This window comes from Barbus barbus (genome assembly GCF_936440315.1).
Source record: "Barbus barbus genome assembly, chromosome: 16".
Classification (NCBI taxonomy): Eukaryota; Metazoa; Chordata; class Actinopteri; order Cypriniformes; family Cyprinidae; genus Barbus; species Barbus barbus.
Window position 1 is genome coordinate 561631 of NC_136744.1, and position 288358 is coordinate 849988.

General features: G+C 39.6%; 6 protein-coding genes across 6 annotated transcripts; 2 read left to right on the forward strand and 4 right to left on the reverse strand.

Moving 5' to 3' along the window:
* The first annotated feature begins 23411 nt into the window (after positions 1-23411).
* On the forward strand, positions 23412-45822 carry LOC306882486 (nuclear valosin-containing protein-like). Its single transcript, XM_079437139.1, has 23 exons — positions 23412-23588; positions 24435-24505; positions 24574-24626; positions 24712-24799; positions 25595-25655; positions 25742-25888; positions 26715-26841; positions 27444-27514; positions 30358-30492; positions 33632-33733; positions 34712-34829; positions 34937-35081; positions 36248-36431; positions 38723-38944; positions 40419-40523; positions 42118-42180; positions 42986-43105; positions 43202-43301; positions 43835-43941; positions 44038-44114; positions 45101-45189; positions 45264-45343; positions 45714-45822. The coding sequence occupies exons 1-23, from the start codon at positions 23532-23534 to the stop codon at positions 45756-45758; spliced, it is 2367 nt and encodes a 788-aa protein (XP_079293265.1). The 5' UTR covers positions 23412-23531; the 3' UTR covers positions 45759-45822.
* A 690-nt stretch (positions 45823-46512) lies between these two features.
* Positions 46513-58817, reverse strand: LOC306882892 (sphingolipid delta(4)-desaturase DES1-like). Its single transcript, XM_079437887.1, has 3 exons — positions 58488-58817; positions 52949-53691; positions 46513-47802 (listed from the first exon to the last, which is right to left on the reverse strand). Exons 1-3 carry the CDS (start codon positions 58708-58710, stop codon positions 47656-47658), a joined length of 1113 nt encoding a protein of 370 aa, XP_079294013.1. The 5' UTR covers positions 58711-58817; the 3' UTR covers positions 46513-47655.
* A 24785-nt stretch (positions 58818-83602) lies between these two features.
* LOC306882422 (F-box only protein 28-like) lies at positions 83603-95183 on the reverse strand. The gene is made up of 5 exons (XM_079437024.1): positions 94961-95183; positions 94531-94640; positions 89919-90057; positions 86103-86298; positions 83603-84792 (listed from the first exon to the last, which is right to left on the reverse strand). The coding sequence occupies exons 1-5, from the start codon at positions 95132-95134 to the stop codon at positions 84380-84382; spliced, it is 1032 nt and encodes a 343-aa protein (XP_079293150.1). The 5' UTR covers positions 95135-95183; the 3' UTR covers positions 83603-84379.
* A 10580-nt stretch (positions 95184-105763) lies between these two features.
* Positions 105764-210715, forward strand: LOC306882852 (HEAT repeat-containing protein 5B-like). The gene is made up of 36 exons (XM_079437815.1): positions 105764-105835; positions 120932-121058; positions 124060-124271; positions 128360-128468; positions 131538-131687; positions 132566-132737; positions 134475-134629; positions 136716-136965; positions 138530-138685; positions 140531-140781; positions 143115-143226; positions 149883-150035; positions 150126-150225; positions 151809-151918; positions 153265-153428; positions 156485-156660; positions 157910-158015; positions 158571-158761; positions 160854-161013; positions 163999-164188; positions 164717-164886; positions 168033-168180; positions 171969-172148; positions 178365-178625; positions 182142-182323; positions 183650-183718; positions 188199-188378; positions 189502-189730; positions 192397-192624; positions 192711-192838; positions 194104-194248; positions 194725-194988; positions 197035-197253; positions 197324-197475; positions 208374-208587; positions 209545-210715. The coding sequence occupies exons 2-36, from the start codon at positions 120933-120935 to the stop codon at positions 209850-209852; spliced, it is 6120 nt and encodes a 2039-aa protein (XP_079293941.1). The 5' UTR covers positions 105764-105835; position 120932; the 3' UTR covers positions 209853-210715.
* Positions 210716-231478: 20763 nt separating this feature from the next.
* Positions 231479-243398, reverse strand: LOC306882898 (leucine-rich glioma-inactivated protein 1-like). Its single transcript, XM_079437893.1, has 8 exons — positions 242929-243398; positions 242763-242834; positions 238950-239021; positions 238744-238815; positions 238029-238100; positions 237762-237931; positions 237513-237677; positions 231479-234385 (listed from the first exon to the last, which is right to left on the reverse strand). The coding sequence occupies exons 1-8, from the start codon at positions 243102-243104 to the stop codon at positions 233568-233570; spliced, it is 1617 nt and encodes a 538-aa protein (XP_079294019.1). The 5' UTR covers positions 243105-243398; the 3' UTR covers positions 231479-233567.
* A 15664-nt stretch (positions 243399-259062) lies between these two features.
* On the reverse strand, positions 259063-260064 carry LOC306882145 (trace amine-associated receptor 13c-like; the record flags this gene model as incomplete). The annotated part of the gene is made up of 1 exon (XM_079436627.1): positions 259063-260064. The coding sequence occupies one exon, from the start codon at positions 260062-260064 to the stop codon at positions 259063-259065; it is 1002 nt and encodes a 333-aa protein (XP_079292753.1).
* Positions 260065-288358: the final 28294 nt, after the last annotated feature.

Below are 288358 nucleotides of genomic sequence, written 5' to 3' on the forward strand. Positions count from 1 at the left end.
TGGATTAGAAGGATTTATCGTCATCTTTTAGTGTCTCACCGTCATTCCACTTATGCATCTTACCTTGACACTCAAACCTCTTGGCAGGGGTGGTGAGCAGTAGTTTTCCCTCCATGCCGTGCGGTCCAGCGCAGCGTGCGATGCCAGGCTCCTTGTAGCCAGTTTTCACCCAGTCAGAGAGCCAGCGCAGGCGGCAGTCGCAGTACAAAGGGTTCGCACCAATCGCCCTGAGATCAAACAAATGCAGACTTTTAGAAAACCAGAATGAGTTGCATTTGAAGGCATGTATCTGAACAAAACCTGTCTGTGTATAATGTACAGTACACAGCATAAATGAGGACATCACCTCTGAACATAAAGATATACTTCTACTTCATACTTATTATTATAACAACTCGCCGGGAGATGATGTCTCCCTGATCGTCGGCGGAGGCCGGGACACCTGGATGAGCCCGGGGACATATCCCCAGTGAAGACCTCCACTTAAATACAATACAACTAAAAATAAAACAAATAACTAAAAATATAATAAAATACCTAACTACATATTACTATTATTGTTAGAACCTGCAACAATATAAAATAGAAATAAATACATTTATACATTTAAAATGTTAATGAAAACAATAAGTAAACACTAATATCCTGTCCAGAGGAGAACTGGTCCCCGACTGAGTCTGGTTTCTCTCAAGGTTTTCTCCATTCTGTCTCAGAGAGAGTTCTGGTTTCTTGCCGCTGTCATCTCTGGCTTGCTCAGTTGGGGACACTTCATTTCTAGCGATTATCATCAATTTGATTTAGCAGATACTATTTAAACTAAACTGATCTAGACAATAACATCTCTGAACTCAATAATGAAATGCCTTTAACTGAAAATTGAGTGTTTAATCTTATAATTATACATTACTGACACTCTATCCTCTAATCTGATACGGTTAAGTGCTTTGACACAATCTGTATTGATAAAAGCGCTGTATAAATAAATTTTGACTTGATTCAATACGTATCCGAATACAATATCCGAAAAAAAGAAAATATCTTGCAAAACAAATGGAGGATTTTTTTCCATTTTTAAATATTAATATTAAATACAAGCTAAATCATCTCCCAGCATTCCCCATTTTAACATGACATTTGTTTCTCTGCACACATTAAACCTGTTTATATCATGTTTGCCTGTAGTGATCCTCTACTGTTTTTACAGTAATATATATCTTCTGCACTCATTTAATATTTGTAATAACACTTTTAATTAATTGATACAGATCGATGCCTGTAATAAAGCAACCTGAATGGAAGTTTTGCTGTTATAACAGTATAGAACTGTTTTAACTCAATAATTTTATAGCGATTGCCGCTTCAGATGATAATATGTCAAATGAAAAACATTGTAATGTATAGATTTAACCAATTTAAGATGTTGTGCTTTCTTAATAATGCAAACAAAGTCGTCGCTCTCCACTATTACAGTTTAGGAGGTTTGAAGGGTGGAGGGCTAAAATAAGACGCTCATTCCCAAAAGAACTTTTTAAAGGGGTCATGACATGAGAAATCAAATTTGCCTTGCTTATAGAGGTCTTTGCACCATTAAAACCTCCTGCAAGTTTCATAGCTTAAGACGTCCTCCTCATTATAAACAAAGCATTTATTTAATCAAGCTCAAAAAGCAGTTTGTTTTGGATCCGAGGGGCAAGATGACATCAGCCAGGTGCAGCGTTTGCATAAACACGCCTCCAGAGCAAGACATCGACCAATAGTCTTCTTCTCAGCTTAGGCCCCGCCCACTGGCGTTCAGCCGCTAATGGCTGACTCTTGATCACACTGAATGCGTCGAAATCAAATATAAATCACAATCACTGTGCTATCTGGTCAGGACAGATGCAGGGAAAGATGCTTTGACACATTTGATTTAATCCGCTCGTTCACGTCTTTGTACAGATATGAGAAGGATCCCAGCGTAAGGAGCAAGTGGATAGTTTATTATTAATGGCATCACGGATCGTTTCTGAGGATTGATCTGAGCGTTTTGTAAACGAGGCACGAGAGTTCACTAAGAAACATCTGTTTAAAGATGAAGCGGTGCTAGATCTGACTGCAGCTGCATCACAAACCAGAAGTAAATTATTTCATAATACTTTGTCTGGAAATGACTGTTTTATTTTCATTATGTTGTCAAAACACTCACAATAGTAGAACACAAACAAAGATTTTTAATTCAAACCGTTGCAGTCTGTCAGTCATATAATGGCAGTCAATGGGACTCACGGCTTTGAGTGAAAAAAACAAGCATACACAGACAAAACCAAATTAAACCGAAGAAGCAAAGTCACCTACATGCCCTTGGGGTAAGCAGATAAACATCACATTTTCACTTTCAGATGTAAAATTCACTTTACAAGATGTTTAAACATAAATGTGTGTTGGAAGTGTGCGTACACATCTATCCTATAATGATACAAATCCACCCAGTGTTTTTTTTAAATCCCTATTTTAAAATCCCCTTTCTCAAATCAGTCTGTTCTGAGAGTCCTGTCAGAATGACATAGTTCTGTACAGACCACTCCCACGATAGTTGATTGACAAGACCGTTTTACCTTAGACCCGCCCTGAGTGAGCTGAGAGCTGTCCGCCTCTGAGTGGGCTCCGGTGCAGAGGAAGACAAGATGTCTCCGATTAAGCGATTGAGGCGTTCTGTTGTTGGATGTAATAATGAATATAGCAGTCGTGACTTAAGGGGGTCGCACACCGAACGAGAAGCGCAGCGCCGCGTCGCGTCGCGCCATGTCTTTAAAATTCGAACACATTGTTTTCTATGTGTGTACGCACACCGGCGGCGTCATTCGGCGTCTGTCCGCGGCGCCCAGCAACGACTCAGGACACTGTTCAAATTCCTGCCGCGCCACAGCGCGCCATCTGCATTGTTTTATATTAAATAACATCATATTTGTCTCAAATCGTTGTTAATACATTAGCCTCTATACCAAGATACCACTGCTGCTAAATACTGTACAGCTTACATTAGTTTTACAGCTTGAATAAAATGAAAACATATTAATTAAATGTATAATAAACGTAATCCTTTTAATCTTTTATATTTCTCTTGAGACATTTTTATATACGCAAAATATTACATTCACTGTCGTCGGCTGCCACCTACTGGATTTATCAGGACACAACCGTTACAACACACTTCAGGTCATTTAAATAGCGGAGTAGCGGACCGCAATGGACGACGAAAAACTAATCAACGAAGTAGGGAAATACCCAGAATTATATGCCACAAGCCACAGATTCTTCAAAGACAACATAAGGAAGTCATCAGCGTGGAGGAAGATTGCCGATGTCATCGGGTTTTCAGGTAAGAATGTTTAATTTACGATCTGAGGTAAAATGTTCAGTGACAGTCTAGCAACAACTGCATGTAATTGTACAGTACAATCATAAAATAACGTACAGTACAGACATTGTCTTAACTTCATAATGTCCTTAAAAATAACAATAATGTTGACCACAAACTGACAATTGTTATTTTAAGTAAACAATCGTGTTGAATTATGACAACCTAACGTTACCTCAACCGGAATATGATTATAATTGAAGTTAACAAAGAAATAAGCATACCTTACACACAAAAATGTATCATCTTTGTTTTTATGGAGAAAAAAAATCATATTAGTAGCTACAGCATAAGAAATGTTGAAATTGCCTAGTCAACAGATACAACAAAAGAATAACAGATTTTCATAACACAGATACTTTTCATTGATTAACGTTTGAAAACTCAGCTATTATCAATTAAAATAATATGTTTAAAATAATAATAATAATAATAATAACAAATGACGTTAAAACTCACCCATCTTGCAGCTCAGAACATGTTGCGAATTATAGAATGTACGCGTCTGGTGGAAGAGCGTCTCGCTGCAGCCTGCGGTGGACATCCAACCCCGCCCACATCCAAGCGTGACGTCACAAGCCACGCCTGTGTCCAAATACGTCACATACCTATTATTTTGCACCAGGAAAAAGCATCGACAAGAAGATAAGCCTAATTGTTTGCAAACCGAAGCAAAAGAAGTTTGCTGTGTTGGTAAGTAAAAAAAAAACATCTTTTGTCTTTAGGAAGACTTAAAACGTTGACAACTTGAATGTTTGTGTGCATATGTAAACAACAGTTCAGCATGCTTATGTGTTTTGAACTGTACACAGGCACGTTATTACTTAGATATCACCAATATATATATATATATATATATATATATATATATATATATATATATATATATATATATATATATATATATATATATGTATGCGTGTTTGTTTGTTTGTGTGTGCGCGTGTTTGTGTGTGCGTGTGTGTTATCCAGCAAGAAGTGAAATGATGTGGTTCCTCAACCAAGATACTGTGGAAGGGCACTGTGATCAGTGTCATTAGAATATCATGTGTGTGGGGAGAGATGAATACATATGTGAGAGGGATAGAGTGTGTATATGAGCAGGTAAGACTGTTATTTAGCTATTATAAAAAAAGGGTTATTAAAAAAATTGCACATTCAGTTTTTATCACAAAAAATTTTATTTCATTTTATGTCACAAAAAAACAGTGCACTATATATTTATTAGTGCACTGATTCTTACAACATATAATGAATGTTGAGTTAATGTGCAATTTTTTTATAACACTCATCTCACCCACTCACAGATATGTACTTACCCCCCCCCCCCCCCCCCACACACACACACAAAAACACTCACATACAGATGATATTTTTAATGATATACACAGATCACAGTAACTTGGTTGAGCAACCACATAATTTCACTATGAATTTCAGGATAACTCTGTGTTTGTGACATATTATCTTTGTATTATTCTATATGAATGGAAAGATCACATAATGATTGTCAATCTTTGTCATGTTTTACAGCATTCTACACATTTTTGTTCCTAGCCTGATGCAGAGCAGTTCTGCCGGGATGAGGGGTTCCTGCTGCAGTTTCACCAGTAAAGAAAGGTCTGGAGGAATGGTGGGAGCATTTCTCTAGATACTGTAGTGATTCATTTTTGTGGTTTAAAATCATAAATATTCTTGTATGCAAAATGATGAGGTAAATACAATTTAGTATGACAAATATTTAGTGGACCAACACACATGTATTCTGTATTTTTAACAGGAGTGCCAAGAGGACATAAAGTGGAAGTTTTTAAGAGTCATTGGCCCAGTGTTGTGCTGGATACAGAGTCACCGTGAGTTATTCTGTGGGGAGGTGAAAGGGCCTGCTTTACTCCAGATGGATGGTAAAAATCAACAAAATGCCATCAAAGACTACCTGGGGTCGAATCGGATGAAGCAAGAGATGTCTTTTTATTCATCTCTCAGGACCTGCAGTGGGACATTCACATTCACACTCTCCAAGAACTGTACTTATCCAGAGTGAGCAAAAGGGCTGGTAAAATCACTCTGGACCCCTCACATCCAGCACACTCCCTCTTTGAACTGTTACGGTCTGGTCGACGCTACAGAGCTCTGAGCACCAGAACGACCAGACACAGGAACAGTTTCTTCCCTCAGGCCATATCTACCTCACAAACAGTTAAATGTTCTCCCCACTGTGCAATAAAACATGTGCAATACCAAATTATCCATACTTATATTTATTATACATATGTTTTTGATTTAATATATCATACATCTATCCACATTCCCTTGCATAATTTGTATATAGCACACCTGTACAATACAGTATTCTGATTGTTTGAGTATCTGGAGGAGCTGGACACATTCATATCAAACTGTGTTGCTGAACAAGGCTTGAAAGTCCATGCCATGTTTCTGTGAATAATCTAACAAGGCAAGGAATCTCTCTGTGTAGTTTATGTGTGTATGTGTACTGCATTTCAAGAACTGTTTATCTGATCATTCAGCTGTTCATTTATGATAGTTGAAACATATCTCTTATAGAACATATTTTTTGTAAAATTTGATTTAGTTATTTTTGTAAAATAATAAATATAAAAATACCTAATGAATAAAGGGATGTCTGTTTATTCATATTTAAATATGTGGAGGACCTGGACACACTTCATATGAAGTTTTGTTGATGAACAAGGCCTGAATGTCAATGTCATGTTACTTGTTATAATCTATCAAAGCAAGCAATCTCTGTTCAGCAAATGTATGTGTCTCCTACTGCATACTGTATGGAGAACTGTCAATCCTTTCATTCAAATGTTAACACTTGATAAGTGGAACAACACAACTTTATAAAATTAAATGACAATTATAAATTATAACAATGTGTTGTGACTTTTACAATAACGTCTTTATAAAATTAAATGACAATTATAAATTATAACAATGTGTTGTGACTTTTACAATAACGTCTTTATAAAATTAAATGACAATTATAAATTATAACAATGTGTTGTGACTTTTACAATAACGTCTTTATAAAATTAAATGACGATTATAAATTATAACAATGTGTTGTGACTTTTACAATAACGTCTTTATAAAATTAAATGACAATTATAAATTATAACAATGTGTTGTGACTTTTACAATAACGTCTTTATAAAATTAAATGACAATTATAAATTATAACTGTGTTGTGACTTTTACAATAACGTCTTTATAAAATTAAATGACAATTATAAATTATAACAATGTGTTGTGACTAGGGCTGGGACTTTAACGCGTTAATTTAGATTAATTAATTACACAAAAATAACGCGTTAAATTTTTTTAACGCATTTTAATCGCACTTATTTTTGCACCGCGGAACGTTTCTCACTGGATGAGTTTCGGCGGACCGATTATACTGGAGCACCAACGAACGGACTTGCGTTCTCGTGGAGACCGGTCTTGCCAAGCTTCCTTGGAAGAACTAACTCGGAAGGACGCGAGAACACAGAACGCACACTTATGAGAACTGAGATGTACTGCGTTCCTGCTTAACTGACCGCATAGTCTCAGCGGCCATTGAACAATATTACAAAATGTCATAACTTATTAAAACATTTCATACTATTATTTATATATATATATATATATATATATATATATATTACTTTCATATAATTGTATTGTTTTATTTTACAGCGTTATATGTTTTATTGTTAAGATTCATTTTAATATGCCAATAAAAATACAGACTTTCTCCGGGTCTTATAACTTTATTAAAATTAACCAAAATAAAACGATAAATGTTTACTTTCAACTTCAAGAGCCGTCAAGTATTTGAGAGAGCGAGTTTAAAGCTTACAGGCTTCCGTACACCGGCCGCCCACAGCGTTTTCTGGGATTTCTAACGGCTCGATTCTCTCAAGTCTGCAAAGTCTGCACTCGATGCATCCTCAATTTCAAGAACATATCCGGGCACTTTCATGCATCCTCTGTACTTGCGTTCTTGAGAATTGGAACTGAACTTCGACGGTTAATGATGACGTAGAACGAGAACACAAGGACGCAAGATCACCGAAGAACGCATATTGAGAAACAGACAAAAACAAACCACAGTGAACATGGACAAAGAAGCTGATGAGACCGCTTTGGTTGGCCCTGTGGATGGGAAATTTAAAAATCCATATAAAAAAACTTACTTCTCACTGTTCTCAGGTCAAATATTTATATGCGATTAAAATGCGATTAATTTCGATTAATTAATTACAAAGCCTCTAATTAATTAGATTAATTTTTTTAATCGAGTCCCGGCCCTAGTTGTGACTTTTACAATAACGTCTTTATAAAATTAAATGACAATTATAAATTATAACTGTGTTGTGACTTTTACAATAACAAAATCGAATTATCCCTTTTAAATTTGATAAATCTAAAAGGTGTCTTAGGTAGTTTAAAATCGATAGTAATAAATGAGAATTTATCTCATTACAATAAGGTTGAATAAGGTAAGGTGTAGAGGTTTTTTATTACAATTAGCCTAATTTAATCAACCTTAATCATTTAATCAAATTTAAGTGTTTTACAGGCTCTTGTGATGAGAAATCAGCTCTGTACATTAGACATATTAAATATATTACATTTAAGTTGTGCCATTTTAGCCTAGACATCCTTTAAATAAATAAGAAAACGTGTATTAGTAAAACGAAAGGCAACATTATTTATTTAGATCCCAGAAACGGCTGTAAATTGCTTGGACAAAACGTTACTTCCGGGTTTCTCGGGGAATAACAAGAGGTGACGTTTTTATAGGGCGTGGTTTCTGACGTAACGGTTTGACGTGGGCGTGACTGTATTGGTATGGGCGTGGCTTGTGACGTCACACTTGGATGTGGGCGGGGTTGGATGTCCACCGCAGGATGCAGCGAGCCCTACTTGGTCTGGTGTGCGATACCTCGAGTTGTCCTAGACGCGGCGCTGCGCGGCGCTGCGCTTCTCGTTCGGTGTGCGACCCCCTTTACTCCTGACATCTGAGCCGCTGAAGACACAGAGGATTACGTTTGTTTTTGAAGGGAATGCGCCCCTGATCTACATAAATGCTCTATGTTCACGTGAATCATTCATGATCCAGCTTCATCTACAGAAGAAGTGAGTATAAGGGTTTTAATGAATCTTTGCAAATCACCTTTCTTAATAATGTGCTAGTTTAGCCAGTTTCATGATGAATGCGGCTAAAGTAAACAGTCCCTCAGAGAGCGGCTCGGAAGAGAGGGGCGGAGTCAGCAGAGCTCATTAACATTTAAAGAAAAATGCTACAAAACGGCTTGCTCTGACAAGAGTGCTGCGTCCCAATTCACATACTATCCGTCCGAAACAGTATTCGAAAATATAATTAGTATGTCCCAAATCATAGCATGTTTAAAAAAGTATGCCAAAGAGTACTGGATGGTCTGCTACTTCCGGTTACAATTGGAAGCGCAGATCCATGCACACTCTAATGGCTAATATTACCCACAACACATTGCGCTGTGGACGTGGATGGGGATTCGAATAGAACTACAAACACGCATAAAAAGTGTTCAAAAACTACACACATGGCGGATATGCGCGCCCAACGGAGAGGTAGAGAAAGGGATCTGAGGGATAAATAATCAATGTCTAACCTGATGAAAAAATTATTTATTTATTTAATGTTATCCATGTTATATTTCATCTGCAGCAACACTGTGAACTTTTATAATGATACGTTTGGTCATTAACTTTGAAATGCATCATTATGCAACACATGAGCAGAGTTCTCGGCATGAAAGACCCGTGATGTGCTTCTTTATTTCTCTCCAGTAGGGTAGGAAAACCACGGAGCCCAGTACGTCACCTGTAGGAGAAGAAAACTATCCGTCCCCTCAGTTTATAAACCATACGCACAAATTCATTTTAGAAGAACAGCAAGCTCCTATGGTAGCCTTAACGAATCGTATTGTAGCCTATTATTGTTTTATTGCATATTATTATGTGGAATACAATTATGTGGCCTACAGCAAATTGTCTTAAGTGTCTTCAGTCTCTTTAAAGTTTTACAGAAAATCACAATAACTGATCTTGCATTGTTGCTTCAAGACTTGTTGACATGTAACAATCATTTTTATTGTTTTGACAATGTTTTGACATGCTCTTTCAAATACAAAAAAGGTTCAATTATAAAAGAAACTTAGATTTTTGTGAAAAAGGTCATTTTAGGTAGAAATGGCTGGTTAAGATAAAATGGGCCACAACTTTAGCTAAAATGGGCTGCATACACACACACACACACACACACACACACACACAAAAGACACCAGTGCACAGAAACACACACCTATACAACATGATCAGTTCATTTTTAATTGCATTGTTTAATGAAATATTCATTCAACTTTCTATTTAATGAAAAACATGTATGGTGTTGCTATGGCACACTAAAGACAATAGTGTCAATCTACTGTTAAATATAAAATGATTTAAGCTGAAATGACCTGTGTTATTCTGGCCCATTTTACCTGAATGTTGTGCCGTGGCTCAAGAAGGTACCTGCTGATACTCTAACTCTCATCATTTTAAAACTTTTATACTTTTTCACATTTAGAAAATATAAATATATTTAAGAGACCCATGCTAATTCATAAGAATATCATTAGATCTATGCACAGCTTATTTGATGGTATTATAAGTCATTTACCAAAACATGGCCCACTTAGACTTCACCCTAGTTACTATTATTATTATTATTATTATGTATAGGCTAAATAAATGAGTGCACTTAAAACAGTAAAATGTTTATCATAAAATAGTTCATGAATGCTTTCTTTTTAAATATTTTAATATTTTAAACCTTTTCCAGTTTTGGAAATGTGTTTGTGTACTATTCATTCTTAACACTAAGAATTATTTTGGTGATTTTATTATACTAAACTTTGTTAGATGCATGTTTCACTATTAATGTTATTATTAAATAACAGCCTATTATAACATTGCATTCAGTTAGAGAGCAAAGGAATGACAACATAACGGTGCATTCTTTGTTTTGTATTGATTTTTACCTTCTCCTCTTAAACTCTATCGTTTTTTATTTTATTTGAGAAAATTCAGGAACTTCTCTGTTCTTCTTTTTAGTGTTTCTTTTAGGCTATAGGATAACGCACAGGCGGCGGTGTTTTATCGTATTAGTGAGTAAAATAAACGCTATAAAGAAGATGTTGCTAGAGCTAAAGCTCTACTGGTTACCCGTTACTCTTTCTATCACTGTTTTCTTGAAAGCCTGCAACACAATGCACTTTACAAACTTCTGCTGCTTAAAGCACTATTCCTACAGAGCAACAACACTGAGGACGGTAAACATGTATTTAAGTGTCTTTAACACACTTATGGCATACACTGTATGGAAATAATAAAAACAGAGAGATTTTTTCTTGCACATCTGCATTCTTCTGCATTACACAATGATAACAATGAATAATTACATCTTTTCAATAATTTACAATTACAGTTTTTCAACAAACCAGCCATTTTTTTTGGCTGCTACTAAAATAAGAGCATATTTAATCTAGAAAAACAGAAAACACTGGTATTCCCTGGTTTCCCAGCCAAGTCCAAATCATTTTTTGAGCATTAAAGTGTACTAGCACATAGCTATCTCAGAACATAAATGTTTTTCTCAGCAACAATGCTATTCTACAGACTTGACAGGTTTTCCAGAGACTTTTTGCTCTAATGTCTGAGACCTGTCTGGCTGGGGATACAGTATATACTATACAGTATAGTCTGTTTATCACGTCTTACCTTCCTCAGACTCATCATCTCTCCTTCCTGCTTCACACAAAACAATTCTGATGTCCATCTACAGGAGCCAATAATGATCGATGTGATTTAGACTTACTTTAGCTTGGTCACATCAGTGGTTTTAAAATGAGGAGGCATTTATATGCTATATATATATATATATATATATATATATATATATATATATATATATATATATAGATTAATGTGCCTGTTACACTTAATCAGGCTAACATTAGTTAACATGAACTAAGAATGAACAACACTTCTACAGCATTTATTAATCTTAGTTAGATGCTATTTACACTAAATGCAAATAACTATAGATTATATTTACACTGTTAAAATAGCAGGATTTTCTGCAATTTATACTAATTTCAATAGTGGCAATTATCTGCACCTTGTTATTGTAGAACATTATAAAACAGTACGCAATAATAACATTGAGTGTAAATTATAATTTTAATTCAAATGATTAAATGGGACAATATGTGATATAAGCCCTCCCTACAGCTATCTGATGTGATATGAGAAGAAACAGCACGGATTATGTGCATGGGAAGAGGAGCAGAGAGTTTGAGTGATGGTGGCAAACGCAGAGAAATCAATAATGACAAAATATAGAAGCAGTCGTAATGGAAATGGACCAGAGACACTACATAGTATTGATGAAACAGATAAGGAGGATGATCAGATGGAGGTAGGAAGGACAGAAGAAGAGGGTTGTAGAGATAAGAGGGAGGATGTGGGTAAAGAAAAGAAAGAGAGGTAAAACGTTCGGGGGAGAGTGGAAATGAACAGGAGATAAGGAATGGAAATCTGGATGAGTTTAAAGAGGAAGGTGGAATGCAAAAGTCCAACTGCATTGACTAAAGATTTGAGGAAACTAGTTGGAGTGATTAAGCTTGCTAGAGTGTTAAAAAACGGAGAGTTGATGATAATTTGTAATAATGACGATCAAAAGAGGAGAGTGATGGGGATCAAAGTAATATGTATAAAATAAGTTATGAGTAGTGGAATTGGAGGACAGAAGCAGTGGGTCAGCGGAGTGATAACTGGAGTGCCATTAGATGTGTCTATGGATGAGATTAAAAGCAACATTAACAGAGGGCAAATAGGAGATTGTTTATGACTAGAGAAGGAAGTAGAATGGACAGTCTTTCAATTGAACTCAGATTTGATGGAGATGTTTTGCCAGATAAGGTTAAACTTGGATTTATTAGTTACGTAGTTAGGCCTTTCGTGCCTCCTCCTTTAAGATGCTATAATTGTCAAAAGTGTGGGCATGTAGCTGCGGTGTGTAAGTCTAGGAAGAGATGCACAAGATGCGGGGGGAACATGACTATGGGAAATGTGAAGGAGCAGGGATAAGGTGTTGCAACTGTGGAGGAGGTCATAACGTAGCCTTTGGAGGATGTGAGGTGAGGAAAAGAGCTATAGAAGTGCAGAATGAGAACGCTAAGAAGAACATAACACATGCAGAAGCTGTTAAAGTGGTAGATTCGAGGAATAAAGAGAAAGTGGAAGTAGTGCAAAAGGAGGATAGGACGAGGATAATTCAGAGTTGGAAGGCAGGATCAAAGAGGACGCTATGGTTGTGAGCAGTGTTGGGGAAAGTTACTTTTGAAAGTAATGCATTACAGTATTGCGTTACTCCCTAAAAAAGTAACTAATTACGTTACTTAGCTACGTTTTATGGAAAGTAATCCGTTGCGTTACTTTTGCGTTACTTTTTAAATATGAGCAGGGCTTGATTGTTTTTAATACAAAAAATTACATTAATACAAATGTAAAAGCCCTGTATCTTGTGAAGGAAAAGTAAATTCACGTCTGTAAAGTAAAACTCAGGATAAGAAGGTTTAACACTCTTCAGCAATAAATAAACAATGAAGCACAATTGTTAGTTTATCTAAAGTCATTTTTGCTTATTAGTATGGTTGACCTGGTCATCAAAGGTCAGCAACAAAGACATTGGTTAATAAAATGGGATTAGATACATTTGTGTTGTTTAACATATTTAATTATTGCAGGTTTGCGTCATATTCTGAGTTTGCATTTGACTGTTTTAATTCATTTTGATGAATACTAAATCTGTTTTTTGCAAGTGGGATGAATTCATGCACATTCACATTTAGATCTACAGTAACAGCATGCTCACAGCGACCTGTCAGTCAATAAATGGGGAAAAAGTAACGGAGTGTCTATTTACACTAATCTTGTTGGCAAAGGCTATTTACACTAACTCCGCCCACTAACGTGTGATTGGGTTAGTCAAGATTAAAAAAAGAAGTTAGTTCAACATCAGTTTCAGTGGCGTAGATGGTAAGGCGCATGCTTTTTGACGCGAGCGACCCGAGTTCGAGCCCACCTTTTGCCAAACATTTTTTTCTCCCTTTTCAAATCTCATATCGCATCAGAAAGGCATTTATTTTCAATAAAAATTAAGGAAATAATCAAAAAGTTGAAAATAAAGTATTGGGTAGGGTTAGAGTAGGTGTAGGGAGGGCTTTATTGTCCCAATAAGGTGGCATCCATTTAATAAATTTGAATTAAAATTATAATTTACACTCAGTACGTTATTATTGCGTACTGTTTTATAATGTACTACAATACTGAGGTGCAGATAATTGCCACTATTTGCAATAAGTAGTATAAATAGCAGAAAATCTTGCTATTTTAACAGTGTAAATAGAATCTATCGCTATTTACACTTAGTGCAAATAGCCGCTGACAAAAAGTAACTGGCATTACTTTTTTGAAAAAGTAACTCAGATATTTTCTTGTAAATTAAAAAGTAATGCGTTACTTTACTAGTTACTTGAAAAAAGGTAATCTGATTACGTAACTCGCGTTACTTGTAATGCATTACCTCCAACACTGGTTGTGAGCAAAGTAAACTTTTTGTTATTCATAGCTGAGGTAATTAATTGTACAGCTCAAACAGAAAAGAAAACAGTCAAGATTCAAATGATAGTAAAGGCAGCTGAGAGATTCTTAGGAGTAAAGGATGTATCATGGTAAAGATTAGGGATGGACTGGTCAGGAAGCTTGGATAGGATAGACGGGATGATTTTAATCTTACAGTAGAATGCAAGAAGTCTTGTGGCGAACGGATTGGAATTTAAAAGTGTTATTAATGGGTTGGAAAGTAAACCTGATTTGATATGTTTACAAGAGTCATGGCTTAAACCCAGATTTGATTTTGTTATAAAAGGCTATGTAAGCGAGAGGAGAGACCGTGAAGAGGGTAATGGTGGAGGGTGTATTACTTTGATTAAGGAGGGTATACAATATAGAACGTTAGGCAAAGGAGTAACTAAAGAGTATGTGGTAGTGGAGGTGTGGGTGAATAGGACAATTATGTAATAATAAATTATTATAACCCTTGTAAGAAATGAATGCTGAATGAGTTAGAACAAATAGAGGGTCAAAATGAAGATAGGGTGATTTGGTGTGGAGATTTTAATGCGAAGAGTATGTTATGGGGAGGTTTAGTGACTGATTATAATGGTTTGGTGATAGAAGATTTGATATATAGGAGAAATTTGGTATGTTTGAATGATGGGTGTAGTACAAGGGTAAATGTGGCAACAGGTAAAGAGTCCGTACTTGATTTAACAATGGTGTCTGACATAGTAATGAGACAAGATACTATTGGGAGTGATCATTATCCATCCATGACATCAGTGAGAGTAAACGTAAGAAGAAATGATGAAAGTAAAGGAGGTGTTTGTAATTGGAAGTATGATCAAGAGAATCGGGAAGAATGTATGAGTTTACGTGAAGAGGGATTAAAGAATATTATAATTGAATCTGATAGATCGGTAGAGACGATAAGTAAAGAAATAGTACAAGCCATACAGATTGCAGCAAAAACATATATACCAATGGGGAAAAGAACAAGATAGTTCCATGGTGGAATGAAGAGTGTAAAAAAGCTATAAGAAAGAAAAAGAAAACATTTAAGAGAGTTAGAAAAACACAGTTTTCAAGATTTAATAGAATACAAGCAGATGTAAGAAGGACAGTAAGGAAAACCAGAATAGAGTATTGGAGGTCATACTGTAATGAAATAGGTAAGAATACACCAGTAGAAGAGCTGTGGGGCATGATTGAGATTCATAAAAATAAGGAATATCCTGTTTTAAGTATGGGAAGAGAAAGTGCTGTGGAGGATGGAAAGAAAGCAGAAATGTTTTTAAGGACGTTTATTAATGTAAATAGCTCCTAAAATTTAACTGAACAGAGTAAGGAAATAAGGAAGAATGTGTTAAAAGAGTATCCAGATTTATTGGGGAAAAGGTGGCCGGTAATAATTAGCTAGAGGTGCCATTCTCTATGAGTGAATTAGAGAATGCAGTAAGAAGAATGAAACAATCTGTGTCAGGAATGGATGGAGTAAGTTATAGTATGATGAAACATTTGAGTGAAAAATCTATGAAGGTGATTTTAGCATTCTATAATAGAATATGGATGGAAGGTACACTTCCTCAAAGCTGGAAGGAAGCAGTAATTTGTCATGATCGGCTGAAGGGAAGAGGAAACAAGATGCAAGTGAAATGACAGGGTTTATTGATGAAATGAAGTGAGACACCGACAGGACTGTGGTACTGGAGTGACACAGGAACTGGATGGGCTACACGGTGGAGTGGAGGTGAAGACAGACCCAACGACGACAGGGGAACTCCAGACACGAGACGAGGACACGACGACACCAACACGAACTCCGATCCACGAACACCAGACGGGACACCAGATGACGAGATGACGACGAGAAGACTGGAACACTGTACGTGGGTAGACATCAAGAACAATCTGGCAGAGGAGAGGAATGAGAGAGAGGTATTTATGGTAGAGGAAATGGGCTACAGCTGGCTCAGTGATGAGACACAGCTGAAGGGAGTGAGTGGATGACGGCTCGGCCACGCCCCTGCACGTACAACACGCACGCACATGACAAACCACGGGACGAGGTGAGACCGTGGGTAAGTGAACCGTGACAGTACCCCTCCCCTAAGAACGCCTCCTGGCGTTCCCAGGTGCTCCTACCTGTCGATTATAGTCATCGATCAGAGAGTGATCCAGTATGTCTCTCGCAGGTACCCAACTTCTCTCCTCCGGACCGTAACCCTCCCAGTCCACCAAGTACTGGAATCCGCGTCCCCTCCGCCTAGAGTCCAGTATGCGGTTTACCGAATATGTGGGTTCCCCGTCTACGAGTCGCGGCGGGGGGGGAACCGGAGCAGGCGGGTTAATAGGGGAATGAAAAACGGGTTTAACTTTGGACACATGAAAGACGGGATGAATCCTCCTGTACACTGGAGGAAGGTTGAGGCGGACTGCCACCGGACTAATGATCTTGGTGACAGTGAACGGGCCAATGAATTTGGGCGCGAGCTTATTAGAGACGGAGCGGAGAGGAATGTTCTTAGTAGAAAGCCACACTTTTTGACCAACGACGTAAACGGGAGGCTTCGACCGGTGGCGATCGGCCTTGGCCTTGGTGCGCGCCCCCACTTGGAGTAGAGTCTCACGGGCTCTGGTCCAAGTGCGGTGACACCTCTGGACAAAGGCGTGAGCAGAGGGGACCGCGACTACGGATTCCAGACTAGGAAAAATAGGTGGCTGGTACCCTAAACTACATTCAAACGGAGACAGGCCCGTGGATGACACTGGTAATGCATTGTGGGCGTACTCCACCATAGAAAGCTGCTGGCTCCAAGAGGAAGGATTCTTGGAGACCAGACATCGCAACACTCTCTCCAAATCTTGGTTGGCTCTCTCGGTCTGGCCATTGCTCTGGGGATGAAACCCAGAGGACAGACTGACAGTCGCTCCCAGTAATCTACAGAACTCTTGCCAAAACTTAGACACAAACTGGGGACCCCTGTCGGAGACCACGTCTACCGGGAGGCCATGTAAGCGAAAGACGTGGTCTACGACAGTTACCGCTGTCTCCTTGGCTGAAGGTAATTTGGGCAAGGGAATGAAATGTGCTGCCTTCGAGAATCGGTCCACCACGGTCAAAACAACCGTGTTGCCCTGAGAGGGCGGTGACAAAATCTAGCGCGATGTGGGACCAGGGTCTCGAAGGCACAGGCAGCGGTTGGAGTAACCCATCTGGGGGCCGATTGGAAGTCTTACCAGTGGCACAAACCGAGCAAGCCAAAACAAAACTGTGAATGTCGCGAGCCATGCGCGGCCACCAGAATCGTTGCTTGACCAAAAACCCGGTGCGATTGACTCCTGGATGGCAAGCCACGTTGGAACAATGGCCCCACTGGATAACGTCAGACCTTAATTCCTCCGGCACAAATAATCGATTCGGTGGGCAACCAGGCGGAGGCATTACCCCTTCTAGAGCCGTCTTGACCCTCGATTCGACCTCCCATGTCAGAGCGGAGACGAAAAGCGTCTCGGGTAAAATGCACTCGGGAGTTGACGGGCGTTCGGAATTGTCAAAAATACGAGATAAAGAATCGGGTTTGATGTTCTTGGAACCCGGGCGGTACGAGAGAGAAAAATCAAAACGACCGAAAAAAAGTGCCCACCGCGCCTGCCTGGAATTCAATCTTTTAGCAGTTCTGATATATTCTAGGTTCTTATGATCGGTCCAGACGATGAAAGGTACCCCTGACCCTTCCAACCAGTGACGCCATTCCTCCAACGCTAGCTTGACGGCCAACAACTCTCTGTTACCAATGTCATAATTGCGTTCGGCTGGCGATAAACGATGGGATAAAAACACGCAGGGATGCATCCTGCCGTCCGTGGAAGAGCGCTGGGAAAGAACTGCACCTACCCCCACCTCTGACGCATCGACCTCCACCACAAACTGACGTGAGGAATCAGGGGCTATGAGGATGGGAGCCGAAACAAAGCGGCTCTTGAGTTTAGTAAACGCAAGCTCGGCTGCGTTAGACCACCTGAACGTGGTTCTGGGGGAGGTCAAGGCAGTCAGAGGCGCGGCTAGTTGGCTGAAATTGCGAATAAAGCGCCGGTAGAAGTTGGCGAAACCCAGAAACCTCTGTAGGGCCTTACGGGAATCTGGGCTTGGCCAATCCACCACAGCCTTGACTTTGTCAGGATCCATGCGCACCGCCCCGGACGACACGATATATCCCAAAAATGGAACAGACTGTGCATGAAACGCGCATTTCTCCGCCTTGACAAAAAGCCCATTCTCTAGCAACCTCTGAAGCACTTGTCGGACGTGCTGCACATGCTCCTGGAGAGATGAAGAAAAAATCAATATGTCATCCAGGTAAACATATATGAATTGATCGACCATATCTCGCAGCACATCATTGACGAGTGCCTGGAAGACCGCTGGGGAGTTGGACAGCCCGAAGGGCATGACCAAATATTCAAAGTGCCCCCTAGGGGTGTTAAAAGCAGTCTTCCATTCATCCCCCTCCCTGATGCGGACCAAATGATAAGCGTTACGTAAATCCAATTTCGTGAAGATAGCCGCTCCCTGCAACCTCTCGAAGGCTGAAGACATCAACGGCAAAGGATAAGTATTCTTTACCGTGATGTTGTTCAACCCTCGGTAGTCGATGCAAGGACGCAGGGATCCGTCCTTCTTCCCCACAAAAAAGAACCCCGCCCCCGCTGGAGAAGAGGAAGGGCGGATGAACCCAGAAGCTAGAGAATCAGAAATATATTTCTCCATAGCCTCCCTTTCTGGAACAGAAAGCGAATATAATTTGCCCTTAGGCGGAGACGTACCTGGCAGTAAATCTATAGCACAGTCGTAGGGACGATGCGGAGGAAGAGAAGCTGCTCGAGACTTACTGAATACCTCCCTCAGGTCCTGGTACTCCGCGGGCACGTTTGACAGATCCACTGCCTCCTCCTGAAACATAGAAACAGAGACAGACGGACAAGCAGACACAAGACAGGACTTATGACACTGATTGCTCCAAGCGGTGATAGTTCTGTGATGCCAGTCAATTTTAGGGTTATGGGAAATGAGCCAGGGGTGGCCGAGCACGACGGGTGCTAGGGGTGAGTCCATGATAAGGAAGGGGATGGTTTCAGAATGATTGCCTGACGTGATGAGTGTGATGGGTTCAGTGATAAGGCCAATGGTGGGAAGCTCTTGGCCGTTGAGGGCGTAAACAGAAATCTTGTGAGTGAGGGGTTTGGTGGGAATGTTGAGTCTCTTGGCTAATGATGAGTCCAAAAAATTACCCTCGGCTCCCGAGTCCAGCAGGGCTTGACTGTAGTGAGAGTTAGTAGCCCATCTCAGTCTCACCGGAAGGAGGGTAGAAGATGTTGATGAGGTCTTTTTGGCGGAGATCCCGCACGACAGTAGCCTCATGCTTACCGTCGGGCTTGGTCTTTTACCGGACATCTATCTCGAAGATGTCCCGCCCCTCCGCAGTATAGGCAAAGACCAAGGGATCTCCGTCTGTCCTTCTCCTCCCGGGAGAGCCGAGCCCGCCCCACCTGCATGGGTTCGAGATCGTAGTCGGGACTGGCCGCGTCCCCGTCGTTGGTGCGGCGACTCTCAAACCCACCAGGGACTCGACTGGCCAGGACGCGAGCCTCCGCTCTAGAGAGCCGTGCGTCCACCCGGATGGCTAGTTCGATGAGTTTGTCGAGTGTGGTGGGGAGGTCCAAGACGTAGATCTCCCTGTGGACGCGGTCAGCCAACCCATGCAGGAACATGTCCCACTGCGCCTCCTCGTTCCAGCGACACTCCGCCGCCAGGGTGCGGAACTCGATAGAATAGTCAGCGACTGACCTCGCACCCTGACGGAGATCAGCGAGCATTCTGGCCGCCTCCCTTCCGGCGGCGGCGCGGTCGAATACCCGCCTCATTTCCTCTGAAAGCGCTTGGAACGAGGTACAGCATGGGTCTTGATTTTCCCACACCGCCGTTCCCCAAAGTGCCGCTCTCCCAGTGAGCAGGGTGAGAGCAAACGCCACCTTACTTTGCTCCCCGCTGAAGGTCCGGGGCTGGAGGGCGAAGTGCATCGAACACCTTGTTAGGAACGCCCTGCAGTAGTTGGGTTCCCCGCCGTACGCTTCCGGGATAGGTAGGCGTGGCTCCAACTGGGAGAGGGGTTCCGATGGCGTGGGAGGAGTAGGCGGCGTGGGTGGCGCAGTGGTAGCTCGTAACTGTTGAAACTGTTGGGTGAGCTCGGATACCTGTGTCACAAGAGCCTGAATAGCACGACCCGTGTTACTCAGGCTCGCTTCCTGATTGTTCATCCTGTCGATGCTCTGGGCGATGAAGTCTTCCAGGGCTGAGGATGAACCACTCGCTGCTTCCATAGCATGGCCAGATTGTTCTGTCATGATCGGCTGAAGGGAAGAGGAAACAAGATGCAAGTGAAATGACAGGGTTTATTGATGAAATGAAGTGAGACACCGACAGGACTGTGGTACTGGAGTGACACAGGAACTGGATGGGCTACACGGTGGAGTGGAGGTGAAGACAGACCCAACGACGACAGGGGAACTCCAGACACGAGACGAGGACACGACGACACCAACACGAACTCCGATCCACGAACACCAGACGGGACACCAGATGACGAGATGACGACGAGAAGACTGTAACACTGTACGTGGGCAGACATCAAGAACAATCTGGCAGAGGAGAGGAATGAGAGAGAGGTATTTATGGTAGAGGAAATGGGCTACAGCTGGCTCAGTGATGAGACACAGCTGAAGGGAGTGAGTGGATGACGGCTCGGCCACGCCCCTGCACGTACAACACGCACGCACATGACAAACCACGGGACGAGGTGAGACCGTGGGTAAGTGAACCGTGACATAATTATACCTATTAAAAAGCCTGGGAAAGATCCAAGTAGTCCTACAAATGATCGTCCAATAGCTTTAACTTCTCATTTATGTAAGGTTATGGAGAGAATGATAACAGACAGAATGACATATCATCTGGAAAAAAGGAACTGGTTTTCTCCTTATCAAAGTGGGTTTAGATGGGGAAGGGGGACTATGGATTCAATAGCATCTTCAGAAGATGAAATAAGAAAGGCATTTGTAAACAAGGAGAGCGTCATGGCTGTTTTTTGATATAGAGAAGGCGTACGATATCTTGTGGAAAGAGGGATTGTTAATATAATTAGATAAGTTGAGTATAAAAGGAAGAATGTATAATTGGATTAAATATTTTTTAATTGGAAGAAGTATTAGGGTGAAGGTTGGTGACTACATATATTCCAGTGGAGTAATAGATAATGGTACACCTCAGGGCAGTGTAATAAGTCCACTGCGATTTATCATCATGATCAATGATGTCTTTTCAAGGGTAAATTCAAGTCTGGGGAAGTCTCTGTTTGCTGATGATGGGGCTATTTGGTTTAAAGGAAAGAATATAGATTATAATTTAAATAAAATGCAATGTGCATTAAATGAAGTAGAAAAGTGGTCAAGGGAAAATGGTTTTAAGTTTTCAGTGGAAAAGACTAAAATAATAGTTTCCACAAACATGAAGCGGAATGTTGAAATGAAGTTAAAACTATATAAACAAGATCTAGAAGGTGTATAACAGTAAGGTTTTTAGGAGCATGGTTTGGCAGTAGATTAACCTGGAGAGAGCATGTAGACAAGATGGTGGGAAGATGTATGGTTAGGAATGGGGAGCAGATAGAATGGCTTTAAAAACGATATAAACATCCATGATAAGATCTATAATGGATTATGGTTGTTTAGTATATGGATCGGCAAGTAAAACTAATTTAAATAAAAGATAGAATTCAGTCCCAAGCCCTAAGAATATGTTGTGGGGCATGTCTAACATCTCCAGTTACAGCTCTTCAAGATGGGAGAAATGCCATTACAGATAAGACGACAACAGTTAATAGTATCCTACCGGGCAAACTGAAGTGGTCAGAATGAAAATCACCCTACCAAACAAGTGTTAGACCTAGCTGGGAACATGAGAAGAGAGAATGTAATAGTTATGGATGGAGAGTGGGGATATTAGTGAGAGATATGAGACTGGAAGAGGTAGGATATGCTCCAGTAATTCCTTTATCTCCAACACCAATGTGGGTTATGCCCCAACCAAAAGAACACCTTAGATTATTAGAAGACAAAAGGAAGGATCATACGAGACAGAGGTGTATGATGTAAGGGAATATATGGGTCATGGTATGGAGAATATATACACAGATGCTTCAGAAGATCCAAAAACAGGTCATGTGGGCTCTGCTTTCATAACACCAAAGTGAATAAGAGCAGTAGCATATCAGATTGTGTATCAGTGTTTACTGGAGAGATGTTTGCAATGATTATGGCAATAAGGTGGATTAGTGAAGTTAAAGTACCCAAGATAGCAATATGTTCAGATTCAAGTTCAGCTCTAATACGTTTGAATGAACAGAAGTCAAAAACAAGACAAGATATGATAATAGAGATTATTCAAGAATTACAGTCACTGAAGAAACTCAGTATAGAGGTTCAGTTTGTGTGGGTACCGGCTCACATTGGGTTCAGAGGTAATGAAGGGGCAGATGGTTTCGCTAAAAAGGCCATAGAGCAAGAAACAGCTGATATGCAGATTCCTTTTAGTAGATCAGAAATTAAATCAATTATCAAAAAGAATATATGGCAGTTCTGGGACAAAGGTAGGCATTCGTATCATATTCAGTCATCAGTGGGTAAGGGATGAGCAGAGCGGAGGAAAACATGATCTCCAGGTTATGATCAGGCATATACGAGGTGGAACTATAAATAAACATCCAACAGCGCTGTGTGAGGTATGTGAGGTTAATGAAACAGTGTTAGGAAGTATACAGCTGAAAGAGGAACTAGAGAATAAGGCTGAACAGTTTACAATTAAGAATTTATTCAATCCAGAAAGAAATATAAATCATTATTGTTGCAATATCTAGGAAGAACGGGTCTGAACAAGCGAGTGTAAGTGTTAATATATTTGTTATAAAGAGTTATTTTACTTTGTGTTTTCTCCTTCTGGAGAGGATGAGGAGGAGGAGAGAGAGGAGAAAGGGAAGGATGAAGGTGTTTGAAGATGAGCTGGAGGTTAATCAGGAGTTTGTAGGTAGAGTATCAATGGTCCATTTGAGAGATAGGTGGCGGTAATGCACTCATAAGCCTGCGATCCGCTGTAAAGCTAGAAGAAGCTGAAGAAGAAGGATCATGTGTGCTGGAGGTGGTTCCTCTCCAGGCCTGCGGGCGGCGCTGCAGCGATCAGCGGGAGCTCAGCTCTTCCACATGGACAGCAGCAGCAGCAGCAGCCTGATGCTACACACCGAGCTGCTTTCTCTCAAATCTACATTAATATAAACTCTATTTCTGTGTGGACTGAGTGATGAAGAACCGCGGGGCGTCTATCGTAGATCACAGACTCAAACACAGAGTCCAGCAGGTCAAATTAAACCTTTCTTCTCATTAATAGGAAGATCAGTAAAACACATGCAATCAATTCAAATATAGAAGAATACTAGTATGTAATCTGATCGATAATCATGTTAATGTATTGTTTTAGTTAGCAACATCAGAAAACTGGCTTGTTTAAGTTTACCCAGCAGGTTTAACCATCTTCCCACAGACTGCTGTTTTGTATTTTATATATTTACATATTTCTCTTTCATTGCTGTTTTTATGATGATTGGAAGCTTGCAGAAATGTGACCCTGGAGCACAAAACCAGTCATCAGTGTTCATTTAGTGAAATTGAGATCAATACACTATCTGAAGCTGAATAAATAATCTTTCCATTGATGTATGGTTTGTTATGATCGGACAATATTTGTCTGAGATACAACTATCTGAAAATCTGGAATCTGAGGGGGCAAAAAAATCTAAATATTGAGAAAATCTCCTTTAAAGTTGTTCAAATGAAGTTCTTAGCAATGCATAAAAATGAAGTTTTGATATATTTACGGTAGGACATTTACTAAATATCTTCATGGAACATGATCTTAATATCCTAATGGTTTTTGTCATAAAAGAGAAATGTATAATTTTGATCCATACAATGTATTGTTGGCTATTGCTACAGATATACCTGTGTTACTGATGACTGCTTTAGTGCTGCAGGGACACATATATGATTTGTATGGCAGCAGTCACTGCTTTTGACAGAGATCAACACAGACCTGACTTGCTGTAAACATCTTGCTGAAATAGCATTATGTATTTAGTTTTCTTGCATGCGTTGCTCTGTTTTGTGGAGTTCTGGATCATAACTGCTTGTTCTGTGCCTGTTCCAGTATCTGAAATCCCACAGTGAGCCGTATGTGGATGTTTCAGCGATGGCCTGTGAGCTTCAGCAGCGCTTCAGGTGAGTTTGCTCGCTCTGTGACCGAGTGACGTGACGAGCAGAGTCTGATGTGTTTGTGCTCTGAGCAGGATCGAGTACGGCCGCAGGAACAGGACTGCTTTCAGGATTCAAGTGGAAAAAGGTCTGGCTCGTGTTAAACGGCATTACAGCAGAATATCAGTGTTTTCAGCTTTCTGAGCCGTTTTAAAACATCTTGATGTCTGCAGTGCATGCGGTGATATGCAGCGAGTCTGATATCTCTGCCCTGGAAGACAAGCATTTGGCCAAAAGAGCGAGACGCAAGCGAGAGGACAGGTGACACGTCACGCTCACATCTACTGACAAATACATCTGCTTTCAATTAACTGCTGTCTGTGTCAATATCTGTTCAAATATAATGGATTTCTGTGATCAAAGCTGTATTTCAGCATCATTACTGCAGTCTTCAGTGTCACATGATCTTCAGAAATCATAATAATATACTGATTTACTGCTCAACAAACATCTCTGATCATTATCAATGTTGAACACAGCAGAACAGTGTTTTTTCAGGTTTCTTTGATGAACAGAAAGTTCAGACGAACAGCATTTATCAGAAATAAAAAGCAAAAGCTTGGAGTTAGTCATTTTATTTTATTACATTTTTGGGGGAGAGGTGTAAGAGAAATTATATAAATGAATACTTTTATTCAGCAAGGATGCATTAAACTGATCAAAACAAGTGATGATAAAGACATTTATAATGTTACAAAGGATTTTTTTATTTCAGATAAATGCTGTTCGTCTGATCTTTCTGTTCATCAAAAAAACCTGAAAAAACACTGTTCAGCTGTTTTCAACATAATAAATGATTTTAAACAGTAAATCAGTATATTATAATGATTTCTGAAGATCATGTGACACTGAAGACTGCAGTAATGATGATGAAAATAGTAAAAGAATTCACAATTTCACTGTTTTTGCTGTGCTTTGGATCAAATAAATGCAGGCTTGATGAGCAGAAGAGACTTCTTTAAAAACATTAGAAATGTTACTGTTCAAGCACGTTTGACTGGTGGTGTATATTATTCAGATGTGTTTCAAACTGTGCTTTGTGCTGATGGTGTTCAGGGAGGAGGGTCTCGGGGCCGAGTACAGCACAGACAGCGAGGATGATATTCCTGAACATGAGGCGAGTGGGTTTACCTTCACAGATTGACCACGAAATCAAGAAACATCAGAGCTGACTTTAGGCAGAATGTTTCATTTCTTCAACAGCACACAAACCACATGAACAGCTCGCTGACGTCCCTCTATCAGAGAGGAGCGACCCCTCAGAAGAGCTGGGTCATCGATACGACTGGAACCAGAGAGCAGGAGAACATCTTCATCGATCTGTGTGAGGAAGAGTCCTCCAGCACCGCGGTAAACAACTGCAGTCTGAGTGCCTGAGAAAGTTTAACATACAGTAATTCTTCATGTTTGATGCACGTCCGAATTTCTCTCCATCTGCTTTGGAGGATTGAAGAAACTTGCTCACCCAGCAATGGATGCTCTGCAGTGAATGGGTGCCGTCAGAATGAGAGTCCAAACACTGATAAAAACATCACAATAATCCACACCACTCCAGTCCATCAGTTAACATCTGGAGAAGACAAAAGCTGAAACACATCCAGCATTAAGATGTTTTTAACTCAAATACCATAGAGTCTATAATCTCTTCCTCCAGAGAAACAGTGTTCTGGTCTGAATCAGGAGAGAAATCTGCACAGATCAAGCAGCGCTTACAAGACAAAACAGCTCTAAACTAATGTGTCTGGATTCTGATGAGAGAGACAACAGGAGATGCACTTCACTGGAGGAAGCGTTATTATGGATTATGGACTCATATTTTGACCAGAAGAAATGGTTTGAAGTTAAAAACGTCTTGATGATGGATTGTTTAACCTTTGTCTTCTCCAGATGTTAACTGATGGACTGGAGTGCTGTGGATTATTGTGATGCTTTTATCAGCTGTTTCATAAAACAAAATATGCTTATTCCCACAGAAGACAGTTGAACTTCTGGAGATGTTTTTGTAGAAGCAGTTTCTAAAGAGAATCAGTTTTCATTATTATGTATTAAAATATATAATTGTCCTTTATTAATACCATCAATCATGGTTCCAGTGATATGCCCACATGTAAAAACAAAAAAAAGCTGCAGATGTTGCATGGGGTGCATTTACTTGTGTATCTCATGGTGTTTTCAGAAGCAGAGAGATTCATCAGCGCTGAAGAAGCACAAGAAGTCAACGAGCAGAAAGCTGAAGAGAGCGAAGCAGCAGCAGGAGGAGGAGGAGGATGCAGAAATCACTGCAGCAATACTGGCTAAGAAGAGTCAGTCATCATCACATATGAGACAGAAGCATGTGTGGGTCTGCCAAAGCTTTAAGATAATACAGCGGGAAAACTATTTTATCATTATTGAACTGTATAATATATAATATCTTATTGTGAAATACATCAAATATATTATAACACTTTATAATAAAGTTAATACTTAATGCATGAACTAACAGTGAGCAATACAGTATGTGTATATACACACAGTCTCTGCTCATATTAGTTAATAATAATACAAATATTCATTGTTAGTTCCTGTTGGTTCAGGTCCATTAAGTCATTAATAGAAACAGCTTTTGATTTTAACAATATATGAGTAAATAATAAGTGTTATTTCGTTGTTAGTTCATGTTTACTAATGTTACTTTATTGTAAAGTTATCTATCATGATGGTAGTATTTTTCAAATGCAAAATAGGGTTAGTTTTTAGGAAAATTTGATTTGTTTACTTTTTTTATTTTTTTAAGACGCATTATGACCCAGACATGCTTTGGTGATATTCACCTCCTTCATTTTTTTTTTAATTAAGACTAAAGATTCAAGTTTCTGAACATTTCGATGTTGTGTAATAAAGTAAATTCTGTTTTCATCTGGAGGTAAGGGCCATGAGCTGCAGCACTCGTCTGTGAAGTTTGAGGATTTCGGCGGCAGTGAGGAGACTCTAGAGGTGCCGCTTCACATCTGTTCACACATGCAGTGTTGGAGAACGTTACTTTTAAAAGTAGCGCATTACAGTATTGTGTTACTCCATAAAAATATAACTAATTGTGTTGCTTAGTTACTTTTTATGGAAAGTAATATGCTACGTTGCTTTTTGTCATCTGAGCAGGGCTTGCTTGTTTGCTTTTAATATAAACGGCTATATTTTTGGCAAAAGTAAAAGCTCTTTCGCACCAAAAGTGAAATCAATAAGCCTCAGGCTGAAGGAAATGTAAATATGTCTGTGCACTCAACTTTTCTGTTGTGCATTCTAGATTGCATAAAGAATAGTATGCAGGAGAAGAAAGTTCAACACTCTTCAGCAATTAAAAAATAAAATAAACAAATATGTTTATATAAAGTAAAATTAGTATGGGTGCATTGGATCATCAAAGGTCAGCAGCAAAGACGCTGGTTAATAAAATGGGATTTTTTTTATGTTATTTAACATTTAATTATTGCAGGTTTGCATCATATTCTGAGTTTGCATTGCACTGTTTTATTAACATTGAGGAAAACTGAATGTGTTTTAGTGCAGGTGAGATGAGTAAATACATGTAGATATTTAGTCTAGAACTACAGTAAGATCATGTTGATATTTAGTCTAGATCTACAGTAAGATCATGTTGATATTTAGTCTAGAACTACAGTAAGATCATGTTGATATTTAGTCTAGAACTACAGTAAGATCATGTAGATATTTAGTCTAGAACTACAGTAAGATCATGTTGATATTTAGTCTAGAACTACAGTAAGATCATGTTGATATTTAGTCTAGAACTACAGTAAGATCATGTTGATATTTAGTCTAGATCTACAGTAAGATCATGTTGATATTTAGTCTAGAACTACAGTAAGATCATGTTGATATTTAGTCTAGAACTACAGGAAGATCATGTTGATATTTAGTCTAGAACTACAGGAAGATCATGTAGATATTTAGTCTAAAACTACAGTAAGATCATGTTGATATTTAGTCTAGAACTACAGTAAGATCATGTTGATATTTAGTCTAGAACTACAGTAAGATCATGTTGATATTTAGTCTAGAACTACAGTAAGATCATGTTGATATTTAGTCTAGAACTACAGTAAGATCATGTTGATATTTAGTCTAGAACTACAGTAAGATCATGTTGATATTTAGTCTAGATCTACAGTAAGATCATGTTGATATTTAGTCTAGAACTACAGTAAGATCATGTTGATATTTAGTCTAGAACTACAGGAAGATCATGTTGATATTTAGTCTAAAACTACAGTAAGATCATGTTGATATTTAGTCTAGAACTACAGTAAGATCATGTTGATATTTAGTCTAGAACTACAGTAAGATCATGTTGATATTTAGTCTAGAACTACAGTAAGATCATGTTGATAGAACTACAGTAAGATCATGTTGATATTTAGTCTAGAACTACAGTAAGATCATGTTGATATTTAGTCTAGAACTACAGTAAGATCATGTTGATATTTAGTCTAGAACTACAGTAAGATCATGTTGATATTTAGTCTAGAACTACAGTAAGATCATGTTGATAGAACTACAGTAAGATCATGTTGATATTTAGTCTAGAACTACAGTAAGATCATGTTGATATTTAGTCTAGAACTACAGTAAGATCATGTTGATATTTAGTCTAGAACTACAGTAAGATCATGTTGATAGAACTACAGTAAGATCATGTTGATATTTAGTCTAGAACTACAGTAAGATCATGTTGATATTTAGTCTAGAACTACAGTAAGATCATGTTGATAGAACTACAGTAAGATCATGTTGATATTTAGTCTAGAACTACAGTAAGATCATGTAGATATTTAGTCTAGAACTACAGTAAGATCATGTTGATATTTAGTCTAGAACTACAGTAAGATCATGTTGATATTTAGCCTAGAACTACAGTAAGATCATGTTGATATTTAGTCTAGAACTACAGTAAGATCATGTTGATATTTAGTCTAGAACTACAGTAAGATCATGTTGATATTTAGTCTAGAACTACAGTAAGATCATGTTGATATTTAGTCTAGAACTACAGTAAGATCATGTTGATATTTAGTCTAGAACTACAGTAAGATCATGTTGATATTTAGTCTAGAACTACAGTAAGATCATGTTGATATTTAGTCTAGATCTACAGTAAGATCATGTTGATATTTAGTCTAGAACTACAGTAAGATCATGTTGATATTTAGTCTAGAACTACAGGAAGATCATGTTGATATTTAGTCTAGAACTACAGTAAGATCATGTAGATATTTAGTCTAGAACTACAGTAAGATCATGTTGATATTTAGTCTAGAACTACAGTAAGATCATGTTGATATTTAGTCTAGAACTACAGTAAGATCATGTTCATATTTAGTCTAGAACTACAGTAAGATCATGTTGATATTTAGTCTAGAACTACAGTAAGATCATGTTGATATTTAGTCTAGAACTACAGTAAGATCATGTTGATATTTAGTCTAGATCTACAGTAAGATCATGTAGATATTTAGTCTAGAACTACAGTAAGATCATGTTCACACACAACTCTCTGCACTTACTCCTGATTTCTCTCAACACCAGAGCTGTCACTCAATACATCAGAAACACAGGAACTGGAGTTAATTATTTGAAAACATAACTCCGATATTTCCTTCTAAATGAAAAAGTAATGCGTTACTTTACTAGTTACTTTAAAAAAGTAATCTGATTATGTAACGTGCGTTACTTGTAATGCGTTCCCCAACACTGCACACATCCATCTGTCTGTCCTGCTCACAGACGAGTGTCTACCGGCCTCCCTCTGCTTGTCTCTTCAGGAGATCTGTAAGCTGCTGATCCACATGAGGCATCCGGAGGTGTACCAGCGGCTGGGGGTGGTTCCTCCGCGGGGGTTCCTGCTGCATGGTCCGCCGGGGTGTGGGAAGACACTGCTGGCTCAGGCTGTGGCTGGAGTGAGTGACCCCCACTCGTGTGTGTGTGTGTGTGTGTGTGTGTGTGTGTGTGTGTGTGTGTGTGTGTGTGTGTGTGTGTGTGTGTGTGTGTGTGTGTTTTCAGTAGGGCTGCATGAAAAATCTCAATCGATATTAGGCAGAAGCTGTGATAGTCTTGCGCATCAGGGGTCGACCGATATGTGTTTTTCAGGGCCGATACCAATTATTACAGACCAAGTAGACCGATAACCGATATATTGAACCGATATATATGTCTGGTGTAAAAATGAAAATGAATGCCAAAATTAAGAATAACAAGGGCTCTGACAAAAACGGCCTTCCCTAGTGTTGGTTGCACTTCTTACTCTTGTCTTCCCCCATGCATCCATCTACAATAAGGGTAATATATAAAGAGAGAGTTAAAAGTGGGGCCACTGCATGCTTCATGATTAAGCCTATGAATACTAAATACTACAGCTAAACAGCTTGGGGAAATGTAAGTATTTGGCTTCAATAATTGACATGTTAGAAATGTATGTGTAATAGCATAACCTCTCATAATTCTTCATTAATTATTTTCGGTTGACTAAATCATAACCTACAAGAGGTGACTATTCAATTCATCATCTAATGCACATCAGTTGATTAATTTAAAAAGTGCAATGTATATAATAAGTGTAAATAATTTAATTGTCTTCATAGCTCCATTGTAGAAGTTGCGAAGAAGACCGCAACTATTTTAATGAAACTATAACACTAATAGCCTGTTATAGGCTCACTTGGTTCAATAGCCTATTGAAATGTCCCAATTTCCGTCATCCTAATCTTGGCCTATGTGACAGTATCTTAGTCTTGGCCTATGTGACAGTATCTTAGTCTTGGCCTATGTGACAGTAATTTCCATTAGTTTTCATTTACAGAGCAGTGCAAATGAAGGCATAAAACATTAATTTAATTTATCTTTTAATCAAATGAGAGTTGAACTCTATTTTTTGGCAAACAAATGGGTTTACTATTAAAATTAAAACATGTAAGAAATAGCGTATTGTGTGATTGTTCTTTTAAACAAAAGTTGTAATAATTGTAGTAGCATTAGTAAATAAACCGAACTTTTATTTTGACGGGTTGCCGTCAGGACCTCTTAAGTTTCTGTAGCCTATTTATGATATGACGATCGTTTTACTCAAACGAAACAGTCAAATGGTCATGAAGTAACTCTCAGAGCAGTTCTGGGGATGATGTTCATGTATTTATGTCCTCATTTAGTGACATGGCAGATGCGGAAAACACCGCGAGCGTCGCGCACTCCAGTGTGTGTGTGTGTGTGTGTGTGTGTGTGTGTGTGTGTGTGTGTGTGTGTCAAAACCGCGCGTCTGTGCCTTTCACATATACAGAGACACGCCGAACATGCAGAATTCATATTTAAATAGTCTTTTAGCAGCTTAATGTTTACAGATAGTCCATATCATGAGTCGATTTAAGTGTACTGACCTACTTTTGATTAATTCATCCAAACTTTGAAACACTAATTCCGTGACTCCGCGTTATACAGTAAATGCTATTTATATGACTGGATTCTGCGATTCCCCCTGCGTTTCCCCCATCTCGGAAACCATAAATAGATAATATTGAGGTTTTTACAACTTCAGTGTAGTGGATTGTAATTTATTGCAACTTGTGCAAGGTCTGCTGCTGCCTTTGAGAGAGAACTGATGCGTGATGAAGCAGCACCAGTTAGCAAGTGCTTTCGGTGTGAGAGCGCCTTTAGTCTTCCACGTTGATTGGTCGGACTCCTGCCTCTCAACAAATCAGATGCGCGGTGGGCGGAGACTGCTCTAGGCCACAGAGTGGTGAGTTCCGACAGGCTGCATCAGAGCCAAATAGCGCGTTTCAAAATTAAATAATTTTATCGGCACATCGGTTTTGAAAATGACCGATGCCGATTATCATAAAAATGCTTAATATCGGTGCCAATAATCGGCCAGGTCGATAATCGGTCGACCCCTATTGTGCATCCTGTCAGTGAAGCAGGGTTCTGTGATCTGTAGTAAATCTCCATCTGAAGGCCAGAGAAACTGCAAATACCCCCCACAGAAGAACCCCAGGAGATCCCTATAGCGCTAGCTTAATAATCAGAAGATTTAACTGCTTTCATTGATTCAACATGACTAATAAACACAGGACTCGACAATATCTGAGTTCCTCTTCTTATAATTTTCGTTATAATAAAGTATATAATAATGCAGTGCTTAGAATACTATGACACATGTTGAATGCCTTATTCTGTGTAAGAAGCAGGGCTTCACATTAACTTTTTTGCTCATTTGGCTAGTGGTTTTCCAGATTTACTAGCCACTCAGCATTTTCACTGGCCACAATTTTGTTGTTGGGAAATTTCATTTTATATGACTTAATACTGCATACAAAAATGTATTTAAATTGATTTTGACCTATTTAAAGGGCATTTTTCCCTATCTGTATTCAATGCATGCATCATCTTTCATATCAAATTCTTAATTTCACTGCATATAATAGGATAATATAGGGCTGTTACCAATCATATGAAGTCAGAATCTACAAAATCAATCTTTCCACTGCAGAAGAAACAGAAGTGACTGGAGCGGCATTCAGATGCATTTACACAGACGGTTCAGTGTAGCTGAAATACAGCACGAATGCATTTACACTGCATGCAAAATTATAACAGCAGAAATAATGTTGTGAGCTCGGTGTTATTAAAATATATTTTTAATATACAAATATGAAATGTTATAAAAATGCATAGATAAGCCAAAATGTGGGCGCTTCCCTAATTAGATGTTTTAATCAGAGTCCGGCCGGGCAAGTCACATTTTCTTCTTTCACTCGCCCCTTCAACAAATCCACTTGTTACAAGCATTAATGTCGAGCTCTGTTACTGTATATAAAATTTGCGATTTCATAATATCAGTGTATAATATCGATGATATTGTTTGCTATTTTTTTGCGTAGTTTTTGCAGAGCGTAGGCCCTGTTTAGTAGCTCCTTCTGAAGCACATGATGGAGATTTACTACTGATCACAGAACCGGCTTTACTGACATGACGATCGCATCCGATTAATCGTGCAGCCCTAGTTGTCACTGCCGAGTGTATCTGATGTGTGTGTGTGTGTGTGTGTAGGAGGTGGGTCTGCCCATGCTGAAGGTCTCGGCTCCGGAGCTGGTGTCAGGAGTCTCTGGGGAATCAGAGCAGAAGCTGCGGGAACTGTTTGAGCAAGCTATAGTAAGACTCACACTGTAATGTGACTGTCAGATCACACTGGATGATCTAGTGTCCCATACATTTACACCTTCTGTTCCAGTGAAAAATGGAAAATGTTAGGGTTTGACTTATCGATTTGTGTATATATATCAGACATAGTACGTCATGAATAAATCTCTCTGGGCTAAAGCTGTGAACTACACAGGGAATCATGTCAGTTGATACATTATTATAATATTACAGGTAAAAATTGACAACCGATTCCAAATGTTTAAATTAAATTGTTTATATTTAGATATAGTCATTACAAGCTAAAACTGAGTTGTATACAAACATTTAAATTGTGCATATTTTTATATTTAATGATAGGATTTTGTTCTTCTACTTGTTAAAAAATAATCATTTAACTGGTAGTAGTTGAATTTAGGACTAATTTATTCAATCACATTAAATAAAGACATCACTAACAGGTTCAGTTCAAATGTAGTGAATATATAATGTAGTGCTTATATTTATCAGAAAGCTCCTCTCTGGAGTTACTATTAAGTTTATGGATATTTAATGAATACGTGACATTATTGTTTACAAGCAGTTTTATTGATGTCTTTACACTGATTGATTACAAGACATGATTAATTTCAGGAAGTTGTTCTGTTTCTTCTGATGTTCGTTCATGTTTATTTGCTGCTGTAACTAGTAGTAAAGAGGAAGAGATGACGTTCATATGCCGCTATGCACTGCACTACGAAATATAATTTTTAATGATAAAATTGACAGAATTTGAAAGCTGAGACTTTGTTTCATATCAGAAGAAAGCACAAAACTCCAATTGTTGGATAGCAGGTGTGCTACAAATAATGATTTGTTTGTGCATCAACTGAAGACAGCATAGACTAAAAGATTCAGTAAAGTCCGTGTCGTCAGCACAGCAGTGTGTCCAGTCCTTAGCATTTCTCTGATGCTGGTCTTCATTGTGTACGGTGTCTGTTGTTCCTGTAGACCAGTGCTCCCTGCATCATGTTCATCGACGAGATCGATGCCATCACGCCAAAAAGAGAGATCGCATCCAAAGACATGGAGAGGAGGATCGTGGCTCAGTTACTCACCTGCATGGACGGTACGCCTCTTTCTCCAGGAACACACCGCTTATTGTGCTACCGCTCAGCGGGTCTCTTCTTCCTGGGTGTGGTTATACGTGTCATATTTGTTTGTTGTTGTCTTCAGACCTCAATTCGTTAACAGAACCGGCTCAGGTGTTGGTTATTGGAGCCACTAACCGCCCGGACTCGCTGGACCCGGCCCTGCGTCGAGCCGGCAGGTTTGACCGCGAGATCTGTCTGGGGATTCCTGATGAAGGCGCGCGACTCAAGTACGTTACTCACCAACAAACACACCACCGCATATTAGGGCTGCAACAAATGATTATTTTGATAATCGATTAATCTAATGGCTATTACAACGATTAATCGCTGATTATTTCGCAGACTAACTAATAAGTAAGGTAAGGCAATCACTTCAGCTTTTGAACATTTCAAACAATTATATTGTTGTGCAATAATTGTTATATAATAATTGTTTTTACAATACAAATAAATATTTGACACAAAATGAGATGACAGACAGAGAGACACTCTCATTTACCGTTTAGTTAGAAAAAGCAACTCATCGTTCTGCCTGAACTCCTTTTGTAAGTCATATGGATATGGAACAAAAATAAAGGTAAGTGATGAGAGAGTTTACTTTTGGATGCATTATTTTATTCAAAACATTAGCTCTCTTAAAACACCTTATAGTGTTATAATAATCCAAACTGTTCTAAAATAGATTAAGCTTTAATTTATGCAAACCACACTATCACTTTAATGCAATAAGGATTTTTTTTTCATTCACTAATAAAAAGATTGTATCATTAGTTTGCTCCAGAATGGATAGCTGCTGTATAACAGAAACCAAGTTGTAATTCTGAAAGCGTAACTTGCACTGATTTTTTAATGTTTAATACCGTAAAGCTGCTTGTTTTAAATCACTCTCGTATAAAGCACTATATAAATAAACGTGAAGTGACTGGGGTGCCGAATGCAGAGCTCATGCAAACTTATCCACAGCGCTATGATCAGATGCTTTCTCACCGCTGTCATGTTTGTTGTGTTTATGAGAGGAAAGCGTGCATCACATACCCAGCAGCTTCAGGTTCGGCTGCGTTTGCTCTTTTCTCATAATGCATCCAGGAGAGCTGAATAACAGTCGTGTGCTACAAACCGTGTTATTGCAGGCTCTTACATTAGGTCACATCAGTTCAAATGACTTCCTCGACAACTAAAATATTTGTCAACTATTTCTTATTGTCGGTAATGTTGACTAATTGTTTCAGCCCTACATCATAAAGAGCAGCATCAACTGAGGCCTAATAATATTGGTGCTAAAATGTCAACAGTATGACTTAATTAGATGTTAAATTAAGCTGTTTTAACGCATTGAAATGAAGTCATGTTTAACGTTGAAAATATAATTCACATTCAGTTTATCCCATGCCAGGATTCTGAAGACGCTCTGTCGTAAGATCACGCTGCCGGAGGAGTTTGACTACAGACAGCTGGCGCGTCTCACGCCGGGTTTTGTGGGCGCTGATTTAATGGCGCTGTGCCGAGAGGCGGCCATGAGCACCATCAACAGGATCCTGCTGCAGTCGAACAGCGCAGACGCAGACCCAACGCCTCCGGTAACGCATCCATACACACTAGGGCTGCCAAAAAGTTTTTAATTTCGAATATTCATCGAATTTAAAATAAAAATCCACATTCAAATGCATCAGGCAGCCTTATCAGTACACAAGAGATGCGATGATGATGTGGGTGTTGATGCGTTTTAATGCGTTTCTTAGCTTATCCAGTTGAACCCACTGGATGCGGAGATGATGTTATTTACATCAAAACTGAACCCAAGCCGTTCATTTTCTAGAGGGACATCTATCAGCGTTGCACTCGCGTCTGTTTAGAAAGCATGTCAAATTAATGTAAATTCAACTTTTAAAAACCACATCTCGAGACTTTATGGCGTCTTTCTGCATCCCACAGCATCTCGTGTTTTAAATGGAAAAAAGTACTTTGAGATTGGTTTTCGGTCCTTTGTATTAAACTATACAAGATGCTGTTGTGTTTCTAATTGTTTAAGCAACTTAATTATATATGTTTCTAAACATTATTTTAAACATTATACACTTTTTTTCAAAGAGAGTCGTGTTATTTTATTGCTTTGAATAAACGGTCATTAGTCATATTTTGCTCGATGCGCCCTCTTGTGGACTCAGGAGAGAGGACAAGAGCTTTTCCCCCCTGACTGAAATGATGCCTGTTAAATTTGAATATAATTTGAATATTGGTGATATTTAAATACAAAATTCTAATTGAGTTTTTCATCCATTTGACAGCCCTTACACACACCACAGCACAGCACAGCACATCTGATGATGCTTATAACAGGATGTGAGACAGGAGAAGACTATTAGATGTTTGTAGCCCTCATTCAGTGTGTCCCCATCTGTTCCCAGCCTAGATCCTGACACACTTTAGCAGGGATACTCTCTAATGACTTGTATTGACTACAGTTTTCATAATCTGGTCATGCTGGATTGAAGCACTTAAAGGTACAGTTCACCCAAAAATGAAAATTGTGTCATCATTTACTCATCCTCAAGTAGGAAGGAAGATATTCTGAAGAAAGTTTGTAACCAGGCTGTTTTGGGGCACCATTGACTTCCATACTAGGAAAAAAATACTATGGAAGTCAATGTTGCTCTGTTTCCCACTTTCTTCAGAATATCTTCCTCTGTGTTCAGCAGAACAAACACATTCATACAGGGTTGGAACTACTTGAGGATGAGTAAATGATGACAGCATTTACATTTTTGGGTGAACTGTACCTTTAAATTCTGAGGCTGGTACACACACACAGACACACACACACACACACACACACACAGACACAGACACACACACACACACACACACACACACACACACACTGCAGCCCTTAAACTCCACAAATACTGGACACAAGCTGTGACTTTGTTTCATGAACCTGGGAAATCAGAAATTAGCAAGTAATTTGCATGAAATAGTCTACACTTTATGGGTCTGATCTCATACTATTGATCAGTGTTCGTTTTTGTTTCGCTTTTTGGCAACACATTTAGTGTGAAAGAGCCTTTATACAGACATGCATTGAATACACTCATGAATGCTTCTAGTTCATCAACGTTCCCTCTACTATTCTTGCTTTCCATGCAAATAGTTGATGTGCTTAAAAGAATAGTTCAACCAAAAATGACTCATAAACACACAATCCTTTCTGTATTACAATCCGCCATCAAAATGATAAGTTGAATGATTGTAGCTGCTGTGAGAAAAGGCTATAAACGATCCTCCAGCTGCAGGATCCTCATGTGATAGCCTACTAGCCGGGAACACTTCTTCATGTTTACAGACGTGACGTAATGACGCAGTGCCATGCTCGAATTTCCCATGAAAACATACCCGTACCACCCAAATTAGAAAACATTATAATAAGCTAACCGTTGTCAAATCAGGGTAAAGTAAGGTGATAGTTTTGAACACTGGCTGGTTATGTATTTGCTCAAATATTGATTTCAGATCATTTTTAACCCAAAAAAGTTACGGACAGCAGCTTTAAAAATGCCTTAATGATGGATTTGTTTCTTAAAGACATGCAGCTTTTGGCTTCACAAGATGTTAATTGATAGACTGGAAATGTATGTTTCTGGGTGAGCTATTCCATTAATAGTCAAGAAACAAATTCACTGTCATTTATTTGTAATATTTCAAGATGCAAGGAAGGATTATAGTGAGCTGAAGGCAGAACTACCAGCACATTTAGTGTTAGATTGTCTTTTGTTGTTGTCAGTGCTAAATGTAGGCTGTATGACAGATGTTTATCAGTCTGAAGTATGAATACACGGCAGTGAAAGGAATGATGTGGGTGTGTTGCTGTCAGAAATCAGATCTGGAGCAGCTGCTGTCGCTGCTGAAGACGAGCGAGTCTCTGAGCGAGGAGCAGCTCTCTGGACTCTGTGTGCTCATGTCAGACTTCAGGACGTCGTTATCCAGAGTCCAGCCGTCTGCCAAGCGCGAGGGGTTCGCCACCGTCCCAGACGTCAGCTGGGAGGACGTGGGTGCGCTGCAGGACATCCGCGAGGAGCTCCACATGGCCATCATGGTGAAGCACCTTTACATCAGTCATCGAATCACTTACCTTATTACAAAACAAGACTATATTATGATTAAGGTGTTTACCTTGTTTACATGTACATCTAGTCATTTAGCAGACACTTTTATCCAAAGCGACTAACAAATGAGGAGAATGGAAGCAATCAAAATCAGCCACAGAGCAATGATGTGCAACTGATATGCTTAACACAGAACAGTGAAAGTGGTTTGTGCCTCTTTGGGATGAACTATAAATCCACGTTCACCTGCAGAGCACAAGCTTCTAGAGGCACATAAGTCTGAAGTAATGTATTTAGGTGAAGGGCTCAGAGCCAGAGGTGGGTCTGTAGGCAAACATTAATGCCTTGAATTTTATAGTTAATAAGAAAATAATAGTTTTACATATTATAGTACATAGATTGATTAATGGCACATCATTACGTCCCCACAGAACCACATTCAGCATTCCCTCCAGTTTCACACATAAACATACAGTTCGTCTTCATTATGATGCAATATAATATAATGTTCCAAAAGCTTCAAGTGCAGTTAATTATCTCTCATGCTATTCTTGCAAATAGACGACGGTAATAGTGTGATTAAGGTGTCTATACTGCACTTCGATAATGCAACTAAAATAGGAATACGCCACATGTTCGATCTGTTTACTTCCAGCATGACTTCAGCCGGATTAAAGTCATCAAAAATCTGTTTACATGGTAGATTCTTAATCAGAGTATTGTCTGAATCGTGTTCAAATTGAGTATTTGTGTCCATTTAAATGTACTCAATGTTATTAATCTTCTAGTGTATCAATAATACGTCAGATTCTCATGACTAGGGGTAGGAATCAAAAATCAATTCCAGAATCAGGTTCTTAAGGTCAAGAATCAGACATTTGTTGTACAATTCAGATTTTGATTCCACTTATCAATCCCTGTGTGCTCATCTTTTATTTTCAGCTGGCAAAAAGGGGCCAAATACATTAAACATGTATTTGTGTTTGAATAATTAATTCAAGAGATTCATCCAGTAACGAAACGAGTCAATCTTGAGTCATTCCTTTCAGAAATTCCAGCAGATTTAGTTTAGTTGTCTAATAAATTTACTTCAGAATTGAGAGAGAAATACAACCTCCATTAAAAAACAAAAGTCTTAATTTATCGTGCCGCTCTATTTTGCTCAGAAACAGCTCTTAATGGAGTCCAGTTCTGATGTAGCCAGCTGATTATTGTTCATGGTATTCAGCAGCAATTGCAAAAAGAGACACAGAATAAATATGTTTGATTTCTAAATGTTTTTTTGCCACATTGGAATTGAAACTGGGCCTCAGTAAGAATCGGAATCGATGAGTGCAATAGGAGTTGATCAAATTCAAACGATACCCAACCCTACTCATTACTTAGTTTAAAGGTAATGTGTTGTTGTTCAATAGTCTGGTGAAGAGGAAGGTCAGAGTGATGAATGTGTTTGTGTATTCCCAGGCTCCCATCCATAACCCGGAGCACTTCAGAGCGCTGGGTCTGAACGCCCCCTCTGGAGTGCTGCTCGCCGGACCCCCCGGCTGCGGGAAGACCCTGCTGGCCAAAGTGAGTGTCACCTTTCTCCTAACCACATGATCAAGCAGGGGTGTTCAGCTCAGGGTCCTGAGACGCAGCAGAAGCCTCCGGGCAAGTGTGCTGGAGCTGAGAAAACAGGGACACACCTGGGATAGAGCATCAAGCCATTAAAACTCAATGGTTTTTGTCCGAGCCAACTGTGACAAGCAGTAGAGCTCTGCAGTGATGACTTTTTTGTTGGCTGACCTATAACTTTGCATCAGCCTGTTCCTTCAACTAAAACCCAACAGTGTTTTTCCATTGAATTCTGGATTCTTTACGAAACAGGGTTCCTACATGAGAGTATGGAAAGATATTTGCATTTCCTGACTTTTGCCCCTATTTAGTTTTATAATACAAAAATTGAATGAAAATAAGTTTATCATACAAGAAGTGTGTTTTCATGGCAGCTGTTTAGTGATTGTCAGACACGACTGAAAGAATTCAAGGTGCACTTTTTATTTATGCAAATGTTTTGGGTTTCTTCTCTCAATATTCTTAACACCGTATGACAGCCTTGAGGACCTTTGCAAAAATAGAAAATATACAGACGTTAATGTGTGCACGAGAAACCATTAAACTTAGCATATAGGACGATGCACACTGAGACACCTGTTGTGCCGCCACAGAGTATGCATTAAAGAGACCTAAGGCCTTGAAATATGACACACTGCCCTAACCAAAGACATCATTTGAACACTTTGTTTAATTATTTCAATAGCAGTCTTTTTATATAGACCCTTGAAGTTGGCAAACGGGACAATGCACACAGCTGTATTCTGCCATCAGCTCATTTCATGTCATGGTTTCTCTGCATGGTTTCTATGTCATGGATGTGCTAAACTGGACAGTAGGACTTGATATTAGAGGGCCTACCGTTAGGAAAGTAGACCTCTAATTTATGTTCATCTATGCTCTTGCTTTATTCACTGTAAGATGTCAGCGATGCACAAAGTAATGTTATGTAAAAGTAGATGCTGTAATGCACAAGCATGCACAAAATTCCCATGTGCATGTGAATAGTTTCTCGAGGGCACAAAAAAAGTTTCTTGTGCATATTTTTTAATTATAGTTTTAATTAATGGGAAGAAAAACAGAACAAATTCAAATATTTACAGATGACTGTACTACAGTAGATAGCAAATATAAAGCTGAAAACAGTGCTGTATGAACCATTTATTCAGGTCTGAAAATCTACTGAAAGGTTTGTAAAAGTCTGTAAAAGTGTGGAGTTTTGAAATGGAAAATGTGTTGGAAACCTGAGAGAACAAGCTCTGAGAGCAACAAAACTTTGATATTTTCATGTTTTGTTCATCATGATAATCTTCACAAATGAACACATCTTTTAAGTTTTGAAGCGTAAATACAGTCAGCAGACATGAAAGCAGATCTGTTGAAGAATGACCAAAGACTTGCTGGTCCCCATCGACTATAGCATGAAATAATATTGTTGAAGTCCGTGAAGACCAGAAACGGTTTGATTACCAACAGTCTTCAGCATCTTCTGTTGTGTTCAGCAGAGGAAAAGAACTTCACTGAGAGCGAGTACAGGATGAGTGAATCTCTTCTCTCTCTCTCGTTACAGGCCGTCGCTAATGAATCAGGCTTAAACTTCATCTCTGTCAAGGGTCCAGAGCTACTCAATATGGTGAGTTTCTCCACTGTCATTGTGTTCTGTCTCATCCGTGTCCGTTTCATCACGAGAGCATGACGGCACGTCCAGGTCATATTGCAACCCATAATCAAAGTCAATTATACTTTGCATAAAGCCCAAAAAAAAAGGTAAGACAAATTTTAAATTGCAAAATAAACAAGGAAGTTAAAAACTTAGTTAAGATATGAGTGTTATTTTGTTGCATAACTGTTTTTTTAATTGTGTGACATTTTGCATTATATGTGACCCTGGAGCACAAAACCAGTCATAAGGGTCACTTTGAAATTGAGATTCATCATCATCTGAATAAATAATCTCTCCATTGATGTATGGTTTGTTATGATTGGACAATATTTGTCTGAGATACAACTATTAGAAAATCTGGAATCTGAGGGAGCAAAAAAATCTAAATATTGAGAAAATCTCCTTTAAAGTTGTTCAAATGAAGTTCTTAGCAATGCATATTACTAATCAGAAATTAAGTTTTGATATATTTATGTTAGGAAATTTACTAAATATCTTCATGTAACATGATCTTAATATCCTAATGATTTTTGTCATAAAAGAGAAATGTATAATTTTGATCCATACAATGTATTGTTGTCTATTGCTACAAATATACCTGTGTTACTGATGACTGCTTTTGTGCTGCAGGGACACATTTATGGTATTGAAAATATGGAGAATGACTGGAATAGAAAAATCTTAGTACTAAAATGATCCTGATTTGCATGGGGAACTGTAATGTGTGTTGTGTGAGTGTGACGCAGGCGTGTTGTGTGTGTGTGTGTGTGTGCAGTATGTGGGCGAGAGTGAGCGGGCCGTCCGGCAGGTGTTTCAGAGAGGACGTAACTCCGCACCCTGTGTCATCTTCTTTGACGAGATCGATGCGCTGTGTCCTCGCCGCTCAGAACACGAGGTGATCCTCACTTCACTGCTGTCTGTTCCTCAACTCGTCTGTGACTGGCTCATAACACTGCTCTGTGTGTGTGTGTGTGTGTGTGTGTGCTGTCAGTCAGGGGCCAGCGTTCGCGTCGTGAACCAGCTGCTCACTGAGATGGACGGCATGGAGAACCGCCAGCAGGTGTTCATCATGGCTGCCACCAACAGACCAGGTGACCACAGTCATATTTAGGGTTGGGGATCGTTGGAATTTGATCAATTCCACTCATCGATTCCAATTCTTATCGATTCCCAGTTTTGATTCCAATGTGGTCAAAAAAACCATTCTGGATAAATTGAGACTTAGTTGTTTTTAAATGGAGGTTGTATTTCTCTCACGATTCTGAAGAAAGAATACTAGACAACTAAACTAAATCTGCTGGAATTTCTGAAAGGAATGATTCAAGATCGACTCGTTTCATTACTGGATGAATCAGTGATTCTGAATCAATCTCTTGAATTAATGATTCAAAGACAAATACATTTTTAACAGCCTCTTTTCTCCCGCTCAAAAAAGATGAGCACACAGGAATTGATAGGTGGCATCAAAATCTGAATTTTACAACAAATGATCCGATTCCTGAGCTTATGTATCTGATTCTGGAATTGGAATTGATTTTTGATTCTAGTCACAGTAACATGCTTGTGAGGATATTGTGTTTTTGGGGTTTCTGTAATGTGTGTATGATTTCATGTCTGTCTGTAGATATTATTGATCCTGCTGTGCTCCGACCGGGACGACTGGACAAAACTCTGTATGTGGGTTTACCTCCGCCCGCAGACAGACACGCCATATTAGTCACTATTACTAAGGTAAACATCGCATAACCAAACATAACATGAACGTATAAAACACGCACGATGTTCATGATGTGATATGGGTCACCTGTGGATTCTGTGATATTTCAGGGCGGCACCAAACCACTTCTAGATTCAGATGTCAGTCTTGAGGAAATCGCCCATGATGCTCGTTGTGAGAGTTTTACGTAAGTTTCTATATTGTTATCAGATTCAGATGCATTCAAATGCATGAGGAGTGTAACCGTACACAAATGCATGCAGGAAATTTTCAGTATGTGTCTCTTGGTTCGGTACACGTGTAAAACAGGAATAAAATCATGAAATAAACATGAATGAACATCTCATGCCTCACTCAATCAGTGTTTCAACCGCGGAAAGATGTCAAAACAAAACGTGATTTCTTTACCTCACGCAAGTCATCAGTGTCCACAGCTCATTATTTACTAGAGAGAAGAGCCGTTCCCTAAATATTACACTATATACTCATTATATTTGACTTTACCTGTTACTGATGTCTTAAATATTTAATGTATGTTTAAATAAATCTGGCAGCCAATGTGTAAATGATTATATTTCAACAATAAATAGACATTTTAAAATTTAAAAACTGCATTGTGCAATTTACATGTTTGCATACACTTTTTAAGTTGAGTGTTGATTAGTATATAAAAATAAATAGTAATTGAATTTAAGTGTATCCGTATAGTAATGAAACAGGGCTCCTATAGTTTAGAGCAGAAGCTGAGCTAGATTTTTATCCCCAAGAAAATGTTATTTTAATTGAATTTATTTAAAGGGTAATTTGTTCAGTAAACTACTGTTTTATATATATATATATATATATATATGTATATGTGTTCCCGTTACTCCCCTAATATGGATCTGGATCATTTCTATACACCGCATTAGTTTAGATGCTTGTATCAGTTTCTGTGTTCATGTGTTGTGCGATGCAACAGTGATGAAGCACGTCGTCTCAAGCGCTTCTTCTGTGAGGCATCAGAGATACTGAAACCAAACCTGCAGATGCACTCTTTCCCAGGCTGACATACTCGGTCTGCTGTACACAACAAAGCTATGCATGGTATATTGTACCAAACTCCAGATGATGCTCTGGCTGGGTGTATTTGTACTGGATTCATTGGCTGAAGGCTGAGTGTGTGTGTTTCAGAGGAGCGGATCTGTCAGCGCTGGTGCGAGAGGCATGTGTTAACGCTCTGAGAGTTCACCTGAGCTCAGGACCAGCACACACACACACAGGTAACACACACACCTGCGCTCTGTGATCTGGTCTGACACCGCAGCAGATCCACACGTCATCTCTCTCGTTACAGAGCCAGTGAAGGGCATCCGAGTGAGCCGAGTTCACTTTGAAGACGCCTTCAAGAAGGTGCGACCGTCTGTCTCCAAGAAGGTGAGGGAAACTCAAACTAAATGTGAAGCTGAAGAAGCTGAAATCAGATTCCCCTGCAAGGATGAATCTGTCGTCATATTCCCACTCATACCTTGAGATTTAGTCCGTGATGACTGTGACTGTGCTTTGTTTTTGTTGCAGTTACTGTGAATGGCAGCATTGTCATCACTGGCTTTATTTCTTTGAATTGTCTTTTATGACGTGGCTCTGCATTCATTATGAAAGAGCGGTGAACAGAACGCATGAGATGTCCTTGAGCTCTTCTGCATTGGGCAAGAGTTCAGTGACCTCTCATAGTCACTGTCGCTGGTCAAAGTTTGTGTGAAGAGTGATTTTGTTGTTTTTAATCATGGGTTTTTTTTCTTTGCAGGACCAGTTAATGTATGAAAAACTGAAAGAGAGCCTCACAAGATGACAACCATTGAGCAACTTTTGGATATCATTTTGTACTAAAAATAAAGTTTAAAACAGAAACTGGCTGTGCGTTTTCTCCTGATCATTGTTTTGTGCATTTATCCTGCAGAGAGATTTCAGCTCATGGAAGAACATTATTTTACATGATCAAAGATTATCAAATTATATATGCAATAAAGTGAATATCACAGCGTTTTAACATGAACATGATTGCTGCTTAAAATCAGCTAAAATGAGCTTAACGGCTTATACAAACTGTTCGTTTTAATCAAGTTTTTTTTGTATAAGTAGCTTCTGTAATGTTGGCTGAACTTTAGTTTTATATATTTTTGCCTGTTGCATTTTTGGACAAGAATCTTATAGTGACAGAAACCCATATAGACTTCATATGTGTCCTGGACTGATCGATCATTAACTGAAGCATCAGCAGTCCTTCAGAGAGAGAGAGAGAGAGAGAGAGAGAGAGTGGAGAAAGAGAGAGTGTGTGTGTGTGTGAGAGAGAGAGAGAGAGTGTGTGTGTGTGTGAGAGAGAAAGAGAGAGTGTGTGTGTGTGTGAGAGAGAGAGTGTGTGTGTGTGTGAGAGAGAAAGAGAGAGTGTGTGTGAGAGAGAGAGAGAGTGTGTGTGTGTGAGAGAGAAAGAGAGAGTGTGTGTGTGTGAGAGAGAGAGAGAGAGAGAGAGTGTGTGTGTGTGAGAGAGAAAGAGAGAGTGTGTGTGTGTGTGAGAGAGAGAGAGAGAGAGAGAGTGGAGAAAGAGAAAATCACTACCAGTCAAAGGTTTTGACACTTTACTAAACTTTTGTCATGGTTAAAAAACTAAAACCTGCTTGAAATAGTTTGTGTACAAATATAAATCAGGTTTTTTCTTCCCAAATGAACAAGTTGCCAACTTTCTAAACTTGTGACCAGTAGAGTACTGCAACTCTAATATTCAGGGTTAAAACATACAAAATGTACATCAAATATTCATATATTTTAGACACCAAGAACAATCATTAGACACCAGCTCAAATTTATTAAGGCTTTTCAGTTGAGGCGATATAAAATGTATAAATGTTAGTCAACTCAATACTTCACTGTTAGCCAAGGTTCGTTAATTGACTTGGTTAATTGCTGAAATAATGAAGTATAAGAGAGGCTTAAACAGTCCTCTACACCAAACCGCCGGACTCTGGTGTGTGTTAACGAGAGATGAACAGCATTAATCGCTTTCAGTACAAGATCCACAGAACCATCTCTGACGCTGCAGATCTACGCTTACTGTACAAATGACATAAGAACTAGTGCTGTCAAACCATTAATCATGATTAATCACATCCCAAATAAGTTTGTTTACATAATGTGTGTACTGTGTATATATAAGAAAAATCTGTTACGTTTATATGTTAAATACATTTATATATCATTTATTTAAATTTATACATGTAAATATTTTCAAAATATATACTGCATGAGTGTGTATATACACATAATAAATATACACAGTACACACATTTATTATGTAAACAAAACCTTATTTGGGATGTGATTGGTGGTTGGACAGCGCTAAGAACATACTGCGTTGTTACAGTGTGTTCCTAGCTCTGTCAGCGTTATTCAGACAGATAACGGAGCGAGCATGAACTGCTGACCTGGTCAATCAAATCTGCTAATGTGTAACCAGTTAGAAACATCAGCGTTCCATTAAACTAGAAGAAAAGCATCTGAATCTTCAGACCATGTGCAGCAGAGGAGCTCAAACGTTTTGGTTCATAATGAAAATTTGTCAGCACACTTGCTAAAAGCCAAAAAGTAATGTCCTTTGTGTCACAGACGGCTAAAAATGGCTAACAGCTGCTTGGCTCTCCAGCAGGTGAAGGGTCAGACAGTCTGTGGTGTGGTTTGGTGGCGAGGCGAGGCGGTCACTCCTGCTTGACGTCTCCTGTCAGCCGTCTCTTCACGCGCGAGTACGGACTCAGATCATCATCCATGATAAAGTCGTAGAGGACCTTCACCCATGATGTGTAGCAGGGCAGGTCTCTGTAGTACTCCGCTGCGATCTCCTTCACCTGAAGAAGGAACGGACACAGCGTCGTAATGCACTGGAGAGCCCAAATATCTCAAAGTATCAAAAGCAAGAAATCATATGGTTTTATTGAACAAAACTGTTAAAATACAATGTATTCTAAACAATAGAGCTAATATAGATTACGCATCACAACAAAGACCTGCAGCGGCGCCGACGGCCTGATGATTATTTTTACACATTACTGTTTAATATTGACAAGCACCATTTAATTCAAACGCACACTTAATCTTTAATATTTGGGCATTTCTTTAGGACAGAGATGCTATAGCTGCTGTAATTAAATGAATATGTGGACATCTATCCGTGTACCTCAGAGTGAGGGTTTGAGCTTTTATTTTGAAATCTCGATGTATTCTCCTGTGTTTGTGTAGATTTATAAATGATTTACCTTACAAATCTGATGAAATGGCACGCGTTGTGTTCCCAGATGAACGTTATAATAAACACAAACTCAGCATGCAGAGATGAGTTTGAGACGCTCCACATGTAAATAATAACAGTTTCTGTGGAGCTAACGTAGACTAACCATGTTCCGTACACTTTTCACTATTCGCCGCGCGACAGCGACCACCGAGACAGACAAGCATGTTTGTGTGATCCTTCTCTGGGGGAAAACCCATTATACAGTCCACACTTTGATTGATGTCTTTAGGACCAATAGTTTTTGAGAAAAGTGTGGAAAAGTACCTCCTCCGCCAGTGTACGGGAAATAGTAAGGCTTAACGGTGTTCCGTACAGGACTATAACGGTGTTCCGTACAGGACTATAACGATGTTCCGTACAGGACTATAACGGTGTTCCGTACAGGACTATAACGATGTTCCGTACAGGACTATAACGATGTTCCGTACAGGACTATAACGGTGTTCCGTACAGGACTATAACGGTGTTCCGTACAGGACTATAACGATGTTCCGTACAGGACTATAACGATGTTCCGTACAGGACTATAACGATGTTCCGTACAGGACTATAACGGTGTTCCGTACAGGACTATAACGGTGTTCCGTACAGGACTATAACGATGTTCCGTACAGGCCTATAACGATGTTCCGTACAGGACTATAACGGTGTTCCGTACAGGACTATAACGGTGTTCCGTACAGGACTATAACGATGTTCCGTACAGGCCTATAACGATGTTCCGTACAGGCCTATAACGATGTTCCGTACAGGACTATAACGGTGTTCCGTACAGGACTATAACGGTGTTCCGTACAGGACTATAACGGTGTTCCGTACAGGACTATAACGATGTTCCGTACAGGACTATAACGGTGTTCCGTACAGGACTATAACGGTGTTCCGTACAGGACTATAACGATGTTCCGTACAGGCCTATAACGATGTTCCGTACAGGCCTATAACGATGTTCCGTAGAGGCCTATAACGGTGTTCCGTACAGGACTATAACGATGTTCCGTACAGGACTATAACGGTGTTCCGTACAGGACTATAACGGTGTTCCGTACAGGACTATAACGATGTTCCGTACAGGACTATAACGATGTTCCGTACAGGACTATAACGGTGTTCCGTACAGGACTATAACGGTGTTCCGTACAGGACTATAACGGTGTTCCGTACAGGACTATAACGGTGTTCCGTACAGGACTATAACGGTGTTCCGTACAGGACTATAACGGTGTTCCGTACAGGACTATAACGATGTTCCGTACAGGACTATAACGGTGTTCCGTACAGGACTATAACGGTGTTCCGTACAGGACTATAACGATGTTCCGTACAGGCCTATAACGATGTTCCGTAGAGGCCTATAACGGTGTTCCGTACAGGCCTATAACGATGTTCCGTACAGGCCTATAACGATGTTCCGTAGAGGCCTATAACGGTGTTCCGTACAGGCCTATAACGGTGTTCCGTACAGGCCTATAACGGTGTTCCGTACAGGACTATAACGGTGTTCCGTACAGGCCTATAACGGTGTTCCGTACAGGACTATAACGGTGTTCCGTACAGGACTATAACGATGTTCCGTACAGGACTATAACGGTGTTCCGTACAGGACTATAACGGTGTTCCGTACAGGACTATAACGGTGTTCCGTACAGGACTATAACGGTGTTCCGTACAGGACTATAACGGTGTTCCGTACAGGACTATAACGGTGTTCCGTACAGGACTATAACGGTGTTCCGTACAGGACTATAACGATGTTCCGTACAGGACTATAACGGTGTTCCGTACAGGACTATAACGGTGTTCCGTACAGGACTATAACGATGTTCCGTACAGGACTATAACGGTGTTCCGTACAGGACTATAACGATGTTCCGTACAGGACTATAACGGTGTTCCGTACAGGACTATAACGATGTTCCGTACAGGACTATAACGGTGTTCCGTACAGGACTATAACGGTGTTCCGTACAGGACTATAACGGTGTTCCGTACAGGACTATAACGGTGTTCCGTACAGGACTATAACGATGTTCCGTACAGGCCTATAACGATGTTCCGTAGAGGCCTATAACGGTGTTCCGTACAGGCCTATAACGGTGTTCCGTAGAGGCCTATAACGGTGTTCCGTACAGGACTATAACGATGTTCCGTACAGGCCTATAACGATGTTCCGTAGAGGCCTATAACGGTGTTCCGTACAGGACTATAACGATGTTCCGTACAGGACTATAACGATGTTCCGTACAGGACTATAACGGTGTTCCGTACAGGACTATAACGGTGTTCCGTACAGGACTATAACGGTGTTCCGTACAGGACTATAACGGTGTTCCGTACAGGACTATAACGATGTTCCGTACAGGACTATAACGGTGTTCCGTACAGGACTATAACGGTGTTCCGTACAGGACTATAACGGTGTTCCGTACAGGACTATAACGGTGTTCCGTACAGGACTATAACGATGTTCCGTACAGGACTATAACGGTGTTCCGTACAGGACTATAACGGTGTTCCGTACAGGACTATAACGGTGTTCCGTACAGGACTATAACGGTGTTCCGTACAGGACTATAACGATGTTCCGTACAGGCCTATAACGATGTTCCGTAGAGGCCTATAACGGTGTTCCGTACAGGCCTATAACGATGTTCCGTAGAGGCCTATAACGGTGTTCCGTACAGGACTATAACGGTGTTCCGTACAGGCCTATAACGATGTTCCGTAGAGGCCTATAACGGTGTTCCGTACAGGACTATAACGATGTTCCGTACAGGCCTATAACGATGTTCCGTAGAGGCCTATAACGGTGTTCCGTACAGGACTATAACGATGTTCCGTACAGGACTATAACGGTGTTCCGTACAGGACTATAACGGTGTTCCGTACAGGACTATAACGATGTTCCGTACAGGACTATAACGATGTTCCGTACAGGACTATAACGATGTTCCGTACACGTACAGGACTATAATGATGTTCCGTACAGGACTATAACGATGTTCCGTACAGGACTATAACGATGTTCCGTACAGGACTATAACGATGTTCCGTACAGGACTATAACGATGTTCCGTACAGGACTATAACGATGTTCCGTACAGGACTATAATGATGTTCCGTACAGGACTATAACGATGTTCCGTACAGGACTATAACGATGTTCCGTACAGGACTATAACGATGTTCCGTACAGGACTATAACGATGTTCCGTACAGGACTATAACGATGTTCCGTACAGGACTATAACGATGTTCCGTACAGGACTATAACGATGTTCCGTACAGGACTATAACGATGTTCCGTACAGCGCGCATAACTTGATTTCATCGGAGAAAATTGACATTTAACTGATCAACTGTGAGCTGTTTATTTATTTTAAATGATGAAAACAAAAAGATGAGTACCTTTTTATTTGTGTAAAATGCAAGTTAATTGCTGCTTTAATAAAGGACCATGCGAGTTAGGCATGATTGTGTCATGATATTAATTATGGCATGTGAGTTAAGCATCAACCATGTGAAACATTAGTGAATAACATTTCCATATCTCTGAAGACAAGAAGGGCAAACAATTTGCACTGATTTTAAAATAAAAAAAGATTAACCAATGTGAAAACTTCTAAACATAATGATCAAGATGTGCGTGTTTACTACTATTTACATTTGACACTAAACTGATTAAAAATACTATTACTAAACATTGTGTGCACTATTTAGGCCTACATTGTGTGTGTGTGTGTGTGTGTGTGTGTGTAACGTGTGTTTTTATGTGCACAGACAACGTAACGTCACTTTTTTAATGAAAAAGTTGGCTTTGAAATAACAATCAATTGAGTTATATTTCATGTTTAATTTGTTAAAAACTTAAAATGTTAAAATTCAAATCATGTAATGTTAACTTAATTGACCCTTTATGAATATAAACATCATCACTGCACGCAGAATGAAGGGCAAACAGGTGAGACCTGTCTCAGGTGAGAGTGGCGCCAAGTGGTCATCTCCGCAATCGACGTTTAAAAATTAAAATTTCAAAACATTTATTCAATAAAAGGGAACATATTTAACCATTTGTGATAACAGGATATTCATTTGGTAAAGACTAGTACTGTGAGAAACAAATGAAATAGAAATGTACATTTTCGCTGCTCTAGTGGTCTCCCTCCTAAGCTGCAGTCTTGAAGTGTAACTTGTCCATTTTCAAGCGCAGTGGGCGCACCTAGCAAACTTACTCAAATCCCACCGAAACAAACCGCGGGTGGCTCTCTGTCTTGGTTGGAGGTGAAAGAGGGAAAAATGACGATTACACAGATATATAGTTTATGTACGACCTGGAAGTATTTCTTCAGCGATCGGCGCTAAAACAGGATCTGTACGGAACACGGTTAGTCTACGTTACAGTGAACTGATCGCTGTGAGACGCACGTATCTAACCTACACGCATGGAAATAATTCAACTGCATCACATATAATTATTTAATTAAATCATAACGTTTGTGCATTCACAATTCTGCTTAATTATGATTTTTGTCTCGGGTCGGGTTTATCTTTTAAAAAAAATTATTTATGCACATCGGGTTCGGGTAAGAAGTGATTCGGGTCGGGCACGGATTTTAGGACCCGAGAAGACCTCTACTTGGAACTATTTGTATCGTTACAAGCGCTATACAGATTATAGAGATGGAGTGAATAACTGGTCTTACCATGGGCAGGCGGCGTCCTGGGATGCTAGGGAAGTCATGGTGCTCGTTGTGGTACCCGACGTTGAAAGTCAGCAGGTTGAGGGATCCGTAATAAGAGTAGGTCTCGTGGCCTTTGAGGAACATGTAATGTTCTGCGATGAAGTGTCCTGAGATGGGATGCAGACCCATTCCTAACATGGAGCCCATCATCATGTAGACCAGGGGTTTGGCACCCCATGCCCAGTAGAGCACGGCGTTAAAGGCCAGCTGTATGGCCACGTTGAGGAGCTCCAGCTGGCTGATGGGTTTGGGGTTGATGCAGAGGGGACGGATGGCGTAGAACAGCGGCTGGAACATGATCCAGAACAGCTTACGCAAACGGGTGCAAAAGAACCAGCCCTCGAATTCCGTGGGGATGTCAACATCCACGCCGTCTCCACCCAGGTAGCGATGGTGGTCCAGGTGGTAGCGCTTAAAGGATGCCGAGTAGGGCAGCCCGATGGGCAGATTGGCGAAGATGGCGAACCAGCGGTTCCATCTGGCGCGGTTGTTGCCGAAAGCCGTGTTGTGCGAGATCTCGTGAATCGCCAGCGTCATTGAATGGTTTATGCAACTCCCAAACACGTACGTCCAGAACAAAACCCATTTCCACGGCAGGTCCTTCACCAAATAGAAGGCCAAAAACTGGACGACGACCATCGTGCAGACGATCCATTTGAGTCTGGGGTCCGGTCCCATCAGAGACTTGATCTCTGGGTATTTAGCTGCCAAAAAAACACACAAGACAAGCATTGTAAAACTGGAACAGTCTGATGTGGAGGATGAGTGCATTCAAATGATGTGCATTTCCATGACAAATCAAAGCAACTCGACACCAACGGGATCTGGTGCGCTGGCTCGTATGTCTCTGGCATGTAACGTCACCTCTCTTTGTCATCTAGATCTTAATATGCTTTATATTGTGAAACCTGGGGGCGTATTACAGAAAGTTTATCTTAGGTCTTAAAAGATGTGATGTGTTAAATTAGGATTTTTCGCATTTTCGTATTACAGAAGCAAATCTTAACTTGATTTGGGATTCTTATCCTATCTTACAAAATAGTATAAGCTCTAATAAGGAAATCTTAAATGGCATAATCAAGCTGGACAATCCACTCTCAGGTCTCTTACCAAGCAACCAACACTGCCGTGACTCTTTTGTTGGTCTCTATAATGCTGGTTGCAGTTCCTGTGCTAACTGTAATATGTTGTGTGGCAGTCTGTAATTACTTATAAGTGTTTAGTCATCAAAATATAACATCTTCAGGGTCCTCCAAGAGTCTTTCTACCATTAAACATCTTAGTTCTTCATTTTCAACTATTAATAAATGTAATACCATTGTCGGACAGCACAGTTGTAAGCTTTTTTTCCGTTAGCTTTCAAATAATGTTGAAGTTAGGGGTGGGCGATATGGGAAAAATATCATATCACGATTTTTTTTAGAAATACCACGATTCACGATTTTATCACGATTCTTTGTCATGTTAGTTTTACTATTTTGGTTTTACAAGTTGTCTGAGCATTACAGCCAAACTAGAAAGACAAAGACGCATGGCAGATATTTAGGCCAAAGTGGGCGAAGATAAAAAATCTTTGTCATTATTTTATCTTTCTTATTAAAAAATAAGAACAAAGATGCACATTACAAATACACATAATATACAAATAAAACAAACAGTGCTTTATTTCCAGGTACAATAGGTGTATTTAGCAGAGCATTCAATGAAATTGAATGAACAAATATAAAAATAAAACACATAGACTGATTCCTAAAGCAACTGTATTAATGTTTTTCAGTCAAGAATAGTGAGTGATTTTTCTCTTTGTGTTTTGTTGTTTTGTTAACGTTAAATGAATAGTTCCCCCACAAATAAATATTCTATCATCTGTCTGTCAATTCTGTCATAATGTTGTATTTTTATACCATCATTTACTCAAAAGTTGTTTTAAACCTGAATGAGTTTCTTTCTTCTGCTGAACATAAATGCTATTTTGAAGAAGGTGGAAAACCAAACAGTTGCTGGTGCTCAGTGACTTCCACAGGATTTTTCTTCCCTGCTATCAAAGTCAATGTGGACCAGCAACTGTTTGGTTACCCTCATTCTTCAAAATATCTTCTTTTGTGTTCAGCACAAGAAATGAATAGAGGTTTGGGACAACATGTGAGTGAGTAAATAATGACAGAAATTAAATTTTAGGGTGAACTATCCCTTTAATGACAGTCGACAGCATGTTTAGTGTCCTGTCCCTTTAAGATCTAATATACAGGCACGCATCCGTTTCTCTCTTAACTATTTACTTTCATTTTAGAGATAACCAACTGAGTCTGTATGTAAACCTTGTGTGTTTTGACAGTATTAGCGCAAAATATAAGTTAGTTGAGTAATCAGGCGCTGTTAGACAGGCGTTTTAGTGCGCGTGCTTCAGGTGTATGCGTTCAGAAAAAGCGCACGTCAGACCAGCGCGCGAATTAAACATTTAACCAGCAAGTCAAGTCAAGTCACCTTTACTTATATAGCGCTTTTTACAATGCAAATTGTGTCAAAGCACTGCACAATATCAAAAAAAAGGAAAATAAAGTGTCAATAAGTTTGAATAGTGTCTTTGCAATAAGGTCGGCGATATCGCTGTATCTTCAAGGCTTGTATGCAAATAATGTAGTTTTGCGATCGCGAATAAGTGCAGTGTCCTGTCAGAGTAACTCTACTGCTGTATGTCGTGTTGTACAGAATATAGAGACGGAGGCCAGAACTGTATTTGACATAATGTGTGCTGTAGCACGATACTACCATATTTCTTCAAAAGCAGATCGTGGAGACAGTTTTATCGTCCACGATCAAAAATCGTCATATCGCACACCCCTAGTTGAAGTTAGGACAGCTGTGGGGTTGTCCTAAAGTAAACACAGTTTTTAGGTTTTTTGTCAAGTTAGGAGGTTTCTGTAATACCCCTTTCATATCTGTAGTTAAGATAAGATAACACACTTAGGAAATTCTGTTCTGTAATAGCTTTTGTCCTAAATGTGGTCCTAACTGAAATTACCATGTTTACCAAACAGATAAGATAAGATTTTAAAGTTAGGATCTTTCTGTAATACGCCCCCTGAAGTCAATGTCATTTGCCTAAAGCTTCCAAGAAACAATACAAAACACAGTAGGATTTAAATGTGGGCACTTTTCATACAAGGTATTTTATAATGCAAGAACTGACCGCTTTGAGGCAAGAGTGCTACTTTAAAGCCTAATCCAGGGTTTACATATTACATAATGCAATACAGCAAGGTACTGACAGTCCGGTCTGGATCACAGCAGGCTGCACTGTTACTGTACATGCAATAGCACAGAAGACAGACTACATGTCAGCACAGGTATGCTGGATACTGGATCGTCTCCAAATCAGACAAACATGAGCTCACATGAAGACAGAGTTTGCTGAACAAATATCAGTCAAGATGATGCGTTTGAATAAGACTGTCACCAACGATTCAGTGCAGTGGGATTTATTGAAAACAATAGAAATACAAAATGCAACTCAATTCTTTATTCATAACAGCTGCAGTAGAATCCATGCAATCTAAAGCATAATTATAACTAAACAGCTACAGAATCATTTACCAGATGACTGGTGTGTGTCAGTGAGGGCATCGTGAATAAATCATGAATTAGTAACAGAGCGGTTTAGTGTTGAAGTATATCCATAAACCAGCTCTAATGTTTATCCAAACTCCACATATAGATCAGTGGGAATAATGGCTCATCATCAGCTTTCCACAGGCATTCATAAGCAGCTTTATCAGTGGAGAGAGCCACTATTGGTGTGTGAGTGTGTGTGTGTGTGTGTGAGTGAGTGAGTGAGTGAGTGAGTGAGTGAGTGAGTGAGTGAGTGAGTGAGTGAGTGAGTGAGTGAGTGAGTGAGTGTGAGTGTGAGAGTGAGTGTGAGTGTGTGAGAGAGTGAGTGAGTGAGTGAGTGTGTGTGAGAGTGAGTGAGTGAGCGAGTGAGCGTGTGAGAGAGTGAGCGTGCGAGAGAGTGAGAGTGAGTGTGTGAGAGTGAGTGAGTGAGTGTGCGTGTGAGAGAGTGAGCGTGCGTGTGAGAGAGTGAGTGAGTGAGTGAGTGTGTGTGAGAGTGAGTGAGTGTGTGTGAGAGTGAGTGAGCGAGTGTGCGTGTGAGAGAGTGAGCGTGCGTGCGTGTGAGAGAGTGAGCGTGCGTGTGAGAGAGTGAGCGTGCGTGTGAGAGAGTGAGCGTGCGTGAGAGAGAGTGTGTGTGTGTGAGAGAGTGAGCGTGTGTGTGTGTGTGTGAGTGAGTGAGAGAGAGAGTGTGTGTGTGTGTGTGTGTGAGTGAGGGTGAGAGAGAGTGAGCGTGTGTGTGAGTGTGAGAGTGTGTGTGTGTGTGTGTGTGTGTGTGAGAGTGAGTGAGTGAGTGAGTGAGTGAGTGAGTGCGTGTGAGAGTGAGTGTGTGTGTGAGAGAGTGAGAGAGAGAGAGTGAGTGTGTGAGAGAGTGAGTGAGTGAGTGTGTGTGTGTGTGAGAGAGAGAGAGAGAGTGAGTGTGTGTGTGAGAGAGTGAGAGAGAGAGAGTGAGTGTGTGAGAGAGTGAGTGAGTGAGTGTGTGTGTGTGTGTGAGAGAGTGAGTGAGTGAGTGAGTGTGAGTGAGTGACTATTTAACCATATGTTGGGGACAAATGTGTACCCAAAAGTGAGCTAAACCTGACAAAATCTCTAAGAACTCTTGTTTGTAAAAATTGAATTGTAAAAATGCATAACGTTTTCTGTGGCTCTTGTCAGGGTTAGGATTAGTTGATATATTGTTTTATATACAGATAGTTATAGATTATAAGTGTAACGTCCCGAGTTAGACAGCTAAGTGTGTGTGTGGGAGAGAGACATTCAGAATGAATGAACAGAATCAGAGAGAGAGAGAGAGAGAGAGAGAGAGAGCACTAGCTAGCCTTCCTCATGTGACTGTCACTCCACCACACTCGCCATTTTAACACTTTATACATCATTCATAGCTCAACAAACTAAATAGAGGTTATTAAATCGCTAAAAGCAGACACAGAGTCGCACTATATCTGCTGTATTCGGATGAAAGGAATTAGCTGCTAATAATTGTTGTTTAAGCGGTTAGCTGGCACAGCTTCACATTCATGAGATAAATTCTCCAAGAATCGCATAATAAAGGTCATTAATTGAGGAGTAGCAGCTGTGGTGAAGTGTTATCTGTAGTTTAGGAAGTTATTTATGTAAGAGCTCTTCTTCAGGGAGTGGCCATCATATAACGGTCATCTCAGCTAACGACGAACGGCTTTCTTTCGTTATTAATCGACTTCACACGCTACTGAAACATTACAATCAAATACAATAATAAGCACTTGACTCATTGAAGTTTCCGCGGGAGATCACTTACATACCAGCTAACTTTAACTGAGTCGAGTCGGAGCAGATGAACGCGCCGCCGGTATGAGGCAGCAGCGATGTTTAGTCGTTACTGAACGTGTTCTCCGTCAGGGATATAACGAGCACTCACCCAGGATCTCTTTCCTCCGGTCGGCGTGAGGCTGGTCGGTGTAAACCCACTCAAAATCCTCGCGAGCTACGCGGTTCCCCATGTCCTCTCTGGTTCGGAGGCTGCTTCGCGGGAAGTGTGTTTCCTCAGGAGGTGAATGCAGAAACAGTACGAGTAGTTTCCTAACAGCAGCTGCTCCACATCCTCCCCTCCGTACTGAAGACCTTTCGATTACTGAACGCATCGCGGTGGGCGGGGTCTCCTGCTGTCGTCACTCCTGCTCTTGTCCAATGAGGAAGCGCCAGCTTCGAATAAATTCCCTGTAGCGACTCCGTTATGATGCTGTTTTCTAGTGTTTCACCCCAGAGCTTCACAGTTGATATCTTTCACAGGAAATAGCTGACAAAATCAGTTGCATTGATGTATGTACACAAGTTGTTATTTTTCTATGCACATTTTCACTATCTATTGAGCTAAATATTTAACACGACATGGATTTTTTTAGTGCTGTCAAACGATTAATCGCGATTAATCGCATCCCAAATAAAAGTTGTTGTTTACATAATGTATACTGTGTTTATTTATTATGTATAGCCTACATAAATACACACACATGCAGTATATATTTTGAAAATATTTATACATTTACATATTTATATTGTTATATTTTATATCATATGTAAATATATTTAATATATAAACAACATATGTTTCTTAAATATATACATTCATGTTTTGTATTTATATATACATAATAAATATACACGATACACACTCATATTATATGTAAACACAAACTTTTATTTTAGATTATAGATAATATATTATTACTGGTTCCAGTGGTCTTTCCCGATGGGGTCCTCACTGGGGATCTGTCTCTGGCGCTCATCCAGGTGTCCTGGTCTCCGCTGACGTTCAGGGCTGTAGAGGTCGTCTCTGGGTGCTGATCCAACATCTGATCTGGATACAGACTGGATCTGGTGACTGCAGTGATAGTATCAGACAAGATATTTGTGGTTTGATTCAAGAATTTATTGGTCCTTTGCAAAGTTCAATAGATGCATTACGAGAAACGGTGGATGGCGTAAAACAATCACTTTACCAAAAAGCAATACGATTCCAGCTGCTTTACCCAGCTCGCTTGAGAGTGCCATTTGAAGAACAAACTTTCAAATTCAATGCACCTACGCTACGCTCCATCTGACTAGTAAGACAACTCTCAAATAACTGCTATGATGACTTTTGTTCTACCCACTTAAATGATAGAAGTACTTGTGTTGTCCAATCTATACAGACTGTGTCTGTTCCCCGAATAGCGAGATCAAAATATAAATTTAATGCAGGATCTAGAAAAAATCTGATCGTGATTAAACCAGAAAAACACAAAATAAATGAACAAAAACAATTTTTAAAGCTTGGGCTCCTAAATATTAGCTCACTCGCACCCAAAGCAGTTATTGTAAATGAAATGATCACAGATAATAATTTTGATGTACTCTGCCTGACTGAAACCTGGCTGAAACCAAATTAATATTTTGGTCTAAATGAGTCTACTCCACCAAGCTACTGTTATAAACATGAGCCCCGTCAGACTGGTCGTGGCGGCGGTGTGGCAACAATATATAGTAATACTCTCAATGTTACTCAGAAAACAGGATACAAGGGGTTTAACTCATTCGAAATACTTCTGCTTAATGTTACACTGTTAGATATGCAAAAGAAATCTCTCCTGTCTCTTGCTCTGGCTACTGTGTATAGACCGCCAGGGCCATATACAGATTTCCTAAAAGAATTTGCAGATTTCCTCTCAGATCTGTTGGTTAATATTGATAAAGTGCTAATTGTCAGAGATTTTAACATTCACGTTGATAATACAAATGATGCGTTAGGACTTGCGTTTACTGACCTAATAAACTCTTTTGGAGTCAAGCAAAACGTCACCGGGCCCACTCATCATTTTAATCATACGCTAGATTTAATTATATCGCATGGAATTGATCTTACTGATATAGATATCGTACCTCAAAGTGATGATGTTACTGATCATTTCCTTGTATCGTGCATGCTGCGTATTACTGATATTAGTTACAGTGGGTACGGAAAGTATTCAGACCCCCTTAAATTTTCCAATCTTTGTTATATTGCAGCCATTTGCTAAAATCATTTAAGTTCATTTTTTTTCCCCTCATTAATGTACACACAGCACCCCATATTGAAAATATTATTACTTATCTACCTTGTCTTCTACCACGCTACATTCCAACCCGCTCCCTAAGGTCACAAAACTCTGGACTTTTGGTAGTTCCTAGGATAGCAAAGTCCACTAAAGGAGGTAGAGCTTTTTCACATTTGGCTCCCAAACTCTGGAATAGCCTTCCTGATAACGTTCGGGGTTCAGACACACTCTCTCTGTTTAAATCTAGATTAAAGACACATCTCTTTAGCCAAGCATTCACATAATGCATCTTATAATCTTGTACTTCAGTTACATCTGATCACTTTATTATACTTTAGCTTGGGTTGAACAAATCATTTTTACTTGGTTGGAAAAGCAGCTACGCTAATTATGTCTCTATTTGTTTCTCTGTTTCATTTGGCATCCCGTGGTAATTAGGAATTACACAAGCTTCAGTCTGGATCCAGAACACCTGAGAACAGATTATGCCAACCCCTCAGAGGACCTCAGATGATGCCAACCCTGAAACAAGAACTATCAAATGTTGCTATAAGTTTGTAAAAATTGAATCTTCGTCTGTTTGATTACGTCATTAACTGATTTTTACCGTACATTTCTGCCATATGTACAGCAACTTCACACAGTCACGACTGATAAGCTACTACTAAATCTGGGCTCAGGCCGACCCGCTGGAGGATGGCTCGTTTAAGACCAGGAGGTTCTGGATGGGCAACTGTTGGGCTGCCACCTGCGCCTCCCCTGAGAGCAGAGGTATGAGACGCACTGGCCAGTGGTCTCGTGGCCACCCACATGCCTCAGCCGACTTCTCGAAGAGATTGAGGAAAGCTTTCGGGTCATCCTGGGGCCCCATTTTATTCAGGGGCAGATGCGTGGGGACAGCTGGGTTCCTTGATGACGACCCCCCTGCCCGTACCTCCTGGTCCATCCAGCTCCGGAACAGCTCGCGGTCCTCCTGCTGGGCCTGCACAAGGGTGTTGAAACGCTGTTCTTGGTCGTCCCGCATCTCCAGCAGTGCCTGATGATGTTCTTGGTGGAGGCCCGCGAGCGACTGGATCACTTCCGCAAATGGCGAATTTGGTGGTGACTGCATGACAGCGGCGGCCGGCTTCTTCCTTTTCTTCGGAAGGAAGAAGTCAGAGTCAGCGTGGCTGAGGCTCGGGTAATTTATTCAGTCTTTTAAACAAACACTGGTGCTCTCCGGCACTACCAATAAACAATAAGTTCAGCACTTGGGTGGTTCACAGCCACAGACATTCTCCCCGAGTCCTCAGTCAGTGTCTCTCGTGGATTTTACACTCTCTCCCCGCCAATCACTGGAAACAAGAAACAGGTGAATGTCATCTTGCACTTGACCCACTTACTCACCGCTCGTCTCCAAACTCTCTCTCCCGCTGCAGACTCCGCTAACCACGCCCCCCTCACCACACCTGTATACATGGGGACACGCAACAAGTGCCTGCTTGGCGCGTCGTCATCTCCGCTGCCCCGGGATCCTGGCCCCTAGAGGTGGGGCTTTTCAAGGGACTGTCAGTACCCGTGTTGCTGGGCCGAGACTGCCCGGGCTTCGAAGCCCTTCTATCCGCCGCCACACAGCCTGCCAGCCCAAGAGGGGGTCGCCGTGGACAGCGCCGGCTGACGAGGTCCACCCGCCGCCCCCTTCTCTTGGCCTCCGACAGTGGGAGAGATGGTGAGTCCCCTTCCCATAGCGCTAACCTCTTCTATACAGGCTACGGGAGGGGGCTCCTTTGGCTGTGCCCAGCGGGAGGATGAATGGTTGAAACACTGTTGGACCCAGGTCTGTGTGTTGGAGGGCAAGGACACACGGCCAAAACTGCATCCTCTCCCCCACTTCGTCGTAGAGAATGGCCTGCTCAATTGTGTCGCCCAGCAGAGGGGGGAGGAAAAAAACTGTTGGTGGTACCGCATTCGAAGACGGAGACTATCCTGCAGCTGGCACATTCACATCCGATGGCAGGACACCTCGGCGCGGTTAACACCACCCAGCGCATTCGAGACCGGTTCCATTGGCCCGGCCTGGAGGCCGAGGTGAAGCGCTTCTGCCAAGCCTGCCCCGTCTGCCAGAAAACGTCGCCCCAGACACCTCCCCCCACGCCACTCATTCCGCTGCCCATTATTGAGGTGCCCTTCGAGCGCATCGGGATGGATCTGGTAGGGCCGTTGCCGAAGTCGGCCCGGGGACACGAACACATCCACGTCGTGGTCGACTACGCCACCCGGTACCCCGAAGCAGTCCCTCTCAGGAAAGCCACAGCGAAGAACATCGCATACAGCATTCTAACACTAGGCATAACAATAGTAATATGAATCATTGATCCCAACAGCCACTGTCATGTTTTGCTTATATTCAATATAATTCCTACATTCACTGTCCTCCCCTCAATACTCCAATCCTGGAGGACAAGTTTTCTCCAACTCTAACCAAAAACAGCTGAACAAGCTAATCAAGGTGACTTGCAAATTATGGACAGGTGGGTTAAACTGCGATTGGTCTTAAAGTCTGCAGGCCCTCCAGGACAGGAGCTGAAGAGACCTGCTCTAAAGTTAATTGCATCTGGAATACTGCGGATTTTCGCTCTCTTGTTTCATACAAATGCAACTGGTTCTATCATCTATCAAGTGTGAAAGTTACCTCAAGGAATGAATATAATCAGGGATGCACATACGTTTTTCAGTCTGGTTCTCATGAGAGCACCTGGACATTTGGTTTGGTGCTCACACTGCACATAGTGTGACCCATTAAATAAGGGGAAAGGGAAGTGTGGTGACCCATACTCAGAATTTGTGCTCTGCATTTAACCCATCCAAGTGTACACACAGTAGTGAACACACACCCGGAGCAGTGGGCAGCCAATGCTGCGGCACCCGGGGAGCAGTTGGGGGTTCGGTGCCTTGCTCAAGGGCACCTCAGTCGTGGTATTGAGGGTGGAGAGAGTGTTGGTTATTCACTCCCCCCACCTACAATCCCTGCTGGACCGGAGACTCGAACCCACGACCTTCGGGTTACAAGTTCATATATAATTTATTTTTGTTTAAATTAAAATAATAAAGTGTACTATTATATTTTTAATTAAAAAGTGAGTATTAAATAAAAAATGTATTTTATAGTACACTTAAAAAGGGTCATCGGATGCAAAATTCCCTTTTGAAGATGTTTGAACATAAATGTGTGTGGGAAGTGTCTGTACACATCTATCCTATAATGATAAAAATCCACCCAGTGTTTTTTTTAAATCCCTATTTTAAAATCCCCTTTCTCAAATCAGTCTGTTCTGAGATTCCTGTCAGAATGACATAGTTCTGTACAGACCACTCCCACGATAGTTGATTGACAAGGCCGTTTTACCTTAGACCCGCCCTGAGTGAGCTGAGAGCTGTCCGCCTCCGGTGCAGGGGAAGACAAGATGTCTCCGATTAAGCGATTGAAATGTTTAGTTGTTGGATGTAATAATGAATATAGCAGTCGTCATTTACTCCTGACATCTGAGCCGCTGAAGACGCAGAGGATTAACGTTACTTTCATTTTGAAGGGAATGCGCCGATCCCCGATCTGCCTAAATGCCTCTATGTTCACCCGAATCATTCGTGATCCAGCTTCATCTACAGAAGAAGTGCATATAAGGGTTTTTTATGAATCTTTGCAAATCATCTTTCCTAATAATGTGCTAGTTAGCCAGTTTCGCGGCTAAAGTAAACAGTACTGCTCGTCACTCCATGGAAGAGAGGGGCGGGGTCAGCAGAGCTCATTAGCATTTAAAGCAACATGGACTAAAAAACGGCTTGCTGAAAACAGAGCTGATTTTGACATGGGGAAAAAAGGTGTTTTTTACACTACCATTGAGAAATTTTAACCAAAGTATAAAAAGTAGACTTTTCATTGACCCTAAAGAATCATATCAACTCGTGCAAAATGGGCATCCGATAAACCCTTTAAAAAATACAATGCTAATATTTTCATTTTCATTTTTTTGGTTTTATTTGTAGTAAAACCATGGATAATTTTAGTAAGGGATTTCACAGTATCGCTCTGAAACATATCCTATCTGAACATCCTATCTGAAACAATAGCCTAGATTTATGCTTTCAGTTTGAATGTAAATCTTATACTGTATTACAGTTAAAACAATCTGAAACGGTGATTGTACATTAACAGTGTCAACCATGTCAGTATGCAAATGAATGGTCTGAACCCAGCACATTTTTTATTCTGGTCATGCGTGCGCAACACTTATGTGCATCCCTGTATGTAATGTAATTTTACTGTAGTGTTCATTTTGTTACTAAGCTGACTGTAATGTATAGGATCCTGATCACCTTGTCTGGGTTTGTTTTGCGATAATGTCTGGCTGACTGTGTATTATCCCTTCACTGCTTTGTGCATTTTGTATGTTTTCTTCATTTAGGAACACCTGATCATCAGCTCATTCGAGACTCCATGAACAGTACTGAGTGTGTCAGATAAGAGACTTCTTAGATGCTCAATGGTGCTGCATCCCTCCAGTTATTTTCTCCAGACTGGCAAAGGAAAGCAGTTTCATTGCTCCCTCAAAATGGAGATGCAACCCCATTTTTTCACCACGGAGTAAATCTTCATCACTTTACTTCTCACTGCAATACAATGGCCAAATACCATCCAGGAGCAGGATGTGGCGATCATCAGATGCTGTTCTGCCTTTGTCACACATTTCAAGGTCTTCAGTGTCTGAACTGTCCCATTCAGGTGAAACCTACACTCCCTTTCTCCCTTCCACCTCTTCTCTTTTGTGTCATCCCCACCCACTTTTCATCAATGGATGTGAATGGTGCCACGGACACTTTCTGCTACACTTGTCAAGGGACTACACTGGAGCCTATTGTTTTCAATTAGGTATCATCTTTCATTTGACAGAACAACTGACTGGACAACATCCAATCAGGATTCAAAAGCAGCCACTCGACTGCATTGCATTGTCATCAGTCAGAGATGTCCTGCAGATTGTGAGAGCTGATTACAAATGGTCAGTTCTCATTCTGGTATATCTATCTGCGGCTTTTGACAACATTACCCATCATATCCTTCTTATCACTGGGCGACACAGCAACTTCACTGCACTGGTATTAATCGTACCTCATCAGAGATATCCACAGCACATCAACTAGTCACGGTGTGCCTCAAGGATTTGTAATTAGACCCCTCCTCTTCTCCATTTACTCTAAATAGTTGTTTCTTGCTGGTGGAGTGATCTTTCTAACCCTACTGGGACAGCTGAATCCCTGACAATATTTAATGAACAGCTGAAAATGAGTACTTAACTGCATCCTGCTCACTCTTAAAAAAAAAAAAACCTCTTCTTATATATTTTTTTAATAATATTTCTTATATTATCTCCCTAAATGCTTCTCTGTAATATTCTAGATAAACGTTTTATTGTTACTTCATGTGTTATTGCTTCCTCTAGATGAATCTCATGTTGTACTTCTCATTTCTTAATCACATATCTGCTAAAGAAATAAATGTAAAGTCTTAACATCTCCAGCCTTTCCCATAAATCCACATCCTGTTCAAGCGACTCTACAGCTGAACCCATGCAAACTGATTCCTCTTGTCTCACTTTAACACTCAGTATCAGCTTCAAAACCAAATGTACCTGTAGTGAGGATGTGTGGTTCATTCCACCTCCAAATGCCCTGTTCGATGTCCCTATCTCATTGTGAGATCCATTGAATACTCACCCAAAGTCCGTACAAGCTTTGCTAAAGGCAATATAACTAATCAAACATCAAGAACGTGCGTTCTATAGGAAATCACACGTCGAGGACGCGCGTTTTGATACACAAAACCGCGCGTTTTCGACACGCGTTCTCCATAATCCCAAAGCACGCGCTAAGAACACGCGTTTTCATGGCAAACGCGCGTCCAGTACGCGCGGTTTGCTGTCAAGACGCAGGCTTTTGACGTGTCAGTGTGCAATCAGACGCCCGAGCAGGCGTTTATGAGCACTTTGGCTTTCCATACACCATTCCTCAGTCTATATCAGTCTCTTTAATACAGATGATGCCAATGTAGTCGCTATGTTATCAATAATAACGTTACCTGCTTGACGGAAAGGGGCCAGGTTTTCACAACAAAACCTGCCCAATTGCTACTCAAACTAGCCCTAACTAACTGCGTTTCGAGGGGGTTCCCCCGTAAATATCGTGTTCCGGGGGCTAAAATACACGTTATTGGGGTCGCTTCAACCCGCGGACATGAAAAACAACCTGCGGCAAGAGTGATAAAGTAGCACAATTCCTCGGGAGAGGAATCCTTACAAGTACAATTTTAGCTGTACTATTTGTGTCTCCTTCAAAAATTGCTCTTGAGAAATTTTATGTTTATGAGGAAATCTTCTTTGGTTCATTTCTTTTATTCGATCCATCAGAAAAAGATTGGCCTTTATTTGGCAATGTGGAGGGTTCGAGCCCCTGCCCCTTTAATCACTGACGCTAAAGTGCCCTTTCATTTCTAGGTGCCTTATCTAGGTGCCCTAGAAATAAAATGAAAAACACAAGCTAATGCACAAATTTTGTGTTAAATTCTGCAATCACAAAATCCTGGAGGGAGGGTAAATGCACTTTATAAATAAATATGACTGATTGACTGACTCTTCGGCATCACTCAGACCCTCTCGCTCCTCTGCGACCACATGTCCCAGGACATTCATTGCTTTGCATTACTTATCAAAAGCAGCCCTCAAAACAGCAAGAGCCAATCTGTCCTGTGGCATCAAAAAAGCAAAACGGTCATATGCCCAAAAAATCAACAATCACTTCACAGACAGCAGAGACACACGGAGCCTGTGGCAAGCCATTCAGACCATCACTGACTACAAGCCCCCGCCACAGGCCTGTGATGAGGACACATCCCTCTCCGATGCACTCAACCACTTTTATTGACGGTTTGAAATGCAGAATGACACACCTGCACAAAAACTGGCCACAACGACCGGGCGCTCTGTCTGTCTCCAGCCGACGTAAGGAAGACCCTATCTCGGATTAACCCACGCAAGGCTGCGGGGCCTGACAACATACCTGGCCGTGTTCTGAGAGACTGTGCTGCACAGCTGACAGATGTCCTAACAGATATCTTCAACACCTCGCTGAGCCAGACAGTCGTCCCCACGTGTTTCAAATCCACAACAATCATACCGGTACCAAAGAAATCACCTGTGTCCTGTCTCAATGACTACCGTCCCATAGCACTGACTCCAATCATGATGAAGTGCTTTGAGAGGCTAGTCATGCATAACATCAAAACCAGCCTCCCCAACACACTCGACCCGCTCCAGTTTGCATACCGTGCAAACCGCTCTACGGACGATGCAATTTCCTCCACCCTCCACCTGGCTCTTACCCACCAAGAAAATAAAGACTCCTATGTTAGAATGCTGTTCATTGACTTCAGCTCGGCATTCAACACAATAATCCCACAACAGCTCATAAATAAGCTAAACCTGCTGGGCCTTAACAATTCCCTTTGTAACTGGATCCTGGACTTTCTAACTGGAAGACCTCAGTCAGTCCGTGTCGGCCACAACACCTCGAGCACTACAACACTGAGCACAGGTGCCCCACAAGGCTATGTGCTCAGCCCGCTGCTCTTCACGCTGCTGACCCACGACTGCACTGCCAAGTTCAGCTCCAACCACATCATCAAGTTTGCTGATGACACAACAGTGGTAGGTCTCATCAGCAACAACGATGAAACGCACTACAGAGAGGAAGTGGCACAGCTGGCTGAATGGTGTGGCACAAACAATCTGTTCCTCAATGTGGAGAAGACAAAAGAGGTTGTGATGGACTTCAGGAGAAACTCTGTTGACCACCCCCCACTGACCATCGACAGCTCGACTGTGGAGAGAGTCAGCAGCACTAAATTCCTGGGGGTGCACATCACAGAGGATCTCACCTGGACCACCAACACCATGTCACCCTCCAAAAAGCCACAACAGCGCCTACACTTTCTCCGCCGGCTGAAAAGAGCAAGTCTCCCTCCACCCATCCTCACCACATTCTACAGAGGCACCATTGAGAGTGTGCTGACCAGCTGCATCACTGTCTGGTACGGGAACTGCAGTGCTGCTGACCGCAAGACCCTCCAGCAGACAGTGAACACAGCTGCAAAGATCATCGGTGCCCCTCTCCCCTCCATCCTGGACACTTTCCTTACACGATGCTCCAGCAAAACCAACAGCATCGTGAAGGACTCCACCCATCCCTCCCACAGTCTCTTCCAGCTCCTACCATCAGGAAGACGGTACCGGAGCATCAGAGCCCGCTCCGCCAGACTGCTCAACAGCTTTTTCCCCCAGGCTGTGAGAGCCCTGAACTCAAACCACCCCGCCCCCCTCTGAAACCCCATGCAAACCCCTACCTCCTGAACATGGACCACCCCCCACCCCAAACCTTACCACACCAAAGAAAAACTGTATGGATTTAAGTTTAATTTTTTTTATTTATTTTATTCTTATTTTTCTTTACACTATGGACACTCTCCTCTATGTGCACTATGGACACTTTACACTATGGACACTTACACTTTACACTATGTGCACTATGGACACTTACACACACTGCTGCGTGTGCACAATCTCACAAAAGACTCAGCAATATATGTATGTTTACATGCTCATGCACTACAAATCATCCTGCACTGTTCCCCAACCAGCCGCTGACTCAAATGTCTCTCTTTGCACATGTACAGTATTTGTGAAGCATTCGTATAGTTTGTATTTTTTATCTTCTATTTTTTAGTTTGTATAGGGTAAATACTTATATATAGTATACTTATAGTTAAATCTGTCAGTAGGTTAGTAGTGTATAGGTTTATAGTGTTTTTACTTCATTGTTGTATGTCTGTATTTATGTAGCACCGTGGTCCTGCGAGACACGACATTTCGTTCCACTGTATGTCCCCACATGTATGGGGGGGCAAGTTGAACTTGAACTTGAGCTTTGTTCAAGTGTGCCCCGACTGGGCCGTGACTAAATCCTAGCAAATCATGTAGATGTGAAGGGAATTGAGCCCCTTGGTCACACCTACTACCAGTGGATTTTGTGTATTAGTGGCAGTTGACCAGTTTTCCAAAGCATGTCATATGATACCACTCAGAGACCTATCATGGAAGCACTATTCTAACATGTCTTCTAGAAATTCGGCCTCACAGAAGACATAGGGCCAGATTTACTAAACAAGGCAAATTAGCACGAGAGTGCAATTCCAAAAAAGCACTGATGGGAGTAAAAGGTTCTACAAGTGATCTACTGACAATCTGAAAACTAAAGAACACAGACGCAACATCTCATTTCCATAATGACCGATGCAATCTACCAAGAGCAGCGCAAATGAATACAAGGGGGAAAATTCTCTCCCTTCTACCACACACTTTCTGTTCTCTGTGGTGCTCCTCCTTGCAGCAACAATTGAGTCATGTCAAACACAAAATGGGTTAAGACTTGCTTTTCTGGGGTGTTAAGTAAGGGAGCAAACTGACTGGCGCAAACCTTATTAAATCATGTTGCATGATTCATTTAAATGATCTCCTCTGAAAGGGAAACTCATACAAATATCTATGCAACAAAATCAGCCACAAAAACGACTGTGCCTTTCATCGCTAATTTTTCACTGTGCATCTTAAATAAATAAATCCTCACCGTAGCTTTTTACAGCAAAAGAGGATTTGCACTAGCGCAAGCTGTTAGTAAACCTGGCCCATAGTTTTTTTTATTTATTGTGGAAATGGTGAACAATGCCTTTCACCTAGCATTACGTTTACATCTATCAATAATATATGTCTGCCTCATAGGCTACTTTGAATTGAATCCATGTCAGATCGCGACTTATTTTAAATATCAGCTGGTTTTGAGCTGAGAATATTATTTTAAAGGTCTTAAATGTTGATGTTAACTGTAGCTAGGAAAGAAAAATGGGGAATGAACACTGTTGCTAAGTCAGATAAAGTCCTTTGTCCAAGCAGCAGTTGACTCACGTTGGACCAAGGTAATCAGTGGGCCAACACCCTTGGCCTTTTGCCCCCGAGTAGGCATTATCAAGCATGCACCAGCACATTTGCCTTTGGCCCGACAGTGGAAACAACTCGCTTATGATAACACGTTATCCTGGCCCTAAGGCAACAAAGCAGCCCAGTGCATTACACAGATGGGACGAGGATTTGATGTTGGTGTGCTGTGCCTTTCACCCCCTTTTTCTTTTGTGCCTTTTTCACACATATCTGCGATAGCCATAAGGTAGAGTAATAGCAGTGCTTTTGTTGTGTGTTGTACTGTAGTTGTGTGTTTATTGTGCTGTCATTTGAACTGACTAGTTTAACCGGTTGACTCGACTTGTTAAAGCCACAAGATGTGCCTGTAATCAGTTGAATGGCTTCTAGGGATGGGCGATATGGCCAAAACATTGATCACGATAATTTCAGGTATTTATTGCGATAACGATACAAATGACGATAATATATGTATATATATTACACTGATATACTCTTGCAAAATGTAGAAATGAGGCTGACATGAACATGTCTGGTAGTGCAAGTTGTATAACACACATACTAGTGTGATTCAGTAGCTTTCAAAAAGAGAACAGGGCTCACACCTTAGGATTTTTGGTCAAGAAGACCAACATATTCACTGTAGCTGGTTTCAGAAGAGACCTTTGGCATGTCACTACAGTTCCAGCAGCGCTGAACACCTTCTCTGAGGGTGTACTAGTGGCGGGGATGCACAAGTACTTTTCCTCCAAACGACTGATGTTAGGGAAATTCACCTCATGTACCTTCCACCACGTAAGGGGTTGCTTTCACCTGCAAGTGGCCCATGCAGGTAGTTGTTTAATTCAGCCTCAGTTTTCTCTGTTTCAGAAAGGGTGGTCATCTCAGCAGCTGGTTTCTTGAAAGAACTTCCAAGACTCTTCTTCTGCCTTTTAGATGCACTCTGAGCTTCTTTTGTTGATTCAGATGACGTTACAGGGGTAGCAGAGCCAGCATCACTTGGCATGACAGAAAGGGATTCCACCTCTCTGACTACTCTGGCTTTGATGACCAGGATCTCTTCTTGACTCGTATACTGAGTGCGGAAACGTGGATCAAGAATTGTTGCCATGTTCATCAGATCCTGAACCTCTTGGTCACCATATTTGGTGTTCATGTCGTCCAGTATTGAACTTTTAATTATCTTGGTGAGATCTGTGTCTTCATCTTTCCCCTCCAGCAGCTCACTGTTGAATAGGTGAAGAGTAGGCTTCAAGCATGACACTGTGACATAGTTTTCAGAAGAGAGGGCATCTGTAAAATCAAGAAGAGGCCCAAGTGCTTTACTGACAGTCTAGGACATCAATATCCTACCAAGTAGGCACCAGATGCCTGGTTGACCTGTCAGCAGCCAGGACTTGCGTAATGGCCTTCTCTTGCTCAAGTATGCACTGAATCATCTTCTGCCTTGATCCCCATCGTGTTGCCGATTCAGTCACAAGTTTGTGTGGCAGAAGGCCAAGTTCTACTTGAGCATCTTTGAGTGTTCGCTGCTTTTTCCAGCTGTGCGAAAAAACACTGCCAATCTTCTTACAGACTCCCACAGCTCTGTCAATCCTGGTATCCCTCATGCTTCTCTCCAAAAAAAACAACAAAACTATTTGTTTATTTTTTATGTATTTATTTATGTTTCTTTTGCACAAGAATAAAATAAATATAATACAAACAAGCAAAAACAAAAAAAAGTTAAAAGAAAAGTTAAAGTTCAGTTAAAATTAAAATAGATGAAACTAAAAAAAATCATTTAAATAAATTAACATTTAATATTAAATGCACATAATATAAACATTAGCTAATGTAATGAATTACTGTTCAAAATACTGCATAGTCACATTACTAATGCAGAAACAAATACATACATACAGTTAATATTAAGCTCATGTTTGCTCAGTGTGCATGCATTAAATATACTGACACTAAGAGAGAAAGAGTGAACTTACCAATAGCAATGTGTAAGGCTAATGTAGGGCTCAGTCGCTCTGCTACTCCACATGTCTGCAGTTGAAGCATAAAAATCCGGCGTAGACAGTAAAATATGAGATTTTACATATTGTTGTATGAGATTTATTTTGGTTGTAGATTGACTATATTACTAAATACTAATACTACTAATGCTAAACGTGTATTAATTCTGTTGTCACTATCTTTTATAGAGAAAGCACAGACCACCTCTGAAGGAGTACTTGGCAGCAACTTCTTCTAAAAAGAAGGGGACATTGTTTGCTGATGGAGGTTCTTCAATAAAGCAGCGAAAACTTGAGGACACCAAAGCATCTCAGAAGACCATAGACCTTGCAGTGGTTAACTTTATTGTCCAGGGTTTGCACCCTTTTGGAGTAGTAGAACAGACTGGGTTTGTTGATTTAATACATTGTACTCAACCTGATTACACAGTCATGTCCCGTACAACATTGAGAGAGAGAATTGATAAGTGCACAAAGCAAATGAAAGAAAAATTGAAGAATGCAATGCAGACTGTTAAGTATATCGCCACGACTACAGACTGTTGGACAGCTCATAGGCAAAGTTTCATTGGGGTTACTGCCCACTGGATAGAGCCAGATACCCTAGAAAGAAAGTCTGTGGCTCTGGCTTGTAAAAGGCTGAAAGGGACACATTCTTATGTGTTAGCCAGTGCACTTAATGATATTCACAGTGAGTATAACATCCGTGAAAAAATTGTTAGGACCACAACAGATAATGCCTCAAACTTTATTAAGGCCTTCCGAGTTTATGCATGTGAAGATGAAGGAAGTTCAACTGCAGATGAGAGTAAAGGTGTGAATGACAGTGAAGAGGAGGATGCAGAAGAGGAGACAGAGGGTGTTGAAGTGGAAGCTTTGATGGAGGAAGAAGATGAGTGTTCTGAATATCAGCTTCCAAAGCATCACCGTTGTGCCTGTCATGTTCTGAGTTTGATCTCAACCGTAGATGCTAGAAAAGCTGAATCAAATGTTATGTACAAGAAGATATCTCGTGCAGCATTTGCCAAGTGCTCAGCTCTTTGGAATAAGAGTGCCCGGTCATCTACAGCTGCAGAGGTTATTGAGAGGGAGTGCAAGCTGCAATTGATCCGTCCAGTTGAGACCAGGTGGAACTCTCTCTTCCTTGCAGTTGAGCGGATACTGAGGATAATTAGGGAAAGTGGAGAAGGAGCAGTCAGAGCAGTGACCATTGCACTTAAAGTCCCAATGTAAGTTTGTCATGGAGCAGATACGTAGTTGTGATGTGGTAGGCTATTGATTGTGTGAATTAATGTTGTTTACTGATGATTTACTCCATTTAATTGAACTGCAATAGTGTAGCCTATGCTTATCTTGCTGACATTATGCATGTTTTCACATGGTGTTTTACAGGTTCAGCCCTGCAGAACTTGCTTTCTTGTCTGACTATGCATCAACCATGAACCCAGTCTCTAAGGCACTCAACATATTGCAGGGAGAGGTGGATGTCCACATGGGATGGCTGGTACCCACTATAACGCTCCTAACTGTGAAGCTGGGCCGCCTCCAAACTTCATCCAAGTTCTGCCAGCCACTGATCTCTGCTCTTCAGGAAGGAATACAGCAGCGGTTTGGAAAAATGATGAATGACCCAGAACTCATATCTGCTGCAATTTTACTTCCTAAGTTTCGCACATCATGGACAAGCAATGAAAACTTGCTAAAGTTGGGTAAGTCATTTAAATAATGTCTTTGTCAAGCATTCATTTGTTAATAGAATAATGGGTAGTGGTTCATTTTAACCAATATATGTTATTTTCAAAGCTAACTGGTATTTTAAAAGGCTAGACAGAAATACTCTTCATTCATGTTTGGATTTTTTTTTTTTTTGTGCAGGCATGGACTACATCAAGAGACACATGGAGGAAGAGCCAGCCTTATCATCACCTGGTAGCCATTCTGGATCTGAGGAGGAAGACTTGTTTGGCCTTATGAAGGGAAATGTCCACGAAACCACAAAACAGTTGGATGCCTATCTGGCCAACACTTCTACCTCAATGGACATACTCAAGTCAGTGCCCACAGTTTTTAATTTGTCCCTGAAGCTCAACACACCATTGCCCGCATCGGCAGCATACGAACGAATGTTTAGCACAGCAGGGCACATTTGTTCTGCAAAAAGAGGCAGGCTAGGATCAAAAAGCTTTGAGAACAAAAACTATTGGTAATGCTATGCGGAACAGGGTCATTTTGCCCTTTTGACCTTTGATTGCCTGGCCAAAATTTTTATTTGAAGGTCCTTTGTTTTCCTGGGGAAGTCGTGGCCTAATGGTTAGAGAGGCGGACTCGTAATCCAAAGGTTGTGGGTTCGAGTCTCCGGCCGGCAGGGTCGACTGAGGTGCCCTTGAGCAAGGCACCGAACCCCCAACTGCTCCCCGGACGCCGCAGCATAAATGCCCACTGCTCCGGGTGTGTGTTCACGGTTTGTGTGTGTTCACTGCTGTGTGTGTGTGTGTTCACTGCTGTGTGTGTGTGTGTGTTCACTGCTGTGTGTGTGTGTGTGTGTGTGTGTGTGTGTGTTCACTGCTCTGTGTGTGTGTGTGTGTGTGTGTGTTCACTGCTGTGTGTGTGTGTGTGTGTTCACTGCTGTGTGTGTGTGTGTGTTCACTGCTGTGTGTGTGTGTGTGTGTGTGTGTGTGTGTGTGTGTTCACTGCTCTGTGTGTGTGTGTGTGTGTGTGTGTGTGTGTGTGTGTGTGTTCACTGCTGTGTGTGTGTGTGTGTTCACTGCTGTGTGTGTGTGTGTTCACTGCTGTGTGTGTGTGTGTGTTCACTGCTGTGTGTGTGTGTGTGTTCACTGCTGTGTGTGTGTGTGTGTGTGTTCACTGCTGTGTGTGTGTGTGTGTGTTCACTGCTGTGTGTGTGTGTGTGTTCACTGCTGTGTGTGTGTGTGTGTGTGTGTGTGTGTGTTCACTGCTGTGTGTGTGTGTGTGTGTGTGTTCACTGCTCTGTGTGTGTGTGTGTGTGTGTGTGTGTGTGTGTGTGTGTTCACTGCTGTGTGTGTGTGTGTGTTCACTGCTGTGTGTGTGTGTGTTCACTGCTGTGTGTGTGTGTGTGTGTGTTCACTGCTGTGTGTGTGTGTGTTCACTGCTGTGTGTGTGTGTGTGTGTGTGTGTGTTCACTGCTGTGTGTGTGTGTGTTCACTGCTGTGTGTGTGTGTGTGTGTTCACTGCTGTGTGTGTGTGTGTGTGTGTGTGTGTGTGTGTTCACTGCTGTGTGTGTGTGTGTGTGTGTGTGTGTGTGTGTGTGTGTTCACTGCTGTGTGTGTGTGTGTGTGTGTGTGTGTGTGTGTCTGTGTGTGTGTGTGTGTGTTCACTGCTGTGTGTGTGTGTGTGTGTGTGTGTGTGTGTTCACTGCTGTGTGTGTGCACGTTGGATGGGTTAAATGCAGAGCACGAATTCCGAGTATGGGTCACCACACTTGGCAGTATGTCACTTCACTTCACTTCACTTCACTTCACTTTTTAAGTTTCTTATCGTAACATCTGCCTTTATATTGACTTCATTGTTTTTCACATAGATTCAGTTTTTTGTCCTGTTAATGTTAGGCTGATCAGAGTTCTAAATAGAAATATTACTTGCATGTTTTAAGAGAAGCACTCACCCTTGTCAAATTTAGTTTGGTGCTTATTTTTTTCTCATTCTAATGTGTTATACATTATTAGCCTAATGCTTTTGGATTTTCTGTAATCAATGGAGTATAAGCCTCAAATGCAGGTTTAGCTACGTTTTCCCCATGCAGGCCAAGGTAAAGGACTAAAGCAACTGTTGTTGAGCAGAATAAACTGGTCATACAAATTTGATTAAAGAGTTCAGAATAACACTCACCTGTGTACTTTTGAGTTTTTTTTTTTCACTGCTCTTAATAGTATAGTAAAAATAAAATAAATTGTATGTCATAATTGGCTTAGCTTAATTATTATTTAATGAGTAATAATAAGTAAATAACCAGATTTGTACAGTGTGTCAGTATTGCAGAGAGCTTGCTCAACTACCCTTTCCAGTACACAATAGAAATTGTTTGTGATTATTACAATTGAACAGCCCAGACATTGAGACAACCGATTGTGTACTTTTACTTAAAAAAATACTTTAAAGTACATTTAAAAGTATGTACTTAGGACTTTTACTTAAGTATATATTTTGCAGGGTAGTTGTACTTTTACTTAAGTACTAAACTTAAGTACTTCCTCCACCACTGCGCGCACACACACACACACACACACACACACACACACACACACACACACACACACACACACACACACACACACACACACAGGATGCCTTCTTATGCTTTTATAGGTTCATCCAAGGAGTTTACAGATTTGACTAAGTAAGTTTACAGTTTATTTAATGCTATACTATGGGAAACAGTGATCATCTGATCAACAAGTTATCATGTCTCTTCCCTTTCTCCCTCAAACAAACAGGCACATACACAGGATGTCATAACTATATAGGCCTATAGTTTTAGGATTCATCAGTGTGGATTATAGCTTTATTATATTAATAAATTACACTTATTAGAAGTTTTTAATGTGTCAATTCTCACTCTTTCCTACCTATTATTATATGGCTTTAGTGCTTTTATGGAATAGGAGCTGGTATACATATTCAAGAGCGTGCAAAGATGGGTAGTATTTTGATCGTATGTAGTGGGCCGGTCTGAGCCAGAATGCCATGGCCGTCCCAGTCCAGCCCTGCCTATGGCCTCATGGGATAGTAAAGTGTCATCTAAATGTGCTCTTCAGAATCTCATAGTAAGACATCTGAGTACGTTTGTCCCGCTGTTTTATGAATACTTTGAATTCAGATATACTAGCCTTTCACATTCTGTATTATCATACAAATAATGTTAAAGAAACTCGTGTAAAATAATACATAGAGTCTATCAATTTCTACAAAAACTCTATAAAGTGATACTGAATTAGCTCTTTCTGTGAAAATTTCACTCAAATGTTTTATTTTGGTTCTGATAAGATACCCAGAAAGATGTCAAGAGTTAATTTGCTGAAAATCTTTTTAACAAATTATTTTTTTATTTTATTTCAGGTTATTATATTAAAGGGATAGTTCAAGATAGTGGGGGGGGGGGGGGGGGGGGGTACTATGGAAGTCAATGGTGCTCCAGAACTGCTCTGTTTCCCACATTCTTCACAATATCTTCCTTACGATTACTATTCAAATAGTTTCTTATCATAAATTTGATTTATTTTTTTATGTATATTCACAAAGGCACCTTTAAGCGCTCGTGCCTGAGGAGATTATAATGTGCATAGATAAAATGTCAATCTAAACAAAATAAAGCAAATAAAACGGTTTCAATTCTCTTGCTTTAACATTTTCATATTAAATGAATGCTAAATAATGCTTACTCGCCAGTGTATAATTTCCATATTATAATAATAATAATAGTAATGTCTAATGTAAATTATATAATTCATGTAAAAGTATATCTTTCTATAGCTGATGCTTTTCTTTCTTTCATTTTTTACCGTTGTTGTTCTTTTATGATGCATATGAAAAGTTTTTTTGTTGTATTGTGGGAAATGTTGTTCATGCTATTTGTTGGTAATAAAGCTTTAAAACTGATTTTAAACAAACTCTTTACTCTGGTTTCACACATGACCGATCTCGTCCATTATTTAGCACTGACACCTAAGCTTCAAGTTTAGTTTATTTATATAGAACCACTGAAACAGCCACAGCCCAGGTGTTCTGCTTCAAACGGACCCTGACCAGGAAGAAAGGACGTTTCTGTGTAATTCTCCAATTCTCCAGAAATTGGCTTGACATTTCACTTGGCTAATGTATAAATGCATACTGTATTTGTGCTGATGCTGTGCAGGTGCTTTCTATGAACGAACCGGAACGGAAAGTGTTGTGTGACTGACCCTTCACGACCGCTAATAACTGAATATTATAACTCTCGGGTAATCTATGATAATATGTGTGCCTGGAGTGAAGAGTAAACACACCTGAACCAGCTAATCAAGGGCTTCAGGATAACTAGAAACTTCCAGGCATGTGTTTTAGGGCAAGTTGGAGCTAAACTATATACTTTTGAGTGTGTGGTAGAAAAGTGTTTTCATACTACCGAGTCATAATTGCATCTTTAACAGACTGCATGGCACATAGTTACACGCATCCTGTCACCGTAATCTGGCCTGTCAATCTTGTTATAGTTAACCCATTTAATCCCACAATAGTGACCGTAAAGAAGGTTTTCATTTATAAAGCTCTAAAACCGTACTGACTGATGTTTTAATGCATTTCCTGCTAATATGGAAAAATTAAAACTGTATGCAGTTTCACGTTTAGTGCAAATTGTCACATGACCAGAGCAGTTTATTTCCTGTTTGCACCTTGAGAAGATGATGACTGCATCAAAGCTCCAAAACAAAAGGCTAACAAAGAAACGACAAAGTTTTTGGCCCACATTAACAAGCGGGGTGTAGTCAAGACAATAGACACGAGAGCACATGGCACATAGAACCAAACAAGACCAGCCATGTGCGCTAACAAAACAAAAACACAAGCACATGGCCACAAAACAGATCACTACAGGACAGGAACACGCAGCTAAAGAGGAGACTCACACAAAACATGACAAACCAAAGCAAACAGCCAGTGAAAAGCACAAGCTGCATACAGCACAGCACAAGACAAAACATAAGCACACAGCTGCTCTCACAAGAAAACGGTCACAAAACCACAAATAAACTAGACTGCAGTGACAGAATCCTGACACTAACACTGGCAGCACTAATATAATCATTTTATTACATATGTTACAATAAAGTAACAATTTTGAAATATGTGACCCTGGACCACAAAACCAGTCTTAAGTAGCCATTTTTTCGAAATTGAGATGTATACATCATCATCATCTGAATAAATCATCTTTTCATTGATGTATGGTTTGTTAGGATAGCACAATATTTGTCTGAGATACAACTATCTGAAAATCTGGAATCTGAGGGAGCAAAAAAATCTAAATATTGAGAAAATCTCCTTTAAAGTTGTTCAAATGAAGTTCTTAGCAATGCATATTACTAATTAAAAATTAAGTTTTGATATATTTACGGTAGGAAATGTACAAAATATCTTGATGGAACATGATCTTAATATCCTAATGATTTTTGTCATAAAAGAGAAATGTATAATTCTGACCCATACAATGTATTGTTGGCTATTGCTACAGATATACCTGTGTTACTCATGACTGCTTTTGTGCTGCAGGGTCTCATATGTTGATGGTTGTATTTTTTGCATTATATCTCAGTACTTCTATCAGTGTTGTATAAGGGTTTTTATGCACAATAGTAACCCCAGAGTTTCAAATAGCTGTGCTAAGATATATAACTATTTTTATGACTGCAGAAATATATTCATTCAGTACACACATTATCCTACCGGTCACAATTGTGACTGACCATAAAACACAATTTTTCACACACTTTTCCAAAACATTTAAAATAAATAAAATAATTATTTCAAAGGGTTACTAATTTCACATCATCTGGTTATTTTCATGTCTGACAAAAATATTGGGACTAAATGGGTTAATGTATGTCTTGTCTTCTGTACACACTCTACACTTCAGTTCATTTATTAATATATTGAGAGAAAATAAGCATCAAGCTGTTCATCCAGTCATGGGTCTGTCATGTGGACAACTCTCCTCCTGTTTTTGCATAATAATGCATTTAGGAAAATGGCCAAGCATATCTTTATAAAAGCTCACAATGTTGTTGTAGATGAAATCAATTTTTCATAATCAGGTTAGATTTAGATTATTATTAACTTAAACCTACTTATTCATCATTATTGTACGCTCATGTTTGCAGTTCTGAACCGAATCCTCCTGTTTCAGTCTGCATGGATCTGCACTTATTTCCTCCGGATACTCATTTCAACATACACTTGGATCAATGTCTCATTTCAGCAGCCTTGAACACAAAGCGCTTGGGAATGCTGAACTCCTAGCTGGAGAATCAGGGGCATGCAGGTGACAGACTTACATGTTTTCAAATAGCCCTTCAGATTTTTGTTTTGTATTCAGATTGAGAGCCAAGCAGATCTCTCGAAACTCTCTCTTCCACTCGTCCCCTTCTCAAATTTGCACCAAGTTGTAGGTGATGCGGAGGTCGTTGCCCCTCCAGCAACTCAATGGCTGAACATCAAAGGCCTACCTGTTCTGAATCATTCAACCCTTGATAGTTGATGGAGCTAGGGATAACTTTGATACGATTCCTAACTAAAATATCACATACCCCAAATTTTATACGCAAAACTGGAATATCACAAAATATTTGTGAATAAAGCACTGTTTCCATCCAATGAGTCATAGAGAACAAAACTGCATCCTACCCAATTGTGTGCATAAGTTTTTTTTTATACTCACTTTTAGAATTCATGTACATCTTTGTGTTTTCATATATATGATATATGAATATATACTGTATGATATATGGTATTCCAAAATGTGCATACAAATATGTGGATGGAAACAGCTAGTGGAGTCAGCGTTCTGACCTGCTGGAAGATCTTGAAGGACGAGGTCTTCTGTCATACCACTTACTGTAGATGATCCTGCAGCATCACAGATTCACACCAACCCAGAGAAACACCACACTGACCGTTTCTGTGGTCGCACTCTTTGACAATTACTAACCTCCACCTTTGCAGCAATGGATGCAAACCAAATTTCACGAGTTCACACTTGCATGCACTTAGCATGAGTAAGGTAATATGTATTTGGCGAGTACAGTAATGCTTGATCAGCTCGGGAATGGCCTGAACCCAGGGTACCCCCCATAGTGTGGTGAGAACTCTAGTGATACCTTCTTGAGTGGAGAAGGGGTGGTGGAGGGATGCTGGTTAACTGTCAAATGAACAGAGGTATGTCAGCTGTATTTATATCCATGCATTGATTAACTTGAGTGCAAACCTCCTGTGTTAATTAGGCTAAGTATCTGACGCGCTCCTCCCGAACCTTGTTACTAAAACATCATGTGGGAAAGTGTGTAATTTAGGGCCTTTTTACACCTGGTCATTTCATGCATTTTCTCTGATCGGATTGGATTTGTTAAATATTTTCCATTTACACTTGGCCAAATAAACGTGTCTTCGCCAAACAGTTAGAAATCCGGTCTCCAACTCCCGCGCTATAGACCAGACCACCTCCTGTGACCAGTGTAAACAGACTCTGAAGGACATCGCTCTCGTAGATACCTTCTTTCATGCTGGAGTTACAAAAGAAAGCAGTCTAAAACCTGTGCAGGTGTAGCACAACCCAGCCTGCTGTATAATGTCAGGTGGGGTTTACCTGTACTTTTACAACTTGTAGGTCAATGAAATATCACAGTAATAATACATGATTTACTAGCAGGACAGGGATGGAGCTGATCTTTGCAGGACAGCTGCTCTCTGGAGTTGCTCATCCCTGGATGTTTAGGTGATTAAAAGCTAAAGAAATCATGGATGGTCATATTTTGTTTTAAACTAAAAAAGCAATGCATTTGATTGAAACGTTATACTTTGGAAAATGTGGTAAATAGTCTCCTTAAAGCTGATGGTTTTCTTTTTCCACTGTTCCAAAGACCACTTTAACATTACAGATTAAATGGGGCAGGGCCTTAAATCAGCATGGTATTAACCAAAACCGCAAAAAGTATTGACAATAGGGATGCACAATATTATCGGACTGATATCGGAATCGGCCGATTATGGCTTTAAATGTAAATATCGGCATTGGCCCGATATGAAAAATGATGCTGCTATGTCTTGCAGATATACTTTAACTTGCATGTGTTCAGGGTGTGCTAGAGATTAGATCACATCAGCAGTGTGGCTCTTGAAGGACGATTAGATTGATGGTTTTGGATCGCTGCATTTAAACTGAGAATGCAGTACAGACACGTTCGGTGTGTGATCGAGTAAACAGTAATAGTCTCCCCCGGCTCCTAACGCCCGCTCAGTAAGGAGGTTTATCTGTTAAAAGTATTAATTAAAAGTAAAATAGCCTACACAAATAACATTTAGACTGTGTTTCTGATTAAATAAAGCAGTAATTGATGTTAAATAATGAGTATGCTTTGATTTAAAGCTATAGCTTACATGAAAAACAAACAAACATGACACTTGTAAATTAAATAACTATATATACAAATTTATTCATATGTAATATGTTTTATTTTTTAAACAAATCATAAGCTCTCTTTTGCTTTAAACCATCTACAAATGTTACATCTTATAAATAAAATAAAATGTTTGGGTTTACACTGCATCTTTCTGATATATAGTTAATTTATAGTTATTTTCAAAGCTTCAATATGATGTCAAAAACCTGCATTATGGTTTATTTAATTCTAACAAATAAGTTCTTGTTAAAAACCAATCAAAATTTAAAATATTTTGCTCATGATTTCTGCACAGGAGAGACTTGTATCGCTATCGGCCAAAACGATTTGAAAAATATCAGCATATCGGCAAAATCCAATATCGTGCATCCCTAATTGACAGCACATCAACGATTGGACAGGTGGCAACTCTTGAATGAAACAATGATGTGCAAAACCACCTTGAAGAAAAAAAAACTTTAAACCATCACAAGTAATTCTACCCCTCTTTTGTTACTTGCTCAAAGTCTATTCACCATTAAGAGTTCATGCAGCACAGAATTATCATCCGGACTCTCTCTGGTTATGAAGGAAAGGTGATATTGCGCTTTAGAAGCAAATAGAATCTTTCCTGCATAACTGTGCAGCCAGAATGACAATAACATCAGTCTCAAATGACCAAAGATGTGCCTCACAGGCAAAAACCAACTTGAACGTCAATGATTTACTTTCCTAGTTACAAGGCTTTCCACAATTTTTATTGCACTGACACAGATCTATTTGCAGTAAATTATACACCTACAAACAGTGGCAGGTACGACATGGCATTGACACCTACAAGACACTATCCTCAGTGATGGACGATCTTCAGACAAACAATATAATCATCATGTATGCTACAGCTGCAGACGTCTGCAAGACCACTGGCTTGCTCATACTGTCGAGGCACATCTCAGATGAAATATTTCACTCTTAGAACATAGAACAAAGCTGATATTTACCATTTATATAACATAACTTATTAGTCAGGAGACAAACACCTCGTGTTCTCCATTTCAAGAAGGGGGTCTAAGTCTTAACTTGAAAACTTGGTACACAGTTGAACCTACTTATGGTGGAAACTACTGCGGAGCGCCAAAGAAGCTGTGGCGTCTTCAGAATCGCCCGTGTTCATGTTTTCCTCATTCTTGCGGTTGATTGACTAAAGCTTCTTTGCATTGTTTCCTCGAGCTCATTGGCATGAAGGTCGGGTAAACATGAAAGACAAACGTAGCTCAGGGCAGATGCCAAACCTTTAGAAACAGAAGTCAAGCGACGGGATCAAGCATATTAGTGTATATTAATACGTGTCTGATATGAGGGATGTGCCAACAAATGATAAAACAATAAGATTCCCCTCTCGTTATGATTTCCCTCCGTGTGATACTCGCATCATCGTTTGACATGAAGTGGAAAAAATGATATAGCTTTAAGGAAGCAAAAGAAAACTTAAAAGGTACAGACAAAGGTCCCTCTATTTCTTGCTACGCAGGCGTTTGGAGTGACGCGGGAGGTCCGAGCACTTGCGGGGCCGTTTGAGACACAGGCCTCTCTCGCCCTCGGCGGCTGCGGTGGAGGAGCTGGAGGAGGTGGATGTGGAGGTCACCGCGCTGTCCATCAGTTCCCTGAGCTTGTGCTCCAGCTCGGCCAGCCGTGCGTTCTGCTCCCCGATCACCTGCGACTGCTCCAGCAGCTTCTGCTCCTGATCCTGCAGCTGCTTCTGCTGCTCCAGCTGCTTGACCCGCACCTCCTGCATCTCACGCCGCAGCGCCGTCATCGACGCGCCGTTCACCTTCACCTGCTGCTGCACCTTCGTCATCTCCGAGCGAGACGGAGTGTTCTTGGCCAGCAGGGACATGGTGGTCAGAGAGGTAGAGGGACCGGCCACTGTGAGACAGAGGGACGAGACAGAGCCGTGAGATTCACTGCGGTTCATTTCCTCAAGAAAATACTTTAATTCAGAGGAAAGGTAATGGAATGGAGAGTCAACGTCATGCTCTGTTAATCATTTGATCATTCCTCTTAAAAGGGGTCATGAACTGAGAAATCACAATTCCCTTGATCAATTGACATAAGAGGTCATTGTACTATAAAACATCTTGTAAGTTTCAGAACTCAAAACTTTCTTGTTAGTCTAAATACAGCTTATATTGAAGGCAGTCTGCCAAAACGTCAGCTCGTGAAATGCTCTAAATTACTCTGATGTAATAGTGTGGATAAGCACCCCCTCCACAGAAGATAATCAACGCCTGCTACTACATCGCAGCCCATTTAGCCCCGCCCGCCGATTCTATGTCGCTGCCCTTAAGCCCCGCCCACCGATTCTATGTCGCTGCCCTTTAGCCTCGCCCACCGATTCTATGTCGCTGCCCTTTAGCCCCGCCCTCCGATTCTATGTCGCTGCCCTTTAGCCCCGCCCACCGATTCTATGTCGCTGCCCTTTAGCCCCGCCCGCCGATTCTACATCGCTGCCCTTTAGCCCCGCCCGCCAATTCTACAGTGTTACCCGTTTAGCCCCGCCCATCTATTCACGCATGTAGTGTTTAGAAAACGATAAAGATACTCTGAAGACAAGAAGATGCTGTTCAGTGCCAAGATGTGGAAAAACTTGGTCCTTTGTTCACTTCATTTTACCGTGGGTTTGTTTACAAACAAGACAATTCGATGTGGGATTTTTAGAAAGACTGAAACTAAAAGATGATGCTGTGCGACTATATTGATCCGACAGTAAGGTCGCAACACAAGTGTGAGAAACTGTTTTCATTACATGATCACTATTGCTTTGTCTGTTATTACAGATCGTTTGATATTAACGTGCAGTATTTATGCATTTTTGACCTAAACCACAGCAGCGTTTATCTTTGAGGAATGTAGGCTGTCAAACATACACAACTATTAGCCAATCACAGCAGTGGGTGTTTACTTCCGAGTGGACAATCCTCCACACCTATTCAAACAGAGCGTTCTGATGAGGGGGGTTAAAAACAGGACAGAAGATAGCTTATTACTTGCATAGTTTTTTTGTTGAAAAAATATCAATAGCATTATAAGTGGACCTCAGATAACAGTACAAAAAAAAGGCAGTTCATGACCTCTTTAACTGCACAAACAAAATGCTGGCAATTAGTATCAGAAGAAACAAGAAATGTATCAACAGAAAATAAAAATGAAGCACACAGATTAAATGACAGTCGTACCCGGAGCAGATCCGATCAGTCGTCCGGAGAGATCCGCGCCGGGAAGCCTTTTCTTCAGGATGGGGACGATCTTCTCGTCGAAGTACTCCATGGCCATGGAGGAAATGTCTCGCAGCTCCTGCAGCACCTCGTGAGCTCTCTGCGGCGCGCGTGTGGAGTTCACATACCGCAAAACACGATAAATCTCATCGATCACCTGCAGGAGGCACACAACAACACCATCAAACCACCGGTCATTGACATTTAAAAAGTGATTTATCTGGGCTGTATGACTCCTTTTTGTTTGCAAATTAAATGACAAAACAGAATATATACAGATAACAGCAGCAACAGCACAAACCCACTAATTCTGTTTCTTAAAACAGGCTGATTAAAAGCCTTTCTGGAAAAATAACCATTGGAAATTTTCCAGAAACACAAGTGTGTTGTGCTGTGAATGACCCTCCAATGTCACGACTAGAGCGGACTTGACTTTCATTTACTCAGTTTAACTAGTTCTTACTCATTAAACATTAATGCCAATTTGCATGTATAATTTGGTTGTGACCCTTGCACTTAACTCTCTCTCACGCACAATCATTCTTTCCGAAGCCAAGCGAATGCAGTGCTGGACTGTGGTGTGAATATAGCCGTGATCTTACACAGCATCCAGGGTGTGATGAACACAGCCAGTCTAGAGCTGCAACTGCTACACATTTTGCCAAAAGACAGTTAATGTCTTTACGCATTTCAAATTTAAAGGGATAGTTTACCCAAAAATTAAAATGTGATGTTTATCTGCTTACCCCCAGGGCATCCAAGATAGTAGAACACAAACAAAGATTTGTAACTCAAACCGTTGCAGTCTGTCAGTCATATAATGGCAGTCAATGGTACTCACGGCTTTGAGAGAGAAAACCTACACCGACAAAACCAAATTAAACCCTGCGGCTCGTGGCGATACATTGAGGTCTAAAGACACGACACGATCGGTCAGTGCAAGAAACTGAACAGTATTTATATAGTTTTTACCTCAGATCCTCCGCACGGTCCAACTGTCCTGAGCGCGTTCACAACAGCCGGTGCATGATGCGTCTTCCTGCTTTACGGCGGATCGCAGACAAATGGACCACTGACACTCTATCTGCAATCTCAATTAGGAGTGTCAATGGTCCATTAGAGCGATAGGTGGCCGTAATGCACCTATAAGTCTGCGATCTGCTGTAAAGCAAGATGATGATGCGTCACGCGCCAGCTGTTGTGAACGAGCTCAGGACAGTTGGACCGTGCGGAGGATCTGAGGTAAAAACTATATAAATACTGTTCAGTTTCTTGCACTGACCGATCGTGTCGTGTCTTTAGACCTCAATGTATCGCCACGAGCCGCAGGGTTTAATTTGGTTTTGTCGGTGTAGGTTTTCTCTCTCAAAGCCGTGAGTACCATTGACTGCCATTATATGACTGACAGACTGCAACGGTTTGAGTTACAAATCTTTGTTTGTGTTCTACTGAAGAAACAAAGTCACCTACATCTTGGATGCCCTGGGGGTAAGCAGATAAACATCACATTTTCATTTCTGGGTGAACTATCGCTTTAATATCTTCATGCGTTTCCGTAGGACAGAATGACTTGGGTTAAGAAAATACTGTGATTTTTCAGATCAAATTAATCACGATGACTTAATCGTGAGAATGTTTTGCATCTTTTAATATATGTTAAAATTGGACAGAAAATTGATAATTTTGTCAGAGAGATTATTTTGTGATTGCAAATGGAAGTACGGTAAGATATTGAGGAAAAACAAAAGATAAAACACTAAAAACATCACACTCTGCTACCAACAGCAAGAGCTGCTTTTTAAGGGTTCTGGTTTCAAATCTAGACCTGATGGCAACACATCCCATCATTGTTCTTCTGTCACACAAATACTCGTGATTTGCATTCACTGCTGCAGGCCTTGCAATGCTTTATATGCATAATCCATTCTGAGCTTTTGCACTTCCTCAAATATTGTTTTAACTACGACACACCCTACAAGACTACAATCATCTTTAGCACTTTTAGATCACTAAAGACATTACAGCTGATATAAACAGATGATCCTTCACCGCTCTTCAGATTGTTCACTGTAGTGTGAAGGAAGCTTGTAAAGTGTGACCCAATGCCTCACAAAAAACCTGACTGTCTGCTTGATGTCACCTAAGGACAGGTTTGAAAACCAAGCCGGTGTCCCTCCGACCATCTCAAGATGCTTTAGCACATCACTGGGAATCATCATTTTCATTAGTTATTGGTGTTGACAAGACTTTTAGACATATTTGCGTCTACATTCCCATTCCAAGATCTGAACCACTCAATTAAATGTACAGATCTTAAAACTTCAAACGCAAGCGCTCGTGAAAATGGCGTGACAATTCTCTTATGATGATTTATAAAACATCAAATATAATACTTGTTTTTTAAGCACTAAGCAAACCTGACCCTGATCATTGTTTCATGCTAACGATACTCCCTTCATTAAAAGCTGATCACAGATGTGTGGATCATTTCAGCTGATGGTAGGATTTTGCAGGAGATTTTCCTGATTATTGCAGTTTTGCTGTTTTTTGTTCTTTTAAATCAGTTAAGCTGTTTGTAACATTTTTATGATCAGTTTTAATGCATAATTAAATATGCTTTATACAAAAAAATATTATCCTCTGGGTAAAAATTATCAAATAAATAAACAGCGACCTCAAAAAATATTCAGACACTTAGAATAAAGTATAATCAAAACATTAAAGATTTGAACACTGAACAATTAAAATATTCTCATTTATAACAATAAAATGATTGGTCCTTTTAATAAAAATTAAAAGCACACTGACAACTAGCCAGTCAAACAGATCAGCGATCACACATTTATAACCACATATCAGTGTTTCTACCTCAAAAGCATCAATATTCTCACGCTGTGGCATTATTTCCCAAACAAACTCAACCGCTGAGGAAAAACCATACATCTTGCAATAATTATAATTTACCAGCACTTCTGATGAAGGCTAAAGGGAGAAGTAATGATTTCTGGATGATAAAAAATGTCAAAGATATTATCATTTCATCCATTTATGGATTGCACAGATACAACTGAAGTCAAAAGTTTACATACACCTTTCAGAATCTGCCAAATGTTAATTATTTTACCAAAATAAGATAGATAATACAAAATGCATGTTGTTGTTTATTTAGTACTGACCTGAATAAGATATTTCACATAAAAATGTTTACATATAGTCCACAAGAGAAATTAATAGTTGGATTTATAAAAATGAGCCAGTTCAAAAGTTTACACCCCCTTGATTCTTAATACTGTTATTCCCTGAACGATTCACAGCTGTGTTTTTTGTTTTGTTTAGTGATAGTTGTTCATGAGTCCCTTGTTTGTCCTGAACAGTTAAACTGCCTGCTGTTCTTCAGAAAAATCCTTCAGATCTCACAAATTCTTTGGTTTTCCAGCATTTGTGTGTATTTGAACCCTTTCCAACAATGACTGTATGATTCTGAGATTCATCTTTTCACACTGAGGACGACTGAGGGACTCACATGCAACTATTACAGAAGGTTCAAACACTCACTGATGCTCCAGAAGGAAAAACCATGCATTAAGAGTCGGGGCGTGAAGACTTTTGAACAGAACGGAGATGTGTACAATTTTATTATCTTGGCTAAACATCATATTTTTAGTTTTCTAATCTGCAGCCAGTATGCAACATTCAGTTTCTTTAAGTGATCGAACGACACTCTAATGTATCCAGTGGACGAGAGGGAACCCTCTTTTAAAAGACATGCACATGTACCTTTCCAGGAATGAAGCAGCAGAGGTTTGAGTCCACGTATTTCATGAAGGTCATGTTGAGCAGCGACAGGCGCGTCTCCACCGCCGCCAGTATGTCTGCGTGACGCGCTAATGAGTGGTTCCTCCGCTCCGACTCCCGCCTGAGGACGACCGCAACAAAGGCGTTACAGCACACTCTTAAATCATGTGCGGAAAAGAAATGCAAAGCATTTAGCTTTTGATATATAAATATTCCATATATCTGGCCTTTTACATTCGGGACCAGTCAGAAAAAATAAAAGTTTGGGTAAGAAGTGATTGGATGATACAGATCCAGAAAAGAAAACTTGTTGAATCATTAGGATTAAATGCAGAGGAGAGGTTCGCTATGTGATGGTGCTCTTTGTCACCAATAAAAAGGATGCATGTGTAAAACTGCTGCTTTTACATGAAGAATGATGTAATGAACAATTGTTTGAGACCCTCTCTGTGAAATCCAGGCTCAATCTAATTATGAAGAGATAAGCATCAAAGTTTGATTTCAATATTTGACATGGCCTTAGTCAATATTAAAAATATAAAGATTTCGTTTTCACAGAATGTTCTTTATCTCATGAAGATTTTTTGTAGAAAACAATAAATCACAAAAAAATAGACTTTAGCTGGGTTTTCACAATTTATGTAATTGATTTAGAATTCCATTCTGCTCAAATCCCAAATCTGTCTTTCCATCAGGTAATATTGGCATGATTCCATCAGATGCTCGATACAGATGGGTGTGAGGAGAGTCACACGTAACTCATTTAGAAGAGTGTGTCGGTGGAGCACAACCAGACAAAGTTAAAGTCTTGTCTCAGTTTTATCCACCCGAGCAGCCACAAGGAGGATGAAAACCACGGGAGCAAAGTTGGTGTTTATTTAGAGCAGATGTGCAAATAAATATGTGCTTAAAACAAAGATTGTCATAAAAAGAGTGTAAAACTAGAACTGCTAAGTACTAAACAGTTGTAACTCCCCACCGATTCCCTGAGGCTGGAGTTCTACGTGCTACACAGCACCACAATTTCATTCACAAGCATTCCATCCATCCATCCATCCACCTCCCTTACTACAGGTGACGGCCCTCTCAAACACATCTGGCCGATCTGACCTACAACCAAAACCTCCATTAATCGAACACTTCACCTTCATTAGCATTGTTTAATGATCATTTGTTATTTATTTCTTGCTCTCATAGTTCATTAAAGGGTTGTAGTGTAAAAACTACTCCACCCTTAAATGAACAATTAGGGTAAACGCACCTATTAAGCTCACCAAAATCTACATTGAGACATTTTTAGTGCACAAGATATTGGTTTCAGTGCAAAAAGTAATGCTAAAATAAAATATTAATCTCTCACAAAAATGTTATTTGAAATGACAAACGCATTTCAATCAAGAGCTACATTATTAAACTCAGAAAGTCTGGCTGTGCTTAATGGGTACATTTCTGTGTTCTTTAAGCACAGTCCTGTTCCCATTAAACTCACATCAGGTTTTATTCAATCTTGTTGATTTTAGGACATTTTTAAAGAATAATTGTAAAAATATATATTTTTTGAAGGTGCAAAGTCAATCACAGAAAGAACAGAAGACTAAAATCAAGCAACAAGGCCTTCAAGTGGATCAGTTATATATTTATAATGAAGTATCATCTAAACACAATCAACATCTTGACTAGTCCACATTCAGCTAAATAAGAAACTAGCCTCATTGTGAAGTTAAACGGATGTAATCTTATCTGGAGTCTCTTAAGGCTGGAATACACATGATTTTCCTCAGATGTACAGTCTGGAGAAGATGATGCTAGTTACCAAAGATCAGAGCCAGTCTGCAGATTTGAGTCACAGAATCCATAGAAAACCAATTCACTTAAAGTGACAACCATCAGTTAATATTTAAAGTCTGTTTATGAAGTATTTATATAGATGTTCAATGTAGAAGAGCTTAAAGAGAGGCTCGGGTAACCCCACTGATCAAAAAACCTACATTAAACACTTCTCTTTTAGATAACTACAGACCTGTCTCTCTCCTTCCATTCGTAGGGAAAACACTCGAACGAGCTGTCTTCAACCAGCTCTCACAGTTTCTTTCACAGAACAACAAGCTGGATGCTAAACAGTCAGGTTTCAGGAGTGGCCATTCAACAGAGACTGCGCTACTCTCAGTCACTGAAGCCCTGCGAACTGCAAAGGCTGATTCCAAATCATCAGTCCTCATTCTGCTGGATCTCTCTGCTGCTTTTGATACTGTCAATCATCAGATTCTCCTGTCTACCCTCTCATTACTGGGCATCACTGGGATTCCACTTCTCTGGTTTGAATCCTATCTCACCGGTAGATCTTTCAGGGTGGCCTGGGGAGGGGAGGTATCCAAACCACATCAACTGATCACTGGAGTTCCTCAGGGATCGGTTCTTGGACCCCTCCTCTTCTCCACGTACACTACATCGCTGGGTCCCATCATACATGCACATGGCTTCTCCTATCACTGCTACGCCGATGACACACAGCTCTATCTCTCTTTTCAACCAGATGACCCAACGGTAGCTGCACGGATCTCAGGCTGCCTGGCGGACATCTCGGCATGGATCAAAGAACATCACCTACAGCTCAACCTGGCAAAGACGGAACTTCTGGTCTTCCCTGCCACTCCGACTCTACAGCATGACTTCACGATTCAGTTCGGCTCATCAATGATTACCCCATCAACTTCGGTCAGAAATCTTGGTGTAATCTTTGATGACCAGCTGATCTTCAAAGAGCACATTGCAAAGACTGCTCGTTCCTGCAGGTTTGCACTACACAACATCAGAAAGATCAGGCCCTTTCTGACAGAGCATGCTGCGCAACTTCTTACTTTACTTTACTTACTTACTTTTGTCATTTAGCAGACGCTTTTGTCCAAAGCGACTTACAAATAAGAAAAAGTAACTAAAACTAAAAAGTTACAACTCTATAAATACTATCTACCCACATATTTAAGAAAATAAAGAAATTAAATCAAATTAACACATGCATATAACAACAACATTTCAATAATAAACATATCAATGAAAAAATTAAATAAAAAGCTACTACTATCCCTTGCCGGTGTCTCTGCCCGGTGGAGTCGCACGGTAGAGTCGATGGTCTTTACACTCTTTGGTCTTCACACTAAGAGGGCTTCACACGACGACTGCCGCGACCGCTGCCGCGGTATAATAACCTTTATTATACCAAACCAACAAATGATCATTTCAATTCAGCTGGACCCACTTTCCTGTTTATCAACTACAAATGGCCAAGCAAGTGCACACACTGACAAGATACACGATACAGTACGAGACCAAACGCGATTTCAGCAACTCTCATCCTAGTAAACAAAATAAGCTTAAATAAACTTCTTGTCCAGGCCCTTGTCGTTTCTAGACTGGACTACTGCAATGCTCTTCTGGCTGGTCTGCCATCAAACGCAATCAAACCTCTACAAATGATTCAGAATGCAGCGGCACGACTGATCTTCAACGAGCCCAAAAGAGCGCATGTTACACCTCTCTTCATCTCCTTGCACTGGCTACCAGTGGCAGCTCGCATCCAGTTCAAGACACTGATGCTTGCATACAGAACTACCACAGGCTCAGCACCCTCCTACTTCCACTCACTATTACGAACCTACATCCCCTCCAGAAGTCTGAGATCTGCTAGTGAGCGACGCCTTGTGGTACCATCACAGAGAGGCTCAAAATCCCTCTCCAGAACATTCTCGTTCACCATTCCTGGCTGGTGGAATAATCTTCCCACCCCTATCCGGAACGCCGGATCCCTGGCAATCTTCAAGCAACAACTGAAAACTCATCTCTTTCGGCAGTACTTGACTTCATCCTAAACTCAAAAAAAAAACCACCTTTCCCTCTATCTTTCTCTCCGCTTACTAGCTTGTACTTATTTGGACAATGACTGAGACTTGGTGTTACGAGCACTTCCTCTGTCTGATTGCCTCTTCAAGGTGAATCACTTCTTGTATTCCCCAATTGTAAGTCGCTTTGGATAAAAGCGTCTGCCAAATGACTAAATGTAAATGTATTAAATTCATACATATTTTATTATGAACAACTATTATTAACAATATCTATGAAATGATACTTTTTCTTATTGATGTCACACTGAAGCTGTGATTTTCACAGTAGTGCACCCTTTAAGCTCATCTTAAAATAATATGAAATCTTTCAATATTACAGCACTGTAAAACCACAGACCAGCAATAAACTGTAGATTTATAATATTATGGATGTAAAAGTACAAGCCAGTAATGCCTGTGCAGTAATATGTCCACACTGACTGAATCAATCATGTCTTTCTGAACCGTGTCTTATACACAGAGACAGTCATGTTAGAATAGAAAAGGGTTCTGTCCAAACTGTTGCTGTAAAATTAGAAGCACACCATTCCCCAGAATATCATTATATGCTTAAACATTAAGATTTGTACTCATAGAAATTACTAAATTAGAAGGGGTGCCAATACTTTTGCAATATAGTGTATATCAACACAATGAGGAAAAGAGTTTAAATGCAAAAGACTGTGATATTAAGCAGTTAAATAGGTGTGTGTTACCTGGGCAGCTGGGCTTTGACCTGTTTCTGGCACAGGCTGTGGTAGCGCTCCACCTTCAGGAAGCCTTGATTGAGCATGCGCTGGCAGATCACATCCATGCGCTTACACACCTGAGAATCACAACATGCCTTTAGCAGCTTTCATGTACATCTGCTCCTCACACGTGTGTTTATCTGAGGATGTGTGTAAGACTAGTGCAGATCACAAACAGCTCAGCGCGGCTTCAGCTATAAACACTGGACAAAATAATAGGTAAAGGCAGAACACATAATGGCGTTATTTCTCACAATTCTGAGTTTATGTCCCACAATTTGGGATTGTTTCCCCCTAGAATTACAACAAGCATGTTTCTGCCTCCACCCGTGCTGAGAAACACACAGCTGATAAACACTGGGCGCCGCGGCCTAGCTCTCGCTCGGGCTCTCCTCACCAGGCGCAGCAGGCTGATCTCGTCGTACGACAGGAAGTTCAGGATGTTCTCGATCGCCACGATCGGGAGTCCCAGCAGCGCGTTGTTCTGGAGCGGCTGCTCCGGCGCCGGAGACGCAGAGTCCAGGTCCAGCGACGCGACGCCTCCATCAGCCAGCACTACTACAGCCGCCATCTTCTCCGAGCTCGAAACCACCGGACGTGACGACACACCGTGCAGCCGAGCGGGCGGAAGTGACGCGGAGCGCGACGTGTTCATTACGCAACAATAAGGATCGTCACAATAACACAACAATCAGAAAAGCCGCCGTTCCCACTGCTTTTGCATGCTTACAATCGTGAATATCATATTCAAGACACATTCGTGAAAGACAAAAATGACATTTCTATAAGTAAACTCAAAATGATGTGATAAAGTCCAGAAGATGGTTCCAGAATAAATGTAAAGATGATTGTTTAGTAAACAGAAAGATCAGTAGATATTAATATTGTCTGTTTATGAGCAGTTCTTATATAAACTCCCATACCACCAAAGAACTGACAGCTGTTTCTGGCGCAGTGTCTCCTACAATATATTCTGTTTAAACAGCAGAAAACATCAGCCCGTTAGCTAAAATATGTATTTCCTATCGTTATAATAATGATAACAGATCAATAACAGAAGGATGTAGCAAATGCAGTATAGTATATGTCAACTTCTTCACAGGATATACCTGATCAACTTTATCTAACTGCATTTATGCAGATATAGATGTAAGATGTGAGCAGGAGCCAGGGACAGCTGTTCATGTGGTTCAGCACTGCCTATTGGTTTATTTGTTTGTGGAAAACTCACTTTTCCTTGATTTTATTGCTGATAATGTTGATGGAAATGTTACTTTACAGTGGAAATGAGTTTGTTTTAGACACTGTTGAAAGCTCTAGCGATAATCAGACCCATAGTTTTTATATTAAATCAGAGTTTGGCCATAGATTCAGTGTCTCTCGTCAGCTCTGTTCTCCAGTAAAGAGACGAGGATCCAAGCAGAGCTACAGAACAAAGCTAGTCCTTTCTCAGTCCCAGCGGACGCGCTTGATCCACGACAGATCACAATCAGCCGTCAAATACTGAGGAAAACACATCCTAGATTATGATGAAAGCACAGCAAACAGACAGGGTTTGCACTTTTGTTTTAATAGTTGTACGGCCCACTAATTAAGGATGAAATCATACAACTGTAGGAATGTGAAGAGTCAAAGACCATATCATGAGCTAAATTTACATCTGCTTTTGATTTGTGATCATGTTAATAAATGAAAGCTGTATCATCTGAATCCACAGATTACCTGGATATATAACATAAAACAGTTTGGCTCCCGTAGCACACGTACATCACCAGAGTGGATTTACATAAATCAGATACATCTTAAAGACTACTAAATGTCTATTTAATATGTGAGGAACAGATAGTAAAAGAATGGCAGATGAGCACATCATGATCAGAGATCAGAGCGAGAGATGGACGGCATGGTGTCAGCACTGCTTTACATTAATGTCATGCATCTACACTAAACTTAACGATTTCATTTGTACATTAATATTGTCAATAAATTGAGGAACACTTCTATTGGATAAAACGTGAGTTAACACATCAGCAGCTACCTCAACATGTAAATGCAGTATAAATGCCAGAGGCGCCTGCATCTGGTCTGGATGCTCCAGGACGGCGGAGACACATCCAGTGAAGAGCGACTGATGAAGCATGCTGCCAAAGCCTCTCAGTGAGGATACTAGTGAATAAAGCAGCTTTTAAATCTTGCGTTGTAGTTTATTTTAATAGCTGTAGTTTCAAACAGAGCACTTCTCTGATTCTTGATTGCTGTACATGTGCTGCAGATCTTCTGTGGTGGAGCAGGACCTGCGAGGAAAGGTGACGGCAGCGTTTGTGAGAAGAAAGGGGGAAAACCTGGGACAAAAATATAAAGAGAGATCATTTTGTTACTTCTAATACAGAGATCAAATGACATTGCTCCATTAAAGTTTGGTATTATGTTTGTGCATCTTTGTATGATCTGAAATGTCCGCAGACTGCTGTTTGCAGTGAGGATGGAGAAGTCCACAGCAGCATCCTGGAAATGATCCAGAGCCACGAATGAGACGCTCCATCACCGCACCTGCCCTTACTGCCTCATCTGGACCGGATGCTGCATCCTCAGTGAGCCCAGAGACAGCCAGAAAAGACCAGAAGACACTGAGGATGGGATTTTGGTCAAGTTTGTCCTACTGGTTTCTGTTCATACAACATCAGTACCAGTTTTCAGTTTTACTCTGTTTAAATGTGAGAGTCCTGCTCATGGAGAGCAGGCACATTAATGCTTGGAGCAGACACAGCAGGGCGTCACTCATCATGGTCTTCCTCATCCTCTCTGTGCGCTCAGACAACATAGACTCCATGTCCCTTTCCCATCATGATCAGATTCACGTTCAGAGGGACGTGATGGACGGCAGAGACAGGTGGTCAGCTGCTTCATCAGAATAAAGCTCAGCTGTGTTGAGATGGCAGTATATGGGTCCACTGCCTGTAAATACATGATTGTTAGAACAATACGTTTGAATAAAGCTTTGATTTATGTTTCGTTGACTTTTATTTGTATTTTTATTGTGATTGTTACTTTTTTTTACTCATTTATTCATATTTCCTGTTGTTGTCAGTAAATAAAATATAATTATGTCCTTAACTTTGCATTAATTCATTGCTTGAATGAAATTGAGATGTATTCACTTTGGCTGCATGTATTCATGCATAGCTATGGCATATGACAAAGTTATTGGTCAGCATTTATCATTATTATTGTAGTGTTGGGGTGTGCTAGTAATGCATTCTGGGGTAATCATCTTTTTTAAGCAGTAATACTTCCATTGTTCCAGTATCAAATCAACAGTGTTCTCTAAAGGAGAGGTCTTCGAGCAGCTGCACTACATCTGCTTTACACAGACACTATAAGGCTGAGGAAAACAGTACTAGCTCGGGCTGTTGAGTTACTGATGCTATCAGCTGGTCGTGCACCTCTCCCTTTTATCTATTCAATTAATTGCATACAAGATCAGGGAAAGATGGTTGTATCTTTAACAATAAAAAATCATAATGACAAAAAAAAGGAACACATAAATATAATTGGTACATCATAGTATGAGACTACATACACAGAAAAAACACACAATGACATAATACTCATAATAGGTTCATATAATCATAATGCATCAAAAATGGCAGTTGTTGTTATTATTATTTATAAGCCTGAGGGATGAAACGAGACTTAAATTTAACAAGAAACATCAAAATATTTACCGATTTAAACCTGAATTAAGCCTGTGGCTCGTATCTTTTGAGTTGTTGTGCTTGTTATAAGGTCTCAGGTCATATGATAATGTCAACATGGCAGATGATGTCCGGATCACATTCATACTCGGTGAGATTTAGCTGTAGAGTACCTACTCTTTAAGCGCTTGATAAGTAAGCACTTATTGAAATGAAGTATCTAGTCATTGAGTTTCAGGTTTCGAACGCAGCCCTCCATCCCAAACACAGCCAAGGAAACTCTGGATTGGTTTCAGAGAAAGAAAATAAAGATGCGAGAGCGGCCAGACAATCCAATAGAAAATCTGGAAAGAGCTAAAGATCAGAGTTCATAGAAGATGCTCACAGATCCTTCAAGATTTGAAGAATGGGCCAAAATCACAGCTGAGCAATGCATACGACGAGTTTCTCCTCCAGGAGGCGTCTTGAAGCTCTCATTACCAACAAAGGCTTTTATACAGAGTGTTAAATCAATTTCAGTAAGTGTGTTCAATACTTTATCCCTTTATTACACACAACTTCATTTCTAAACATATTTGTCTTGCTTGGGTTGTTACCAACATCCGGAGAAAACGGCAAAAACAAAACAGGTCAAAAGACATTATAAAGCCAGCAGAACAACAGAGAGAAGAAAGAAAATATAAGAAAAAATAATAATTACAACCACAGACCTTGATATCACTTAAAGATTAAAAAAAAAAAAAAAACTTTTTTCATTCAGCCAAGTTTGGTGACCCATACTCGGGGTTCGTGCTCTGCATTTAACCCATCCAACGTGCACACACACACCGTGAACACACACACACACAGCAGTGAACACACACACACCGTGAACACACACACACAGCAGTGAACACACACACAGCAGTGAACACACACACAGCAGTGAACACACACACACAGCAGTGAACACACACACAGCAGTGAACACACACACAGCAGTGAACACACACACACAGCAGTGAACACACACACAGCAGTGAACACACACACACAGCAGTGAACACACACACACCGTGAACACACACACACAGCAGTGAACACACACACAGCAGTGAACACACACACAGCAGTGAACACACACACACAGCAGTGAACACACACACAGCAGTGAACACACACACACAGCAGTGAACACACACACACCGTGAACACACACACACACCGTGAACACACACACACAGCAGTGAACACACACACAGCAGTGAACACACACACAGCAGTGAACACACACACACAGCAGTGAACACACACACAGCAGTGAACACACACACAGCAGTGAACACACACACACAGCAGTGAACACACACACAGCAGTGAACACACACACACAGCAGTGAACACACACACACCGTGAACACACACACACAGCAGTGAACACACACACAGCAGTGAACACACACACACACAGCAGTGAACACACACACACAGCAGTGAACACACACACACAGCAGTGAACACACACACACCGTGAACACACACACACAGCAGTGAACACACACACACAGCAGTGAACACACACACACCGTGAACACACACACACAGCAGTGAACACAAACACACACAGCAGTGAACACACACACACCGTGAACACACACACACAGCAGTGAACACACACACACAGCAGTGAACACACACACACCGTGAACACACACACACACACACAGCAGTGAACACACACACACCGTGAATACACACACACAGCAGTGAACACACACACACAGCAGTGAACACACACAACACAGCAGTGAACACACACACACACAGCAGTGAACACACACACACACACACACACACACACAGCAGTGAACACACACACACACACACACACACAGCAGTGAACACACACACACACACACAGCAGTGAACACACACACACACACACACACACAGCAGTGAACACACACACACACAGCAGTGAACACACACAACACAGCAGTGAACACACACACACAGCAGTGAACACACACACACACACACACACAGCAGTGAACACACACACAGCAGTGAACACACACACACACACACAGCAGTGAACACACACACACAGCAGTGAACACACACACACACACACACACACACAGCAGTGAACACACACACACACACACACAGCAGTGAACACACACACACACACACAGCAGTGAACACACACACACACAGCAGTGAACACACACACACACACAGCAGTGAACACACACACACACACACACACAGCAGTGAACACACACACACACACACACACACACACACACACCGTGAACACACACACACAGCAGTGAACACACACACACAGCAGTGAACACACACACACACAGCAGTGAACACACACACACACACACACACACACACACACACCGTGAACACACACACACAGCAGTGAACACACACACACAGCAGTGAACACACACACACCGTGAACACACACACACAGCAGTGAACACAAACACACACAGCAGTGAACACACACACACCGTGAACACACACACACAGCAGTGAACACACACACACAGCAGTGAACACACACACACCGTGAACACACACACACACACACAGCAGTGAACACACACACACCGTGAATACACACACACAGCAGTGAACACACACACACAGCAGTGAACACACACAACACAGCAGTGAACACACACACACACAGCAGTGAACACACACACACACACACACACACACACAGCAGTGAACACACACACACACACACACACAGCAGTGAACACACACACACACACACACACACACACACAGCAGTGAACACACACACACACAGCAGTGAACACACACAAAACAGCAGTGAACACACACACACAGCAGTGAACACACACACACACACACACACAGCAGTGAACACACACACAGCAGTGAACACACACACACACACACAGCAGTGAACACACACACACAGCAGTGAACACACACACACACACACACACACACAGCAGTGAACACACACACACACACACACAGCAGTGAACACACACACACACACACAGCAGTGAACACACACACACACAGCAGTGAACACACACACACACACAGCAGTGAACACACACACACACACACACACAGCAGTGACACACACACACACACACACACACACACACACACACCGTGAACACACACACACAGCAGTGAACACACACACACAGCAGTGAACACACACACACACAGCAGTGAACACACACACACACACACACACACACACACACACCGTGAACACACACACACAGCAGTGAACACACACACACAGCAGTGAACACACACACACACACACACACACACACACACACCGTGAACACACACCCGGAGCAGTGGGCATTTATGCTGCAGCGCCCGGGGAGCAGTTGGGGGTTCGGTGTCTTGCTCAAGGGCACCTCAGTCGTGGTATTGAGGGTGGAGAGAGCGCTGGACATTCACTCCCCCCACCTACAATCCCTGCCGGCCAGAGACTCGAACCCACAACCTTTGGATTACGAGTCCAACTCTCTAACCATTAGGCCACGACTTCCATGATTGTGAAGATAAAACACAATTTGGTGACAACTTCCTTTAGAAATAGAGAATGGGTAGATTTGTTATTGTTGGACTGTGAAAAACTCATTTGACCACATATTGCATCAGTTAGATTAAAACACTTATTATAGATGTACAGTACTGATTCAGCACAAGCCAAAAAATGGATTCATAGCGTACTCGCTTATTATATACATTTGGTCAGTTTTGAACACAAAAAGGTTACGACTGCAGCTTTAAAATAGAGAAATCTAGAAAGCCAAGCCCACCCTTTATAAGGGAATTCATGACAACAGATTTATACAAAAATTCTGTATTTGAGAGCAAAACTAATTATTTTGTAATTAAAAAAAAAAGTTTGCAAAAAAAAAGTCTTCTTAAGGTTCAAAATTAAAGTAATTGAAGAAAAAATTATTTGCAGTGCGTGTAAATCTTTAAAAAATATATATTTTTCTTTGTGCACTTCAAAAACTTTTCATCACTAATCCACAAATGTTGCTCTCTTTCCTGCCTTCTTTTTTTGCGGGTCTAAAACTTTTGTTTGCGAGTTGAAAAGTTTTGCTCGAGTGAAGCTGTGTGTCAGTGGGCGGTCTCTACGCACCGGGATGAAACGCCCTTTTCTATTTTTGTTTGAATAATAAAGACACAAAAATAATTCCATAGCTGTACATATCGGATTATTTGAGTAGCTCCAGAGTGCAGTCTGGACGAAGGGGCGGGGCGACACATTAAGGAGGGGCGACACGTGTCGCTCCGCCCACCCTCAATTTCATTGGCTTATGATACAGCGGAGCTTATTGATGTAGAAGTTTGCTCATGAGCATTCTTTTATATACGTTTTTATGAATGATCGACGCTGTTTGGCTGTACTACAGAAATATTAAGTGCTAACAACAGCGATTTTAGTTAGAATCAATTAGCAAATGTGTTTTATTTTTATTTTTTTTACTTATGACGAATTAGTTAGAGTAAGTTCCTATCAAACGCTTGGTGGGGCATCTCCGAGTATTCGGGCAGAATAGAGCTGTTTAATATGAGCGGCTCTTAATTCGTGGCCATGATATAGTCCTAATGGCACGTTAAATTACCTCATATATTATTGCACTTTTCACAGTACACGAAGCAGACATACTTAAACATTGAGCAGTTTTAGCTGGGCGATGCTGATAAAAATGATCCACTGTTTGAGATTTAGCTGTTTTGTATAATTAATATTTACATGTAGCCTATATTCTTTATTTTAGGATCGATGGATAAGCACAAACTTCATTCATTGTAGTTCAGGAAGACACAGGACAAACCCGCAAATGGTTTTAATTTAAAGAACAACACTGCGGTGACAAATAAGACAATAATACCAAATAGCCCATCAGCGTGAACTGGGGTATGATGTGTGGATAATGGGAATAAAAACCTAGCTGAAACACACACTCATTCATTTATTTATTTGCATATATGCCTAAATGTTTTTGTTTACTAAAAGAGCTGTTATTAAATCTGACCTACAGCAAATATTATTATTAATGTGCTTTAGTGCGTATTTAAACATTTTTAATTATACTTTTATATATAGACTATATGCACAAATTGAATTACTGGTTGTGTGGAACCAATCACTGTACTATATTAGGCCTACAGATGTTAGATTTTTAGTAGCTATATAGTCTTTAATAAATAAATAAAAATATTAATCACAGAGAAGGTCTTTTATTAAAAGTGCTCACGCACCGTTTGCACAGATTCACAGCGCCGAGTTATTTAATATTTGATATTTACGCAGGTCTATATGGCTACAATGATCGAGTGTTAATAACTGAATCTAAATTCATCCCGTACACAGATTAACACACACACACACACAATGAGGGTGTGGATACAGAAATTATTGGATTTTTAATATTTGATGTCACAGACACTTATTTACTATAAGATAGGAAATTTTGAAAAACTGTAAGAGAATCGATATATGCTCAAATATTTTATTGAGATATAAACAAGGAAACATTGAGGTTCTCATGAAAATATTTATTTGCACTTTATAAGCTACAAGTTTGTGACGCATTGAGCAACATAGGCTAATTCATCTCTATAAATAACAAACAAAAAAAACGGTTGTGCTTTAAAACATACTTTAAAACATATTCACGTTATATAAGAAATTATATTTGTGTTTGCCCATGTCTAAAATACAGTAAATGATCACCATGTGCGTATAAAATCCCAATTTAGTGCTGATCCGTGGCCTTCCGATCCTCAAGGAAATATGAATGAAGCGCTATAACCTGAAGAACCCGGAGGTGCTCAAGTTTATTTTTAAATAATGAATTCATCTGACTAAAATTACTATGGTTACTAAACAGATAATAATTAAAGCCTATGATTCTAGAGTTAGCACATATTTCTGTAGTATGTCCAAATCAATTTTACAAAATTGTACACAAAGGAATGCGCATGCTCGGGTCTACACCAATAAGGCTTGCCGGGTTATAAACCAATGAAATTGGGGGTGGGCGGAGCAACACGTGTCGCCCCGCCCCATCGTCCAGACTGCACTCTGGAGTATTTGGGATTATTTCGGGAACTTTTTGCCCTACATACACAAGTCATTTAGACATTTAGTCAGTTTTTTTACACCTACAGATTGGTTTTACGCAGTCAATCCGTTTTGCAGTTCTTTAAACTGTTGTTCTCGCTTGCACATCACTGTTCACAGGCTTGCAGTGCTTTTGACCGTATTTTGGCGAAAAAAACGTGTCAAAAGTGTAAGCGCGGAAAAATGGAAGTCATAAGAATGCAGATCATATTTATTTTGCGCTAGCATGAAGCTGCAGTTTCACAATACATGAATTACACTTACAAGTAACAGTAAAATGCTGCAAATCATTTTTTCTTGGGAGATAATAATATATTGACATAAATTATGATGACACAGTTCAGATTTTCACAGACGCATCAAAAGAGCAGACTGGGAAAACAGGGGTTGCAGTCCACATTTTAAAGTATAATGTTAATATTAAAAAAAGGACAACAGACCATTTGGCCATTTTTACAGCAGAAATGTTAGCAATAATTCTGGCTTTACAATGGGTGGAAGAAGTAAAACCCAATAAGCTGATCATCTGTTCAGACTCAATGTCCTCACAAGCATGCATTCAGAGTGGAAAGTCTTCATGTAGACAGGATCTACTAGATGAAATGAATCAACTCATGTTTAAAAGTAACCAACAGAGCATAAGCGTAGTGTTTCTATGGGTTCCTGCACACAAGGGAGTGGAGGGGAACGAGAAGGCAGACATGCTGGCGAAGGAAGCTGTTACATCAGAACTGGTTGAACTGGAGATCAAATTAAGCAGGTCAGAAATTAAAAGTATTATTAAGGACAACATTAACAGAATGTGGCAGGAGAGATGGGATAAGGAGGTAAAAGGCAGACATTTGTATAAAATACACAAAGAGGTGACAGCTAGTAAAATCAGTGGATTGGAAAGGCAGGAGGAAACATGGTTTAGCAGACTGAGGATGGGACATACACATTTAAATAGTGGATTACATTATAGGGAAACATCAGACTGGATTATGCACAAATTGTGGAGTAATAGAAAATGTAAAACACATACTTTTAGATTGTACACAATACACCAGAGAAAGGGGAAAAATGAAGAGAGCGGTAAAGAAAGATTTAACAATGGAAAATGTATTGAGTATAACCAGCACACAGTCTACAGTTAGGGCGGTTATAACCATAAGGTTATAAGCTGAAGCTTGGGCCTTGATCCTATAGGATGTTAATGATTTTTTTTTTTTTTTTTTTTAGAATGATGACGTCCCAATGTGGTCACACCTCAGCCCAGTAGATGGCGGTAATGCACAATGATTGCAAGCTGCCAATAAAATTTACAGAAGAAGAAGAAGAAGAAGTAGACGTATTTCCGCGCATGCGCAATACAAACCGTGTTTCCGGTACGGATCGAGTAGTGACAACCCTTCCACCGATCTCACTACTACACGGAGAACAGGTAAGATGAACTAAATCTCGTTTGTTTAGACAGACCGCCGCGCGCCATTATTCTTGATAAAGGTGTGTTTCTTCTGCAGTAACGTTAGTTTAGTAGGGCTGAGTTTTGTGAGAAGCTGCCAGACATAGAGGCGCGGAAGTGTTTTGACCTGATCTACAGATCGGTCTCGTGTTCGGTCGGCGACGACAAGGACACGGTGGACTGCAATCTAACTGTATCGTGAGGGTAGCAACGGATTCTGATTCAGATGATGACGGGTGGCCTTCAGATATGGAGGCAAGGAAAAAAGCATGGTCTGAAGCGAGTAGTGGAGGAGAGAGTACCACAGACCAGAGCTAAAACTACTGAAGCAGGAGGTTTGATGACAAACAGGAAGAGTGGAAGGTCATTATTACGCGTAGGAATGATAAAGGTCACTTTCATCCTGTTCAGGCAATTGTAAATGTAATTTCAGCAGTAAATAAGACACAGCAGGAGATGATGCTGAAAATGGTTCGTCTTGCTGGTGGAAAGATTAAAGTGCATGTACCAGGAATGACAGCAAAGCTAAGAGCAGTGATTTCAAATGAGCCTCTGGAAATGTCCACGGAGGATGTGAAGAACCAGATACAAGCAGGGAATATAACAAGACAAAACACTCCAAATCAATAAAGGAGGTGTACTACTTGTTTTTGAAAAGATGATGGCTACTGAAGTCCAAATGGGTTGGATCACATACAAAGTGAGGGAATACATTCCACACCCGTGAAGGTGCTTCAGATGTCAGAGAATGGGACACACAGCACAACAGTGTAAATGGAAACAAAGATGTGCGAAGTGTGGAGGACAACATGATTATGGCCAATGCAATACAGATGCTAAGATGTAATTGTGGAATAGTGCTGCTTATGCTGGTTGTGTGGTTCAGAAACAAGCTAAAGAAGTGCAAAGATACAAGGTTATGAATAAGGTGACATATGCAGAGGCATTAAAGGGTATTGGTATATATGAAAACAAACAAAATAGACCAAAAGAATATCAGGACAATTTGAATGACAATGTAAGGTATGTAGTACCCCAGAGTTCAGACATAAGGAGATATCAGCCAGGAAGGCCAGCACCTCCACAGAAGCCATGCAACCATAAGCGTAAAGTTGAGGAGAACACCTTGATGGTGGAAAAGATAAGTTTTATAGCTTTTATGTGCAGAGTTATTAATATTGCGACACGACAAGAAAGAAAAGGTGATAGAATCAAGACCGTGGTGGAAGCTGCAGAGGAGTTTCTAAGTATTAAAGATGTTAAAGCTGAAGATATACATAGTATGTTGAGTGCTAATAATGATGGAGGATCTCAGAGTGTTAATTAATCTTGTAATGGTACTCCACCTCTTGCAATGGCATGCTAGAAGCTTAATTGCAAATGGACAAGAATTTAAAAAGTTTGTAGCAGAATCTGAAGTCAAACATGATATTATTTGATTCAAGAAACTTGGCTTCGACCTCACCTTGATTTTATTATACCTGGATATGAGTCTGTCAGGTTTGATAGAGATGGAGGTCAAGGTGGAGGCTGTGCAACATTTGTAAGGGATGGGATATCATTGAAAAGAATAGCAACTTCAATAGAAATAGAATGAGTGATTATTGAATTATATAAATCAGATGGGAACCTGGTAGTAATCAGCTTTTATAATCCATGTAAATCATTAAGTCTAGACATTTTAGAGGATATAATTAGGAGACAAGGGAAAAGAAAAGACTTCAATGCACATAATAATCTTTGGGGAAGTAAGCACACTGATAAAAATGGGGAAGTAGTGGAAGAATTGATGGATGTTAGGCAGCTAGTTTGTCTAAATAATGAAAATGGTACAAGAATTGACATACGTTCTAACACATTGTCTTGTATTGATCTTACTTTAGTATCTAATAATCTGGCAAATTATTGTGAGTGGAATGTTAATGACAGTACAAGTATTGGGAGCGACCACTTTCTGATAATATGTTCTACAAATGCTGAAATAGATATCCAAGAAAGGCCTAGGCATAAGAAGTGGGATTTTACAAAAGCTGACTGGGAAAAATGTAAAGAAATATGTTGAGAATCAGCAGATTTAACTCTAATGGAGGGTGATATTGAGGAATGCGCATCTGAAGTTTCACAATTAATATTAAATGCAGCTTTAAATAGTATACCACTCAAGATAGTTGGAGGGAAAAGGAAAATGGTCCCATGGTGGAATGATAAATGTACAGAAATTATAAAAGAACGAAATAATAAGAAAGAAATAACTTGAATCAGGAAAATTTAATTAATTATCAGAGGAAAAAGGCTCAAGCTCGACGAGAAATTAAGAATAGTAAACGAGATGCATGGAGGAGTTACTGTTCAACTATTGGGAGAGAAGTTCAAATAGGAGAGATATGGTCAATGATGAAGAAAATGAGTGGGAATAAAGTGTATATTAAAATACCAGTATTAGAGGATGATGGAATAATGGCAATAACAGATAAGGAAAAGGCACATATATTAGGAAAGAGGTTTGCCAGTGTGCATAGTGGTGACCATTTAGATGACACTCACAGACAAAATAAAGAAAAGATTTTAAATGAAAATAGGACTGTGTTTTTAAAAAAAGACAATGTGGAAAGTACTATGGATGAAGAAATGAATATGAATGAATTAGTGATGGTATTAAATGGTATCAGAAATACTGCTACGGGAGAAGATCAATTGAGCTATGTAATGTTTCAAAATTTACCAGGAAAAATATTAGAGGCAGTATTGTATTTATTTAATAAGATTTGGAAAGAAGGTAAATGCCCAAAAATTGGAAGAGTGCATGAATACTGCCTTTTAAAAAAATCTGGAAAGGATCCTAACAGTGCTGGCAACTATAGACCCATCGCCCTAACATCCCACCTATGAGTGGATGGAGAAGATCTTAGTCAGAAGACTTCATTATTTCCTTGAATACAGAGGTTTATTTGCACCGTACCAAAGTGGTTTCAGAAAAGGACGTTCTGCTATGGATGCTGTTGTGAAAGTAAGTAATGAGATAGAGAAAATAATTAATGAATATTGTATTCTTTGATATTGAAAAGGCTTACGATTCTATGTGGAGGGAAGGGCTATTAATTAAGATTGGAATAAGAGGTAGGTTATATAATTGGGTTTTAGATCTTTTTTATCAGAAAGAAGATTTAGAGTTAAAGTGGGATCAGAAGTGTCTGAGGAATTTGAAATTATTAATGGAATTCCACAAGGAAGCGTTATAAGTCCAGTCTTATTTGATGTTATGATTAATGATATTTTTATGAATTTGGACAGACGAGTTGGGTCAGCTTTGTATGCAGATGATGGGGCTGTTTGGGTAAGAGGACGAGATCCCATAGGTGTGACACGTAAAATCAAGGAAGCAATAGGAGAAGTAGAATGGTCATATAATTGGGGCTTTAAGCTTTCTACAAGTAAATCTTGTCATATGTTATTTACCAGGAAGAAAGGGATAGACAAACAGAACTTGAAGTTATATGGCCACAATATGGAAACAGTAGATTGTTTTAAATATTTGGGTATGTGGTTAGATCAAAGGGTACATGGAAAGCACATATGGAAAAGGTGGAATCAAAATGTAAGAAAGTTATAAACTTAATGAGAGCATTAGTTGGGAAAGATCAGGGAGCAAATAAACAATCACTGATGTATATTTAGGGCTCTAATGAGGTCAACAATAGACTATGGATGCTTTGTGTATGGAGCAGCGGCGAAAACACATTTAATGAAAATGGATAGAGTTATTAATAAAGCTTTGAGGATTTGTTCTGGTGCGATGAGATCAACACCAACTAAGGCAATCCAGGTAGAGTTAGGAGAAGTGCCCTTAGATCTTAGAAGGGAGAAACTCATGCTTACATACTGGTGTCGTTTACGTGGATGTGGCAATGAAAACCCTACCAATAGTGTTATTAAAGGATGATGGGAGTATAATTAAAATAAGTAAAACCAGATCCAGTGGTATGTTGTGTTGACTCTGTAGCAGCCCTATATAGTATTCAAAATATGAAATCTAATAGAGAAGATTTAATGCTAGAAATCCATCACAATTTATTTAGATTGCGAAGGCTTCAGATAGATGTGAGATTCACCTGCTCATGTAAATATAAAAGGGAATGAGAAAGCAGACAAAATAGCAAAGAAATCAACTAGGGTGAGCGAAATAATGAATATTCCCTTTGGTAAAGGAGAAGCTAAGGCAATAATTAAAAAATAAATGATGAAGAAATGGCAGGACAGGTGGGACATGGATAATAGTGGGAGAAAATATTGTAGCATACAGAAATGTATTAATGCACAGGGTGTGAATGAAAGGAATAGAAGGGAGGAGACCGTTTTAACCAGGCTGAGGTTTGACCACACAGGGTTAAATAAAACATTGTTTTTGTTAGGTAAAAGTAAATCAGATGAATGTATGGAATGTAAAATCACAGAAAATGTAGAACATACAGGTCCTTTTCAAAAAATGAGCATATTGTGATAAAGTTCATTATTTTCTGTAATGTACTGATAAACATTAGACTTTCATATATTTTAGATTCATTACAACACAACTGAAGTAGTTCAAGCCTTTTATTGTTTTAATATTGATGATTTTGGCATACAGCTCATGAAAACCCAAAATTCCTATCTCAAAAAATTAGCATATCATGAAAAGGTTCTCTAAACGAGCTATTAACCTAATCATCTGAATCAACTAATTAACTCTAAACACCTGCAAAAGATTCCTGAGGCTTTTAAAAACTCCCAGCCTGGTTCATTACTCAAAACCGCAATCATGGGTAAGACTGCCGACCTGACTGCTGTCCAGAAGGCCATCATTGACACCCTCAAGCAAGAGGGTAAGACACAGAAAGAAATTTCTGAACGAATAGGCTGTTCCCAGAGTGCTGTATCAAGGCACCTCAGTGGGAAGTCTGTGGGAAGGAAAAAGTGTGGCAGAAAACGCAGCACAACGAGAAGAGGTGACCGGACCCTGAGGAAGATTGTGGAGAAGGACCGATTCCAGACCTTGGGGGACCTGCGGAAGCAGTGGACTGAGTCTGGAGTAGAAACATCCAGAGCCACCGTGTACAGGCGTGTGCAGGAAATGGGCTACAGGTGCCGCATTCCCCAGGTCAAGCCACTTTTGAACCAGAAACAGCGGCAGAAGCGCCTGACCTGGGCTACAGAGAAGCAGCACTGGACTGTTGCTCAGTGGTCCAAAGTACTTTTTTCGGATGAAAGCACATTTTGCATGTCATTCGGAAATCAAGGTGCCAGAGTCTGGAGGAAGACTGGGGAGAGGGAAATGCCAAAATGCCTGAAGTCCAGTGTCAAGTACCCACAGTCAGTGATGCTGGTGTTGGTCCACTGTGTTTTATCAAGGGCAGGGTCAATGCAGCTAGCTATCAGGAGATTTTGGAGCACTTCATGCTTCCATCTGCTGAAAAGCTTTATGGAGATGAAGATTTCATTTTTCAGCACGACCTGGCACCTGCTCACAGTGCCAAAACCACTGGTAAATGGTTTACTGACCATGGTATTACTGTGCTCAATTGGCCTGCCAACTCTCCTGACCTGAACCCCATAGAGAATCTGTGGGATATTGTGAAGAGAAAGTTGAGAGACGCAAGACCCAACACTCTGGATGAGCTTAAGGCCGCTATCGAAGCATCCTGGGCCTCCATAACACCTCAGCAGTGCCACAGGCTGATTGCCTCCATGCCACGCCGCATTGAAGCAGTCATTTCTGCAAAAGGATTCCCGACCAAGTATTGAGTGCATAACTGAACATAATTATTTGAAGGTTGACTTTTTTTGTATTAAAAACACTTTTCTTTTATTGGTCGGATGAAATATGCTAATTTTTTGAGATAGGAATTTTGGGTTTTCATGAGCTGTATGCCAAAATCATCAATATTAAAACAATAAAAGGCTTGAACTACTTCAGTTGTGTTGTAATGAATCTAAAATATATGAAAGTCTAATGTTTATCAGTACATTACAGAAAATAATGAACTTTATCACAATATGCTAATTTTTTGAAAAGGACCTGTATACTGCTGCATTGTAGGAAGTATAGAGAAGAGAGGATTAGATTAAAGCAGAAGATAAATCAGGCAGGAAGAAAATGCAACCTTGAAGGTGTTTAGGGAACAACAGGAGAAGATAAAAGATGCACAGGATGCTGTTGTGGAATATCTGAAGGATATAATAGAATTTCGATAGTAGTGGGGTAAAATTGAAATTATTATTTTATATATATATATATATATATATATATATATATATATATATATATAAATATATATATATATATATATATATATATATAAATATATATATATATATATATATATATATATATATATATATATATATATATATATATATTATTTGAATTTTTTTGAGTCATTGAGATGTAGGATAATCCATGTTACATACTCCGGTACAGTAGGTGGCGGTATGTACCTGATAAATCATGATTGCAATCCGCCATAAAACCAATAAGAAGAAGTAGTTTAGTAGTAAAGCAGTCTGTCAGCTGTAGTGATGGGAAGTTCGGATCATTTTACCGACTCGGACCTTTGAGTCTCGTTCAGCAAAATGAACGAATCTTTTTTCGAGTCATTTCGTTCATTTTAGCTAAATATAATTCAAATGTTACGTGTTACTTTCCAAACACATCTACTACTTACGCAAACGTTTATCACACTACAAACAATACAAAACTATGCTATAAGAAACAGAAAATATTCATTCTTTTTTTTATTTTTTTTATTTTTTTATTAAAGCTCAAAAATCACGAATATAAAACAGAATACAACCATCAACATAAAAATGATAACAATAATATTAATTAATTGTTTACCTGGGTCTTTAGTCTATGATTTGCGCATCACCTCTTATCTCCCGAGTCTCGGGTTTGAGTCGTTCGTAGACTATATTCAATTCTCTTTCCGGCTCAGGCTGCATTGGTTAAGCGTATGGGGCTGTCACGTGATGAACGAACGACTCAAACCCGAGACTCGATATAGAAGAACTAATCAATTCTCTTTCCGGCTCAGGCTGCATTGGTTAAGCGTATGGGGCTGTCACGTGATGAACGAACGACTCAAACCCGAGACTCGATATAGATGAACTAATCAATTCTCTTTCCGGCTCAGGCTGCATTGGTTAAGCGTATGGGGCTGTCACGTGATGAACGAAAGACTCAAACCCGAGACTCGATATAGATGAACTAATCAATTCTCTTTCCGGCTCAGGCTGCATTGGTTAAGCGTATGGGGCTGTCACGTGATGAACGAACGACTCAAACCCGAGACTCGATATAGATGAACTAATCAATTCTCTTTCCGGCTCAGGCTGCATTGGTTAAGCGTATGGGGCTGTCACGTGATGAACGAACGACTCAAACCCGAGACTCGATATAGAAGAACTAATCAATTCTCTTTCCGGCTCAGGCTGCATTGGTTAAGCGTATGGGGCTGTCACGTGATGAACGAACGACTCAAACCCGAGACTCGATATAGAAGAACTAATCAATTCTCTTTCCGGCTCAGGCTGCATTGGTTAAGTGTATGGGGCTGTCACGTGATGAACGAACGACTCAAACCCGAGACTCGATATAGAAGAACTAATCAATTCTCTTTCCGGCTCAGGCTGCATTGGTTAAGCGTATGGGGCTGTCACGTGATGAACGAACGACTCAAACCCGAGACTCGATATAGAAGAACTAATCAATTCTCTTTCCGGCTCAGGCTGCATTGGTTAAGTGTATGGGGCTGTCACGTGATGAACGAACGACTCAAACCCGAGACTCGATATAGAAGAACTAATCAATTCTCTTTCCGGCTCAGGCTGCATTGGTTAAGCGTATGGGGCTGTCACGTGATGAACGAACGACTCAAACCCGAGACTCGATATAGAAGAACTAATCAATTCTCTTTCCGGCTCAGGCTGCATTGGTTAAGCGTATGGGGCTGTCACGTGATGAACGAACGACTCAAACCCGAGACTCGATATAGAAGAACTAATCAATTCTCTTTCCGGCTCAGGCTGCATTGGTTAAGTGTATGGGGCTGTCACGTGATGAACGAACGACTCAAACCCGAGACTCGATATAGAAGAACTAATCATTTCTCTTTCCGGCTCAGGCTGCATTGGTTAAGTGTATGGGGCTGTCACGTGATGAACGAACGACTCAAACCCGAGACTCGATAGAAGAACTAATCAATTCTCTTTCCGGCTCAGGCTGCATTGGTTAAGCGTATGGGGCTGTCACGTGATGAACAAACGACTCAAACCTGAGACTCGAGAGATGAACTAATCAATTCTCTTTCCGGCTCAGGCTGCATTGGTTAAGCGTATGGGGCTGTCACGTGATGAACGAACGACTCAAACCCGAGACTCGATATAGAAGAACTAATCAATTCTCTTTCCGGCTCAGGCTGCATTGGTTAAGCGTATGGGGCTGTCACGTGATGAACGAACGACTCAAACCCGAGACTCGATAGAAGAACTAATCAATTCTCTTTCCGGCTCAGGCTGCATTGGTTAAGCGTATGGGGCTGTCACGTGATGAACGAACGACTCAAACCCGAGACTCGATATAGAAGAACTAATCAATTCTCTTTCCGGCTCAGGCTGCATTGGTTAAGCGTATGGGGCTGTCACGTGATGAACGAACGACTCAAACCCGAGACTCGATATAGAAGAACTAATCAATTCTCTTTCCGGCTCAGGCTGCATTGGTTAAGCGTATGGGGCTGTCACGTGATGAACGAACGACTCAAACCCGAGACTCGATAGAAGAACTAATCAATTCTCTTTCCGGCTCAGGCTGCATTGGTTAAGCGTATGGGGCTGTCACGTGATGAACAAACGACTCAAACCTGAGACTCGAGAGATGAACTAATCAATTCTCTTTCTGGCTCAGGCTGCATTGGTTAAGCGTATGGGGCTGTCACGTGAAGAACGAACGACTCAAACCCGAGACTCGGGAGGTGAACTAATCAATTCTCTTTCCGGCTCAGGCTGCATTGGTTAAGCGTATGGGGCTGTCACGTGATGAACGAACGACTCAAACCCGAGACTCGGGAGGTGAACTAATCAATTCTCTTTCCGGCTCAGGCTGCATTGGTTAAGCGTATGGGGCTGTCACGTGATGAACGAACGACTCAAACCCGAGACTCGGGAGGTGAACTAATCAATTCTCTTTCTGGCTCAGGCTGCATTGGTTAAGTGTATGGGGCTGTCACGTGATGAACGAACGACTCAAACCCGAGACTCGATATAGAAGAACTAATCAATTCTCTTTCCGGCTCAGGCTGCATTGGTTAAGTGTATGGGGCTGTCACGTGATGAACGAACGACTCAAACCCGAGACTCGATATAGAAGAACTAATCAATTCTCTTTCCGGCTCAGGCTGCATTGGTTAAGCGTATGGGGCTGTCACGTGATGAACGAACGACTCAAACCCGAGACTCGATATAGACAAACTAATCAATTCTCTTTCCGGCTCAGGCTGCATTGGTTAAGTGTATGGGGCTGTCACGTGATGAACGAACGACTCAAACCCGAGACTCGATATAGAAGAACTAATCAATTCTCTTTCCGGCTCAGGCTGCATTGGTTAAGTGTATGGGGCTGTCACGTGATGAACGAACGACTCAAACCCGAGACTCGATATAGAAGAACTAATCAATTCTCTTTCCGGCTCAGGCTGCATTGGTTAAGTGTATGGGGCTGTCACGTGATGAACGAACGACTCAAACCCGAGACTCGATATAGAAGAACTAATCAATTCTCTTTCTGGCTCAGGCTGCATTGGTTAAGCGTATGGGGCTGTCACGTGATGAACGAACGACTCAAACCTGAGACTCGATATAGAAGAACTAATCAATTCTCTTTCCGGCTCAGGCTGCATTGGTTAAGTGTATGGGGCTGTCACGTGATGAACGAACGACTCAAACCCGAGACTCGATATAGAAGAACTAATCAATTCTCTTTCTGGCTCAGGCTGCATTGGTTAAGCGTATGGGGCTGTCACGTGATGAACGAACGACTCAAACCTGAGACTCGATATAGAAGAACTAATCAATTCTCTTTCCGGCTCAGGCTGCATTGGTTAAGCGTATGGGGCTGTCACGTGATGAACGAACGACTCAAACCCGAGACTCGGGAGGTGAACTAATCAATTCTCTTTCCGGCTCAGGCTGCATTGGTTAAGCGTATGGGGCTGTCACGTGATGAACGAACGACTCAAACCCGAGACTCGATATAGAAGAACTAATCAATTCTCTTTCCGGCTCAGGCTGCATTGGTTAAGTGTATGGGGCTGTCACGTGATGAACGAACGACTCAAACCCGAGACTCGATATAGAAGAACTAATCAATTCTCTTTCCGGCTCAGGCTGCATTGGTTAAGTGTATGGGGCTGTCACGTGATGAACGAACGACTCAAACCCGAGACTCGATATAGAAGAACTAATCAATTCTCTTTCCGGCTCAGGCTGCATTGGTTAAGCGTATGGGGCTGTCACGTGATGAACGAACGACTCAAACCCGAGACTCGATATAGAAGAACTAATCAATTCTCTTTCCGGCTCAGGCTGCATTGGTTAAGTGTATGGGGCTGTCACGTGATGAACGAACGACTCAAACCCGAGACTCGATATAGAAGAACTAATCAATTCTCTTTCTGGCTCAGGCTGCATTGGTTAAGCGTATGGGGCTGTCACGTGATGAACGAACGACTCAAACCCGAGACTCGATATAGAAGAACTAATCAATTCTCTTTCCGGCTCAGGCTGCATTGGTTAAGTGTATGGGGCTGTCACGTGATGAACGAACGACTCAAACCCGAGACTCGATATAGAAGAACTAATCAATTCTCTTTCCGGCTCAGACTGCATTGGTTAAGTGTATGGGGCTGTCACGTGATGAACGAACGACTCAAACCCGAGACTCGATATAGAAGAACTAATCAATTCTCTTTCTGGCTCAGGCTGCATTGGTTAAGCGTATGGGGCTGTCACGTGATGAACGAACGACTCAAACCCGAGACTCGGGAGGTGAACTAATCAATTCTCTTTCCGGCTCAGGCTGCATTGGTTAAGTGTATGGGGCTGTCACGTGATGAACGAACGACTCAAACCCGAGACTCGATATAGACAAACTAATCAATTCTCTTTCCGGCTCAGACTGCATTGGTTAAGTGTATGGGGCTGTCACGTGATGAACGAACGACTCAAACCCGAGACTCGATATAGACAAACTAATCAATTCTCTTTCCGGCTCAGGCTGCATTGGTTAAGTGTATGGGGCTGTCACGTGATGAACGAACGACTCAAACCCGAGACTCGATATAGAAGAACTAATCAATTCTCTTTCCGGCTCAGGCTGCATTGGTTAAGTGTATGGGGCTGTCACGTGATGAACGAACGACTCAAACCCGAGACTCGATATAGAAGAACTAATCAATTCTCTTTCCGGCTCAGGCTGCATTGGTTAAGTGTATGGGGCTGTCACGTGATGAACGAACGACTCAAACCCGAGACTCGATATAGAAGAACTAATCAATTCTCTTTCTGGCTCAGGCTGCATTGGTTAAGCGTATGGGGCTGTCACGTGATGAACGAACGACTCAAACCTGAGACTCGATATAGAAGAACTAATCAATTCTCTTTCCGGCTCAGGCTGCATTGGTTAAGTGTATGGGGCTGTCACGTGATGAACGAACGACTCAAACCCGAGACTCGATATAGAAGAACTAATCAATTCTCTTTCTGGCTCAGGCTGCATTGGTTAAGCGTATGGGGCTGTCACGTGATGAACGAACGACTCAAACCTGAGACTCGATATAGAAGAACTAATCAATTCTCTTTCCGGCTCAGGCTGCATTGGTTAAGCGTATGGGGCTGTCACGTGATGAACGAACGACTCAAACCCGAGACTCGGGAGGTGAACTAATCAATTCTCTTTCCGGCTCAGGCTGCATTGGTTAAGCGTATGGGGCTGTCACGTGATGAACGAACGACTCAAACCCGAGACTCGATATAGAAGAACTAATCAATTCTCTTTCCGGCTCAGGCTGCATTGGTTAAGTGTATGGGGCTGTCACGTGATGAACGAACGACTCAAACCCGAGACTCGATATAGAAGAACTAATCAATTCTCTTTCCGGCTCAGGCTGCATTGGTTAAGTGTATGGGGCTGTCACGTGATGAACGAACGACTCAAACCCGAGACTCGATATAGAAGAACTAATCAATTCTCTTTCCGGCTCAGGCTGCATTGGTTAAGCGTATGGGGCTGTCACGTGATGAACGAACGACTCAAACCCGAGACTCGATATAGAAGAACTAATCAATTCTCTTTCCGGCTCAGGCTGCATTGGTTAAGTGTATGGGGCTGTCACGTGATGAACGAACGACTCAAACCCGAGACTCGATATAGAAGAACTAATCAATTCTCTTTCTGGCTCAGGCTGCATTGGTTAAGCGTATGGGGCTGTCACGTGATGAACGAACGACTCAAACCCGAGACTCGATATAGAAGAACTAATCAATTCTCTTTCCGGCTCAGGCTGCATTGGTTAAGTGTATGGGGCTGTCACGTGATGAACGAACGACTCAAACCCGAGACTCGATATAGAAGAACTAATCAATTCTCTTTCCGGCTCAGACTGCATTGGTTAAGTGTATGGGGCTGTCACGTGATGAACGAACGACTCAAACCCGAGACTCGATATAGAAGAACTAATCAATTCTCTTTCTGGCTCAGGCTGCATTGGTTAAGCGTATGGGGCTGTCACGTGATGAACGAACGACTCAAACCCGAGACTCGGGAGGTGAACTAATCACTGCTCTTTCCGGCTCAGGCTGCATTGGTTAAGCGTATGGGGCTGTCACGTGATGAACGAACGACTCAAACCCGAGACTCGATATAGAAGAACTAATCAATTCTCTTTCCGGCTCAGGCTGCATTGGTTAAGTGTATGGGGCTGTCACGTGATGAACGAACGACTCAAACCCGAGACTCGATATAGAAGAACTAATCAATTCTCTTTCCGGCTCAGGCTGCATTGGTTAAGTGTATGGGGCTGTCACGTGATGAACGAACGACTCAAACCCGAGACTCGATATAGAAGAACTAATCAATTCTCTTTCCGGCTCAGGCTGCATTGGTTAAGCGTATGGGGCTGTCACGTGATGAACGAACGACTCAAACCCGAGACTCGATATAGAAGAACTAATCAATTCTCTTTCCGGCTCAGGCTGCATTGGTTAAGTGTATGGGGCTGTCACGTGATGAACGAACGACTCAAACCCGAGACTCGATATAGAAGAACTAATCAATTCTCTTTCCGGCTCAGGCTGCATTGGTTAAGTGTATGGGGCTGTCACGTGATGAACGAACGACTCAAACCCGAGACTCGATATAGAAGAACTAATCAATTCTCTTTCCGGCTCAGGCTGCATTGGTTAAGTGTATGGGGCTGTCACGTGATGAACGAACGACTCAAACCCGAGACTCGATATAGAAGAACTAATCAATTCTCTTTCCGGCTCAGGCTGCATTGGTTAAGCGTATGGGGCTGTCACGTGATGAACGAACGACTCAAACCCGAGACTCGATATAGAAGAACTAATCAATTCTCTTTCCGGCTCAGGCTGCATTGGTTAAGCGTATGGGGCTGTCACGTGATGAACGAACGACTCAAACCCGAGACTCGATATAGAAGAACTAATCAATTCTCTTTCCGGCTCAGACTGCATTGGTTAAGCGTATGGGGCTGTCACGTGATGAACGAACGACTCAAACCCGAGACTCGATATAGAAGAACTAATCAATTCTCTTTCTGGCTCAGGCTGCATTGGTTAAGCGTATGGGGCTGTCACGTGATGAACGAACGACTCAAACCTGAGACTCGATATAGACGAACTAATCAATTCTCTTTCCGGCTCAGGCTGCATTGGTTAAGCGTATGGGGCTGTCACGTGATGAACGAACGACTCAAACCCGAGACTCGATATAGAAGAACTAATCAATTCTCTTTCCGGCTCAGGCTGCATTGGTTAAGCGTATGGGGCTGTCACGTGATGAACGAACGACTCAAACCCGAGACTCGATATAGAAGAACTAATCAATTCTCTTTCCGGCTCAGGCTGCATTGGTTAAGCGTATGGGGCTGTCACGTGATGAACGAACGACTCAAACCCGAGACTCGATATAGAAGAACTAATCAATTCTCTTTCCGGCTCAGGCTGCATTGGTTAAGCGTATGGGGCTGTCACGTGATGAACGAACGACTCAAACCCGAGACTCAGGAGATGAACTAATCAATTCTCTTTCCGGCTCAGGCTGCATTGGTTAAGTGTATGGGGCTGTCACGTGATGAACGAACGACTCAAACCCGAGACTCGATATAGAAGAACTAATCAATTCTCTTTCTGGCTCAGGCTGCATTGGTTAAGTGTATGGGGCTGTCACGTGATGAACGAACGACTCAAACCCGAGACTCGATATAGATGAACTAATCAATTCTCTTTCCGGCTCAGGCTGCATTGGTTAAGCGTATGGGGCTGTCACGTGATGAACGAAAGACTCAAACCTGAGACTCGATATAGACGAACTAATCAATTCTCTTTCCGGCTCAGGCTGCATTGGTTAAGTGTATGGGGCTGTCACGTGATGAACGAACGACTCAAACCCGAGACTCGATATAGACGAACTAATCAATTCTCTTTCTGGCTCAGGCTGCATTGGTTAAGCGTATGGGGCTGTCACGTGATGAACGAACGACTCAAACCCGAGACTCGGGAGGTGAACTAATTCCAGTACAGGACCCATAGAATGTTGTGCAATGCGCACGTGCGACTGAACGAATCACTCCCCGAGACGACTCGTTCTTCCCGAGTCACATTAAAGATTTGTTCAAAATGAACGAATCGTTCAAGAACGACCCGTCACTAGTCAGCTGCTCGGTTTAGGCCCCGGATGCTGATAATGTCGTTGATTGAACAGTAGACGCTGGTGTTAATTCCAGAGGTGTTGTGTGTGTTTGTGAGGATGGAGCTGGCACACAGTCTGCTGCTGAATGAAGAGGCTCTGTCTCACATCACTGAAGCCAAGAGAGCCGTCTTCATCTTCGAGTGGCTCCGCTTCCTGGATAAAGTGCTCATAACTGCCAACAAGGTAAACACCACCGGAAACACAAATACATGTTTCATAACCATCAGGCTCCTGTGTTACATCACACAGATCTTTAGAGTCTTATGTGTGTGTGAGAGAGAGAGTGAGTGTGTGTGTCAGTGTGTGTGTGTGTCAGTGTGTGTGTGTCAGTGTGTCTGTGTGTGTGAGTGTGTGTGTCTGTGTCAGTGTGTCTGTGTGTGTGAGAGAGTGTCTGTGTTTGTGTCTGTGTGTCAGTGTGTCTGTGTGTCAGTGTGTGTCTGTGTGTCAGTGTGTGTCTGTGTGTCAGTGTGTGTCTGTGTGTCAGTGTGTGTCTGTGTGTGTCTGTGTGTGTCAGTGTGTGTCTGTGTGTCAGTGTGTGTCTGTGTGTGTGAGAGAGTGTGTGTGTGTGTGTGTGTGTGTGTCTGTCAGTGTGTCTGTGTGTGTGAGAGAGTGTGTGTGTGTGTGTGTGTGTGTGTCTGTCAGTGTGTCTGTGTGTGTGAGAGAGTGTGTGTCTGTGTGTGTGGGTGTGTGTGTGTCTGTGTGTGTGAGAGTGTTTCTGTGTGAGAGTGTGTCTGTGTGTCTGAGTGTGTGTTAGTGTGTGTGAGAGTGTTTGTGTGTCTGTTTGTGTTTGTCTGTCAGTGAGTGCTGTCAAACGATTAATCACATCCAAAATAAGTTTTATTAACATAATATGTGTGTGTACTGTGTATATTTATTGTTTATATAAATACACACACATGCATGTATATATTTAAGAAAAAAGTTATATTTGTATATTAAATATATTTATATATGATATCAGTTACAGGGCTCCAAACAAAAAAATCGAGTAAGGAGCCATTGGCTCCTATAAAAGAAAAACTTAGGCGCCAAATTATTTTTTTAGGTGCCACAGAATAAAAGTGGTTTATTTTATTATTATCATTTTATTTTTCCCCCCTATTTTAACATTTCAATCATTTTGTCATGTGTTTATGTCTTATCTTTTCTAGGCTTTATCAGCATTTTAATCCATCTTGTAGATGATCAGGTCGACCGGGGGACTAAGGTTCACTTAAAGTGTGAATTAAATGTCTTTTACAACTTGAAATATACAGTCACAAAGAATTGTTCGTTACACAGAATCTGTACCAATATCATGGACCATAAGCATCACTTGGCAACTGAGTGCAGTGCATCCTATAAATGTTGTCACGTCTTTCACACATTCAGTCTGTTTTTCTTCATTAGTAAAATGCTATTTTATAGGAGGAGTTGAATCATGTACAACAGAATAAGTAAAAATATTAATATGCAACAGTGCATGAATATAGCAAAACGCTCCTCTTTATAGTTATTTTTCTAGCTGACTGATGAGTTTATGGACACTGAGTGGTTATTCTGAGGTAAATGTATTACAATGCAATGTTTACAAGCTTTATACATTTCCTCAGTTTGAAACAATGAGCTTTTACATAAAACATTTCAGTAAGTTGTACTATAGGCTTTCTTATTGCCTACCTTTTGATCATGTTCATTTCATACTATACTAGTAAATGGAAATATATAATGGGTTCACTTGCTGCTTTAACTGAGGTGCTAAAGAGATCGCGCCTGAGCATTAAGTGCGCTACTCTCCGCTCGCGCGATCCGGACGCATACAGGGACCGTGTGGACGCGGGGTACTGGTGTTTATATTACCCAAAGTGTGCGCTTGTGGTCCGCATTAAAGAGCACCCAAACCGCATCATTTGAGTTTCGTAGCATTTTAAAGCTGATACTTTGTTTATTAAAAAGTAAGACAGCACAAAGCTTTTTGCGATTACTGGATGGCAAGTGCGCTTCAAATAACAGGAAGTCCATGCATTAACAGAACACAGCATAGACTAAGATCTCGATAAGAAGATCGACCGGACAAGTGTAAATGCATCTGGTTGTTGAAACCACATATGGTAATTTTACTCCTCCCATAATATTAAAATAATAGACGTGTGAGAGCGTTTTATAGGCTATATGGCATGTTATAGTCAGATATGACAGCGCAATGCAACAAGCATCACCGCGGATGAGTAGCGGAGTATTTCTTCAGCAAGAGACGCGCAAACTGAATGAACCTGAAAGTAAGCCGCAGACGCTCAACACACAATCTTCTTCATTAAAAGTAGTGAGACTAGCCTATCTTTCCAGTGCTGATGCCGCGCGCTCTCTTGATATTGAAATTAGCTGATAATTAATAAAATTATCCATTGCTTTCATTGACGTGAACTCCGTTATATTTGCATATGAAGCGGGAATTGAAGAACGGATTTATATCCGTTTTGCGAAGACACATTTATGTGGCCAAGTGTAAATGGGGAAACGTTTTAACAAATCATATAGATATCCGATCAGAGAAAATGCATGAAGTGAGCAGGTGTAAACAGGCCCTTTCAGGTCTCTCTCACTGCGTTCAGCAGACTGTGTGCGGCAGAGATGAGGACTGTTTGAAACTCTTTTCAGTAAAACTTTGATGCGCATCGTCTTATGTAAGTTTAATACGTGAACATAACAAAAGATGTGAGCGCAAAACAATCGGGAAAAAAGTCCTTTCATGCAAATTATATATAGTCGCCAGTGGCGACCTCAGCAAAAACTTCACTCGCAAATTAATATTTTTGGTCGCAAATGTGACCATTTTAGTCGCAGTTTGGAGCCCTGAGTTATATAAATATATACATGTAAATATTTTCAAAGTATATACTGTATGAGTGCACACTTATACTGTGTACGTATATTATGTAAACAACTTTTATTTTGGATGCGATTAATCGTTTGACAGCACTAGTGTTAGTGTTTTACAGTGACATTGGTACACCAGGAAACGGTGCATTCACTCAACTGATTTGTTCAAAAAGGTGTTAATTCTGCTTCTGGAAGTATTTTCCTTGGCAGCAGTAGTGGGTGTTATTATCTAGTGTGAAGCAGTGCAGCAGTTCTCCAGAGCGTGTGTTAGCTGTGTGTGTGAGGAGAGGTGACTGGAGGCTGTTGGTCTGATGCTCGTCCGCAGGTGGATGTGAAGGAGAAGCAGAAGAAGCTGGTGGAGCAGCTGACGGGTTTGATCAGCAGCTCTCCCGGGCCGCCCACCAGAAAACTGCTGGCCAAGAACCTGGCCGTGCTCTACAGCATCGGAGACACCTTCTCCGTCTTCCAGACGCTCGACAAGTGCAACAACATCATCAAGAGCAAAGATGACACCGCTGCGTATCTGCCCACCAAACTGTGAGTGAACACTACAGCACGAGCAGTGTGGAGATAACTGATGAAGTTCAGTTCACCATTATTTGTGTAGTGCTCTTCACAATACAGCTGAAGAAGCAGCATGATGCCAATATTGTCAATGTTAATTTAAACGGCTGCATGTGCTCCGGTTGTATTGTAAACAATGGCGTCGTCTATATTGCTTATCAATTTGAGCCTGATTGAGAAGCAGAGGATATTAGTGAAGAGGATCACGCAGAACCTGTGCAAGCACGGCTCTTAATGGTATGTTTGTTTGTTGCTGTCTCATACTTTTAGATACGCTGTTATTTGTAAACGCTACTGCTTCTGTTAGCTTTTAATATACGGATTCACTGAGCTGAAGATCTGAATGAGAGAGAGAGAGATGCAGAGCGACGCGAGGAACATGATTAAGAACCGCTGCTTTAGAACATTGATTTTGAAAGTTGTGTCTCCATTAGAATCATTAGAAGACAGAATCACGATTCATATATGAATAGATCTTTACGTGCACCCTTAGTTTTCTCTTCCTCTTCTCTAAAGCAGCGCAGCATAGTTTATCAGGGTTTGTGATGTCACCAACCCGGGAAGTAACTCGTTGTAGTCCCTACGAGCCGTTTTTGCATTAAACTGGCAGAATTTTAAAAGACATTGCATTGCATTGAACTTTCAGCTTCATAAGTTTGCAGATATTGTTTGTTCAAACAGCAACAGTACACACTAACTAACATTTAAAAAAGTGAAATCACAATCAACCACTCCTTTAACAAAATCGAATAAGATGAGGCATGGCACACACCACGTGCTGTATTACCGACTAATAAATTACACTGTTTTGAAAACAGAGGAATCCAATAAAAATAAAGAAAGCCTCCATAGCGTAACACGAGGTAAACAGCAAAGATAACAAGCTTTTTAAAATGAAAACAAAAAGAAAAGCCTCTCTGTCAGTGTCTTCATGTAATCGGTGAAATGTGAGTCCTGCTATATGTGCCGCAGCTCTGCAACGCTCCTGTACAGACCATGCACTCGCACTAATGCGACCGCGTCAGATTTGAACTCGCATTCTCAAAAAACTGTCTCAAATATGACCATGTTGGACGCAGTCTCGAGCCCTGTACATATTGCGCCTTTTAAGGACTTGTTTTATAAGATGGACCCAGAAAAATTTACAGTTTCTTTCAAAAGTAAATTTAATACACAAAACTTTGTTTTATAATTGCTTATTTAATTTTTGTATTGTGCACTAATGTATTGTTTATCTAATGTATAATCTTTGCTTGCCATGAAATAGCCTGTGAAGCTGATGTGGCTATAAACTTAAATCAGTCAAGTCACAATACAGCTAGTTTCAAAGCGGCTCCTTAAAAAGTCTCACATTTAGTATCAAATTTAAGGCCATAAAAATTACGCACCATTTGGTTGCATTTTCTAATATTTTATTTGTGTTTTAGTTGATGGAGTTTTTAAAGAGAAATGGTCTAAAATCTAATTCAAACAGGAAAATTAGAGCTCTCTGCTGACTGATCAAATAATATTCATAAGTAATGCTATAGTGTAAGCACTAGATGGCTGTATAGCTCTCTGTATGAATGTAGGTTTATATGCAGGGCTGCACAGAGGAGTTTCTTCTGTTTTCTGTCATAGTTGCTTTTGCTTCTTGATGGTTTTGAGTTTAACCCCCCCATTGCTATGCAAGCTTCTTTTGTGCATTGTGGTGATCTTATTCTCTGTTTCAGGCGCACCAGTTTATAAGTGTGTGTGTATATGTGCATCTGTTATGTGTATTTAAGGCCAGTTCACACTGCGCCGACAAACTGCAACAGACGCATTCATCTGGTCTAGTCTGAGTGCGTTTCCCTGTAGGTGTACGTTGCTGTTGATAGGCTCTTGTTTCTGCTGATTGAACGCATTGAATTGGCATTCGTCATTTTTGGAGTGTCTGAGAATTGATGTACTGCAATCGATCTGTTTCAAGACCATTTGTGACACTTGACCACAAAACATAAGGGTCAATTTTTGAAATATTTAGGGTAAACGTGCCCATTAAGCTCACTTCCATGTTTGAGATCAGATTATAAAAAGAAAAAATTATGTATTATCCTACTTGATATCTTATGAATTGATATGTTTGTGACTATAGACCTCCTGTAATGTGAAGTCAGTCAGATCATCACACGCTGAGATATGAGTCTCCATGTGTTCTCTCTGTCTGGCGGATGATTTAAAAGATGTCTAAAAACTTTCACCAAAAGAGGAACCCCTTAAATCTGTGTTTTTAGATGTTTAAGCCCTTATTTTGGGTAAGTTTAACTACTTATTGTAAAATGAAGAGATTAATGTTCAGACTTTTGCATATTATAACCTAGAGCTTGGATGAGGGAAATAATTACATGAGATCCAGAAGATAGTTTTAGCAACAGAAGCTCCAGAACACAGTTAGCTGACTAGCTGGATAAGATTGTGTGCTACGCTAACATATTACTGGATTGTACTTTTACATCCATAATAATATAAATCTACAGTTTATTGCTGGTCTGTGGTTTTACAGTGCTGTAATATTGAAAGATTTCATATTATTTTAAGATGAGCTTAAAGGGTGCACTACTGTGACAATCACAGCTTCAGTGTGACATCAATAAGAAAAAGTATCATTTCATAGATATTGTTAATAATAGTTGTTCATAATAAAATATGTATGAATGTAATATATGACCTAGACTATTTATTTAGCACAAATCCTGTTAATTTAATAAATATTACATGAAATGTATTAAAAATGGTTGCTGCTCCAATTAATCTGTGTGCTCTCTTTAAGCTCTTCTACATTGAACATCTATATAAATACTTCATAAACAGACTTTAAATATTAACTGATGGTTGTCACTTTAAGTGAATTGGTTTTCTATGGATTCTGTGACTCAAATCTGCAGACTGGCTCTGATCTTTGGTAACTAGCATCATCTTCTCCAGACTGTACATCTGAGGAAAATCATGTGTATTCCAGCCTTAAGAGACTCCAGATAAGATTACATCCGTTTAACTTCACAATGAGGCTAGTTTCTTATTTAGCTGAATGTGGACTAGTCAAGATGTTGATTGTGTTTAGATGATACTTCATTATGAATATATAACTGATCCACTTGAAGGCCTTGTTGCTTGATTTTAGTCTTCTGTTCTTTCTGTGATTGACTTTGTGCTTCAAAAAATATATATTTTTACAATTATTCTTTAAAAATGTCCTAAAATCAACAAGATTGAATAAAACCTGATGTGAGTTTAATGGGAACAGGACTGTGCTTAAAGAACACAGAAATGTACCCATTAAGCACAGCCAGACTTTCTGAGTTTAATAATGTAGCTCTTGATTGAAATGCGTTTGTCATTTCAAATAACATTTTTGTGAGAGATTAATATTTTATTTTAGCATTACTTTTTGCACTGAAACCAATATCTTGTGCACTAAAAATGTCTCGATGTAGATTTTGGTGAGCTTAACAGGTATGTTTACCCTACATTATCTGAGATTTTACATCATGTCAATTATACTTGAAAGCTGAATAAATAATCTTTCCATTGATGTTTGGTTTGTTAGGATCAGACAATATTTGGCTGAGATACAACTATTAGAAAATCTGAGGGTGCAAAAAAAAATCTAAATATTGAGAAAATTGCCTTTAAAGTTGTCCTTAGTTATGCCTATTACTAATCAAAAATAGTTTTGAAATTTACTAAATATCTTCATGTAACATGATCTTAATATCCTAATGATTTTTGTCATAAAAGAGAAATGTATAATTTTGACTCATACAATGTATTGTTGTCTATTGCTACAGATATACCTGTGTTACTCATGACTGCTTCTGTGCTGCAGGGACACGTTTAGCCTGTTTGAGTCATGTCCTTTGTTTGTGTGAGTGTGTTCACATAGCAAGAGTAGCACAGAACTCACACAATTTTGTACCTTTCCAAATAAACCACACATGATATTTTTCTGTCAAAAGTGCCTGAAGAGTACCAGAGGGTTGAGGTGTTCTGGAGCGTCAGATATGTGTGTGTGAGGTGTCCTGTGTTCTGTGTGTTCGCAGTGCAGCGGTGGCGTGTGTCGGGGCGTTTTATCAGCGGATGGGCCGAATGCTGGGCAGCTCTTTTCCTGAAACCATCAGTAACCTCCTGAAGGCTCTGAAGAGTGCAGAGGTACAGATCACCTGCTCATGCACTCAAAAAAACTAAGATTTTACAACACTGTTCAGTTTATTAAACACAAATTATATTTTCACTTAACACCGTTATGTTAGGTTTCCCATTTAATCAATTGCATTGTGTTAAACTGACTTGAAACAGTTGCTTTTTGGCTCAACTCAATATTTTAATTTAGAAAAAAAAACATGTTTCAATTAAGTAGAGCAAAAATTAAATGATTTTACTTGTGTAACTAGGAAGTGGGTTTGCCCTTCCCATCATGCTTTGCACAGGGCTGGATAAGGAGAGTAAATGTTGAAATAAAATGTTATTTTATGCATTTTTTTATTAGCATGATAATATTGGGAGACTTGTTTAGTTAATGTTTAGTGCTCTTATATGTTTGTATTTAAAACAGTTTCTGGTAAGTTAGTGTTTTTGGGGGTTACGATTGTGGTTGAGGACCTGCTAACATGAATTCAAGTCGTTTTAATAATAATAAACAACTACTTTGGGCATGCCACGGATGTAACAAAACCATCGTAAGGCTAATTCCTAACAAGTTGGCTGATGCCTAAAGTTATGTAAATTCAATGTAACATTGCTTTTGAGTGTAGAAGGATTTCTGCTAATGATGCACAATATTATCGGCCCAATATCGGCATCGGCTGATAATGGCTTTAAATGTAAATATCGGCATCGGTCCGATATGAAAAATGATGCCGATAAGAGTAATACATGAACTCGCATGTGCTCAGGGTGTGCTAGTAGATCACGTCAGCACTGTGGCTCATTCTTGAAGCAAACTTTAGCCTGAATGATGATTAGATTCACTGTTTTGGATCGCTGCATTTAATGTGTGAAAGCACTGCAGAATGATGCGTTCGGTGTGATAGAGTCAACCGTAATAGCACTGCAGCGGCAGCAGCCTCCCCGTAAGGAGATTTTATCTGTAGGGGGCGCTGTTGGCCTACTTCTAATTAAATTAAAAGTAAAATAGCCTACACAAGTAACATTTAGACTGTGTTTCTGATTAAATAAAGCAGTAATTAATGTCATAAAATCATGAGTTTGTTTTGAGTTAATGGTCAGAAGCTATAGCTTATATTAACAACAGAAAACCCCACAAATATGTCACTTAAATAAATAATTTTATATATACTGATTCATTAATGTGTAATGTTATATTTTTTAAACAAATCATGAGCTCTAAAAGATTTTCAGAATTTTTACAACTCTTGCTCTAGACCGTTTACAAATGATCTTAAAATAAATCTTAAAATGAATCTTAAGATCAATCTTAAAATAAAATGTTAAGGTCACCACTGCATCTTTCTGGAAAAAAACTAATGCAGCAATTTATATAGTTTATTCATGGTTATATTCAAACCTTCAGTGTACTGTCATTATAAAAGAAGTTCATTGTTGTTATGTAATTCTAACAAATAAGTTCTTGTTAAAAACAAACCAAAATTAAAAATAATTTGCTCAGCTCCGGGCCCATGTGCAAAACATTTGTACGGGTCCCCGCCAAACGATATGGGCTCCAACTCGGTTAACTTATTGTTGATTTTTCTGACGTAAATAACATTACGTGACTATTCACAAGCTGTTTTATTTAAATTGTAATTTTAATGTAATGTGTAAATGCTTGGAAATAAAATGTAACATTGTCAAGCCAATTCATTTTTCTTGTCAATTTATTTAAACCACAAAAAAAGAGTAATAAAGTGTAAAGTAGGCTTAAGTACAATCAAAAGCTTTAATTATAAGTCACCTTGCACTTGAATAATGTGAAAGGTGTAGTTATTGCAGGTGACCTCATAATTCAGTTTTATTACTTTGCACACTTTAGGATTACTCCAGAGCACTCGTAGATCTCCGGAGATTTTCAAGTAGGCCTACTACTTGAGTTACGATGGTTTTGGGATTCGGTACGCAAGTCTAAGATGTCTAAGATGATTTGTGCAATCGTTTCTAAGATCAACTTAAGCTTACGCATCGTTTTGGGAAACGGAGCCCTGTTTGTTTTCTTTATTTTACAAAGGCACAACGTTTTGTTGATATTTTGAGTGCACACAAATAAAACTGTGCATGTATACTCTTACTTTATGAGGAAAAATTACAGCATATTTTAATTTTCCACTCTTAAGAAAAAAAAATGCAAGTGATGGCACTAGCGCCTTCCTGTCCTTCAAAGTGCGCTTCAGCTTCCACTCTTTGCACAAATGATTGGATATTTATCACACATTTATCTTAAATTTTTAATTTTATATTGTGGAATGCATTAACTTTTTTTTTATCTCAAATCATGTTTATTTGAGAAGGCTAAACTGATCAAACATGCTCAGCTCACTGTCTGGCGCTGGCCGCTTGGTATTTATAATTTTTTTTTTAACAAACATTAAATCCAATCATGTTTCTAAATGAACTTAATAAAGAAACAAAACGAAATATAACCACTTTGCCATTAAAATCCAAAACTGAACTATTTTAATGGCTTCAACAGCAGCTGTGTAAAGGGGAGAGAGAAAAAAGACACGGGCTTGGGTCGGACTCAGGCGGGGAATTCTGATAAGCTGTCAGAGAAGGGCCCGTGCAGGACTCTATATTCGTTCCCTTGTTTCAATAAAAGACCCCCGGCTCGGCGGGCCCCCAATCTGCCCGGGCCCATATGCACCTGCGTACCCAGACGCTACGCCCCTGAATTAGCTTATAATTTCCACACAGGAGAGACTCGATGTGGTTTTCAAACAAAAAGAAATATAACTGTATCGGCAACGGCTATCGGCCAAAATGAGTTGAAAAATATCAGCATATCGGATATCGGGCAAAATCTAATATCGTGCATCCCTAATTTCTGCCTAATCATTTAGTTTTCAGTTAAATGTTTAGTTTGAGTTTAACAAGCATGCAAATATTACTTCATAAATGAATCGGTTTCATTTAAACTATATTTAATCAAATTGAGTTGGGGTTACACATTTATTGGATGGAAATCCTGCCCTCAATTAACTTGAGTTCATCCAGTGAATAATTTAGTTGGGTGTGCTGGTTTGTCAAGCTGGAGTGTGTTTGTCTCAGTCTCAGGGTCGAGGTGAGATCCTGCTCAGTCTGCAGAAAGTGCTCAGCGGTCTCGGCGGCGCGGCGGCCTCCTGCCACAGAGACATCTTCAAGAATGCCCGCTCACTGCTGACGGACAGATCCATGGCGGTGCGCTGTGCCGTCGCAAAGGTAAGCATTATAAAGAGAGACGGGGCTTTTTTCTGTGTTTTCCAGTCTTCCGTCTTTTAGTCTGAACAGCACATCTAGTGAAAATAGTTGGATGCATACACTCTTATTTGCATTTCCTATTATTTATTAATAAATGTAATTAGGTCTGTTTGTTGAACATTGCTGTCTTGTGTATTTTGCAGCTGTTTTATACAGCAATAAGCCACAAGACACTGCATTATACAGTGATTTTACCATGGTCAAGAGTGGTAGGATTCAGAGAACCTGTTAACTGTGGTAAAGATCACTGTAACACACACCTTTAAGTGGATTATTGCTTTTTACTTGCTAACAATAATATTGATAAAAATAGAGTATACACGATCATTTAAAAGCTTGCAGTCAGTAAAAAAATAGTTTTTATTAATATAATAGTATATTAATGTTATATTAGTATAATGTTGCAAATAATTTCAGTTAAAAAAAACAAATATTGTTCTTTTGAATTTATTCATCTGAAAAAATGTATGAGAAAAAATTGGGCAGCATAACTCTTTTCTCATTGCTAATAATCAGAAATGTTTGTTGAGCAGTAAATCAGTATATTATTATGATTTCTGAAGATCATGTGACACTGAAGACTGCAGTAATGATGCTGAAAATACAGCTGCAGATCACAGAAATACATTACACTTTAACACATATTCACAGAGAAAACAGCTGTTTTAAATTGTAATATTTCACAATTTTACTGTATTTTTGATCAAATGCAGCCTTGAGCAGACGAGACTTCGATAAAAACATTAACAGAAATCTTACTGATGCTACATTTTTGAATAGTAGTGTATGCACAGGTCTTGTGAGTGGATGATGAATAATGTGATGATGTGATCGGCCAGTGTTTGTTAGAGCTGCAGAACGAGGCCGTGTTCATCTGGACCACCGAGCTGGAGAATGTGGCCACGCTGTGTTTTAAAGCTCTGGAAGGCTCTACGAGCAGTGTGCGTGTGGCTGTATCCACGCTGCTGGGAACCGCCATGGCCACAGCGCTCATGCCCAAACAGGCCACAGGTTAGTTTGCAGACGTTTTCATCAACCATGGCTAGGCAGGAAATAACACAATCATACTATTTTTGCAATCTACCTTGCACAGTATGCTTATTTGTGACCTTGGACCACAAAACCAGTCATAAGGGTCACTGCATGGAATGGAAAGAATGTCAAAATATCTTTTTGAAATAAATTCTGTTGTAGGAACAAGGTATATTTATTCTTTTAAATGTAGGCATGACCAAGTTGCGTATACAAGGTGTCGTATTGGACATTAAAGATTAGCTCAGCAACATTTTATTGGTGAAGAAGCACCAAAATGTCCATATTGCAGGACTCCCTTAACGGTGAAACGTTTGGTCTGCCCAATATTTAATGCCATGAGACAAAGGTTATTATCAGGACAAACTTTTAAGGTCTTGTTTTATAAGACGGACCCAGAAAAAAACTTTTACAATTTCTTTCAAAAGTAAATTTAAAGGTGCCATAGAATGCATTGATACAGTATTTTAAATTGTTCTCTGATATCTACACAGAAGGTATGTGGCTTAGGTAAGGGCACAAAATCTCCAGAAGCGATTTTACATGTCCATTTACAACCCTAGGATTTCTCCCTAGAATGAAACGGTCTGTTATTGGCTTATTTGGCAGGGTCATGAATAATAATGAGCTCTGCTCTGATTGGCTGTTTCACAGTACGGCTCATCAGCAAGAAGGAAGCACAGGGAGGAAAATATATATTTAAATACTTTCTCTCGCAGTTATATCGTCGGGTAATTATACTGTATATAAAACGCGGGCATCAGGGAGCCGTTATTAATATGCGAGGCATTGAAACTGCTTTTGAACGATCCATCGATCGCGTTTATAGTTCACTTTCAAGAGATGCGATCACACAAACTATGTTTACATTATGGAGCAACAGTACTTACCACACATTTCACAAGATCAGATGCTTGTCAGTGGTGCTCAGGATCTGTAAGTCATTCGCCATCATCCTCATCTCTCCTTACTGAGAGTGAAATCTTATGTACTGTAACAGGCTACCGCTAGCAAGGAGCTAACCATGTCCCTTTAGTGGCTCGCGTTATTTGCTTTCTGTGCCTTTCTGAATACAGACACCAACCCATCCCTGCACTTCACACCCCCTGCACGGCCTGGAACATAACATTTATTGTGTTATTTTCGCTGTTGTCCGCGCTTTTTATTTACAATACCTGCAGAGCTTCTGATGGTTCGGCCGGCTTAGAACAAGGGCGGGTTTATGCAAATGTTGGGGGCGTAGTGATCGCGACTGTTGCGTCACAGTCGGTGTTATGTTCTGATTCGCCTGTTTTTCAGTGCTCTTTTTTAATCACGAGATTTACATATGAAGGAGGAAACTATGGTGTTTGAGGCTCACTGTATGTCATTTCCATGTACAGAACTGTTATTATTTAAATATGCCAGGGTAAAGACAGTTTTTCATTCTATGGCACCTTTAAAGAATCTTTTATATAATTTTATGTACAAAACGTTTTTATGGTTGCTTTATTTAATTTTTGTATTTTGTATTGTGCACTAATGTATTGTTTATCTAATGTATAATCTTTGTTTGCCTGTGAAGCTGATGTGGCAATAATCTTAAATCAGTCAAGCTTCTAGTGTTTTCTAGTGAGATCTACACAGAGGTCCCAGTGTTGTGTCTGTACTCCACACTCATTGGGAGTGATTTGTCAGTGATATGTGAGTTGAGCTGTTGTGTTTGCTGCGTGTCAGTCATGCGTCAGAACGTGAAGCGGGCGACTCTAGAGGAGGTTCTGGAGCTGATGGCCACAGGCTTCCTGCGAGGGGGCTCTGGCTTCCTGAAGAGCGGAGGAGAGATGCTGAAAGGAGCGTCAGTCAGCCGAGAGGTGCGGGTCGGCGTCACTCAGGTGAGACCGGAAACCATCGCTCTGACCTCGGAAACTCATGACTAGTGCTTAACGTTCAGTCTGATAAACCATGATTTTGATTAGAGGTCGACCGATAGTGGATTTTACCCATAGCAAGGTTGGACCACACTGGCCGGTACGATTAATCAACCGATAGTGCTTTACTATTTTTAACACCGTACTGAACCATACTTTGTAAATGAACAAAAATATTAATATTGATTATTATATTGATCATTAAAGTTAGTTTAACTAATGTTAACAGAAGAAACTTGAACATGTAAAATGTATTAGTGATGGTAAATGTTCAAATTAACTGACTCTAACAAGGAACAATACTTTATACAGCTTTCATTAATCTAGGGATGCATGATATTGGATTTTCCCGATGTCTGATATGCCAATATTTTTCAACTCATTTTGGCCGATAGCCGATACCGATATTTCCTTTTGTTTGGAAACAATACCATGTCTCTTCTGTGCAGAAATTATAAGCAAATTATTTTTGAATTTTAGTTAGTTTTTAACAAGAACTTGTTTGTTAGAATTAAATAAATAGTAATGAATATAATTTTCTATAATCTTATAATAACAGTACACTGAAGGCTTGTAAATAACTATAAATAAACTATATAAATTGTTGCATTTGTTTTCCAGAAAGATGCAGTGGTGACCTTAACATTTTATTTTAAGATTGATCATTTGTAAACGGTCTAGAGCAAGAGTTGTAAAAATTCAGAAAATCTTTTAGAGCTCATGATTTGTTTAAAAATATAACATTACATCAGTATATAAAATGTAGTTTAAGTGCCATGTTAGTAATTTTTATACGCTGCAGTGCTATTACGGTTGACTCTATCACACAGCGAACGCATCATTCTGCAGTGCTTTCACACATTAAATGCAGCGATCCAAAACAGTGAATCTAATCTGGGGAAGTCGTGGCCTAATGGTTAGAGAGTCGGACTCGTAATCGAAAGGTTGCGAGTTCGAGCCCCCGGCCGGCAGGGATTGTAGGTGGGGGGAGTGAATGTTCAGCGCTCTCTCCACCCTCAATACCACGACTGAGGTGCCCTTGAGCAAGACACCGAACCCCCAACTGCTCCCCGGGCGCCGCAGCATGGCTGCCCACTGCTCCGGGTGTGTGTTCACGGTGTGTGTGTGTGTGTGTGTGTGTGTGTGTGTGGATTTGTTCACTACTCACTGCTGTGTGTGTGCACTTGGATGGGTTAAACGCAGAGCACCAATTTCGAGTATGGGTCACCATACTTGACAATACGTCACGACTTTACTTTTTACTAATCATCATTCAGGCTAAAGTTTGCTTCAAGAATGAGCCACAGTGCTGACGTGATCTACTAGCACACCCTGAGCAGTTAATGTATTACTCTTGTCGGCAAGACATCATTTTTTCATAATTTTTTATATTTAGATTTTAAAGCCATTATCGGCCCATTCTTATAATACCATGCATTCCTAAATCTTAATGTTAAAAATGGATTTAAAGTGTTCCCATTTCATTTCAACAGTCATGCTTAAAGATGGCCATTTTTAAATATCTACACAAAGGCCATAGCATTGGCATTACATACATAAGGATATTGTATGCATGCTCTCACACTTTATATGCTTCTGTTTTAGAACACTTGTGATTATCACACACATCGCGTTCGACTCGAGCGGCGGTCTAAAACAGTCACCATACAGGCAAAAGTTGCCTTCAGGAATGAACAAAGTGGCATGGATGAGTTTGAAGTTCTTTAAATAAACAGAGCAAATGGAAAGAGAAAGTGCAATCTATATTATAACTCTATATGAAGCATACAGACTTTATTAGAGCCACAGAAAGACAAACAGTACTAGTAAAATGCAGAGTCGTGCCGTTTTTAAAAGTAGGGTATTGCGATACAGTTTTAGTACCGATATATCGTGTTGCACTACCAGCAATCAACTATCGTGCCGATTAATCGTCAAAGCAGATACATCGGTCGACCTCTAATTTTGATTTGATTAACCATAAAGCAACAGAAGCTGTTTCAGTGGAGGTTATGTTGACTGTATGGTTTGCTCATGTCTCTCTGCACAGGCATATGTTGTGTTCGTCACCACTCTGGGCGGGCAGTGGTTGGAGCGTAATTTTGCGGTGTTTTTATCTCACCTGCTGGAGCTGGTGGCTCATCCGCGGGCCACGCAGACTCACGTGGAGGCTGTGTATTCCCGCCGCTGCGTGTCCTTCGCCTTGCGGGCGACGCTGGGTGGTCTGCTGGGCGAGAAAGCTCAAATAGCTGCAGCGAAGGAGATCTGCCTGGCCATCAGTAAACAGATGAGAGCCGTGGGTAAGATGGAGATCTCAGTCAGTCTCATCCGTGTGTCTGAAATCTGCATTTGAGCTACATTGGCATTGTCCGATTAAGATCTAGATTCAGTTTCAACATAAAATATTTCCTTCCTTTGCTGTAACACATTCACATTCTTCTTGGATACAGTAGGAAATTTGTTCAAACACAATTTGAAGGTCATTGGAGACAGTCGGTCTCTGGTCACATGACAGATTTTCATTTTTCATGCAAGTGGATTCATGAGTGGCGTTAGAGTTTCAGATACTATGTTTGGTTACACTTTATTTTAAGGTGTCTTTTGTTACAGTGTAATTTTACATTTGAGTACAGAGTAATATTATTACACTACCAGTCAAAAGTTTTTGAACAGCAAGATTTTTAATTATTATTTCTTTTTTTTTTAAAGAATTCTCTTCTGCTCACCAAACCTGCATTTATTTGATCTAAAATACAGAAAAAACAGTAATATTGTGAAATACTTTTACTATTTAAAACTGCTTTCTATTTGAATACATTTAAAATTATAATGTATTTCTGTGATCTGCAGCTGTATTTCCAGCATCATTACTGCAGTCTTCAGAGTCACATGATCTTCAGAAATCATTCTAATATACTGATTTACTGCTCAACAAACATTTCTGATTATTATTATTATCAATATTTAAAACATTTGAGTAAATTATTTTCAGGATTCTTTGATTCAGGAACTGAACTGCTGGATTGTTTGGCCAGAGGAGAACTGGACTGAGCCTGGTTTCTCCCAAGGTTTATTCTCCATTCTGTCTCTGATGGAGTTTGGGTTCCTTGCCGCTGTCGCCTCTGGCTTGCTTAGTTGGGGCCACTGCATTGCCATTGCAATCAGGTCGACGATATCGCTGGAAAAGACACTATTTAACCTGAACTGAGCTGGATGATGACATCACTCAATTCAATAATGAAATGCCTTTAACTGAAAATCTTTTTTTTTAATCTTGTAATTTTACATTATTAACACACTAATTTCCTTTTTTGATACTGTGCAGTTGCTTTGACACAATTTACATTAAAAGCGCTATATAAATAAAGGTGACTTGACTTGATGAATAGAAAGATCCAAAGATCAGCATTTATCTGAAATAAAAAGCTTTTGTAACATTATTAACTATACCATTCAAAAGCTTGGAGTCAGTATCTTTTTTTTTTTTTTTTGGCAAAGAAATTATAGAAATTAATACTTTTATTTAGCAAGGATGCTTTAAATTGATGATAAAGACATTTATAATGTTACAAAAATCTTACTGATCAAAAGCTTTTGACTGGTAGTGTAACTACATTTACGTATTATATGTACTTATGGTTAGGAGTAGGGTTACTTGCATGTAATTATGCTTAATTTATTGTTATATTATAATAGTAAGTACATGTAATGTGTAACAAGGACACCTTAAATTAAAGTGTTACCCTATGTTTTTTAATAGTTGTGACGAGATCTACATACTCATTAGTTGTAGAGATTCAGATAAATCTGATTTAAAGACAGCAAGCTGTGTTCTCGTGACCGTGTGTCGTCTCTCTCTCACAGAGTCTGTAGTGAATGACCCCAGCGGTGAGGGCCGGGCCGGGGCCGCAGACGTGTCGGCCAGCCAGCATGTGATGGTGTGTGCTCTGAAAGAGCTGGGCAGTTTGGTCCAGAGTCTGAGCGCTACAGCTTCCCCTCTGATCCAGGAGCCGTCTGTCGGTAGGAAAGAGCACTTAACCACACTGTGTTGCATTATGGTACAAAAAACAGGGTGCCAGCCTTGCCCAAGCTGGACAAAATTCAAAATCAGAAGTCTTTGGATGTTTAAATATAATTACCTTCAATGCTCAAGTGAAATATCAGCCACAGCTATCTCAGTCATTACTAGAAATGTTGATGTGAACACCAAAAAAAACCACTGCCATCAGTAATGTTTATAAAAATGACTTGCGGTGAATGTCCTAATTGACCCATGGCCTAATCCTGGTTTAGTCTAAGGCCTGTCTGTGAGACCAGGCCGTTGAGATTGTAAAAGGAGACCATATGAATCAAGCAGTTTAATCTGAGGGGACATCATCGCTTTGTATGATAATTTTCTTCATTTATAAACTGATCAACACACACCAATATAGAGCACATTAAACATGGCCAACAGAAGCTCAATCATGCTTGCTTGATGCAGAAGAACAAACCTCATTCATTGGCTGTCCTGTTTACACTATATTTGATGTGCTTTATGTAAGTGCATTGTTTATTCATAAATTATTTTCATGTTAGTTGATAAAAATGAATAATACATAGACTAAACATTGCTTTATACATAATTGTTACATAATAATCTTACACAGTAAAAATATTGCACTTTTACATAGATTCACAGTAATGGGCCACATTTTCTTAGTATCTTGTAAAGTAGCTTCTACATCAGAAGGGTAGCTTGTCTGTAGCTGAAGTGCTTAAAATGAAATGTATTTTATATTTATAATCATTTTTACACTAAATCATACACTTATTTGAAGGGACAGTTTGCCCAAAATTGAAGCCTCTGTCATCATTTACTTGCCATCATGTCGTTCCAAACCCATAAGACTGTAATTAATTTTCAAGACACAAATGAAGATATTCGTAATGAAACCTGAGACATTGCCTTCCCTCCATTGAAAGTCCATTCTAGCAAACGATTGACTCTTCAAAAATCCATACGAATCAAGCAGCTTAATCCAAGTCTTCTGAAGAGACACTTGATGATGAACAGGTTAAGCTTTCATTCACATGTACGTGTGCTGCTGAGCAGATGAAATATGGTAAAGCAAAGTTCAAATGTGTGTGCTTGACATGCAAGAACCAATGAGGACTGCTCTCTCATGTCTTTTGAGCTTATGTTTACCATCTTTGATGCGGATTTCTTTGGCAATCTCTTTATGAACTTTTTGAAGCTTTAAGAGAGATGGACTTTAAATGGAGGGACAGAAATCTGTCTTTATTAAAAATATCACTTGTGACCCTGGACCACAAAACCAGTCATAAGGGTAAATTTTTAGAAATATTTACATCATCTGAGATTTTACATCATGACATTTATACAACGCTGAATAAATAATCTTTCCATTGATGTATGGTTTGTTATGATAGCACAATATTTATCTGAGATACAACTATTTGAAAATCTGGAATCTGAGGGAGCAAAAAAATCTAAATATTGAGAAAATCTCCTTTAAAGTTGTTCAAATGAAGTTCTTAGCAATGCATATTACTAATCAAAAATGAAGTTTTCATATATTTACTGTAGGAAATTTACTAAATATCTTCATGAAACATGATCTTAATATCCTAATGATTTTTGGCATAAAAGAGAAATGGATAATTCTGACCCATACAATGTATATTTGGCTATTGCTACAAATATCCCCCTGTGACTTAAGACTGCTTTTGTGCTGCAGGGTCACATTTGTGTTTTAAGGTAAGCAAAAGTCTTCCGGATGTGCACTGGTGCACTCTTGAGCTCTGCAGCGTTGTCCCTGTGCACAGACTCACTCTCTGGGCATGTTGTGCTGGTGTTGGCAGGTCTGCTGGAGACGGTCACGTCGGTGCTGCTGCACCCCAGCATGGCTGCGCGTCTGGCTGCGGCCTGGTGTCTGCGCTGCGTCGCTGTGGCTCTGCCGTACCAGCTCACGCCTCTCCTGGAGCGCTGCGCCGAGTGCATCAACAACCTGAAGAACTCTCCCGAGGCTGTGAGCGGCTACAGCTTCGCCATGGCCGCTCTGCTGGGGGGCGTGCATCAGTGTCCTCTGGGCATCCCACACTCCAAGGGCAAGGTCTGACTCTACAGTCCCCACACTGCCAGTGAAACATGTCATCTAGACTATAACAAGGGCTGCACTATACACCCAGTCAGTAGTTCATTATGGCTTGCAAATATATCAAATTGCAAAAGTTGTGATTTGAGTAAGTTAATACAGTCAAAACAAAAAATTATTCAGACACCAGATATAATATATATTTTTTTATTTATTATTTATTTTTTTTACTACTGGGTGCAGGGCACTATAGTTAATTAATGTAAGTGAGGATAGCAAAATAAAGTGAACTGTGACATATTATACACAAATTCTTCATACAGTGGACTAGCAGTAAAATTTGGGAGCAAAAATGATTCAGACACTTTGAGCGGATCATGTTTTGCTCAAGTGTTTTTTCTTTAATTGCTAATGTGATCTTTTTCCACCACAGACTGAACAGAATGAAGCATTGCTTGGTGATTGGTTGAGCTAAATTGGTTTTATCTAATTATGTTCTTAAATTTAACAGCTGACAGCTATTCAACCAAATTCGTTACATACCTTTCTCTCAAAGTTATCTGACATTATCAAGATCAATTTGTTTAAAACTGACAGTTAACTCTAAGCTCTTCTCATATTTTATTACTGTTTTCTAAACTATAGCAATAAACTGATCTAATTTGAGAAAGGTTGAAGGTGTCTGAATAAATTTTGATTGGACTGTATGCTTCAGAGTAAAGCACAGCTCTGTGTTCATCTACACGCGTGCAGCTCATGATACCCATTTATGCTGTCTGTATTAATTACCATTGGAGAAAGCTTAACGGCTAACTTGGCTCATATGAGGCACCTCAGACATTCATACAATGGCAGTGACGTCAGTGGCAGGCTTTACAGTTCTGCGATAGTCAGTTTACATTGCCCAGTGAAAAAGAGCATTAATTCTGTTCAGTTAAAAAACATGCATAACACTGATACTAGTCACTAAAATGTAATATATTTGTTGAAATCTGGAAGCCATAGAAAGATGACCTTTTTATTTATTAAAATATTTATATTTTACTTTTATTCAGTAAAAAGCATTGTCATCATCATACGCAGCAGTCACAAGTCATTACATTTCAAGTCTATTTATTCGAAGCAATAGAAATACCATTTTCATTAACATACAATATAATGCAATAATTTAACAAATTCACCTCCTTTATTCATTAAAATGCATTATTTCAACATAAGGCATAGGGTCACATAATTCTAATTTCAGGTTAAGCCTTAAAACCAAAGAAAGGAAACTTCCGATATTTTTAGACGATACACAATATTACATCTTTTATTAAATAGTAATGCGACACACTTGCTGATAATAATGCTGTAAATGAGTCATGCCTGTCGTGACATTCCAACTCTGCCTTCTCTTAAAAAATAACATTTTTATCAAGGTAAAATCTACATAGTTCCCAACAAAGTTATTGTGTAGTGTAAACGCATTACTGCACACGCATTATGGCGGCAGAAAAACACTGGTAACAAGTGGAGGGAAACGGGTAGAATCCATGGATTAAGAGAAAATATTTTTGTGCCTTTGGATGTTGGAATCGGAATGCAAATCATTTTAATAGAATACTGTCGTCAAAGACACCATTTGAAGCTAAACGCAGCAATGGACAGGATGTGGATGAAAACTGCTATGATTACTCTACTTTTAAAGCATAAATTTGATTTTTAGTTAAAGTCTACATAATATTCACACATGCAGTTCATAGCGGACGTATTGTATCAGCCCTACAGTTACAGCACAAAATACTACTTAAACCTATTACTATTAACATTTTACATAACATTCATTTATTTTCTCACAATTCTGACTTTTTTCTCGCGAATGCAAGTTTATATCTCCTAGTTCTGACTTTGTAACTCGATTTAACTCAAAAATAGCGAGTTTGTCAATTCTGAGGAAAAAAGCCAGAAGTCAGGGATATAAACTCATGATTCTGAGTCGAGGGGAAAAGAGAGAATGACGAGTTGTTCTTTTCTCAGAATTGTGAGAGTAAAGTTAGAATTTTGAAATATAAACTCAAATTTACCTTTTTTTTTTATTCTATTCCATACCTTCCATAGACTGCTACTTGAAAACTGTAATTGTCTGCCACCAGATAGGCTCCGCCCACAAAGAAAGCGTCATCACTGTTTGCAAACAACGACTTGGTCTATAGAAGCCAGTTTTATCAGAAGTTTCACAAAAAGGCTAAAAAATGGTCTCAAACTAAATCACTGCAGAAACTCAAGCTACTATTGCAGATTCCTGAAGAGCAACACCTATGCTTCTGCTATCAGATTACTGTGGTATAATTGAGCTGAATGTGTTTCAGATGGTGGTGAGTATAGCAGAAGATCTGCTGCGCTCCACAGCCCAGAACAGCCGTCTGTCTCTCCAGCGCACTCAAGCGGGCTGGCTGCTGTTAGGAGCCCTCATGGCCTTAGGTGAGTCCATCCCTTCCCTCAGACTCCGGCTAGAAGCACAAGGACACCTGAACTAGGGCTGTCACTAAACATTGTTTTGGTAATCGAGTAATTTGTCAATTATTCTGACGATTAATCGAGTAATCTGACAATTATTCTGACGATTAATCGTGTAATCAGATAATTCTAATTAATTTTTTGGTGGTAATAAAAATAGACCTAAGCAAAGAATAGCTTTTACATACATAATAGCAATTAGGCAATAATCAGTTCAAATAAAGTATCAAAAGCAAGTAATCAGATGGTTTTATTGAACAAAACTTTTAAAATACTCAATGTATTATAAACAAAGCTAATGCATATTACACATTAACAAAGGCCTGCAGAGGACACCAATGGCCTGACGATTGTTTTACAGTTTACTGCGCAATCTATTCCTTGTTTACATTTACATTTAGTCATTTTGCAGACGCTTTTATCCAAAGCGACTTACAATTGGGGAATACATAAAGCGATTCATCCCAAAGAGGCAATCAGACAGAGGAAGTGCTCGTAACACCAAGTCTCAGGCATTGTTCAAATAAGTACCAAGCTAGCAAGGGAAGGAATAAATAGGTTATTTTTTTTTTAAGTTTAGGATGAAGTCAAGTCAATATTATTTGTTTAGCGCGTTTAACAATGCAATTTGTGTCAAAGCAGCTTTACATCGGCTTGATATAGAGCTGGGTGTCTTTATATCAGCTTTACAGTATTTAGACGGGGAAGTCGTTTGTCGAAATAGTGTCATTCTCCTCTGGCCAGACAAAATCAGCAGTTTAAATCTAGACTAAAGCAGAATCAGATTGTGCAAAGGACTCATCTGGTTCCTGTGGTCTTGTCCCGATGGCCGTCTTGGAGACAGGGTCTTCACTGGGGGTCAGTCTCTGGGGCTCATAGGTGTCCTGGCTGTAGAGGTCATCTCTAGGTGCTGATCCACCATCTGATCTGGATACAGTCTGGATCTGGGTGGCTACTGTGACCTTGGAATAAGAAAGAAACAGACTAATATTAGTGTAGATGTCATTCTTCTAACAATGTAACAAGTACATCAGGTGTTTTGGGAAGTGTTCCCGGTTCCGGTTGACCTAATTAATGCAGCCTAACAATCCTTTAATGGATTTGAATTATAGAAATACGATAGTGTATTATGTGTAAGCCAGGTCAAAGAGATGGGTCTTTAATCTAGATTTAAACTGACAGAGTGTGTCTGCTTCCCGAACAGTGTTAGGTAGATTGTTCCAGAGTTTGGGAGCTAAATAGGAGAACGATCTCCCGCCCACAGTTGATTTTGATATTCTAGGTATTATCAAATGGCCAGAGTTTTGAGATCGCAGCGGACGTGAAGGACTATAATACAATAAGAGCTCACTCAAATACTGAGGAGCTAAACCATTCAGGGCTTTATAGGTAATTAGCAAGATCTTAAAATGTATACGATGTTTAATAGGGAGCCAGTGCAGTGTTGACAGAACCAGGCTAATGTGGTCATACTTCCTGGTTCTAGTAAGAACTCTAGCTGCTGCATTTTGAACCAGCTGGAGTTTGTTTATTAAACGTGCAGAGCAACCACCCAATAAAGCATTACAATAATCTAGCCTCGAGGTCATGAATGCATTAATTAATGTTTCTGCATTTGACATTGAGAGCATAGGTCGTAATTTAGATATATTTTTAAGATGGAAAAATGCAGTTTTACAAATGCTAGAAACATGTTTTTCGAAGGAAAGATTGCTATCAAAAAGTACGCCTAGGTTCCTAACTGATGACGAAGAATTTACAGAGCAGCCATCAAGTATTAGATAGGGATCTAGGTTATTACATGCAAAAGGTTTTGGTCCAATAATTAACACCCCTGTTTTTTCAGACTTTAGCAGTAAGAAATTGCTAGTCATCCAGTTTTTGATATCATATAAAATCGGTAAGTTTCATCAGGTCGCGAAGAAATATAGAGCTGGGTATCATCAGCATAACAGTGAAAGCTAACACCATGTTTCCTAATGAGATCTCCCTAGGGTAACATGTAAAGCGTGAAAAGTAAGGGGCCAAGTACTGAGCCTTGAGGTACTCCATACTGCACTTGTGATTGGTATGATACCTCTTCATTTACTGCCACACATTGATGGCGGTCAGATAAGTACGATTTGAACCATGCCAGTGCACTTCCTCTAATGCCAACATAATTTTCAAGTCTATTTAAAAGAATGTTGTGGTCGATAGTGTCAAACGCGGCGCTAAGATCCAATAGCACTAATAGAGAGATGATAGATAAAAGCAGATGATAAAAGCAGGTCGTTTGTAACTCTAATGAGAGCAGTCTCAGTACTATGATATGGTCTAAAACCTGACTGGAAATCCTCACACACATAATATTTCTCTAAGAAGGAACATAGTTGTGTTTTCTTAATAACAGCCAGTTTGAAGGTTTTTGGGACATATCCTAATGACAATGATGAGTTAATAATATTCAGAAGAGGATCTATTACTTCTGGAAGCACCTCTTTTAGGAGCTTAAATGGAACAGGGTCTAAAATACAGGTTGTTGGTTTAGATGATTTAACAAGTTTATACAATTCTTAATTTCCAATAGAAGAGAATGAGTGGAATTGTTCCTCAGGGGATCTATAGTGCACTATCTGATGCGATACTGTGGCTGACAGCTGCATGGTTACAATTTTATCTCTAATAGTTTTAATCTTGGAAGTAAAGTAGTTCATAAAGTCATTACTACTGTGCTGCTGGGTAATGTCTGCACCTGCTGATGTTATATTTTTTGTTAATTTTGCCACTGTATTAAATAAATACTTGGTTGTTTGTTTTCTTCTAAAAGAGACGTAAAGCAGATCTAGCCGTTTTTAATGCTTTTCTGTAGGATAGGGTACTTTCCCGCCAAGCAATACCGAATACATCTAATTTTGTTTTCCTCCAGCTGCGCTCCATTTTCCGGGCTGGTCTCTTTAGGGCCCGAGTGTGCTCATTATACCACGGTGTTGGACTCTTTTCCTTAATCTTCCTTAAGCGTAAATGAGCAACCGTATCTAAAGTGCTAGAAAAGTGAGAGTCAATAGTTTTTGTTACATCATCAAGTTGTTCTGAGCTATTGGATATGCTGAGGAATTGAGATAAATCAGGAAGATTATTTATAAAGTAGTCGTTTGTGGTAGAAGTGATGGTTCTATCATATTTGTAACAAGGAGTTGGCTTTACAGCTTTAGCTATATGGAATATACACAAAACTAGATAATGATCTGATATATCATTGCTCTGCTGCAATATTTCAACGCCACTGACATCAATTCCATATGACAGTATTAAATCTAGAGTATGATTTCGACAATGAGTAGGTCCTGAAATGTGTTGTTTAACACCAATGGAGTTTAGAATGTCTATACATGCTGATCCCAACTAATCTCTTTCATTATCAACATGGATATTAAAATCACCAGCAATTAGGACTTTATCTGCAACCAGCACTAACTCAGTTAGAAAATCAGCAAATTCTTTAATAAAGTCTGTATGGTGCCCTGGTGGCCTGTATACAGTAACCAGTACAAACATCGCAGGGGATTTATCATTAACACTTGTTTCTTTGGATAACGTTATATGAAGCACCATTTTTCCGAACAAATTATACTTGAAACCCGACCTCTGAGAAATACTGACAATATTGCTATAAATTGTGGCAACACCTCCCCCTTTACCTTTTGGACGTGGCTCATTTTTATAGCAGTAATCTTGGGGGGTAGACTCCTTTAAAGTAATATATTCATCTGGTTTTAGCCGGGTTTCTGTCAAACAAACCACATCTAGTTTATGATCAGTGATCATATAATTTACAAAAAGTGCTTTTGTAGAAAGGGATCTAATATTAAATAAGCCAAGCTTTATCATTTGTTTATCTGTATTATATCTGTTTTTTATTTGTTGAACATAAATTCAATTGTTACTCTTACTTTGGTTTGGATGTTGTCTGTATTTTCTAGTTCGGGGAACAGACACAGTCTCTATAGTGTGATATCTAGGTGAAAGAGTCTCTATGTGCTGAGAATTAACTGACTTCTGTGATGTGAGGCGGCTAGCAGACGGTCGGTTTAGCCAGTCTGTCTGCTTCCTGACCTGGGCCCCAGTTAGTCAAGTACGAACTCTAAGACTATGTGCCATATTTCTAGAGAGAAAATCCCAAGAGGGATGAAGACCATCTCTTTTCAACAGGTCAGGTCTGCCCCAAAAATTCTTCCAATTGTCTATAAAGTCTATGTTATTCTGCGGGCACCACTTAGACATCCAGCCATTGAGTGACGACAGTCTGCTATGAATCTCTTCACCCCGGTAAGCAGGGAGCGGACCAGAGCATATTACAGTGTCTGACATCGTACTTGCAAGTTCACACACCTCTTTAACATTATATTTAGTGATCGCCGACTGGCAAAGTCGAACATCATTAGCCCTGAAGTGGATAACAATCTTGCTGAATTTACGTTTAGCGTTAGCCAGCACTTTTAAATTTGCTAAGATGTCAGGCGCTCTGGCTCCCGGTGAACATTGGACTATGGTGGCTGGTGTCTCTATTTACACGTTCCGTACAATAGAATCACCAATTACTAGAGCACTTTCATCAGGTTTCTCAGTGGGTGCGTCACTGAGTGGGGAGAACCTGTTTGATGTTCTGATCCGAGCAGAAGAGTGGTGTTTTGACCCGTGACTAGGCCGCCTCACAGTCACCCAGCTGCCCTGCTGCACGGGCTCTACCGGAACCGAACAATGTACAGGACTCCCTGAGCTAGTCGCATCCAAAGCAGTATCTACAGCCCTCACATTCTTACTGTCCTCAACTAAAGTTTGGATGCGTGTCTCTAGTTCTAAAATCTTCTCTGTCAGCCTAACTATATCCCTGCATTTATCACATGTGAATCCCTCGTCGCCGACAGAGAGAGATAAACTGTACATGTGACATGAAGTGCAAACAACAATAGCAGGAGAAGAAGCCATTACTCACCGTGATTGAAGAATGATTTGCTTACCACTGTTGTTTGATGAACTTGTGAAAAACGGAGCGAGAAAAAAGAAAACGATACTAGGCGCGAATAGAAACGCGAATGGAACAGCGAGTGACAAGCTAACCGGTTAACGCACTGCACGCGCGCTGCACTCACGGTTTTAAAAAGCGAATGATCAAATTAGTTTGACAGATAATACCAGAAATATGGTGGGAATTAAGTTATATATTATCACTTTAAACAACAGAGAGTGAAAGTAAGATAGAGATTCAACAGAAAAGCGAAGCTACACGGAGCTACAATCGCAAACCTCTCAGCAGCACGACAGACAGGGACAGATAGAAGCAATCGATGAAGTCAAGTACTGTCGAAAGAGATGAGTTTTCATTTGTTGCTTGAAGATTGACTGGGATCCAGAATTCCGGATAGGGGTGGGAAGATCATTCAATCAGCCAGGAATGGTGAACGAGAATGTTCTGGAGAGTGATTTTGAGCCTCTCTGTGATGGTACCACAAGGCGTCGCTCACTAGCAGATCTCAGACTTCTGGAGGGGATGTAGATTCGTAATAGTGAGTGGAAGTAGGAGGGTGCTGAGCCTGTGGCTGTTCTATATGCCTTTTATCTATAGGTTGTTTAAAATTTACCAAACATCATTTGATTCAAATGTCCACTTAATCTTTAATTTCTTAAATATGTGGACATCAGAATGTGTACACTCAGAGCGAGGGTTTGAGGTTTTATTTTGAAATCTTGATGAACAGTTAGCATATTGAGAAAGATATTGATGTGAAATGAAACCACAAAGATATTGAAATGCACCACTTCTGGTATTTTCATTTAGTCATTTAGCCGACGCTTTATCCAAAGCAACTAAGAAATGAGGAGAATAGAAGCAATCAAAATCAACAAAAAAGCAATGATATGCAAGTGCTATAACAAGTCTCAATTAGCCTAACGCAGTACACGCAGCAAGGTTTTTAAAAAAAGTAAATAAAAAGAAAACCGATCAAATAGAAAAAGAATCGCGCAAGCTAGTGTTAGTTTTTTTTTTTTTTTTTTTAGGAAATGAATTAGAATAGAGAGAGCTAGAGTTAGAGGGTCAAATAAAGATGGAAGAGATGTGTTTTTAGTCGATTCTTGAAGATGGCTAGGGACTCAGCTGCTGGGATTGAGTTGGGCAGGTCACCAGGAGGGAACAGTTAATGTAAAAGTCTGTGAAAGTGGTTTTCTACCTCTTTGGGATGAACAATAAATCCACGTTCACTTGCAGAGCACAAGCTTCTAGAGGCACATAAGTCTGAAGTAATGTATTTAGGTGAAGGGGTGCAGAGCCAGAGGTGGTTTTGTAGGCTAACATTAATGCCTTGAATTTTATGCGAGCAGCTATTGGTAGCCAGTGCAGATTGATGAACAGAGGAGTGACGTGCATTCTTTTTGACTTGCTGCCGCGTTCTGGATTAATTGTAAAGGTTTGATAGAACTGGCTGGAAGACCTGCCAAGAGAGCATTTCAATAGTCCAGCCTGGACAGAACAAAATTTAGCAGATTACTCGACTCAAGCAAAATTATTTTTTAAAACCGAATACTGGAATATAATGTTGCAGCCCTAACCTGAACACATGAACCTGTGGTCATCCTCTCAGGACCGTCTTTAGTGCGCTACCACCTGCCGAAGATGCTGCTGCTGTGGCGTAACGTGTTTCCTCGCTCTCAGAAGGAGATGGAGGCCGAGAAGGCCAGAGGAGACTCCTTCAGCTGGCAGGTGATGCTGGAGGGTCGTGCCGGCGCTCTGTGCGGTAAAACACCTCAAATCATCCATCCATCACCTTCTCTGCTGTTTCTCTCAATCTGCATTGTGAATAACTCATATTGCTTGTTCCTCACAGCCATGCGCAGTTTCGTGGCTCATTGTCCAGAGCTGCTGACAGAGGACGTGATCCGCAGACTGATGACGCCCATCGAGTGTGCCATGACCATGATGTCTCAGTGAGTGATGCTGCACAGTGTTTATGCCACCGCTCAGCACTGATGAGCTGAAATCATAGGAACTGAGAAGTGCTTGGTGTATGATATCATATTTGTGACCCTAGATTACAAAACCAGTCATAAGGGTGAATTTTCTAAAATTGAGATTTATACATCATCATCATCTGAATAAATAATCTTTCCATTGATGTATGGTTTGAGATGCAACTATTTGAAAATCTGGAATCTGAGGGAGCAAAAAAATCTAAATATTGAGAAAATGACCTTTAAAGTTGTTCAAATAAAGTTCTTAGCAATGCATATTACTAATCAAGTTTTGATATTTATGGTAGGAAATTTACAAAATGTCTTCATGGAACATGATTTTTACTTGATATTCTAATGATTTTTGGCATAAAATAAAAATTGATCATTTTGACCCATACAGTGTATTGTTGGCTATTGCTACAAATATACCTGTGCTACTCATGACTGCTTTTGTGCTGCAGGGTCACATTTCATCTTGCTTCCATCAGGTGACTAAAACTAAAATTCAACAGATCTGGATCATTTACTGTGATGTCAATTTCATACAGATTTAATTGAAGCGAATCCAAAACATCTACAGCGGTGGCCAGAATGATTAGAGCACTAGTATCTTCAGCAGCTAAAAATGGTTTTAAGTCAGTTATTTCAATCTTTTGCTGTAGTGTGTTAGTAGGAAATATCAGTTTACATTTCCAAACATTCATTTTGCCATTAATTGTAATAATCCAGTGAGGTTTTTGTTCAGTTTCAATCTGACAATTCCCTTTTTTCCCCTCTGAATTCTGAGTTTATATAATTTTTACATAATCGATCTGCATCCCAAAATTCATATTGCATTGAAGAAATGTCTTGGTACATTCCATTCCATTTAATTTTAATTGAATTTTTTTTTTTTGAAGGGGTGTGTGGCCAAGTATGGTGACCCATACTCAGAATTTGTGCTCTGCATTTAACCCATCCAACGTGCACACACACACACACACACACACCGTGAACACACACCCGGAGCAGTGGGCATTTATGCTGCGGCGCCCGGGGAGCAGTTGGGGGTTCGGTGTCTTGCTCAAGGGCACCTCAGTCGTGGTATTGAGGGTGGAGAGAGCGCTGGACATTCACTCCCCCCACCTACAATCCCTGCCGGCCGGGGACTCGAACCCACAACCTCAGGTTACCGACGCTCTATCCATTAGGCCACGACTACCCCTTAATACACAAAATCACATTCCATTTACAAAATAAATATTTTGTTCATAAAATACATTTTGTGATTCGGACAAATCCTTTTGTCGACAAAATCAGGCAGGTTGGCAGTTCTTTGAGTTAATTCAACATTTTAAGATATAAACTCAGAATTGTGAGAGAGCCTGAATTAAGGTATGAAAATTCAAAATTACACATTTTTTTCATAAGACCTGGATAAAACGTGGTGTACCGTTAGTAAGATTTTTAAAAGATGTGTTGAGCCATCTCATGTTGTGCTGTGGCAGTGTTTATTTTTTGCACAGTTGTGCTAAAATGCACAAACCGCATCACAGTCATGTGTTTTTGTCGTGCAGCATTCCTGCAGTGATCAAGGTTCACGGAGCTCAGCTGAAGGCCAGCGCTGCCATGGTTCGACTGCGACTCTACGACATACTGGCTCTGCTGCCGCCTAAGACATACGAAGGCAAGTCCTTCACAAACAGCTACACTGCTGCTGACAGCACTGATGACATGAGTAGGGCTGGGTATCGAGTTCGATACTTTTTAGGCACCGACCGAATTGCCTCGATACCACCGAGTATCGAAAAACGTCTTGTCGTTCGGTACCAAATTTGGATACCTAAGGGGTTAATCTTATCACCGTCAGTGAGCCAATAATCCTGCAGCACTAGGTGTGTTTGACTAGAAGTGACGCGGCGCTGATTGATCAGTGTTTGACCTCCGCGAGACGAAAGCGTACGGAGCAGTCTGCTCTCTATATCGCGCAGTTTCGCTTACTTGACACAGACTGAAGCTCGCGTGACATTTCAGCGTCTGCCGCCTCACTAAATGAGGACATAAACACATGAACAACAGCTCCAGAACTGCTCTGAGAGTCACTTCATGAGCATTTTACCATTTGATTTGAGTAAAACTTGCGTAATATCATATACACACAGAACTGTAAAGGTATTCCCGGAAACCCGTCAAAATAAAAGTTCGGTTTTACTCGGAAGACACTGCGGCAGAAATATATTAATATTGTTCAGCAGAGTGTACATACTGCTACTACTAGGCTACTATTAAAATTATTAAAACTCTTATTTTTTAAGTAATGATCACACAACATTTCTTCCATGTTTTAATTTTAATGGTAAAATTTTGTTTGCCAAAATAAATAGTTTTATTTTCAATAATTTAAAAGAAATTAAATGAAATTAATGTTTTATGCCTTCATTTATGCCAGATACAGAACACAGAATTTCTGAGGAAAAAGAAAACATTTCATAAGGCTGTTTTAAGAATAAATTTGAATAAACAAAGTAGTTGTTATGCATTCAAATAATTAGACATACTACACCAGAATTTAATAACAATAAAACATATGGTGAAAGAAAATAAAACATCCACTTATGAAAGTGGATAAAGATTTTAAATTTCTTGAAGTCTTTAACAACCAACAATAAATGATTCTGTCTGAGCTATGCGTTTTAAAACGAGCACGCACGAGTGTAAACTGAAAACTATTTGAGCTTTATTAAAATTATTTGCGCTGATTTATTGTGTTGGCTATATTTTGTTCCTTTGTGCAGTGGCTCAGGAGATGAGTCTTTGAGTCTGTATACATGTCAACAAGCTGAAAAAAATAAAACCAAAGTTTTTTTAGATAATATAATCTTATTAAAACTGATTTCATAAAACTGGTATCGAAAAAAGTATCGTTCAGGAACCGGTATCGAACTCAAGGTATCGGTATCGAACATTTTTGAACGATACCCAGCCCTAGACATGAGAGCTGATTATGAGTTATGATTTCCCCATGATTGACAGGCAGTTTTAACGCTCTTCTGAGGGAGCTGGTGGCAGAGTTCACGCTCACAGATAACTCGGCCAACACCACCACATCTCTGCTGCGCTCGCTCTGTCATTACGACGACAGCGTGCTGATGGGCTCGTGGCTTCAGGAAACAGATCATAAGTCCATTGAAGATCAGGTAATTATTTTAACGATTTGCAGAAAAGGTCCTTTATTGGGTGAATAACAACTGTCTGGGCCGCTGCTATGATTTTATTAATACAGTTGTCTGATTGATTTTATTGTCTTAAGCATTCAAATATCACTTAAGAGAAAACTAAGCAGTTGTACTACGATAGGTAATTTTCGTAAGGGTTGTGATGTCCACGTTTTTGTTAAAGAAATTAAAGAGGCTGTTGCATTTCAATCTTGAAAAGGTGGCCAGAAATGAAAGATTAAGTGGATATATGAATTAAATGTTTGGTCAATATTAAACAAGGATTTGATTGTCCTGTAAGTGTAACAACAGCAATTACCAGGCCTTTGGCTCCTTTGCAGGCATTTGTAATAATGTAATGTATATAAATTATTTATTTTGTGTTACATTATGTATTCAATGAAATCTTATGATTATTATTATTAATTAACCAATTATTATTGCCTCATTGTTTCAAAAGTTTCACAGGATTATGAACGCGAATTACCTGAAAGTGATGCACAGGCTTCATCTTGGGCTTTTTTGTTTCTTTTTCTTATTTTGGCGCGGGACTGCTGATGTCTTTGCCTGGGCATAGTTGTCTATCAGTTATGATCATTTGCATTCAACCACAAACATGGGGTGAGGGCGGGCGCGGATGCGGGATTGATGCTTCACGTGTGCGTAGCCTACTGCCTCCGTAAAATGCATTTTTTTTATATATACACACACACACACAGTCAAACATATATACACATACATTAGTGCTGTCAAAATTAGCGCGTTAATGCAGGTGATTAATTTTTTCCGTTTGATGCAATTAACGCAGGGGCGGAGCTAGGGTTGGCCACCCCTCACAACTGCTGTTTCTGCCACTTTTTCTCTTGACAAGTAGTGCATTTATTCAGTCACAGAATGTCTTTATGACCACATCAAACCGGAGACGTTTCAGATGCGTGCTCCAACTTCACCTCCACGCCAGGTGTGAGTCAAACGAGCGCAGAAACTGTACTGTGCTTTCTGTAGACTGTATTTTTTCATATCAGCGTGCAAAATAAACTACATGCATGCAGTGTCGTGGTCAGTTAAGTCATGAAGTTACCAAAAGGTGAATAAAGCTGCCTTAAAACTGTGCATGCATGTAAAATATACATATACATATATACACACACACACACACACACATATATACATGAGTCACATTTAAGAACATGTCTCTGAAATAGTTTTCAAAACTGTCCTGGAGCCCAGCACTGTCTCCCTCATCAAACACACCCGATTCAACTTATCAGCTCATTATTGAGCCTCATTATTAAGACCTGAAGTGTGTCAGAAAAGGTGAAGGGAGTTGAGAGAACATTTGATGCGTGTCAGATACACATCACGTTCAACAGTGACAGCTCTTAAAGTAATAGCAGCCAAAACAACCTAAAAACCAGCTGCTGTGATGTTAATCTAAGAAAAAAGAGGAAACTTTTATAGATTTTATCCTCTCACAGCTCCACATCTATTATCAAATTTGCTGATGATACTATGGTTCTGGGCCTCATCTCCAACAACGACGAGGTAGAGAGACTCACATCATGGTGCCAGGACAACTGTCTCTCTCTGAATGTGAGCAAAACTAAAGAGCTGATCGTGGACTTTAGGAAGAGACAGCAGCAGCCCTACACTCCTCTTATGATCAGTGGGACCCATGTGGAGAGGGTGAGTAGCTTCAAGTACCTCGGTGTAAACATCTCCGAGAACCTGACTTGGACTACACACATCCAAACACAGGTTAAGAAAGCCAGGCAAAGACTGTACCATCTGCGACAGCTGAGGAAATTCAGGGTCTCACCAGCAATCCTGAAAACTTTCTATTCAGGGACCATAGAAAGTGTATTGACTCAGTGCATCTCAGTGTGGTATGGAAACAGCTCCAATCAGGACTGCAAAGCACTACAGAGAGTTGTGCGCTTAGCTGAGCGCATCTCAGGGTCTGCTCTCCCCTCTCTGCAGGACATCTACCTCAAACGCTGCAAAAATACAGCTGTTAAAATAATCAAGGACTCTAATCACCCTGGTAACCAGCTATTCACTTTGCTTCCATCTGGTAAGCGCTTCCGTAGCCTGATGGCAAAAACTGAGAGACTTAGGAGGAGCTTCTTCCCCCAGGCCATCAGGCTCCTAAACTCTAACTCTGTGTCATAACATCACATGACTCCATGTAAATATCACCATATCAATAAGCTATTCATAATTTTCTCTACCTCATATTGCTGCTATTCAAATACCCTGTACAACTTTTTGCACATTCCTCTTTATTACTATTTAAGTCAACAACATACTGACCTGCACATTCATATTTATATTTTTTATCTTTATTTTATTTTATTTTTTTCTACTTTTCTTTTTCTTAATATTTGTATACTTTATAATTGCACTGTCCTTGGAGCGGACCTGACCTACATTTCACTGCTGGTTATACTCTGTATAATTGTGTATCTGACAAATAAAAACTTGAATCTCTCTTGAATTTTGAGATTTAAGGATTCATCTATATTTAATTTAGAATTTAGTGTTTGAATAATTTCAGTTTCAATTTCTGTATTTTATATATATGTATGTGCATATACATGTATTTATATAAGTGTATATGTGTGTGTATGTATGTATGTATGTATGTATATATATATATATATATATATATATATATATATATATATATATATATATATATATATATATATATATATATATATATATACACACACACACACACACACTGTGTGTGTGTATGTATGTGTGTGTATATATACTGTGTGTGTGTATGTATGTGTGTGTATATATACTGTGTGTGTGTATGTCTAGATGGTGCACCCACAACCCCCGGGACTTGGTGCCCTATGCAACTTCGCACACTGTGTATAGGGAGCGCCAGTACTGGCAACGGTGCATTTTATATCTCACATTACAACCCCTGTGCTTGGCCTTTAGTAATTCTCTGCAGTTTTAGTGCACAGGATCTATTCAGCATGACTTTAACACAGTGTTTGTGATGTGTTTGTGTGCCGCAGCTGCAGCCCAACAGCGCATCAGGCAGCGGCGCTCTCGAACACGACCCGTCCTCCATTTACCTGCGCATCCCAGCCGTGGAGGCCGTGCCTGGACCGCTGCCGCTCGGTGTGTCTGTGATCGATGCCTCCGTCGCTCTGTTTGGAGTCGTCTTTCCCCACGTCTCTTTCAAACACAGGTACTTTTCCACTCAGCATTGTGTTGGCCTTTTACTTTCTATATTTTACTTGGGGTCACAGACAAATGGACTTTGGCTTTATCTGAATATTTAAGTTCAAAACCACCACCATATAAAAGATAAAGGATCAGTGCAGGTTTTTTTTTAATTTTTTTAAAGGGGTCATCAGATGCCAATTTTCCACAAGTTGGTATGATTCTTTAAGGTCTTAATAAAGTCTATAACATAGTTTGGCTAAACTTTCTCAATGGTAGTGTAAAACAGCACCCTTTTTACCCTGTCATAAACGGCTCTGTTCACAGTGAGTCGTTTCAGTGCATGTCCCTTTAAATGCTAATGAGCTACTGCTCACCCCGCCCCTCTCTTCTGTTAAAGTCACCAATCTTATTCACGTGGTTATTGCTCAAAAATGATTTAAAATGTGTTTGTAAATGATTTATTAGTCATTAACAAACACCTTTATAAACCCTCAACAAAGGCAACCTTAATGTAGTGTAGTGGACGCAACAAAGCAACCGTTGCGGATCGTTTTTACTTTGTCAGTACGTCATAAATAAAACGAGGCATCGGTTTACTGTCAGGATTTGTCGTGTCGAGCCACATCCGGTGCAGACAGCATCACTGATCATAATGAGTTCTACAGTATTTTTCACGCAGACATAGACACATTTAGGTAGATCAGGGGCGCGTTCACTTCAAAAACAAAGGTAATCCACTGCATCTTCAGCGGCTCAGATGTCAGGAGTAAATGACGACTGCTATGTTCATTACATCAACAACAAAACACCTCAGTCGCTTGGTAGACATTCTTGTCTAAACCTGCTCCGGCGGTGAAACAATGGTGGACTGATGACGGTTCACTCAGGACGGGTCTAAGGTAAAACGCTAGTGTCAATCAACAATCGTGGGAGGGGCCTGTACAAAGTGATGTAACTTTGCCAAGCATCTGTGAACAGCTTGATCTGAGATGCTGCTTATGACTTATGGGGATTTTAAAAAACACTAGGTGGATCTTCATAATTATAGGGTGGATGTGTACACACATTTATGTTCAAACAACTTGTAAAAGTGAATTTTGCGTCCGATGACCGCTTTAAGAAATCAATATTTTTATTTAGCAAGGATGCTTGGCTTTGTTTGGTTCAATAAAGAAAAACATGACTTGGTCTGACAGGTTCATATCATTAGCCATTCCTCTCGTTACAGATCATTGTTTGTGATTTATTTCATGTCTTGTTGTCTATTCCAGGTTGCAAATGCTGGATCACTTTGCTGAATGCATTAAACAAGCTAAAGGAGTCCGTCAGCAGGCTGTGCAGTTGAACATATTCACTGCGGTGCTGAGCGCTCTCAAGGTGACTGAATATCTGCTTAAGTTCACTTCATCAACATATAATAGAATTTAATTTCCAGCGATATAGTCGACCTGATTCCACAGATACTATTTGATCTGAACTGAGCTGGACGATGACATCACTGAATTCAATGCTGAATTATTTATGGAGCAGATAAAATACATTTATTAATCAATTATCATTTTGACTTATTTATTGAAAGGCTGAAATGTGAGGTTTACCATTTTATGACACTTTTTCAAAGCTTTATTTGAATATTTTGTTCATGCTATTATATAAACTGTTGTCAGTCATGTTGTCATTTGAAAATCCAGCCATCATTAGTAATATTATTGTTTTAGTGTTTATGCAAACAAAAGGTCATTTTATCTATTGTTTGTTGATTTTAAGTACAAAACTTCATGAAATGATTTGTGTCAGTACTTTTTGAACATTTCCAGCACACTGATACTGATGATAACTGTGATGATTTAGGTCACTATAATCGTGATCAGAAATTTTCATACCGTTTCATCTCTATTAATAATGTTGATTGGCCTCTGTGTGTGTGTACAGGGTCTGGCTGAGAACAAGAGCAGTCTCGGCCCGGAGGAGGTGCGTAAATCTGCTCTAGCGCTGGTGATGGGCGCGCTGGACAACCCCAACCCCATCCTGCGCTGCGCTGCTGGAGAGGCTCTGGGCCGGATGGCACAAGTCGTGGGAGAAGCTTCCTTCATCGCCAGGATGGCACAGCACAGCTTTGACAAGTATGCAAGCGCAAACCTCCAGCAACAGTATGACTGAATACAAGAACGTGTCTTGCACACAGTCTTCCTCTTCACATTCAAAACATCACAATTAACCCTTAAATGCATGAATGTTTCACCAATCATTATTACATATTCAGGTCTTTAGCGACCCAGACCTATATATCTAGCATGGATGGATCTCTAACTGCTGCTGCAATCGCAAAAACCTCTCTTTATATTTTAAGTACAATTACAGACAAATAAAATAAAGTATATTTCGTTATCTTCTGAAATGTAGAAGGGTTCAATTTGAACAGATAATTTTACAATCGCTGTCATCGTTAGAGTGCACTTCCACAGTACATCCAGCATCTGGCTCATATTCGCGATATCAACCATATTCTCAAAATTATCGTTTTCAATGACTTCAAAATCAGTATTCTGGCAGCTTATTCACCACATCCACCATGACAGTGGCATTTATATTTTCTCATTGCATACAGTAATTGCTCTGCAGTAAAGCCATTCAAACCAGTTCAATTTTTGCTGATATTCTTTTGTTTTATGCCTTTGGTAATTATGAGTGAAACATCACATCGTCATTGTGTATCAAACAGTGCCACCTCGAGGAATAAAGATGCATTGCACGTATTTAGTCATCAGATATGTAAATATTGCTGTGCAGGAAAAATATACTTTGACATTTACATACCTCGGGTCTCTAGGGACTAGGGATGGGCGACATTTTCTGGTATTTATTGCAATAATGACATCAATGATGATAAATCATATGCATCCACTGAGAGACAAAAAAAAAGTCCTGTTTCTTTAGAGAGAAGTATTATCTTTCCTATTTTTTACCAAAAATAGGGTGTTGTGTGAGCACACACATAATATAATGTCTGTTTTGTTCATACTGAACTCCAGAGGGCGCCCTTGCTCGTAAACTCAGCATATGCATCACAGAAGTAATAGAACTGATGACTGATCCAGCTATCGCTGTAGTGGAGTAAAAAGAAGATAGAAATGCTTAAACTGATCAAACATGAAGACAAACACACGATTTTGACAATATATGGTTTATCTGTGTTCTTCAAGCCATCTAGGGTATTGTTATAAGAATAAGTATATTTATAATGCAATGCTAATTGACATAGTCTTTATCACTATATAGAATACTACAAACTTTTATGATTTCTGCCTTATTCTGTGATATGAAACCACGTCTGGTTACAAAAATAAGTTATTTCAAACAATAGACTGATGTTATGTAGTGAATTTGTAGTAAAAGTATGTCAGTAAATCTCTTTGTTGGACAACAGGTTTGTAAACGGGCTCATACACATGCACAACTTTACCGCACACATGCTTCTGTAGTACATTTATTCATTGCACAGACCTATATATATATATATATTTTTTTATTTTATTTATTTATTTATTTATTTATTTCGCTCTGACCAAACAAGTTCTAGATTGTAGAGGCAGCTCCTCATTTAGCGATAAACCCCTCCTCAGTTTCATGTCCTCCTTCTGCGATGACGCTCCGCACGGTCACACACAGAAATATGTCAACAACTAGACTTTATTGTTATCATCACGGGAAGGCTAATTCTTATCGTGGGCAGAATTTTTACCGGTATGTCAGAAGTGATAAGATATCCTAGTGACCCTATACACTTTTTACAAAAAACAAATCAGAAAACATGCAGTCTTATTTTATAATTTATTTTTCTTGTTATATTGTTTATAGTGAATAGATTGAGGAATACTTAGAATTAATAATGTCTAACTTTAAAAAATGAAGGAGCGAGAGGGTAGTGAATGATGTCCCGGGTCGCTAAAGACCAAAGGTATGTATTTAAGGGTTAAAAGCATTTCTTGTGTTGTACAGAAGATTGACTAGAAAAAGAATGCAAACATTCAGAAATCGTCAAGAAAATCACTGGCTCTGATTAAGGCCTGGGTCTCGGTTCCTAACCCTAATGATCGGCTGTGGTTTTTTCACTTTGTGCAGGACCGAAGCGTGGCATGGATGTTGTGAGATCTCTTGCCGTTTCCTCATATTGTCTCTGTGTTTGAGTTTTTCTGTCTTTGATGCTCTGTGCAGGTTGAAGTCGGCGCGTGACGTGGTGTCCAGGACGGGTCACTCTCTGGCTTTGGGCTGCTTGCACCGTTATGTGGGCGGCATTGGGTCAGGCCAGCACCTCAAGACCAGTGTTAGCATCCTGCTGGCCCTGGCTCAAGACGCCACGTGTCACGAGGTCCAGGTGAGCTCTGAGACAGCACAGGTGTCTGGACCGTGCTCTGCTGCTGGGCCAATCAGATGCATGATGAGTAGCGGGTTTCACGATTCGATTAGGTCACCGATTCAATCCAATATCCCGATGCTTCACGATTATAGCAAATTTATTTTGTGTATTTTTATTAAATTATATAAGCAGGCTACTTTTAAAACTAATTACAAATTAATAATAAATCTAAATAATTAAGAATTTAACCAAATAAATATAGCTTCAAAACATACAAGCAAATATAAAGTAATAAAGGGGAAAAAGGCAATTACAAGTGATAAAAGCACTCTCAGGTACTGAAAGTACTTTTTAAGTATACGAAAGTTCACAGATAATCATAGTTATGGGTTTTATTTTTTCCTCAGCGTTATTGCCTTTTGATTATTACTGATGAGATCATAGACAGTGGCAGCTTTAATAGACTGCAGTAATGCACAGATCTATTTCCACATCAGATGTTTTTTCTTGTTCTGAACTGACTGTTTACTTTCATTTCATTTCATAAAAGTATTTGGATGCAAGTTAATTTAAGTGCAGCCATGATCGAGCTTCAGGACAAAACCGAAGCGCTGTGAAAGGGGCTGTTTACACCTGGTCACTTCACTATCCGATCCTGAAAAGACCAGGTGTAAATACCCTCTGAAGCGCATTCGAGACGGCTGTAAATCCGATCGCTCAAAGCACTTCAGGAGGTGGTTTGGGCCGCATTCCAGACCAAACTGGACAAGTGTAAATGCGTCTGGTTGTTGAAATCACATATGCTAATTTTACTCCTTATTAAAATATGAAAATAATAAACGTGTGCGAGCGTTTTATAGGCTATATGGTATGTTATAGTCCGATATGACAGCGCTAATGGAACACGCATCGCTGCGGATGAGTAGCTGAGTATCTCTTCAGCAAGCAGACATGCAAACTGCTGCAAATGAAACTGAAAGTAAGTCGCAGACGCTCAACACACAATCATCTTCATTAAAAGTAGTGAGACTAAGCTATCTTTCCAGTGCTGATGCCGCGCTCTCTCGTGTTGCGGTCTCTGATATTGAAATGAGCTGATAATGAATAAAATGCAGCACATATCTATTGCTTTCATTGACGTGAACTCCGTAAAATTAGCATATAGCGCGGATTTATATCCGTTTTGCGAAGACACATTTATGTGGCCAAGTGTAAATGGAAACGTTTTAATAAATCAGATAGATATCAGATCAGAGAAAACGCATGAAGTGACCAGGTGTAAACAGGCCCAAAGTCTGTCAGTACACACGTTTCCTGCATCTAATACGCACTACATTACAAAAGGCATAAATGAAAGCATATCTACAGTAAAACACTACATAACAGAGAGTGGAAGCACTGTCAAGCAATGCACATGTGTCTCTCAGCGCATATTCTGTGCAATGAAGCCCTAACATTGTGTTTTGGGCCATTGTTTTGATAAAGCGTCTGTCAATCAAACTACAAACGAAATCATGATGTGGCTTAGTGTGCTTATCAAATCACAAACGGCTTAATTGAAACTTTGAATTGAAAAAGTCGGTAACAATTTACAATAAGGTTTCGTTAGTTAACATTAGTTACCTACTTTAGTTAACAAACTAAGAATGAACACTATTTGGTTACACTTTATTTTAAGGTGTCCTTGTTACATATTGTTGCATATTCTGTGCAATGAAGCCCGCCGTGATTGTCTCTAGCGCACACTAAGCTTGCGTTTTCCAAAATGTGCCCAGATCTCAGATTTAAAGGGGTCATATGATGCTATTTTAAAGATCATTATTTAGTGTATTTGGTGTAACAGAATATGTTTACATGTTCAAAAAACACATTATTTTTCAAATACTATACATTATTGTAGTTCCTCTATGCCCTGCCTCTCTCAAACGCGTCGTTTTCTACAAAGCCCCTCCTTCCAACAAGCACAGTCTGATCTGATTGGCCAGCACGCATCAGAAATGTAACACCCCTAAATAATAATCACGAGCTTCAACTTTCAAAGTAAATATAAAGACAGTTAATCATGTCCTTAGTTTTACCATCAGTTCAAGCCGGAGAGGGGAACAGAGTCACGTGACAGACACAGTGATGAAGCTTGTATGTGTTTGCACACAAGCCACGATTAAGACAGCTGACTCCACTGTGATGTGACCCCCTCTCTCTCACACACACACACGACACTATACTCTACACCGCGCAAAACTCTGCATTTGAGCAGTCAATAGCAAATACTTGATCTAATAACAAAACATACTTTTCAGTTGCTGATTCAGAAGTGCCAGATTCAAGTCAGAATTTACCATTTTTCTTTTTTTTTTAATAGCCTTCGTGCAGCCAGCCTTGTACTTTCAGGTTCACAAAACTGTCGTCCATAAAATGTGTTGCACAATTTCGAACATTTGGGTTGTGCTGTTCTGTTGTAAACAAATCTTAACCAATGATTCCTAAATGCATCTACTTCCAGAAGGTCAAATAAAGTGCTTTTGCTTTCTCCTAGAAACACACAGCGTCTCCCTGACACGGCTGCATCAACACTACTGCGGTTACTGAAACCAAGCCTTCTTTCTTTGCCTGAATATTTGGGCGGCTGAATATAATTTACACAAATATTTCCACATCGTGACGTAGACATGTGTTTGAATGAGGCGATTTGGCCCAGTCTACATCAGCCTTCTCTTTTAGATAGAATAAACCCTTTTGTGGGAGACTTTGAGCTTTGTAACTCTGCAGATCGTATACATGCACAAACAGCTACATAAAACACTAAAGACAAGGAAAACAAGAAATTGCATCTTATGATCCCTTTAAAAATAGTGGGTGCATTTTTTTTTTTTTTAATACTGGCATGACAAGCACGTATGAGAATAACGCCAGCAGGCTATAATCGATTACGGTCTATCACTGCATTGCTATGCAAAGATTAATTTAAACACCCCTAATGACTCGTTCCTCTGGTGGTTTCAGACGTGGGCGCTGCACTCTCTGGCTCTCATCGTGGACTCCAGCGGACCCATGTACCGCGGTTACGTGGAGCCCACCCTGTCTCTGGTGCTGACGCTGCTGCTGACGGTCCCTCCCTCGCACACCGAGGTGCATCAGTGTCTGGGCCGCTGCCTCGGAGCGCTCATCACCACCGTGGGCCCAGAACTACAGGGTAAGCATATCAGTGTTTCCCATTCAGTTTCTAGACATTGACGGCCCACCATAATTTCATAATGAACCAAAAATATTTTTATATAGTTATTTTTGCTGGAAATTAGGTTGTTACAACATTTTATATTCCGGTGGAATTTCACAACTCTCAACACCAATTTCAGTGCAAAAACCTAGCCTAACCAATGGAAGTAAAAAAATTCTCAATGGATTATTCATAATAGATAATTAATATTAATAATAGGTAAAGTAAATGCAAACTGCACAGAAACTGTCCGTTAGACAGCATGCAAGTTTTTTGTCTTATTGCACTTGAAGGATTTAAACTGGCAAGGCACTCTTGGAAGTTAGTTTAGGTTTTCTTTAACCAGATGAAGTGTTTAAAGCTACTTAAAGATGATAAAGTGATTGGGCATATTATCATATCTCACATTCTCCACTGTCTCATGCACCCCCATCTCTGTCAGTTTGGCAGAGGTGAACAGAAAAACAGGTATTTTTATTATTTCTCCTGGTTTGTTTATCCCAGGGAACAGCGGCAGCATCTCTACGATCCGCTCGTCGTGTCTGGTGGGCTGCGCCATCATGCAGGATCACTCAGACTCTCTGGTCCAGGCGGCGGCCATCTCCTGTCTGCAGCAGCTGCACATGTTCGCACCGCGACACGTCAACCTGTCCAGCCTGGTGCCCAGCCTCTGTGTAAGGCTGCTTCATCCGCTATACGCTAACACCTAACATGTTCACATTTAGAGCTGTGTCTTAGGAAATCCGCCTTCAGAGCTGGGTAGTAACTGATTACATGCAATCTGAATTATGTAATCAGATTCCAAAAATTAAGTGCTTGTAATTAGATAATTACATTTTAAAATACTCGTAATCAATAAAAAAGTAACTGTAGTCTGATTACATGATTATATACAGGTACATCTCAAAAAATTTGAATATCGTGAAAAAGGTCAATATTTTTTGTCACTCATTTCAGAAAGTGAAACCCATATATCATATAGATTCATTACACACAGAGTGAAATATTTCAAGCCTTTATTTCTTGAAATTTTTATTATGGCTTACAGATAATGAAAACCCAAAATCCAGTGTCTCAGAAAATTTGAATATTACATAAGTTCAATAAAAAAAGGATATTTTAAACAGAAATGTCAGTCTTCTAAAAAGTATGTTCATTTCTATGCACTCAATACTTGGTTGGGCCTCCTTTTGCATGAATTACTGCATCAATGTGGCGTGGCATGGAGGTGATCAGTTTGTGGCTCTGCTGAGGTGTAACAGAAGCCCAGGTTGCTTTGATAGTTAGGTCATCTGCATTGTTGGGTCTGGTGTCTTTTTTTGTTTGCTGGTCAATCAAGCACAGCAACACCATGGTCACTGAACCAGCTTTTGGTAGCTTTGGCAGTGTGGGCAGGTGCCAAGTCCTGCTGGAAAATGAAATCAGCATCTCCATAAAGCTTGTCAGCAGAAGGAAGCATGAAGTGCTCTAAAATTTCCTGGTAGATGGCTGCGTTGACTGTGGACTTCAGAAAACACAGTGGACCAACACCAGCAGATGACATGGCAGCCCAAATCATCACTGACTGTGGAAACTTCACACTGGACTTCAAGCAACATGGATTCTGTGCCTCTCCACTCTTCCTCCAGACTCTGGGACCTTGATTTCCAAATGAAATGCACAATGTACTTTCATCTGAAAAGAGGACTTTGGACCACTGAGCAACAGTCCAGTTCTTTTTCTCCACAGCCCAGGTAAGACGCTTCTGACGTTGTCTCTGGTTCAGAAGTGGCTTGGTAGCTCTTTTCCTGAAGACGTCTGAGCGTGGAGACTCTTGATGCACTGACTCCAGCTTCAGTCCACTCCTTGTGAAGCTCTCCCAAGTGTTTGAATCAGCTTTGCTTGACAGTATTCTCAAGCTTGCGGTCATCCCTGTTGCTTGTGCACCTTTTCCTACCCAAATTCTTCCTTCCAGTCAACATTGCATTTAATATGCTTTGATACAGCACTCTGTGAACAGCCACAGCTTTCAGTAATGACCCTCTGTGACTTACCCTCTTTGTGGAGGGCGTCAACATTCATCTTCTGGATCATTGCCAAGTCAGCAGTCTTCTCCATTATTGTGGTTTCAAAGAACAAGAGATACTCTGAATTTATACTGTAGGGATGGTCATTAATTGAAACTCAAATGTAATTTTGAGATACTGATTTTTGACTTTCATGAGCTGTAAGCTCTAATCATCAAAATTAAAACAAAAAAACTTTTGAAATGTTTTACTTTATATGCAATGAATTTAAAATATATGAAAGTTTCACTTTTTGAAAAGTTACAAGAAAAAATGAACTTTTTCACCATATTTTTTTTTTTTTTTTTTTTAGATGTACCTGTATTATCCACTCAATAATTAAGTCACATGACATGCAGGCAAACAAATAAAATATTTACATTTTTAGTAAGCATTTTAATTGGATATTTTTATGATTTCATGAATTATTTGCTTTTCATTAAACTCACAAACATGCCGTTCTGTTATGAACTCCAGGTTGGGGAGACCTTGATAATGTAATGTTTAATGCACTTCATTTTATCAATAACAACGATTATATATTCTTTTTCTTTGCATTTTTATATCGATATGGTCAGTGTTGGAGTAACTAGTTACATGTCACTAAACTGCGTAATTTAATTACAAAATAAATGTAACTGTAATCAGAAAATGTGTAAAAATGAGCAATTAGATTTAGTTACTTATGTTAATGATTACAAAAGAGGGTTACATCTGAATTTTCCATACAGATTTAATTGATTTCTTTCATAATTGCAGTGACTGCTCAAAAATATGAGAGGCCAATGTTTCAGGAGTTTAGGACACATAATAGGACGCATGCTTATTCAATAACGGTTTTATTTCATATTTGTGTTTATGCATATGCTTTTATTTTTTAAGATTAACTGTTTTTTTCCAAGCCATAGTTAGATTCCAGTGTTTCCTGTCAAATCTATGCAAGATTTGATTTGCAAAAACAGTATCATAGCTATTAAACTATTTCTGGTTCCACTTTATTTTACACTTATTACACTTTATTATACCACTTACTATATGGTTAGGTTTAGGGTTTGGTTTAGAGTTACTTGCATGCAATTATGCATAATGTATTGTTATTATAATACGAAGTACATGTAACTTGTAACAAAGACACCTTAAAATAGTGTTACCCTATTTCTTATGATTTTAAATCTGTATTTAACCTCAGAATGATCTTAAATTAAGTCTGATTTTGTGGTGGCTGTGCTTTAAAATTAAGTTATAATCTACATTTAAGTGAAGGATTTTTATAGTGACAGTAATCAGTGTTGAGTTCTACTGTAAGGTTAACCCTGCCTGCTTTAAATGTCTCAAAATGATTAACAGTTGAAAACATTAGACATTTAGAAAAAAAATAATCAAATGTAATCAGTTACATTACTTATTACATTTTAAATGGGGTAGCTTGTAATCTGTAACTGATTGCATTTCCAAAGTCACCTTCCCAACACTGGATATTGTAGATTAGGAAGATTATCCTATTTAAATCAATGTGATAAATGAGCTAGGTCAAAAGTAATCAAAAAGTACTCTGATCATATTACCCAAATTTTGTAATGCAGTGGATTTCGTTACTAACTGCAGTTTGGAATCAGTAACAGATTACAATTTGAAAGTATTCTACCCAGCTCTGGCTGCCATATTATTATTATTATTATTATTATTATTATTATTATTATTATTATTATTATTATAAAATAATAAATAGGCGATAGTAGAAGCAGGTTCTGATGTGTGTTTGTGTGTGTGCGCAGGTGCATCTGTGCAGCTCTCACCTGCTGTTACGGCGGGCCGCGGTGGCGTGTCTCCGGCAGCTGGCTCAGCGCGAGGCTGCAGAGGTCTGTGAATACGCCATGAGTCTCGCCAGGAGGGCCGGAGACAGCAAAGACAACACCAGCATCAGTGCGTAACCTGCCTCGTCATGTTTATGTTCCGAAACTGGGCTGTGCAAGTCTGTTGTGATCTTTCAACTACACGGTGTCATATGAAGAACCAGACACACATCTGACCCTGCAGCACAAAACCAGTCATAAGTAGCACGGGTATATTTGTAGCCATAGCCAACCATGTGGGAAGTCTAATGGTTAGAGAGTCGGACTCGTAATCCAAAGGTTGTGGGTTCGAGTCTCGGGCCGGCAGGGATTGTAGGTGGGGGGAGTGAATGTCCAGCGCTCTCTCCACCCTCAATACCACGACTGAGGTGCCCTTGAGCAAGACACCGAACCCCCAACTGCTCCCCGGGCGCCGCAGCATAAATGCCCACTGCTCCGAGTGTGTGTTCACTGCTGTGTGTGTGTTCACTGCTGTGTGTGTGTTCACTACGGTGTGTGCGCTTGGATGGGTAAATACAGAACACTAATTCCGAGTATGGGTCACCATACTTGGCCACATGTCACGTCACTTTCAATATATTTTATTGGTCAAAATTATAAATTTTTCTTTTATGCCAAAAATCATTAGGATATTAAAGATCATATTGCATTTCCTACCGTAAATACAGTGCACAGCATAAATTTAAATATTTTAAATTTATTTGATATACATTATATGATTAAATATAAAAGACATACCCCCGGTTTCACAGACAAGGCTTAAGCTTAGTGCTAGAGCTGAGCTGTTTCAAATGAAATAAACTTGCACTGACTGATCTTAAAATATATCAGTGCCTTTGTTTTGTCTCAAGATGCACCCCAGTTATGTTTTTTTCTAAGCATGTTTATAAAAATGACTTAAATGTCCTAATTGAACTATGGCCTAATCCTGGCTTAGTCTAAACCCTGTCTGTGAAACCGGGCTGTATTTTCTTAATGATCACTAATATAATTTATAGAAAGATGGCAAAATTGAAATGTATTAAACATATTCTTAATAAAAACTATAAATAAATAAAATAAAAATATATGCCATTAATATCGGTAAAAACCAATTTTGTTTAAATGAAGGATTGCAGAAATGAGTACACCCAAGATTTAATTAAAGTGTAATATTCTAGCCCTTAATATGTCCTCAATTACTCCATGTACACTGCTCTGACACGTCTTGACACCGAGTGTACAAGTTCATGACAAATTGTCACATCTGTACTGGTTAACTCCTGGAGGATGAGCTCCTTAAAGGGGTGGTTGACTGTTTTTTTCTAGGCTTGATTGTGTTTATGGGTTGCAATCTAACATGTGTTCATGCTTCGTTTAAAAACAAAAAACAAAAAAAACACATTTTTCACATAATTTACCTTTATTCTACACCACACTGTCCCATCTCTGATAAACTCGCTGATCATTTCCTGCTTTATGAAGCCCCTCCCTCAGAAATACACGATGGGCTCTGATTGGTTAGCTGGCCCAGTGTGTTGTGATTGGCTAAATCGCCTCTAGTGTGCATCTAAACGGCGGCATGTGCTCCGGTTGTATTGTAAACAATGGCGTCGTCTATATTGCTTATCAATTTGAGCCTGATTGAGAAGCAGAGGATATTAGTGAAGAGGATCACGCAGAACCTGTGCAAGCACGGCTCTTAATGGTATGTTTGTTTGCTGCTGTCTCACTTTTAGATACACTGTTATTTGTAAACGCTACTGCTTCTGTTAGCTTTTAATATACGGAATTATCCTGATTAAAGCTTTAATAGGCTACAGCACGGCAACCGCAAGCACATCCATGTATTGCGCTTCTCATTGCTATGTGAAAATAAGGGTATAATTGGCACAGTTCACTGTTGGAGCTGAGCTGAAGATCTGAATGAGAGAGAGTAAGAGTGTTTTCTCTTCCTCTTCACTAAAGCAGCGCAGCATAGCCCCGCCCCCTTTGCTGTGTGTTCCCGGGGGCAGCGTTTATCGGGGTTTGTGATGTCACCAACCCAGGAAGTAACTCGTTGTAGTCCCTACGAGCCGTTTTTGTAGGCATTAAACTGCCAGAATTTTAAAAGATGATATCGCCGTTTGCACTGAACTTTCAGCTTCATAAGTTTGCAGATATTGTTTATGCTCAAACAGCAACAGTACACACTAACTAACATTTAAAAAAGTGAAATCACAATCAACCACTCCTTTAAATGCCCTGGTCATTAATGGGGAGAGTTGTTCAGCTCGTCTCTCCAGAATCCCCCACAGCTGCTCAAGAGTGTTAAGATTGAGTGAAATACGTGTCCACTGAAGGATTTTCACCTTGGGAGAATGAATATCTGCATTGTCTTGTTGAAAAAATGCCAAACAATGCAGGGAATGAGGGGAGGGTAGCATCTTCTGTTTCATGTTTTTGTATTACATCTCTCAGTGGTGTGTGAACTGATGACAGCGTTGATAAAGCACAACTCCCTCACACCTTCAGCACTCGTTCATCCCTATAGAAGAGCTTTACTAGCACTGAACATCACTGAGGGAACCAGGCACTTCTCACTGTACTCCTCCTCTAGCAACACTGCTGTTAGATCTGAAATGTTTGACTTGGTCTCATGAGACCAGAGTATGGATTCCCAGAAGTCTGTATTTTGTAAATGTGCGCCTTGGAAAAGGTTAAGTGAGTTTATTGTGCTTTGGCTACAGTAATTCTGGTGTGAATAAACAAGCATGCATGTCACTTCTGCAGGCTGCATCTTACTCTGTGACAAAGTGTCACTCTTTTCATAGCTTTTGCCGGCTCTGAGACACTTTCTTGGTGTTTCTCCTGCTCTTTTTCTAGCAAAAACTCACTCCTCACTAAATGAAAACTTAAAGTGAAGAACTAATTATTTCAGGGGCCTTTTCACAAGTCCATTGTTTTTGAATTTCCGTTACTTTTGGTATATTTTCACACTTAAAACAATAATTTGGTAGTCCTCTTGTACCATTATCCTCTTTTATGCTAAGAAATAAGTCACCTGGCAGTTCTCTCCCAAGTGGTTCCACTGCTGCCAGCATTACGTCTGAGTATGATTCAGTCGGCTATAACACTTTTAATTGTCAGGAAATTACTTGTCTTTAACAGTTTTGGTTCAACATTTACATTTAGTCATTTTGCAGACGCTTTTATCCAAAGCGACTTACAATTGGGGAATACATAAAGAGATTAATCTTGAAGAGGCAATCAGACAGAGGAAGTGCTCGTAACACCAAGTCTCAGTCATTGTTCAAATAAGTACAAGCTAGTAAGGGAAGGAATAAATAACAAGAAAGATAAAGTTACCTGTTGATCAAAACTTGCCTTAACCTTACACCAGAAACTTTTTAGTTTTATTTAGTAACTTTCAGGAGGGTTTACTCATTTTTCCAACCAAACATTTTAGCAATTTGATAAGAAAATGGTATTTTCCTCAATTTTAACGTTCTTCTTTGGTAACTGATAAAGCCGACTTGCTGGAATGTTATCTCTAAAGAACCCTAACATGTCTTCTAAGTAAAGAGTAATGTTTCAGAGAGTGTGTACTCATTTATGCTGTGCACTGTTTATCAAAACTTCATTTTTGATTAGTAATATGCATTAAGAACTTCATTTGGACAACTTTTTTTTTTTTTTTTTTTTTTTTTTTTTGCACCATAAGATTCCAGATTTTCAAATAGTTGTATCTCAGCCAAATATTGTCCAATACATACATCAGTAGCAAGTTAATTTTATTCAGCTTTCAGATGTATAAATCTCTTGTATAATTTTTTTTTTTTTTGTGGTCCAGCAGGGTCACATTTAATCAGTTTTATCTGGTCATTTAACATTTTTCAGATCTGAACATCACAGAGACGGGTTTGGAAGGTGTTCTGTTTGGAATGCTGGACCGTGAGACGGACAGGAAGTTGTGCTCGGACATTCATGACACGTTAGGTCACATGCTCTCATCTCTGGCTGTGGAGAAACTTCCTCACTGGCTCAAGCTCTGCAAAGATGTTCTGGCAGCTACTACAGGTAACAGCCGTTCTCTGGCAGTGTTTGTGAGCTGAGGTCACAGTGCTTTATGACTAGAATCAAATTAACCAGTACGTTACAGGTTTCACCTGTAAGTATTGCATTTTTCTAATAAGTTTACAGGGTAGGATAAAAAGAAATTGTCTGAAAGTGCAGCCATAAGGACTTAATAACGCATCCTCATGCATTTGTCCAGATATATTTTGGATTACTTAACCTAAATCTTTACATGACTGGTTTTCACTAAATCAAGCCTACTTTCTCACTGTAATAACTATTAAGTTTTCTGAACTCTTCTTGTCATTTTGACATGGCTATCATCCTAGGGATAAGAGTGTGAGGGATATATCATCTACAATAATATCTTAATTATTGTCTTAATATGCGAGCTGACTTTGAGTATGTTACTCGCTTTGCAAAAACCAAACCAAAATATTTAGATTTTGTTTGATACATTTATTGATTAAATTAGTAATCTGACATAAAAGGCGCTGCATACCTCAAGGTTATAGAAAGTGAGGTAACTATAAGGTGTAAATAATGTAACTACATGGACCTGGAACACAGGTTAAGTGTTAGATTTAGGATTAGTTACCTAGTCATTACCTAGTTGCATTTACATTTAGGCATTTAACAGATGCTTTTATCCAAAGCGACTTACAAATGAGGACAACTGAAGCAGGATCAAGTGTTCAAAGGATCAAAAAGGATCAACTGTTTTTTTTATATAAATAAAAAGAAAACAAACAGGTAATATAGCTGCAAGCAGCGATTACTGGGATTCAAGCTCTTAAGGCATTTAAGCATATAAGGAAAAAGACATATTGTTTAGCAAGGCTGAACGCACCTAAATCAATGATTAAAAAGCAGTTTTGGCAAATCCAGGTAATTTAACATAGAAATGTGATGTTTTTTTAATGTTTATGAAGCCCAATTTATACTTCTGCGTTGAACCTATGCCGTAGCCTACGCAGAGACACACAGGCCTGCACCGTAACCTACGCCGTACCTGACGTGTCAATTCTACACGGAACGCAAGCGCTGTGATTGGTCTGCTAGAACCCCTCCCTCCGTATGTACTTGAGTTTGTGTGCATTTATGAGCGCTGTAATATAGTTTAATGTTACACCTTATTTAAAATAAAACAAAGCAAAGAACAAGTGTCTTATCATTTATTATATAGTACATAGCATTATACATCAGTAGCTGTCCGCTACAAACAATGTTGATCTGCTGTGGTACACGTCCTTGTGGAGATTGAAAGAATGCCATCCTCTCCTGTTCCATTGTCTCTTTTTTGTAGTTTTAAATAGTGATTTAATGATCTGATATTTATTTGCCGCCGTCACAGCTTGATGCTTCTCTGACGAGCCGCTTCTTCTTCGGCTTTTGCCTTGGTACTGCAGGTTACAGCAGCAACATGGCCGTGGACACTGCAGACTAGCGGTCCGCATGTGTACTGCACGTCGACGCAGAAGTATAAATGAAAACTGACGCCCAGCTTACGGCATAGAGGCTACGGCGAAGGTCCGATGTAGAAGTATAAATTGGGCTTGACTGTTATAGCGCCAGCTGCGGTCCAATCTCCTTAAAACTTTGCATGCTTGCTTAGAATCACCTGTCGCATGTGCTCACCAGGTTTTGTGAAGTTTTGAGTTTTCCTTTAGGCTTTATAGGATCTTGGGTAAATTTCTAAACAACCCCATTATAGCTTCCCAAAGGGTAAATCTTAACACTTTTTTTTTTTATAATTATTGACCTAGAGAGTCCAGAGAATTGCACTGCAGTGTTTTTGTCCAGATTGAGCAAAAAACCTAGGACTATTTCGCAAAAGTAGGTTTTTTACATCTTCTCAATCATTTAACAAACGATTTGATTGACAGCAGTGGTTCTAGAGGCAAATTTGATCGGAACGAGGAGGTCTATCATGCGATACGAATATCACGTGTATGTGCGGAAAACTGTGTGACGCACAATCGTTTACGTCCTTGAAAAATGCGATTGCGGCCCTTTTGGGCCCATGAGTCAGGGCTTCAAACTGCGACTAAAATGGTCGCATTTGCGACCAAAAATATTAATTTGCGAGTGAAGTTTTTGCTGAGGTCGCCACTGGCGACTATATATAATTTGCATGAAAGGACTTTTTTCCCGATTGTTTTGCGCTCACATCTTTTGTTATGTTCACGTATTAAACTTACATAAGACGATGCGCATCAAAGTTTTACTGAAAAGAGTTTCAAACAGTCCTCATCTCTGCCGCACACAGTCTGCTGAACGCAGTGAGAGAGACCTGAAAGGGCCTGTTTACACCTGCTCACTTCATGCATTTTCTCTGATCGGATATCTATATGATTTGTTAAAACGTTTCCCCATTTACACTTGGCCACATAAATGTGTCTTCGCAAAACGGATATAAATCCGTTCTTCAATTCCCGCTTCATATGCAAATATAACGGAGTTCACGTCAATGAAAGCAATGGATAATTTTATTAATTATCAGCTAATTTCAATATCAAGAGAGCGCGTGGCATCAGCACTGGAAAGATAGGCTAGTCTCGCTACTTTTAATGAAGAAGATTGTGTGTTGAGCGTCTGCGGCTTACTTTCAGGTTCATTCAGTTTGCACGTCGCTTGCTGAAGAAATACTCCGCTACTCATCCGCGGTGATGCTTGTTGCATTGCGCTGTCATATCTGACTATAACATGCCATATAGGCTATAAAACGCTCTCACACTGTAAGGGAACTGTTGTGTGTGTGTCATGTGTTCCTGCCTCTTGTGCCCATTTTTGGTTTGTTTCCTGTCCTTGTTAAGCGTAATCATTAGTTAATTCTTGTCTAGCCGTGTTCGTCTCGTTATCTATGATTTACCTGTGTATATTAGTCCTGTCTGTTCAGTTAAACTTCGTCTGGTCTACTCGTTAACCCCGGTGTTCCTGTTGATGTCTGTGTCTTGCCCTGCCTTGTCTTGCCCTGCCTTGATGTCAGTAAAATGTGTTATTTGAGTTTACATCCTCGTCTGCGTGTTCCTGGTTCCTCCCTCGTGTGTGCACCGTGACACACACGTCTATTATTTTAATATTATGGGAGGAGTAAAATTACCATATGTGGTTTCAACAACCAGATGCATTTACACTTGTCCGGTCGATCTTCTTATCGAGATCTTAGTATATATGCTGTGTTCTGTTAATGCATGGACTTCCTGTTATTTGAAGCGCACTTGCCATCCAGTAATCGCAAAAAGCTTTGTGCTGTCTTACTTTTTAATAAACAAAGTATCAGCTTTAAAGGTGCCATAGAATGAAAAACTGTCTTTATCCTGGCATATTTAAATAATAACAGTTCTGTACATGGAAATGACATACAGTGAGCCTCAAACACCATAGTTTTCTCCTTCATATGTAAATCTCGTGATTAAAAAAGACCACTGAAAAACAGGCGAATCAGAACATAACACCGACTGTGACGCAACAGTCGCGATCACTACGCCCCCAACATTTGCATAAACCCGCCCTTGTTCTAAGCCGGCCGAACCATCAGAAGCTCTGCAGGTATTGTAAATAAACAAGCGCGGACAACAGCGAAAATAACACAATAAATGTTATGTTCCAGGCCGTGCAGGGGGTGTGAAGTGCAGGGATGGGTTGGTGTCTGTATTCAGAAAGGCACAGAAAGCAAATAACGCGAGCCACTAAAGGGACATGGTTAGCTCCTTGCTAGCGGTAGCCTGTTACAGTACATAAGATTTCACTCTCAGTAAGGAGAGATGAGGATGATGGCGAATGACTTACAGATCCTGAGCACCACTGACAAGCATCTGATCTTGTGAAATGTGTGGTAAGTACTGTTGCTCCATAATGTAAACATAGTTTGTGTGATCGCGTCTCTTGAAAGTGAAACTATAACGCGATCGATGGATCGTTCAAAAGCAGTTTCAATGCCTCGCATATTAATAACGGCTCCCTGATGCCCGCGTTTTATATACAGTATAATTACCCGACGATATAACTGCGAGAGAAAGTATTTAAATATATATTTTCCTCCCTGTGCTTCCTTCTTGCTGATGAGTCGTACTGTGAAACAGCCAATCAGAGCAGAGCTCATTATTATTCATGACCCTGCCAAATAAGCCAATAACAGACCGTTTCATTCTAGGGAGAAATCCTAGGGTTGTAAATGGACATGTAAAATCGTTTCTGGAGATTTTTTGCCCTTACCTAAGCCACATACCTTCTGTGTAGATATCAGAGAACAATTTAAAATACTGTATCAATGCATTCTATGGCACCTTTAAAATGCTACGAAATTCAAATGATGCGGTTTGGGTGCTCTTTAATGCGGACCACAAGCGCACACTTTGGGTAATATAAACACCAGTAGCCCGCGTCCACACGGTCCGTGTATGCGTCCGGGTCGCGCGAGCGGAGAGTATCGCACTTAATGCTCAGGCGCGATCTCTTTAGCTCCTCAGTTAAAGCAGCAAGTGAACCCATTATATATTTCCATTTACTAGTATAGTATGAAATGAACATGATCAAAAGGTAGGCGATAAGAAAGCCTATAGTACAACTTACTGAAATGTTTTATGTAAAAGCTCATTCAGTGTTTCAAACTGAGGAAATGTATAAAGCTTGTAAACATTGCATTGTAATACATTTACCTCAGAATAACCACTCAGTGTCCATAAACTCATCAGTCAGCTAGAAAAATAACTATAAAGAGGAGCGTTTTGCTATATTCATGCGCTGTTGCATATTAATATTTTTACTTATTCTGTTGTACATGATTCAACTCCTCCTATAAAATAGCATTTTACTAATGAAGAAAAACAGACTGAATGTGTGAAAGACCTGACAACATTTATAGGATGCACTGCACTCAGTTGCCAAGTGATGCTTATGGTCCATGATATTGGTACAGATTCTGTGTAACGAACAATTCTTTGTGACTGTATATTTCAAGTTGTAAAAGACATTTAATTCACACTTTAAGTGAACCTTAGTCCCCCGGTCGACCTGATCATCTACAAGATGGATTAAAATGCTGATAAAGCCTAGAAAAGATAAGACATAAACACATGACAAAATTATTGAAATGTTAAAATAGGGGGGAAAAATAAAATGACAATAATAAAATAAACCACTTTTATTCTGTGGCACCTAAAAAAATAATTTGGCTCCTAAGTTTTTCTTTTATAGGAGCCAATGGCTCCTTACTCTATTTTTTTGTCTGGAGCCCTGTGAGTCGAAAAGGCCCCCCAAGTTTCCTTCCGATCGGCCTCCATTATCCTTGTTTAACAGGTGCTCAAAATTTGTTGGCCGATGGCGGCCATGTTTTTTTAAATACGCAAATGTCCCCATAGACACTTGTGGCACTTTGGACCAAGACCATGCACAGCGATTTTCATGTTGTTAGGACAAATGGTTGCGAAAGTTCAATTTTATTTTGATAATGATTGATATTTACTCTCCTGAGAAACTTTCTGCACTGGTTTGGTTCTGATCGGGCAAAAAACCTAGGACTAGTACGTAAAAGTAGGTTTTGCATAAAATGTGAAATACCTGAAAATTTGAATCTGAGTGCATTTTGTCCAAGGATTCCAACGACATAAGACACTTGAGCCTGTGACCGGTTTAAGAGTTATGAGTGATTTCATACTTTTGCTGTAGCGCCCCCATCAGGCCGATTGGGACGAGCCTTGGTCATGTTGTAGGCGGTGTGACTACTACCATCCCTCCAAGTTTCAAGTCTCTACGACTCATCCGGAAATCGCTCATCCATGACCATTCTAACAATTACAATAGCGCTACGCACTTGAACCCCTAAAAATAGAATTAGAATAGAGTGCTAGAGTTAGAAGGTCAAATAAAGACTGAAGAGATGTGTTTTTAGCCATTTCTTGAAGATGGCTAAGGACTCTGCTGCATACCTCTTTGGGATGGTGCTATAATGCGTCATTCATTTGCAAAACGCAAGCATCTAGAGGGCGCATAAGTCTGAAGTATTACTATAGTAAGTGTACAGTATGTACATGCAGAACAGGACTGTAAAATAAAATGCTACCGTTGTTTTATAGTAATAATGTTGTGGTGCCTCAGGCTGTATTTTATTTGTTGGTGATCCTTTATTTTGAGATTGATTGGATGTTAGAAACGGTGTACTGTAATCTGCAGGATTTTCTCATTCCAGCTTGTATTCCCTCTTTGCTTCTGTTGCAGAGGTCGGTGGGACTGTTGCGTCTGGTGGCAGAAGGAAGGAAGAGGATGAAGACTCTGAGAAGAAGGATGAGATGGATGATGATATCATGTTCACATCACTGGGTCAGGATGACAAGTCCAAGCCGTCCGTGGCGCCACGCTGGGTCACACGAGTGTTTGCTGCCGACTGTCTGTGCCGTATCATTCATCTCTGTGAGAATGCAGACAAGGCCCACTTTGACCTGGCTGCTGCGCGAGTCGCCAAGGCTAAAAACCCTGAAGGTAAACATCTGTGACTCATCGTACAGTAGTTAGGAGTAAAAAATTAGGGAATTTCCATTTTATTTGAACATTGCAAGTAGGACTGGGTGATAAAACAGCATTGATATTTATCGACGATATATTTATCATCGGTAACAGTAGAAAAAATGTTTGATATGGTGCATGATAGTTCCACGCTTTTTTAATTTAAAGGTGCATTATGAGTGACAAGCAGACAGCCAACAGAACACGCGAACACATGCTGAAATGAGTGCCGTGTCTGCCTGTGATGAGGAGACTGTGAATCAAACAAAGGAATATTAGTCGAATTTAAAATAAACATTTGTATTCGAATGCAAAAACGCTGCAATCAAATGTTAAGTGTGCTTAACCCTCTAAGCGCCAAAGTCGCAAAATTGCGACAAGACGTCATACTTAATAAAATAGACGGTAGTTCCTAATATGGTGTAATATCTCATTTGTATTCCCTTCCACTAGATGGCAGACATGTAGTACTTCGATTCTAGACCAAAATTACGTCCTGTTCCTCCTATTCAAAGTGTTCGAGGAAATTGCAGACAAGTGAGCTTTCGTGTCATTGATGCGGAAGCATTTCAGTTCATAGCGTGCGATTTGTGAGAAAATCGCCAAATGGCTAATAAAAAGTTGTACTGTGAGAATGTGTTGCATGTTATTCGCCGATTCTGACTCTCAAGGGGAATATTTGCCTTTTGGAAATGATGATCGGCCGTCTAATGATCGCGCTTCCCCCGGTACATCTTTGCAGCCCAATAGAGCCACCGTACAAGGCCAGAGTGTTCATTTCGACCCTTTGCCCAACGGGGATGGGGGTGGCAGGGGTGAACATCCATTCAATATCTATTATTTCCTGAATATTACTGATGAACTGATCAAAAAGTAGGCTACTGTTCACATGCGTTTTACTACTATATAGTAGAGTAATATAGTAATTTAGTACTTTACCCTGTTTTATTGTTGTTTCCTCTTTTCTAATAATTTGGAATGAGGATAAAAAGACAAAAAAAAAACATGCAAGTAATTTCAAACATCAATTCAATATCTACTATTTCCTGAATATTATGAAATTCAAGATGGCCGCCCACTGATGTCCTACATTTACGTTTACATTTATTCATTTAGCCGACGCTTTTATCCAAAGCGACTTAATATGCAAATGTCCTAATATGCAAATTAGATGAGAATATTTCACATAAACTTTCGGTCATGCCCAACATTTTTCTAATTTACAGTAGATCTCTATCTTTAACTCCTTTCAAGCCACAAGCTTTTGAAATCTTGATGTCAAAATCCAGCATTTTTCCAAAAATCCCTGGTGGCTGAAGGGTTAAAGTGGTTAAAATCAAAATGGACTATTTATTTTGTTAGGGCACATTGCTATTTTTGTGGTGAACAATTCATCCATGCAAGTCAATCCACAAAAAAAAATTAGTTTGCCTTCATAATCTTTAATCCAGATCTGAAAATGCTCCTCCCCTCTGAAATGATGGGCCTTCTCTGATGACATCAGTTTGACGGCTTGGGCATGAGCATGACATCCTTAGCCACGCCCCTCCAACTGTCAGTGTTCATTTCTGAATGAAACGCCTACTTTACAACATCCAATCAATTCGCAGTAGAAAAACAAGCCATGCCCTCTATTTTCCTCATTCAATATTCTGTTTCTCTCGGAAGTAAGTCACAATACGGAAGTGTAAACGGTCGCAAACGTCCGGTTCACGCAGACTTTAAGGGAGCATTATCAGTGGCGCACGATATGCCAGGGTTCCTACGCGGTTTGGAAAAGTATGGAAAAAAATATTTGCATTTCCAGACTTTTGCCCCCATTTAGTTTTTTATAATAGAAAATGAAGAATTGAATGAAAATAAGTTTATCATACAAGACGTGTTTTCATGGCAGCTGTTTAGTGATTGTCAGACACGACTGAATGAAATGTTTTGCGTTTTGGGTTTCTTCTCTCAATATTCTTAACACCGTATGACAGCCTTGAGGACCTTTGCAAAAATAGAAAATATACAGACGTTAATGTGTGCACGAGAAACCATTAAACTTAGCATATAGGACGATGCACACTGAGACACCTGTTGTGCCGCCACAGAGTATGCATTAAAGAGACCTAAGGCCTTGAAATATGACACACTGCCCTAACCAAAGACATCATTTGAACACTTTGTTTAATTATTTCAATAGCAGTCTTTTTTTTTTATATAGACCCTTGAAGTTGGCAAACGGGACAATGCACACAGCTGTATTCTGCCATCAGCTCATTTCATGTCATGGTTTCTCTGCATGGTTTCTATGTCATGGATGTGCTAAACTGGACAGTAGGACTTGATATTAGAGGGCCTACCGTTAGGAAAGCCACATTTTGAGCAAGTAGATCTCTGTTAATTAAGGAAATGTTATATAAAAGTAGATACTGTAATGCGTAAGCATGCAAAAAATTCCCATGCACATGTGAATAGTTTCTCAAGGGCACAAAAATGTTTCTTGTGTGCATGCAAAAGTCACTTAGAGAAAATCAATGTAAAAAACCCTGAAAAAATAAAACCTTTTACGGATGGCTGTAATATATACCAAATATAAAGCTGAAAATAATACTCTATGAACCATTTCTGTTAAATATGGTCCAAAAATCTACTGAGAGGTTTGTAAATTTGATTCTGGAAAAGTATGGAATATTGAAACGGAACCCTGTGCGGTGATGATGTTAGTGTCATTGTTTCAATATAAAGTTTTTGTTGCCTATCCAGTTAAATCCACAAGATGCGCTGCTGCTGCATTTTTCATTCAAGATATTAGAGAAATATAGAAGCTCAATGCGGAGATGATCTTTATTAGGTTAAAACCGAAACGAGCCATTCACACAGAACACATTTTTGCGACTGAGCACCATGACTGCTGCTCTCGCATCTCACGCAAAACATGAATTGCTTTGGCTGTTTGTTTTATGCTATGCATAAATACATGATGCTGTTCTGTTTATGATTGTTTATGCAATTTACAAAAGCATATTTGATTCATAAATATTAGTTTAGATGTTATGCAAATTTTTTAATAGACAGTTGTTATTTCATAGCATTGAATAAACCGTTTAATGCGCTGCATTATTTTGCTCATTGCACCCTCCTGTGGCCTCGGGGGACAAGCCAAGAGTTTCCTTAAGACTTAAATCTGCATAAAATATAAGAATTTATTTTGTGTTTGACTGTTAAAACTAAAATTAGTTGTTGTATGACTCAATAAATTGGGTAATTTTAAAATACAGTGGTTAAATTTAAATCTTTTTTTCTACTGCTGTTTAAAAAAAATAAAAAATGCAATAATTATGGCTGTCGAATGATATGAAGCATTATATGGTAATACATTTCTAGCTATATGGCCCAGCCCTAATTGCAAGGCACATGTGAAGTATGAATGAAGTGTAACGTGTGATTGACCTGTGCGTGGCGTGAGTTTAGGGAGTGAACTGAATATGTTCGTGGTGTCTTGTGCAGGGGACTTCCTGGTGCTGCACTTGTGTGATCTGATTCGCATGGCGTTCATGGCTGCCACGGACCACAGTAACCAGCTGCGCATGGCTGGTCTGCAGGCTCTCGAGGACATCATTAAGAAGTTCGCCGCTGTGCCGGAGCCAGAGTTCCCTGGTCATGTGATACTGGAGCAGTACCAGGCCAATGTCAGTTCCTCAGTCTGTGCCTCGTGCTGGAAATACAGTGTTGGGTGTAATTAGTTACTGTGATTTAATTACTTTTCCTTTGAAAAAATGAAGTAAGGGATTACTCTTATTTTTTTCTGTAATTTAATTACAGTTACTTGTATTATTGAACTGAGTATAGACAATAGAGCATTTATATACAATAGTAGATTTAACATCAAACTGTCTAACCTTAAAATGCATGCTTTTTATGTACTCTTCTCACTTTAAATACTTCAGTGTTCAATTCTCACTATTAACTAGGTTATTAGCTTGAATATTACTGAGATATTGGCTGTTTATTAGTACTTAAAAACACATATTAACGTCTTATTCTGAAGACCTTATTCTAAATCCTTAAACTTAACAACTACTTTACCAAGTATTAATAAGCAGTAATTAGGAGTATATTGAGGCAAAAGTCATGGTTAATAGTTAGTTAATAGTGAGAATTGGACTCTAATCTAAAGTGTGAGCAGAATAATTGATGGTTACTTGACAGAATTAAAAGAACTGTTTATGTCTATCCTCGTATCATTAACTTGTCGAGGTTGATATAGGATTTAGAAATTAATAAGTAATTAAATACTTTTTGGAGAGTCATTTGTACAATAATCTCATTACACTGTTGCAGATGTAATTAGTAACTAGTAATGAATTATTTGTTTAGAGTATCTTACCCAACACTGATTGGCTGATTCCGTTCACTCATATGTGTTAATGCACTGGAAGACACTCTTTTGTTAGAAACCCCATTAAGAGACAAACACACTTTGAACGAACATGTCCGTTAAGTAGTATTTTCTGCTCAAATACAGCACATTTGAAAGATTTTTCTGATGAATGATTTCCCCTTGCTAGCACATGCTCATTTATTTTAGTTCAGTTCCAGCCAAATGTTCAAGTTCAAAATGAACTGAGCTGCAGAGATTATCAAACATCAAACCTGTGTCCTTTTGATATTTTGTTTTGGTATTGTTTCATTAGTATACACATTTTGAAGTTGCAATGAAATGGAAGTAGTTATGTTCTTCCAGGTGGAACAGATTATTGATAAAGAAGTAATGTAGGGTGTAGCATGAGCTTTCAGGGTTTGAATGATTGGAGTAGTCCTGCATACGTCACAAGAGAGAAGTTGTCTTCACTGGTGTTTTTTTTATTTTTTGGATGAGGCATTATGAGGTCAAAACATGGAAACCTATGCATGTACAGGAAGGTCTACAGTATAACATGCTTTCAGAAAATAGATGGGGTGTATTTTCATTCCATGCTGATTGCTGACATTCATTTTATTTTCTTAAACCACAGGTTGGCGCTGCACTCCGACCAGCCTTTTCCCCAGACACACCCTCAGACATCACTGCCAAAGCCTGCCAGGTGAACCTTCAACCCATCTAAACCACAACTTAGACTTGATCCAGCTCGGCAACATTCAACCCAACATTGTTAGAAAAAAAGGGTGTAAAGTTGTGACTGGGGCGGTAACCCTAAGGTTCTTACCTTTTTTCCCCTAAATAGTACATATTAATACCTTAAAGGTACATATTAATACCTAATATTTCAGGGCTCCAGACTGCGAGCATTTTTTCTGCTGGTGCAACAAATGTTTTTGAGCGGTTGCACTGGCGCAACCACCGTGTTGTTCAAGTCGTAAGCGCTGCCATTTCTGTTGCATATGAGAAACATCAGAAGGCAAATGAAACCAAAGCGTAACGAAAGCTGGTTTGATAGCGATCAGCGCAGCGGTCAGAACAGCTTTACTCTGGAATCAGCGTTGATCTCATGACACTGTTACTGTAGAGCGCTGCGAGATCCAGTGAGAAGCGTTTGCATTCGCCGCAGAAACATCTCAAGTGAGAAGTAGGGCTGCAACAAACGATTATTTTGATAATCAATTAATCTAACGATTATTAGAACAATTAATCGACTAATCATCGATTATTTCACTGATTAATCAGTAAACTTTGATTATTCAGCTTTTGCAATTAGTCAAAATATTAAGTTATAAATATTCTAACAAAGGTCACTTCAGCTTTAGAAAGTATATTATGTAATTACAATTATTATACAATTAATTGGTAACTCTTAACAATAAGGGTTGTTAGTTAACATTAGTTAATATGAACTAAGAATGAACAATACTTCTACAGCATTTATTAATCTAATGTTAATTTCAGCATTTACTAATGCATTTATAAAAATCACAAGTTGTGTTTTTTAAAATTGGTAAATGCACTGTGACCTACCATAAACCAACAATGAACGACTGTGTTTATTAACCAACATTAACAAAGATTAATACAGAAATGTAATGTATTATTCATTACATTAATTCATGTTAATTAATACATTAACTAATGTTAACAAATGATACCTTATTGTAAACTGTTACCAATTCATTATTCAAACAGATGTATTAGGCACAAAATGAGATGATCGACAGACAGAGACACTCTGTCTACATGGAACAGTAACTGAATGACTCGTTCTGCCTAACATCTCCTTTTGTAAGTTATATAGATAAGAAACAAAATAAAGGTCCGTGATAAGACGCTTTGGATAAACTATTTTATTCACAACATGTCTTAAAATGCCTTCTATTGTTATGATATCCAAAACAGTCCTGAGTTAGATCAAGCTTTGATGAATCACTTTAATGAATTTATTTTTTTTCCCACTAATAAAAATATTTAATAATTAGCTAGCTCCACACTGGAGAGCTGTTTTATAACAGAAAATCAAGTAGTAATTCTAACTGAAAGGGACACTGGCTCTGGTTTTTCATGTTTAATTCTATAAAGCTGCTTGAATTAAGGCTATCTATTGCATAAAGCACTATAGAAATAAACATGATGTGAAAAGACTTTACTGGAGTACTGAACTGCAGAGCTCAAGCAAACACGATAATGTCGACTAATCGTTGCAGCCCTAGTGTGAAGCATTCAAATTCTGCACACAATTCTCTGAAATAAACACCAAACAGCGGGTAGAAAACCAGAAGTAATAACGCTGTCTATAACCATAGTGTTGTGGCAGAAATAGTCTATCGTTATTACATTATTCCTTTCAGGGTTTGTACAAACTTTTGAGAGAGAAATTCAAGCACTTTTTAATGACTTTCAAGCATTTCACACAACTATTTCCAGCTAGAGTTCTAAAAATGATCCTAATTAAATGTTATTTTAATGGGATGACCAAAATATTGTTTGTGGTAATCCAACGCTACTTACATCGTCATCACATCTTGTGTGCCACTGATAAGGCTGCCTGACACACATCTCAAATTTGCAGCGTTTTTGCATTTGAATGTGGATTTTATTTTAAATTCGACGAATATTCAAAGTTGTTTTTGTGTTTTTGACAGCCCTAATCCTGTCCAGTTGTTCTCCCCTTCAGTGTTTTGCAAAAAAGTATGTGTTTGCGAATGTTGCTGGTATCCACATATCTCGCAAAAGCAACCCATTGCGTCTGTCCACTGACATCAACTGATTCATCCAGTTGAAGTGAAAATGATTCACCAGCCCTAAATTTATCCACCAGTTGCTCAACTGTATCAGTCCCCATCTTGTCAATTCTACGCGAAACAGTGGTACAGTTTTGATCTTGTCTGCTGCTGTTTTATCCAGCATGGTCTCAGCGAGCACAGCTGCAGCAGGAATTATCAGTTCCTCAGCCAGGCTAAATGGCTTTTTAGCTTTCGCCAAAAGTAAAGACACAGCATACGGTGGCCTTTTTCATGTTCTCTTGGCATGATGTATATTCATGCAATTTTCCTCTGAAAAACTCCAGTGAGTTCCCGACCTGATGTGGGTGTTTAGTCCGAAGATGCCGTTGAAGATGAGATGGCTGTTAGCTAACAGCGCACTGCATAAAAAGCACAGTGCTGAGGGAGGGTTGTGTGAAGTAGTTGTAAATCCCATCCCTAGGTATTCATCACAAAACTAGCGGTATTTTTGAGGCTCTGGTTTTTTAGCATGTTCTTCTTCTGTCGGAGGACCTTGTCCTCTCTTAAGAAGCCACCTGTCCATTTTATTGCAACCTCTCCTAACCTACATTATTTAGTGTGCAGACACTGCTCCTGATTCTGGATCCAGTTCTCAATAAATAAATCTAATTTATGACTTTATTTTTAATGCATCTTTGTGTAGTAATTTTATATAAAAATACAAAAACCTATTTTCATCATTTTTTCCTAAATGTCAGTTTCCACTTTCTCTCAGTACCCCCGCACACCCCTATTTGAGAACCACTGATTTAGCAGACACTCTTATCCAAAGCGACTTACAAATGAGGAGAATGGAAGCAATCAGAATCAACAAAAGAGCAATGATATGCAAGTGCTATAACAAGTCTCAGTTCGCTCAGCACAGTACAAGGTGTTTTTTTTAACTATATAATAAGAAAACTGATTATAATAATTATAATTCGTTACATTTTATGTAGCGCTTTTCTGGGTACTTAAAGCACGTTACAGAGATGAGGGGAATCTCCTCATCCACCACCAGTGTGCAGCGTCCACCTGGATGATGCGAAGACAGCCATAGTGTGCCAGATCACCAACCACACAAAAGCCAATCAGTAGATATGGGGATGATTTAGGAGGCTGTGATGGTCAGAGGCCAATGGGTGAATCTGGCCAGGACAACACCCCTACTCTTTAAGAGAAGTACCATGGGATTTTTAATGACCACAGAGAGTCAGGACCTCTGTTTCCAGCAGCAACCTAGTTTTCCCAGGAGGTCTCCCATCCAGGTACTGACCAGGCTCAACCCTGCTTAGCTTCAGTGAGCAACCGGTCTTTGGCTGCAGGGTAATATGGCTGCTATCGCAGATAGAATAGAATAGAAAAAATAGAGCAAGCTAGTGTTAGAGGCCTTTTTTAAAATCTTTTGTTAATTGTATAATAAAAAGGAAACAAATAGAATACAAAAATAGAGAAGCTAGTGTTAGTTTTGTTTTTATTTTTATTTTAGAAATGTTTGTAAATGAATAAAGTTCAAGTCTAAAAGGGGCAAAAAATAATTTATTTCTTTAGAATAGAATTAGAATAGAGAATGCTAGAGTTAGAGGGTCAAATAAAGATGGAAGAGATGTGTTTTTAGTCGATTCTTGAAGATGGCTAGGGACTCAGCTGCTGGGATTGAGTTGGGCAGGTCACCAGGAGGGAACAGTTAATGTAAAAGTCTGTGACATTAATGCCTTGAATTTAATGCGAGCAGCTATTGGTAGCCAGTGCAAATTGATGAATAGTGGTGTGACATGCTATCTTTTTGACTCATTAAAGAATAATCTTGCTGCTGCGTTCTGGATTAATTGTACAGGTTTGATAGAACTGGCTGGAAGACCTGCCAAGAGAGCATTTCAATAGTCCAGCCTGGACAGAACAAGAGCCTGAACAAGGAGTTATTATATACAGCTTATATACACCAGTTCTGTTTTATTTTTTTATTAATCTATATTCTGAAGGCTTTTAGAGCGGGGTTTGTTCATATGGCATTTTATTCCTAAAACATGATGGAAATATCCCTCTGGAAAAGCCTTTTAACATGTCAACAAAGTGAGACCAGAATTTTGAACCTGACTTTATCCAGTGATCACATTTGTACTGGACATTCATTCAAATGAGTGTATATTAAATTAGAGATTGCTTCAATTACATAATTAAACATTACATTTCAGAAAACTTGTGATACAAAACATTGTCTTGATGTGATGTGCTGTGATTAACTGGTCAAAGTATGGTGATATCCCTTAGTTTAAAATCACCTGTAGTTTCTTGCTTTGAATTTGACTTCATTTTAAAGGATACCTCTTCTTCAGTGTTTGACAGTGGTTCCTCTCATATATCGCTGTACAGGTGTGCAGTGCATGGATAGGCAGCGGTGTTGTCAGTGACCTCAATGACCTGCGGCGCGTGCACACCCTCTTGGTCTCCTCTCTGGACAAAGTCCAGGCTGGCAAGGGCCAGTCCAGCCAGCTGTACAGTGAGAGCGCCACTACTATGGAGAAACTGGCTGTGCTGAAAGCATGGGCCGAGGTGAGTTAAATATTTACAGCTGTGCCCCTTTAGCACCTACATTTAAAAGGCCACTATTATTGTTCTTTGTAAAATAAATCAACATCCTCCCAGCATTACTTACTAGGGCTGTAAATTGGATGGTTTGGCAGGGTTGCCAGGTTTTCACAACAAAACCTGCCCAATTGCTTCCCAAAACTAGCTCAATCGCTTTTCGAGGGGGGTCCACCAGTAAAAATCATGTTTTGGGGGATATAATTCCTGTTTTTTTGGAGGGGTTTCCCCGATAAAATTTGCATTCCAGGGGATAAATATCACGTTATTGGGGTTGCTTCAACCCGCTGCGGACATAAACAACAACATGCTGCAACAGTGTCAGTAATCTTGTGACATGACAACAGCCAAAGCTTTTCAGGCTTCTTTGCTTAAATGTGCAATGTGTAAAATAGTGTCAGCTCTCATTAGGGAACAACAAAAACTAGGTACTCCAGTTGTAGGGAAAATACATTAATGTAGAAAAATAAATATAAAAAAATAAAAGCAGCGAGCACTACTTTTTCTTTGACGTTTCTCTTTGACAGGTTCATTGTTGGTCTGCTTTCACTTTAAGAACGAATGCACAGATCCGATATACTGATACACATGCGTTTTCTTTCTCAACTGTTTACGTTTATACATAGGCCTAATCGAATGTGTTTACTAGGATATTCGCCATTATGTAATTTTGTCTGTATTTGTTCATCCAAGCACAAAAAAAGTGGAAGAGCGGTATTCACTCAATTCAGTGTCAGTCAGTACATGTGAGAGTAACTGGAGATACTCATTTAAAAAAGTAACTCCAGATATTTCCTTCAAAATTAATTAAAGTAATGTTACTTTACTAGTTACTTAAAGTAATCTGATTATGCAACTCGCGTTACTTGTAATGCATTACCCCCAGCACTGCTTATTATGTGAGTTTGATGGAGAATGCATGCTTTGGTGGTAATGCATAGATGGACATTGTGTGAAAATCTGGACAAGGCAAAAATAAGGTGCCTATTTATACTACAGGTATCAATATTTTATGCATGACATTGACACATCGTATCGATCCATATCGATGGATCATTACGCCCCTATTACTTACCGTCTCTGGTTTCAGGTGTTCGTCGTGGCCATGAACATAAAGAAGGAGTCTCAGTGCATGCCGGCGTGTCCTCCTCAGGGAGAGGATGAGGATGTGGGAGATGGAGATGTTCTTCCTCCGGACAGCCTGATGACGTTAGTTCAGCCGGAGCTGCCGTCTCTCAGCCGTCTGTGGCTGGCTGTGTTGAGCGACTATGCACTGCTCACTCTGCCTGCAGAGTTCTCCAGTCAGCTGCCAGCTGAAGGTAAAGTCAAACCCCTCGAGTCCTTACTAACTCTTAATATGTCTTGCCTTAAATTTGATCAAATCTAATGACATAAAAAGTCTTAAATATCTTAAATGTTACAACAAAAATCTTTATTTTATAACTGAATAAATGTGAGCACTGCGTGTTTCAAAGGTCAAAATGCTGCACTGTTTCTGGTTCTTCAGGCTCACGGTTTCAGAGCAGTTCACAATCAGTGAATACTGCACATTTATGCCAAGAGATTGCTTATGATCAGTGTTTATTTTATGGTGTTTCTATTGTAAGATGTTAAAGATGGTTGTAAGAATACATTTTATCTCCTTCATCTTTTTGAATGAGCAGCTGAAGTAGTAACATAGACATTTAAAAAAAAAAAAATGTGTATATAGATTGTATTAGTATCTGCACAATAATCTGTTTATTGCCTTTCTTTAAACACATTAAACACCTCCGGTTGACCTCTAATTCATTTGTCTTGAAATTTACATAAAACATTTTTAGTACCTATGAATGTATAGAGAATGGGAATCTGACATCAGCAAAGCACGGCATTCTGTAATAATGGAGGTAGATGTTAAAATTGATATTATACAGTTAAAAACATTAGAATTGGTAGTTATGAACTGCCATATCTGCTCTCATGACCAGTGTGGAAACGGATCTAAAATGAAGCGCAATTTTCTGCTTTTCAGCTTGAATCAACACAATGATGAAAGTATAGCTCTATGAAAATAAACAACATTTATATTTGTTATTTATTACAGATTCATAATTTCCGATCCACTTGAACTTGTAAGTGCTTACACTATGAATAATGTATGAAAACGTGTGTGATTATAACTCTTTACGATCACTCTCCGTGTTCATAGGGATTCATTGTTTAGCAACTCTTTGTAAGAAATCATGAATTTATTCCATTTAAGTCCAGTAAAACTTATTTGGTGTAGCGCTTTCACAATATAATTAATTTTAGAGCTGCATTACGGAGGGTCGTACTGTTGTTTATCCGTAATGCTTTAAAAATTAAGAAATTAAGGCAATATGATATGCGTTTTAAATGTCAGTGGTTCTCAATTCCAGTCCTCACGTAACGTTACCCCCGCTCTGCATATTTTGTCTGTGTTTAACCTGATTCAGTTAACCAGCTCGTTAGAGGAGAGCTCCGTGCATGAACTGTGTTCCGATTGACATGCTCCCTACACAGTGTTCACTGCTCCCTAATCCCTGAGCAGGGAAATCCAGTGTTCCACTTCAGAACATTCATTCATGGATTTACACTACGCCACGGCCTGCAGCGTCTTCACACACAGACCAAACTTACTAGACAAGTGTTAAGTGTGACGTAATATACCCCTGTAAATAAATACAATTTAAATTCACATCTCGCACATCTCGGAAGGCGGCCGTATGATTTCTGTGTATCAGAATCAGAATGAGCTTTATTGCTAGGTATGTTTACACATACGAGGAATTTGTTTTCGTGACAGAATAAATGGACTAATATTTGAAGCCATTGTGGTCATTGGAGTGCTCGGTCAAGCTTCTAAGCAAATGCAAGTGTTTTTTCCTCTGGTGATTTGTATTTGTTGTCACTGTACGCTACTTAGTGTCTCCTAAAACATGGTGTTGACTACCCAGAATGCAATGCGCAGTGACGTAGATTCCCATTCTCTGTTGAATAAAACATATTTTGAGTATTTTAAACTTTTTTTCAGATATGAAATCATGATCACAAAAATAGTTTTATTTCAATGTTTTATTTTACATGAATCACCAGCAGGATCTGGTGGTCCTGGTTTCGTATACTAATAATTACATAGATTGACGCATCAAAATAAATATTAAGTGACAAAAGAGCGTGGTGCAAATGGCTTTAAACAAGTATTAAAGGGCTAGTCACCCAAAAATGAAAACGGTCATTAATATCATCATGTCCCTCAATGTCATTTCAATTCCATGAGACCACAAATTAAGATATGTTTGATGCAATCCGAGAGCTCTCTGACCCTCCATAGACCGCAAGGATCCTAACACGATCGAGGCACAGAAACATAGCAAGGAGATCGCTAAAATAATCCATGGGACATCAGCGGTTCAACCGTAATTTTACGAAGCTACGAGAATACTTTTTGTGTGCTAAGAAAACAAAAATAATGACTTTATTCAACAATTCGTCTCCTGCGTGTCACCCTGGCGCCATTTTGGAGAGTATCACATACGTAAACAACGTATGCAAGGTATGTACGCGGATACAGTTTACGTTGTTTACGCTTTGATCTGAACGTAAACAACATATCCACATACATACCTTGCATACGAGCGCTTGGAGTTCATCAAAAATATCTTAATTTGTGTTCCGAAGATGAACGAAGGTCTTACGGGTTTGGAACGGCATGAGATGACAGAATTTTCATTGTGGGGTGAACTAACACTTTAAGTCCTGATTGAATATGTGCCCCAGCCTGTTTAATTAGAAAAAGAATCTGAGATGTATGACTGTGTGTTTGTTCTGTATGGACATATGATATTAATGTGTTAGTATTTAGTAATTAATTGTGCAGATCTTTAAAAAAAAGTTGATTTCCAGGACCAATTGAATTTATTGTTGTACTTGCTCAGTGGAAACCAGTAACAGCAGTTAATCTTAATGTTGTGTTGATCAGGGGGGGCTTTCTACACTCCTGAGACCATAGACACAGCGCGGCTTCATTACCGAAGCTCCTGGGCGTCTGTCCTGCACGCGGAGGCCCTGTGGCTCAGCAGCACAGGCTTCGGTTCGGCTGAAGACTCTGCGGAGGGCAAGAGTGCTCCCCTCACAGGACCTGTAGTGACTTCTGCTCCAGCCAAAAACACTGATGACCTGGTGAAGGACAAATTGCACCTTCTTTTGGGTAAATTGTCTATGTGACTCATTTGGACTTCTGAACAGGTCCTCTTCAAGTATGTAAAGGCTCTGATGTCTCTGGCGTTGTTTCAGGCATCAGCATTGAGTTCCTGTGTTTCCCTCGGGCCGAGGAGCCCATCAAGGATGTGATGTCGTGTCTGTTTGCTCTCTGCACACTGCTGGACTCTCCTAGCGCTCGGACGCACATCGCAGAGGACCAGGTCAGAGCAGCTTCTCCACATCTTTATCATTCCTTTTACTTCAGGCAGTAGAGAAGCATTCTAAACGCAGAACTAGTGGTGCGCAATATTGACAAAAAAATTATATCTCAATATTTTCTGGGATTTTATTGATAACGATAATCAGACGATATTTTGTTGTGTATTATTATGCTGGTATCTTAAGGACTGTCATGGACTGCTGACTCCTGAAGTTTTTAATATTCTTCATATTCTGTGTGGTGGTCAGTTCACACTGATTTAAATGTATCTTTTCCAAAAAAGTATAAATTGATTTTTACATTTTATGGGCATTTTTTACCTTATATAAAGCCATTTTTCTAAAAGAGTGCGTTATGTTTTGTGTAAAATTCTTACATTTAATCAGTGAATTAGAATAAGACATTTGGGCTGTTACCAAGCAAATGAGATCAGTATCAACAAAATCATCTTTGTGATGCAGAGGCAACACAGAAGCTGCATCTGAAGTGGCATTTAGATGCGTTTACTCACTGTTTAATGCAGGACATGAATGTATTTAACCTGCAGTTACAAATGCAGAAATAATGGTTTGGTATTTTAAACATAAAACGTTGAATACCGATATTTACAGTAAAAATGAAAAGATACTTTGAATGTGAAATGAAAACTGCCAGTAGCTGGCAGCAAGTCACTGTTAATAAGTGAGTCATTGCGATTGAACCGAATCATTTAAACGGTTGATTAATTTCATGTTCAGGAACAAAACAGCGTCATGTTGCTCAGAGACGCAAAACAGTGCTGTGTTTGGAATTATTTATGTTGTCGTAATAGAGCAAAAATAGGCAATACGGTGTCTAAAATGTAATTCTCTTAATTAACTTCCTATTTATTGAACTGTTGTAAAAAAATCAATATCACATTTATAATCATGCTGGTTTTTGGAGGAAAAAAATTGCACTATGCATGTTGATTAACTATATGAAATTATATAAATATGTACATTTTCTGCCCCCATATCTTAAAAGTTGTGATAATTCTAAATGCATTTTAAATGAATCATGCAGCGAAAAACGCATTCGCACACCTACCTAGTCTTCAACCTACTAGACTTCATCACGTAATGTATGCGTGCGCTCTGTAGGTGTGTTTTGTTTGTTTTTTGCGATATACTCTATAATATCAAACTGCACATCATTAAAACAACAATCACGATATTACCGCAGACAATATATATTGCACACCCTACGCAGTTAAAGGCTGTAATTGATGGTTTGTTTGTGTGGCAGTTGCTGGCCGTGGATCTGCTCAACGTGCTTCACCGGCTGTTGTTAACACGCGACCCTCCCAGTGTGCAGCTGCAGGTGACCACAGTCGTGCAGAAAACCATCCGCGCTGCCCAAGAGCATCTGGAGCACATCAGGAGCAGCAAGAGTGAGTAGACAGTCAGTTATGTGTGTCCCTGCAGCACAAAAGTAGCACAGGTATATTTGTAGCAATAGACAACAATACATTGTATGGATCAAAATTATAGAAAACAGTTGTTTGAAATTGTAATAAATTATTTCTCTATATTACAGTTTTTACCGTATTTGTGATCAAATAAATGTTGCATTAGTGAGCAATAATAGACTTGTTTCAAAAACATTACAATCTTATTCCAAACCTTTGACTTTTTTTTTGGCTGTGTGTATATATTTGTGGTGTGTGTGTGTGTGTGTATATATATATTATACCGGTAAATCATAATTGCAAACTTCCACAAATAATGCTGTGGTTGAATTTGCATACATTGATAATTGATCATTCGGACACATGTTCTACAGACTGTCAGCAATATTTAGTGGTGGTGTATGACTGCCTGTGCTTTTCATTAGCTTCACTCTGTGTGTGTGTGTGTTTTGTGGCAGCTGTAGAGGACTGTGGAGATGAGGAGTGTGTGTCAGTGCTCGGGGAAGGAGGGGAAACCGGGGAGCTACTTCCAGGAAAATCTCTGGTGTTTGCTGCGATGGAGCTGCTGGTTTTCATCTTGGTGCGTCATGTGCCTCACCTGAAAGTAAAGGACACTGATAGCGTCAGACGAGCACCTCAGCACCTGTCTGACGACAGCAACCGGATGGTGGCAGCCACAGTCACGGTCCTCGCCGAGCTGCCTTCACTCTGTTCTCCTGCAGGTACACACACCTGCTTCACACCGCCGCTACACACTTAGCCCGACACTTTCATTCAGTTTAAATCAGATCGCCTTCTGCAGCTTTTATGAAGCAATGACACATTCATAAACATCAGAAGTCAGTACCTGAGATGAGTCGTAAAGTTATGTCTGCTGTATCAATGCAATTAGTTTTTGTTTAAATAAACATAAAACAAGTACTACAGTCATTTACAAATAATGTACAATTTCAATAATATAGAATTTATTAATCAAGATTTATTTCTGCCTTTCATTAACCCTGTAAACTTGACATTAAATAATAGATTTTTAATATTTTTTAAATGGAACAGGGTATTACCATTTAGACTAAATAACCAAAAAGGTTTGCTTATGTGTTATGTTTTGTATTATATTTGATCCATCAAGCTTTTATGGCTCATATAGTCTGATATAGTGAGAATACGGAGGGAAACAGCTAATTTTATGCAATGTAATGTAATGCTGATTGAGAGATGAAGAAATAAGTTTGACCATGTGGATTGTATAGAGACCCTAGAATTTCATGTATCAAATATGATACATTTACATTTAGATTTAGTCATTTAGCAGACACTTTTATCCAAAGCGACTTACAAATGAGGACAATAGAAGCAATCAAAATCAGCCACAGAGCAATGATATGCAAGTGCTATAACAAGTCTCAGTTAGCCTAACACAGAACACAGCAAGGTTTGTTTTATTATATAATAAATAAAAAGAAAACAGATAGAATAGAGCAAGCTAGTGTTAGAGGCCTTTTTTTGCTTTTTGTTAATTGTATAATAAATAAAAAAATATGACGCTGCTAAAAAACATTATTTTGTGTATTTGGTGTAATGCAATGTGTTTATGCGGTTTAAGGTTCAAAAAACTCATTTTCCTCATACCGTACATTATTGTTACTACTCTATGCCCCGCCTTTCTGAAACGCGGCAATTTTTACAAAGCTCATCGTTCTGAGAAGTGAGGCGTGCTCTGATTGGCCAGCTATCCAGTGCGTTGCGATTGGCCGAATACATCAAGCGTGAGACGGAAATGTTACGCCCCTCACCTGATCGGAGAAACGACAAACAAGCACTACTCTACACAGCTCAGAACTCACGTTTGAATCGTCAGTAGCAGAAACATACTTACAGGCTGTGAGTCAGAAGGGTCAGGCTGTCCTTGCAAAGCTGGAATTGCCCCACTTTATAGAAACAGACTTTGTACAGTCAGCATTGTAGGTGACTCTCTCAAGTTCAGGAAACAGTCCTCTGTAAAATGTGCTGCACACACTCTAATATTTGGGTTGAACTGTTCTGGAACAGTGTTGTAAATACAACTTAACCACTGATTTCTACTTGTGTCCTCTTTTGGAAGCCCAAACAAAGTACTTTCTCTTTCACAACGAAACGCATCTCTCCAGGACATGGCGCCGGATAATAGTTCCGCCTTCTTTCATTGTGTATATGTTAGGGAGTTGCTTTACAAATGTTCCCACACAGTTACGTAGACGTGAGGTGTGTTTGAATGAGCCATTTTAGGAGGGCGTGGTCGAGTCTTAACTTTTATAAAAAAAATCTCTTTTTTTTTTGTTGAGACTTTAGTTTTTACAACGTCAGGGATCTTATCTATGCCCAAACAGCTTGTAACACTCCAAAGAGAAAGGAAAACTTGAAATCGCATCTCATGACCCCTTTAAAAGCCTGTGAAAGTGATTTTTTGCCTCTTTGGGATGAACTATAAAGCGACGTTCACTTGCAGAACGTAAGCTTCTAGAGGGCACATAAGTCTGAAGTAATGAATTTAGGTGAAGGGGTGCAGAGCCAGAGGTGGTTTTGTAGGCAAACATTAATGCCTTGAATTTTATGTGAGCAGCTATTAGAGAGTTGAGTTAGAGCTATTAGATTTAATATTTAAACTGCTATTATTTGCTATTAGCTATGATCAGCTGTTAGAGTTTTACAGCTATTAAGTCTGATACAGCAGACTTTATAGGGTTAAATGAATCAGTTTAACTAAATGAAGTTTTTATTACTTGCTGTAGGAAGCATGACCATTCTGCCCACGGTGCTCTTCCTGATCACTGGTGTGCTGAGAGAGACGGCGGTGAAGACGTCTGATAACTCGGTCCCTGTGCCCGTGTCTGCGGCTCTGCAGGCCATCAAAACCATCCTCAGCTCTCCGCTGGCACCCAAGAGCCAGACGCAGTGGAGGGCTCTGGTCAGGAGCAGTCTGGCCACCGTCCTCGAGCACTCACAGCCAGGTGAGACCGACGCATGTGTCTGTGTTTAGCAGCAGTGACCCGGCGGTTTCTGACACTCTCTGTCCTGTAGATGCGTGCGGGGCCGGAGTGGATGAAGTCAGTTTGCTGACGGCCGTCACATTGTTTCTGCTGTCGGCCAGCAGTGATCTGGTCGGCATCTCCGTCCTGCAGAAAGGCTGCATTGAGCACTTCAGACATGGACTCAACTCTGCTGATCCCTGGGTGAGTAGATGTGCTATCATGGTGTCTGTTCTCCTGATCTAATCAGTTTAATACAGTGTCCGGTTTAGTGCGGCACTTTGCAATTATAGAGTGCTTTTGCATTGATTAGTAGCAAATTAGTGCTGTCAATCGACTAAAAAAAAACAAATTAATTGCACTTTTTTTTTATTATTAATCACGATTAATCCCACCTAACAATAAAGTTTTTAAATATATTTTATTTTACAATAATTTCACATTTAATCTTCAAATTAATGTAGAATTAACATAGAGTATATTTGTTTATTGGCTTTTTTCTATGACTGAAGTCGAGTATCATTGATGCCAATGCTACTGATGTCTCTAGGAAATAATTTTTTCCTATTATTTAAATTATTTTTATTTTCCATAATTTTTTATGATTTATTTTTCTATTTTTGTGCATTTTGGAATATTGCATTTATAAAAATAAAAAAAACCTTGATGGAAACGGCAAGATGTGCATGCATTTTAAAAATGCACATAAAAACTTATGCACACATTTGAGTAGGATAAACTTTTTATCCGATAAGAAAAAATTTGCATAAACGACGATGGAAACACATTAACTGAATAAATTCCTCCATGCACATTGAAAAAGTCATGGGAGTTTGTGCTATGAGACGAGATAACTTGACTAGCAGCGGACCGATCTCGTTCACAGCATCTATATGTTATGGTCATTCTGAAATGCCTGAGCAAAGTTTGTCGAAGGGCTGGCTCGATACCACTTTTTCAGAACCTATCCGATACCAAAAATTCTGAGGATCGGTCAATACCGATATCCATCCGATACCAGCGCATAGGGGTGGGCAATATGGAAAAAATATATCACGATTTTTTTTTAGAAATATCACGATTCACGATTTTATCACGATTCTTTGTCATGTTGTTTTTTTTTTTACTATGTTGGTTTTACAAGTTGTCTGAGCATTACAGCCAAACTAGAAAGACAAAGCCTTTCAAGGTAACAAAAAACAAACAAAAAAAGACATGGCAGATATTTAGGCCAAAGTAAAAATCTTTGTCATTATTTTATCTTTCTTATTAAAAATTAAGAACAAAGATGCACATTACAAATACACATAATATACAAATAAAACAAACAGTGCTTTATTTTCAGGTACAATAAGTGTATTTAGCAGAGAATTCAATGAAATTGAATGAACAAATATAAAAATAAAACACTAGATAGACTGATTCCTAAAGCAACTGTATTAAAGTTTTTCAGTCAAGAATAGTGAGTGATTTTTCTCTTTGTGTTTTGTTGTTTTGTTAACGTTAAATGAATAGTTCCCCCACAAATAAATATTCTGTCATCTGTCTGTCAATTCTGTCATAATGTTTTATATTTATACCATCATTTACTCAAAAGTTGTTTTAAACCTGAATGAGTTTCTTTCTTCTGCTGAACATAAATGCTATTTTGAAGAAGGTGGAAAACCAATCAGTTGCTGGTCCTCAGTGACTTCCATAGGATTTTTTCCTGCTATCAAAGTCAATGTGGACCAGCAACTGTTTGGTTACCCACATTCTTCAAAATATCTTCTTTTCTGTTCAGCACATGAAAGAAATTAATACAGGTTTGGGACAACGTGAGTGAGAAAATAATGACAAATTAAATTTTAGGCTGAACTATCCCTTTAATTACAGTCGGCTGCATGTTTACTGTCCTGTCCCTTTAAGACCTGCACGCATCTAATATACAGTTTTTCTCTCAACTTTACTTTCATTTTATACATAACCAACTGAGTCTGTATGTAAACCTTGTGTGTTTTGACAGTATTAGCTCAAAAGATAAATTAGTTGAGTAATCAGGCGCTGTTAGACAGGCTTTTTAATTCGCGCGCTTCGGGTGTACGGGCTCAGAAAAAGTGCACGTCAGACCAAGCGCGTGAATGAAAAGTTTAACCGGCAAGGCTTTAAAACACAAATAATGTACTTTTGTGATTGCGAATAAGTGCAGTGTCCCGTGAGAGTAAATCTACCGCTGAGTTAACACTGAATGTATGTGGTGTTGTACAGTATATAGAGATGGCGGCGCCAGAACTGTATTTGACATAATGTGCGCTGTAGCACGATACTACGATATTTCTTAAAAAGCAGATCGTGGAGACATTTTTATCGTCCACGATCTACAATCGTCATATCGCACACCCCTACCAGCGCAATTGTTTATTTAATCGGTGTAGAATTTCTATACCTCAATGTGTGTTGAACTGATCATCACTCTTTTGTGTGTTACACACAATCTACTAAATATAGACAACTTTCTTATAATAAAAAAAAAATAAGAAATGGAAAAAAATATATATAATCATATTATATGACAAAAATACTATTATAAACAAGGTTAGTGGATAATTTAGTAGCAAAAGTTACTCTAGAAAAATCACGAGTGCACAATAATTTTATAAAATCTAAACTTTTAGTGAAAAAGAAAAACATTATTAAAGGGTTACTTCACCCCAAAATCAAAATTTTGTCATTAATCACTTACTCCCATGTCGTTCCAAACCCGTAAAAGCTTTGTTTGTCTTCGGAACACAATTTAAGATATTTTGGATGAAAACCGGGAGGTTTGTGACTGTCCCATTGACTGCCAAGTAATTAACACTGTCGAGGTCCATAAAAGTATGAAACACATCGTCAGGATAGTCCATATGCCATCAGGGGTTCAATCTGAACTTTATGAAGTGACGAGAACACTTTTTGTACACAAAGAAAATAAAAATAACGACATTTAGTCAGCAATTCGTCAAAAAAAACTATTTGATCTTTTAATATTGCTGTTTTAACTATATTAAGGCACTTTTAAGTGTTTTTACAATGTTTTGTTACACTGTATGATTGAAATATTGCCGCGAGTGCTTAATATGGATGGTAAATGGCCAAAACTGACATTTTGTTCATATACCTTTGTTTATTCTTTTGAGAGGTGATCTAAATATTTGCGGCTGGGAAACAGATGGAAAATTTACAGGCTTGTGCTGCAGTTCTATGGATGTTTTGCCCTCCAAGTCGTCGAGCCGGTCACGTGACTGAAAGCTATGAATTGAAGAGCACGTGCTACGAGCACAGTATTAACGGCTGACAGGTCAGGAAAACGTACTCGGTTACTAACGTAACCTCGGTTCCCTGAGATACGGGAACGAGTACTGTGTCGCTAGACGCTATAGGGAAAAACTCCTTTTTCTCCGAGGACTGAACACTTTTTCAATCACGCAGTGTGACTGCACGGCCATTGGTTCGTGCAGTAAATAAAAACGAACCAATGGCTCGTCAGCGGCGCTGCACGAGCCTATGGTGGCAAAGCCCGCCAGAAAAGGCGGGGCCATCTGGCTATATAAGCGGGCGCTTCGCCATAGGAAATCAGATCAATTCTTCTTCAGCGACGACGATCATCCCTTCACTGACACTCGGGACTGAAGAAGCTCGCCGTAGAAACGCCTCGCTGTGGATAGAAGTTGCCTTTTCCTCTGCGCCCTCTCGCTGTTCTGCCTGCTCTTCGAGCTGCTCCAGCAACCTGTGCAGATGCCAGCCTCGTCCCCTGCGGCCATCAATGGCCAAAATGAAATTTCTTTGAAAGAGCAAATTTCAAGCGACGTTGATGCAAATGTCGCACTGCGAGTGTGGCTCGCGCAGGGAATTATGCACGATGCAGAAGGGCGGTGAGCGTGCGTTCACTGAGACAGAATGCTCACTCGAGTATGAGTCTCGCTCTTCTCACACCTCTTCCATTTCTCCTCTCAGCTGAATGGCATGGCACGGTACGCAGTACTCGTTCCCGTATCTCAGGGAACCGAGGTTACGTTAGTAACAGAGTACGTTCCCTATCGATACTTCACTCGTACTGCATCGCTAGACGCTATGGGGAACAAATACAATCCCGCCATGCCATGAAGAGAAACGACCAACATAAACTGGCCTTGAGCAATAAGGCTCAGAGGGACCAATTATGAGCAGGAAGAATCCTGCAGGAGGCATGAGGACCGAGCTGCTAGAGGTCAGTCCAGCCTAGATATCGTTTCAACGGTCATAAGTACAGCCTCAGCACCAGGAATGGGGCCAAGAGCGTTCTTGAAGAATCAGGCAATGCCTGAAGGGACCGCTTAAGATAGGTGTGTGCCCTTTAAGCAGAGAGAACCCGAGCCTGTAAGGCCGGGACATCCAAGTTATAGAACCTGGCAAATGTGGATGACGAGGCCCAGCCGGCCGCTGCACAAATGTCTGCCATGGACACACCACGCCCAGGAAGAGGCCACGCCTCTAGCGGAATGGGCTCTCACTCCAATGGGGCTCTGGAGGCCCAGGGAGGAGTATGCTAGTGCAATAGCTTCAAATAACCATCGAGCTATCCTGTGCTTTGTGACCGGAGACCCTTTGGTACAGTCGCCAAAGCAGACAAAGAGTTGTTCCGATTGCCTAAAGGGCGTGGAAAGCTCGATGCAAGTTCTCAATACCCTGACCGGGCAGAGAAGGTTGAGCTCCCGGTCCTCCTCAGAAGGGGGGAGCGCAGAGAGTGTAATAATCTGGGCCCTAAATGGAGTGTAGAGCACCTTCGGGACATAGCCATGTCTTGGCTTTAGGACGACCTTAGAGTCGTTAGGCCCAAACTCAAGACAGGCAGGGTTTACAGAGAGAGACTGCAAGTCACCTACTTGCTTCACCAATGGTAGCGCCAGCAGCAGAGCGGTCTATAGGACAATATCACTGATTTGTCACATGTTGTCGGCTCCTCGCCGTGGGCTTGACACCAGACGGAGAAAACCGACCACTTAAGGGCGTAGAGGCGTCTTGTGGACGGGGCTCTAGCCTGTTCAATGGTATTTAGGACATTCTTGGGGAGATCTATTGATTCCCATTGAGTGCCCATAGATGCAGGTCCCACAGCTCGGGCTGGGGGTGCCAGATCGTTCTGTTCGCCTGAGAGAGGAGGTCTCGTCTCAGGGGAATGGGCCACGGAGCTGCTATAAGCAGCTGAGATAGCTCTGAGATCCAATGATGGTTCTTCCAGAGTGGGGCCACTGGAAGCACTTTGTGCTTGTGTTCCCTGATTTGCCTGATTACTTGAGGGAAAAGCATACAGAAGGTTGGGCCATTCGTGGGCCAACGTGTCCTCGCTCTTCGCTCGTGAGAGTTGTCTTTGGAGGTGAAGAGGTCGACCTCTGCCCTGCCAGATTTCTTGAACCGACTAGCACGTGGTGTCCCTTCAGGACTGGCAGGAAGAACTGAAGAGCTTGACATACTGCCATTTCGAGGCAGTTGATGTGTAGCTGTCCTTCCGCGTTCGTCCAGGACCCGAAGCTCGGTTTGCCTTCGCACAGAGCCCCCCCAACCTGTGTTGGAGGCATCCGTCGTAACAACCTTCCTTCTGTAAACCAAACCCATTGTCACGCCCTGTTCGAACCACCGTAGGTCCTTCCAGGGGGCCAGGGCTGACACGCAGGCCTGGTCCACCCTGATGCGCATGCGTCCATGACGCCACGCATGAGGCGGAATTAGAGTTTTCAGCCCGTACTGAAGGGGTCTCATCCTGAGAAGGCCCAACTGAAGAACTGGCGATGCGGAGGCCATGAGGCCCCGCTTACAATGAGGCTCTTCTGACCGGGAATATGAGCGAGTACAAAGCATCGTGCTATGCTCTCCGACGCGCAGTAAGAGCCGCTAAACACAGATACAGAGAGAGAATTGAGTCTCATTTCCAGCTCAATGACTCTCGACGGATGTGGCAGGGACTGAGGACCATCTGTGCCTTTGGAAACAAATCCTCCGCGGAGGTGAGAGCAGATCCGTTGCTGGCTGACGAGTTAAACACCTTCTTCGGCCGCTTCGATTGCAACGGCGGCAGCGCGTCTCTGCTGTCCAGCGCGTCAGGAAGCAGCAGGCAGAGCAGCGATGATCCTGTAATCACTGTGTCGGAGGATGAGGTTCGGAGGGCGCTAAAGAAAGTGAACGTCAGGAAAGCAGCCGGGCCTGATGGGATAACCAGCCGTGTTCTGAGGTCCTGCGCCGATCAGCTCGCTGGTTTGTTCACTTCCATCTTTAATGAGTCCCTCACACACTTGGACAGCAACAATGGGAATTATGTAAGGCTGCTATTCATTGACTATAGCTCAGCTTTCAACACTATAGTCCCCATCAAGCTGGCTTCTAAACTCACAGACCTCGGCCTAAACTCACTCTGTGACTGGATTCAAGACTTCCTCACCGGCAGACCTCAAGTGGTGAAAGTTGGCCAGTTCACGTCAATCTCCATCACTCTGAACGTAGGAGCCCCACAGGGCTGTGTCCTGAGTCCCCTGCTTTACTCTCTCTACTCATGACTGCGTGTCCTCTCATAGCTCCACATCTATTGTCAAATTCGCTGATGATACTGTGGTTCTGGGCCTCATCTCCAACAACGATGAGACCGCATACTTGGATGAGGTAGAGAGACTCACATCATGGTGCCAGGACAACTGTCTCTCGCTGAATGTGAGCAAAGCTAAAGGACTTGGCCATGGACTTTAGGAAGAGACAGCAGCAGCCCTACACTCCTCTTATGATCAGTGGGACCCCTGTGGAGAGGGTGAGTAGCTTCAAGTACCTCGGTGTAAACATCTCCGAGAACCTGACTTGGACTACACACATCCAAACACAGGTTAAGAAAGCCAGGCAAAGACTGTACCATCTGCGACAGCTGAGGAAATTCAGGGTCTCACCAGCAATCCTGAAAACTTTCTATTCAGGGACCATAGAAAGTGTATTGACTCAGTGCATCTCAGTGTGGTATGGAAACAGCTCAAATCAGGACTGCAAAGCACTACAGAGAGTTGTGCGCTTAGCTGAGCGCATCTCAGGGTCTGCTCTCCCCTCTCTGCAGGACATCTACCTCAAACGCTGCAAAAATAGAGCTGTCAAAATATTCAAGGACTCAAATCACCCTGGTAACCGTCTATTCACTTTGCTTCCATCTGGTAAGCGCTTCCGTAGCCTGATGGCAAAAACTGAGAGACTTAGGAGGAGCTTCTTCCCCCAGGCCATCAGGCTCCTAAACTCTAACTCCGTGTCATAACATCACATGACTCCATGTAAATATCACCATATCAATAAGCTATTCATAATTATTCATAATTTTTTTCTACGTCATATTGCTGCTATTTAAATACCCTGTACAACTTTTTGCACATTCCTCTTATTACTTTTTAAGTCAACAACATACTGACTTGCACATTCATATTTATATTTTTTATCTTTTATTTTATTTTATTCTCTTATTTTTTTCTACTTTTCTTTTTCTTAATATCTGTATACTTTATAATTGCACTGTCCTTGGAGCGGACCTGATCTACATTTCACTGCTGGTTATACCCTGTATAATTGTGTATGTGACAAATAAAAATCTTGAATCTTCCTCTGAAACGATTTGAGTGGGTAGAAGGCTCCAATTCTGAAGAAAGTCGCGAGCTGCCGTATGGCCAGAACGCGATGTGGCGCGACTTTCGCCTTCATGTGGGCTGAGTCTAAAACTGTCCCCAGGGTGGAAGTTCGTTTGGCTGGGGGACAGGGAGCTCTTGGCCAAATTGATCCTGAGTCCCAGGCCCTCCAAGTGACTGAGGAGGAGGGACCTGTGGCCTATCAGCTCTGCCTTCGACTGTGCTAGAATGAGCCAGTAGTCGAGGTAATTCAGGACACGGATTCCCATCTGACTCAGAGGGGAGAGAGCCACGTCTATGCACTTCGTAAAAGAATTGCTAGAGCCAGCCCAAAGGGCAGGACCGTGTATTGATAAGCCACTCCCTCGAAGGCGAATCTCAAGAATCGTCTGTGATGGGGGGGCTATCTGGATGTGAAAGTAAGCGTCTTTCAGATCCAGCGAAAAGAACCTGTCCTCTGGGCGAATTTGTGAGAGGATCTGCTTCAGTGTAGTCAATCTGAACGGCCGTCTCATGAGGGCACGGTTCAGACGTCTGAGATCGAGGATGGGCCGGAGTTCGCCATTCTTTTTGGGGACGAGGAAATAACGCATGTAGAAGCCTGACTCGCTCTGAGCTGGGGGAACTATCTCTATAGCTCCTTTTGCCAGCAAATTCTTCACCTCGGCTCGCAGGATGTGAGCGTTGCTGCTTAGCACTGAGTTGGAAACCACACCACTGAACCGCGGGGGTCTTTGAGCAAATTGAAGTGAATAATCTCATTCTATAATCGCCAGAACCCAATGAGACACTCTGGGGATGGCCCGCCAGGCCTCGGCCCGTGTGGCAAGGGTGTTGGATTAATTTGGGTGGCGAGTCGCCGTGTGGGGACTCGACACACCTGTTAAGAGGAAGAGAAAAATTACTCCTTTGAAAATGTTTGTTTTACTTTTCCTCACTATACGGCTGTGTGGACGCTATTTGAACGGGCCCAGTTCACAACAGTATGTACACAAACACATTGCCGTCAGCACCCCGAGCTAAACGGGGTGTTCGGAGGCGTGACAGAGGCCGTTTTGGGGCGCTAGACTCTATGCTTCCATCAGGAGAGCAGTCAACCCCCCGTGGGCGTGGTCTAGAGTCTGAAGCTGACAGATAATCATAATGACAGCCTTTTCTATCGATTTGCCAAAAAAGTTCAAACCACTCATTAGAAGAGGGGTACTGATGATCTTTGTGTGTGAACACCCTGCGATTTGATATTTCTTCTCCGAGGTAACTGGGAGAGGAGAAACACGAGATCAGGGGAGGCGGGGTCAACTTTGTTGAAGTAGGATAACCGCGAGCTCAGCAAGGACAGCTTAATAGTGAAAATAGCGCTAGCAGATCAAAGAGCTGCAAGAGGCGCTAATCCTTACTGTAAACACACCGGCAGATCAAAGCGCTGTGTGCAGAGTGAAACACACGGGGCTATGTCAGCGCGCAAAAATCACTCAAGCCTGACCACTCAGCCCCGCGATCTCTGTCTCCCAGAGAGTGAAGCGGGGGAGGCGGGGCCAACCAGCGCAGTATTGTAAGATCTGTATAGAAGGATTGTGCCACTCCATACGATGAGGGGTGCTGACCCTCACGTGTTAATACACTCTAGCAGATTAAAGTGAGCACACGAGATAAACCGGCGTGCAATCACTCAAGCCTGATCGCTCCACGAGTTAAGTGTTTCTTCCTCTGAGGTGCCAATGAAGCCGTCTGTTTCTGAGGGAGCAGCTTCAGCGACTCACACGCAAAGCTGTCAAAGATAGCTTTCTACTCCGGTCCGCCCAAGAGGATACAGCCGCTCATGTAACGAGGGGCGGTGATTCTCACGTGTAAAAACACCGGCGGATCAGAGCGCTGTGGTAAGAGTGAGCACGCGGGCTCTTGAGCCGGCGTGGGGTCATTCAAAACCGGTTACTTAGCCCCGTGGCTCTATTGTTTCATTCTCCAAGCTTGCTGAGAGAGGAGAAACGGAAGTGAAGAGCTGCCTTCATAGAAGGCCAGCGAGTGGAGAAGAGCGAGACTTATACTCGAGTGAGCATTCTGCCTCAGTGAACTCACACTCACCGCCCTTTGCATCATGCAGAATTCCCTGCGCGAGCTACACTCGCAGTGCGACATTTGCAACAACGTCGCTTGAAATTTGCTCTTTTAGACAAATTTGATTTTAGACTCATCGGATGGCCGCAGGGGACGAGGCTGGCATCTGCACAGGTCGCTGGAGCAGCTCGAAGAGCAGACAGAACAGCGAGAGGGCGCAGAGGAAAAGGCAGCTTCTATCCACAGCGAGGCGTTTCTACGGCGAGCTTCTTCAGTCCCGAGTGTCAGTGAAGGGATGATCGTCGTCGCTGAAGAAGAATTGATCTGATTTCCTATGGCGAAGCGCCCGCTTATATAGCCAGATGGCCCCCGCCTTTTCTGGCGGGCTTTGCCACCATAGGCTCGTGCAGCGCCGCTCAAACTGCGTGATTGAAAAAGTCAATCCCCATAGCGGGAATCCCCAGTTTTTCCCCATAGCGTCTACCGACGCAGTATGAAGTATCGATAGGGAACTGGTTTTTACTGACACATGGCCTGACAGCATTTCACTACTGAAGCTCCTCGTCACCTGTACCGTTTCCGCACTCGTTTGACTCGCGCCTGGCAACGAGGCGAAGCTGGAGTGAAAAGTCTCCTATTTGATGTGCTCGTAAAGACGCTCTGCATCTAAAGAAATGCAGTTCTTTTCAAGAAAAAAAGAGACAGAATCAGCAGTTGTGAGAAGGGTGCCCCTGCCCCCGCCCCTGCGTTTGTGGTGGCTTCTACCAGTGCTATGAGGAATCATTCTCAGAATCTTGGGGTGTTGATGCCAGAATTTCGATTTTATTATCAGAGACAATAAAACCGAGAGACCCTGCAGTGAATCTGCCCGATTCTATGTTCGTTCATGCTTAAATACAGGTTTTGCCCCTAAGGCGTGTTCTATACATTTCCTATACTGTTATTGCTTAGCAGTCTCCATCTGTCTATACATTTCCTATACCGTTATTGCTTAACAGTCTCCATCTGTTTCCTAGAGCAGACAATAGGCCCCAATTTATGTTACGTTAAAGGAAGAGACCCTATCATGTCAAAACAGGATGTGCAGCTTTACCTTACACCATACATCTGCACATTCCATTCTTCTGCAGGCCTCTACACATGCAGGCAGACACAATTTTATAATAGTAGCATAACTTGATACATAAATGGCTATTTTCACATTGATTACACTTGATTCATTTGTATTTTGATTAATAAAACTCTTCGACACGTTACATATTTTTAACGCCGTTAAACTGGAAAATTTAATTGCCTGCGTTAACATACTAGTTTTGACAACACTATAGCAAATATTCAAAACATGAATGAAGGTCAAGGAGGATGAATGTTGTATTGATGAAAGCACTGTTTGTGTGTGTTTTGCAGACTCAGGCCCGCTGTTATCAGCTGCTGCTGTCTGTGTTCCAGCACTCGTGTCGCAGTCTCTCCACACCCTACATTCACTCGCTGGCGCCGGTGCTGGTGGAGAAGCTGAAGGCCGTTGAGCACAGCAGACCGTCCACACCTGCTGAGCTACAGGCCGTGCAGGAAGGAGTTAAAGTGTTGGAGAGCCTTGTGGCCATGGGAGAGGAACAGAACCGTAAGTGCTTTGTTGGGACAATGATTTTGGCAATTAACCCTAAAAAGCTACAGTAACGCATCTAACACTCGAATTTCTAACGTTTCTAAGTAAGTGTTCAGCATGATTAAAACATTGCTGTTAAACCTGTTTCACTCAATCTCCTCATGTTTTCTGTCGTCTGATTGATAAAAGCTCTTTTAGTGTAATTGTAGAAACGTCCAGCTTCAGCTGCTGCTTCACTTACTGGACTGAAGCAGCTCAGCTTTATTTGATTCTCCATCAATCATTTTTTAGTAAAATCAGTGCGTCTCAAATCTGATCTTCAGGATCTTTTGAGGAGCATTTCCAGAAGCTTTACTTTCACTGTTCCTCAGCGGAGGAATGATCTTCGTCTCACATCTTCTGAGGAGCGATTATTTCTTCATCTCTCAATCAGCATCGTATTGTATTAGGTTTTATGTTTGGATCATTTCAGTCTCATCTTACTAAGACATTATTGGAGATATAGAGCAACCACTGATATTTATATAATTTTATGTCAGTATCTGCTGTACTGTTATAAAGATATCATTGATTTACATTTATAAGCCGCAGAATTTCATTAGATAAATATCAGCATCTACAGCAAATTCATATTTTTTCTCAGTTTGAGTCTCTAAATAAAATTGAGCTGTGCATATTCTCACTATATCATGCTACATATGATTTCATACTGCGCAAAACACATTGACACTTTTTTTTTTTTTGGTCTAAAGGTTCAATACACTTATATTCCAAATTTTTAGATAAAAGCAAATTAAAAACAAAATTACGCCTTCCAAAGTTATGCAGTCTATTTATTAATGCGTTTACATTTTCATCACTATCTAACACCCTTTCAACAGAATAATTCATTTAAAAATAGGAAAATGAGCACCTTCATGTTAAGTTGTGATCCATCTTCCTCTCCTCAAACTCTTGGTCTGTCTCAAACAGGAGTTCAGTTACTGGCTCTGCTGGTCCCGACCCTCATCTCATACCTGTTGGATGAGACGACCTTCTCAACGGCTTCCACCGCCTCTAAAGGCCTGCATGAGTTTGCCCTTCAGAACCTGATGCACACTGGTCCTCTGTACCCTGCTGCCTTCAAGACTGTTATCGGGGCGGCACCGGAACTTAAGACCCGACTCGAGGCTGCCATCAGATCCAGACAAGCCAACAGTACAGCCAAGACTGCAGCGAGACAAACGCAGCCGACTGTACAAGCGGCTCCCACCATCAAACTCAAGACCAGCTTCTTCTAGTCACTGTACACACCTGTCCATCCACAGCGCTGCCTCATGTCATGTGGGTGAATTCAATCACCCTTATAAAGTGAATAAAGGTTACAGAGACATTCTCATAAGCTTCGGGTCTGTTAAAAGCATTAGTGCATCTTGTTTGTTTTTTGGGCACTTTTGAAATGCACCTTAAATGCAACTCAAGTCAAAATGAGGAACTTCATTTTCAAAGCTCACATAACACAGGTGGAAATATTAAAAATTCTCATTTACCTGAATATTTCCTTGACCACATTCCCATGTTTTTTTGTTTATAACTATGTTCTGCAATGTTGGTGTGTGTTTTAATTATTATTTTCTTTCTGATTATTTAAATGTCATATCAGTTTTTTTTTTTTTTTTCAAAAATTATGCTTGTGATTTTGTTAACTGATGAGCGTTGTTTTAAAATACTGTTCAAGATTATTGAAAGTGTAAACTACTTGACTTGTGCTGTGAATGTCAGTGTATACAGACTCAGAATCTCTTTAAATGATTTGCAGTCTGTGGGTCTAATGTATATTTTAGAGGTTTTGTTTGAGATTTTAATAACTTTATTGTAATGTCTGCTTTTTACTGGTTATTCCTAAAGTAAAACTATATGATATATAACTTTTGTCTGTCCACAAATAATGTTTTCATCAATATTTCTGAACTTTCCATAACAGACTGGATGGTTACCGTTGCGCACATCCTGATTTTGCCAAGTCCTAGTTGTCCTGAGACCAATATTTTTTATGATCACCTTGGGACAACAACTGCCTCAGCCAATCAAAGTTTATGACATCATCACTGTGTGCCCCCCTGCAGAGTCCACCAAAAAACAGTAACGCCCCTCTCGCAAATTCAAAAAAAAAAAGAAAAAAAGTGCACCTGTGAAGAGCGCAAGTAAAAAGGTAAGACAATGGCTTTTTAAGTTCTCCTATCAATTTACAACAGTATATTAATGATAGTAACCACCACCGATGTTTTAACATTACTTTGCATTGGCAAGTTAGGCTAAGCCATTCCTATCAGCCTAGGCTGATGTACTGTTAACTTTCTGGCTCCAGTTAAACATAAGTATTATTTTTAAATTGATTGATTGATTAATTTTATATGTGCCTATCAAAGGGCTGCGATTAAATAGTGGCCTTTTGCGAGCTTCCGGTTTATTATCGCTCGCACTGTTGCCACCGCAAATTTTCGTAATATTGCTGTCGTTAGCATATACTGTGCCACTGTCAATTTCTGTTGCGTCGCCAGTTGCATTCAAAGACAAATGAATTAACGAAAAGCGAAACAAAACACCGCTGGTTTGCGCGCCGCATGGACCATTCAGCTCGGTCCACCAAAATCATATTATTTATTCTGTTACATATGAATATGATGACCTCAAGTCATCAGTGATTTATTCTGTTACATATGAATATGATGATCTCAAGTCATCAGTGATTTATTCTGTTACATATGAATATGATGACCTCAAGTCATCACTGATTTATTCTGTTACATATGAATATGATGACCTCAAGTCATCAGTGATTTGTTACATATGAATATGTTGACCTCAAGTCATCAGTGATTTATTCTGTTACATATGAATATGATGACCTCAAGTCATCAGTGATTTATTCTGTTACATATGAATATGATGACCTCAAGTCATCAGTGATTTATTCTGTTACATATGAATATGTTGACCTCAAGTCATCAGTGATTTATTCTGTTACATATGAATATGTTGACCTCAAGTCATCACTGATTTATTCTGTTACATATGAATATGATGACCTCAAGTCATCAGTGATTTATTCTGTTACATATGAATATGATGACCAAGTCATCACTGATTTATTCTGTTACATATGAATATGTTGACCTCAAGTCATCAGTGATTTATTCTGTTACATATGAATATGATGACCAAGTCATCACTGATTTATTCTTGCATATGAATATGTTGACCTCAAGTCATGAGTGATTTCTTCTGTTACATATGAATACGATGACCTCAAGTCATCACTGATTTATTCAGTTACATATGAATATGATAACCTCAAGTCATGAGTGATTCATTCTGTTACATATGAATATGATGACCTCAAGTCATCACTTATTTATTCTGTTACATATGAATATGTTGACCTCAAGTCATCACTGATTTATTATGTTACATATGAATATGTTGACCTCAAGTCATCACTGATTTATTCTTGCATATGAATATGATGACCTCAAGTCATCACTGATTTATTCTGTTACATATGAATATGATGACCTCAAGTCATCACTGATTTATTCTGTTACATATGAATATGATGACCTCAAGTCATCAGTGATTTGTTACATATGAATATGATGACCTCAAGTAATCAGTGATTTATTCTGTTACATATGAATATGATGATCTCAAGTCATCACTGATTTCTTCTGTTACATATGAATATGATGATCTCAAGTCATCACTGATTTCTTCTGTTACATATGAATATGATGACCTCAAGTCATCACTGATTTATTCTGTTACATATGAATATGATGACCTCAAGTCATCACTGATTTATTCTGTTACATATGAATATGATGACCTCAAGTCATCACTGATTTATTCTGTTACATATGAATATGATGACCTCAAGTCATCAGTGATTTGTTACATATGAATATGATGACCTCAAGTAATCAGTGATTTATTCTGTTACATATGAATATGTTGACCTCAAGTCATCAGTGATTTATTCTGTTACATATGAATATGATGACCTCAAGTCATCAGTGATTTGTTACATATGAATATGATGACCTCAAGTCATCACTGATTTATTCTGTTACATATGAATATGATGACCTCAAGTCATCACTGATTTATTCGGTTACATATGAATATGATAACCTCAAGTCATGAGTGATTCATTCTGTTACATATGAATATGATGACCTCAAGTCATCACTGATTTATTCTGTTACATATGAATATGATGACCTCAAGTCATCACTGATTTATTCTGTTACATATGAATATGTTGACCTCAAGTCATCAGTGATTCATTCTGTTACATATGAATATGTTGACCTCAAGTCATCACTGATTTATTGTTACATATGAATATGTTGACCTCAAGTCATCACTGATTTATTGTTACATATGAATATGTTGACCTCAAGTCATCACTGATTTATTATGTTACATATGAATATGATGACCTCAAGTCATCAGTGATTTATTCTGTTACATATGAATATGATGACCTCAAGTCATCACTGATTTCTTCTGTTACATATGAATATGATGACCTCAAGTCATCACTGATTTATTCTGTTACATATGAATATGATGACCTCAAGTCATCATATTCGAGAGGTGAACTAATCAATTCTCTTTCCGGCTCACGCTGCATTGGTTAAGCGTATGGGGCTGTCACGTGATGAACGAACGACTCAAACCCGAGACTCGATATAGACGAACTAATCAATTCTCTTTCCGGCTCAGGCTGCATTGGTTAAGCGTATGGGGCTGTCACGTGATGAACGAACGACTCAAACCCGAGTCTCGATATAGAAGAACTAATCAATTCTCTTTCCGGCTCAGGCTGCATTGGTTAAGCGTATGGGGCTGTCACGTGATGAACGAACGACTCAAACCCGAGACTCGATATAGAAGAACTAATCAATTCTCTTTCCGGCTCAGGCTGCATTGGTTAAGCGTATGGGGCTGTCACGTGATGAACGAACGACTCAAACCATGAAGACTCGAGAGGTGAACTAATCAATTCTCGTTTTTGTGGTATTTTTAGCTACTTAAGCAACTGTTTCTTTTGCAGCATTTTCTGCTTCTTCCATATATGCAAGTTCCATACATTTAGTCTTTTTTTAACAAGATTTTATTTAATATAAGTAACAGGCATTACACTATGTCCTTATGATGCCTTTTCAAAATAAATAATCAAATATTATACCAGCCATAATAATCAAATCTGCATGTGTTCTCGGAGAATCTAATTAGCCAGAACGTAATTAGCACTATTAGGCTATTAGATCTTGCATTTGTCATTTGATTGCAGATGTAATGAGCAAGATACAAAGAACAGACCCCAGAAGAATCACCGCCTAAAACACAGTTGTCATCATCTTTTGCCACAGAACAACAATTGTGACTAAATATCTTTGCAGAAATGTAATATGAATCTTATGTAAAGTGATATAAACATATCTTTACTAACATGAATGAATAAAATGAATAGCAGGCACAACATGCAGGTACAACCATGCTAGATGTGTGTGGGTATGTGCATCATGACATACTGTAATATGCATCATCGTTTTCGAATACCTCTGTTTTCATAGTCCACACTACAACGTGAAAGCTGCATTTTCAAATTGATCCTCTGTTTTCTCTGGACCAGAGGCTAAAACATAAAGAAAAAGATGTGTAGTGAAAAATGTATCCGAATGAGTGTGGACGTAGCCTGAGCAGTGGTTACTCAAGCCTGCTTAAATGCAGTGGGAAAGTTGCCAGTAGTGAAAGATTTGCTGATTAGGTGAGTCAGAGCGGGTAGCAGTGTGGGCAAGATCTCCTTTAGTACGTGGGAAGGGATTGGACAGAGAACGGCTGGCACAGAAAACTTTGGAGACCTTGTTCTCTGTGAAGGGTGAGAGAAGAGGGGAAATGTGTAGGTGGAGGTTGGTTGTAAAGAACTGGTTGCTGATGGATGCCATCGTATCAAATAGCTGGCAAAGTCATCAGCAGTCAGAAAGGGAGTGGGAGGTGGTGGAGGGGGAGAGAGTAGAGAGGAGAATGTAGTGAACAGTTTCCGGGTGTCAGGAGTCAGTGTTCGGTAGAAAACAGTATGTGTTTGTTTGATCACTGACTGGTTCTCACGCCCTCATTTCCATCACTTGTGCTTCATATCCTGTTTGTATGTCCAAATGAGCAGTCGGTTCATTCATTGACTGCAAAGTCTCATTAGCTGAGCTGCGTTTCCTGTGTTTCCAGGTATTGTATGTTTGATTATGGCTCTAATCTGCAGTTCTTGTGTTTGTTTGATTAGGCTTCATTTTGGATTTGGTTGCCTGTTTTTTGGGCTGTTTTTGTGTGTTTTAACTGGTCCTTTTTGGTCTTAAACTCCATATTTAGTGCCTGAATCTTATCGTATAACATTGCACATGTATGTACATGACAAAATATTATTATTATTATTATTATTATTATTATTAACCTTTTTCTCGTTTGGCTCTTAGCGAAGGCGGTCGCATTTTCTTCCTCTCCCTACCCTTATCTCCCCTGCTTGCTCTCTCGTCTTGTCCTTGTCTAACACTTAAGAGACTCTCTCTGCACTATTCTACTAAACCGAAATTATGGATCTGATCAACTGGTCTCTTAACGCAATTGACACAATCTTCTCGACTAGAAGTTTGGGATCGGGAGAGCCCGGGTGTCCTGCTGGAACTTTCGCAGCTGGCTACACCATGGACGCATGGGAGAGGTGGCGGGTCGTGTGTCTGGCGGCTCTTTCCGTGGAGGACATTGAAGACATCTACCTATTCGGAACCATGATAACTGGGTTTCTGCTGATTGGATTAGGCTTTGCCCTGTTATTGGAGAATTCAGGAGACGGGAACAGCTGTCCAAAACCTCACAAGGCTGCCCGTCATGATTGAAGCAGTGGGCAGAGCGGTCGGCTCTGAGACAGAGACTATTAACCGCAATATGGATTCGATCACGGCTAAGCTCTCGGCTTTGGAAAGGAAAATTGACGAACAAGGAGACCAGAATGGACAATGAGAATAGCTGTGAAATTAGGCAGCTGTTCGCCCAAAGACCAAACAATCTTATCTCTTTTCGGCTTCCCTAAACAACAGACAGCTTGGCAAGGTTGCTCTGGAATCTAACTCCCCGGATGAATGCTGCAGGGAGACGCTCTTTCTTCCCTCCCCCCTCAACAGACACCTTGTGATTGTCGAGCGTTTGGGTTCCGGCCAAGGTCGTTTCCATGGCAACTGCTATGTCGCACCACAAATCTGCGGACTGAGACAACTTGTTTGGAATACCAGCGCGGCGGATCTCTAGGCACACAAACTTACACATACACACACTCATACGCATTCACCTCCAATTACCCCCATCCAACGCCTTTGCCGCTTCTTCCCGTCAGTCTGATAAACGGGTCTGTGTTAGCGCTGTAATGGCTGCAGACCGGATGGCTGTTCATCTGAACTGGAATACTCTCACCCTACTGCAAGTTGTGTGTTCCTGTATTGATTGTGCTCTATGCTGAGGTTTTTGTCTGTTCTCACACTGTACTCCCGTTTAGGAGCATAGTGTGAGGATTATTTTTTTCTCCTTTCTTTCCTCATGTTGTGCTGTATTCTTCTTCTCTATTGCATTTCGTTGCCTTGTACCTACATGTGCAATGACAATAAATTGAATCCAATCCAATTATTTGGTTACATAATAATTTTAAAGTGTCCTTGTTACAGTGTAATTATACATGTAAGTACTGAGTAATATTAATTAACTACATGCACATACTATATGGTTAGGATTAAGGTTACTTGCATGTAATTATCCATAATTTATTGTTATTATAATAGTAAGCACATGTAACATGTATAACAAGGATACCTTAAAATAAACTGTTACCTTTAGGGGTTTTATATTATAAAGGTTTTTGAATGTAATACAAACATATAGATGAGCCTGTTAATGAACTTATTACATAAAGAATGATTTCTCATGCTTTAAGTTGCACATGCATAACAAAACCTTAATTACAGTTTTGTTTGTTTGTTTATTTATGTCAAATCCAATGCAGAGTGAGGGAAATCAATCACTTGTTCATTGTGGACAATTGCTTGTTTACATTCAATCACTTTGTCCGATAATAATGATGCAGACCCCATCCTGGAAGTCCACGCAACAGATGAGAATTGTCTTTTTTTTTAATGAAGAAAGAGAGCGAGACGAGAGTTTGCCTTTAGTCAAGCGGTTCTCTTTGTTGACTGAAGACGCGCCGTAGACGCCATGCCAACTCTTCCCTTAACTGCCTCTCAGAAAATGCAACTTTGCTCTCTTTGATGTACAATAATGATGACAATATGTTACTTAAATAAATACATAGACATAAACACATGTAAATAATAAATAAAATGTATACAATCAATTCAATATTCCTGTGACCTGAACTACATGTGGGGGTCACAATAATAATAATATAAATATAGTTAAAACACCTTTCCCACAGCTCAAAGTACAGATACAGAAAATGAGGAAATGCTATGAAGGGAGTGTTCCAGAATTTTGCTAAAGTATTCTGCTCAGTTTATGACTAATGCATTAAAAATGTAAAACAATATGGACAATATGACATTGACATAACAATCTGGCCTATTATATTATAAGCACAATGCCTGGCATCAATGACTTTATTAAACAGCCTGTGGAGGGAGCCACATCCTGCCCTTCCTCGAGCCCAGAAAACAAACACATCAAACTCCTGCAGCGGGGAACAACCTGTTCACCGCTCCCACATTCCTGCAGCGATGATGGCGTCATGAAGAGTTCCTCAAACATCTCTCAAACCCTCATCATCCACAGGACTGAGCTCCAAACTCCCGAAGCTTCTTACAGCAGATGAGAGGAGTTTTATAGCATGCTGTCTAGTACAGGTGCTGGTCATAAAATTAGAATATCATGAAAAAGTTGATTTATTTCAGTAATACCATTCAAAAAGCGAAACTTGTATATTAGATTCATTCATTACACACAGACTGATATATTTCAAATGTTTATTTCCTTTAATTTTGATGATTATAACTGACAACTAATGAAAGTCCCAAATTCAGTATCTCAGAAAATTAGAATATTGTGAAAATGTTCAATATTGAAGACCCCTGGTGCCACACTCTAATCAGCTAATTAACTCAAAACACCTGCAAAAGCCTTTAAATGGTCTCTCAGTCTAGTTCTGTAGGCTACACAATCACGGGGAAGACTGCTGACTTGACAGTTGTCCAAAAGACGACCATTGACACCTTGCACAAGGAGGGCAAGACACAAAAGGTCATTGCTAAAGAGGCTGGCTGTTCACAGAGCTGTGTCCAAGCACATTAATAGAGAGGCGAAGGGAAGGACAAGATGTGGTAGAAAAAAGTGTACAAGCAATAGGGATAACCGCACCCTGGAGAGGATTGTGAAACAAAACCCATTCAAAAATGTGGGGGAGATTCACAAAGAGTGGACTGCAGCTGGAGTCAGTGCTTCAAGAACCACCAGCACAGACGTATGCAAGACATGGGTTTCAGCTGTCGCATTCCTTGTGTCAAGCCACTCTTGAACAAGAGACAGCGTCAGAAGCGTCTTGACTGGACTGCTGCTGAGTGGTCCAAAGTTATGTTCTTTGATGAAAGTAAATTTTCCATTTCCTTTGGAAATCAAGGTCCCAGAGTCTGGAGGAAGAGAGGAGAGGCACATAATCCACGTTGCTTGAGGTCCAGTGTAAAGTTTCCACAGTCATTGATGGTTTGGGGTGCCATGTCATCTGCTGGTGTTGGTCCATTGTGTTTTCTGAGGTCCAAGGTCAACGCAGCTGTCTACCAGGAAGTTTTAGAGCACTTCATGCTTCCTGCTGCTGACCAACTTTATGGAGATGCAGATTTCATTTTCCAACAGGACTTGGCACCTGCACACACTGCCAAAGCTACCAGTACCTGGTTTAAGGACCATGGTATCCCTGTTCTTGATTGGCCAGCAAACTCGCCTGACCTTAACCCCATAGAAAACCTATGGGGTATTGTGAAGATGAAGATGCAATACGCCAGACCCAACAATTCAGAAGAGCTGAAGGCCACCATCAGAGGAACATGGGCTCTCATAACACCTGAGCAGTGCCACAGACTGATCGACTCCATGCCACGCCGCATTGCTGCAGTAATCCAGGCCAAAGGAGCCCCAACTAAATATTGAGTGCTGTACATGCTCATACTTTTCATGTTCATACTTTTCAGTTGGCCAACATTTCTAAAAATAATTTTTTTTGCATTGGTCTTAATTGATATTAATTTTCTGAGATACTGAATTTGGGACTTTCATTAGTTGTCAGTTATAATCATCAAAATTAAAGGAAATACACATTTGAAATATATCAGTCTGTGTGTAATGAATGAATCTAATATACAAGTTTCACTTTTTGAATGGTATTACTGAAATCAACTTTTTCATGATATTCTAATTTTATGACCAGCACCTGTATATCATACTCTACAGTACAAGAATATTAGCTATTTGATACTGTAGGCTTTGATAAAATTTCGTTTGTTAATTTTATTTTGCACAAACATTGATTTATAAACCATGTGTTTAACCATGAAATCATGTGCAAAACAGATCACACGTTATATTTCAGTGCTTGTTACTGTGTATTAACCTGAAGTATGTGGGCTGCTGGTTTGAACTAAACGCATTGTTCTAAGTGTTTGATGGCTGCTTGTAATTGCATTTTAAATGTTTATATTTTCATATTTTCAGTAGCACTTTAAAAGACACTTCTAGAGAGGTATGTGAACTGCATGAGCTCTGACTGGATCTGAGCCAGTGAAAGCAGAATGAAATGTTCTCACATGTTCAGTAGTGAATGATGTAACTACAGGTGTTATGTTGTTTTGATTTGTTAACCCATGTAGAAAAAAAATAGCACTGAAGTTGCGCAATTGATGCAACAAATGTTGCTTTATTGTAAAGTGTTATTCTAACGGTCAAAGTAATGTTCAAAATCATGTTATTATTTCTCTGTCTCGGATTGTTTTCAGATTTCAGACTCAAAGAAAAAGCATTAAATATAAATCTCACTCTCTCACTTGCTTCATATTAGCGGTCGGCAGATACATATTCACTATTAACTATGACTTTTGCCTCAATAAACTCTTCATTTATTGCTTATTAATAGCTTGTAAGGTAGTCGTTGTAGTTGTTAAGTTTAGGATTATGGGATGCAGAATATGGTCATGAAGAATACAGAATTAATATGTGCTTAAGTACTAATAAACAACCAATATGCAAGCTAATAATTACATTCTGTAGTTAAAAATGATAAGTTGTTCATCATACTAATGTTATTTTTTATTTTTCTATATTTGACTACTTATGCGTTTTTTATGATTGTAGGATTATGATATATAATCCTACAAACGCTTGTGTATTAATAGATTTTATACAATGTAAAAACAGCCAGGTGTTAAAAGCCACTCTATCAGTTCTTCTCAGCTGTAAAGTGTGTTTTTCTTGCGTGTCGTCCTGATTCTGTCCTAACAAACCTAGGCTGACTGTTTCTTGTTTATTCTGCACAACACATAAAAACGTCAAATGAGTGCAATAATGCCAGAGCAGCCCTAAATGAAGATCGGTCCTGTATCAGATCAGTGCTATACTTGATTGAAATACATCATGTAGATTTGGCAGAGTTAAACATGTCACAATGCTGCAAACGCTGTAAAATCTCAGTTCAACATTATCTTTATTCTTATTTGAAGGGTTCTGATAACATACGTGTTAAAATAAAAGACGTTACAAAAGAGTTACGGAAAAATACACTGAAAATAAATAAGTGCATGTTTGTCCAGGCAGCTTTTTTTCTCCATATAATGAACATCAAAACTTGCTAATTATTCAACAAGAGCAATAGGCAGAGTCACTCAACATTGTGCAACACTATTCGGATACCACATGCCAACTTACGCTGCTTGATTTCTTCGTAAAAAAGGAGCGAAGAGTTTCTTGCCGCTTTGAACTCATCTCGACCTCTAATGAATGATGGATACAGCGCGGGACCGCGGGCGCGAGACTGGGCATGTCGTGACGTCACAAACTGAGTGACTGATTGCCATGGAAACGTAAACGTCATGTATAAATTATCTTGTCTTTTTGAATTTTAAATCATTCTGCATTTATATACATTGCTCTATTAAAACCTCAACATGTCGAGAACACAACTGTCCAATGAAAAAGTGCGGGGGACGAATTTACTTTTTATAAAAAGTGGGGGGGACACCTCTCTCTCCATTTTCCCCTTAGACTCCTTATATGAGTGCTCTTCAGGTTTAGTTCATTGTTACGCTACTACTCCATCACTTCTGACACCATGTAACCATTCAGCACTGTAACAACAGTGGAGTCATTCAGATTCCTGGGCACCACCATCTCTCAGGACCTGAAGTGGGATATTCACATTGACTCCATTGTCAAAAAGGGCCAGCAGAGGTTATACTTTCTTCGCCAGCTGAGCAAGTTCAACCTGCCACACGAGCTGCTGAAACAGTTCTACTCTGCCATCATTGAATCCATCCTCTGCACCTCAATAACTGTCTGGTTCAGCTCAGCTACCAAATCTGACCTCAGAAGACTACGTTAGATAGTCCGGCTTACTGAGCAAATCACTGGTACAACACTCCCCACTCTCCAAGAACTGTACTTATTTTTACTGTACTTACTTTTTTCAGTTGCTTATAAAAATATAAATGGCTTAAGTCTAATAACACTGTAAACAGCACAAACTGGGCTACAATAATATGTTAGCAGCATTTATGTACATTATTGTGTTTTTGAGAAATCAACATTTATGTGAAAAACTACAATTTTTAAGTCACTGAAATAAGACCATAAAACACATACAGAACACAAGACTTTTGAGAACTGTATCTTGTAGCCTAGAATTTTTGCTTCAAAATTATGTGAAAATCATCTCGTTTATTTCCTCACAGAAAACAATACATTGATTTAAAATACATTTTAAAGACATGTTTTGTGATTGAAAGCCAATATGCGAGGGAGTGGTAATGGGCTTGAATATTAAGTGATTCTCACCTGAGAGACAAAGGGCCCTCCCCTAAAGCTGCTAATGGGCCATCAGTATGACTGAGGCAGGTAAGAGAGAATGTGAGGAGATTGAAAAAATGGGTTTTTAAAATTATTTGTATTTTATTTACAACACAGTATAATCAAAACATACATAATGAAGGTCAAAGACACATTATTGTGCACTGATCTAACCACAGAGATGTGAACAGACTTTGAGTCATTCCTGCAACAGATTCTGTTCAACAAGTGAAACAAATAAATCATACCTGATATTTACGTGTTATTTAAGTGTTTCTGCTACTTTCCATGGATTCAAGAAGAAAAAAAAACATTATCAGTAGTCAAGGATCTTGTTTTACCATAGAATATCAGTGTAGTTGAAAATCTGATGTTGGTACAGCGCTCTCAGAGGAAAACAGTTGGAAGAGACTGAAAGTCAGCAGGATTCATCTGTGGTGCAGGTGTCTGATTCAATAAAATACAAACAACTAAAAAAAGAAAAAAACATTTGTGAGCATGTTTATATCAGGAGAATCTGTATATATATATACATACATATACATATATATATATATATATATATATATAGATTTTGTAGCCATAGACTCATGCATGCTTTGTATTATCGTAAAAAAAAAGACATTTTATTTTTGAGAAAGTAATTATTATTGTTTATTACCCTATTAAAATCTATTTTTGAACAGAGTAGGCTATTAATCATAAACATGTTCTAAACATACTTAGACTCGTAGCATTCATCATGTTACAGTGTAATATTACTTTTATTGTTTTATATAGTGTATGAAAACACCATCGTGCCATAAGAAATTTAAATACAATGAATTGCCCATCATATTCAAAATGTTTTACTGGATTTCAAACATTTTAGTCAGGAATTATAGTTTGGGGAAAACCCAACTATGATTTTGTAGTCATATAGCCATCCTGAACATCATGTATGATTTTATAGTATAGAAGATATGATTCTGCAGTCATGCTTTGCTTTGTACTATAAAATGCTTTGTACTATAAAAGGATGAACTTTGCACTATAAAAAATATATTTTATATCTGAGAACTAATTGTTATTGTTTAGCATGCTATTAAAATATATTTGTGAACAGATTATTAATAATAAACATGGTCTAAACTTTCTTAGATGCGTAGCATTCATCGTGTTGTAGTTTGTAGTTTTTAACATTGTTAAAAACAATGTTCCTCAACATCAAATTGCAAAGGCTTTGCAAATCTCATCATCTACAGTGCATAACATCATCAAAAGATTCAGAGAAACTGGAGAAATCTCTGTGCGTAAGGGACAAGGCCGAAGACCTATGTTGGATGCCCGTGGTCTTCGGGCCCTCAGACGACACTGCATCACTCATCAGCATGATTTTGTCATTGGCATTACTAAATGGGCCCAGGAATACTTCCAGAAACCACTGTCGGTGAACACAATCCACCGTGCCATCTGCAGATGACAACTAAAGCTCTATCTTAAAGCCATATGTAAACATGATCCAGAAGCGCCGTCGTGTCCTATGGGCCAAGGCTCATTTAAAATGAACCGTTTCAAAGTGGAAAACAGTATATGGTTAGGCGAGTCCAAATTTGACATTCTTGTTGGAAATCACAGATGCCGTGTCCTCCAGGCTAAAGAGGAGGGAGACCTTCCAGCGTGTTATCAGCGTTCAGTTTAAAAGCCAGCATCTCTGATGGTATGGAGGTGCATAAGTGCATATGGTATGGGCAGCTTGCATGTTTTGGAAGGCACTATGAATGCTGAAAGGAATATAAATGTTTTAGAGCAACATATGCTCCCCTCCAGACGACGTCTATTTCAGGGAAGGCCTTGTGTATTTCAGCAGGACAATGCAAAACCACATACTGCAGCTATTACAACAGCATGGCTTCATAGTTTTTGTTTTGTTTTGTTTTGTTTTATTGAAAGGATCCCCATTAGCTACAGCCGTGCTGCAGCTATTCTTCCTGGGGTCCTAGAAAAATATATACATAAACAAAAAAATCATTAAAAATACAGAAAAAAATAAATGAAAAAGATAAAAAATACAATAATAAGTAAAGCAAATAAAGTAAAAAGTATTTTACAATACATACACACATATGCATACACCTACGTACACACATGTATATACACATATCAACGTACATATGTACCCTCATACGGGCATGAAAATACACACATACGAAAACGTATTCATACACACGCATATAAATATACACACACATATGCATGTACACACATATTCACACACATATATAAATATAAACAGTCAGATGTATTATTTTGATAAATGCTGTTTTACATATAATTTAAATTTATTGACATTATTAGTAAGTATGATATGCTTTGGCAGTTTATTCCATTCCTTCATACCTCTAAACATAACAGTGTTCTTTACGGCATTTGTTCTTGCTATGGGTAAGGTAAAGTTGCCATTAGTTGCATGTCTGGTACTGTACTGATGATTGTCTACACTGAAAAAAAGATGCTTGAACAAAACAAAAGGCAGTTTTGAAATGGAAATGTTTCTTATGAAAATTAATAGTGAATACAACAGTCTATCTTTGACCAGCAACCAGTTAAGATCTTTGTGCATTAGTATAATATTTCTCCTATAGCTGCACCTAAGTGCTACACGAGCAGCTCTATTCTGTATAAGTTGTAATTTATTCATATATTCACCAGTGGCGTTTGACCAAACTGCTGGGCAATAGTAGAGGTATGTCAATATTAGTACTTTCATCGCATAATTCATAATATTTGAAGTTAAAAAATGTGCATGTCTTCTCATAATAGATATACCTCTTCCCATTTTTGCAATAATATTATTAATATATTTTTTCCATGATAATCTAGAGTCTACTATTACACCCAGCAGTTTGGTCTCGTGCACTTGTTTAATGGTTGCGTTATTAATTTTAATATTAATTACAGGATTTTGATTAATGTTATAATTAGAACCTATAATCATACAGTTAGTTTTTACTGCGTTTAGTGCCAATTTATTTAATTTGATCCAATCTACTACATCTTGTAATTCTATATTTAAAACAGTTTCTAGTTCCATTTGTGTACTTGCTGATATATATATAGTGGAATCGTCAGCATACATGACAATATTAGCCTTATGTAAAATGTACGGTAAATCATTAGTAAAAATATTAAATAATAATGGACCCAGACAACTGCCTTGGGGTACTCCACATGTGATATTTCTGATACCTGAAAAACTGCCATTAAAAAACACTGTCTGTGTTCTATTTGACAGATAACTATACATCCATGTGATTGCTGACTGCTCAAACCCATAACAAGATAATTTTGTTAATAACAGTTCGTGATCTATGATGTCAAAGGCAGCAGAAAAATCTAAAAATACAGCAACTACAATATTTCTATTTTCAATCCCTCTAAGCCAATCATCAGACATGTGAGTCAGTGCAGTGGCAGTTGAGTGACTTTTTCTGTATGCATGCTGAAAATCTGTTAATAAATCATTTGTATAAAAATAATTGTTAATTTGATCATATACTATAGATTCCATTATTTTAGATAATACAGGTAATATACTTATCGGGCGACTGTTGGGACCAGAGAAAGGCAGTTTTTTATCTTTGGGTAGAAGAACTATTTTAGCCTGCTTCCATGCATATGGGCAGGTACAGCAGATAAAACTGAGGTTGATAATGTGGGTTAGAACAGGGGCAATAGAGTCAGCAGCTAGTTTAAGAAGCCTGCTGTCAAGACCGTCAACACCCGGTGGTTTGTTTTTACAGGATTTTAAAAGATTCTTTACTTGATCTATATTTACACTTTCTAATTTAAACCTTGAATTTTTATTTTTCATCAGTTCATTTCTTATTAATAGATGAGATATATCATTACTTAGATTAGACATATTTTCTCTTAGTTTATCTAATTTACTTATAAAATAATAATTAAAATAATTTGCAATATCTATTGACTTAGTTATAAATTTATCCCCTGTTTCCAGAAAAGATGGAATTATTTTATTTTTGTTACCAGTCAGTTGATTTAAAACATTCCATAACTTCCTACTATCATTACCTATGTTTTTAACATGATTGTCAAAATAGATTTTCTTCTTCTTTTTGTTAAATTTAGTAACAGAGTTTCTCATTTTACGATATAGGTCCCAATCACATTTATTTCCTGTAGTAACTGCTATTCTTTTCATTTGATCTCTTATTTTCATAGAATTTTTCAGTTCATCATCCAACCAAGGTGTGATGTTGTTCCTGACAGTAAACTTCTTTAAAGGCGCATGTTTCTCAATCAATGGCAAGAATAAATTGTTAAATTTAAAGAGAGCAATTTCTGGATTACTAGCTACCAACACATCAGACCAACATATAGCTTGAACATCTTCAATAAACTTATCATTTTTAAACAATTTATAAGATCTTTTAAATAAGACTACGGTTCCAGATCCACTCAGCTTGGTTATTAACACAGAAATGATCAGATTATGATCACTGCTACCAGTAGGAATAGACAGTACCTTTTTACACAGTTCAGGGCGGTTTGTGAAAATATGATCTATACAGGTAGATGTTCTGGAGCCGTCGCTCTTAAAACATGCATGTAGGCTTATTTATAAGTTGAGTAAGTCCACATGCATTTGCAGTAGTTAACAATTTCTTTTTCAAGTGGCAGTCTTTAGAGAACCAGTCAATGTTTAAGTCACCCATAAAATATATGTCCTGACTTACATTAGTATTTATATCCAGCATTTTACAGATAATGTCAAGATATTCACAGTTGGCACTTGGTGACCGGTAACAGCAGCACAAAAGTATCGACTTTCGGTGAGGTAGATGCACTTGCAACCATAATATTTCGATGTTAAAACTCATTAAATCAGTTCTTATTTTTACTGGCAAGTGATTTTGAATATAAAAAGCTACTCCACCACCAAAACCATTTCTGTCATTTCTGTATATGTTGTAACCTTCAATAAATAGTTCTGTGTCATCAAAGGAAGAGTCCAGGTGAGTCTCAGAGATAGCAAGAATGTGTATTTTATACTCATTTAGCAGTTCAGCAACTTCATTGATTTTATTCCTGAGACTGTTTATATTAATATGTGCTAGTCGTAAGCCTTTTCTTGGTAATGAGTACATGAGTTTTATGTGCTGTCATACCTTCAGAGTTGCGCAGAGATTACTTAGGAGTGCTAGTGCGGGAATGAATGATGAGTTTGTCGTATCTGAGATGGGCAATGTCTCCTTTGTCACGTGCTTCTTTCAGCTTTGGCATCAATTCCTTTCTTTTTAACCGCACAGCATCAGTGTAATCATCATTAATAAAAAATTTTGTGCTCTTGAGGTTCTTTGTTCTTTGCATAACCGCAACTTTGTCCTTCAAGTTCAGAAATTTGACAACAATAGATCTTGGTCTATTTCTAGCAGCTTCAGGTTTTCCTATTCGGTGTGCACGCTCTATCTCCATGTCTCTCTGTAGTTGTAGTTTTTGCCTGAAAATGTCCTTCACTTTTTCTTCAGAGTCTGCCCAGGATTCACCAGTGGATTCAGGAACTCCATCAATCACAATATTATTTCTCCTTGATTGACCTTCGAGATATTCTTGTTTGTCAATCATAACTTGCAGACTCTCACACAGTTTCACTATATCAGTTTCTATAATTTTTCCATGCTCAGACTGTTTAGCTTGAGTGACTTTAAGTTCATCTACGTCCTTCTGTGTATATTGTAAACTTACTTTTAGCTCTTGTAATTCTTTGGAAACATTATCCATTCTGGCATTCACTGAGTCCATAATAATTTTAACAAAGTCCTTGAACATTTCCCGTTGTTGCTGTAGCAGAGCCATGAACATATCTTTCTGCTGTTGTAGCAGTTCATTTACCTGAATGATGGTTGCATATTCCTCATAGTAGAAGAGTCCAGGTGCTGAATTGGCCTGCTTGCATTCCAGATCTTTCACCTATAGAGAACATTTGGCGTATCATTAAACGAAAAATACATCAAAGATGACCACAAACTCTTCAGCAGCTAGAAACCTATATCAGGCTAGAATGGGACCAAATTCCAACACCAAAACTCCAGAAACTCATAACCTCGATGCCCAGACGTTTTTGAACTGATTTGAAAAGAAGAGGAGATTCTACACCATGGTAAACACGCCCCCGTCCCAACTATTTTGAGACCTGTAGCAGGCATCACATTTGAAATGAGCTCATTTTGTGCATACAATTTTAAAATTTCTCAGTTTAAACATTTGTTATGTTTAAATCATGTGATTTGAAATTTTCTAGTTTTCATTCTTTAACAACAACAACAGGCTAAAGAGTGCTCTACCTCTACCTAATGTTTGCTTGTTAATTTTACCAGTGTGGATGCAACAAATATAGACTTTGATTAAAAATGTCTAACTGCATTTATTTCTTATCACCATCGAGAAAATTTGATATTTTCAGGAGTATTTCTCCATTCAGCAGTATATCTGATGTCCGTGTATTTGTCGTTAATTGCTTAAGCGGTTCAGCAGCGTTGGTGCGATGCTGGTCTTGACCAAGTCCCTGGAGGGCCCACAGGAGCTGATCGTTGATCTGGAGATGATCACTCAACACACAGCAGTGACCTATATTTTGCTTTCAAAGTTAGTCAGTTAAAAATCTGGGGGCACAATAGGTTTGAGAACAAACATCTCAAACAGTTAAACAGCCTCGGCATTATAAACTGATGTGACGGAAGTAACACGACTGGTGCCATGCTTCAATATAAATGACACACTTTTCCTTTACTAAACTATAACCATTACTAGTTATAGTAAGACCAGTGTTATGTTGTGCAGCTGTTTCATATCAAATATAAATTGGGAGTATATTAGAATTACTTTAATCAGAAATTTGACAACATTGACAAATCTCATCAAACCACTTCACAGAAAATTCACATTTTTAAATCCTTCAAAACTCAGCCTCTTTTACTTCCATTGTAATCTTTAATTTGTTATCAAAGTTCAACATTATGCTGCAATTGCTTAAATTTACAATTTCAAATCTTACCTGACTGACAGACGCTTTTTTTTAATCAGATGCATGTTAGTAATAATGGTGTGTTTGGTCTGCTTAGAGTGAAATAACATCAGAGAGTTTACTCCAGCTACTGTTTTCACCAAAAGTCAAGAGAGACAACATTTAATTGCAAGTTTGTAGGGCAGCTTTCTTTTGCTGACTATTGTTTAACTGTTGTCAGCAGACAGTAGTGTTTGGGCAAAGGAATATTGTTATTTATACAGTGGTGTGAAAAAGTGTTGGCCCCCTTCCTGATTTTTTTTTTTTTTGCATGTTTGTCACACTTTAATGTTTCAGATCATCAAACAAATTTAAATATTAATCAAAGATAACACAAGTAAACACAACATGCAGTTTTTGAATGAAGTTTTTTATTATGAAGGGAAAACAAAATCCAAACCCACATGGCCCTGTGTGAAAAAGTGCTTGCCCCCTAAACCTAATAACTGGTTGGGTCACCCTTAGCAGCAACAACTGCAATCAAGCGTTTGCGATAACTTGCAATGAGTCTGTTACAGCGCTGTGGAGGAATTTAGGCCCACTCATCTTGGCAGAATTGTTGTAATTCAGCCACATTGGAGGGTTTGAGCATGAACCGCCTTTTTAAGGTCATGCCACAGCATCTCAATAGGATTCAGGTCAGGACTGTGACTAGGCCACTCCAAAGTCTTCATTTTGTTTTTCTTCAGCCATTCAGAGGTGGATTTGCTGGTGTGTTTTGGATCATTGTCCTGCTGCAGAACCCAAGTTCTCTTCAGCTTGAGGTCACGAACAGATGGCCGGACATTGTCCTTCAGGATTTTTTTGGTAGACAGCTGAATTCATGGTTTCATTTATCACAGCAAGTCTTCCAGGTCCTGAAGCAGCAAAACAGCCCCAGACCATCACACTACCACCACCATATTTTACTGTTGGTATGATGTTCTTTTTCTGAAATGCTGTGTTACTTTTACGCCAGATGTAATGGGACACACAACTTCCAAAATGTTCAACTTTTGTCTCGTCAGTCCACAGAGTATTTTCCCAAAAGTCTTGGGGATCATCAAGATGTTTTCTGGCAAAACTGAGATGAGCCTTTATGTTCTTTTTGCTCAGCAGCGGTTTTCGTCTTGGAACTCGGCCATGCAGGCCATTTTTGTCCAGTCTCTTTCTTATGGTGGAGTCATGAACACTGACCTTAACTGAGGCAAGTGAGGCCTGCAGTTCTTTAGATGTTGTTGTGGGGTCTTTTGTGACCTCTTGGATGAGTCGTCGCTGCGCTCTTGGGGTAATTTTGGTCGGCCGGCCACTCCTGGGAAGGTTCACCACTGTTCCATGTTTTCTCCATTTGTGGATAATGGCTCTCACTGTGGTTCGCTGGAGTCCCAAAGCTTTAGAAATGGCTATATAACCTTTTCCAGACTGATAGATGTCAATTACTTTCTCATTTGTTCCTGAATTTCTTTGGATCTCAACATGATGTGTAGCTTTTGAGGATCTTTTGGTCTATTTCACTTTGTCAGGCAGGTCCTATGTAAGGGATTTCTTGATTGTGAACAGGTGTGGCAGTAATCAGGCCTGGGTGTGGCTAGAGAAACTGAACTCAGGTGTGATAAACCACAGTTATTTACTGGGTCTCGGGGGGCAAACACTTTTTCACACAGGGCCATGTGGGTTTGGATTTTGTTTTCCATTCATAATAAAAAACCCTTAATTTAAAAACTGCATGCTGTTTACTTGTGTTATCTTTGATTAATATTTACATTTGTTTGATGATCTGAAACATTCAAGTGTGACAAACATGCAAAAAAATAAAAAATCAGGAAGGGGGCCAACACTTTTTCACACCACTGTATGTATATATATATATATATAATTTATTTTTTATTTTTGGAAGGGACAGAATTTTGGTCACCAATAGATATAAAAGAGTGTTCATATGTTGGAGCACAATTTTTAGATCTTTCAAATGATGCATATTTTGTCTGTAAACATAGAAAGGGAAAGTGGTGACCTCCGGCATGTTAAATGTTTGCCAACAATGGGTATCGTATGTTGGTTCAATTATATTGCTAACCTATGTTTTGCACTGATGACATGAAAGTAACCTGATTCTGGCTTTGCATTTCCACATAATTCACCTGCTTTCAAATAAATGGGCTTCAGCCTGACATTATTCACTAGCTGAAACACAGATACCCATATCAACAGATTAGAGCCTTTATAAAGGATACATAATACAACATTAATATCCTGTTATGGAACTTTTTGAACTTTAATAAAAATTGATTTTTAATAGTGGACCATGATTATTTGTACGCTGAACAAAAACTGTTAAAAATAAAGGGAAATACATCAATTATCTTCTAAAAAAAAAATTATTTTTTTTCATATTCATATAGTCATGTTATAATCACTTCCTGTTAATCTAAAAACCAGGATGGGGGCTCAACAGACCTTTCTGGAGTTTCTAATATCCCTGAAGACATTGATTAGCTGGGTTAAATTGTGTTGAATTACAATTAGCAGAAGAGTGGACCTCCAGTAGTAGGTTTAGACAAAAATGACCTAATATTTTAACCACACATTATTGGATGGTCATGGCCTTTTTACAGAACGAGAGCCCACATAATTTATCTTTCCAAACAGAAAGAAAAACTAATTTCATCCTGAATCACTGGAAAATTACCTCTTGCAATTTGACAATATAAAACATTTAACATTCTGGAAAGTCTTTATTTAAAGTTAGTATCAGTGTCTCCAAAATGTAGGCATGAAACTGCATGCATAAACGAATCCAGCAGTGGTGGCGTTTCACAAAACCATAGGGTATGGCAGTGGCGTAAATCGAAAGGGGTGGGGGGGGGGGGGGGCACATTACTAAGCACTGAAATATGGGAAGAAAAGATAGAAAAGGAATAAGCGTTTCTCTTTTAATAATTAAACACTGTGTCGTCAGAGTTGGTATGTGGCTTTATCAGACACTTGCACTTAACATTTTATGAAAATCAAGCTCAAATGGAGTTAACAGTGTTTTTGACCAGCGAATGACGGAGATCTGTGTTTTGTCTGTAATTTTCAACGGCCACATCTGAAGTGCATCGCATTATACGTTTTCATCAACTTACAGGTTATTGTAGCTATATGGGCACTTCAATCTCATGATGAAGTGCTATATAATCTCATGATGAAGTGCTATATAATCTCATGATGAAGCGCTATATACGCACACTTGCACAGGATATTTAAAACGCACAAAAGTATATTGGTTACAACTAGATGGTAAAAGCTAAGACTCTTCTCCGCTCTTCAAACAGACGAAAAACATTAGCCTTTACAGACATAGGCCTTGTTTGCTTAGATTAAACCAGGTTTAGGCCATAGTTCAAGTATGACATTTAAGTTATTTTAATAACCATACCTTAGAAAAAAACATTACTGGTGTCCATCTTGAGACAAAACAAAGACATTGATATATTTTAAAATCAGTCAGTGTAATTTTCTTTCAGTTGAATCAGCTCAGGCTTATATTTTAGTCTGGGACTAGGCTTAAGCCTTGTCTGTGAAACTGGGGGATAGTGTTTTAGTGAAGAAAAAGCTGTACTTATTCAAACATCAGTTACTTATTATTTACCCTTGCATTGAAAACAAGCCGAGAACCATCTCCAAGCTGCGCCCGCTGCGCAGCATTTCGTTCTGAATGGAGGCAGGGCAGTTATACGAGGTTTCGCTGACAGTTTGAGGATCCATAGCGTTACAAAGTTTAGTGACAAGCTCTTTTGAATGCTTTTCATTGGTTAAATGTTTGTAAAACCCCCAAACAGACATAAGGAAGATCAATAGCAGTGATTTAAAACAATAATAACGAAATATAATAGAGAGTTTGGATAATTTTCAGGCACACCTGACTGGGCTAGGGTATGGCGACTGCCATACTCTGCCATACGGAAACGCCACCCCTGCTATCCAGTAGAACAACATCACAGTTTCATCATGTCATGATATAGAACCTCTTCATCTCTTTACAAATATTTTCATCTTGCTGAAAAGAGTACTGACATTGGTTGTACTGTTAGTAGTTAATAGGATTCAAACAAACAGGCAAAAGCTAAAAAACAACGGTAACACTACACACTACTCAGGGTCAAACTGTCTGTCTATTTCAAATATCCAATCTGTATATCAAATATGTCACCCAGCTGCCACACAAAAATACATTGTTTACAAGTTGAGAAAGCAGTAAACAAGTTGTCAGATTCATTTGAGATAAACATTAATAAATAGAACAGCAAGTATTTCAATGAAAGTACAGGAGTCACAGAGTAAAAACAACAGAAATGAATGAGTGCAATGAGAAGATCATGTAAAAACAAAAACCTTGGATAATTTCAATGGCAGTACCTAATTAACGGCACCATCATGCAAAGAGTCTTCATGCTGAGAAGAGGCAGATGAATATGATGAAAACTTCCTAGTCAAATTTCACTCCAAAATCAAAAGGAGAAAAAGAAATACAAATGGTGTTTTGCATAAAGAAAATGAAGCCTATTTAGGATCGTTCAAGTTTTAGGCATGGTGACAACATTTCACACTAAGCAATTATTACTGTATTACAGTACAAAAAAAATTGTTAACACTATAGAGAACTGAGTCCTAAAACAGGCTTCAATTAGTTTAAGCAAAAAACTTTTTTTCTTTCTTTGGATTTTAGAATTAAACATGACCTGGACTTGTTTTGGACAGGTTCTTCGCGAGATCCATTGAAACACTCATTTATCAGTGTCCTCAACTGTCCCAATGAAGCAAATCAGCTACTCAAGTCAAGGACCAGGTGTTCATATATACGTGTTTGCCCCTTAAAACTAGAGCCAAGAAGGAACTCCCTGTTGTCAATAAACACCAGAGAAAAAGCCCTGGGTGCTTGAATGTTCAGGTCCTGGAAGTGAATGAACTGTCTTTTCTTTGCATCCCAGCGATAGACCCGAGTAAAGGCATAGTCGCTGCCCAGGATAGCATACTGCCAGTTGGCTATCGAGAACGGCTGGAAGACCATGGAGCCACGAGAGGCCATGGTCTGGATCTCAGTGAACATGCTACCGTCCCATTTCATCACCTTGGAGTCACCGATGAAGCGGGTCAGACATATGTAGAGCTCGCTCTTCACGGTGAAGTGTTTGACAGAGTACACGTCCTCCATCTCTGGGATATCCGTGCGCCGTTCGAACTGCTTGGTGCTCTTGCTCCACTGGTAAATAACCGGCCTCTGAGAGCTGCTGGACAAGATCAGATGAGGCTTCCCAGAAATCTCTAGATACTCCACATCCGTGTCACGATGCCAGGGGTGCAAAGACTGATGGGAGTAGAAGCCGTTGCCGTTCCATTTATAAATAGTTGTTGAGCCGGCTTTGGAGCTGTCGGCTATGATGAAGAAAGACTCTTCATCGACGTGGAAGATTTCCACATCATTTGGCTTTCGGACGTTCAGAATATCGATGTCTTGGATTTTGATAAATTTGTTTGCGGAGACATCTCGCTTGAAGATGTGCGAGCCGCCGAACAGTTGGGCTACTATAATGAAGAGTTGACTATCAATGACTAGAGGTTTGCAGATGACAGTGGAAGTGCCTACGGAGGAAAGATTTGAGGAAAGCTGTATGAAACAAAGGCTTGAAAACCACCAAAACTATGGAGTACAAGTTTATTATGCCATGCATATTTATTATGCTGTAAAAAAATTAGGGCTGCCCCCTAATAGTCAACTAAATTATTAGTCGACGAGAAGAGGCTTAGTTGATCAATTTTATTAGTCACTTAGTCAGGGCCGTTGCTAGTGGGGTGAAAGGTGGGGACAATTCTAGGGGCCCCCACCGCCCAGGGGGCCCCACAAAATCCAGGAATTATACTATAAAGGCCCATGTTCTGTGAATAATTCTAATATTTTAGTAGTTGTATAACTAGGATATTATGAAAACCACAAAAAAAGCATGCAATTTGGTTAAAGAAATTGTCTACCCTCTACCCTCCCGAAAAATGGTTTAGTCTGATACGAAGTATTCTCAGAAGTCCCACCCCATATAGTGAACAAGACGACCAATCAGAGTTGAGACCGGTGGGCCGCTGTACAATGTGGACCGGCCCTTTGCGTAATATATATAAAAAATTGGATTGTAGTAAATGTACGTATATCCTTCCATCGGTCCAGACGAATGGCCCAGGGCATTCTAATTAATTCTAATTAATTTAGCATGCTCCAGCTCTGTGCAGCGGCTCAAAAGCGCTCGTCAATGTCAAAATGTTTGAAACAGCCAATCAAAGTGTAGAAGGCGGGATTTACTGTTCACAGATGCTGAGCTGCGCGCGACTTGAATGCCAGCTGAGGTAAGATGTAGCGGCTAAACATGACAAGACAATTCAGCAATATTTGCCAACCGTTTAGTTAAATAACAGACATTAATTTTTAGGAATGCGAACTATTACTGGCCTTTTCAAATGTCTCATATTTTAATGCCATTATTTGAATTGTCACTATGTAGGCTATAATGCAGTTTTCAGTCGACATGAGATAAGAGTTCTTGTAAATCTGCTTTGTTCCGTGATTTTACGTGTCTAAGAAAATGTTTAAATATCTATAAAAATCATTCTCAATCTTACTCTAGAACACTGTAAATCTGAAGACTTTTGCTTTCGAGTGCTGTGCATAGGAAAGTGATTTATATTATAGCCCTAATAAAAATATAATTTGCTTAATAATTCACACTCATTAGCACACTGGTAGTTAAAAGTTTGAAATAATTAAGGTTTTTTATTTATTTATTTATTTGAAAGAATATTGAATTTATTTGATCAACAATACAGTAAAACAATAGCCAAATATATTGAATTATTACACTTAAAATAGTGGTTTTCTATTTAGGATATTTTAAATGTAATTTATTGCTGTGATCAAAGTTGAATTTTCAGCATCATCCAGTCTTCAGTGTCCCTTCAGAAATAATTCTAATGATGCCTAATTTGCGGTTTAATTATCAGTTATTAATAATGGTTTTATTATTGGTATAATGGTTCTCAGTTAAAGAACCACATTTATTTGAAATATAAGTACTTTGTAATAAGTGTAAATATATTTACTGTCGCTTAAATCCATTTAAATCAAAGTCCCTTTTTATATTCTATAATCTTTGATTTAATGCAACATTGTTGAAGAAAAATATTAATTTATATTTTTAATCTTACCCAAGACTGAATGGTATCACATTTTCCACAAAAATATGAAGCAGCACAATAGTTTTGAACATTGATAATAATCAGAAATGTTTGTTGAGCAGTAAATCAGTATATTATTATGATTTCTGAAGATCATGTGACACTGAAGACTGGAGCAATGATGCTGAAAATTCAGCTGCAGATCACAGCAGTCAACTATATTTTACTATGTATTCGCATAGAAGACAGCTGTTTTAAATTGTAACATTATATATTTCACAGTACTGTTTACTGTATTTTTCATCATCAAAATAATTAGTATACTCTTCTCCACAATTGGAGCTCTATTACTTATAATGATAGATGTCAAGCTCCTGCAAAAGGACAAATACTGTATATGACCAATAGAAAGGCCTATTAAAACAGTCCACATTCTGCACTATTTAAGTCTTCTGGACGATACCAGAGCATTGTGTCATTTGGACTGATAATATTGGTATTTAACTTTAGTGATATTAAACTGTCCCTTGTAAAAATTCTTTAAAATTCTTTACTATTTGCCATATACACCAGAAAAGACAAATTATAATGTCAAGATTATGCCACTCATTTATGGTGTGGTGTGTTGTGGACGGGGTTTGGTGGGTCGCTCTGTGCCAAAAAGTCCAGGGCCACTTTTTGGCCCCAGTCCGCCCCTGTATACATCTATATGTATTGATGTGGGGGTCAACATCAATATTTTTTCAGGGGGCCCCCAATCCTCTAGCTACGGCCCTGCACTTAGTTGAAAAAAAAAAGTCATACAAGTGCGTGACGGACAGATCATTAACAGCTGGTCTATGTGTTAATTACAGTACATCAGTCAGGACATGCAAACGTTCATTTCGATCATCGATCTCAAATGGGGCTTATCATCTGAAACATGTAAATTGCATCATCATTACATGGCTGCTCGATCTAAAACTACGCATAAAAAAGAACGGAAAAAAAAGAACCAAAACTCTGTTTTTGCCTCACAGATATGAAAGATATGCCTATAGAAAGTGCAATGTCTACATTTAAATTCAAATGGAAAACAAATATTTTCAGATTATGTAATCTGTATGACAAATGCACGTCAACTGTGGAGATGTCGACTTCATCACTGCAGCCGAAAATACAGAAAACATCAATCAATGAATTATTATAATGTTAAGGCAGTCTTCTTGCTGTTTTTCCCTGATGTATTCATAATCATTACTTCTGCCGGTGCGCTGTGGCAAGCTTTATGTGTGCGCTTGAGCGCTGATAGGCTATAGCTGATAGGCTCATTATTATGAACTATATGGTTTATTAATATAAATGTGCAATTAGTCGACTAATTATTAGTCGATCAGACAAATCTTTATTCGAGGGCAGCCCTAAAAAAAAATTATTTTGCTGAACAACAGTTTGAGTTATAAATGAAAGCGAAACAACTATAAGAGCTGAAACTGTCCGGAAACAGTATTGTGTGTATTATTATACGATTTAGATGTAGACGTACACATTTCCACTGCTGTTTGCTTACTTGTGATATTATCAAAGTTCCTGAACTCCATTTGCACATGATCCCATTCCATGAAACTACACCTGCCAATGAAAGGCTGGCCGAATACAACAAACTGGTCACCACCAAACCCAAAAGCCTCGACTGAAATGGACTGAAAGTCAAGAGACTTCAACAAAGAAAAATCTGTAGAACAAATAAACAAATGTTAAGCCTTTTTTTTCCCATTTAAAGTCAAGAAAACACAAAGCAGTCTGTGATATTACCAACCTGTTGTTATGCAATCAAATGACTGTGCCACAAGATCGTTGATCTTCTTGCCCTGGTAAGCTTCAGGGCCACTGCAGAAGATCTGATCCACAGTTGCATTTGTGTGAAACATCCAGTCGACTAACCACTTTAACTTACAGTCACAGTTGAAAAGATTTCCTCTCAGATCCCTGGACAAACGCAAAGAGTTTCCATCTAGAACTAATCACTGACAATTATTTAAATGATCTTGTACTGCTTACACTTATCATACACTTGCATACATACACTTTAGTCAAAGCTTCCATCCCTTTGAAAAGATCTTTCGGTAGTGTCTCCAAATTATTGTACGCCAAACTTCTGCAATAACATTCGTAAAGAACCAAATGCTTTCATCAGTAAAGAGAAATTACCATTTTTTATGTTGTGCAAAGGTCTCATGAAGAATGCAACCTGGATAGCTGACTGCTTCTATTATTACTGAAATGTGACCCTGGACCACAAAAGCAGTCTTAAGTCGCTGGGGTACATTTGTAGCAATAGCCAAAAATACATTGTATGGGTCAAAATTATAGATTTGTTTTATGCCAAAAATCATTAGGATATTAACTAAAGATCATATTCCATGAAGATATTTAGCAAATTTCCTTCCATAAATATATCAAAACTTTAAAGGAGATTTTCTCAATATTTAGATTTTTTTGCTCCCTCAGATTCCAGATTTTCTAATAGTTGCATCTCAGACAAATATTGTCCTATCATAACAAACCATACATCAATGGAAAGATTATTTATTCAGCTTTCAGATGACGTATAAATCTCAATTTTGAAAAAATGTACCCTTATGACTGGCTTTGTGGTCCAGGGTCACAAATAACATGAATAATCCACTAAGAAAATGTTCCTATTATGACTGCAATGTTTCACTTGCAAACAACTGATAATGCGGATGAACAGAGAACTGATCAACAACATGCCAACGGTATTATGCAGAAATACTCACAAATGTATTAAGGACTTGAGTCCTCTGAAGGCAAACGGCGATATGGACTCGATTTGGTTATTTTCAATGAAACTGGAAGAAAGACAAACAGCAAAGTCAACTTGATGCACAATGTAAAATATTCCAGTCGTTATACATGAGAAAATGTTGAATCATTAGATCAACTGTTTCCTCGTGCAGTGTTAATTACTCCGTGAGATACTTACAGATACTCCAGATGAGGAAGACCAAGAAACGCATCTTCATTTATAGAATCAAAGTTGTTTGCTGTGAAAAGTCTAGGAGATATAATATAGGGTGAATACAGGTAAGTGGGAGAACTCATACAGTGGGACACTGAGGGGTATTTGTCTTTACATATTTCTGATTGCAGTACTAAAAATCAGCAATACAATTATCTGAAAGAATGGGATCACACACAGAAGGTTTCTACAGTTCTGACATCATTTCAGGAGGTGTCACACCACATTTGGACAGCTGAGGTTTCAAACATGCAAGATGACAAAGGTCAAGAGTCAAACAATATTAAGGTTATGCAATAGCAAAATGTGATTTTTAGTAGATTATTGTGAAATAATTTTGCCCCGCTCTCCTTGTTTTCACTATAAAGTGACTGCTCCATGAAGAGATGCAGCTCTATATCAGTGAGGACACTCACTGACTACATTGAATTAATTACCCTTACAAAATGTACCATGATAACCACAGCTTCAGACAAAATGCCATAGTATGTAGCTAATATCATAGTATACAATAAAACAGATTACATTTGTGGTAACACTTTATTTTAAGGTGTCCTTGTTACACATTACATGTCAGGGCTCGCAAAATCGCTAGCCCGACGTCCCGGAGCTATTGCGTCTTCCAGTCGGGCTATCAAAATGTATCACTGCCTGGCCCGACGGGCTACTTTAAATACAGGGCTCCCACGCAGTGTACCCTCTAAGCTGAGCGCGCGCACGACCACGCAGAAGAAATAATGTGCCGAGCGCACACAAAAATTAGTTGGGAAGCCATTTGATTGAATGCTGCCAGTAAAAGGGAAAGAATAGCAATGCTCGGGCAAACCGCTATAGAGCTGATGTCACGACAGAGTTAGAACCGGTTTCATAGAAAGAGAACGATATGCACCAAATGAGTCACTGTAGAAACTGAATACTTCTATGGTTGTGGTGCGCTCAACACGAGAGACAACACAAACACAATGACATGTGAAATAAAACATCCTCATGTATTAAAGAAGAGTGGCTTGATTAAGTGCTGGAAATACCGGAGGATGGGCAAAGAACGGTAACAAAGACATCTACAGTCACACACAAGAGTATTGTACAAACTGTACTTCATAACCATGTTTAGACAGCTATAGAAGAATTCATATGTTCACGTTTTTTTATATTTAACTTACAGATCTCAGCTTAGGTTTTGCTTCAGTTTCTATTCTATTCTATTCTATTCTATCAGTTTCAATAGTTTGTTTTGATAATATATTATGTTAGGACTATATTATAAACCTGATAAATAATTGACCTTGTGTTTGAGTCTTTGACTTTGAGTCTCCTGCTCATCAAGGCTGTATTCATTCCACAAATACAGAAAAACAGTGATATAGTGAAATATTATTGTAATTTCTAATATTGCTTTCCTATTTTAATACCTATACTTTAAAATGTCATTTATTTCTGTGATGCGCAGCTGTATTTTCAGCATCATTACTCCAGCAGTGTCCCATGATCCTTCAGAAATCATTATAATATACTGATTTATTATCAGTGTTGAAACTGTTGGGCTGCTTAATATTTATTTGGAACCTGTGTTTCTTTTTTCTTTGATTCTTTGATTAATAAAAAGTTTAAAAGAACAGCATTTATTCAAAATAGAAATATTTTCTAACAATAGAAGTCTTTACTATCAATTTTATCCATTTAACACATCCTTGCTGAATAAAGCTTATTTAACTTTCTTTAAACTTTTTAAAAGTATCTTTAGAAAAGAAAGAAAACAATTTCTGACCCCCAACTTTTGAATAGTTTATATTGTAACGAAATCTCTATTTTGACTAAACACTGTTGTTCTTAAATTTTTGTATTTTAAAAATATCACGGGTCCCAAAAAATACAGTATATATAAAAAATAAAATAAAATAAAAAAGCAGTACAAGTGTTTCCAACATTGATTAAAAATCAGCGTATTAGAAAATTCTAATAGATTCTAAAGGATCATGTGACTCTGAAAATACTGCTTTGCTTCACTTCTAAAGGATCATGTGACTCTGAAAATACTGCTTTGCTTCACAGGAATTAATTACATTTTAAAGTATATTAAAATAGAAAACATTTATTTTAAATTGCAATAATATTTCACAATATTATTTTGTGAAATAATATTCTGTATTTTTTATCAAATAGACACAGCCTTGATGAGAATAAGAAACTTCTTTAAAAAACTTTATTGATCCAATCTTTTGAACTGCAGTGTATTGTTCAGTAAAAATATATTCTCAGGTAACATAAACTGTACATCATTTAGTGACATCAAGGGTCAAATCAAATATAAATAGCACATTAAAGTTAAAAGTTACACACTTTTTTGTGTGCGTGCTGTACAGGTCTGGTATAAAGAATGCTTTTGCTCAGGTGACCGAAATGTCTGACCGATAGAGAAAAGTTTTGCTCAGCAAGAAAAACAATGAGAGGGAACATTGCTTCCACGGGTCCTTAAATTTGATACAACTAAACTGAAGAGTTTTTAAGGTCTTAGACAGTTTTAAATATGTTAAATGGTATAAGAAATTATTTTTCAAATTGCCTTAAATAGATGTTTAAGAATTCTGCAGATATCTTGTAAATAGTAAAATAAAACTCTTTCCTTGATATTCGTTGATATTTGTGTATTGAAAATGTTTTTGATTGACATTTATGGTCTTTATTTTATTTGGGCTAGTTAAATTAATTTTCAGGCTACCAACATCTGAAGAGTACCTGCCCGAAGTTATACTGTAATAACACTTAATTATGCATAATTACATGCAAGTAGCCCTAATCCTAACCCTAACAATATAGTAAGTACATGTAGTTAATGTTACTCAGTACTTAAACACATAATTGCACTGTAACAAGGACACCTTAAAATAAAGTGTAACCAAATTTGGAAACTGGAAAAACAACAAAAAACAAACCAAAAAAAGGTTGGGAGATTTCATATTTATTTTGATTTAAGAATGATAATAATAATAATAATAATTGTCTCATTTGTCTTGTCATATTTTATGTATTTTGATTTCTTTTAAATGATACTGTTCAGCACAATGGTCAACCGTTGTTGTTTTAATGTGCTTTATAAATAAAATGAACTGATCTGAACTTTATACAATAATAGTAGAATGGTGGAAAATGCTTGAATGTGTATGAATATTTAATTGGTTTAATTGGAATTAAAAAAAATAATCTGAATCGATCTGACTACCCTGTAAAAAAATCAGTTTGAAAGTTTTTAAGGTAACAACTGCACTCACTTTTTACAGAATCTGGTAATTCACAAGGGAATATATTTCACAATGAAATTAAGTGTTAACAATGGGTTTTGCACAATAAAAGTGAAGAGTAATGCTCTATAAAGATATTTATATGTAATGCACACTTCACTGATTTTAATAAATTATTTTAACCATGCACAGTTATACACTTACCTATTGTTTGGTGATTAGGTATAACGCATATAATACTGTTATAACAGATATTGATTATTTTTTAATGCATTTTACTCATGAAAGGTGTAAGCAAGTCTGACTACATTTATGATAAGCTGTAATGTGTATCATGAGGTATTTTGAACACCATTATAATGCATTATACATGCATGCAAACTGTATTGATCAGACAATGGGTTGATATCTATAAAAACATGCTCTCCCTCTCTCTCTCTCTCTCTGTGTGTGTGTGTGTGAGAGTGTGTGTGTGAGTGTGTGTGTGTGTGTGTGTGTGTGTGAGTCATGTAGATGCAGTGTTGTTGATGAGTCTTACAGAAGATGGAGGGCTGGCGTGTGAATGAAACTCTCTTTAGGGATTTCATTAAAGCCGGACTTGACGAATGATCTGTAAAAAAATAAAAAGATAAATAAACCAGCCAACCTCTGAACACAAACTGAAGCCGGACGATACTATTGCTCGTGATTACTGCTGCGCTTACAGTGAGATGACATCAGGAGGGAAGCTCCTCGGTATTGATCCGGAATTGGCACACAAGGCGTTATCTTTGCTGCAGGTGCATGAAGCGGGGCAGCGCGCGTGTCTCCTGCGGCTGCCGTGAAGAACCAGCATCAGCGAGCACAAGAGACAGAAGAGCACGCTCCTTCTGAGACCCATCTTCACCGATACAGTCCTGCTGCGAGCCGCGAGCTCATCACGGAAACAAATCAAACAAATAATAATGTATTGTTATTGTTGCTTTTGTCCAGATTTGTGTTAACTGCACAAGCGGGTAGAATCTATAGAAAAACAATCAGCGCAGAGAAAGACGGTCAGCATCACAGTCGGAGAATGGGCGGGGCTTAGCCGATCCACTCTGGTCAGATACGACGGATTTACACAATTTTCCGATTTTATTTCTTCACTGTGTACCTTAAATTATATTGCCTATTAAAATTAACTAGTGACATCAAATGATTTTTCATGGCTACTGCTGAAACAGCACGCGTCCAGAGTCACGTGGTTCCTGTGACTTTCCTCAGAGCTGGTCAGAATGAACCAATAACAGTCACTTGATTACTGGCGACAGTCTTTTATTTAATAATTAAATAGAGTTTGCGACGCGGATTTCCATTTGTTTGTCTGGGGAAACGTTTTAAGTTTCAATCTACTGTTGTACTCGCAAAAAATGCCAGATTTGAATGTGAATCGGTGAAGGATTCGCTTGGGGAGACACACAGCGCCACCTGGAGACAAAACCCCGCGTGTCTGCAAGAAATCATCATTACCTTTGATCTTTTGTAAGGCAGGGAAAATGTCGAATATCAGAAATTGTACAAGTTTACTGCAACAATGGCATCTATGCCACGAACCTCACATACTTCTGATAATCCAGCATTTAGTTGATTCTGATAAGTGATCACAGTTTTAAACATGATGGTGTTTTTCTTCTCTGAGTGGCGTGTTTCCAAGCAGAGAATGTGACGTAAATGTCCAGCAATCCTGTAGAATTCAAGATGTTTGGCCAATAGTCCATCTGAGAGTAGCGTTAGGGAATATGTTGCTTTGTAACTTGTTTAAAGAAGGGAAAACACTTCTCTTTCTCTAACATACATAACTCCACAGTTACTAAACATATTGTATCTTACTCTACAATAATGGCACAGTCTCTTGCATTTCTTCAAGTCATTGCTTGTTATTTATTTTTTATTTTTTGTATTTTCAAATTGCAAATGATTTGTATTTAAATTAAATATATTTCTTACACGTATGGTCACAAACAGAAGTTGTGTTTGATAGAAATGTTTCTGTGTTACTTATAACTTGCCATCAAACAGCTTAGACTACTAATCTGATGTAAGCATTATAGTTCATTTTCTGATTGCTATCTTTTTAAATACTGTTACATGATGTTTGATGATGATCTGGCTAGCTGCCAAGATGCAGTGCTACGTTAGACTAGATAGACTGCTAGTTGACCCTGGCAAGCTCGATTGCTAAAAAGGGAGCTTTTCTGTCTGAGCGCTATTTAAAAAAAATAATATTAGACCATTCACAGCATTACATAGCAATCATAAACGTTAGCCTTGTTTGGCAAACAGGTACCCTATGTACAGTGGGCATCCATACAGGTTTTGTAACTACGCCAATGTCTTTTCCTCACTTGTAAAGCTGTAGATCATAGGAGATGTGTGATCACCTCTGAGTGCGAGACAACTATTAGCAACATCTGTCAACACTAATCATGGAAAGCTAGACCATAGTATTGTGGAATACCTGTTCTGAGATGCTTTACTCCATTTTGTAGACATAAAGATATTATTCTGATTCACAATTGTTTCTCAGTAAACTTGTACAATTTCTGATATTCGACATTTTCCCTGCCTTACAAAAGATCAAAGGTAATGATGATTTCTTGCAGACACGCGGGGTTTTGTCTCCAGGTGGCGTTGTGTGTCTCCCCAAGCGAATCCTTCACCGATTCACATTCAAATCTGGCATATACAATATAACAATATTCCAAATTTCTCTCTGTTAGTGCATTTATTTTTAAGATGATGGGAAGTTTTTAACCATTACCACTTAAACATATGTACAGTAATTGTGTTCAAAACACATTTTGAAACATTTAATTAGTGGTATTATTTATGTTTTTATAGGAACAGAGGCCTTCTGCAAATTAGAGAAGGCCTTGACCAATAAAAGGATTTTAAGAGATGTGGAGAAGAGCCCTCACCACCAGACCTCTTTTCACAGTATGATATTGCGTTTTGCACCTAAGAACGTGGTCTTTCCTTTTCATGGCATGTTGTGCAGGTACATACAAAATCATTGTTGCCGTACTGAAATTAATTCAATTCATACATTGTACTACAGAGTTACATATCATATTTCTGAGTTTTATTTTTCTTCCTAAGACTGTACCTTGCTGCCATGCACTTCAATGAAAATGCTGGCCGTCCCCAAGCAACATCAACTGGTGAGCTGCTATACAGACTGAACTTCCCCATATCTAATAAGGGAGAATGTAGCATGAACCAGTGAAAGTAGATCCAACGTGCCCTGTATTTAAATCTTTCATAATTATATATATTAAAATTTTTAGAACATATATAAATAATAAACAGCAAGTGAAAACAAACGTGCAAAATGTGTACTAGGGCATTAGACAATTGCAAGAAATATGCATTCACTGTCTGGAAGTCGTAGCCAGCTATGTATCGAGATTTAATCAAGGGCTGGTCAGAATTCTACATAGTCTCCCTGAGTGTCGGGGAACTCCCGTAGTATACGTAGAACTACTAGAACTATGCATGAGGGAAGTACCACTCTGATTCTTCGAACCAGGAAGCCCCAAACCCAGCTTACAAAGCTTCTGTAGGCCAAATATCTGTAACGGTTGAGCACAGTGTAGAGAGAATCAGTACTGGTGGTTTGTTAAATTCTAGCTTTCGTTCAAAAATATGCAATACTTGAAATAAAAGTTTTTTTTTTTGGACTGTTTTGTGGACTTTGAGTGTTTCTTATAAATGTTACCATTCTTACATGTAAGAAGATGAGTGGAACAATAAAAACACCAGACTAAATTAGAGCAACCATGCTGTTGTAATAGCAGCAGTATGTGGTTTTGCATTATCCTGCTGAAATACACAAGGCCTTCCCGAAAATAGACGTCGTCTGGAGGGGAGCATATTTTGCTCTAAAACCTTTATATACCTTTCAGCATTCATAGTGCCTTCCAAAACATGCAAGCTGCCCATACAGTATGCACTTATTCACCCCCATACCATCAGAGATGCTGGCATTTGAACTGAATGCTGATAACATGCTGGAAGGTCTCCCTCGTCTTTAGCCCGGAGGACACGGCGTCTGTGATTTCCAACAAAAATGTCAAATTTGGACTCGTCTGACCGTAGAACACTTTTCCCCTTTGAAACAGTCCATTTTAAATGAGCCTTGGCCCACAGGACATGACGGCACTTCTGGACCATGTTTACATATGGCTTGCTTTTTGCATGATAGAGCTTTAGTTGGCATCTGCAGATGGCACGGTGGATTGTGTTCACCGACAGTGGTTTCTGGAAGTATTCCTGGGCCCATTTAGTAATGTCAATGACAGAATCATGCTGATGAGTGATGCAGTGTCGTCTGAGGGCCCGAAGATCACGGGCATACTACAAAGGTCTTCTGTGCTTGTACCTTATGCACAGAGATTTCTCCAGTTTCTCTGAATCTTTTGATGATGTTATGCACTGTAGACAGTGCTTAATTTGAGCCGGATCCTGCCATATCCTGTTCCGGAAATTGTCAGATTTTGGGCACATTTTTTCCATTCCGGTATTTGTTTTTAAACATCCGGCATTAACAAGTGCATTAGATCGTGACATTGCGTACGTGCATAAGAGACAGAGCGATTGCGGGTTTATGTAGACTAGATGCATTTGGAGCATGATTGGTAGATTATGTATTGGTCCTCAACATATTATTGACCAATCAGCTTTCTTAAATTCGAAATTGCTCTCGTTGATTGGTGCTATTGCTTAACCCACTCTCTCCAAAAGTTCCGCTGCTCACAAAACTATAATAATTTTTTTGAGCAGCGGAACGTTTGGAAAGAGTTTAATGATACCAGAAATAATACCAAATAAAGTGAACTATTATAATGTATAATAATAATAATAATAATGCATTTTATTTAATGGCGCCTTTCAAAACACCCAAGGTCACCTCACAAAATTAAAAATACAAATCACAGCATAAAACAAAAACACACAACAAACTCTGTACATATACAAGTAAAATGCAGTAGAGACTCAGTAATACAGATCATAAAAATGCCTGTATAAAGAGATATGTTTTAAGACGTGTTTTAAAAGTCAGCAAGCAATTGCTATTGCGAATATCATTGGGAAGGGAATTCCATAGGCGGGGGGCAGCATAGCTAAAAGATCTGGCACCCATGGTAGTTAGTCGAATCCGAGGTACCACAAGAGAAAATGAAGATGAGGATCTAAGAGCACGTGAAGGGGTGTAGACATGAAGAAGTTGATTGAGGTATTGAGGTGCAAGATTATGAAGTGCCTTGTAAGTAAGTAGCAAGATCTTAAACTCTACTCGATACTTTACTGGAAGCCAGTGCAACTGCTGAAGAACTGGAGAAATGTGCTCATTAAAAGGTGTTCTAGAAAGAACACGAGCTGCAGAGTTCTGAACCAACTGGAGCTTATGTAAGAATTTAGCAGGAACACCAGTGAAAAGGGCATTGCAATAGTCTATACGTGAAGTAACTAACGCATTAACAAGAACTGCTGTATTATTGGTAGAAAGAAAGGGACGGAGACGGTTAATATTACGCAAGTGGAAGTATGCAGTCCGCGTGACACTATTAATTTGAGTTTCAAAGGATAGTGTGCTATCCATGACAACACCCAAACTTTTAACCTGTGAAGAAGGAAGTATTGTATTATTGTCAATGGACAAAGAAAAACAATTAGATTTAGACAAAACATATCTAGTGCCAATAAGTAGGGCCTCAGTTTTGTTGCCATTTAGCTTCAAAAAATTAGCTGAAAGCCAATGTTTAATTTCAACTAAACAGCTAGATAAAGATGGTGGTGGAAAAGAACCAGTGGGTTTGGCAGACAGGTAAAGTTGGGTGTCATCCGCATAACAATGAAAAAGAACACCATGCTTCCTCAAAATGTAACCAAGAGGAAGTATATAAATAATAAAAAGAAGCGGGCCCAAAACAGAACCCTGGGGAACCCCAGTGGTAACTGTTGATGTTCTTGATCTAAAATGTTTTAATTGAATACACTGAGTACGTCCAGAAAGATACGACCTAAACCAAGACAGTGGAATACCAGTGATCCCAATAGAAACCAGCCTGTCGAGAAGTATCTCATGTGAGACAGTATCAAAAGCAGCAGTCAAATCAAGAAGGACAAGTATGGTTAAAAGCCCAGAGTCAGCTGCCAACAACAGATCATTAGTTATTCTAACAAGAGCAGTCTCAGTGCTATGGTGAGGACGAAAGCCAGATTGAAATTGTTCATACAGATTATTATTAGAGAGATGTTCTTGAATTTGAATTGCAACACACTTTTCTATTATCTTGGATATAAATGGTAAATTAGAAATTGGACGGAAATTATCAAAGTTAAACGGATCAGCCCCAGACTTCTTAAGTATAGGAGTAATAATAGCAGATTTAAAGAATAACGGTACAGAACCAGAGACAAGTGAAGCATGGACAATTTTAGTAATCAATGGCAACAAGGATGGTAAACATGCTTTTACTAAAGGAGTTGGTAGAGGGTCTAACTGACAAGTTGAAGATTTAGATCTATTTATCAGACCCACTATCTCCGAAGCAGTTGGTAGTGCAAAGGTAGAAAAAACAGAGTGGGGAAGTGCGTAAGAGATAGACTCACAGGAATTATGGTGGAATGTACTATTTAGTAATTGCTGATGTACATTTTTAACCTTAGACTCAAAAAAAGTCATAAAACGGTCACATAAATCAGCGGAATACATATCAGATGGCAAAGAGTCAGGAGGTCGCAAAAACTTATTTACCATCGAAAACAAAAGTCTTGAATTGCCATTGCTGACTCCAATTATGTTGGAATAATAATCAGATTTAGCTTTGAACAATGCATTTTTGTAGTTTTGAACATGTTCAGCATACATCTCTTTATGAACAATAAGGCCAGACCTAACGTATAAACGCTCTAACCTACGACCTTTAGTTTTAAGTTCACGCAGTTCAGGTGTAAACCAAGGAGCTGAATGTACAAATGAAACAGTTCGAATTTTCACAGGTGCGAAATCATCTAAAATCGTAGTCAGTCCATCATTGTAATATAAAACCAGTTCATCAACAGTAGAGAAATCCGATTTACTGGAGAAGATGGCAAGTTCATCAGCAAGAGAAGGCACATCAATGTTCTTAATATTCCGAAATGTGATCGGGCGACAGGGATTTACCTTAAAAACTGCCAGTTGGGCACAAAAGGACACCAGCAGGTGATCTGATATAGACAGATCAGAAACAGTAAAATTAAAAGGTGTTATACCAGAGCAACAAACAAGGTCAAGAGTATGCCCCTTAGAATGAGTTGGCAGAGTATTAAATTGCTGCATACCAAAGCAATCCAAGCATGATAAAAAGTCAGTTGTAAATGCATTACTGCCATTGTCTATATGAATGTTAAAATCACCCAACATAATAACATTTGGAGACATGGAACATAAATAAGTTAAAAGTTCAGAAAGTTCAGTTAAAAAGGCATTATTGCTCTGGAGGGCGGTAAATGGTAGTGAGGATGGTAAGAATCTATAGTATAAACACTATATATAATCATAGCCTAGTTCCTCTCACTCCAAAACAAATCATTTAAACGTAATGGTATGCAGAACAGATCAAGAATGAAAAAAATATAAAGCTAAAGGAACCAAAACAAAGCGAAACTGAAAGTACTGTTGGGCTCACGTACCTCTCTCATTCAGCACAAATCCAAATTTTTCCATATTCGCAATGTATTTCAATGTTAAACTATTACTTATAATGTAGACTAGGTTTCATGCGTGTTCGTATATTGATGGAAAAAAATCATCATCTTAACATATGCGCAAAAATGCGCTTGGCATTACAGTAGCTGTAGACCGGATATACACTACGGAATCTTTAAATTGATATGTTTGGCTGACTGTATGTTATTTTGATAATGAACAGACTGCGATGGCAAGTTTGAATTGCTAGAATATGTGGTGTGTGTGTGTGTGAGGTGCCGGTACGATCAAGCTGATACATTAAATACTCCATTTTGGTCATACAGATTGTAAGACAACCCGCAATGTGTTTACTTTTATTTTTGCACACTCACAATAAAAATAACATTTGTGTTTTTGTAATTAAGTAAACAAACAGGATCAGAATCAGAATAAGCTTTATTGGCCAGGTATATTTACACATACAAGAAATTTGTTGTAGTGACAGAAGCTCCACAGTGCAACAGAAAGACAGCAACAGGACAGGACACAGATAATAAAAGAATGATATACAAATAGGCAATGTACAAAATAGCAAAAACACAATATATAATATAGACAATTATGTGTGTACAGGTCTGATATGTGCAAATTTGAAATGAAAAAATAAGTATGTGTGGTGAATAAATAATGTATTATAGAGTTGTGTATTCCACGTTTAGTGTCAAGTCTTCATGAGATGGATTGCCTGAGGGAAGAAACTGTTTCTGTGTCTGGTCGTTCTGGTTCTCAGAGCTCTGTAGCGTCAACCAGACGGTAACAGTTCAAAGAGGGAGTGTGCTGGATGTGAGAGGTCCAGAGTGATTTTCCCAGCACTTTTGCTCACTCTGGATAAGTACAGTTCTTGGAGAGTGGGGAGGGTTGTACCAATGATTCGCTCAGCAGTCCGGACTACCCTCCGTAGTTTTCTGAGGTCAGATTTGGTAGCTGAGCTGAACAGACAGTTATTGAAGTGCAGAGGATGGATTCAGTGATGGCGGAGTAGAACTGTTTCAGCAAGTCCTGTGGTAGGTTGAAATTCCTCAGCTGGCGAAGGAAGTACAACCTCTGCTGGGCCTTTTTCATGGACTCAATGTGATTGTCCCACTTCAGGTCCTGAGAAATTGTGCTGCCCAGGAATCTGAATGACTCCACTGTTGTTACTGCGCTGTTCATGATGTGAGTGGGGGGAGAGCAGGGGGGTTTCTCCTGAAGTCCACGATCATCTCCACAGTTTTGAGCGTGTTAAGGTCCAGGTTGTTAAGACTGTACCAGACAGCCAGCTCTGTCCGGGATGATGGTGTTAAAAGCGGAGCTGAAGTCTACAAACAGATGTTGACTGCATCATCCACAGACATGGTTGCTCTGTAGGCAAACTGCAGGGGGTCCAGTAAAGGTACAGTGGAGGCCTTCAGATAAGTCAAAACCAGTCTTTCAAATGATTTCATGGCCACAGACGTTAGAGCCGCACGAGTCATTAAGTCCAGTAATTTTGGGTTTCTTTGGGACAGGGATGATGGTAGAGCGTTTAAAGCATGAGGGGACTTCACACAGCTGCAGTGATCTGTTGAAGATCTGTGTGAAGATGGGGGCCAGCTGGTCAGCACAGATTTTTAGGCAGGCTGGTGACACACCGTCTGGGCCTGGTGCTTTGCTTCTTTTGTTCTTTCTGAAGACCTGGCGCACGTCATCTTCACTGATCTGAATTGTAGGTGTGGAGGAGCGGGGGGTTGCTGGAGGTGTGAATGGTTGTGTGGAGAGGTGTTCAGGGCGGGTGTGGGGAGTTTTATTCAAACCTGCAGTAGAACTCATTCAGGTCGTCTGCCAGTTGTTGATTCTCCAAAGTGCCGGGGGATGGTGTCTTGTAACTGGTTATATCTTTCATACCTTTCCACACCGAAATCGAATCACTGTAAGAGAATTTGTTCCTTAGCTTCCCAGAATAATTCCTCTTTGCCACTCTGATCTCCTTTTCCAGTGTGTATTTGGCCTGTTTATACAAGAATTTATCCCCCTTTCTGTAAGCATCTTCTTTGGCCTGACGGATCTGTCTGAGTTTTGCAGTGAACCATGGTTTGTTGTTGTTGTAAGTTAGATGAGTCCTGGTAGGAATGCACATATCCTCACATAAACTGATATAAGATGGTACAGTCTCTGTGAGCTCGTCCGGATCGGTGGCAGCAGCTTCAAAAACAGTCCAATCAGTGAGAGAGAAAAAGGCTTGTAAATCCCGCTCTGTTTCATTAGTCCATCTTTTAACAGTTCTTAATACAGGGTTTTGCAGATTTAAGTTTCTACCTGTAGGTTGGTATGAGATGAACCAAACAATGACCAGAGAGTCCTAAAGCTGCTAGTGTTATGCGTCCATATTAAATCAGAGTCCGGGTGTTTTTGTTCTGTGTCTGTGATCAGATCAGCGAGCTTTTGTAAAGCTGAGCTCACTTGCGCTTGCGGTGGAATGTAGACACTCACGAGAATGAACGAACAAATCTTCTGCGGCGAATAGAATGGATTGCAGTTAATGAAGAGCATTTCTAGATTTGAACAGCACATCTTCTTTAACACAGTTACATCTGTACACCACCTCTCAATGATGTAAAAGCACGTCCGGCCGCCGCACGATTTCCCCGTTGATTCTGCGTTGCGATCTGCTCTGATCAGCTGGAAGTTAGCCAGATGTAGCACGCTGTCCGGTATGTTGCCATTCAGTCAGGTTTCCGTGAAACACAGAGCAGCAGAGTTAGAAAAATCCTTGTTTGTACGGGAGAGCAGAAGAAGTTTGTCCGTTTTGCAGGGTAGAGAGCGGAGATTCCCTAGATGGATGCTAGGCAACGCCAGTCTAAATCCACACTGACGAAGCTTCACAAGCGCGCCGGCTTGCTTCCCCCGTCTGCGTGTCCTGAAGCGTTTGACCAGAGCTACGGCTCCGCCAACTACAATGTCCAGCAAAACGTCAGAATAATCAAAATCCGGTAAAAGATTTTGTGGTGTGTTCTGCCGAATGTTCAGCAGGTCATCCCTGGTAAAACTGATCTGGATGCGCTGGATGCGCGTTCTGTCATCTCGGTTCTCATTCCTTTCCATGAACTTGTTTGCAGATCGCCACGCCTCACATCTGTTTTATATATTTTTATTATTTATGTCAGATATATTTAGCATATTTATAGATTATGATTGTATTTATTTTTATGGAAACCTGTGAACGATGCTCTTATAGTTGTGTCATCACCGTTTAGTGACGTCATTGACAATACAACTTCAGTTTTCCCGGAACATTCAGTGTCAGTCAAGGCGCCTTTTAACTGCTGATTTGGATTCGGCAATGTTTCATTTACAAATTAGGCACTGACTGTAGATGAGATTTGCAAAGCCTTTGCAATTTGATGTTGAGGAACGTTGTTTTTAAAGTATTCCACAATCTTTTTACGCAAACTTTCACAGATTGGAGAGCCTCTGCCCATCTTTACTTCTGAGAGACTCTGCCTCTCTAAGACATCCCTTTTATAGCTAATCATGTTACAGACCTGATGTCAATTAACTTAATTAGTTGCTAGATGTTCTCCCAGTTGAATCTTGCTTTTTCAGCCATTTGTTGCCCCCCTGCCAACTTTTTTGAGACCTGTAGCAGGCATCAAATTTGAAATGAGCTAATTTAGTGGCTAAAAGTGAACAATTTCTCTGTTTAAACATTTATGTTCTTTATGTTCTATTGTGAATAAAATATTGGCTCATGTGATTTGAAAGTCTTTTAGTTTTAGTTTTATTCAAATTTAGAAAACGTCCCAACATTTCCGGAATTCGGGTTGTAGTATTTTGTGCTTTGATACTTTTGATGATCAGATATTTGTAATGTGTAACAAAACACTTTATGATATGTTTGTGTCCATATCTGATTATGCTTTGTTTTCATTTTTTTATTTTTTTTAGGTGGTATTGTGAGATTAGATGACTCTGGTAGGTTGGTGTTTATTTGGTCATGATATGGTCTGTATTATTGTTTTTCATATTGGTAATTGTCACGGCGTGAGTGAGGAAGGACTCAGGTGCAAAGTTGAGAAGGTGCAAACTTTTATTTTGACACCAAAACACAAAATAACATAATATATAAGCGGCTCAAGGAAGCGGAGATTCCAGAGCTGGCCGGCAGCATCTGCGGACCACACAAGCTGCTGGATCTCCGTGCTACGAGTCCTGTAGCACAAGGGAAGAGAGGGTCAGAGAAACGAGAAGTGAGATTCTCAACAAACACATAACACGAGTACGGACAAAATAATCTACTCACAACGAGAAACAGGGACATATATGGGAGTGGGGGAATGAGCGACAGGTGGGGGAGAGTCAGCTAGTGATACGTGCCCTCCCGCTGCACGATCAGCGCTGATTGCCCAGACCACGAGCTGCCGCACATGACAGGACAACACAGACAGCATGAGGAGCCAAGAAGGCACCCTGAACCGTGACAGTAATTTGGAATGATAGTTTTTAAATGTAAACATCTTTTTAAAAAATCCTCTATTTATCGAGTCAACATAACCGTTGTGAACGAATTGTGCTATATAAAAATAAACTTGCCTTGCTTTTCCTACCACTATGAAATATTTTAAAAATTTTAAAATTTTAAAAACTTGCGATACTTTCACACTGTATAATTTTTGACTCAAAAACATCACACAAACACTATTCTGAACACAGAATTTTTAAGCCCGTTTCATTACAACAGAAAAAAAAATTATAAAAAAAAAGTTCCTCAAGTCAGCATATTTTAAACATAATTCTTGAAAACTGACAGTTTGCAAAATGGTTTGTCATTTGTTCTTTTACAGATGACTCAAATATTATCTCATAACTTCCCATGGCCTATGCATTTCATATAATTCAAATGAAAGAGGGCTCCACATTAAATAAAAATACTTTTTTGTGAACATAGCTCTATTTCATGGTGCTCAGCAAATTTCTCTCTATGGCCTTGTCTATGTGACGACTATGTGCTTGTTTAACCCTTGTGCATCAATAAAAAAAAGTTGCACTTAGGTCATTAGTTGACAAAAACGTCCATGTCAAAAAAATGGTCATAAAAATTGGAAGCTTGGGGGCACAGACTTAAGTTTGGTCTCATTTTAAAGAAGACCCATGGCAGATTATGGTTGAAGTAAAAAAGTTCAAAGTCATAAATCTAAACAAGTTTTGTTCCAAATTTGAGGTTGATATCTCAAAAAATAAGCTTTCAGTAAGATTTTGTTTGGGCGCAGTTCTAAATTTTCCCAATTAGATGCCAGCAAAACTCCGCTGGTGCACACAGTGGTTGGATTTGTGATTTGCAGTAGAGTATCTCTATCTCAATTTTTACAAGAACACACATGCACACACACAATTTTTTTTATGACACACATACAAATAACACTCTGACATCAATACCAACACAACCAGACAATTATAGCTGCATTATTTATCCAATTGGCTTTATAATATGCAGAAGCAGAAAACAGGAATAAAGCAAGTATTTGCTTTATAGACCCTTTATAGACCAAACCTGAATAAATGGCACCATCTGGTAAAAAAATTACATTTTGAAGCCTTGCCAACAGAATGAAAGCCTATTAACAAAAATTGCATCATTTTACAGTTAAACGGCACTGCGATTTAAAAATAGCAGTTTTAATGGGTTTCAATGGGGACATTTTTGTCCAAAAGGCGCTGAGGAAAACGTTTTTGTACCTAGTGCATAAAAATTTTTAAGCTTGGGAGCACAGAGTTAAGTTTGGTCTCATTTTAAAGAAGGTCTATGGCAGATTATCATTGAAGTAAAAAAAAGTTAAAAAAATCAAACAAAAAAAAAGTTATAGAAGTTTAAGTTTATGAAAATGCTTTATGAACAAAATTTAATATAAAATATATATTTTATGTTACATGTTGAACTCTAAACCTGCTAGAAAATCAAAGCTATAAATCTAAACAAGTTGTGTTCCAAATTTTAGGTTGATATCTCAAAAAATACGCTTTCAGTAAGATTTAGTTTGGGTGCAGTACCAAATTTTCCCCATAAGATGCCAGCAAAACTCTGCTGGTGACACAGTGCTTGGATTTGTGATTTACGGTGGAGTTTTTCTTTCTCAAATATTACAAGCACACACACAATTTTTTTATGACACACATACAAACCACACTCTGACATCCATACCAACACAACCAGACAATTATAGCTGCATTATTTATCCAATTGGCTTTATAATACGCAGAAGCAGAAAACAGGAATAAAGCGAGTATTTGCTTTATAGACCCTTTATAGACCAAAGCTGAAAAAAATGGCACCATCTGGTAAATTTTTTTATTTTGAAGCCTTGCCAACAGAATGAAAGCCTATTAATAAAAATTGCATAATTTTACAGTTAAACGGCACTGCGATTAAAAATAGCAGTTTCAATGGGGACATTTTTGTCCTTAAGGTCCTGAGAGGAACTATTTTTTGTACCTAGTGCAAAATAGATTTATTAAAGGAAAATACGCAACACTGCTTTCAGATCAGATGACGCTCAGGCCTACAGCATATCCAGGGCTAACCTGAAGAGGGGCATCAAGAAGGCCAAGCACTGCTACAAGCTAAAGGTAGAGGAGCATTTTTCCAACTCTGACCCCCGGCGCATGTGGCAGGGCATCCAGGTCATCAGTGACTACAAGCCATGCAACTCCACTCCAACGGTCACAGACGTCTCCTTCCTTGATGAGCTAAATGACTTTTATGCTCGCTTTGAGAATAACAACAAGGAGACAGACACCAAGATCACACTCTCAGGAGACCATCTGACCCTCAAACTCACCTCCACAGATGTCTGCACAGCATTGAGCCGGATCAATGCATGCAAGGCCGCTGGCCCTGACGGCATTCCTGGACGTGTGCTCAGGATATGTGCAGAGCAGCTCGCAGAGGTCTTCACAGACATTTTCAACCTGTCCCTCACCCAAGCAACTGTGCCAACATGCTTTAAGGCCACTTCCATTGTGCCAGTGCCAAAACACTCCTCCCCGACGTGCCTGAATGACTACCGCCCCGTAGCACTCACACCCATTGTAATGAAGTGCTTTGAGCGACTGGTCCTGGCACACCTCAAGAACTGCCTCCCACCCACACTGGACCCACACCAATTTGCCTACCGTAGCAATAGGAGCACTGAGGATGCAGTATGCACAGTACTGCACTCGGTACTCACACACCTGGATAATAACAACACTTATGCACGGATGTTGTTTGTTGATTTCAGCTCAGCATTCAACACCGTCATTCCCTCCAAGCTGATCACTAAACTTGGAGACTTGGGTGTTAACACCTCCCTCTGTAGCTGGATTATGGACTTTCTGACCAACAGACCTCAGCATGTTAGGTCAGGCCACACCTGCTCCACCACCATCACACTCAACACCGGCGTACCACAGGGCTGTGTGCTGAGCCCATTCCTCTACTCCCTCTACACCCATGACTGCAGGCCTATGCATGGATCCAACTCCATCATCAAGTTTGCTGACAACACCACAGTGATTGGCCTCATCAGAGACAACGATGAGACTGCCTACAGGGAGGAGGTACAGCACCTGGCTGCATGGTGCGCTGACAATAACCTGCTCCTCAACACCAGCAAGACAAAGGAACTTATTGTTGACTTCAGGAAGAAGAAAAGTGGAACGCATGACCCCATCCACAATAACGGGATGGTTGTTGAACGTGTCTCCAGCTTCAAGTTCCTGGGAACCCACATCTCGGAGGACCTGACCAGGACCACCAACACATCCAGCCTAGTCAAGAAGGCTCACCAACGCCTCTTCTTCCTTAGGACACTGAAGAAGAACCACCTGTCTCCAATCATCCAGCAGAACTTCTACCGGTGTGCAATTGAAAGCATCCTGACCAACTGTATCACAGTCTGGTATGGGAACTGCACAGTTGCTGACCGCAAGGCACTGCAGAGGGTGGTGAAAACCGCCCAACGCATCACAGGGACACCACTTCCTGCCATTGAGGACGTCCAGAGAAAACGCTGTTTACGTCGAGCTCGCGGCATTCTTAAGGACTCCTCTCACCCTGACCATAGACTGTTTAACTTACTGCCTTCTGGGAGGCGCTTCAGGAGCCTCCGATCAAGGACAAGCAGACTCAGGAACAGCTTTTTCCCCACAGCTGTTTCCCTACTAAACTCTGCCCAATGATACCCCCCTCACATACCACCACAAACTCTTCACCCCTCCCCATCATTAAAATCGGTTAAAAAACAAAAACAAAAAAACATCCACACACTGAGTACTATGCACTGGAAATTTTTATTTCTATGCACTTTCAATGTTCATTGCACTAGTATTTATATATCTTAATGTATAGCTTATTCATATCCATTTGTAATTATATTCATAGTTTTTGCTCATAGTGTACATACATTTACTGTACAATCCATCTGTATAGTATGTTCATATCACCCATCTGTATATCATACTGATAGTATTTAAAAATTTGTAAATTATGTCCATAGTACTACTGCCTTATCTGTATATTTCTGTACATATGTAACATATTAGGCACTGTATATCCTGTACCTCTGCTTATTGCACTTCTGGTTAGATGCTAACTGCATTTCGTTGCCCTGTACCTTACATGTGCAATGACAATAAAGTTGAATCTAATCTAATCTAATCTAATATATATATATATATATATAAAAACACTAAGATGGACAGGCACTGCTCGGGAAACAGGAGACATAAACAGCTTGTTAACAAATAATGATTATATATCACAACTCTTAGTAATTATTTACCAGCTGTTTTCCTCTGAAAAAATATAGTTTTAGAGATATTGTTGTAGCTGATTTTAGCCATTTAAGGCCTTCAAGAGAGCAAATAGAGACAGATAGTGTCACTCACACAAATACAGTACATGTTCACAATAAACATACATACTAGGCAGTGCATTTAAACTTTTTACAGACATAGTTGTTGCACTGGTGTCATCCAATGTTTTTTTGAGAGCGTGCTTAACACAAGAACCCTAGCTATTGCATTTGAAGACGGATGATCTTATTTACATTTGTTCTTCATGCTACTCATGCAAGCATTTAAATGGTCATTTCTCTTCAGGGAACAGATTGAAGTACTCTGATGAAGGTTCAAATATTTTCAGTGTCAAAATGTATTTTGCTGACACTCTAAACCATTGATAAAACATTGCATAGATAAGTGGATTCATGCAGGAATTCATGCATAACATCCAATACATTACGTTAATTATAAGAGCATCATTTTCATCATGCCCAAAAGAAAGAGTAACTATGTAGTATGGCATCCAAAAAAGAAGATAAACCAGTACTACAATCCCTAAGGTTCTTGCAGCCTTTTTTTCTGATTTGGCCTTTTTTTCTGTGACTGAATTTAAATGCTTAGCTTGTCGTTTTGCTACAAAGCAGATTTTCATATACAACGGAATAATTATACAGCAAGGTGCCACTAAACAAACTAAAGTATCTATTATTAGATTTTCCAGTGTAACAACAAGTACACATTCTCCAATACATGTGTGGTTTCTCTCTGGATGGAGTAAAAAGTCATACAATAGATAAAATGAATATACAAAGGAGAATAACCAGTTTACAACAATAGAAACAACAACTCTGTTAATATTGACTTTCAGTGGATATCGCAAAGGGTCGTTCACAGCAATGAACCGATCCACAGATATAATAATCATATTACCAAGAGATGCTACGACAACCACATACAGAATGAGAGGAAATATTGAACAAAATATTTCTCCAAAGTACCAGCATGGTTCAATGAGTTTCATTCCCTGTACTGGCATGAGAATCAGTCCTGCGATCAGATCAGCCACGGACAGAGAGAGGATCAGCACATTGGTCGGAGTGTGGAGCTGCTTGAAGTGTGAGATGGAGACAATCACCAACAAGTTCAGAAACACGGTGAACACTGATGTTACAGAAACGAAAACGTACACAGCAGTGTATTCTGCTTCTGGTCTGACACTTTTGGTACAAGACAAATTGCTGTCTGGAAAGCAGTATTGGACTGTTTGATTGTCCACGTTTGTGACTCCCCACTCAGACACTTCCATGATGGATGGATATTAAAGAGTAGAGTCTGTGTGAGTATGCTTGTCAGTTTAGCTCCCTGATCCTTGTCACTGATATGACACAGCTTTATACTTATGAAAAGCACAGCGACCAGCCCACTCAACATGAGATTTCATTATTCAGCTCTCAAACCCACCCACTATTAAATATTCATAGATCTGCTCAATCTGATCTATACATTAGAGGATTAGTGAATCCAATGATGATTATTTACTCTTATATTTTGCCCATGATTACTGCATATGTCCTAACACATATTAATGCTATTAGAACAATTAGTCTAATCCACTGCCTTCCATTGCACTCAAAATGAAATGCACGTTAACACACAATCAATCAATCAATCAATCAATAATCTGGATATTTTTTAATTATGTATAGAGTAATTTCCAGTACAGGGCTAGCATTTAAACAGTACATAATTTTGTCAAAACTGAATTATGACAAATTCTGACAATTACACAGTTTGTGAGAAGCAGCGGTGGGTGATGATTTTAATTTTGGAGGTTTTCACAGTGAGTCTGGCTGCTTGCAGGAGGAAACATTTCTTGAGTCTGAAGGTTCTAGTCTGAATAATTCTTAGCCTCTTCATGGATAGGAGGAAGGGTGAGAGGGGTCCTTACTGATGAACGCTGCTTTCCTCACACAGCTCTCTTTGGCCACCTCTGTGACTCTTCAGTCTTCATGCAAGGCCAATGAGTGCTTCGAGGTGAACCATGGCCCATCTTTCAAAACACTTCATGTATCATGGGGATAGTCTTTGAAGCATGACACTGTAGGCTGTTTCTTTGATGCTGTGAGTAAAGGTTGATCCCGGCCGCTCTGAGGGCCACTCTGTCACCTGATCACAAGGCTTCATTATGGGCTTTGGGCAGTTTGAGGATTTTAGCATTCTGTGAAAAGTGCAGATCTAAGCTGCCTGTCTTTATTTTAGTAGTAATAATAGAGCTTGATCTCATGAAAATGCGTATAAATAATACGGCAAATAAAAACAAAAACTTGTGGTATTGATACGCAAAAATTTACTTTGGTGTGCATATGATACGCATGTGTTTGGGGTGCATATTAAATGCAGTTTTTGCATGCATATAATACGAAATTTGTTGGCGTGCAAATGATACGCAGTTTTCACATTGTAATAATACTGTAAAGAAAAAAACATAAACAAAAACAGAATACAACGTGAAGTTCAAAGGATGCAGGAAAATTGACCACAGGGCTAAGGACTTAAAAACTGCAATTATATTATATATAATTATTAACATGTTATCTATTTATTATGTAAGTGGTTAAATGTTAAAGTAGTGGTTAAAATGTTCATTTAACCTGCATTAATAATTGATTCGTTTCACTGATTTCATTGATTAGGTTTATCATGTAGCAGACTACAATTCTGATGTTTATACAATGTAAACTACTGCAAATTATCAACATCAAAAGGATTTAAGTCTGTTAGGTAAAAGATTACTGATTCAAATCAGTCAATCTGTTGTATCATTTCAACCGTTACTACGGGTTTGCAGCCAGTTATGTTTCAATAAACCTTAATGGTGTGGTCTAAAAATCAAATAGCTGGTGCAACAGGCCCCAGATTCCAGTTATAATGACATCTGTGTTTCTGGGGAGGCAGAGCATTGCAGATTTTATTTGTCTCCCCTATCTAACAGATCATGTTCAGTTCATGCAGCTCTCTTGTTCAGTTCAGCTGTGTAAATGGGGAATACATCTGATATATAAACATAGGAAAAAAGACAGAACCAAGATGAAGTCAATGAAGAGCAACAGCCTCCGTGTTGAGTGTGCTTTTTCTCAGCATTGGTCTATGTGTTAATTTGTGATAAAAGGCTAAACAGTTATTTGATCATTTTACACAAACGACAGGGTGGAGTTGCATTTTCCATTTATTTTTGCACTTAATTTATTGCAATTTCTGTATAGCAGCAATCAGTGTAAACTCAGTAACATTCCACTGAATGGTTCTTGTAACTTAAAACAAACAAAATACATTCGCACATTCATGGTCTGGTTATTTCCATTTGGTACGTTGCATAACCATCACTTTTTGGCATTGCACAAAGCAAAAGTATTAATCTAGTGTATGTTTTCTACAAAAGCAGTACAATGGTAAAGGGTAATGATGAGTAACTTGGATGTAATTGTCACGAATCTGGTCTGTGGACTTCTGTTTACTCACCACCAGAGGTCACTCCTCCATCACATTGACTCTTGCACCACACCACTGTTGCACTTCACCCACAAACTACTATTCCCATCATCCATTGCACTAACGACACATATATAGCTGATTGCACTAATCACGCTCACACCTGAGAACTATCACACAATCACACACTCTCCAAGGCTGCATCCGAAACCGCCTACTTCTCTACTATATAGTAGGGGAAATGCAGTAGGCGAGTGAATAAGTATGTCCGAATCCTTCGGATTCATAACAGAGTAGGCAGGAATTACCTGGGTGACGTACTAATTATCGCGAGATTCGGACGTGCGTCTACTTAAAGTGCGTCCGAATATGCCTACTTCTCTACTATATGGTAGGGGAAAAGCAGTAGGTGAACGAATAAGTATGTCCGAAACCTCAGTATTCATAGAAGAGTAGTCGAGAAGTTCCCGGATGTGCTACTGCTTCAGCCCAGATTCTTGAGTGTTCATCCGATGCACACTTTTCTATCCCAGAAGCCCCGCGCGAGAGGATACATCATCATCACGTGATGGAGATCAGCGACGCGGGTGTTTACAAATGTGAGTATTATCGATCAAAAACACGGTTACATGTGTTAAAATCACATTTCTTGAGCTACTGTATAGTAAATTGTTGATTTGCTGAAGGTGTAGATACTAGACAGTAACGTTACAGTATATTTGTATAGTGAACAGCTCCAGTAAACACAAAGTGCATTTACATAAACCTTATACATCTTAAAGACCATTAAATGTCTATTTAATAAGAGACAGGAACATATTCTAAAAGGATATTCAAAGGCTCACAGTGAGCTGAAAACCTTTCAGTTACTGAAATGAATAAAAAGTTATTTTAAATCTTAAAGTTTCGTTTATTTTAATGATTGTAATTTCAAAGAAGCTGTTACAGCGCTTTTCTGATTCTTGATTTCTGTGCATTTGATGCAGAGCTTTTGTGCTGGAGCAGCTGACAGCGGTATTTGTGGGAAAAAAAGGAAAACAAAAATATAAAGTAAATTTTGTTACTTCTAATACAGAAATCAAATGACATTGTGCTGTTAAAATGACTGCTTGTGTATTATGTTTGTGCATCTTTGTATGATCTGAAATGTCTGCAGACTGGTGTGTGCAGTGAGGATGGAGAAGTCCACAGCAACATCCTGGAAATGATCCAGTGCCATGAATGAGACGCTCCATCACTCCACCTGCCCTTACTGCCTCATCTGGACCGGATGCTGCTGTGGTCTCTTCATCCTCAGTGACCCCAGAGCCAGCGAGACCATCTAGAGAAAGACCAAAAGAAATGGAAGATGTGATGTTATTCAAGTTTGTCCTGCTGGTTTCTGTTCATACAACATCAGTCAATGGAGCACGAGTTTCAGAAGCTTTAAAAGCATTGTCAAATAATTTCACGAAGAATCTGAAAGTTAGGCTCCATTGACTGATATTGTATGAACAGAAACTAGCAGGACAAACACACACACACACACACAAACACACACAAGGATTGAACAGTGTGGATGTGTGTAAATAACGACTGAATGTATGTTTGGGTGAACTAACGCTTTAAAGCCCCAAATAGAAATTGTATGAAATGTATGTAAGCATTTATATTATAGAAGTACTTTGAAGAAATAAACTTTAAGAAACAAGCAGCTTTGTTGAGCGTTTGTGCCCAAGGCACAAAAAAGCATTTACATTTTCTTTTTTCTTTTTTTACATTTAATGTTTTGTAAATTTACAATTATGCATTTGGCAGCTAGATTTTCCCACATGCGTTCTCCTGCTCTTGCTTCAAGATTGGTTGTGGTACAGGGGTGTCATCGTGGTCTTCCTCATCCTCTCTGTGCACTCAGGCAACGATAGCCTCGATGTCCCTTTCTCATCCATGATCAGATTCAGTCTGGCTGCAGCAGTGAGGGACGTGATGGACAGCAGAGACAGGTGAAGCTGGACACGGTGGTCTTCATCAGAATAAAGCTGCAGAACTGGCTCAGCTGTGTTGAGATGCAGTAGGATGTGGGTCACTGCCTGTAAATACATGATTGTTAGAACAATGTTGTTTGAATAAAGCTTTTTCATGTGTTGTTGACTGGTTTATTTATTGTCATGGTTACTTTTATTTACATTTTACTCATTTGTTCATGTTTCCTGTTGTCAGTAAATAAAATTGTTTCATTAACATATGCATTAATTCATTACTTGACTGAAAACTGAGATGTATTCACCTTGGCTGCATTTGTCTAGTGTACAGTCATGCATAGCTATGGCATATGAAAAATAAAATTACATTTAGCTTGTTTTACAAAAAAATATAATTAATTATTGGTCAGCATTTATCATTATTATTGTTCATAAGTGTTGGGTAACCAATGCATTCTGAAGGAATCTTAATTTCTAAGTAGTAATACTTACATTATTCGAGTGTAAAATCAACAATCCTCTCCAAAATGGCGCCGCTGATGGCAGCTATTGTGCGTTGCTCCTCAGTGTTTGTATTGTTTTTGTTTGTTTTTCCTGTTTTTTGTTTTTCAAATAAGATCAGCTTTACCAGGGATGATCTGCTGAACATTCGGCAGAACACACCACAAAATCTTCTACTGGTTTTTGATTTTTCGGACGTTTTGCTGGACATTGTAGTTGGCGGAGCCGTAGCTCTGGTCAAACGCTACAGGAGGCGCAGACGGGGAAAGAGAGCCGGCGCGCTCGTGAAACTTCGTCAGCGCGGATTTAGAACGGCGTTACCTAGCATCCATCTGCCGAATCTCCGCTCTCTACCCAACAAAACGGACGAACTCCTTCTGCTCTCCCGGACAAACAAGGACTTTTCTAACTCTGCTGCTCTATGTTTCACGGAAACCTGGTTGAATGGTAACATACCGGACAGCGCGATTCATCTGCCTAATTACCAGCTGATCAGAGCAGATCGGGACACAGAATCAACGGGGAAATCGCGCGGTGGCGGGACATGCTTTTACATCAATGAGAGGTGGTGTACAGATGTAACTGTGTTAAAGAAGATGTGCTGTTCAGATCTAGAAACGCTCTTCATTAACTGCAAGCCGTTCTATTCGCCGCGGGAGTTCTGCTCGTTCATTCTCGTGAGTGTTTACATTCCACCGCAAGCGCACGTGAGCACAGCTCTACAGAAACTCGCTGATCTGATCACAGAGAGTGAACAACAACACCCGGACTCTGTTTTAATCATTCTCAGGGACTTTAATAAAGCAAATCTCTCCCGTGAACTGCCAAAATACAGACAGCACATCACATGCCCCACCAGAGACAGTAATATATTGGATCACTGTTACACAACAATAAAGGACGCATATCACTCTGTTCCACGAGCAGCTTTAGGACTCTCTGATCACTGTTTGGTTCATCTTATTCCATCCTACAGGCAGAAACTTAAGTCTGCGAAGCCTGTATTAAGATCTGTTAAAAGATGGACTAACGAAACAGAGCGGGATTTACAAGCCTGTTTCGACCTGACTGATTGGACTGTTTTTGAAGCTGCGGCAAATGACCTGGACGAGCTCACAGAGACTGTAACATCTTATATCAGTTTCTGTGAGGACATGTGCATTCCTACCAGGACTCATCTATTCTACAACAATGACAAACCATGGTTCACTGCCAAACTCAGACAGCTCCGTCAGGCCAAAGAAGATGCTCACAGAAAGGGGGATAAAGTATTGTACAAACAGGCCAAATACACACTGGAAAAGGAGATCAGAGTGGCAAAGAGGAATTATTCTGACAAGCTCAGGAACAAATTCTCTTCCAGTGATCCGGCTTCAGTGTGGTTAGGATTGAAGGACATCACCAGCTACAAAACACCACCCCCCAGCACTCTGGAGAATCAACACCTGGCAGACGACTTAAACGAGTTCTTTTGTCGTTTTGAACGATCACCCCACACCCGCCCAAAACACCCCTCCACACAACCATTCACACCTCCAGCAACCCCTCTCTCCCCCACACCTACAATTCAAATCAGCGAAGATGTGTGCCAGGTCTTCAGGAAGAACAAAAGAAGGAAAGCACCTGGTCCAGATGGTGTGTCACCAGCCTGCCTAAAAATCTGTGCTGAGCAGCTGGCCCCCATCTTCACACAGATCTTCAATAGATCACTGGAGCTGTGTGAAGTCCCCTCATGCTTCAAACGCTCCACCATCATCCCCGTCCCAAAGAAACACAAAATTACTGGACTTAATGACTCCAGACCTGTGGCCCTAACGTCTGTAGCCATGAAATCATTCGAAAGACTGGTTCTGGCTCATCTGAAGGACATCACTGGACCCTTACTGGACCCCCTGCAGTTTGCCTACAGAGCAAACAGTCTGTGGATGATGCAGTCAACATGGGACTGCACTTCATCCTGCAGCATCTGGACAGACCAGGGACTTATGTGAGGATCCTGTTTGTGGACTTCAGCTCTGCTTTTAACACCATTATCCCGGAAACCCTTCAAAATAAACTAACTCAGCTCTCCGTCCCCACCTCCGTCTGCCAGTGGATCAACAGCTTCCTGACAGACAGACAGCAGTTAGTAAAGCTTGGCAAATTCACATCCAGCACTCGAACCATCAGCACTGGAGCTCCTCAGGGCTGCGTACTCTCCCCACTGCTCTTCTCCCTCTACACCAACGACTGCACATCTAAAGACCCCTCTGTCAAGCTCCTGAAGTTCGCAGACGACACCACACTGATCGGCCTCATCCAGGACTGTGACGAGTCTGCTTACAGACAGGAGGTTAAGGAGCTGGCTGTCTGGTGCAGTCTCAACAACCTGGAGCTTAACACGCTCAAAACTGTGGAGATGATCGTGGACTTCAGGAGAAACCCCCCTGCTCTCCCCCCACTCACCATCATGAACAGCACTGTGACTGCAGTGGAGTCATTCAGATTCCTGGGCACCACCATCTCTCAGGACCTGAAGTGGGATATTCACATAGACTCCATTGTCAGGAAGGCCCAGCAGAGGCTGTACTTTCTTCGCCAGCTGAGGAAGTTCAACCTGCCACAGGACTTACTGAAACAGTTCTACTCCGCCATCATCGAATCCATCCTCTGCACCTCAATAACTGTCTGGTTCAGCTCAGCTACCAAATCTGACCTCAGAAGACTACGGAGGGTAGTCCGGACTGCTGAGCGAATCATTGGTACAACCCTCCCCACTCTCCAAGAACTGCACTTATCCAGAGTGAGCAAAAGGGCTGGTAAAATCACTCTGGACCCCTCACATCCAGCACACTCCCTCTTTGAACTGTTACCATCTGGTCGACGCTACAGAGCTCAGAGCACCAGAACGACCAGACACAGGAACAGTTTCTTCCCTCAGTCAATACATCTCATGAACACTCAATAAATAAACGTAGAACACACAACTAATACATTATCCATTCACCACACTCACTTATTTTATTTTTATTTTCTCATTTCTAATTTGCACATACTTGACCTGTACATACATAGTCGCCTATATTATATATTATATATTGTGTATTTTTTTTTTTTTTTTTTTTTTGCTGCTTTGTACATTGGTTATTGCTATTTCCTGTTTTTGTTTTATTACCTGTGTCCTGTCCTGTTACTGTCTTTCTGTTGCACTGTGGAGCTTCTGTCACTATAACAAATTCCTTGTATGTGTAAACATACTTGGCCAATAAAGCTCATTCTGATTCTGATTCTGATTCTGATACTGATTCTGAATATGATTCTGATACTGATTCAAAGGTAAGATCTTTGAGCGGCTGGTTGACACAGAAATTACAAACATGGAGGAAAACATACTAGGCAGGGTTGTGCATTTATTGATGCTGTGAGATGTTTGTGCGCCTGTAGCTCTTATTTTATTTTTATTATTATTTATTATTACTGCAGATACAAGCTCAGGGAAAGATGGTAGTAGCTTTAACAATGAACAATCATAATGACACAAAAGAAAAGAGAAAGAAAACAACTAGAATTGGTTTGCGTACATAATAGAATGAGATTATATACACAGGGACAAAAATAATAAATATCTTTGAATAATCATAAAATTAATATAATCATAATGCATTAAAATTGCATTTGTTTTTGTTATTTATAAGCCTCAGGGATTAAACCAGAGGGACATTCAACAAGAAAAAAAGGAAAACAAAGGAGATTTAAGCCAGTTTTGCATGTGGATGAACGATTTTGAATTATCGTAATAAAAAATAATATCTTTAAGGATTAAACTGTAGGGTTATATTAAATTTATATTAAAAATATAAAAACTTAAAATCAACCCTAAATTTGTTGGTTATACTACAATCATAAGGGCAGCTGTTTCTTCAACAAACATGGCGGATCTCATTCATACTCAACGAGATTTGGCTGTAAAGTACGTACTCTTTTAGCGCTCGTTAAGTAAGTACTTCTTGAAAAAAAGTACCTACTCGTTGAGTATGCGGTTTCGGATGCAGCCCGTTAGCTGACTTACCGAGCCATTCTGTGTTTTGTAAGTCTAAGTTTAGTTTGTTTTGTTTACATTTACATTTACATTTAGTCATTTGGCAGACGCTTTTATCCAAAGCGACTTACAATTGGGGAATACAAAAAGCGATTAATCTTGAAGAGGCAATCAGACAGAGGAAGTGCTCGTAACACCGTTTACGTGTTACGTGTTACTGTTTATAGTCTCGTTTCCTGTTTTCTGCCCGTGTTTCCTGGATTAATCCTTTGCCTTGTCCTTCGGACTCTGTTTGTACCTCTCTTCGACTACTGCTCGTGTACCTGGATTATCTCTCTGCCTTGCCCTGTTGGATATTGTTCTCCGATCGCCGACCCATGCTTGCCCCTAGGATCTCTCTTGTGTCCTGCCCGTGCCATTTCTGTTTGACCCTGCCTGTGTACTGACTGTGTTTATAATTAAAAGTTTGCACATGGATCCGCACGCCTCACGTCTCATTCGCCATGTAACAGTAATGGATGTAAGCTACAATAGCTCTGGTTGCATCATCACAAGTTTATTATCTGTGCATTTAACACCTTTAATTGCTAGGCTTCAACCATAAGTTTGAGACATCATTACTGATGACAGATTTTTTTTTCTTCCAAGTGCTACTAGAATCCATGGAGAGTTTTAACAGCTTGGTCCAGTTAAAGGTGTTGATTGGTCTCAAAAGAGTCTAACACAGAATCATTACATCATAAGAAAGCAAAAAGTATACTGCAGTTTAGGGGTGATATTTAAAATGATTTTTATAATATCATTACAAATTCTTCAAAATAGTTTTTAACTAAAAGTTTTTTTATTTTAAACCTATTCACAAAACTCATAAGATCAAGTTTTACTGAGGAATTGGGGAAATGTTGTGTAACAGTGTTTCAACCATGGAAAGATGTTAATGAAAGAACATGTCACATTACAGTTACCTTGGGACAGATTTTACATTTACTGTCTGGATCTTGCTAGCTCAGTGATGCCCAAAACTGATCCTGGAGCCTCTCCAACAGTGCACTATTGTCTCTCTCCCTTGAACACACCTTATTCAGGTGACTTGATTCAGGCCATAAGCTCAATAGTAGAGACCATATGACAAAAATGAATTAATGAATTAGTTAATTATATATTTTATTTAAGCATTACAACCCTTCCCTGTCACCTTTAAAGAGGATGTCCTGACTCAAATGGGCTCAGACGGAAGTTCAGGTTGAACTGATATTTCACACTAGACAGCATCTGAATGGAAAATCAAAAAAGTATCCAAAATATTTCCGATTAGGCATGAGTTACTATGCAGGGAATACAGATGAAAAGTGAGCAGATAGGTTAGACTGTTCATCAGCATTGGCTTCATGCACCACAACCAGACAATGAAGTACAAAATTAGTTCAATGCTGACAGGGTTTTTAAATATGTTTGATTTAACTAATGTCCAAACATACATCCAATGTGTTTGGGCAAATGTTGAAAGAGTTATGTGTACCCCGCAAGCTCTCTACCACTTATCACACCTATAATCTCAGGATAAGATAGAGCAGTTTCACCAAACTGAAAGAGAGAGTGTAGGCATATGCAGAGGTGGAAAGTAACAAATTACATTTACTCGCGTTACTGTAATTGAGTAGCTTTTTTGTGTACTTCTCCTTTTAAAGTAATTTTTAATATCTGTAATTTTACTTTAACTTAAGTATATTTTGTTTGAAGTATTGTACTTCGCTACATTTTAAAACACTAATTACTGAGTAAAAAAAATCAAAAAATCGCTCTCTGGAAACTGCTGCAGTAAATAATGGGCAGGAGAACAAACTGGCGCTAAAATCACAAGAAAGATGCAGATGGACAGACAGGCGTTATGGTGCAGACCCAGCTGAAAACCAAACCCCGTTGTATTCTGCTGAAATTGAACTCGAAGTAAATGAAGTGAACTCCTGGCCATGTTTATGCTCTATTTTGCAATGTAAGCTGTGTTTGCCTAGGGAGACCAAACTAGCTGCTTATAAAATCTTGACATCACCCCTTCGCAAGCATAAGGTAAATACTTGCATCATTGCATTGGTGGTTAAAATTAAGCTTTGGCAGTTTAGCAAAAGGTTTTGCACAAATTAGTCAAAAAGACACTGGTGCAGTAATTGTTGTTTTAACAATGTGCGATTTGACATTATCAGTATTTAGCCAAAAACCAAACAAAACACTCCGACAGAGTGCTGTGAAGTCTAGTAGATTAGACTAGTGCACGCGCATTTAGAGTGCACTCTTTCACTGCGTGATTCAGTCTGTTAAAATGCATTTAAAATCATCACAAAATTGAAGCGATAGGTGCAGAAAATTTATATTTATATAATTTCATATAGTAAATCAATATCACACGGAGTGCCGTTTTTCTCCAAAAATAAGCATGATTACATATAGATTTTTTTTTGCAACTTAATAAACAAGAAATTAATTAAGAGACTTGCGTTTTAGACACCATATTGCCTGTTTTTGCTCTATTTCGACAACAAAAATAATCCCAAACACGGCCACAGCACTGTTTTGTGTCCCTGAGCAAAATGACGGTGTTTTGTTCCTGAATGAATCAACTGTTTAAATGATTCGGTTCAGTCAATGACTCACTTATTAACAGTGACTTGGTGACACCTACTGGCGGTTTTCATTTCGCATTTAAAGTATCTTTTGATTTTTTTTTTTTTTTATATAATTTCAAATGAGTATTCAACATTTTATGTCTTATATATCAAAACATTATTTCTGCATTTGTAACTGCAGGTTAAATACATTCATGTCCTGCATTAAACAGTATGTAAATGCATCTAAATGCCACTTCAGATGAAGCTTCTGTGTTTCCTCTGCATTTCAAAGATAAATTTTGTTGATACTGATTTAATTTGCCTGGTAATAGCCGAAATGTCTCATTATTCTAAATAACTGATTCCTTTAATTAAAAACAACTAATTTGAGATTTATAGGCCTATCCCAGTGGTGTCAAACTTCCTGGAGAGCTGCAGCCCTGCCGAGTTTAGTTCCAACCCTGCTCCAACACACATACCATGTAGTTTTCAAATAACCCTAAATGATTAGATTAATATAGATATAACCCTAATTAAACACATCTGATCCAGCTATAGCTTTTTATATCTATTTAATTAGGGTTATATCTATACTGTTGTAGGGCTGTGGCCGTCCAGGAACTGAGTTTTGCACCCTTGGCCTAACCCATTGTTGCATCCCTCCCACTGTTAAAAAGTAACTAAGTAATTTTTACTCAGAGTAAATTTGAAATGAGCTATTTTTTACTTTTACTTGAGTAGATTTTTAGACTGGTACTTTTACTTGTACATAAGTAAATTTTCATTAAGGTAATGGTACTTTTACTTGAGTAAAATATTTTCGTACTCTTTCCACCTCTGGGCATAGGATAAGCTCCAGTGAGAAGTGACACATGTGGAAGCGCAGAGAAGAAAGCAAAACAAAATACACTGGTCACAAATTATAAACGAGGATTTGTAAAGAAAAATGTTGGAGGATTTTTGATATAAAGGTTTGGTAATACTTTATTTTGATTGTCTACTTTAGACATTCTACTAACAGTAAGTAAATTTGCAACTACATGTCAACTAGCAGTCATTAGAGTATTAGTAGACTATCTGCTTAATATCTTCTAATACTTTACTTTGATGGACCCACAACATACAACATACTGACTATAAGAAACTTTGCAAGTATATGTCAATTTATTCAACTAACCCTAAACCTACCCTAACAGTCTAATCTGAGAGTTAGTAGACATGTACTCAGACAACATGGTGGCGCGCACAGACGCAGCGGCTTCTCTCTCTCCCGACAGAACGGTGTTTTCGTGTTTTTTAGAGTTAAACTCAGCGCACGCCGAAGAGCTGCGGGACCTCAGTCTGCTCTGAAGGCCTACTCCATCACCGACCCCCACTACTGTATCTAGCCCACAGTGGAGGCGCTACAAGCGGCGTGAGAGGAAGCAGAAGAGGGGTAAGCGCGGAGGTATCCGAGCTAGGCTAGTGGCCAACCTACACAAGCCAGCTATCCCCACCATCGTACTGGCGAACGTACGCGCTTTGGACAATAAACTGGACTACATCGGACTACTTCGCTCTACTCAGAGGACTGTAAGAGACTGTTGTATTTTTGTGTTTACGGAAACATGGCTTAACAACAGTGTTCCGGACTGCGCCATACAGCTCGACCAGCTAACATGCTATCGCGCTGACAGAGCTCTCGTCGAGGGAGGTAAGATCCGCGGCGGCGGGCTTTGTGTTTACATCAATGATGCATGGTGTCGCGACGCTGTTGTGGTCTGCAAACACTGCTCACCCCTGGTGGAGTTTATGATTATTAAGTGCCGGCCGTTCTATCTACCGAGGGAATATACAGCTATACTGCTTGTTGCTGTATACATCCCTCCCAGCTCCAACAACAACAACAGGAATGAGGCACTAAATGATCTGTACCAGCACACCAGTGAGCAGCAGACAGCCCACCCAGATGCTTTTCTCATCTTGGCTGGGGATTTCAACCACGCAGATTTAAAGAGTGTGTTCCCAAAAATACACCAACACATAGACTTTCCAACAAGGGGAAAAAATACCCTGGACTTTGTTTACACCGCCCAGAGAGGAGCTTACAAGGCCCTCCCCCTCTCCCACCTCGGAGCCTCAGACCACATCACTGTCATGCTAATGCCTGCATACAGACCGCTCGTTAAAGTCATCAAACCAATACACAAACAGATACAAGTGTGGCTGGAAGGGTCGTCCTAGGAACACTGCCTTGAGCTGGAGATGAGGAGGGCCTGAAGACAGCTAGGGCCAACCTTTCCCGCGGCATCAGAGAGGCCAAGAGACAGTACTCCAGGAGGATAGCCCATTGTTTCAGCGACAGCAGAGACACTCGGAGCCTGTGGCAGGGGATACAGACCATTACGGATTACAAGCCCCCACCACAGACCTCTGACAGCACCATCCCCCTGCTTTGCTCGCTTTGAGGCACAAAACAGCACCACTGCACAGAAGACTCCACCTCCTCCCGGCGACCAGGTGATGGATCCTAGATTATACAGAGATCTCCAATCCTCTTCTCAAAGAAGCTCATGAGCAATAAGAAAAAGTATGTGACTAAACTTTAAATTACACAAGTGACATTTGAGAAATTAAAATTGGCTCTCTCAATTGCACAAAGCAGACAATTATTCTAAACAAATAAATCTATTAAATTGTGTTAAAAAAAAACAGAGGTTTATACTGTGTTGTTAAATTAAACTATATGGTGACTGATGTTGTCCAGATGCATCGGGCATCCAGAAACTGTGGAATGCTACCAGGTCTACGCTCAGTAGACTGTAACGAAAAGAGTTTGTTTTATCCTATTCAGAATACATGGCATTCCACAGCTAAAACCATTCAGTTCACAATCAGATGACATCTCTGACTGAAGCAAATCAATTATTTTGCCAAAACAGCTGTATGCAAGTTTTTAAATGTGGGCCCACAGGGCAAATTATGCCCAGTAAAATAATGACCATGGATGAATTTGGCTAAGTTTCCTGGTCAGTACCTAGGTTATTATTGTGGCAGAAAGAAAAACAGTGCCACACTTGCGCAGCGCAGTACATGGGAAGGCAAAGCAAGCAAGATTGCTCTGTCCACCCCATATCTAACTTTCTTTTCACTTTCACTTTTCAGCATAACATGATGGAGCTGATTCTGTCAAAAGGGAGAAATATTATCTTTCTGAATGTTAACAAAGTGGGTTGAGCGTTTTCCAGGTCAAAATGCCTATGCTACTGAGCAAGATAGGCCCAGGAAATTATCTAATGATACAGTGGAACTCAGTTTATAAAACAAAAAGATAAATGAATTAGTGAATTGTTGAGAATAAATTTGAAATCATTTGAAAAATAATAAGGATGCAAATAACTGAGTAAAACCAAATTCTTTATTATATTATAGTTGGGTATTAGCCCTATACTCATTATATTGACAGAACTGGGTTTGTTAGAGCTCAAAAAAGGGGCCAGGACAGCCCTCAACCCACATGAAGTTTCCACAGGACGACTGGCCAGATGAGCAAATGAGCAGATGAGCATATGAACAGATGAGCATGCTTGATATCACTAACAAAAACTGTGAAGGTTTCCATTACAGGTTACAGCAATTCTGTCAAGGCCAGGGAATGGTTTGCTCCACCATTCAACAACCCCACGCAGCATGAAGCGAGGGGTGAAGGGCGTGCTAGTAACAACCCTCCCTTGCCAACGGGAAAGACCATTGCAACGACTCACAAAGAGTCACCCTAGTGAAGATGGAATGATTGATGCGAGATGGCTAATAAGATGATCAAAATACTTTGGAGCAGATGTGGGCCAACAAATGGAAAAGAGGAGGTGGAAAGAAAAGGAAATGACAAGCAGACAACTTAGAAAAAAGTGACAAGAAGAAACCAGTGACAAGATGAAGTGCAAACTATTGACTTTTCAATTATTGGGTGAAACTAACAGTGGCTTTGACTTAATTAAAAAAGAACAAGAACTAGATGAGAAGAAAAAAACTATCTAGACAAAATATGCACATTGTAGATGATAATCATAATATTACTTTTAAGAAAAGGGGTAATTCAGATATATTATGGGAAAAGGCAAAAGACAATAATTGGTATAAATGGGTAAATTACACAGCAGAAAAGGAGAAATGGGAAAACTGCATAGTTTGCTTTGAAGCAAGACCAATTCTATATTGTACTAATACCTATACACAGTTCTAGTTGTAGAATATTTCATCATGAATGGTTTAACAACTGTCCAGGACTATCTAATGTAATGGGGTTAGATGTAGTAAGATTGGGAGGTAAATGTTTTATAGAAAAAGGCAGAGAGATAAATATCTTTAGAAACTGTACCCAAAAAATGGCATTTTGCCCATATTGGTGCCAGTTTCTATAATCTACGACAAACTACAGAGAAGCAACTGAATTACAGTGCATACGTACCCATAAATGGCCAATAGTACAGAAAACAAAAGTACAAATGCCACAAGGAAAAATACAATTAATGGCAGGTCAGGAATTTGAATGTTATGAAAAGAAGTGACATAGTGATATAGGAAAAGTTTAAGGAAAATGCCGCAAAATATGGAAAACACCACGATGTAAAGATGACTACACTGTAACAAATTGCTGTAGATTCTACAGTAAAATTCTACAGAAATTTATTGTTTTATCATTTTACAAGTTATTACTGTAATTCGCAATGCATTATGGGTCAAAAAGAGTATTACAGTTGTTAACAGTATATTTCCCTGTCAACTGTAAATTGATTTACAGGTAAGAGGTGTTTTCACTGTAGTTCATACGGTTTTACAACAATTTACTGTGATGTGGCATTATGGGATTGCGCGGGCTGAATACAGGTTTGAAAACTGGTGGACAAGAAGAGTTGAAGATAAAAGGCACTATACTCAATTTTTGGTAAGTTAACTTAAATTTACGTCCATAAATATTACAATCTAATGTATTACTAAATGCTGTAATTCGATTCATATTAATCAATTTGCTGCAAACAATGATATAGAAATATGTCTATTCGCCTTTGCTCTCGAGAGAGTATTTTGTAGAGCATTTGCAGTTTGGAAGACGACTATTACTGAAGTGCTGTTTAGACAAAACTATACAGTAAATACGCACGTGCAGTTAGACTCATTTTAGTTCATTTTATTTTCTGTTCAAAGTTCCCATAGTTATCGTTTTAATATAACTTGATATATATAACTTAATAGAACTTGAACCTATAAATCTAAATGAGAAATGTATCACTGTAAATTGTGTCAACATGAAAGCAATACCATTGTAGGTTTTACTAAGCATATGAAAGGTCACAGTAATGTTCCAAACTGCTGTTTTACCTGTGGTGTACCTGACTGTTCCCGTGCATTTACAAAATTTGCAGCTTTTAAGTCTCATCTATATAGAGACCATAAAGGTTATCAGAAGTCTCGTAAAGGTGCCAGATTTGACCAAATAGACACAACACTGATTTGCCAGATTGGATATTGTCATTTCACATGTACAACTCTGAATGACTTAATTAGGCATTTAAAAGGCCATATTGATGAGGGCAGGGAAATAAAATGCCCCTTTAAGAGTTGTGAGAGGACATTTAGTGTAAAATCCACATTTGCATCTCATATCTCAAGAACACACAAAAACAGTCCACCTGAGCTTCTAAATGAAGCAGTTTTTGCAAACCCACCACAACATGTGTGTCAGCCCTGTACATCTCAAGATGAGAGTGAGGGGCCTGAGCCATGTGAGGTCTTTGAAAGTGTAGATGAAGATTTTTTTCTGAAGAATTTGACTTTGTTTTATTTGAAACTGCAAGCAAAGCTTCTTTTACCTTCATCTGTAATTCAGACCATCATTGAGGAAGTCCAAGGAATTCATGATCTGGCCCAGGCAAGCGTCTACTCAAATCTTAAGGACAAATTGTCAGAACTTGGGGTGTCTAGTGACGCAATAAGTAATGTTATTGAAGACCTCAAAAAGAATGACTTACTTAAGGCAGGCAATTTTATGTTGCGTACAGATCAATGTCGCAAGACAGTCTTTAAAAATTCCTTCAATTACGTGGCGCCAATGCCTTTGTATTTAGGTACCAATGACTCTGGGAAAGAATGCTTTGCCCAGTATGTGCCTATAAAGGAAACTCTTAATGCCCCTTTTGAATCAGAGGATTTCAAAAAGCAATATGAACTTTCTCATTCTCGACTACCGAACAAATATGTGTTTGAGGACATTTGGGATGGACATAATATTGCCAATAACGCCTCATTTAAAACAGACAAATCATCTATGGCCTTTATTCTCTATCAAGATGCTTTTGAGGTTGTAAATCCTTTAGGATCAGGTCGAAAAAAACACAAGATTTTGGCAGTATATTTGACACTTGGTGACATTTTACCATACAACAGGTCCAATGTTGATCAGATGCAGCTTGTTCTTCTCTGCAGGGAACAAGATTTTAAGAATTTTGGACAGGATGTTGTTTTTAATCAATTGATTAAAGACCTAAAAGACCTAGAGGAGTGTGGCATTGCACTGAAGGATGGTAAAGTTATTAAAGGGACTCTGTGTGCAATAGCAGGAGACAATCTGGGGTCACACAGTATTGGTGGCTTCCAGGAGAACTTTAGCAGGAGTACTTTTTTTTGTAGATTTTGTGACATAGACAGACAGACATTTGAGTGTAGTCCATGGTCTGCTGGTTCAAAAAGAACAAAGCTGTCATATCAGCAGCACATTGAAGACCTAAGAGAAAGCAACAGAGAATCTGTGTGTGGAATAAAATTTGACTCCGTATTCAACCAGCTGCTTTACTTTCATGTCTGCCAGCCTGGTCTCCCACCTTGTCTAGGTCATGACCTTTTTGAGGGTGTTGTTTCCTGTGACTTGGCATTATGCATCAACTACCTGGTAAACAAAGAGAAGCATTTCACATATGAAGAACTGAATAGAAGGATAAGTCAGTTTACTTACCTTGGAAATGAAGCAGATGACAAACCTCCAGAGTTTTGTCCAAATAGTGATAAGTTAAGTGGGCATGCAGTGCAAAATTGGTGTCTGTTGAGAGTCCTCCCTTTGTTGATTGGAGACAGGGTAAAAAAACCAACTGAAAATAGTGTATGGAAGTTGATTTTGCTCCTAAGAGAAATAGTTGTGCATGTGTGTTCACCAGCTATTACTCCTGACCAGATTGCTTATTTGGGTGTCCTCATCGAAGAATACATCCAGTCTAGAGTGGAGTTATTTCCAGAGTTTAACCTTAAACCAAAACACCACTATCTTTGTCACTATCCAGAGCTTATAATCCAATTTGGACCTCTGATCCGTCTTTAGACTCTGAGATTTGAAAGTAAGCACACTTACTTCAAACAGTGTGCAAGAAAATTGCACAACTTTAAAAACCTGTGTGCTACTTTAGCAGAGAGACATCAGCTCTTACAAGCATACTTTAGTGCTGGGACTCTTTTCCCACCTGTAGTTCAGGTGGGAAGAGGAGATGCATTTTATGCTGGTGACTACAATGAGAGCATTAAGGCAGCAACTTTAGCATTTCATTTCACTCATGACTCCACTGTAGCTGCAAATGAAGTCATCTACAAAGGCACCAAGTACAAAAAAAACATGTATGTTGCACTAAAACAAGACGAAGAAGGTCTACACATGGGTGAGATTAAACTGATTTTAATTCATTGTAATGATTCCGTCTACTTTGTTGTGAGGAGGCAGCAGGCTGTGGAGCTTGTTGATTTGGGTATCCATTTTCTAACAGAGACAGCTCAAGATTCAAACTACATGTGTGTAAAGCAAGAGAATCTCCTTGATTATTATCCATTGGCGCAGTACAAGATGAATGACATACCAGTGATTATTTTTCATCACTCTCTCCCAGATTTGTAGAAACATGTCCGCATTAGGGGAGGATGTACGAGATGCTGTGTTGGCAGTCCTACCTGGGCTGCAAGAGGAGAAACTACTGTCTCTCCTGAACAAGTTGGCAAGCATAGGAGTTGAGTCAAAGTTAGTTAAAGAGGAGGATCTGCCTGATCACATCACGCCAATACAGTGTCGCCGCCTCCTCAATGCTTGGAATGTAGAAGGTATGTCATGGTCATCTTCCTCATCATTACTGTAGTACTTGACATAAAAGAGTAAAAAGAAGACTTCACTGACAATTTATAATTTTCTCACCTGTATACTGACTCAAACTCTAACAAATTTAGCTTTTTTTGTGAAACATTAACAAATAAATTGATGGAGATGTGTGACTTTGTTCATACAATGTATGTCAATGTCGTCCAACACTTCCAAGTTCCATAAAGGACTTAAAGGCGCCATAAAGATATGAGGGGGTATAATTAACATTTTCTGATGTAATATTATCATTTTTGAGTAAAATGCAACTTTTATTCAGTATAAATCTTGACCTAAATGGTCTCATTGGCATGATTATGATTTGAAGTTTGATTACACGTCCTTGATTATGTTGGATTATGAATTATCTTCATGCTGCCATTACGTCCTTTTTGGAGCCTGAGAGTTTAGGACCTTAAAGGGATCGTTCACCCATTAATGAAAATTCTGACATCATTTACTCATTTACATGAGTTTCTCTCTTCTGTTGAACACAAAAGATGATATTTTGAATAATGTTGGTAACCAGATAGTTGACAGTAGCCATTGACTTCCATAATAGGAAAACAAATACCATGTAAGTAAATGGCTACCGCCAACTGTCTGGTTACCAACATTATTCAAAATATCATCTTTTGAGTTCAACAGAAGAGAGAAACTCATACAGGTTTGGAACAACATGAGGGTGAGTAAATGATGTCAGAATTTTCATTTTTTTTTTGTGAACTGTCCCTTTAAGCAAAGACCCTACTGACTTGCATTGTATGGATGTAAACATTACAATTACAAAAAAATATGTGTTCTGCAGAAGAAATTAAGTTGCATTTGAGACAACATAAGGGTAAATAATGAGAGAATCATTTTTGAATACTTTTTATCTTTGGTAACAACTTCAGTGTTAATTGTGTGTGGATGCTGAGTTGTATCAGGCTTTTTTTTTTTTTTTTCAGACCAAACAAGTTGTGTCAAAGTAACACCTCTAGAATCCACACAAATAGTCTTTGATACCACAATGAAGGACTTTCCATCATCAAATTCTAGTTCCTCTTCCACACCAAGTGTCTCAAGCACAGACAGTTCCAGTACAACTGTGGACTTAAGTGTATGGCCTGAAAACTTTTAAGTTCCCTGGAATAGGATGCCTTCTGGTATTAAAACTGGGAAAACGCCCCACAGCTAAAGATCGCAGAGAAATGATAAGAATTGTTGTGGATGAGATGAGACTGACAGAGTTAAATCCATCAAAATCACAGTGCTTGATTGTCGCGAAAAAGATCGTTAAACAGTATTCACAAAGCTTTGCTGATGTCCTGGTAGATGGCACAAGAATAGGGACTGGCTATGGATCTCTTTTGACTCAACTAAAAACAAGAGTGGAGCATGTTAATCGTGGCTGCTTGTTGTCAAGACGCAGGACGCAGAAAAAGACCTCAAATTCATCAGGAGAAGACATTGCCCCAGGACCTGCAGACCAGTATGGTTGTGTGAGATGGCAGCCTGAGTGTCCGCAAGAAGAATCTGAGGAGAGTCTCCAAGAAAAACAAAAAGAAATGAAAGACCTCTACAGTACTGAGGGGCCAGCTGGGGCAGAGAGAGGACATCTCAGTCAGTTAATGAAGGCAACATACTACCTACAACGGAAATCCATCAATGCCTGCCCACCACCATCGATTGCTGATTTGAAAAATGACTGGCCTTATCTTTTCACGCCCAAAGAATTGTACAACCACTTTAAATCTCTTACAAACATAACCATTCTAGAGAAACTTGAGAAGTCTATGGAAGAAAAGGGAAAGATGATACTTCAGTTCTTCAGACAAATGCCAGCAGGGACTAATACAGATGAGATGCAACGCATACTTATGAAGTATGATGACAGTGGAGCATCCTGCTTAATCCCATGTGTGGTCCTTCTGCTTTTGTCACACTTCAAAGAAAAACCTGAAGCACTCTTTCTTCAGACCGATGTAAGTCATATACAGTGCTTTTCTATTATAACATTTTGTTGTGGGGTTATATTTTGTTCTCATATACTGCATTTAATTACATTTACAATTTTTTCCTTTTATTTTTTTCTTGTAGATGTCAGCAACAGCAGCTGATGTGGAAAAAAGTTCTACACTTCCAAACTCTCCGAGACTGATTGTCTTAGGTACGTTCCAAAATCTTTAAATTACTTAATACATTTTGCCTGTTGTATTTTAGCATACATTTTTATAAAATGTTTCTTATATTTATTATTTTTAGGTGAAATTCTCACTGCAACCCAGTGGATGCTGAGTATTGAGGGTCAAGTGGTTATGAATCCACACCCCAATTTTATGGCTGGATTTGCTGCTTTGTTTACAACTTACTACAACTTTAATCTGGTGTACCAGCACGAGGCATCCTGCACACTTGAATTTGTTCAAAGGTAACAGTTTACTTAAATATAAATGTGTATATGTTAAAGGATTTGTTCACCCAAAAATGTAATTTCTGTCATTAATTAACTACTGACCTTCGTTCATTTTCGGAACACAAATTAAGATATTTTTGATGAAATACGTGAGGTTTCTGAACCACACATAGGCAGCAAAATCATTGCAACTTTCAAAGTCCAGAAAGGCAGTTAAGACATTGTTAAAATAGACCATGTGACTACAGTGGATCAACTTTAATGTTATGAAGCCACGATAATACTTGCAACAAAACCCCAAAATAACGACTTTATTCAACAATCTCTTCTCTTCTGTGTCAGTCTCTGACGCTGTTAATGTAGTAAACACAGTGCAGCGCTTCCAGGTTCTACGTTAGAACAAAAATATTCTCATCACTTCATAACATTAAGGTTGATTCACTGTAGTTACATGGACTATTTTAATGATGTTTTTACTACCTTTCTGGGCTTTGAAAGTTGTAATGACGTTGTGGTCTATGTGTGGTTCAGAAACCTCTCTGATTTCATCAAAAACATCTTAATGTGTGTTCCTGAAAATGAATGAAGGTCAGTAGTTAATTAATGACAGATTAATGAGTAATTAATTACCGAAATGTAATTTTGAGGTGAACTAACCCTTTATAATACATTAGTAGTGCAGCGAATGCTTATTGTAAAGTGGTAAATTTTCATTAGTCTGCACATGATCCTAAAGCTTCTGCTTGTGTTTTTCTGACTGATTTTTGTGCAGATGCTTTGTTGGAATCAACCCATCCACTGGTACCAAGACAGTCAAAAAAGTGGAAAGGCCTCAGAGAAGAGGAACAATACAGTCAATCCTCATGTGTCTACTCTTCTCAGAAAGCTAATGGACTTTGAGTGGTTAAGCATGTAAGTTGCCAAATGTATAATTATTTAAAAGAAAAACTACAGGAGGAGATGTCTATAAAATGACACTTAATTCTATATAATCTTGTTCAGTAAGATCTTGTTCTCCTGCCAAAAAGTGTTCAACTTAAACAAAATGTAAAAAAGTACTTTACATTAAAGTTGTATTGTGTTGTTTAGCACAAACATTTATACAAAAAATAATTGAAAAAATGCAGAAATGTGAGTTTTAACAGATGCGAGTTAACCATAATGCCATTCTGTTGATTGAGCTTAAAGGGACAGTTCACCCAAAAATGGAAATTCCGTCATCATTTTGTTTACTCATCCTCAATTTGTTCCAAACCTGTATGAGTTTCTTTCTTCTGCTGAACAGAAAAGATATTTTGAAGAATGTTGGTAATCAAACAGTTGAGGGTAGCCATTTACTTTCAATTGTCTGGTTACCAAAATTCTTTAAAATATCATATTTTGTGTTCAACAGAAGAAAGAAACTCATACAGGTTTGGAACAAATTGAGGATGAGTAAACAAAATGATGACGGAATTTCCATTTTTGGATGAACTGTCCCTTTAACTTTTATTGAACCCAGAATCTTGCTTTTAAGTCATTTTAAGTCTACAAGTTATTTGTAGTCATTTTGTGACTGATTTTGAAAATATTTTTTGTACTTAAAAGTAAAATTGTTCTTATTCTTGTCTTGCAGTAATTATTTTAATAAATATTTTTCTACAACAGCTCTGACTTTGTGCTTGTTTTTTAAAATGTTTATTTGAATGCATTTACATCAATATAATGGTAAATAATAGAGTACAGTTTACATTTAAAATTATTCTTTTCAGCTTTTTAAATGTAAAACTATTACAGCATCTTCTTGAATTTTGTGGGTATTTACAGGATTTTATTGGCAACTTTATTGCCAGGTAAATACTGTACTTAAGTGAAATTACAAAATATTGCTGTAAAATAAAATACAAGTTTAAATCAACCTTACTGTAAAAAAAAACTATAAATTACTGTATTTCATATACAACAATTAACTGTAAATTGCTTTACAGTATTAAACTGTAATTAATTTTACAGCAATTACCAACATTTTTACAGGATTTTATTGCCAACTTTTTTGCCAGTAAATTCCTGTAAATTCTACAGGAAATTTTTTACAGTGTAATGATAAAACAAGGCCAACCACCTATATTTGATGACATCGATATTGCAGTGACAGACATGTGTGAATTAGAATAAGGCCTCTTGACAACATTACCAGAAAAATGGTCAGGATTACGTACTAGGGTTATGGTGACACATAAAATGAGTCACATCTCTCTAGAAGAGGAAACAACAAATGAAGAGAAAAATCCAGATCTAAAAGAGCCTATGAAAAAGACCCTGTAGTTTAGATTCAATTGGTCAACCAAGAGGTATACCTTATGAGTTTAAAACAAAAGATGAAGTCAAATCAGGGTTTGAATCAATATTTGTTTGGATTACGCAAAATAAAAATACAGAATGGATCAATTACATATATTACAATCAGCAAAGATTTATTAATTACACTGATGATGCCTTATCACTATTAGGAGAGCAGTGAAGTAATAATAAAAAAATAAAAAAACAAAACTAAACCTAAGGTTAAAATTTAAACCTAACGCTGGGACTGATAATAAAATTTGGGATTGGTTTGATCTAAAGTTAGGAGCATGGGGAGCATGGTTAGCTAAATTAGGAATGTTTTTAGGAGTTGCAGTATTAATAGGAGGATTACTGTTTTGTTGTGTGCTTCCTATACTGAGGTCACTAGTTGTCAAAGCCACAGCTAAGCAAATGGAAAGACTAAGATGTCAAGATGATGAAAAATGGAATTTGAAGTGTAATCAAAATGTACACTACCAGGACTGGGCTTATGCACCCACTGGAAGTCACAAACATTGTCAAATGATGGAGATTCTAGTGCCTCAACAGAGGACGAAGAAGAAGTATAAAGATGAACCATACCCTGGGTGTAAGTGCTACCCTAACCTCTGCCCAAACGGTGGCCCTCTACGATGCGTAAAGTGTCTGGGCTGAAGATCAACTATGATATTTTTGTGTGTGTTTTATGTTTTGAATTTTTATTTCTGTTGTGTACATAACTGTGACAACCACAGGCAAGCACTGAACCAATTGCACGCTCATGCTTATAATATTGTTTTATCTTTAATGAGGAATTAGGGAGACAGGATCTTTTACTCCTTCCTAGTCAATTGTGGGGGAGAGGTTTGGTCCTGCTGCTCCGCTAGAGTGCTGTTGCATAATCTAGTTATTGGTGATAAAACTGACTTAATTTGGTCACTAGGTAGTAATAATTGATGAGACTGAATTATGAAACAGCACTCTGGGTAAAAACAAGTAAAGGTGGGACTTAGTAAGTCTCAAAGGGGGGAATGATGAAGAGTTTTATTTGTGTAATCAATGAAAATATAGCCATGTATGTATCAAGTTATTGTCTGCATGTGTAGAGGCCTGCAGAAGAATGGAATGTGAAGACGTATGGTTTAAAGTAAAGCTGCACATCCTGTGACCAAGTCATGCTGCACATCCTGTGACCAAGTCATGCCTCTTCATTTAACGTAACATACAGAGGTGCTATTGTCTGCTCTAGCAAACTGATGGAGACTGTTTCTTAGAAACAATAACGCAATAGAAAATGTATAGAACTATTTAAGAGGAGCGACCATGTATTCGGGAGATTCACTGCAGCGTCTCTCGGTTTTATTGTCTCTGATAATAAAATCAAAATTCTGGCATCAAAACTCCAAGACTCTGAGTATGACTCCTCATAGCACTGGCAGAAGCCACCACAAACGACACCTCGATGTCAAATCACCAGCTGCTCCGATTGAACTGGAATCAACCAATCGTTGATGTAAAAGTGCAGGGTGAGAGTGCAAGGCCAAAGATAATAACCTGATATTGGTAAGCTTTGCCCCCAAAGCAAACCTCAGGGACTTCCTGCGAGTAGGAATGGTGGAGGCGTGGAAGTGTGCATCCGTTTAGATCGATCGTGACAAACCAGTCCTCAGACCTGATCTGAGACATGACCTGTTTGAGCATCTGCTGACTGAGCGGTTCAACTGATGCAGATCTAAAATGGGACGCAACCCTCCATCCTTCTTGGGAACTATGAAGTACTGGCTGTAGAACCCAGACTCGCTTTCGTGAGGAGGGACCACCTCAATGGCCTCCTTCCTCAAGAGATTACTCTACTTCTCGTTCCAATACCAGAGCCTGCTCGGGGCCCACCAGAGTGGGATTCACCCCGTTGAATTGAGGCGGAGGAGAACCAAACTGGATTCTGCAGCCTCTCTCTACAGTGTGCAGGACTAACTGAGACACATTTGGCAGTAGTTTTCACGCTGCCAAATAGTCTACTAAGGGAACCAGTCTCTCGAGACTGGCCTCTGGTGTACCTAGAGCTGTGCCTTGAAGTGGAGAACCGGCAGGAGACGGCCGAACTAGCTACTCTAGAGACCCCCGCAGGGGTGGCGAGCTTCTCAGCTCCGCTACGTTTCCGGGCAGAAATAACTGAGAGAAGCGCTCACTGGAGCCAACTGCGCCCTGGAATTCTGGCAGGGAGGGCAGGCTGGTCTCCCGAGGGCACTGGACGGAGACGGACACCGTGTAATGCAGTGTAACCCGCTCGTCCCCAGTGCTACGCGTGCTGCAACAACGAGCTCTCACTCAAAGGGGGAAGAACCGCACCGCGGGCTTCCAGCCCCGAGCGAGAGCGCTAGATCTGGGGAATGCAGGAGGAGATAGGGCGAACCCGTCTCCAACCTGTTCGCCAGATCCATGTTGCGATCCCCGCTTCTCACTCGCCGTGCCTCAGCAGCAGCAGGACTGCGAGATCATACGGCGGGGAGAAGCACAATCAGCCCCTTTTCTTAGAGCTGACGGCGCGAATATAATGATGTCTCTCTCAAGCAGACCACACACGGACTGTGTGTATCCACAGCAGATCTGCTCTCGCCCAAGTGCTTGCACACATTGTGGAGCTTATTTCAAGTGATTGTGAGGGACAAACAACACTAAATTAGACTCACAACACAGATCGACAGACACACACACCGAGTAGCGGTTGCTGAATGACAAAAAGCAAACGCCGGTTCCACCGCACATGCTTTTATGCTTCATGGTCGATTATGTCACCCGCCCGTGACGTCTCGCCCTTCCATTGGACAGATTACACATATGATTCAGAGCGCGGTCATGCTGAAGACGTTCCCCTCGCGTTTTGACGCAGCTCAAGTTCCTGGAAGGGAACCTATTTCTGTTTATACTTATAAAATCATTTGTATATAAAATATATGTAGGATATCAGAGCGAATCAGACAATTTAAGATTCGATCAGATTGGTGTTAGAACCACCGAAAGAGCCAAATTCCACAAAGAGGCCCCGGAACAAGACAACGTCATAAATCTTTCCACGATACCATGCATCTGAAGCAAGCCTAAACAACAAGCCTCTATCACAGAACAGCTCAAAACATTGACACAAAGAACACTTATTGATAATTCCAACTCAGGAAGGAGATTTTCAAATTTGGGGCAAGTAACCAAGATTGATGATCAAAGAAACAGCACATCCTGACCAAAATCATAGGTAGAGACTTTGATGGGTGGGTTCCCCCAACTAGCAGGACAAAGACCAGACTGAAATTCCTTCCAAAACCTTTTTGACCTGTGTTCCTCAGAACACATTCTCACATCCACAGAATGACACAGAAACTGAGTAGATGCACCTAAAATCATGTTAAAAGACTTATGAGCAACTAATGATTTCTATGCATAACTCCAAATTATGTATGTAACCCACACATTTGACTATCATGTCCTAATCACTCATTGTGTATGTCTTTAATAACTATTGAATACCTTAAGGGTTCATATTCATGTTTGGTATGTATGAGTTTGAAAATTCACACTTTAAACGCTTCTTCCAATCAATACTTTGTCAAATGTATCATATTCTGGTTATAGAAATCATGCCCAAAATTATACTCTGCAAAGAGTTGGAAAGTTCGGACCATGTGACGGACCAGATAACATGTTGATTTATGCATTGGGAGGAGAAACAGAGCAACACCCCGAGCTAAGACAATATCTAATTGGTCTACACACCATTTTGGGATGTGTCCAAAAGCCGAGTTATAAACTCAGGACACCATCAAACCCGCTCTCTTCTCTTCTCTCTTTTTGCATTTGCTTTTTGACACGTGTTTTGATGCTGCTTTTTAGTGCTCTTTGAGCGTGCTCTGGCTTACATGCCAGCTGCTAACACCACGATGAGAAGAAAAACCACCTAGTCTCGTCACATCATTTTACTTTAATTTATTTTCTTTCCGTTGAGATTTTCATGTTCTAATTTAAGTTTGCCACAAAATCCAGCTCCGACTGCACCAGCCTCAAACTTCAACTAGACCAACTCCGCATCTTCAGCCAACGCCCGAGACGTCAATGACTACTGAACTTTCAGCCAATCAGCAACTCGGGAAACCCCCTTTTCTGCAAAGATGGACAAAAGGGAATCCCTTAA

Bases quoted from the DNA above. Each gene is read 5' to 3' on its own strand.
- LOC306882486 (XM_079437139.1), top strand. From the start codon at position 23,532: ATGAAGAACCGCGGGGCGTCTATCGTAGATCACAGACTCAAACACAGA. The intron at 33,734-34,711 runs GTAAGACTCACA...TTGTTCCTGTAG, and splicing joins AACTGTTTGAGCAAGCTATA to ACCAGTGCTCCCTGCATCAT. The intron at 45,190-45,263 runs GTAACACACACA...CTCTCGTTACAG, and splicing joins ACCAGCACACACACACACAG to AGCCAGTGAAGGGCATCCGA.
- LOC306882892 (XM_079437887.1), bottom strand. From the start codon at position 58,710: ATGCGTTCAGTAATCGAAAGGTCTTCAGTACGGAGGGGAGGATGTGGA. The intron at 53,692-58,487 runs GTGAGTGCTCGT...TTTTTTTGGCAG, and splicing joins CCGGAGGAAAGAGATCCTGG to CTAAATACCCAGAGATCAAG. The intron at 47,803-52,948 runs GTAAGACCAGTT...TTCCTTCTTCAG, and splicing joins CAGGACGCCGCCTGCCCATG to GTGAAGGAGATCGCAGCGGA.
- LOC306882422 (XM_079437024.1), bottom strand. From the start codon at position 95,134: ATGGCGGCTGTAGTAGTGCTGGCTGATGGAGGCGTCGCGTCGCTGGAC. The intron at 86,299-89,918 runs GTACATGTGCAT...TGCCTCCTGCAG, and splicing joins GCTGCTTCATTCCTGGAAAG to GTGATCGATGAGATTTATCG. The intron at 84,793-86,102 runs GTACGACTGTCA...TCTGTCTCACAG, and splicing joins ACTGATCGGATCTGCTCCGG to TGGCCGGTCCCTCTACCTCT.
- LOC306882852 (XM_079437815.1), top strand. From the start codon at position 120,933: ATGGAGCTGGCACACAGTCTGCTGCTGAATGAAGAGGCTCTGTCTCAC. The intron at 156,661-157,909 runs GTACTTTTCCAC...TGTCTATTCCAG, and splicing joins CACGTCTCTTTCAAACACAG to GTTGCAAATGCTGGATCACT. The intron at 164,887-168,032 runs GTAAGGCTGCTT...GTGTGTGCGCAG, and splicing joins GCCTGGTGCCCAGCCTCTGT to GTGCATCTGTGCAGCTCTCA.
- LOC306882898 (XM_079437893.1), bottom strand. From the start codon at position 243,104: ATGGGTCTCAGAAGGAGCGTGCTCTTCTGTCTCTTGTGCTCGCTGATG. The intron at 237,678-237,761 runs GTTGGTAATATC...TTTGTTCTACAG, and splicing joins ATTTGATTGCATAACAACAG to ATTTTTCTTTGTTGAAGTCT. The intron at 234,386-237,512 runs GTAAGCAAACAG...TTTCCTCCGTAG, and splicing joins GAACTTTGATAATATCACAA to GCACTTCCACTGTCATCTGC.